Raw genomic sequence first — 288,358 nt, 5'->3', positions numbered from 1 at the left:
GGGAATGCTGGGAAGTGGGTGTTGTCCTGTGCAGAGTATGTCGATAGTTTGAAAATGGCTGAATAAAGATGCATAGTAGTTGTAACCCATGCATCAGTGTCCATATGAATGCATATACAAGCATGCAAACAAAACATGCCCCCCCCCAGCAAAAAGCACGGGAAAATGGAGTTCAAGCCAAGAGGCCACATCCCCTTTCACAGAAACAGACAAATCTAAGGTGCACAACTCCAAATTATTGATAATATATAAATGCAATAACATTTTGCAATCAATAGAGGTTTTTAGCATAATCATGGCCAAGGTTATGGGCCTACCCACCATATCCAGGTAACCTCTTTAGGGTAGGTCCCTAACATACTAGCGTTCAAATCCAGAGCGCAGGACACCTCCAAACTGGCCCAGCTAAGCCGCCCCAGGGCACTGCCATAGTAAGATAAGTGCAGTGTAAAAGAGATAGTTAAGAGCAGCCACAGCTGCATATAGAGAATGAAAATAAAAAATAAAGTACATGTATAATAAACAAACAGTGAAGGGTTAAAATGTGTTATAAAAGAAAATTGTGTTATAATGCGGTGCCCTGAAACAGATCAACCAAAGCAATCCAGGGGGATCCACGGACCAAAAATGAACCAGAGTTGCACTACAGCAGGGGCGGATTGGGAATTGAAAGTGGCCCTTGAAAAACTTGGATAGTGGCCTTATGTGCGCGTGCTGAAAAAGTGGGTGTATCCTCACATCAAGGGGTGTGGCCTAATGTGAAATTTCATACCCACAAGCAACTCCCTCTTTTTGCGGCCATGCATGCCCACAGTCCCTCTCTCCAGTGAACAAACAAAGCATGTGAATGAGTAGTTTCTTACCTATATGATTTCTCTGCGATGTAAAAACCTCTGAAGAAATTGATCCTCCCAGGACAGGCAGTGTAGTATTCACTATTCATGCAGGAGATCACATGGTCTGGAAACCGCCTGTTTGTGTCGAGGTTGAATTAGATAATACATAGTAACAGAAGTTTTGGGGTTGGACAAAATGTGAGTTTCCAATATCAAACTATTTTATATTAATAAAATATATTTGCTCATTTGGTTCCATTTGCATCAGTAATATGGTTTCATTAGAATTGTTGTCTTACTGATGATTACTATCCCCCAGTCTTTTCTTCTAATAGTACCAGTGGTCCTACCGTCCTATTTGTGTGTCTCCAGCACCATCGCCTTGGTGTGTCTCCAGCCCATCTGCCCCTATGTGTCTCACCAGAGCCACTCCCCTGATTCTCTCCAGCAGCATCCTCCTTTATCTCCCCAATTGCATCATCCTGCGTCTCCCTAGCGCCATCATCTTGCGTCTCCCCAGCACCATCATCCTGCCATAGGACAGAGTAACCCCCCCAGACAGATTATCCTCTTACAGCACAGAATAGCCCACTCCCCAGCAGCCAAATCATCTCCCCATAGCAGAGAATAGCCCCCTCCACCACAGATTATTATCTCCCCTCAGCACAGAATAGCCAATCCCCCACCGACAAATCATTGTCTCCCTATAGTACAGCAGATCCCCCCTCACCCAGGTCATCATCTTCCCTACCACAAAATAGCCCCCTCCCCCACAGACTGATAATCGCCAATTACAGAATAACCCCACTCAGCTCCTCCTCAGACATCATACCCCCCGGACTAGTTAAAAATAGCCACCGGTCAATGCTCCCCGAGACTGATATCCTTCTCCCGAACCTAGCTATCAGCCAGTCTCTAAAAAAAAATATCTCCCCAGCCAGGGCCGGTGCTAGGGTGTTCAGCGCCCCCCTGCAAACTATAAATTTTGCACCCTCCTACAAATACAGATGTGGCCACTCTCATCCTAGTGGCAGCATCGCAATTGCATCTAGCCACGGCCAGCCACAGCCTGTTCGCAGGAGCATTTGCACCATGCGTTCCGATGGATCGCGGATGCATGCACACACAAGCATACACCCGCAGGTATGCTAATCGCGGCACATTTGCCGCGATAAGCATTTAAGCTGGGAAGGGACACATCAGTCTCTCTACAATGTTTCATATTTTTAAATGTTATGTACAATACAGTATGTTGTAAAATAAGTGATTTTAAGATATTAAAATGGGATGTTAAGATGGATGGCGAGGATAGGCAGTGGGAGACAGATGGAGGGTGATAGCAGGGAAGTGTAGTGGGTGACAGTTAGAGGGTGACACTGTGAAGAGGTAGAAGGTGACATTGAGAGATTGAGGATGACAAGGAGAGGGTGAAAAGAGAGAGGGTGACGGGGAGAGTGTGAGAATCAGTTGTTGACAGGGAGAGGGAGGTGACTGGGAGATGGCGCCGGCCGGGGAGAAGCATAGGGAGATGGGCAGTGGGAAGCTGGAGAGAGGCAGTAGGTGATAGTGAGAGGTACTAGGTGACAGTGAGAGGTAGAGGGTGACAAGAAGAGGGTAAAAAGAGTCAGTGGGTGACAGGGAAATGGTGACAGGAGAGAGAGGTGACAGGAAGATGGTGAGAATTAGTGGGTGACAGGGAGAGGGTGACAGGAGAGAGAGGTGACAGGGAGATGGTGAGAATTAGTAGGTGACAGGGAAATGGTGACAGGAGGGAGAGGTGACAGGGAGCAGGTGAAAGTCAGTGGGTCACTGGAAGAGGGTGACAGGGAAATGGTGGTGACGGGGAGATGGTGAGTGTAAGTTGGTGACTGGGAGAGTGACAAATGAGAGAGGTGATGAGGAGATGGTGAGTCAGTGTTTGACAGGGAGAGGGTGACAGGAGAGAGAGAGAGGTGATGGAGAGGGTGACAGGAGAGAGAGGTGACAGGGAGAGGGTGACAGGAGAGAGAGAGAGGTGATGGAGAGGGTGACAGGAGAGAGAGGTGACAGGGAGATGGTAAGAATTAGTGGGTGACAGGGAAATGGTGACAGAAGGGAGAGGTGACAGGGAGCAGGTGAAAGTCAGTGGGTCACTGGAAGAGGGTGACAGGGAAATGGTGGTTGCGGGAAGATGGTGAGTGTAAGTCGGTGACAGGGAGAGAGTGAGAAATGAGAGCGGTGATGAGGAGATGGTGAGTCAGTGTTTGACAGGGAGAGGGTGACAGGAGAGAGAGAGAGGTGACGGAGAGGGTGACAGGAGAGAGGGGTGACAGGGAGATGGTGAGAATCAGTGGGTGACAGGGAGAGGGTGACAGGAGAGAGAGGTGACGGGAAGATGGTGAGAATCAGTGGGTGACAGGGAGAGGGTGACAGGAGAGAAAGGTGACAATGAGATGGTGAGAGTCAGTGGGAGACAGGGAGAGGGTGACAGGAGAGAGAGGTGACAATGAGATGGTGAGATTCAGTGGGTGACAGGGAGAGGGTGACAGGAGAGAGAGGTGACAATGAGATGGTGAGAGTCAGTGGGTGACAGGGAGAGGGTGACAGGAAAGAGAGGTGACGGGGAGATGGTGAGAATCAGTGGGTGACAGGAAGAGAGTGACAAGTGAGAGAGGTGACTGGGAGGGTGAGAGTCAATAGGTGACAGGGAGAGGGTGACAGGAGAGAGAGGTGACAGGGAGAGGGCAATGGCTGGGAGAAGCAGTGGAAGACGGGCACAGGGTGACACTAGAGAGAGGCAGTGGATGACGGGCAGTGGGTGACGGGCTGTGGGAAACAGCATTAATTAGAAAAAAAAATAGTAACATAACAGTAAAGCGAGAGAAGGTCATCACTGTGTGAAAATGCCTACAATACACAAAATAATATGTTTATATTACAATCAATGCATGCATTCTAAATCATAATTAATAAATTAAATATTATAATTAATATTTTAAATTAAATCTACACATATAATGTACATACACCACCCCATCCCCTACCATTATCTATAAACCAAATAGATTTACTTAATTAAATAATCCCTTATTAAATAGATATAAACATTTTCATAAAACACTTACCTTTTCCTGCAACTGTTTGCTTCCTCTATTCTCCAGTCCTATTCTTGATGTCCCTCCTCTCTCTGCATAGGTTACTCTTCGGCCGGACGCCATCACACTGCACTGTGCACTCCTGTGAGGGTGGGGAGGAGAGAGAACAAGGAGAGGGGAGGAGAGATGAGGGGCAGAGAAGGGGGCGGTGCTGAAGACTGCACTGCTTCAGAGACAGGGGAGGAAAGAGGGGGGCGGTGCTGCTGCCTGACTATCACCTAGCTTGACAGGGCAGCAGGGAGGAGCAATGAGGAAGGGAAGGGCCCTGACACAGGAGGAGACTGAAGCAGCTCTTCATGCTGCAGTGCTGCTGCCTGGCAGTCATACAGTTTGATAGGCAGTCAGCAGCAACAGGCAGGGTACAGCAGTAAGAAGGCAGAGAGGGGCAGTGGGAGCTGCTCTTCATGAATGCCGGCACCGCTGCCTGTCATACAGTGTGACAGGCTGCGGCAGCCGGCATCAACAGGGCACATTACTGTGGCAACGACACAGTAGCAGAGCGCCTCTAGAGACCGGCGCCTCCCTGCTTTGCAGAGTTTGCTGAGCGGGTAGCACCGACCCTTTCCCCAGCCACTTTTGTCTCCACTGAACGAACCTGGTCACTGCATCTTCCAGACAGCCAGCCTCGATTGTCTCCTCTCCACTCTGTCCCCTCCACAGGCTGTGAGTTAAAGTTTAACTTCACAGACTGGGGAGGAGAAAGAGTGGAAAGGACACAACTGGGACTGGCAGGCAGCAGATTATGGCGCCCCCGTGACTTACCACCACCGCTGGCAATAGATCCGCTCTTCCACCGAGGTGCCTGTTATGTGATGTAATGCAGCAGCCTCTTTTCGCGATAGAGGCTGGCCATTTACTCGCTGTGTCATTGAAGCACGCAGCAGGGACAGCAGGTGACACTATTTGGGGGGCGGGGCCACAGATGACAAGCGGCCCCACAGACCAATCGGCCCACCGGGATTTTCCCCGCTGAAGATAATGGCCAATCCGCCCCTGACTACAGTATATAACTTGTAGGACTTACCTAGAATTGTGCCTAATACCAGTGTGTATATACATTATCAGACTCCATGCTTTTAAACCAATAAGGGAGGGTTCTAATCCAGACTGAGGGCATCTCCTTTCCCTCAGGTGTGCAATAAAGCACATTAAATGGAGTATATGGGAAAGATTCCTGGACTGCACACCCTAAATAAATATATATATATATATATATATATAGATATATATATATATAATGGGAGGTGCTACCTGAAGAGACTAATTGCAGGCACAGAAACAGACATATCTCAGGTGCACAACTCCAAATTATTGATAATATATAAATGCAATAACATTTTGCAATCAATAGAGGTTTTTAGCATAATCATGGCCAAGGTTATGGGCCTACCCACCATATCCAGGTAACCTCTTTAGGGTAGGTCCCTAACATACTAGCGTTCAAATCCAGAGAACAGGACACCTCCAAACTGGCCCAGCTAAGCCGCCCCAGGGCACCGCCATAGTAAGAAAAGTGCAGTGTAAAAGAGATAGTTAAGAGCAGCCACAGCTGCATATAAAGAATGAAATTAAAAAAGTGAAGTACATGTATAATAAACAAACAGTGAAGGGTTAAAATGTGTTATAAAAGTAAAATGTGTTATAATGCGGTGCCCTGAAACAGATCAACCAAAGCAATCCAGGGGGACCCATGTCCCAAAAATGAACCAAAGTTGCACTACAGTATATAACTTGTAGGACTTACCTAGAATTGTACCTAATACCAGTGTGCTTATACATTACCAGTCTCCATGCTTTTAAATCAATAAGGCAGGGGTGCTAATCCAGACTGAGGGCATCTCCTTTCTCTCAGATTGTGCAATAAAGCACATTAAATGGAGTATATGGGAAAGATTCCTGGACTGCACACCCTAAATATATATATATATATATATATATATATATATATATATATATATATATATATATATAGGGAGGTGCTACCTGATGAGACTAATTGCAGGCACAGAAACAGACAAATCTCAGGTGCACAACTCCAACTTATTGATAATATGTAAATGCAATAACATTTTGCAATCAATAGAGGTTTTTAGCATAATCATGGCCAAGGTTATGGGCCTACCCACCATATCCAGGTAACCTCTTTAGGGTAGGTCCCTAACAAACTAGGGTTCAAATCCAGAGCGCAGGACACCTCCAAACTGGCCCAGCTAAGCCACCCCAGGGCACTGCCATAGTAAGAAAAGTGCAGTGTAAAAGAGATAGTTAAGAGCAGCCACAGCTGCATATAAAGAATGAAAATAAAAAGTGAAGTACATGTATAATTAACAAACAGTGAATGGTTAAAATGTGTTATAAAAGTAAAATGTGTTATAATGCGGTGCCCTGAAACAGATCAACCAAAGCAATCCAGGGGGACCCACGCCCCAAAAATGAACCAAAGTTGCACTACAGTATATAACTTGCAAGACTTACCTAGAATTGTACCTAATACCAGTGTGCATATACATTACCAGACTCCATGCTTTTAAACCAATAAAGCAGGGGTACTAATCCAGACTGAGGGTGTCTCCTTACCCTCAGGTGTGCAATATATATATAATGGGAGGTGCTACCTGATGAGACTAATTGCAGGCACAGAAACAGACAAATCTCAGATGCACAACTTCAAATTATTGATAATATATAAATGCAATAACATTTTGCAATCAATAGAGGTTTTTAGCATATACATGGCCAAGGTTATGGGTCTACCCACCATATCCAGGTAACCTCTTTAGGGTAGGTCCCTAACATACTAGCGTTCAAATCCAGAACACAGGACACCTCCAAACTGGCCCAACTAAGCCGCCCCCTTTGCGGTGGGGGGACAGCTCTGATGAGCGCACAGCATCCCTCCCTGCACCAGGTGATAACGCGGGGTATTTACCTAGCTCCCGTGTTTGTCAGGATTGTGTTTTCCGATGGTGTATTTGATCATTCCTGCACGTGTTTACTACCCGTGTTTCCCTCCTGAACAAGCAGCCTGCACATATCAGTGAGATATGTGAAGGCTGCTTGTGTGTTTTTATTGTGAATAAAGAGTTAATTTAAAAAAAGACATAGGGCCAAATGTAATTGGGTGAGAGTTTAGAAAAGTGAGAGTTTCTGACACTTTTTAAACTTTGCCAATGTAATACAGTCCAAAAACAAAGTAACAGAGCGAACTTGCATGTTTTTTTAGATTTAAAAAACTCTCACGATTTAAAATCTCATTCAGATGTTTTCCCATTTTGAAGATAAAACTCAACCAATGTGAGAGTTTACTGCTAAACTCTCACATTTTCTAAACTCTCACCCTATTACATTTGGCTCATAGGGTCCCCCCAAAACCAGCCTCAGGGAAAAAAACGTGTAGAGTTCCTCTGTGTTTTAGGAACCAGCACTGGGCTTCTGAGCCAGTCCTGGTTTTAAAAATAGGGGGGAAAAATTGTGTAGGGTCCCCCTTATTTTGAAAACCAGCACCAGACTCAAATCCGGCCGGGGTGTAATGCCACAGCCAGGGGACCCTTTCACCAGGTCTTCCCGGCCAAAGCATTATCACCCCAAGCCAGTAAGCCCAAGCCGGGATCTCAGGGGAGGTGGGGACCCCTTCTCCCGAGCACCCCAGGCTTAAGCTGAAGCCGGGGCTCCTCCCCATTCCACTGGGCAGTGGGTGCGGGGGTAATAGTGTTGAAAATAGAATTAATCTATTGTTTTTTACAGTGGAAATACAGATGCCAGCGTGCCTGCCCTTTGGCACTTGTGGAAGTACAAGTGCCAGCAGGCAGCTGCCATGCGTACTCCCACTGTGAAAAAAATTGTTAAAAAACCACAAGACACACACCGTAAATTGTAAAAATGTTTTACACACCTACCTACCACACCCACACATACCTCCTGCCAGCTGTTCTGTCCCCTTGTCCATGTAGAATTCCAAAGGGTTAGCTGTAAAAAAAAACACCTTATTCTCACCTACCTCCTGGCGTAGATCCAGTCCTCTTCTCCATGTAGCATCCAATGGGTCTTGGCAAAACAAAAAATCAAGTGTCCCGTTCCAGCTCAGACAAGTATAGGTATATGTGTTATCACATATACCTATACTACATGGAATGACAGACACTACTCTTCTGAAATTCTCACGGCCCGCCAGCCAATCAGAGGCCGCTCTGCATGTAGCGCCCACTGATTGGCTGTGACCCAAGTGCTGTAGAGTGACAGCACGTGGGTCATGATTTTCTGTATTTCCTGCATATCTTATTCTCTGTACTACGTTCATGGTTTTGTATTGTCTGCAAAGATAAACCTCTGTGTTATGTTCCCGATTTCTTTAAAGCTCCTTGAGTCATTTTGGAGAAATGCATAATAAATAATAATAATTAATATTATTCATGGTTGTTGTCCTGGTTGGTTGGATCAGTGCAGTCTACCCCCTCTCCCATTTTGGCTACCCTGCTCAAACATCCACTGGGCTGGGTTCAATATTTAACAGGTTAGGTTCTGTAAGTGGCATTTTTGTGCGTCCAGAGTACAGTAAAGGCTTATTACTTCAGACAGATGTATCCCTCCAGCATACTACAGATACTTCTGTCATTAGTATAAAGGGACATCAGAGCACTATTTTCCTGGAGACGCCACAGCTAATGCGAGCGGCCAGGATGATGGTCGTGATGGTCAAGACCATTGCGACCGTCGGGCTTGCGATGAGACCCTTGTGGTAGGGTCTCATGGCCACAAGCCCAGAGAGCTTTCGGCTCTAACAGAGCCGAAAGCTCTCCCACTGACATCACTTGTGATGTCAGTGGGGCCGCCCCCAAATGGTGGGCGTTCCCATGGGAACGCCTCCGTCTGGGCAGCCACCCCCCCAACCCACCCAACAAAGGGGGCTTGCTGTCACTCAACATCGACAGCACGCCCCCTTTGTTGAGCGACGGATTGCCTGTCGCTATCCGGGTCTCAAGCATGCGCACGACGGAGCCGCATGCGCACTGGGCCACCATCGACCCGGTTGCGAGCACTCAGCACTCGCGACCGGGTCTGAATAAGGCCCTTGGTTCATATAAACTCTTCGATAGTCACATAATCAACACCAGGAAGACACAGCAACATGCTTATGCACTAACCATAAGTCTTTAGACTTATTTTATTTTTGTATTTTATGCGTCTTCTTAAAAAAAAACAACAACACTTTGAAATACAGAACATTAAAAAGATCATGCTACAACATAGCATAGAGGTTCTCCATAAGTGTTAAATCTCCTTGAAACATATTTACTTTATATTCCAGAATGCAGTCTCAAGTCCTTGTTTCGTATCTCCCTGTGCTGAAATCTTGACACACCTGTACAATCTTTTTGGCTTGTAAACATTTTTATTTTTAAATGGAACCCATTCTGCTCAGACAGTAATTTCTTTATTTTTGTTATTGTATCTTGAAAATGAGTACATTTTATATACTGTATATTAGGGGTGAGCGGGTTCGGATTTCTGAAATCCGAACCCCCCCGAGCCCCCCCGATCCGAGTCCGATCCAAGTCAGGCTCGACTTTTCCCGCCTGACTCGGATCTGAAATCGAGGCAAAACGTCATCATCCCGCCTTCCGAGTCTCGCGGGTTTTGGATCCTATATAAGGTACCCGCGTCGGCGCCATTTTCTCACTCGGCTGTGGACAGTGAAGAGGGAGGGTGGGAGTTAGGGCTGGCTGGGCTGTGTAGTGTAGTGTAGTGTAGTGCTGCTGTTGTCCACTACTTCAAAGTCCATAGGGGCTGGCTGTGTTGTGCTGTGCTGCTGTTGTTAATAGGGGCTGTGTCCACTACTTCAAAGTCCATAGGGGCTGGCTGGACTGTGTTGTGCAGTCAGTTCTCCATAGGGGCTGTGTCCACTCCAAAGTCCTGTGCAGTGTCCCAGTCCTAAAGGGGTGCTGTAGTGTTGTCCAGGGGGTGCTCTGTACATCAGGGGTGCTCCCCCCAAGTGCTAAAAAAATAATATATTTTCTGTGTTTGTGAATTGTGTGCGCAGTAGCCGCACGTGCATCAACAAAGGAGCAGCGTCAAGCGTGCGCCTGTGTCATAAGTAAAGGGCCGGCTGGCTTGACCGTTAAAGGGTGCTGTAACCCCCAAAGTACACTCCAGTCCAAACCCCAAAAAAAATTATTTTCTGTGTTTGTGAATTGTGTGCGCAGTAGCCGCACGTGCATCAACAAAGTAGTGCCAAGCGTGCGCCTGTGTCATAAGTAAAGGGCCGGCTGGCTTGACCGTTAAAGGGTGCTGTAACCCCCAAAGTACACTCCAGTCCAAACCAAAAAAAAAAATATTTTCTGTGTTTGTGAATTGTGGGCGCAGTAGCCGCACGTGCATCAACAAAGTAGTGCCAAGCGTGCGCCTGTGTCATAAGTAAAGGGCCGGCTGGCTTGACCGTTAAAGGGTGCTGTAACCCCCAAAGTACACTCCAGTCCAAACCAAAAAAAAAATTATTTTCTGTGTTTGTGAATTGTGTGCGCAGTAGCCGCACGTGCATCAACAAAGTAGTGCCAAGCGTGCACCTGTGTCATAAGTAAAGGGCCGGCTGGCTTGACCGTTAAAGGGTGCTGTAACCCCCAAAGTACACTCCAGTCCAAACCAAAAAAAAAATTATTTTCTGTGTTTGTGAATTGTGTGCGCAGTAGCCGCACGTGCATCAACAAAGTAGTGCCAAGCGTGCGCCTGTGTCATAAGTAAAGGGCCGGCTGGCTTGACCGTTAAAGGGTGCTGTAACCCCCAAAGTCCAGTCCAAACCAAAAAAAAAATTATTTTCTGTGTTTGTGAATTGTGTGCGCAGTAGCTGCACGTGCATCAACAAAGTAGTGCCAAGCGTGCGCCTGTGTCATAAGTAAAGGGCCGGCTGGCTTGACCGTTAAAGGGTGCTGTAACCCCCAAAGTACACTCCAGTCCAAACCAAAAAAAATTTATTTTCTGTGTTTGTGAATTGTGTGCGCAGTAGCCGCACGTGCATCAACAAAGTAATGCCAAGCGTGCGCCTGTGTCATAAGTAAAGGGCCGGCTGGCTTGACCGTTAAAGGGTGCTGTAACCCCCAAAGTACACTCCAGTCCAAACCAAAAAAAAAATTATTTTCTGTGTTTGTGAATTGTGTGCGCAGTAGGCGCACGTGCATCAACAAAGTAGTGCCAAGCGTGCGCCTGTGCCATAAGTAAAGGGCCGGCTGGCTTGACCGTTAAAGGGTGCTGTAACCCCCAAAGTACACTCCAGTCCAAACCAAAAAAAAAATTAATTTCTGTGTTTGTGAATTGTGTGCGCAGTAGCCGCACGTGCATCAACAAAGGAGCAGCGCCAAGCGTGCGCCTGTGTCCCATAAGTAAAGAGCCGGCTGGCTCATTTCTTAAAGGCTGGTGTAACCCACAAAGTGCACTACTCTCCAGCAAAAATAAAAAAATATTTTCTGTGTTTAGCCGCACGTATATATCAAATCGATATAACATAAATGGAGGACCAAACTTTCTCCGATAAAAATAAAATAGAGAAAGATCAAGAACCACTTCCTCCTAGTGCTGAAGCTGCTGCCACTAGTCATGACATAGACGATAACATGCCATCAACGTCGTCTGCCAAGGCCGATGCCCAATGTCATGTTCATGACTAGTGGTTCAGCTTCACATGACAATGGAAGCCCTCCTCCCACTAAAAAAATCTAAAGAGTTAAGCTGGCAAAAGCACAGCGAAGAACTGTGCTTTCTAAGAAGATATCACAAATCCCCAAGGAGAGTCCAAGTGTGGTGGTGGTTGCGATGCCTGACCTTCCCAGCACTGGACGGGAAGAAGTGGCTCTTTCCACCATTTGCACGCCCCCTGCAAGTGCTGAAAGGAGCACCCACAGTCCACTTGCTGATATGCAAATTGAAGATGTCACTGTTGAAGTACAACAGGATGAGGATACTGGTGTAGCTGGCGCTGAGGAGGAAGTTGGCGAGGAGGATTCTGATGGTGTTGTGGTTTGTTTAAATCAGGCTCCGGGGGAGACAGTTGTTGTCCGTGGGATGAAAAAGCCCATCACGGTCATGCCTGGGCAGAAGACCAAACATTCCACCTCTTTGGTCTGGCAATATTTCTATCCAAATCCGGACAACAACTGTCTTGCCATATGTACCATATGTAAAGGTGAAATAAGTAGGGGTAGGGACGTCAACCACCTAGGAACATCCTCCCTTATACGGCACCTGCAGCGCGTTCATAAAAAGTTACTGTCAAGTTCAGAAACTTTGGCTAAGACCGTAAGCAGTCCAGGGACACCTAAATCCCGTTGTCCTGTTGTATCCAAGCGCCTGCAAACCACACCGTCAACTCCCTCCTCGTCAATTTCCTCCTTAGTCAGGATCGGAAGTAGTCCTGCAGGCCATGTCACTGGCATGACTGACTCTCCTATCCCGGATTCCTCCGGAAGATCCTGCATTGCTACGCCTACTGCTGCCACTGCTGCTGTTGCTGCTGCTGGGAGTCGTTCATCATCCCAGAGAGGAAGTAGGAACACAACTACTTTTACTAAACAATTGACCCTCCAACAGTCCTTAGCGAGGAGGATGAAGTACGACAGCAGTCATCCTGAAGCAAAACGTATAACTGAGGCCTTGACTGCTATGTTGGTGTTAGATGTGCGTCCGGTATCCGCCATTAGTGCAGTGGGATTTAGACAATTGATGGAGGTAGTGTGTCCCCGGTTCCAAATCCCGTCTAGATTCCACTTCACTAGGCAGGCGATACCGAGACTGTACAGAAACGTCAGAAAAAGTGTCCTGAGTGTCCTGAAAAATGCCATTGTACACAATGTCCACTTAACCACGGACATGTGGACAAGTGGAACAGGACAGACTAAGGACTATATGACTGTGACAGCCCACTGGGTAGATGTATCACCTTACGCAGCAACAGCAGCAGCGTCACCAGTAGCAGCATCTCAGAAACGCCAGCTCGTTCCAAGGCAGGCTACACTGTGTATCACCAGTTTCAGTAAGAGGCACACCGCCGACAACCTCTTAGAGAAACTGAGGGAAATCATCGCCCAGTGGCTTACCCCACTTAGACTCTCCTGGGGATTTGTGATATCTGACAACGCCACCAATATTGTGCGGGCATTACATCTGGGCAAATTCCAGCACGTCCCATGTTTTGCTCACACAATAAACTTGGTGGTGCAGAATTTTCTGAAAAGCGACAGGGGCGTGCAGGAGACGCTTTGGGTGGCCCGAAAAATTTCTGGCCACTTTCGCCATTCAGCGACTGCGTGCCGAAGACTGGAGCACCAGCAAACACTCTTGAACCTGCCCCGCCGTCACCTGAAGCAAGAGGTTGTGACGCGGTGGAACTCAACCCTCTATATGCTTCAGAGGATGGAGGAGCAGCAAAAGGCCATACAAGCCTATACATCCACCTATGACATAGGCAAAGGAGGGGGTATGCACCTGACTCAAGCGCAGTGGAGAATAATTTCCGTGTTATGCAAGGTTCTCCAGCCCTTCGAACTTGCCACACGTGAAGTCAGTTCAGACACTGCCAGCTTGAGTCAGGTCATTCCCCTCACCAGGCTTTTGCAGAAGCAGCTGGAGAAAGTGAAGGAGGAGCTAAGATGGAGCGATTCCGCTCGGCATGTGGGACTTGTGGATGAAGCCCTTCATTCGCTTTGCCAGGATTCCAGGGTGGTCAATCTGTTGAAATCAGACCACTACATTTTGGCCACCATGCTCGATCCTAGGTTTAAAGCCTATGTGGTGTCTCTCTTTCCGGCCAACACAAGCCTGCAGAGGCGCAAAGACCTGCTGGTGAACACACTGTCAGCTGAAGCGGAACGTGACACGTCAACAGCTCCTTCTTCATTTTCTCCTGCAACTGGGGCTGCCAGGAAAAAACTTAGGTATCCTAAGCAACCCGCTGGCGGTGATGCAGGGCAGGCAGGACCAAGTTTGGACATCTGGTCCGGATTGAAGGACCTGGCAACAATTTCTGACATGTCTACTGTCACTGCATATGATACTGTCACCATTGACAGAATGGTGGAGGATTACATCGGTGACAGCATCCAAGTAGGCATGTCAGACAGTCCATACCTGTACTGGCAGGAAAAAGAGGCAATTTGGAGGCCCCTGTACAAACTGGCTCTATTTTACCTGAGTTGCCCCCCCTCCAGTGTGTACTCCGAAAGAGTGTTTAGTGCAGCCGGGAACCTTGTCAGCGAAAGGCGTAGGAGGTTGCTTCCACAGAATGTGGAGAAGATGATGTTCATCAAAATGAATTATCAGCTCTTCCAGGGAGACCAGCCTACAGAACGTACAGAGGGACCTGTGGTGGTGGATTCAAGTGGGGACGAGTTAATACTTTGTGAGGATGAGGATGTACACACTGAAGAGGGTTAGGAATCGGTGGATGAGGAGGATGAGGATGACATCTTGCCTCCGTAGAGCCAGTTTGTGCAGGGACACATTAATTGCCAGCTTGTTTTGTGGGGGCCCAAACGAACCAATCATTTCAGCCACAGTTGTGTGGCAGACCCTGGCGCTGAAATGATTGGTTTGTTAAAGTGTGCATGTCCTGTTTATACAACATAAGGGTGGGTGGGAGGGCCCAAGGACAATTCCATCTTGCACCTCTTTTTTTTCTTTGCATTATGTACAGTTTGGGGCCTAGTTTTTCAAACTGCCATCCTGTCTGCCACTGCAGAATCACGCCTAGATGGGTCACGTGTTTGTGCCGCCCACTCGTGTCGCTTAGCATAGTCATCCAGCTACCTCGGTGCAACCTTTTGGACATAAAAACACTATTGTGAGGTGTGAGGTGTTCAGAATAGACTGGAAATGAGTGGAAATTAAGGTTATTGAGGTTAATAATAGCATAGGAGCAGAAAAACCTACAAATTCTGTGATTTTAGCTGTTTTTATGCTTTTTTTCAAAAAAATACAGATCCAAAACACAAAACCCAGAACCCAAAACACGGAAGGGTGGTTTTGGCAAAACCAATCCAGATCCAAAACACGAAGAAAGATCCAGATCCAAAACCAAAACACAAAACACAAAAAGTGGCCGGTGCACACCCCTACTGTATATACAGATTGAGTTCAGATTTTAACACTTCTTTGAAAAATATTGTTTAACTTGTTTTTCTCCAAAAAAAGACACAATACTGTCAATTTTAACACAAGTCCTCTTAGTAATTGCAGCAAAACTTTTGTTTAAACATTACGTCATAGTGAGATTTTTAAACTCCCTTGAATATCCAAGTGTGTACTTGCCATATTCCACATATTACAGACCTTCAATTTGCAAGGTATTTCCCTATATTGCCATAGGGAACATGTTCTGGTAGCAACCATAGGAAATGGCGAGGTGTTTGTGTGCCAAGTAATGGTCTCTAGCAGGGGCGTAACTAGGTATTTGAAGGCCCCTTAGCAAAAGTTTGTAAGGGCCCCTACGTACCACCCAATGGTGAAAAATGTATATATCACATGTGCCTTTGACAAGGAAGATGGACCCCCCTAAGCTCTGGGCCCCATAGCAGCTGCACCCCTTGCATCTATGGTGGTTATGGCCATGGTCTCTAGCCAACAAACTTTCCACATAAAAGTGCTTTCATTTGCAACTAAATTAAAGCTGCACCAATAATTTTAAATCTAGGATGCTGCGGTGAAATGCAGTTGGCAGTAGTGAGAAGCAGGGGGCTGTAGTAAGAAGCAGGAGGCTGTTGTGAGATGCAGGTGGCTGTAGTGAGAAGCAGGAGGCTGTTGTGAGATGCAGGGGGCTGTAGTGAGAAGAAGGAGGCTGTAGTGAGAAGCAGGAGGCTGTTGTGAGAAGCAGGGGGCTGTAGTGAGAAGCAGGAGTTTGTTGTGAGATGCAGGGGGCACAGTCCGTATACCAGCTACTTGCCGTTTGAGTCATCCAGGCGGCACAGTCCGTATACCAGCTACTTGCCGTTTGTGACATCCAGGTGGCACAGTCCGTATACCAGCTACTTGCCGTTTGTGTCATCCAGGCGGCACGGAATGCACACCTGTGTCCTGAGTGCGTTATTCCATGTGCGCCTTCTAATGTACTGCTGCCAGTGTCATCCTGGCGACACTAGGTGCAACTCAGCGTCCAACTGCACTATCTTGTGTACTGCTGCCAGTGTCATCCCGGTGGCACTTGGCGTACCTCAGCTTCCAGAATACGCAATCTTGCGTTCCACCGCTAGTGTCATTTCGGCAGCATTTAGCGTGTCCCAGCATCATCTAGCCAAGATTACCAGCCCTCAAGGCTGCTACACCGCCTAAAGGCTGCATCTCAGTCCAAAGGCTGCATATCGGCCCAAAGGCCGCATCAAGCCAAGATTACCAGCCCTCAAGGCTGCTACATAGCCTGAAGGCTGCTACTCAGCCCAAAGGCTGCATCTTGGCCCAAAGGCCGCATCAAGCCAAGATTACCAGCCCTCAAGGCTGCCACACAACTCTTGGACTATTACATTCCTGCCCTCAAGACTGTGCTGGTCTAGGCTCCTATAGTAATCGTCCCTACCAATTCTGACCATCTCCTGGGTTGCACTGCATCCAATATATGGATGCTTTTTGTTTCTAAATAAAGGAGTTTGCCTGCACGATCACCCCATGTGGCAAGAGAGGTATATGGTCTATGATTTACATTTTTATTGAAGGCATAGTGTGTCTTGCTTCTTAAAAGTGTTGGGGCACAGGCTGATCCATATTCTTGGCCTTAAGTGCCATGTTGATGGCTGAGTGGTGGATGGTCATGCGCTCCTTAAACTGCCTGATTGTTTGTTCAATATAGCATAATTGATGGAGGCTCAGTCAAACAGGCTCATCTAGGATAAAAAAGGCATTCATCTGCCTTACTCACTACACCTGTTACTCAGGTTGTTGCAATAATCTGCAATCCAGGCCTCTGGCATTAATATCTTGCTTAGTCCAGTACTGCACTAACCAGATGATGTTTATATGTTATTGAGGCATCTTCTTTTCCTGCAATCATCTCTCCAGAAATCTATGGAGATCAGAAGTGCTAGAAAAGTACTTCTTTACGGTGACAGATGAGGTACAGATTGACAAAAAATAAAGTAACTCTTCACCTACAGTGCTTTATTTTTACTCTCCAAACAGTCTAATTTTAAAAACCCTTGTCTCCTCCCAGTCCTCCAATCCCACCATCTTTTCATTACTTTCAACTCCCCTACTACCTTTGACTTCACCACCCAAAATTGAATCCACCTGTCAGGACATAATTTCCCACCAGACTCTCACCATTCCATCCTCTTCTTTCCCATCTTGCCTCTCCTCATCTTTTCCATCCTTTTACCAAATCTGATTTCCTTCATCCCAGGATCAGGAAATGAAGTAATGGACCTAAAACAGTCCTTGCCCCCTTACACCTCCCCCTTAACCCTGTCCCTTCCTACCTCCTCTGCTTCCTTTATCCTGTTGATTGTTCCCACCTTGCCCATCTCATAATATCATCAGGTACTGTCCCCTCGGTATTAAGCAAGCCCTTGTCTCCCCCACCCTCGATCCTGACACTCTCTCTGATTACTATCCCATCTCTCTTCTTCCCTTTGCCTCCGAATTCTTTGAGCAGATTGTCTACAACCACCTTACCATCTTTCCATCCTCCCACTCCATGCTTGACTCATTTCAGTCTGGCTTTTGTTCTCTCTACTTTACAGAAACTGACCTTACTAAAATCAGCAAATCCAAGGGCTACTACTCTGTGCTCATTCTCCTTGACCTCTCTGCTGTTTTTGATAATGTGAGCCACCCTATTCTCCTGCAAATCCTTCACTCCCTCTGTCTGTGTCATCCTACCCTCTCCTGGCTGTCCTCCTACCACTCTGACCACTGTTTGTCTCCTCTTAGGATTTCACTTCTCCCCCAATTCCACTACCAGTAGGTGCCCACCAAGGTTCTGTTCTTGAACCTCTTTTTATTCTCCCTTTATACTTCCTCTTTAGGTGTAGATCTTTTGGCCTCCAATATCATCTCTATGCTGATGGCACTCAAATGTACCTCTTCTCCCCTGACATTTCCCCCTCTCTCCTCACTTGTATCTCCAGCTGTCTCTCTGCTATTTCCTCCTGGATGCCTCACTGTTTTCTTAACTTAACAGTCTAAGACTGAGCTGATACTTTTCTCATCCTCCCGAATAGCCTCACATTACTCAATTTCATTATCTTTTGACAGCACCACCATCTCCTCTAAGCTGCAAGTGCACTTTCTTGGAGTTATCCTTGACTCCACCCTCTTTCTTCAGACCACACATTCAATACCTTTCACAGTCTTGCTAAATCCATCTCAGAAATATCTCCAGGATCAGACCCTTTCTCACCCTGGAGGCAAATAATATCCCTCATCCACTCAATGGTCATCTCTAGATTGGACGATTGTCTTATCCTCTTATCTGGCCTCCCTCTCTCCACTCCAATCTGTCCTCAATGCTGCTGCCTGGCTCATTTTCCTACAGGCCCTATACTGGCTCCTTTATGCCTTCAGAACCCAATTTAAACTCCTCACACTCATTTACAAAACATTCACCCAATCCTCTCCTATTTACATCTTTGACCTCATCTCCCTTCACACTCGTCGCAGCCCACTTCACTCCACAAATGAATCAACTCTCCTCCTAACTGATAACTTCCACCTACTTCTGCCTCCAAGATTTGACCGTGCTGCTCCCTACCACTGGAACTTCCACCCTTTCCCTATAAATCTCTCCGCCACTAAACAAAACTTCAAATGGGCTCTAATTTGGTACTTGTTAATTCTTTCCTTTCTCCTATCCATCTTTGTCTTCTCCATTCGGTCTTCTTGCAGAGTCATTCTGATATTCTATATTTCTTGCTTCCTAATATGGCTAGCAAAACAAAAATCAGCAAATTGGAACCTATTAAATATTCCTCTAGATGTCATTGGGGATCTCTGGACTGTTGCTTTAGTATCTATTCAGGCAATTTCCAATTTCCTATTATTCTTTTATTCCAGTGTTCACCCTTTCTCCTCTGTACAGACCTGGGTTTCAATTGTGGATGATAAATAGTCTTTAATCTGTTTAGATAGAAAGAAAAATTAGTATACATAATATGTTTTTGTCAAATCATGTAATCTCGTCTAAACCCCAGGTCAAGTTCTGTTTAAGTTTTACTCGTTTACTTTACTCTTTATAAGAAAGTTCCCCAAAAACTTTAAAGCAGAAATCTTAATATATAAAAACAAATGTCCTGACTCACCGACACATGAACGCCCTGCTCAAACCCCTGGACCTAGAAATATGAAATTCGGGGAGTATATTCCTTCCATGACGTAAGCACCCACTAAGAAGGAATTTTTCAAAATTCGATTCCTAAGTGGGTGAAAAGGGGTAAAATATTTCCTCCCCCTGTGCAATGTCCTGACTGACTGACTCATCAACTCTCAGCACAATACCTTGGACCTAGAAACATGAAATTCAGGAAGTATATTCCTTTCATGACGTAAGCACCCACTATGCTGGGATCTTTCACAATTTTACTTCTAAGGTGTGAAAAGGGGTAAAATGTTTCCTCTCCCTGTGCAATATCTCAAACAAAGCAACATGGCCCAAGTGCTGCGGGACTGTAAGCTCATTGTCTGGGTTGAGAGTACCATGGTGCACAAGTTAAAATGGGTCTACCCAGGTGAAACTGGGCATATAACTAGTCTACTATTAAATGTTACTTTTAGAAATGATACAATATGTATTACAATTACAACCACTGCTGGATAGCGGATCTGTGTTTCAAATACACTTTTAAGTTATAACAAGCACCTGAGCCAGGTATGTTAGTGCACCTATTTGTCATCAAAAACCACTCCCGCCCCCCAAAAACTTCTTTTTCAGTTTATTTTTACTTCAGATGTTTTAACTGTCACTGATCACTAGTTCACTCCATAGACATAATTTTCATAGGATACGTTCATATTCCCGCCAGCTGGGATTCTGGCATTCAGAATACCGGCGCCGCCATTCTGATCCCGAAGGTAAGTGGGGTCAGGCTCTAGGGGGAGGGGTAGGGTTAGGCACTAAAGGGGCAGAGTTAGGTTAGCAGTGCAGGGAAGGTTAAGTTTAGGCACTAGTGGGGGAGGTTAGGTTTAGGCACTGGGGAGGGTTAGCGGTTAGGGTTACTTACCTAGAGCCATCGGAATTGTAACCTGGTCAGGATGCCAGCGTCAGGATTATGATTGCCAGGATCCTGAGCGCTGGCATCCCTCACCCATCCCATTTTCATTACTTCTAATACTTCTTCTAATAGGGTGGTTACATTGGTGGAGCCTTAAAATCCTAATATTCCAATTTAAATATGTTTATCAGAGCTGTACTGTATTTGTAGTGTTGTATTTTTGGTGACATTTATCAGTGTCACATAACATAATAATGTGAATTTTCCAAATATCGTTCCAGAACCTCCTTCTCTACACAGCCATTAAACTCCTCTGTAGTGTCATGGTGGTTTTGTTAGCTGTGCTTTACAGTTTGCGGAATATTGCATATACCTCAGACAGTGTTATATCTAACACATGACTTACCCATGCGTTCTGCAATATTGCATAGTACCTTAAGTGTTTCAGCCATTTTATGATCATGGATAGAACATGATCTACCTAAGGGACATAGCCTTCCTTTCATCCTTCTCATCCTATTTTAGTAGGTTACTGTAGAATCATTCTGTAACTGTTATGATAAAAACTTATTATAAAATCCACACACACTGTTGTGGAGTCAGTTGTGAACAACATGGTTGTTTATCCCACTCTATTAGGACAATCAATGTTTCTAGATGTCAGATCATTATATACTTTTATTTCCTGTTCAGTCCATGTAAAATTGAAACCTACTACAAACTTAATTATTTTGACTAATACATGAAAATTAAGGTTCCTTTGAAATTACTGATTGTACAGATATGCCCAGTTACATCTTTGCTGCTGGACTAGAATGTTTGTTCTACAACTCCTGAGTAAGTAACAAAAGCTGGTGGCTAAAGACTACAGACCAGAGGTTCCCAAACTTTTTTGAATGACGGCGCCCTAGTGCATCAGCACCGTTTTCACGGCACCCCTAAGCCAAAAGTATTTGGGAAATTCAGACTTTTTTTTTGTGAAGTAGTAAAGTGAAGTAAATTGTGCTTATCTGTAATCCTTAGGTTCAGTTATGTGATGGGGACAGGTTTGTGTTTCTGTTTGTCCACATATTTACATTACAATGACCATAAAGAATTTGATTTGGTGCTGGACCACCAACCTGAGGCACCCCTGCAAGTGTCCCAAGGCACCGCAGCACACAGTTTGGGAACCACTGCTATAGACTATGAAAAGACACAAATAATATTTGAGATCTATCTGAATATCTGTGCTCAGGATATAATTTGAAATGGTTAATAGAATGATATTAGAGTGTCAAATAATTTGGATCAGTCTGGAATGTTGCTAGGTCAAACACCAAAGAACAGAGAGTGGAGATAAATTAATTCATTTGGCATGTGTTGAGAATTTCCACATCTCAACTATTTAAATCCCCCAAATCAGAGATCAATAATGTGGTTTTAGAGTTTATTATTTGCCATTTCAAAACTGAGGAATTGTGCTTTTGTACAAAGGTGGGTGCACCTCACCGATATATCTGCAGTCTGTGCAGAACATACAGTATGTTGTGCATACAGACTGCCCGATCTGTTATGGCTGACGTCACAACTGGGCGTGCATCTACATGTGCCTGCCCAGTTGAGCTGTGATTCACCACTGGCGCGTGCAGTAAGTGGCTGACCGCCTGTAGACACAGGATGATGTCCCAATATATCTGCAGATATAGCACAGCTGATGTGATATGTCCGTGAACAACGTAGTTCACAGACATATCACTGGTACACACTACCCAATGTACACATGACATATCGGCCGTTCAACTGAACGGGCGATATGTCGGCCAGTGTGTACCCAGCATTACAGTCTGGATCCAAATGTATTATTAGACTCAATAAACTTCATGAGCAGGGAATGACCAGTTCTTGTGTTTTCTTAGCAGCATAATTCCATATATGATTCGAAATTTTTTAAAAAAAAGTAAATATTAATACAAGTGGTGACTTCCTACAGGTAAACATTTCAGGCCAAGCCCAGGGCCCTTTTTAAGACAGAGCCCTGCGTTTGGCCCAAAATGTTGACTTATGAGATATCATAAAATAAAAAATATTGTACCTAAGAAGAAATGCTTTAATATTGTACCCTTAGAAGTAAAGCATTTGATAGAGATTGTGGGGACATTTCAAAGGAATAAAGCGGTTTGAGATATTATCAATATCTTTAGCTTTGGTTTAGCTTCATTAACTTTATAGAGTTGTTATGAGCCAATCATGTCCAGATCCCCTGGAATTGTAAGGTTATTAGCCAGTAAATTAATACATTGCTTGCAATATCAATCCAGGGTACTTTTTAAAGTGTATGATGTTGATAAGATTTTATCATGATCCTTATAAGTTTCTGAACTTTACCCAGCAAAGATAACCAGATTTCTTGGAGATATTGTAGTATTGGTAATGGTAACCATGGACATCGCTTTGTCTGGTTATTTGTCAGAATTACAGTGTCTCAGGATTGCCATAGAGTGAAATCCCCCCAAAAATCACCAGGGCCAGATGGCTTACCAGCTGAATTTAGGGCCTCATTCATTACGGAATGCAACTGCGAATGCAATAGCGATTACGCACGCAGTTCAACTGCGATAGTATGCTAATTCATTGCAATCGCAATGCCACTGCAGCACAACATAAGGACGCCCACTTTACCTTACACACATCCATAATATTTAGCAAGACTGCGAAAACAACCGTACAATTGAGTACCATCTCAGCCTCATGCACACTTGCACATGCTCTGACCGTACACAGGAATTGCTAACTTCATCGCACGCTATGAGGCTTCAGGATGTGTATGGCATTGCAGTGGCTAATTTATGCATGCCCCTGCAATGGTGTTCAAATGCACTGGCACGCCTGCGTTTCGCCGATCACTCCCCATCACCTCCCACAAACGGCACTTCCTGTCAATCACTCTGCGATGGGTCTGCTTGGTCACTGCAGTACGCAACAATTGGCCGATTGAAAGCGTATTAGCAACTGCGTTCCTTGCTGAATCAGGCCCTTAATTAGAATTTAACAATATCCCAACAGCCTGTATCATTGATGTTTATAATAGTGCCCTAGATGGGTGATCGCTAGCTCCTTCTATGAGAAATTCTGTTCCTATTCTGCAATTCAAAGGTAAAGATCCAGCCAGGATGGAGCATCTACAATCCATCTCTCTTCTCAATTCTGCTAGGAAGATACTGGCAATGATTCATTTTAATCATCTTAATTAGCATTTGATCAAATGGCCTCTGATAGGGTCAGTCATGAGTACTTCTGTGCTATCCTTGATAGAAATTGTCTCTCAGGGTGAATTACTGAATGCATTAAAATTATGTAGAAACAATAATAGAGCTTCTATCTGATGAATGGTTGGGAAATTAAACTTTTCAGATGGAGTCTATGGTAAGTCCTCTGCTACATGTAGTTGCCATTAAACAGCGTGGTGGACCATTGGCAGTGGTGTCCCTGAGAAAATGTGTCTATGTGGATTATGTTAGTGAAATAGTGTCACATGGGAGGGAGGCAGTGGCTGTGACAAACTGATGTCTCTGGACAAGGGAACATGAGGATAGTTTTGTCTTTCTGGATGCATAATCCTATGTACAAACAAACAGGAATATATAAGAAATCAAATTTGGTGATTATGCCAAGCAAAACTGCAAAAATAAATTGGAGGCAGCCTCTTCCAAGGTGAAGCAGCAGAAGGGATGACAAGCCTTTATTATTGCGACGAGACCCTAAGGTTGGGTCTCGGCAGCCACAAGCCCCAGGGAGCTTCCTGCTCTGATCGAGCTGCCGGCCCATCACTGCTGATGTCAGTGCGGCCGCCCGCAAAACGGCAGGCGTTCCTTAAGGAATGCCTCCGTTTTTGAAACCACCCCCCCGCCCCGCCTACAAAACGGGCCGAGCTGTCGATCAACATCGACAGCCGGCCCTTTTGTAGTGAGCTCCGGAGCGAGAGAGTTTCTCTCTTGCTCCAGGGCTTGCGCACGCGCAGTGCAGCCGCTGCGCGTACGCAGGGCCTAACCATCGACCCGGTTGCGAGCGCTCAGCGCTTGCGACCGGGTCTGAATGAGACCCTACATCCCATTGAAAATAAGGTTACCTATGTGCAAGTAAAATAGTGAAGATTGTTCCCTGTTTTGTGTTTACAAACAGTCTTATTAATTTAATTAAAATGTCCTCCTTTAAGAGAATCACCTTGTGTGTGTAGAAGATTTGAAAGCCTGGAAAAACCCTTTCTGGAAAGGCTGGGTGATTGGTGGTTTTTATAAGTATCCGACTAAGGGCCTGATTCAGAGAAGGACACAATGGTAATTACGGACGCAGATTGAGTGATTGTTTGCCATTGCGCGTGCTTATAAGCTGCACTGCGTGCACTACGATCGCATTGTGATTATGGACGCACATAGGAATCCATTGCAAAGTAAGTAACAGGTAGCCAGCATTTGGGGAGGTAACGGTCAATAAACGCAGGCGTGTCCAGCAACGGATTGGGGCTCTATATCAGCCCTGGCAGTCCATCCTGCACTCGCATGTGAAAGGGGCATGGTTAATTCAAGGGGGTGTGCCGTGAGTCACGGGGGCTGGCCTCCCCCCCGTCTCTTCCCGGCCCAGCACAGCCGCCACCGGCCCATACATGCCTCCACCCCTTCCGTCTCCGTGAGATCATATTAATTCCGGAGCTGAGGGGTGGAGGGCGGGGGACTATTCCTTTCCCCCCTCCTCGAGCCGGTCTTAAGACCATCGGCCCTTCTGGCATATGCCTGAAGTGCCCAATAGCCAGTCCGGCCCTGGGCGTGTCTAGCCGTTACATGGTCATGCATAAATTAGCCCTTGCGATCTCCTACGCAGCATGAGAGCCCTCTGCGTGTCAGGAGAGCTGCTGAGTCTGGTGCTGGTCAGACCTGCCGTAAGAGCCAGATGGCCGCTCAATGTGCGCCAGTGTTACGGATATTTACGTAGGAAACCAGCGGTGGGTGTCCTTATGCTTGGGTAAGCTTTGTGACTATTAGCATATTTTTGCAGCTGCATTGTGTACAAAATTGCAACTGCAATCGCATTAGCGTCTATCTCTGAACCAGGCCCTTAATTCCCAAAACCAGATCTCCCATGATGTGTCCCTTACTTAAAAACACTGAAGCGATAAATTAACTGAAATCTGTGACAAGGAAACTGTTGGACTTGTAACTCCTGGGCTCCCACTCTCATTACCCACTGACAGTGAGAAATCACTAAGACTGGCTGTTAAGGACAGAAATCAAGTTAATAAACTACCCACTGAGGGGTCTATTTACTAAGCAGTGTTAGGAGACAGAGTGAAAAGTGATAAGAAAGTGATAAGGTGCCAGCCAATCAGCTCCCAACTGTCATCTCACAGGCTGTGTTTGAAAAATGACAGTTGGGAGCTGATTGGCTGGCACCTTATCACTTTCTTATCACTTTTCACTCTGTCTCCTAACACTGCTTAGTAAATAGACCCCTAAACTTCTAAAAATGAGGGTTGTAGGCATGTTGTCATTTCATTGGATCCTTTGTTAATAGAAAACGAAGGTTGCCTAAACATGAGTGAGATAAGAATCCTGGGATTTTTGCTGATTGGCTGTCTTGACAGCCTTGTTACTAGGCAGATTAAATGGGTTAAGGGTGGTCAGGTGTTTATGAGCTGGCCAATGATTGCAGTTGTGGGTGTTCCTTCAATTAAGTTATAAAAGAGGTGAAGGGTAAAGTATCTGCCTCTTTGTGATTCTGGAGTCTCAGGCTAAGTATCTGTGCTTTATTTCATTCATCATTACCCCCTTGTTACCATGCCTCGTCCTAGGAGAAATGCTTCCCCTCCACGGTACCTGGCCGAGTTTGCTCGGCCCCTCAGGGCTGCCTCTGCCAGCCCTTCTTTGTGCCCGCTTTCCCCCCGCCTCAGCCCTGTCCCCCCCTCTGCTGGTTCATTATCCCTTACCTGTCCTCCTGTCTCCCCCTGCTTTGTAGTCGCGGCGGGTGTGGGTGCTCCCGCTTCCCCCGCTGTCTCTGCGGCTATGCCTCCGCGTGCGGAGGCGGCGGCGGGTGGCCCCGCCCCTGCGCTTCTCTCCCGATCTTTCCACGGCTCCTGCGGGAGCCTCTATGTCGGCTCCAGCGTGGCCGCCCGGTCCTGCTTATGCGGCGGGCCTGGCGTCCATTTCCACCCCGGCGGCCATCTTGAGCGCCGCTGCGGTGGTGAGCGCTGGACCCCCAGCTGTCACACAGTTTGTCCCTGCACCCCCACTGGTGGCCAGAGCATCCATGGTGGCTTCCACGGGGGTGCACACCTCAGTATACAACCCCTACCCACAGCAGCATGTCCCATTTATGGCAAGTTCCTTGCCTGCCACTTCTTTTTACAACCCTCATTACCCCTCCCCCACCCCTTTTTCTTCATGGTCCCAGCCTTCTTGGAGTTCTGGCACTGCTCCCCCTATTTTTCCTGCTGTCACCGCTGCTCCACGTTCCTCATATCCTTCCTTCATGGCTTCCTCCCTGCCTTACGGTTTCCCTTATTGGCAGCCTCCCTCTTTTTCCAGCCCTTCACTTTGGCACTCCTGTCCCCCTCCCGCCCCTTTCATTCATCATCCTACCTCCTCTTTTTTCACCCATGCCCCCCCTTCGGCCGCCCCCCGGTGCCTACTTTGTTCCCCCCCCTATTTCTTCTGCTGTCCTGCGGGGTTTGCGAAAAAGCGTTAGGGAAAAGATTCGCAGGGGTAAGTTCGTAGATTTTTTCACCCTCACGGATGAAATGAAGAAGGGATTAGCTCAAGCTAAAAAGCTGGGAGGGCTTGGGGAAGATGTTTTCTGCGGATATAATTCCTGGCTTAAAGGCATGCTTATTTTTGCGGCGTGTTATTTAGAAACGCGACCGGAGGAGCATCAGAATGTTATCAGGTACATTTACTTGGTGCATGATATGTTCGCCTGGTCGCGTGGCACATCGTGGAAGGATTATGATTGCCAGTTCAGACGTAAGCATGAGGGCAGTCGCATAGTGCCATTTGGGGTTAAAGATGTCGAGGTTTGGCTCGAGGTTTCGCAGCAGCGGCGGCCTCCTTTGGACGTAGTGCTCCCACGTAAGGTTGCTTTATCTAGGCCTGGTGCGTCGGGGATGACGAAGGGGAAGTGTTTTGCTTTCAATGACTCGAGGTGCAATCGGGGCGCCTCTTGTTGTTTTTGTCACTCCTGCCGCATCTGCAACGGGGAGCATCCGGCCAGGGATTGCCGTCGGGGCTCCGGAGCCGCGGTTTCTGATGGGCCGATAGCTCCAAGACAACTAGTTAAGGCTAGGTCGCCTATCCGTTTGGCGGAGCTTTCCAAGTGGTTGGCGCGTTATCCCGTTGGATGGTTTTTCATTTGGTTTCAGTTTACCTATTTCTGGCCCGCTCCAAGTTAATGTCCCCCGGAATTTGCGCTCTGCACGGGATTTTCCTAAAGTTTTGCGGGCTAAGGTGGACGCGGAGGTTTCACTGGGCAGGATGGAGGGCCCTTTCCCTTGTCCTCCTCTGCCGAACCTTTGCGTCTCGCCGTTGGGAGTAGTTCCTAAGAAGGCGCCTGGGAAGTTTCGTTTGATTCAGCATTTATCCTACCCCCACGGTAATTCGGTCAACGATGCTATACCCGATTCGGCTTGCAGTGTTGCATATCAGTCCTTTGATGATGCTTTAGGCCTGGTTCGTAGCTTCGGTCTGGGCGCTTTGCTGGCAAAATTGGATGTTGAGTCTGCATGTCGCTTGTTACCTTTATCCTTTACACCCTGAAGCAATGCAATATATGGGTTTTAGACTAGGAAGTTCAGTTTGTTTTTACATTGGTGCATAGTAGCGGGCACTGAACATCACGTTGTTGCGCATTACATTGACAAGTTTCTCTTTATAGGTACAGGAGGGAGTGAGGTTTGTACGGATCTCCTTTTTTCCGCCACGGCTTTGTTTAGGGTCTTAGGAGTTCCTGTTGCACATGACAAAACCGAGGGCCCCTCATCCTGTCTTTCTTATTTGGGCATAGAGATAGACATGGTGGCGGGTTGTTGTCGCTTGCCGCGTGACAAGGTCATTAAGTTGCTCGATCAGATTGCGATTTGTTTAGGAGCGGATAGCGTTAAATTGCGCGTGGTTCAGTCTTTATTGGGGTCATTTAATTTTGCTTGTCGCATTATTTCCATGGGGCGGGTTTTTTGCAGAGAGTTAGAGAGGTCCACGGCCGGGGTGAGCCAGCCGCATCATTATGTTCGTTTGTCTTCTGAAATTAAGGAGGATCTGCGGACTTGGTCCAGTTTTCTGGTTCGTTTCAATGGTGAGCGCATTTGGCCTTCTGCTCCTGTGGCGAATGCCACTCTGCAGCTTTTCACTGATGCGGCTGGCTCCTCGGGTTTTGGGGCCTTTTTTAACGCAGAGCGGTGCTCAGCGCCCTGGCCGCCTGAATGGCATTTAGAAGGTCTTACTCGTAATTTGCTGTTGTTGGAACTTTTCCCTATTGTAGTAGCAGTCGAGCTATGGAGTGAGCGTTTGGCTAGTCAGCACGTAGATTTCTGGTGCGACAATCTAGGGGTAGTTCAGGCCATTAACAATCAGCGTTGTTCCTCCGCGGCACGTCCCTGGGGTGCGGAATGAGATTGCTGATGCGCTGTCCCGTTTTCAATTTTCCCGTTTCCGTTTGCTGGCGCCGGCGGCTGCTGCGTCTGGGTCACCTTGCCCTCCTTTTGTATGGCAGATTATCAGGCCGGTATAGAGGGCCTGGCGCAGGGGTCGCTGGCTCCAGCAACTCGGAGGGCGTATTCTGTGTCGTGGCAGGACTGGCAGGCTTTTTGTTCACAAAGCCACCAGCTAGGTAAGTCATCCTCCGAATTGATGTCCAGGTTCGTTTGGGGGCATTACCAGCGTGGTCGCTCCAAGGCTTCCATGTCCTCGGCCCTGGCGGGTATTTCCTTTTTTAGTAAGTTAAAGGGTTTACCAGACCCCACCAAATCATTCCTCCTTTCTAAGGCCCTTAAAGGTTGGGCCAAGGAGTTTCCCGCCAGGGCTGACCCTCGCAGGCCCATCGATCTCCATCTCCTTGTTCGCTTGCTGAGTGTTATGGACGGAGTGGCTTCAGATTCTTTTGAGACCTCGCTGTTCCATTTAGCTTTTGCAGTCGCGTTTCTTGGGGCTTTTAGGGTCAGTGAGGTTGTAGCTTCCAGCAAGTCCTCGGCGTCCTCGGGGTTCATGATGGGTGACATAGTGTTTCAGGAGTCATCCGTTTTGTGCAGACTACGCTTTTCCAAGACGGATCAGTTAGGCCGGGGCAAGTGGGTTACTTTGCACAAACAGGATGACGCCTCTGTTTGCCCGGTGCGACTCGCAGCATTGTATATGGATAAACGGCCAGCAGGTGGTGCCCAATGGTTGGTGCACTCAAATTTGTCCCCTCTTTGCAAATTTAAATTTGCTGCTGTTCTTCGGCGTAGCTTAGTGGCGTTAGGCTTAGATGGATCTAGTTACGGGACTCATTCCTTCAGGATAGGTGCTGCCACTAGTGCAGCATTAGCAGGGGCATCCAGCAGTGATATCCAAAGGATTGGGAGGTGGAAATCCTCTGCATATAAGACGTACGTTCACTGCAATAAGCTGTAGGTGCGCTCCTGCGCCAACCCGAAAACGTTGTTTACCGCCCAGTTAACGAATGGTTAGCATTTGATAAGTAGGGGTGTGAAGGAATTTTTTAGTTTTTCCTCCATCATCTGGCCCAACTTGGTTCACGGGGAAGGTTTTTTAGTTTTTCTCCTTCACTCGGGTTACCTGTTTCCCCATTGGCATCCCTGCTAGTTTAGTTGCTGTGTGTTAATTTTGTTGTGTATTGGTTTGGTTTTGGTGCGGTGGCTCACGGTCAGGGTGTTCTTTCCTTACAGGGGAAGACTTTGGAGAAGAACAGGTTTGGCTGGTCGGCCATTCTTATATATTTTGGGCTGAACGGCATGGTTTGGCTAGACGGGCGAGTGAATTGTTAGGTGGTAGGCAAGTTCTCTGGATAGGTGTGCGTGGCCTGCTTTGTGCATCTGTGCGTGATTTGTTGGTGGAGTCGGCAGCGAGATGGGGAGTACCTGATTGGTTGGTACTGCATGTTGGTGAGAATGATCTGTGTAAATTGAAAGGTTTGGAGTTGTCTTTTCAGCTGAGAGAGTTGGTGGATGCGGTTTGTTTGATGTGGCCAAAGGTGCGCATTGTATGGTCTGAGATTGTGCCGCGGCTTGTATGGCGTGGTGAGCGGGACCACAAGGCTTTGGATAGGGCAAGACGTAAGGTGAACAGAGCTTTGAATAAACATGTCTTGTCTTTCGGTGGCTTGGTAGTCAGGCATAGCTTTTGGGGTTCAGATTTAGCTAGATTTTTTCGTCCGGACGTGGTTCATTTTAATAATTTGGGTTTAGGTTTGTTTTTGAAGGAGTTGCTTGCCTTTTTGGATTAGTTGTTTGTTTTTTTTTGTTTGTTTTTTTTCTCTCTTGGTGGCGGGCCAGTTTCAATTTGGGGATGGCTTTGGCGGGAGAACGCTGCATCTCAGTGGCTTTATTGTGGTGCAAAAGAGCGTTGTGGGGGCGCTGGACCTCGATGTAACATGACGAGTCTGTCCTTCTCGTACGAGGGGACCCGAGCGCTTTTGTACGGAAGCGCTCAGAGTAGGCTGGCCCAGGAGGGAGGCGAGACCTTCACATCGTAAGTGCGTCTTTAGGGGGAACGTTTTAGTCGTTCCCCGTCTGTGTCAGTTTGAAAGCTAGAACTGAGTGTGCAGCGTCTCCTGGCCACCATGGTTAGGTGAATTCATTAATTAATTAATTCGGAAATAAAAGCTGTGACCTTTTATCCAAGCTGCTATGGTGTCCGTCTCTTTATTTAGTAGATAAGTTAAGTGCTAAGTTAAGTAAGGGTGTTGAGATATTTGATTAGCAATAAGCCAATGGAGGTCTTATGGGAACTTGAAGTGACACAGGATTGAATCTACTACTGTCCTCAGGATGAAATGTTAGGGGAAAATGAGATATATGGACTATTATCTGATGGACTGTTTTAACATTTAGGGGTCTAGTTACTAAGCAACTGTCATTTTTCAAACACAGCCTGTGAGATGAGAGTTGGGAGCTGATTGGCTGGCACCTTATCACTTTCTTATCACTTTTCACTCTGTCTCCTAACACTGCTTAGTAAATAGACCCCATAGGCATGTAATAGCATTTCAAGGGCCTTATGTATATATTGCTTCTGAATTGCCAGCTGTGGGTTTAAGCCTTTAAGGGCATATTTGTTCCTTATAAAATTTGTTCTGCACTATATACACAGTTTACTCTGTGAGCTACTGTACTAAATTGTACAAAGAACTTTACCATTCTGGTGAGAATTGTCCATATGCTGTAATGAAACAGTACATTCTGAGATCTTTGTAACTAGCTATAGCTCATTGATAATGCATACCAAATATAAATGCTGGTAAATTACATATAAGTTCCAGTTCATATACTCAGTCCAGTTGTTAAAGATTACAGCACAGACAAAAATGGATAAAAGGTTTAGGGGCATATTTATCACAATCCCTGCATCACAGATTTGAATGGGAAGTGATAATATTACCCAAATTCACAATGCTATATTAGATACATTTTTGTGATGTATTCAAATATCACATGCAGGGACAGAGATGTACAGTTCTCAGGGTATGTTTTGGCGAATGAAAGAGTGACTGCTACCGCTACCCCATACCCACCCCCAAACACCCCCCTGCCCCTCCACTTGCACTTACCTTGGTGATCCAGTGAGCTCCTCTGTGACTCCAGTCAGCTGAATGCCAGGCTCCTGCTCTGTGACCCTTGTCATCTGATGCTGTAAACTGAGGTGTCACCTTACAGCACACATCAGGTGACCGAAATCACAGAGGTGCTCACCGAATCACTGGTCCCTGGGTGCAGGTAAGTGTTTTTTCTTTTAACTATTTTTTTTTTCTTACAGTGATCATCAGCCTGTGTGTCTATTTAGACAAAGCTGATCACAGGCGCCGGCTCCAGGATCTGTTCTGCCTGTCAGAGTACAGCTGGAGTAGAAGAAAAGGGGTAAAGCCCTAATAATCCCATCTCCAGATGTCAATATTGGGTTCTGGACTGTAGATAGTAATTAGATAAACAATGGGGCATATTCAATTTATTCTAATTGCCGCACAGGACCTATTCAATTAGCGGGGATTCCCCGCACGCGAGTCCCCGAGACCCCACGCGCGAGTCCCCGCAGTTGGACTTTACCTCGAAGCTCCTGGAGGTGCGGGGATTTTGGTCAGAAATTAGTTGCGGGGTAAACCGCAACTAATGTCTAGGAAGACACCAGATGTTAGACAGACAAAAGTTCGACAAGAACAAAAAAGGTTGATACACAAAAGGTCGACACAAAAATGGTCGACACATGATTTTTTATTTATATTTTTAGGGTCGGGCTTGGGGTTAGGGTTAGGCACTTGATGGAGGGTTAGGCAGTAGAAGGGACGGTAAGGGTCAGGCACCTACCCCGATGGTTAGAGTTAGGCACCAAGGAGCTCCTCCCGTTATTATTTCACAATTAGATTTTAGTAATTTAAAGCACATTTCCCATTACAAGTATGAAATTTCTCCTCCTCCAATTGATACATTTAGATGATACTAAAATATGTGAAAAGAGTGGAAAACACATTTTCACATTATTTTAGCAAAAAACAGTCCCCTTAACCTGTGTTGGACATATGGGGGGGGGGGGGGGGTGTTGGGGGAGGAGCGGGGAGTAGATAAGGATTGAACTTGTCTACGTCTATTGAGATTTCCCTGCATCCTATGAAAGAGGAAGGGAGGACCCCTAAGGGGGGAGGGAGGACCTTTTGTTACATGGGTAGGAAGACTTTGGAAGCACTATATTAAGGATAAACTACTTCAGTCCAAACAGAGGCAATCCATTAAAACTGCAATCTACCTTCCAATATAGTCTATACTAGGTCAGGATTCATCTATATAATAAAATCAAGAATGGCATGTCCTGAGATGGCCATGTGCATTCAGAACCCCCCTTCCTCCCCGACAATGACACTGCCCACACAGAGAGGTGGCAGACCAGCAGAGGAAAACCCTGTGCCAGTACAGGTAACTATTAGATGGGACGTGGGCAGTACGGGGGCTGAGCAGGGTGGGCTGCGGTGTCTCAGGTCCATAATAACAGTATACGATAATTAAAGTGTGTATATTTTATGTACAGTATGCTATGCCCATTACACAAATTTTATGTGTCAAACAAGTATGGTTGAAGTAGCATCCATGAAAACATATTTACCCTCTCAAAGTTTCTATTCTTGAAATATCTTTAACAAAAGATCACTCCAATTGTGCTTATTACAGACCCATCTCACTGTTGAACACCGATGTTAAGATCTATGTGAAAATACTTGCCAATCACCTGAACTCAGTTGTAGGAAGTACATAAAAAAAGGAAAACAGAACATTTAATTCACATATATTTTATCCTCTGTGTTTACAGACTTCACATGCTGGAAGAATGTTCTGGATCCTGTTTGTGCTGCCATTTCTTCTTATAGATGGTGGTGTACAAGGTAACAATTTATTTATATTTCACATAGTTTTTTTTTTACAAGTTTATTTTAAATTTTACAGAAATAGACTAATACAACTATATGTGCGCAGGCAAAAAAAATTATATTTGGAATATACAGTATCGAAAGTACAGAATAGCATAGTATCATACAGACATATCCTGCAGTAAACTTATCAGAATAAAAAAAACAAAAATATAGAACAGTCAAAACTGCTATCAAAGCACATATCAAAATAGATTGTAGATAACAATACAGAATCAAAGAAGAAAAAATAGGTATCAAGAACACGTAGAAAAGAGAAAATTAAAAAATGGAGAAAGAAGAAGAAGAAGAAATTGTTAGGGGGGACAGGGTAAGGAGGGTGGAGGCCGAATCCGGGTCTATGTAACACATATCAGGAGAACCTGAATAAAAATAGATAAACACACATAAATAGAAGTAAATTGTGAACGTCAAAACAAGAGGTTCGAGAAGCATGAGTCCCATGTGGTGTGGTGCTGTTGTATAGGAACCAGTCAACCCAAACCATGAGAAACCTATGGGAGGTGTTGTGGAGATAGGCTGATATTTTCTCCATGCCAAATTTTGTTCATGAGTTGTTGTCGAGATGGAGGGTCAATATCTTTCCAGTGTCTTGCAATTAGACATCGAGCTGCATTTAAGAAATGTGAGGAGAGCTTATCAGCGTGTTTGCTAAGACCCTCAAGTGGACAGCCAAGGAGGAAAGACCAGGAAGACTTAGTCAGCGGTACTGCAAGGATTTCTGAGAGGAGACTGGTGACCCCATCCCAGAAATGGGCTATTTTAGGGCATGACCACCATATGTATAAGTAAGTACCTATCTCGCCACATCCTCTCCAACATCAGTCAGAGGCTAGATGATACATTCTGTGCAAACGGGCAGGCACCAGATACCATCTATAATATACCTTGTCAGCATTTTCCTTTATTAAGGTGGAAATAGAAGACTTGGGTACCCTTTCCCGCACCACAGACCATGTGTTCTCAGCAGGAAGACTCCCCAGATCTTTTTCCCATTGAAGTTCATGACTTGGTGTATCTGGTAAATAAACATTAAGCAGAAAATTATAGATGACGGATAGAATACCTTTCATGAGAGGCTTGTGGAGGCATAGAGACTCACATGATCTAACAATTTAATTAATGGGGAGGGAATTAATAAAGTGTCGTACTTGAATATAAGCAAAAGCGTTGATAGAAGATACATCGAGTTTGTTTTGTAAGGAACCCAGAGAGGCGCATCCACCTGCATCGAAGACATCAGATACCACCCTTACCCCACCCTTAATCCATGAAGAAAAGCGAGTGAGGTTAAAATCCGGAGGAAATGCCAGATTAAACCATATAGGAGTAATGGGGAATGGATAGGAGGTAATGTTGTAGTGAGTTTTACAGTGATCCCAAATGGAGCATGCGAAAGAGATAACCCGGATGTAAGCGAGCAGATTGAGGCCTGTCAGGTGTAGCCAAGCCTACAATAGCGGACATAAAGGGGATGTCACATGCATTAGCTTTCACTTCCACCCACCTGGGCATCTGGGAAGGTGCAAACCAAGCTATTGCCTGCCTTAAATGGGCAGCATAGTAGTAAAGGGTAACATCAGGGAACCCATTGCCACCATTGGTAGTGGGACGACGGAGAGTGAGAAAACTGATACGGGGAGGCTTGGATTTCCATACAAACTGGACAAACCACCTGTGTAATTGTAATAAGGTTGATTTAGGGACAGCAACAGGGAGGGTCTGGAAGAGGTAGAGTAGTCTAGGCATAAGGTTCATCTTAACTGCTACAATCCTGCCCAGCCAGGAAATTATTAGATCTTTCCATCGAAGGAGGTCCAGTTTAATTGTTTTAAGCATGGGGGGGGGAGTTTGCAGAGTATAGGGTGTCATAACTGCTTGTTATATAAACTCCTAAATATTTGATTTTAGAGGGGCGCCAGGCAAAGTTGTAATTGTGACGCAGGAGATCCAGGGCCATGGGCGATATATTAAGAGCGAGGAACTCGATTTTAGAAAAGAGCCCGAGAGTGAGCCGTATTCAGCCAATACCTGAAAGAGTTTCGGGAGAGACGTATGGGGAGAAGTTAGGGTTAAGAGTACGTTGTCAGCAAAAAGGAATATTTTGTATTCTGCCTTTCTGAGTGAGGTACCCCTAATATCTGAGTCGAGGCAGATTCGAGCTGCAAGGGGTTCAATAACCAAAGCAAAGATCAGGGGTGACAAAGGACAGCCCTGTCTAGTGCCATTGGTTATAAGAAAAGGGGACGAGAGAAGACCATTTACGGAGACCCTAGCTGAAGGGGTAGAGTATAGGGCCTGAATGCCTTGAAGAAAATTACCACCTAAGCCAAAGGCCCTCAATGTTTGGAGCATGAATGGCCAGCAGATCCTGTCAAAGGCCTTCTCGGCATCTAGGGAGAGCACCAGAGCTGGAGTTCGAGTAGAATTGATGGAGTGAATGAGGCTAATACTTGCCTAGTATTGTCCCTGGCCTGTCTCCCCGGTATAAAGCCAACTTGGTCTTTATGGACCAAGTTGAGCAACACTGAGTTCAGGTGATTGGCAAGTATTTTCACATAGATCTTAACATCGGTGTTCAACAGTGAGATGGGTCTATAATGAGCACAATTGGAGTGATCTTTTCCCTCTTTGGGAATAACAATAATCCTAGCCTCAAGGGCTTCTTTAGAGAAAGAGCCTCCAGACATCTAACAAATTGAACACCGCAGCAAGATGGGGGGAGAGTAAGGAGTTAAAGGTTTTATAATAGGTGGCCGTAAAACCGTCTGGGCCAGGGGCTTTGTTGGCCTTAAGATTTTTTATTACTTCTGAGATCTCCTGCACCCCAATCCCAACACTTAAGGATTCAAGGGCCGATGAAGATAGTTTAGGTAGGTTACAATTTGCTAAAAAGTTTTGTACAGAACTCACAGCAGGGAGAGAGCTACCCAAAGAAGATGAAAGGTTATACAGGTTAGTATAAACTTACAAAACTCCTCAGTGATGTGTAAGGGATCCCTGACAGAGCGATTTAATCATCAGGACATTGTTCTGAGATAGTTTAGACCGTAGTCTAGACGCCAGCATTCTATCAGCGTTATCCCCTTTTTCGTAAAATGTTTGATTAAGCCATTTAAGAGACATCTCAGCTTTTGCTGTAAGAAGGAGGCCAATTTCTCCTCTGGCAGCCACAAGTTTACGATAATCATCTGCCAAGCCTGAGGTTTTATGGATTCTATCTAGTTGAGCAACGAGGTCCATAAGTTCAAGAAGCCTCTTACTCCTGGCCTTCCTAGCAAAAGCTGCTGACCTAATTAGAGATCCTCGGATCACTGCTTTATGGGCATCCCAGAGAAGTTGGGGAGAGGCAGTAGGACTAGAGTTAAGAGAAAAATACTCTGTAATCTCAGAGGTTAGCTGTGACCGTGGGCAGGATTTACAAGGAGCCTATCATTAAGGTGCCAAATATAAGAATGACTACGAGGAAAAGGAGATTCAATATCTACTGTGAATGGGGAGTGGTCTGACCAGGTGCTGGGGTGAATGCTGACATCTAGAATTAGTTGCGCAGGGTCAATACCGAGAAAAATCATGTCCAATCTCGTGTGGACATCGTGAACAGGTGAGTAGAATGTGAAATCTTTAGCAGGAGGTTCTTTCACGCGCCATGCATCAAATAGGAGGTGTTGAGAAAGAAGCTGTTGCAAGGCGACCGAATTAGCACGGACAGAGCTTATCAATGAGCGCGGGCGAGGTTTAGATCTATCAAGGCTTGAATCTAGGGTAGTGTTTAAGTCACCTGCCACGACCACTATACCTCCTCTATGCTGGGACAACAACGAACTTAGAGTGTGAAAAAAACGTGATTGTGCAGAGTTGGGGGCATAAACATTAACAAATGTAAATAGGGTACCATCTAATTCCCCAACCAACAGAAGATAACGCCCCTCTGGGTCCCGGATGACTAAGGAGGGAACAAAGGTGACACGACGAGAAAATAGTATAGCGACACCCTTTTTTTTACGGGTAGGATCACAAGCATGATAAGTGGAAGGAAAGTGTTTGGATTTAAGTTCGGGGTGACGAATGCCAGTGAAATGGGTCTCCTGCAGAAATATAATATCACCTTGGAGTTGGCGAAGAGTATGAAATAGGGTAGATCGGCATTGTGGGCTGTTCAGACCTCTAACATTAAATGTTATAAGCTTGGTAATCATGGAGGAGTGTGGAGAGTGATTAACGAATAATTGTAAAAAGAGAATAGGCGAGTGATCAACCAGAGAACCCGGATTACGGCCTCATGAGAAAAACAGCAGAGAGGAGAGGTAAAGAAGGAAAGAAAGGTTTCGGAACAGGGAAGGCCCCGTCCTTGTGGTCGGACCCACGGATGTAATCGGCTAAAAAGCCTAGAGTGTCCGAGGCCGGTCATTATGACCGCACGGGGATGAGTGGTCAAAGATGCCAAAGGGGGAACACTAAACTAAGAGGATATAATAAGGGAGAAGACAAGCTCCAGGTGTGGGTTGAAAGCAAAGACAGTGCAAGAAAACATCAGGTTGACAAGAAGTTACTGAATGGGAAAAAAGGGGACATATATTTTAATTAGGGAGGAAAGGACGGCTACACGACCGCTACAGAAAGGGTGAAAAAAAAGGGGTCAATGTCTGCGTAAGGTAAACAAATAATGATAATAAAAAAAAAAATTATAAAAAAAAACAAAATAAGATAAATATTAAAAACCATAAAAAAGTAGGGTTGACAGTAAGGCTAGGGTGGGGAGCAACAGATGTATTGGGACTAAATAGTAGTAAATAGAACAAAGGAGAAAATAGCATTTGATTGAAAATATAATACAGTAAAATATAAATTTGAGCCTATCACATTAATAACATCAAAATATGCAGATCAACGGACCTCAGAACTATAAATTGCCCTAATATCCATATTAAAATTTAGAATAAAACATGGAAGGACATTAGTGGGCCAGGTCAGGAAAATGGTCAACACCAGAGATACTACTATTTTTATTGTATGAAAAAATGTTCTAACAAAGCAACATATGCCAAATCTACAGTATAAATCATCCTAATATCCATATAAATGGTTAAAGTACCCACATAAATGGTTAAAATAAGGTGAGAGAGGGCATTGGCAGGATCAGACAGAGGAATGGTTATCTCGATAGATGGAAGGAAAATGGTTTTATTATTTATAAGCACATAAAAAGCTTCCCATCTAGAGCGAGGAATACTTCATTAAATGTATTCAAAAAGAATCTGCTATCTCATTTTACCAAACCAAAAATCGGGGGAATACTGTAACTAGAAATGTAAGGACCATACTTACACTCCTGGATAATGTATTATAGAACCAAAAGTTCCATGTATGCTGACTTAGGGGCATTTTGCTGATGCAATGACTGTATACCACCTACACATTTATGCAGTTAAATGTATCAACAACATGAATGCATCCCTTCTATTGAAGCAAAATAAGAAAGTTTGGTGTAAATTACTAAACGGTGGGTTTATTTTTCCTGCAGATTTGCTAAATTCCGCAAAACCGCAGAGAAACCACCATTTAGAATAGAACATTGACTGATAATCAATGTTGTTACCATTGGAAGAATAGAACCCCGAGAATTACTAAGGGGTGGGTTCTCCAAGTGCTATCATACACAGGCTTTACCCATAAAGAAGAATATTATTATTAATATTAATGACTAAATATCTCCACACCCACAGACACCAGGATGCGGAGAAGAGCTTTCAGCACAGGGCTGGTTGTCCTTAGGGAGGGTACACCATGTTTTGGGGGCTCCCCACTTCCCTAGGGAATCCAGCCCTGAGCTAAACAGTGTAGAGCCGGTTGACATTATGGTAGGGGGATCCCATGCTGCATGTCTCCCTGCTATAGTGTCATCATCCGTGGCTGTTTCAGCCTAGTGCTGGTTAGTGAAAAAATATGGGGGAACCCACACAAATTTTTCCCTCTATTTTTCACTACAAGCCTAGGCTAAATAATTCAGGGCTGGTAAAGTAATAGGGGTGGTGGGGGCATTTTATTCAGTTGTTTACCCTATACCAGTGGTTCCCAAACTTTTTCAATTCAAGGCACCGTTAGGGTCTCCTTCATTTTTTAAAGGCACCCCTAAGCCAAATTAATTACCTGTAGTATTGCCCTTTATGTAATGCCCCCTGTAGTACTGCCCATTATGCAATGCCCCATGTAGTAGTGCCCCTTATGCAATGCCCCCAGTAGTAGTGCCCATTAGGAAATGCCCCCAGTAGTAGTGCCTCTTATGCAATGCCCCCTATAGTAGTGCTCCTTATGTAAAGTCCCCTGTACTACTGCCCTTTATGTAGTGCCCCCTGTATTACTGCCCATTATGCAATGCTCCCTGTAGTAGTGTCCCTTATGTAACATCCCCTGTAGTTGTGCCCATTATGCATTACCCCTTGTAGTAGTGTTTCTTAGGCAGTGCCCCCTCTAGTAGCCCCCACACCCCTGTGCAGAACTTACCTGACTGGAGTTCACGCTGGGGACCGTTCCTTCTGCTGCCGCTGCCGCTGAGCTGACTGGATCAAGCTGGATCCAGCAGGCATGCAGGATCCTCACAAGTTCCCAGTGATGCATTGGGCAGGGTCGCGGGTGCACGGGTGACATCATGACGTCACCCGCGACCCCACACACTGCATCACTGGGAATGCTGAAGCGATCAGAGGCTTCTTTAGCCTCTGATAGCTTCAGAGGCCAGCGTTCCAGTTTCTTTAGGAAAGTTGATCGCGATCTACCGGCAGGAGCTCTGCGGAGCTACCGGTAGATTGCGATCAACGTTTTGACCAGGCCTGATTAGATGCTTAGAAAAAAATATGACAGCAGCTTTCCTCCGGCCGCGGCACCCCGGTGACAGCGCCGCGGCACCCCAGGATGCTGCAGCGCACAGTTAGGGATTTGTACAGGCTTATTAACCACCCTGGGATAGGAAACTGCTGTGGATCGATGGTAGGTTCTATTTCAAAGGTCAATATTATAGTAAATACTGTCATTTTTAAAGAAAACCCACTGATTGACGGCAAGTTTGAAAATACAGCAAACCCGCCACTTAGTAAATTTACCTCCTTACTTTAAATAACTGCCATAAAAATTATTAACAAAGACATTTTTACCTCACCCTATTAAAAACAAAATACTTCCACTAGGTGTAGTTCTAATGCTAACATTCATAAAAAGTATTTATTTACTTCTTTAATTATCCCAATTGTCAAACCAGGCCTGGACTGACCATCTGGCAAATGCGAGAAAGGGCGATGGCCTCATGGGCTGGTACAGCCTCCTGAAAGCCTGGCTGAGCAGCTTCTTCTCCCAATGTTCTGCTCGGCTGTCATACAGAGAGACGGGGAATGTCTTAAGGCCACACTCCAATGACTCGCAACACGCCATCATGAAGCATGACCATGCCCCTTTTCCACGCACACACACACTACCAATGCCAGGCTGATTTTCGGCCCCAGTCCATCACTGTGGCAAGCACAACCAAATGTAGTTAGTTACTTTAAGCCAAATATTTCCCTGCTTAAATGTAAATGATGTTTGTTCCAATGCTTCTCCAACCTCCTGAGAAATTTGTAGTGTGTGATACTAATAAAATACATTATATAATTAAAATGTTAAAAACAGGGTATGTAGAATATGATGTCCTACCACTATGGTATGGCCTATCATGCCTCTATGGCCCATTGGAATATATTATTTATTTTTCTGCTGAAGACTTTTCATTATATGCACCTTTTAAATTTACTTATGATTTTTACTTTTAACGTTTGTTCAAGATATGCCTGTCCTTCTTTGGTCTTTACTCCAGGGACAGCCATGTCCTCCCCTATCCTACCCATGTTCTTCAGACTCCCTCATTGTACTATTATGTATCTTGTCCTCTACTCACAGTTCAGTTTGGTAACATTACTTTTGATTATCATTGTTAACATTTGTTCAAGATATGCCTGACTCTCTCTGGTCCATACTCCAGAGACGGTCCTGTTTATTTGGATTGTAAAATCTAGAAAAATGGCTGAAGCATAGGCATATCGTTGCATTTTAGTTAACATTATGACTAGGGGTGAGCGGGTTCGGATTTCTGAAATCCGAACCCCCCCGAGCCCCCCCGATCCGAGTCCGATCCGAGTCAGGCTCGACTTTTCCCGCCTGACTCGGATCTGAAATCGAGGCAAAACGTCATCATCCCGCCTTCCGAGTCTCGCGGGTTTTGGATCCTATATAAGGTACCCGCGTCGGCGCCATTTTCTCACTCGGCTGTGGACAGTGAAGAGGGAGGGTGGGAGTTAGGGCTGTGTAGTGTAGTGTAGTGCTGCTGTTGTCCACTACTTCAAAGTCCATAGGGGCTGGCTGTGTTGTGCTGTGCTGCTGTTGTTAATAGGGGCTGTGTCCACTACTTCAAAGTCCATAGGGGCTGGCTGGACTGTGTTGTGCAGTCAGTTCTCCATAGGGGCTGTGTCCACTCCAAAGTCCTGTGCAGTGTCCCAGTCCTAAAGGAGTGCTGTAGTGTTGTCCAGGGGGTGCTCTGTCCATCAGGGGTGCTCCCCCCAAGTGCTAAAAAAATAATATATTTTCTGTGTTTGTGAATTGTGTGCGCAGTAGCCGCACGTGCATCAACAAAGTAGTGCCAAGCGTGCGCCTGTGTCATAAGTAAAGGGCCGGCTGGCTTGACCGTTAAAGGGTGCTGTAACCCCCGAAAGTACACTCCAGTCCAAACCAAAAAAAAATTATTTTCTGTGTTTGTGAATTGTGTGCGCAGTAGCCGCACGTGCATCAACAAAGTAGTGCCAAGCGTGCGCCTGTGTCATAAGTAAAGGGCCGGCTGGCTTGACCGTTAAGGGTGCTGTAACCCCCGAAAGTACACTCCAGTCCAAACCAAAAAAAAAATTATTTTCTGTGTTTGTGAATTGTGTGCGCAGTAGCCGCACGTGCATCAACAAAGTAGTGCCAAGCGTGCGCCTGTGTCATAAGTAAAGGGCCGGCTGGCTTGACCGTTAAGGGTGCTGTAACCCCCGAAAGTACACTCCAGTCCAAACCAAAAAAAAAAATATTTTCTGTGTTTGTGAATTGTGTGCGCAGTAGCCGCACGTGCATCAACAAAGTAGTGCCAAGCATGCGCCTGTGTCATAAGTAAAGGGCCGGCTGGCTTGACCGTTAAGGGTGCTGTAACCCCCGAAAGTACACTCCAGTCCAAACCAAAAAAAAAATTATTTTCTGTGTTTGTGAATTGTGTGCGCAGTAGCCGCACGTGCATCAACAAAGTAGTGCCAAGCGTGCGCCTGTGTCATAAGTAAAGGGCCGGCTGGCTTGACCGTTAAGGGTGCTGTAACCCCCGAAAGTACACTCCAGTCCAAACCTAAAAAAAAAATATTTTCTGTGTTTGTGAATTGTGTGCGCAGTAGCCGCACGTGCATCAACAAAGTAGTGCCAAGCGTGCGCCTGTGTCATAAGTAAAGGGCCGGCTGGCTTGACCGTTAAGGGTGCTGTAACCCCCGAAAGTACACTCCAGTCCAAACCAAAAAAAAAATTATTTTCTGTGTTTGTGAATTGTGTGCACTGTGGCTGCATGTGCATCAACAAAGGAGCAGCGCCAAGCGTGCGCCTGTGTCCCATAAGTAAAGAGCCGGCTGGCTCATTTCTTAAAGGGTGGTGTAACCCACAAAGTGCACTACTCTCCAGCAAAAATAAAATAATATTTTCTGTGTTTGTGTGCGCTTTAGCCGCACGTATATATGTCAATATAACATAAATGGAGGACCAAACTTTCTCCGATAAAAATAAAATAGGGAAAGATCAAGAACCTCTTCCTCCTAGTGCTGTTGCTGCTGCTGGGAGTTGTTCATCATCCCAGAGAGGAAGTAGGAACATCACTACTTTTACTAAACAATTGACCCTCCAACAGTCCCTAGCGATGAGGATGAAGTACGACAGCAGTCATCCTGAAGCAAAACGTATAACTGAGGCCTTGACTGCTATGTTGGTGTTAGACGTGCGTCCGGTATCCGACATTAGTGCAGTGGGATTTAGACAATTGATGGAGGTAGTGTGTCCTCGGTTCCAAATCCCGTCTAGATTCCACCTGCATCCTCAAAGCAGCAGCGACAAGCGTGCGTCTGTCTGTTAAAGGGTGGTGACACCCTCAAAGTGTGCTACACAAACAATTAAAATATTGTTCTTTTTTTTTCTGTCTTTGTGAATTGTGTGGGCTGTAGCCGCACCTGCATCCTTAAAGCAGCAGCGACAAGCGTGCGTCTGTCTGTTAAAGGGTGGTGACACCCTCAAAGTGTGCTACACAAACAATTAAAATATTGTTCTTTTTTCTGTCTTTGTGAATTGTGTGGGCTGTAGCCGCACCTGCATCCTTAAAGCAGCAGCGACAAGCGTGCGTCTGTCTGTTAAAGGGTGGTGACACCCTCAAAGTGTGCTACACAAACAATTAAAATATTGTTCTTTTTTCTGTCTTTGTGAATTGTGTGGGCTGTAGCCGCACCTGCATCCTTAAAGCAGCAGCGACAAGCGTGCGTCTGTCTGTTAAAGGATGGTGACACCCTCAAAGTGTGCTACACAAACAATTAAAATATTGTTCTTTTTTTTTTGGTCTTTGTGAAATGTGTGGGCTGTAGCCGCACCTGCATCCTTAAAGCAGCAGCGACAAGCGTGCGTCTGTCTGTTAAAGGGTGGTGACACCCTCAAAGTGTTCTACACAAACAATTAAAATATTGTTCTTTTTTTTTCGGTCTTTGTGAAATGTGTGGGCTGTAGCCGCACCTGCATCCTTAAAGCAGCAGCGACAAGCGTGCGTCTGTCTGTTAAAGGGTGGTGACACCCTCAAAGTGTGCTACACAAACAATTAAAATATTGTTCTTTTTTTTTTGGTCTTTGTGAAATGTGTGGGCTGTAGCCGCACCTGCATCCTTAAAGCAGCAGCGACAAGCGTGCGTCTGTCTGTTAAAGGGTGGTGACACCCTCAAAGTGTTCTACACAAACAATTAAAATATTGTTCTTTTTTTTCCGGTCTTTGTGAAATGTGTGGGCTGTAGCCGCACCTGCATCCTTAAAGCAGCAGCGACAAGCGTGCGTCTGTCTGTTAAAGGGTGGTGTAACTCTCAAAGTGTTCCAAAAAATAAAAAACTATTTTTTTAATGTGTTTGTGACTTGTGTGCGATGTAGCCACACTTGCATCCTCAAAGCAGCAGCGACAAGCGTGCGTCTGTCTGTTAAAGGGTGGTGACACCCTCAAAGTGTGCTACAGAAACAATTAAAATATTGTTCTTTTTTTTTCTGTCTATGTGAATTGTGTGGGCTGTAGCCGCACCTGCATCCTTAAAGCAGCAGCGACAAGCGTGCGTCTGTCTGTTAAAGGGTGATGACACCTCAAAGTGTTCTACACAAACAATTAAAATATTGTTCTTTTTTTTTTCGGTCTTTGTGAAATGTGTGGGCTGTAGCCGCACCTGCATCCTTAAAGCAGCAGCGACAAGCGTGCGTCTGTCTGTTAAAGGGTGGTGTAACCCTCAAAGTGTGCTCCACAAACAATAAAAATATTCTTTTTTTTTTTCTGTCTTTGTGAATTGTGTGGGCTGTAGCCGCACTTGAATCCTCAAAGCAGCAGCGACAAGCGTGCGTCTGTCTGTTAAAGGATTACATCGGTGACAGCATCCAAGTAGGCATGTCAGACAGTCCGTACCTGTACTGGCAGGAAAAAGAAGCAATTTGGAGGTCCCTGTACAAACTGGCTCTATTTTACCTGAGTTGCCCCCCCTCCAGTGTGTACTCCGAAAGAGTGTTTAGTGCAGCCGGGAACCTTGTCAGCGAAAGGCGTAGGAGGTTGCTTCCACAAAATGTGGAGAAGATGATGTTCATAAAATGAATTATCAACTCTTCCAGGGAGACCAGCCTCCAGAACGTACAGAGGGACCTGTGGTTCCAGCAGGGACGAATTAATACTCTGTGAGGATGAGGATGTACACACTGAAGAGGGTGAGGAATCGGTGGATGAGGAGGATGAGGATGACATCTTGCCTCCGTAGAGCCAGTTTGTGCAGGGACACATTAATTGCCAGCTTGTTTTGTGGGGGCCCAAACGAACCAATCATTTCAGCCACAGTTGTGTGGCAGACCCTGGCGCTGAAATGATTGATTTGTTAAAGTGTGCATGTCCTGTTTATACAACATAAGGGTGGGTGGGAGGGCCCAAGGACAATTCCATCTTGCACTTCTTTTTTTTCTTTGCATTATGTACAGTTTGGGGCCTAGTTTTTCTAACTGCCATCCTGTCTGCCACTGCAGTGTCACTCCTAGATGGGTCACGTGTTTGTGCCGCCCACTCGTGTCGCTTAGCATAGTCATCCAGCTACCTCGGTGCAACCTTTTGGACATGAAAACACTATTGTGAGGTGTGAGGTGTTCAGAATAGACTGGAAATGAGTGGAAATTAAGGTTATTGAGGTTAATAATAGCATAGGAGCAGAGAAACCAACAAATTCTGTGATTTTAGCTGTTTTTATGCTTTTTTTAAAAAAAATACAGATCCAAAACACAAAACCCAGAACCCAAAACACGGAAGGGTGGTTTTGGCAAAACCAATCCAGATCCAAAACACGAAGAAAGATCCAGATCCAAAACCAAAACACAAAACACGAAAAGTGGCCGGTGCACACCCCTAATTATGACTGAGTATAGTATTTTCAGATTTTTCTGCTTACTATGTTATCATGCTATCATTTCTGTATCTTTGTCTAAACTTTTGACATGACTATCTTCTTACAATTGTACAATAATGCTTTGCTTCCATAAAAAGATGTTAAAAAAAAAAAACATGGTATGTATTTAAAATATCACATGAGGCTGTGATCACTATGTTGCTGATAGGTCATCAGTAGACATTACAATGTATCTTAGTTACTGACAGTCTGGTTAAAATTTTTTATTATGTGTCTCTTGTCTGTGTATCTGAACTTATATGTATATAGCTGTTAAACATGAAATAAAATAAAAATAACAAAATGAAAAACACTGAAAATGCAATTGAATATAATGAAATTGTAAAATATATTTGAACATATGTATGGATAAAAAATATATATGTTAGAATGTGTTTTATGGCTTCATATTTTTAAAGGTTTCAAATTTTTAAGAAGGCTCCCAGATCAAAGTCCAAATGTAATCCATTTGGGTGTAGTGTCCATTTTATATTTGCTCTAGCAATTCTCTGCCTCTCTAATCGCGTTCAATCTTCTTTATGGCTATGAATTTCAGTCCCCTTGGAATTTTTTGATGATGTAGTAAAAAATGGTTAGAGACACTATGGGCCAAATGTAATAGGGTGAGAAATTAGAAAATGTGACAGCTTAGCAGTAAACTCTCACTTTTTAAAGTCGGCCAATGTAATAGAGTCCGAGAACCTGCAAACTCGCATGTTTTTAGACTAAAAAAACTCTCATCCAGATGTTTTCCCATTTTGAAGAAAAAACTCGACCAATGTGAGAGATTACTGCTAAACTCTCACATTTTCTAATCTCTCACCCTATTACATTTGGCCCTATGAGTCTTTACTCCTTTTTTATATTGTCAATGTGTTCCTTATTTCTCACTTTCAGTTTTCTTACCATGCGGCCTATATATTGTTGACCGCACAAACATTCCAAAAGATATAGCACGCCTTCCGTGTTGCAGCTTAAATGTTGTCTGATTTCAAATTTCTTGTTTCTGCTGCTGGAATGGAATTGGATAATCGGCCTTGTGGTGTTATTTTCCATATTTCTGCATCCCTACAGTTTAGACAGTAAATGAATTCCTTTTGGCATTGGATTGGTTTTTCTGTTTCTGGTGGTATGTAGCTTGCAGTAAGGATATTTTGTAGGATTTGTACTCTCTTATACAAAACCAAGAAATTATGTACAATAGAGCTCAACCCCTACAAATCGTCACTCTACTGGCATATGATTACGTAATGATATGGTCCTTCCTTCACTCCCAGGTGTTAATAACGGAGGATGACTGCTTATCTGAGCAGGTGTTTTCATGCTTTTAAATAGTTATGTTGGCAAATCTACTGTGTTACCTTGTAGCGATTATAGTCAGGATATTATGTCATCTGGGGGGCTGGCCCTGCTCCTTGATGCCAGCTGCTTTAAATAACAACCTGTTTCAGAAAGACCTTGGGAATTATAATTTTCAGAAACTAGCATTTCTATGCTCTAGAGCTTTATTATCATGTTTGCAGCCTGGTATATGTCTCCTGTTTATGTCCCTGAAAATTTTGCTTGCTGCCTGGATCGGATCTTTGACTATGATGACTATCCAGTGTTCTGCCTGGCCTGGCCTGGCCTGGACCTCTACCTGTGACCCTAACTATCCTGATAGCTGCATGGACCAACTTGCAAATCATGGCATTGAACAGGGCGGCGTGGACGCACTCTTGGCATTTGCAGTGCCATTTCCCATGTACTTCCGACCTTGGCCTTCAACTCTGGGACCTCCTTGAGGGAGCATTAAAATAGTAGACTTAGTAAGAATTTAACTAATAAGAGTATGAAGTGTAAAACAGAAGTGCAAATTCGGAGTTGTAAGCAAACACTCAGGCCCTTAGTAAGATCCTTCATTCCATATCTTATCATTCTACATTTGGTAGCATCACTGTCTGATTGTGTTCCTTATGAATGTAACTTACATGTATAACCTTGTTTTTCAGTCTCTGCAAACAATCGACCTACTATTGAAGATGTAATTAACATATTTATAAGTGAAGACACAAAAGTTGGTGAGTGAATTCTGCATGACATTGCCAGAGCCTGATTAAGGTTTCCAGATGTCCTAGGCTAATACACTTATATCGCTCCCTGTAATACTGATAAATACAGAGCACAGTCGGTATAACACATGCTCAGGAAGTTGCCATTCATATTGCACATGTGCAGGTAATGAAGGTTGTACAACTGACACAGTGGGGTATCTATAATGGGTGCAGAGTGTGTCACACACCCTGCACCCATTCAAAATAATTATTATGTGCAGTGGTTGAGGCAGCCTCAGAAGAAACCTCCAAGAAAATGTTGCCATTAACATCTTCCTGGAGATCTGCGCAACAGAGCAATCGCACAGTGCCAGAGTCTGGCCGGCGCATGTGCCGGCACAAAGGATGGGGCCCGTTCAGACACTGCACATGGGCCCTCTCCCTTCATAAGATACCCCTAAGCTGACATGTTTGATCTTGGCATCTAGTGATTGAATGATGTTTGAAGACTGTAAAGGAGATTGGCTTCTGGGGACTGCAAGGAACAGCAATACAAAATAGTGGTCGCTCATATCAACTTAATGGTTTTTCACAGTTGCTTGTAAAGGGAGGGGATTACTCTGTACTACAGAAAAGAAATTTCCCTCCAGCACACTACAAAAAAAACAGCAAATGCAAAGAAAACTCTAAAGATATTCACTTGCAGCTTTTCAGGCCACCCAGATGGCGCTGTAGCACAATGTACATAAAAGCTTTAGCAGTAAGTTACATGGTCACATCCATCTGTTAATCACTTTAAGAATTTTTTCCCTTAAAACTGCCTTGGGATGGCTGGAAAAAAACAAACTTCTTTAATTAAGCTGGAATGAATTAGGTCTTCATTTTATTCCCCACTGCCAGTGGTATGGTGCCCACCCCCTTAAAGTCCTGGCACCCTTGGCTGCAGCCTAATTAGCCTAATGGTTGATCAGGCACTGATTATTGCAATGTTTTCTTTTATATAATGTTAAACTCTAGCATATCATTCTTGAAATAAATGTACAATATGTATAAGAGGAACAGATACATACCTCTCAATTATTTCTGTTCAAGTTTCAGCTGTACCTCTTATTGAAATCAGAGATGTACAAGAGTATAATGGATGTTAATCATTCTTGACGACCTTTGGGCTACCCCCTCCGGGAGTGGCCAATCAGACTGGCACTGTGGGAGCGTGGCATGGCATAAGTGGGTGGCGAGGTAGTGTGTTGATGCGATCTTGTCATTGTGGCCCCTGTTGATCGAAGAGTATGCTACTGTGCAGACTCCACCTTCCTGTCCCTCCAGGGAGGCCTCCATCCCTGTGCCAAGACGGCTTCTGTAGTTATTATTGTGCATGTGCGGCGCCATCTTGCCACTGTGTGGAGTGACATAGTGGACATACTTACTTCTCCTACTTAGCTCATGAGATACCTGGTTATTACCTGCATTAAAGGCTGTTCCAGTGTCCTGTACCACTACCCGCAAGTGTCATACACTGACTGGTGAGCTGTATGAAAACTTGCTCAAGCTCCGCTCCATCACTAGTGTGCTTGTAACAGTGAGTAAAGCTGTACCTGCTATCTATCGATAAACCAACACCACTGGTTAAGTAACCGGGCTATTCACAGTTTGAGTCATCCTCCAGTGTGTGCCTAACTACTCTATAATAACAACACCTGTATAACACATATTATTTCCAACAGCCCCGCCCCTAACTTTACAATACTGCAATTACTGACATTGTGAAGCGGGGAGTGGGGGGGGGAGCAGAGCCAGTATGACATAAATCAATGTGAATCATGTCATCGGCCACTCAGACTAACTCTCTAATAAAGTGGTTCCTAATAGAAAAGTGCTTCAACTGTCCATAATGCTTGGCACTCTGGGACAGATCAATTGCACCTTTGTCACAAGAAATGTTATACACATCAGTTCCATTAATGAGAACTAGTTTACACAAAGTCTCTTTGATCACATAGCTTATTTTGCTGTTTCTGTAAAGACTGTGTACTCTGCCTTGGCTATGGACAAATCTACTGTTGGCTGCTTATGGCATCCCCAGCTAACAGCTGCTCCTGCCATCATAAACATCCCTTATACGAATGAACTTTGGGCCTGATTCAGACCCACTCGCGAGCGGCTGTCCGCTCGCAAGTGGGTCGATGGTGTGCACTGCACATGCGCACGACGGAGGGAGCTCCGTCGTGCGCATGCGCGAGACGCGATGAGCGAAGGACTTTCCTTCGCTCGTTGTGTCTGATCAAAGGGGGCGTGCTGTCGATGTTGATTGACAGCACGCCCCCTTTGGTGGGCATGCCGGGGGCTTGCCTCCCAGATGGGGGCGTTCCCAAGGGAACGCCTACCGTCAGAAGCCGGCCCCACTGACATCACTAGTGATGTTAGTGGGAGTGATTTTGGCTCTGATAGAGCCAAAATCACTCCGGGCCTTGCGGTTGAGAAACTCAACCGCAGGCTTTGGCTCGCAGTGGCGATGGTCGCGATGGTCAAGACCATCGCGACCATCATCCTGCACGCTCGTATAGGCTGTGGGTGGTGACCCACAGCTATACGAGCGTCCAGGAGGACGCTCCATAATTATGGAGGTGGGCCCTGATTCAGAGAGTCCGGCTCTGAATCAGGGCCTTTGTCCCTTTAAGTATCTCAGGAGGATACATTTAACAGCTATACAATGTTTTTTCCAGAGTATATTGCATACTGGTTCACAGCATGTGCGGTATCTGGTCATGTGCCAATACCTTTGTACCTTAATTTTCTAACACCACTCTGATAAGAAATGCCCTCTATCTCTGGACCTCATTCAGAGGCAGTCGCAAGAAGCGATCGCTCTCTCTGAATGAGGGCGGGCACTTCTTTTTTTTTTGTGCGGCTTCCTGGTTGCAAGCTAAGCTGTGGGTTGAAAGCAAATGAAATAATACTAGTCTCCTTATCTTGTATGATCCTCAGATATAACAATTGGAGTACTGATCTTAGAACTTTCAGTGTGAATCTTTCATTTAGTGATTCTTCTATGCTAAATATCTGGTCCTCTTGACCAGCTAGTCAGAAATCATTGACATACACAATGGTGAACAGTTTTCCTTTCACCCACTTGTAGTAGAAACAATGATCAGCCAGTGACTGTGTAAAGTAAATTTCCAGCAATGTGGTATCCAATGTTATATACAGCAATGACCACTGTGTTTAAGTCCAAATAGTGACTTCTTTAATAATCATACTTTCCATTTTGAGAATATATCAATCCTATAATGCTCAGGAGGCTCCATGCAGATCTTCTCTCCTAACTCTCCATTTAGAACAATAGAACCAAAAACCTAGCTAATACAGACACAAATTGTGTAGTGCAAATATTGCAATAACAAAACATAGGGTACAATACCTTGTGACAAATCAAAAGATTTCTCCGCAATTGATACTGGATCACTGGGTGTATCCCTTGGCAACAAGGCAGGCTTTATAAAGGGACAAAACCCCATCCATATTGAATGTTTTCTAAAAAGAAAAACGTATTCTTAATGGTTTGTCAATCACTTGGTCTTTCTACAATAGTCCATGTGTTGTTTGCACATTTACATTGTTTCCAATTACTACTAATTTTAGCTTCATCTACATTTTGAGGTCCACAAAATGCAAGGTTGGCAACGTCTTTATAATACCACTTGTAATCCACTCAGGGAACTTCTGTAATCGACTTGAGTGTCCTTAGAACAATATGTTCTGTAGGTTGACTTGCATTTATGCTTCCACTGTGGTGTAGTGGTAATAGATACATCAGAGTTTAATTGGTTTTGTGAAACACTACATCTCAAGCTTTACTGAGTTTCTTTATTCTTCACAGTCTGTAGCATTTACTCTCATTACTACAATGTCCCAACATTATTAATGGAATTAACTTTGGATCCAATATTTGTTCTTTTTCTTTTAGTATGTGTATTTGAGCTTTAAATCCAAATACATGCAGATTACTGGCAGTATGTTTCACCTGTGACCATGCCTCTTCAGGTGCTACGGTTGGTGCTCGGCTCTTAAGATTGACAGTGGGTCACACCGCTTCTGTCTAGATTCTTTTGTCTAATCCTACATCATTCAGCATTGTTCACACTCTACCAACAATTGTTCTATTATCTATCTCATTGTCGCTATTTTGCTCAGTGGTATAGGCAATAATTGATTGATATTGAATGCTTCTTGAGAAAAACAGATAGGGTCCTACTGTTCTCCACCATTGTTGGATCTCAGGACTTTAAATTTGAAGCCTGATTGAGTCTCCACTAAGCTCTTGAATTCAGCTCTCTTGGCTGTTACTTCACTTTTGATTCTCAAAAAGTACATGTGTCATTTGGGTCATGTCATCATTAAATGTCATGAAGTACAATGACTGAATCCACCACTATTGGCCCACACACATCTGTATGTACTAATGCCATTGGCTGTTCTGCTCTGGTCACTGACTTGGGGAATGGGCATTGTGCATGCTTTTCCTTTATACAATTTTCACATGCTGGCCTCTCAGGTTTTTGTATAGATATTTCTATCACTATACCATCCACTAACTTTGGGGCATTATCATATCCAATGTAACTTAATCTTACAGTATGTGTCATAGCTCCATATATAGATTTGGTCAGAAGTCACCATTGCACAACACGTTTCAGTGCTTACGACATACAACTGTTGGCATTGGGCTACAGTGGCTATCACAGTCCCTCTTTCATTTTGCACAACACATGCCCTTTTGCAAATTGGACTTTGCAACATTTTCTTTTAACACGCTTATGTCTATCAGATAGGTTTCCAGCTCATGTATTGCATCTTTAATATTGGTGAATACCGTCTAACCATGGATTCTCAAACAGACAGTTATCGTGCCAACTGCTGTGGCAGGATCTTGTTTCCTATTCCTCTGACTGTCACAGGGCCACACATCCTTAAAAACTTGGACCAGCTTTTGTTGTAGCCAAAGTGTCTCGTGACTCACAAGTTCATGTACAAGCAGTCTTTACTGTGGCTGTTGCATACATTCAGAGCTGACTCGTTCTTTTAGTCATGGTTCCATGAACCACCACTTGATCTGCATTCTGATACTTTGTGTCCCACTCTGTGACTTTTGAATACTTAAACTTGGATTTTGTTGGCTTTGTACCTTTGTGGATTAATGCAAAACTTCTAGCAGTTGTCTGCACTGTTGTCCTGGAACTGCAGCAGTTTGGCCCGGACAGTTTCTATTGTGAGCTTGGTAATACAAGACTCCAAAGTAACTACCAGAAAGTCAAACTCTGAAATCAGGTCCTGCAGCATTGCCATCGCAACCTCTTCATTGTCCACTGGGACTACTATTAGAGTCAATTACTGTGATATTGAAAAAAAATTTCTATATACACTCAATTTTGTTCCATTTCAAAAGAAGAACAATAACTTTATTACCACCAGCACTATCATCATGATGGTTACAAATACAACTTCTCCAGACGTCAGATGTTAAATTCTAGGAGGTCAATTTATCAAACTGTTTGATTCCGAAAACCGTTCGGAAACTGCTGTTTTCATATGAATTTCTAAACTTGTAGTATGGGCAGCATTAAGCAAGAAGTTATCACAGCTATTTCTTGCGTTAATGAAGGACTCGCAGAATACAATTGTTCCCATAGAGCTCTGAGGGAAGTGAACGATGATATAGTCCAGTTTTTCAAGCACTGAAAAGCTTAGCTTTTAGGAACTTAGGGCCTAATGATGTCAGTGGGAGTGCTTTCGGCTCTGTTAGAGCCGAAAGCACTCTGGGGCTTGCGGCAACGAGACCCTACCACAAGGGTCTCGTCGCAAGCCCGATGGTCGCGATGGCCATCTTCCTGGCCGCTCGCTATAGCTGTGGGTGGTCACTCACAGCTATGCGAGCGGCCAGGAGGCCGCTCTAAAAAAACAGAGGGCCGGCCCTGATTCAGAGCGAGCACTCTGTCAGAGCGTCCGGCTCTGAATCAGGCCCTTAGCCCCAATAAACTAATGCCATCTTCAGATAGAATTTGAAGCCTATTGGCTACTTTTACACCAGAAAGGGCAATTTGGATCCCTCTCAGGCTGCCTTACACTGAGAAATCAGAATTGTAATTTTTTATCGCTGATCACAGACAGTACTGGTCATCATTCGCAGGGAAAGCTATTTTTCGGCTGTCTCTGCATGAGGAGAATTGTAAATTGCCCTGATATAAAATTTTCTATTACTGTGAATAGCCCTCAGGCCTGCAAAAACTTTTTTCCCAGGTAATTAGGCTTCATCCAAGGGATCAACCATAGTGATAGCACTATACATATATGGGTTTTTGGCTGCATTCAAATTGTCCAACTTTAACAAGGATTACATGTTCTGTTATTATGAGATGGCAATTATACAAAAACATGAAAGAAAAAAATCCTTTATTATTTCAATAAAGCGTATTTTGAATAGCCAATATTTTGTCACAGAAGCAAGTCAGTCTATATATTTAAAAGACAGTGTGTACGTAATGAAATAAAACAATATAAAAACTACACAAAAACCAATACATTCAATAAAGATAAGATTGCATTAAGATAAGATACTAATTAAGTGCATAATAAATTAAACGGAAATGCACAATAAAAGCTAAAAGCTAAAATAATTTCATACGCAATATTAATTTCAGTTTTTAAAGATATTTAGGCAGATTTATCAAAGGGGTTTTTCTCTCTCTATGGGCCATATTTACTATTATTTGCGGCCGGCCCCCAAAAGTAAAAAAAATCGATGCAATTCGCGGCAATAAGGATCTTCATTACCATAATATATTATTAGTGAGTCTTCAGAACAGGGGCTAAAATAGTAGCCTGCCCTGTAATCAGTAACATGTTTTGCCCCTTCAGCTGCGCTTCTGCAAATGCGCCGACAGACGTCGGTGCATGTGCAAGCCGGAGCCACCGGGGATGGATCCTTCGGACCCCTCTTCCAAAAAAACTTGCAAAAGGTTGCCATCATAGGCGAAAGCCTTCTGAAGATGGCTTTAGCAGGCAGGGCCAGGATCAGGAATGCTTCGCATTCGGGAGCTTGGTAAATTTAGGAGCTTTGCATTCGGGAGCTTGGTAAATTCAGCCCGCTATGGAGGCTGCTGCTGCTGTCGGAAATGGAAGGATCAGAGAAATACTGTATGCTGCAGTCCCTCCTTGCTACATCTTGGGGATACTTATTTTTCCGGGGGGATATGCCACAAATACACTTTAATACAGTGGTTCCCAAACTTTCTTGAATCACTGGCGCCCTAGAATTTCAAACATTTTTCATGGCACCCCTAGGCCACAAGTTTCTTATTAAAAAACAATTATTATATTAAGTAAATTGTGCTTACCTGTCACCCTTAGGTGCTAAAAGAAAGGATCCTGGAACATCTAGAGACAGTGAGAAACGCCCCCTCAGATATAATGAGGATGAAACAATTAACATCGGTAGCTAGACACTTCCATTATAAACATAAGGGAGACCTGAAGCATTTCAAAGACTTTGGTTTGGAAGAGGTGAAATTAGGCATAAGAGGGGGCGACCTTACTAAAGAACTACTCAAGAGGGAAAGTCAATGGACATTTAATTTGGAGACACTGACACCGGGTGGCCTCAATGAACACATTAACAACAGCCCTTTCCTCTAAATTTTCGAATTTGAAATTTATTTTAATTTAGGATGATCCACCACCTGTTCGTTCGCTTTTTCATCATAATTTTTTTCCCCCCTCCCCTCCCTTTTTCCCCTTCCCTTTTCTTCAATCAGGTCTTTTGGGATTTTTTTCTGTCCTGCGTATTGTCTAATATTTAGATACCTAGTATTGACCAATGTCATAACATTACTATCATGCGTCTTACTGTTATTAATCCTTATGTGATATTTATTAACATGTAGTATAATATGGGGGTTCTTCCTCATCTTTGTCCTGTTTCCTCTCTGCTTCCCTTTCTCTTACATACAAATTCAATTATATCACAATATCCGAATAATAATTATTGAGTAACAATAAATTCATACTCACATTACTATGACTAACCTATTAATTTATCATTTTATAATTGTTTTCATTTTACTTTTATTTTAATATGTTTTTACTTTATACTTATGCTATTCATATCGATATATTTTTTTCTACCCTCACATTCACATTCTGGACCTCATTCAGAGTCGGTCGTTGCGGCCGCACGGTCGTAAGGTAAAAGGAGCCGGATATGCAAATGATGCACTCGCAAGTTGCGTCGTTAAGATAGGATCGTTAGCTGGACGAGCAAGGGGAGGATGCGGCCGTAAGACTAAAAAAACACCCTCTTCTTGTTCGCATTACACTTCATCTCCGGGCATATAAGGATTAATCGAGACCATCGGAAACCATCGGAGCTGGTCGTAGAGCTTAAGGTTGACCATACCCTCTCTTAAGCACTACGATCATGTCAGTGTAAAAACCTCCCATGTCACGTGTGCTATGACACTACTTTGTTAATTATGCACTCCCATAAAACGCCATTTGCATAGTCAGGCACGTCTGTGTTCGGATCTCCACTCCCCCGTTCACAAGCATCTTCCCCTGTTACCACCCACAAACGCCTCATCCTGTCACTCAAACTAACGACCTGGCCAAGTTCAAGGAGAGAGATATTTCCGATCGTAACAGCTAGTTTGCGCAAACGCATTGCAAATTTTACGCATTCGCAGTTTAGCGAACATCGGTGGCGTACGACCGTGCGGCCGCAACGACCGACTCTGAATGAGGTCCTCTATTTGCTGTAGGTACCATTTATTTATTTATTATTAATTTTTTTTTTTATTATTATTATTATTTAGAACTATTTTCATTTATAATTTTTATTTTTTTAATTTCTTTATTTCTAATTTTTGTTCAATTATTCTACATAGGACAATAATCAACCAATTTAGTTTAGTTTATCCTAGTATTCCAATTTTCCCTTTCTATTTGTGAATCCATGAGTTTTTTACTTAATTTACTATACATATTGGCCCTCATTCAGAGCCGTACGCTCTGAGCAGAGCGCACGCTCTGAATGAGGGCTGGCCTCCATGAAAATGGAGCGTCCTTCTGGACGCTCGTATAGCTGTGGGTCACCACCCACAGGCTATACGAGCGTGCATTTTGATGGCCGCGATGGTCGAGACCATCGCGACCATCGAAATTGCGAGCCGGAGCCTGCGGTTGAGGTTTTCAACCGCAAGCTCCGGAGTGATTTTGGCTCTATCAGAGCCAAAATCACTCCCACTGACATCACTAGTGATGTCAGTGGGCCGGCTTCTGACTGGAGGCGTTCCCGTGGGAACGCCCCCGTCAGGGAGGCACGCCCCCGGCACGCCTACCAAAGGGGGCGTGCTGTCAATCAACATTGACAGCACGCCCCCTTTGATCGGACACAACGAGCGAAGGACTTTCCTTCGCTCGTCGCGTCTGGCGCATGCGCACGACGGAGCTCCCTCCGTCGTGCGCATGCTCAGTCCAGAACATCGACCCACTTGCGAGCGGACAGCCGCTCGCGAGTGAGTCTGAATCAGGCCCATTGTTTGTTGAAAAACTGTTTGAGTATGGAATATATAGTTTTTTCTGCCCAGTTATTATGATAGTATAATTCCTTTTACCATCTGATTCCTAATTATCTACTAATTGTACAATTGTGTTTAATGAGTGAGGGTATTTAACCAGCTCCCTACAAGACATGTCACTGATGTGAACAAGCCTTGTAAGGAGGCGAAACATACGTCATCACTAACTGCCATGTGATCTGGTCGGCAGGGCACCATCCCGCTGACTGCCTGAGGGATACTCCGTACAGTCGGAGCCGCCCGATCACTGGCGTCTTTACTGCACAGCGCCCTCTCTCCTGTGCCGCATAGCTACACAGACCGCGACCTCACAGATCCTTTGGTCCCGCTTCTCCGGCAAATAGCAGACACGGACACCGCGGCTGTGCCTTTATTGAAAGCGCTCACACTACACATGTGGTTACCCTGACGGCTGACACTGAGATGAGATATTTTTCTCTAACTACTGCACCAGGTAACTTTCTGCACTCTCTCATCAGTCTGCCTAACTGTGCCTACCCTGTAATGTCCTCTGATATCAGGGAAAACACTGTCTGTGCATATTGACAGCAGAAGTGCTCTTTCCCTTCCTTCCCACCAGTTGCCAACTCCGTTCTCTCATCCCATGTCCTCTGGTTTTACATAACATGGAGACAGCAGAAATGGGGAGGACATTTTTGGGGTCCCTTTATTTTCATCTATAAGCATCTGACCAATCTTTACTGATATTATCTTGTGATATATACAGTCAGGTGCATAAATATTGGGACATTGGCAGAATTTTCATATTTTGGCCTCTATTCGCCACCACAATGGCTTTGAAATGAAACAAACAAGATGTGCTTTAACTGCAGACTTTCAGATTTAATTTGAGGGTAATTACATCCAAATCAGGTGAACGGTGTAGGAATTACAACGGTTTCTATATGTGCCTCTCACTTTTTAAGGGGCCAAAAATAATGGGACTATCAACTCAAAAGCTATTTCATGGACAGGTGTGGGCTATTCCCTCATTATTTCATTATCAATTAAGCAGGTAAAAGGTCTGGAGTTGATTCTAGGTGTGACATTTGCATTTGGAATCATTTGCTGTCGACTCTCAATATGAGATCCAAAGAGCTGTCACTATCAGTGAAGCAAGCCATCATTAGGCTGAAAAATCAAAACAAACCCATCAGAGAGATAGCAAAAACATTAGGTGTGGCCAAATCAACTGTTTGGAACATTCTTAAAAAGAAAGGGGAGCACCGGGGAGCTCAGCAACACCAAAAGACCCGGAAGACCACGGAAAACAACTGTGGTGGATGACAGACGAATTATTTCCCTGGTGAAGAAAAACCCCTTCACAACAGTTGGCCAAATCAAGAACACTCTCCAGGAGGTAGGTGTATATGTGTCAAACATTCAAGAGAAGACTTCACAAGAGTGAATATAGAGGGTTCACCACAAGATGTAAACCATTGGTGAGCCACAAAAACAGGAAGACCAGATTAGAGTTTGCCAAACAACATCTAAAAAAGCCATTACAGTTCTGGAACAATATCCTATGGACAGATGAGACAAAGATCAACTTGTACCAGAGTGATGGGAAGAGAAGAGTATGGAGAAGGAAAGAAACTGCTCATGATCCAAAACATACCACCTCATCAGTGAAGCATGGTGGTGGTAGTGTCATGGCGTGGGCATGTATGGCTGCCAATGGAACTGGTTCCCTTGTATTTATTGATGATGTGACTGCTGACAAAAGCAGCAGAATGAATTCTGAAGTGTTTCGGGCAATATTATATGCTCATATTCAGTCAAATGCTTCAGAACTCATTGGACGGCGTTTCACAGTGCAGATGGACAATGACCCGAAGCATACTGCAAAAGCATCCTAAGAATTTTTTAATGGTAAAAAGTGGAATGTTATGCTATGGACAAGTCAATCCCCTGACCTGAATCCGATTGAGCATGCATTTCACTTGATGAAGACAAAACTGAAGGGAAAATGCCCCAAGAACAAGTAGGAACTGAAGACATTTGCAGTAGAGGCCTGGCAGAGCATCACCAGGGATGAAACCCAGCGTCTGGTGATGTCTATGCGTTCCAGACTTCAGGCTGTAATTGCCTGCAAAGGATTTACAACAAAGTATTAAAAAGTGAAAGTTAGATTTATGATTGTTTAGTTTGTCCCATTACTTTTGGCCCCTTAAAAAGTGGGAGGCACATATAGAAACCGTTGTAATTCCTACACCGTTCACCTGATTTGGATGTAATTACCCTCAAATTAAATCTGAAAGTCTGCAGTTAAAGCACATCTTGTTTGTTTCATTTCAAAGCCAATGTGGTGGTGAATAGAGGCCAAAATATTAAAATTCTGTCAATGTTACAATATTTATGCACCTGACTGTACATACATAAACCGTCATGTTGTGTGCATATGCCTATTATGGATGATTTTTGAATCAATATACCTGTTTATTTCCCTTTAAACACATGTCTCTTGTTCCCTTTTCTAGGTGACATTGTGATTATATTTATTATATACCCTCTGCTCATATTTATGGACTTGTAAATTTACCCATCTCTGTACCTCGCAGAGTCTTGTGGCTTTCACATATATATATATATATATATATATATATATATATATATATATATATATGTAACCGGCAGGGATTTATTTCTTTTCCTTTTTCTCCTTTTTCTTTTTGGGACATATGTGGAAATTATTCTCCATCTTTAGGTGAACTCTCACTATTCAAATAGTAGGGTTATACAACTTTCAAAACCTGATATACAAGTATTGTATATGTTTCTAAGAACCCTGCTGCATAAATCATTCTGCATAAACATTTGAGAGATTTTAGCTACAATGTGTGCAGTACCATGAAGTATCTACTCCTATTGGAATTTTTTTGCATATTTTCTTTGAGAATATTGTTCCCTGTATCTCATGCTGAATTTATGTAGGACATATATTTACTGTGTAGAACCAATTTGAATGTGCATACCTGATTTGATTTATTATATATCATCACCTCTAGATGGTTATTTCTTTTCTTTTCGTTCTCTTTTTTTCTTTTTCTTTTTTCCTCTTACATACTTAGTTCTGCAAACCTAGCAGTATTACCTTGGAGCCTTCAGTAGCTTTAGTGCATTATCAGGAGTTTTCCAAATTTTGTTTGTATCTGTTGAGAATATTGTGGTGACCGTTGCAATCCAAAAAATATTCGCCGTAACATATAATTATTGTTCAATTACTTTTCGCATTACTACTTTGGTGCATGAAGCATGTTTATTTGTCACTTATTCTAAGTGGCACCCCAGTCAGCACCTACTGACTGGGTTTATTATATGTTTGTATGTTACGTGTATTGTATTGTCTAATCATATAAACTAGAATAAAAGTTAAGTTTTAATTTTATTAAGATGTATCATTAGAGTGCCCCCAACAAAGAGTCTTCTTTTCTCTACCCATAATACTCTGTCACCCTTAGGGTCAGTTATGTGGTGGTGGGCAGGGTTGTGTTTCTGATTGTCCACATACTGTATGATTGGCAGCCAGTAGCACTAGCGGCTCCAGGCACAGGCAAGCCGATCAGTCGCCCGGAGTGCCATGAGATCCGGAGGGCACAGGAAAAGCCCTCCATCCCGCCCGGCACTATGTTGATGATATACGCACAGGGGGAGGGAGTGGAGGAGGGAAGGGGCTGCAACACAGGACGGCGCTGGGCGCTGCAAACCCTAGCGCCGGCCCTGGCCAGCAGCACAGGTTTTGCCTATCCCATTGATCAAAAAATATTTAATTTGGTCCTGGACCACCAACCCTGGGGAACCCCTGAAAGTGCCCTGCAGCACCCAGTTTGGGAACCATTGCTTTAATAAATAGGCCCCTATACAAGAAAAGTATTATAACTAGCAATGGCTTTCCAATGCATATAAGAAATAAAAATTAATTTGTTAATTAAATGGAAACCAAATATTTCAAATCTGCAAAATTGTTTGTAGACACTAAAACAATAAGTATCTAAGCACAAAATGTCAAATAAAAATAAAGTTGTATATATTTGTACTGTCCAGTAATGGCTGTAACGAAGATCAATGTGAAATATAATACAAAATAAAAGTTTCTAATGTATTATGAATGGCTGCAAATCTTTGACATTATTGCATGGTTTCTTTCCTGAAACAGGGACAATAGTATTTAAGATTAATGCTACAGATGAGGATAACGATACTCTGACCTATGGCTTAACTGGACCAGATTCCTACTACTTCACTTGTAATTCCACCAGTGGTGAAGTCATGCTTGCTCTCCCTTTGGATTATGAGGTAGGATACAAAGTAACTGTTCTGAGTAAAAAGATGACAATATTAAAAGGAAACTTCTGTGTTCAATTCTCAAACAGAATTAATTTTATCATTAGATACTGGAAATGCATTCCTTAAACATGTGTTCACATTATTGCTGCTCAGTTACTACCCAAAACCGCCAATTTAGCGGCTAAGACGCGTACGACACTGAGGGCCCCATTTAACAACGATGCATAACCTTTTTAGCACTCGCTAAAGGTGTTATGTCATCCTTTCTTATTTAACAAACAGCGATAATCTAAGTTTGTCACTGCATCGCTCTTGCCTTCTTTAGATGGCAAGAGTGACCGTTTCCCGGCAATGAGGACCTGGCAGCAGCCTTTCCGGCTTCAGCGAAGCCTTCCAGGCACTTCAGGTCACCCGCTGAGTTAATCAGTCATGCACATGTGCAGGCTGGTTGTCGCGAATGCGCATGACAGGGTAGCCTGCCCCTGGCAGCAATAAGCTGCGAGTAGCTGAGCGGAGGACACCGCGGATGAGGAGGACGTTGCTGGACCTCGCCAGAAGGGTAATAATGATGATGAATACTAGAGGCATCTTTGTTTGTGTCACTGTGATACTAAACAAAGTCTGCTGCTGGTATTTAGGATTGTTGTTAAATAGGGCCCTGAATCGTATGTACGTTCATAAAAACACATATGTATCTCGTGCCACATGTACAGTATGTGGAAAATAGCCAGATACGGCCACATTCCAATGTGTGTGCAACTCAGAGTCAATATATTTACATACACTATTGTTTTAAAGAAAACAAAACTAGAACCAGAAGGTGCCGTTTCCTCATAGATATATACAGTAGATAGATAATAGTAGATGTTAGATAGACAGACAGACAATAATTGTGCATAACAATCTACATTATTATATTTAGAATGTATATATGAAGTTCTAAGCATTGTAGGAAGGCACATATTACAAACTGTGTGGTATATATAGCATATACAGTATATGGATATGTACATTTTATAGACTGTTAAAAAATGTATAAACACTACACAAGCGGGGGAGATCAGATCCAGTGGTTTATCTGTGAGTCAAAACTACTATACTTTATGCCATACACATACAGTATTTAATAGCAGCCTCAATATATGTCTTTACTGTTTATAAATAAATAAATAGAAGAAACAAAATAAAAAGGCCTCCACCTAATGAGTAATGAGCACCAGTGCTACGATCTGAGCTGGTTTCTAGTAAAGCAGGGGGTCAGCGGGATCACAATAGTGTGTTCCACCTACAAAACAGTAGCCAACACAGGCATTTGAAAGGTTGCATCAGACTTGCCTACTACCCCAGAATTTCTGGGAGCCTCCGTAAAGCCGGGTACACACTATGCAATCCATTAAACGATCTTTTGCTCCGACGCGGATTGGAATGATAGATCGTGCTGATTGCATAGTGTGTATGGACTATCTGTGCGCTCCCGCTGCCGCATACGATATTGTCAGGTCGGCCACGCGATATCGCATGTGGCGCCATTGCAGGTAATGAAGGACGGAACAAGGGATCATTCCGTTGTTCATGACAACACTCAATGTGTACCCATGGTACAATATGTCGGGCCAACATATCGTCCGTGTACACATTGGCCAGTGTGTACCCAGGGACTGATGCAGACCCGCTTGTGAGCGCTGTGCAAGCGATGGTCCCCGACTGCGCATGCGCAGCCTCTGGCGTGTGCATGTGCGAGACCCATACTGCGACGGCAGCTCCGTCGCAACGGGTCTCGCTACAAGACGGGGCGGCTGTCGATGTTGATTGACAGCTTGCCCCGTTTTGTAGGCGGGGAGGGGGGATGGCTGCGCAAACGCAGGCGTTCCCTTAGGAATGCCTGACGTTTGTGGGTGGCCCTACTGACATCACTCGTGATGTCAGTAGTGGACTTCCTGCTCTATTAGAGAAGGAAGTCCACTTGGGCTTGCGAGAGCTGAGACCCTACCACAGGGTCTCCTCGCAAGCCCGACGGTCGCAATAATCGCGACCATCGCCAGGCCACCAGCAAAATCTGTGAGTGGTCACCCACAGCTTAGCGAGCGGCCTAGAGGCCGGAGAAAAAAAAACCAGCCCTGATTCAGAGCCTCTGAATCAGGCCCCCAGTCCCTAATATTTGTCAGTTTGATTAAATGAATGGCCTGTCTCTGATCCCTTTTCATTCATTTCTTCAAAGCTCCACTAAGATGGTTTTTCATTTTGTTTTGCTCCTTGTGTTACTTCATGATGGAATAAAAGAAAATCTCTAAGAATATACAATTACAATAAAAAATTATAAATAGGAAATTGGGGAGTCTATCTCTAGCTCAGTATTTTCTCAATGGGGTTGTGTGTTTATTTACTATGGCATGCTAGCACTTATAGTATACCAAACATTAACCTCTTATAGCAGTCCTTAGAGTTAGAAGCCATGGCCTGGCATTAGTAATATTACTAGTGCCAGCACACCCAAGCATTTTGTAAAAAAAACCCATATTGCTGGTATCAGGGTGGCCTATTACTTCCTCGCACTATATAAACAAGAGCACAAGTGGTTTCAGTGATTACCCTACAGTGTACGCTCCTCATCTTTATTTTAATTCTCTTTATTTATAACAGTAGACAGTGAAAGCTGCACAGAGATAGAAATAAAATAATAACACAAATATGTAAACAGTGTGGAGTAGAACAATGTAGGGACCAGTCATCTACGTAGTGGAACAATGAAACAAAATCTACAATGGTTTTTAATTTTACATGTAAAAAAGCATGGGAAGGGAGGGTAAGGGAGGTACAGGGAAGGAATGGAGGAGGGGGGGCAGGTGGTACAGTGTGCTACAACGAAAGGTAACGACAAAAGGAGGATAGGATGATAAGCCTCAGGTAGAAATGCTTTAAATCAAATAGAGGTGGAAACCGGTACCTTTTTTTGAATACCGACACCTTTGTTCATAGAAAAAAGTGTTGCTGAAGGATTTATCTTTAATTAAAGAATACCATTTTAGTTTCTTCTCTATTTGAGCCTCAAATGACATACTTGTCCTGTACAAATGTACTAAGTAGATGCAAGCGCCAGTGAGGGCACAGAAGCTCGAATGAATGCAATCTCAGCTTTTTGTCCTGTGTCAGATACTGTGCCACAATGGAAGAGTCTGGTGCTGCTAATTGTAAATAGCTCAACTGATATTTTTCCAATGAATCAGGAAGATATAATACATCTGGTTCCAGTAGAGGAATAGGCCAGCTGCTTCTCTTGGCTTATTCGCTTTTCCAAAGAGAAGTAAGATTAGGGACTTCATAACAATATCAGAGAGTAGAAGTAACACAAATGTGTATTTAATTGTATTACACAATAATTTGCAATTTACTTAATTTGAAAGAAGTTGCATTACATTCTCAAATGTAATATTGTTAATGATGCTTCTCACTTTCCCTACTGGGTATTCTTACCAGTGAGAACATAGATGTTAGTGACTAATCAAGCTCAGTGAAGTGTGTGATAGGTCAGTGATAAACAGGAGATGTGTTGCTTTGGTAGTTTAAAGGGTCTTGTTTTTCTTTTCTAACATCAACTTTTTATTAAAAAAATTTTCCAGACCACAACGACACATGAAATTATCATGACTGTAACAGATGGAAATCCACCAACGGTAAGTACTCACAAATTCATAGGGCACTGCAGCAAGTTATGGTCATTATTATTAATATTATCGTATACTTATAAAGCAGCAAAAAAGATCTGCTGTGCCATATTATGAGCATATAGCAAACCAGTACATTACAGGACAGATGTGTATAGCAAATAAGGATGGACAATCGAATGTCCTGCATTGATATTCTACATCAATGCAGGATTGGCCTCAGTGCATCAATGACAGTCAATCATCATTGTAATTTTGTAATTTCAAATGAAACATGCGTGTTCACTACTTCCCTCAATAACACAGCAGAAGAGTTCAATAAGTGACATGCTCCCAGCTCCTCAAAATGAAAGGATTTCACAAATGAGGAAGTGAAGGATGTGAGAAGACTGTGAGTGTGAATGAGGAAACAGTGGGCAGCACCACAATCTCTCTGGGGTCTTCTGACATACCCAGCCATCTGATCAGAGAAGGCAGCTCTGGAAATTTAGATTGACGATGATCTCAGAGCAAATTTATTGATGTGGCTGATTTATCTGCTGCCATTATCCATCCAAACAATAGGGCCTATGGACCTAATTCAGACCCGCTCGCGAGTGCTGAGCGCTCGCAAGCGGGTCGATGTTAGGCCAGTGCGCATGCGCACGACGGAGGCGGCTCTGTCGTGCGCATGCACGAGACCCGAATAGTGACGGGCAAGCCGTCGCTATGGGTCTCACTACAAAGGGGGCGTGCTGTCGATGGTGAGTGACAGCACGCCCCCTTTGGTGTGCGTGCCGGGGCGTGGCTGGCCAGACGGAGGCATTCCCATGGGAACGCCTACCGTCTGGGGCCGGCCCCACTGACAGTGCTTTCGGCTCTGATAGAGCCGAAAGCACTCCAGGTCTTGCGGGAACGAGACCCTACCACAAGGGTCTCGTCGCAAGCCCGATGGTCGCGATGGTCTTGACCATCTTTTTGGCTGCTCGCTATAGCTGTGGATGGTAACCCACAGCTATGCGAGCGGCCAGGAGTCCGATCTAAAATTCAGAGGGACGGCCCTGATTCAGAGCGAGCGCTCTGTCAGAGCGTCCGGCTCTGAATCAGGGCCAATGAGCAATGTTTTTGATATATCAGTTGTCATGTCCCTGTCTAGACGATGCTGAGTGGGTGGGTGAGCAGGTGGGGGGAGTGAAAGAGAATGGGGTTGAAGTAGGGCTAGTAGGCTGTTATGAAAAAGTGAGTTTTTACACCAGGTTTAAATGTGTGGAAAGGAGAGCGGTGGATAGTTTGTGTGTGTGTGGGGGGAGTGAGTTTAAGAAGTGGGGAGCAGCATGGGAGAAGTCTTGGAAGTGGGAGTGAGAAAATGTAATTAGAAGGGAGATTGGTCTGCAAATTACATAGAGGCATATGGTCCGTGATCAGCGTAAATTCCTTCCCTACGAGGTAGGACGGAGGGGCTTCTGTAGCCAGTCTATACAGTTATGAATAACTACAGCACATGTAATAAATCCCTACAACCAGATGCCAGATCTTCACCTATAAAAGCCTCCTTTCCTACAGCTTATTCTTCTTACTGGTACCCAGAGATGCCACTATTACTTTAGCTTTGGTGGTAGGAATTTACCGCACATGGTAATGGAGGAAATGAACAGGACACTAACCAGATCAATAATAAAACTGCAGTATTACTAGACAATAAGCACCTAATGTGCACAGTGTGATATGACAATATAACATATGGAGCACAATGAGAACTTAGGAGATGTTTTCCAATAGTGTAATAAACTACTATACAGTATATAATGCTGTACCCAATCATATAAAGAATATCCATTTATTGTAAAAAATAACACATTGAAAACATGCTGGCAGTGTGGTTTTTTAACCCAATGTGCATCACCAGCAGCTGGGTGGCTCAGTCTTCAACTTACTAATACATTCAGGGTTGTAGGGAGAGGTGTGCAAGCAGTGCCATCCACCAGGGCGCAGGTCTCTGTGGGAGGCACCATCACTTCCCAACGGCCCCTGCATCTGGCTAGCAGTGTGTCTTGAACAGCACCCAGTAGTGCTGCTTCTTTGCTGCTCAGAGAGTCCAAAGGAAGCTCCGGGCATGCATCAGGGGCTAAAATATCCTAATTTGCAGAGTCTTCTGCTAAGTCACCAGAAAGTTGCAGTCTATTAAATCTTGACCCTGATTTTGTCTCATACAACTAATTATAATCCAATACTAACAGTAAACAGTAGATGGCAGTAGTATTCTAAAAGATGTAATAGACTATATATTGTCTTTTGCTTAGCTAGAATGCATAAAATATAACTTGGTTAAATATAACTAGTGTTAAGTGCTAAGGTGCATACACGTAACGATTTTTTTAACGATTTGTCGTTAATGACGTCGTTTCGATCTTTCAAAAGATGGTTCAGTTTCTGAGTTATAACGATGAATGATAATCGTTCAAGCGCGCTACCGTTTGTAGTTCATCTGTCAGATTATCTGTCAGATTTTCCCTTGAAAAAGTGAATGATTTTTGAAGTGTAATGAACGATTTTTACAACGATGAACGAAAAATGTTACTTCCCTTAATGAAAATCGTTATGTTGGACAGTCTGAAATGGACGATGAACTACAAACTGCAAACGGGAGCGCGATTGAACGATTATCGTTCATCGTTATAACTCAGAAACTGAACGATTTTTTGAACGATTGAACGATAACAACGTCGTTAACGACAAATCGTTCAAAAAATTGTTACGTGTTTATCCACCTTTAGTATATGACATTTTTATCTAATCAAAGTCTACAACATCGGCTAGGAATATGCAAACAGTAACTAATCTATCTATGTCTGAACGGGTGTAGTCCGGAACCCGTTTTAACAATACATGGATTCATAGCATACAGTTATAATTCATAATTTCATACAGTACATACAATGTTAAATTATGTGTGGATTTATGTGATTTATAATTTTACCTGCACATGTGAAGTATTGTGTTACAGATATGTGCTTAACCTTACTTTAATTGTTAATTACTGTAATTTAAATCATTCTGGTCACTGGTCGCATGTCCATAACTTTAATAGCTAGACTAAGCCTAATAATTGTATCTTGCTTTCTAGTCATTGCTTTGTAGCATGAAGGGACGAAGACTGGCATATGTGTTGCAAAGGTCTTTCTTCCATTATCTGTACTACATTACCATCTTTTTTTTCTCTTTAGATTTTCCACAAAACCTTTATAATTGTGGTGGATTGTAATGATAATGCACCTGTATTTCACAATATTCCTTACGAAGCCACAGTCCTTGAGGTACAGTATGCAGTATTATAATTTATATGTAATCAATGCTCTTATCATAAAATATATGGGGCACAAGCCACTTCTGCATGAATAAAGGGCCTGATTCAGAGCCGGTCGCTATTTGCGGTCGTTCGTTCTACAAAGTACGGTGGCTATTCAAATGAACCGTTCGCTCTTTGCGGTCTGTTGACGCCTCTAGGTCTGAACGAGCGAACAAAACTTGCAGTAGTTTTTTTTAAAAATACGCCCCCTGGCCGCTCGCATCCTATGTCATGTCCACTATTTATTAGATTAATCGAGTACATCGACCAGGGTATGAACTGCTCGCTATTCTTGGGGCTGGTGTTTGCTACCACAATTTTGCGAGCAGTTCTGGCTATAAAATAACCCAGTGACGTGGTCAATGATGCTGCTGTTTTAATTATGCACACCCATAAAACGCCCATTTTGACCTTTAAGCACGCCTGCGTTCGGATCTCCACTCCCCGTTTTCAAGCACCTTCCCCCGTTACCACCCACATACAACTATTCCTGTCACTCAAATTATCAGGCATTCGCTATTTTGCGAGCACATGAATTTCGACCGCACTGACTGGTTCGCGCATGCGTATAACGATCCGTACGCATGCGCAGTTGGGCAAACATCGCTCCGAACGAACGAGCGGCCGCTTACGAGTGGCTCTGAATCAGGCCCAAAGTCCCTGCTTACATCACACATCGACAGAGATTAATTGAATATCATTATTGATGTGAAAGAAAAAAAAATTCCAATGCTGTGCAGCTCCATTGCTATATATGGAAAACACTTCTTAAGCTAGGTACACACTGACAGATATATTGGCCAATCAATTGATTGGCCAATATATCTGGTGCCCGTCGGCCAGTGTGTACCAGCGATATGTCTGTGAACAACGTTGTTCACAGACATATCGTATCGGCTGTGCTGCACAGCCGATGGACAGATATATCTGCAGATATATCTATCAATCGGCAAGTGTGTACGGGTGATTGGCTGTTCGGCACACATGCAGCCTGGAAGATGTATGAATGAACTACCATCATCTACAGATATATCTACAGATCACTCGATCTGCAGATATATCTTTGCAGTGTGTACCCACCTTTATATTAGAAACTCGTTTGTATAGGGCCATCTTTCATACACAGGCGTGTTACCGTGGAAAGGGAACTGTGTGCAGAGACGCTGAAAGGGGAGGGGGGAGCAGGAACTGATTACTGTGGCCCAAACTTGCTGGAAGGGCTCGGGTCCGCCACTCCCCTCTCCTAGTTCTGAGTGCAGCAGCAGTCTCCTCTGCCTGCACCTGATAGGAGAGGGAGAGCGATTGCACTGATCACGCACTCCTCTCCTGGATCTGCCCCTGACTGAGGGGCATAATGGCTTTCCGCTGAAATAGTTATTTATTTTTACAAAAAATAAGAGTTATGGTAGACTTACCATTGATAACTCTCTTTCTTCGTGGACCATAGGGTTCACAAGGATACCATGGGGGATAATGTGGTTGGAGTGATCCAGGGACCAAACAGTTAAAGCTTTGAGTTCCCAGGATGCCTCTAGTCCTCCTCCACATATACCCCACCCCTGGCCACAGGCATTCAGTTTTGTAAACAAACCCAAGGCAGGAGAAGGTAAGAGGAGAAGGAAGAACAATCGTACCTCCAGAAACACTCTCATACAAGATGAGGGAATCCATGACCGAAAGAAAAATAACCCAATGCAGCCAGGTGCGTCAGGGTGCCCTTTGGACCCTATGGACCTCGAAGAAAAAGAGTTATCAATGGTAAGTCTACTGTAACTCTTATTTTCTTCTTCAGGTTCCATAGGGATCCACAGGGATACCATGGGGATGTCCCAAAACAGTTCCCCTAAAGGGTGGGGACACTTCTGAGCAGAAAGGAGAACTCGTCGCCCAAAGGAAGCATCCTGAGAGGCAAAAGTATCAAAGACGTAGAACCTGAGAAAAGTGTGAACAGAAGACCACGTGACTGCCTTGCACAATTTCTCAACAGAGGCACCACGATTAAATGCCCATGATGGCCCTACAGACCAAGTAGAATGTGCTGTCACTGTGTTTGGAACAGGGAGATTAGCCTGTCTGTATACACTACCGTTCAAAAGTTTGGGGTCACTTAGAAATGTCCTTATTTTTGAAAGAAAAGCATTGTTTTTTTCAATGAAGATAACATAAAATTAATCAGAAATACACTCTATACATTGTTAATGTGGTAAATGACTCTACTAGCTGCAAATATCTGGTTTTTAACGGAATATCTACATAGGTGTATAGAAGCCCATTTCCAGCAACCATCACTCCAGTGTTCTAATGGTAGATTGTGTTTGCTAAGCACGTTAGAAGACTAATGGATGATTAGAAAACCCTTGAAAACCCTTGTGCAATTATGTTAGCACAGCTGAAAACGAGTTTGATCGTTAGAGAAGCTATAAAACTGGCCCTGCTTTGAGCTAGTTGAGTATCTGAAGCGTCACATTTATGGGTTCAATTATACTCTCCAAAAGGCCAGAAAAAGAGAACTTTCATGTGAAACTCGACAGTCTATTCTTGTTCTTAGAAATGAAGGCTATTCCATGCGAGAATTTGCCAAGGAACTGAACATTTCCTAAAACGGTGTTACTACTGCCTTCAGAGAACAGCACAAACAGCCTCTAACCAGAGTAGAAAGAGAAGTGGGAGGCCCCGGTGCACAACTGTGCAAGAAGACAAGTACATTAGAGTCTCTAGTTTGAGAAATAGATGCCTCACAAGTCCTCAACTGGCAGCTTCAATAAATGGTACCCATAAAACACCAGTGTCAATGTCTATAGTGAAGGGGCGACTCCGGGATGGCAAAGAAAAAGCCATATCTGAGACTGGCCAATAATAGGAAAAGATTAATATGGGAAAAAGAACACAGACATTGGGCAGATGAAGATTGGAAAAAAGTGTTATGGACAGACTAATCGAAGTTTGAGGTGTTTGGATCACACAGAAGAGCATTTGTGAGAAGCAGAACAAGTGAAAAGATGCTGGAAGAGTGCCTGACGCCATCTGTTAAGCATGGTGGGGGTAATGTGATGGTCTGGGGCTGCTTTGGTGCTGGTAAAGTGGGAGATTTGTACAAGGTAAAAGGGATTTTGAATAAGGAAGACTATCACTCCATTTTGCAACGCCATGCCATATCCTGTGGACAGCGCTTGATTGGAGCCAATTTCCTCCTCCAACAGGACAATGACCAAAATCACACCTCCAAATTATGCAAGAACTATTTAGAGAAGAAGCAGGCAGCTGGTATTCTGTCTGTAATGTAGTGGCCAGCACAGTCACCAGATCTCAACCCCATTGAGCTGTTGTGGGAGCAGCTTGACCGTATGGTACGCAAGAAGTGCCTATCAAGCCAATACAACTTGTGGTAGGTGCTTCAGGAAGCGTGGGATGAAATTTCTTCAGATTACCTCAACAAATTAACAGCTGGAATGCCAAAAGTCTGCAATGCTGTAATTGCTGCAAAAGGAGCATTCTTTGACGAAAGCCAAGTTTGAAGTACAAAGTTATTATTTCAAATAAAAATCATTATTTCTAACCTTGCCAATGTCTTGGCTATATGTTCCTTTTGCAACTCATTTGATATATAAAAGTCAGTTTTCATGTAAAACACAAAATTTTCTGGATGACCCCAAACTTTTGAACGGCAGTGTACCTGAGATAGTCATACAAAACCATCTAGCCAGAGTTTGTTTGTTAGCTGGCCATCCTCATTTGTGAAAACCATATAACACAAAAAGAGTATCTGATTTTCTAAAAGAGTTTGTACACTCCACATAGATACGGAGAGCACGAACTACATCCAGGGAGGCTTCACCTACAGAAAGGTCTGAAGGCTGAAAAGCTGGCATCATTTGAATTACAGAGCTGGAGAAACCCTTGGCTCTTAAGATGGAAGACTCAAGAGCCACGCTGTCAAAGACAGGCGAGGTACTGTAAGTCCAGATGCAGGCAGGGACCCTGCGCTAACAGATCCGGCCATAGAGGAAGAGGATACGGACTGTCTATGGATAGATTTCATATGTCGGTGAACCAATGATGTCTGGGCCAAGCAGAAGCCACTAGTATTACTGTTCTGCCTTCCTGCTTGAATTACAGCGACAAGGTGCCGCACATGCGCCGACCAGCCGCTACACCCCCGCGACCGCCCCACCACCACCGCGATGGTGACTCCCCCACCACCGTGACCCCCTCCCCCCCCCCCTTAATTTCACTTACCTCCGATGATCGGTGCTCCGGTGATGTCCTCCGTGGCTCCGGTCAGCTGGTCTCCCATCCCGCACTGTGACCCGGGCACAGTGCAGGATGGGAGACCAACTGACCGGAGCTGCAGAGGATATCACCGGAGCACCGATCACCGGCCCTGGACTCAGGTTAGATTTTTTTTTTTTTACTATTTTTTTTTAGCAGTGATCAGCTTGTGGCATCCAGGTGGCGTTATTATCACAGGGCTACCCCTGGTATTTTTTCACATTTTATTTTTAGTAAATCCCAGGCAGATCGCATTTCCCATTACAATTATAGGAAATGCGTTCTGATTACTAAATATATGTGATAATTAGGGCTTGGAGTAGAATTTTACGAATTGCGAGCGGGTCTGAATCAGGCCCTAAGTCCTTCTGAGTTGTAGTAAAGTCTTTAGATACTAATATAATAAGAACATTGTGTTTGTCTGTTTTTTTCAAGTTGTCACAAAAATGACTGAACTGATTTTCATGAAAACTGTGCCATTTTGTAGTGGAAACTCCAAGAAATAATCTGCACTTTGTTTCATCTCAATCCATAAAGTTAAGACTGAGCAATAACAAAATCTAAATTTATTGATATAATTAATGCACGAGGTAAATGTGGCACCATGCGCATGGTCAGTAAGGGTTAGGGGGAGAGATGCTTTGGTCCCATGTTCACTTGAATAGGATAGGCTACATAGCAGTCTGTGCACAGGGCACACAGTGACAATGGTGCGAGTGGTGGGTGAATAGGATAGGCTACATAGGAGTCTGTGCACAGGACACACAGTGACATTGGTGTGAGTGGTGGGTGAATAGGATAGGCTACATAGCAGTCTGTGCACAGGGCACACACTGACAATGGTGCGAGTGGTGGGTGAATAGGATAGGTTATATAGCAATCTGTGCACAGGACACACAGTGACAATGGTGTGAGTGGTGGGTGAATAGGATAGGCTACATAGCAGTCTGTGCACTGGGCATACAGTGACATTAGTGTGAGTGGTGGGTGAATAGGATAGGCTACATAGCAGTCTGTGCACAGGACACACAGTGACATTGGTGTGAGTGGTGGATGAATAGGATAGGCTACATAGCAGTCTGTGCACAGGGCGCACAGTGACAATGGTGGGAGTGGTGGGTGAATAGGATAGGCTACAAAGCAGTCTGTGCACAGGGGCACACAGTGACATTGGTGTGAATGATGGGTGAATAGGATAGGCTACATAGCAGTCTGTGCACAGGGCACACAGTGACATTGGTGTGAGTGGTGGGTGAATAGGATAGGCTACATAGCAGTCTGAGTACAGGGCACACAGTGACATTGGTGTGAATGATGAATGAATAGGACAGGCTACATAGCAGTCTGTGCACAGGACACACAGTGACATTGGTGTGAGTGGTGGATGAATAGGATAGGCTACATAGCAGTCTGTGCACAGGGCACACAGTGACAATGGTGCGAGTGGTGGGTGAATAGGATAGGCTACATAGCAGTCTGTGCACAGGACAAACAGTGACATTGGTGTGAATGATGGATGAATAGGATAGGCTACATAGCAGTCTGTGCACAGGGCACACAGTGACATTGGTGTGAGTGGTGGGTGAATAGGATAGGCTACATAGCAGTCTGAGTACAGGACACACAGTGACATTGGTGTGAATGATGGATGAATAGGATAGGCTACATAGCAGTCTGTGCACAGGACACACAGTGACATTGGTGTGAGTGCCGAATGAAGGCACTGCTGCCAACAGTCTGTATAGCGCTGCTGGTCACGTGAGCCACTTCATCGTGGGTGAAACTGCAGGCAACAGCTAGTATTCAATAAATGATCTTGTACTTTCATTTTCAATTCTCTTGTGGTCTTCCCTACATACTGGAGCTTGCACGGGCATCTACTGCCCGATTCCCCCGTTCTGACGACACTCGGTGAATCAGGGAAATTCAACATGTTAAAAATCCCCAATTTAACAAATCCGACCATTTTCGGGTTGGAATTGGGGAATCAAGGTTATCCAACATGTTGGATTTTTCTGATCTCCTAAACCTGGTAGGCAGAACAGGGAATTACCCCCATAGCTGCCTGATGAATGGGCCCCATAAGTAATTCACAAAGTGCTGGGCTCACCCCCAGTGTGATGAGAAATGGGGGCTTGATGAGCAATGAGGGCGTGAAACATGATTACGCCACTAAAATTTTCACCCACAGGGGGAGTGGCCAAGTGGCCATGCCCCCCTTTTTAAAGCATACTTGAAGTCCCAAATCAGATTTTCTACATGTTGGGATGTATGCTATTACATAATAATTTTACCACCACTACACAAATAAATTAATAGTCTAGGCCAGGTGCATTCAACATGCAGCCCTCCAACTGTTGTCGAACTACACGTCCCAGCATGACCTGCCACAGTTTTGCTATTAGGACATGCTAATACTGTAGCAGGGCATGCTGGGATGTGTAGTTCCACAACAGCTGTAGGGCCGCATGTTAAATACCCCAGGTCTAGGCCCTCACTCCCATTATACTGTATTAAGAAGATTCCATCCCCTCCCCATCCCCTCCCACTTTTCAGACAGTGTTACAGATATGAGCAGGGGTTATAGTACTTCAAGCAGCCATAGAATTCCAGTAGAGGAGCCTGTGTGGCTATGTGGAGCACTGAGTTCTAATTCTAGATGATAGCTTAGGATGGCCGTGCGGAGGACGGAGTTTTTTAAGGTTTCAAGGTCTGCAGCAACCACCGGCATTAAGTGTTCATTTTACTGCCTGATGGCTGTCTCTGCGGTGCTCTTAAAGCCGCAGCACTTTATACATCTGCCTTAAGTGGCCTAAAGGTGGCGCCTGGCCTGTAAGTATCACAGTGGTCATGTAAATTAAATTGTTTAAACATTACGTGCTGCATGTTCACATATATTGTGGTTGATAAATTAATGTTAATGCATCTTTGACATAATAGAGTCTACTGAGAGTCATACAATGATCAAAGATAATAAGGAATCATTTTTATCTTTATTTCTAGAATGAGACACTGGGATCTGTAATCATCAAGGTCACTGCAGAAGATTACGACCAAAACAAATTAACACAGGTCAAAATCACAATTCAGGAGGTAAAAATGAAATTTCTAGCAATTACTTATTTGCAGATCTGCAAATGTATTCTAAAATGAACTTTTATAGTTGGGTGTATCTTGTACACAAAAATGCTATTTACCATTGGGGAGTGGACCCAATTCTCAATACTCCCAATTTGCAACTCGCCAGAAAGTTGCCATTTTAGCAAAGTCGGAGGCTATTACATCCCAGCTAAATTTACTAAGCATTGGTTTTACAGTGGTTTAGGATGGTAGTGAATAATAGGGGCGAAAAACAACGTGGGATCAGTGGTGTATCTATAATGGGTGCAGGGTGCAAGTCCCTTTGGACCTAGGAACTCGTATGCAACGCACACCCTGCAACCATTTTTGCAATACTTACCTCTTTGGAGTCCCGGAAACGGCGGTAGCAGCTCTGCACAAATCACAGGGAAAATGGCTGTGTCCATTTTTCCGGAATTTTGCGCATTCGCAGCAGGAAAATTGCAATGAAAATGGCTGCCGCACCATTTCCTTGGAGACCTGTACATGCTCAGTAGACTCTGGCACAGCGCTTGAGTCTACTAGTGCTTCTAGTGCTCAGAGTCTACTGAGCTCAGTGACCCGGACGGCGACTGCACACGGGCCCCCTCCTCTCTTAAGATGCCCCTGTGTGGGGTCTCACATATTTTTCAGTAACCAGAACAAGGCTGAATCAGATGCTATGCATGCTGGCACTTGTTTTGGGGGGTTCACACTTCCCTAAGGATTCTAGCACTCTCTGGTTGACATTATGGCAGTTGGACTCCACGCTGCATGTCTCCCTGTTATAGTGTCACCAGTCCTTACTGGTTCAGCCTAGTTCTGGTTACAGAAAAACAGGGAGAACCCCAGCCCATGTCCTGGAGGACACCCACACTGCTCTTTTAAATATCTTTATGATTTTGATAATTTTTTACAGAAATGTATGCACAGATCTTTTTGATCAGTGCAGTGTTTTCTTCAAACTCACCTGCCAGCAGGTCATTTGTTTGGACAGGTTTAGCTGGGGTTTTGTGGCCGGTTTAAAAACACGCCACTTAGTAAATCTCTGGTTTTTATTCCTGTAATAGAGAAAAAAAAATCAATGGTTAATCAGTGTTCATTTCTATTCTGCGGATAACAAAACCGCTAGAAATGTAACACCACCGATTAGAACATAGAGATCTTCCCACCAAGTTCAGATCTCAGAATGAGGTAAAACGTCATCTTTCACAGACAAAGAGATCCAAACTTGGTGGGAAGATCCCAGCCAAATCCTAACTGCTCATCTCTAGTAAATATACCCCTTATGGTGCACACACACGGGATGATTTCCTGAACGATATGATCGAAAACGATAGCGTTCAGTGATAAATCGTTCATATAGTTCATTTTTATGCAGTGAGCGATCGACCAACGATGCGCGTTCCCTCATGAGCGATAACGATATTCAATGGTTGACTGTACATGCAGGCCAACTTGGACGATTTTAGCAATAGTTTCTTGTAAAGAGTCTAAAGACATGACTTCACTGAAATATCTATCACAGATATCTACCCAAAATCGTTTGGCCTGCACTACAGAAAGTTGGAGGGAAATCTATCAGCGATAACTTTGATTGTGCATGCACCATTAGTGTCAAGAATTAAGCAACTGAACAGCATATTGGGGTAAATTTACTAAGTATCAGTTTGGGCTTTTCCAGCGGTTTTTGCTACCTGCAGATTTACTAAAGTTCAAACCTATGAGAAACCGTAGAAAAACCAGGCTTTAGAATAGAATATCTGTTCACTACCGATGTTTTTAACATCACAGGTATTGAAAGTCTGTTGACAAACCTACCCAAATAAATGAGGTGGTTGTGACAGGTAAAATAGCTTTAAAAGCATGCTGTTTAAACTATCTGGTTAATCAGAAGAAGCATTACACTAACAATGAAGGCAATTATTATGTATTGAATAAGGAGACATTGGGCCTGATTCAGACCCACTCGCGAGCGGCTGTCCGCTCGCAAGTGGGTCGATGTTATGGACTGAGCATGCGCACGACGGAGGGAGCTCCGTCGTGCGCATGCGCCAGACGCGACGAGCGAAGGAAAGTCCTTCGCTCGTTGTGTCCGATCAAAGGGGGCGTGCTGTCAATGTTGATTGACAACACGCCCCCTTTGGTGGGCGTGCCTCCCTGCCGGGGGCGTACCCACGGGAACGCCTCCCGTCAAAAGCCGGCCCACTGACATCACTAGTGATGTCAGTGGGAGTGATTTTGGCTCTGATAGAGCCAAAATCACTCCGGAGCTTGCGGTTGAAAACCTCAACCGCAGGCTCCGGCTCGCAATTTCGATGGTCGCGATGGTCACGACCATCGCGGCCATCACAATGCACGCTCGTATAGCCTGTGGGTGGTGACCCACAGCTATACGAGCGTCCAGGAGGACGCTCCATTTTCATGGAGCCCGGCCCTCATTCAGAGCGTGCGCTCTGCTCAGAGCGTACGGCTCTGAATGAGGGCCATTATTTTATTATTATCATCCTTTATATATATAGAGTCACAAGGGATACACCGCGACTTACAAAGTACATAAACAGTCAGAAACAGTATAAACAGAGAAATAAAAAAGTGACTTGCAGTACAGAACATTGCAGGAAATGGACAATGTTTATAAACAATGCTGCATCAGCAGTCATCCGGGCCATAACTAGGGGTGTGTGCGGCTGGTGCATGGCCTTAGTATGCTCTGATCAGTGCTGCACTTGCCGATGCTGCCGGTGGACTGGCACAGGGTGAATTTGAGCCCTATTACAGCACTGGCAGTCATAATAATATAAGAGTGGGTCAGCCGAACCCAAAGGCTTTGGTGCTGTTGGCAGTAGGGAGGAGATAATGGTATAAATGAGGGAAGGAAAAGCACATGAGCAAAGAGGGCCTTGCTTGTGAGAGCTTAAAATGTAAAGGGAGTGCCATTATGATGTGGGTACCATTTATATTGCCGTAATATAATAAATGCTTGCTCATCATTAAAAAAAAATGTAAACACCAATTAACAATGAATTGTGAGCCTGATTCAGAGCCGGACGCTCTGAAAAAAGCGCTCGCTCTGAATCAGGGCCCTCCTACCTAAAATTGGAGCGGCCTCCTGGCCGCTCGCATAGCTGTGGGTGACCACCCACAGCTTATGCGAGCGGCCAAAAAGATGGTCGCGATGGTCAAGACCATCGGGCTTGCGACAAGACCCTGCGGTAGGTTCTCGCTGCCGCAAGCCCTAGAGTGCTTTTGGCTCTATCTGAGCCAAAAGCACTCCCACTGACATCACTAGTGATGTCAGTGGGGCCGGCCCCAGATGGTAGGCGTTCCCATGGGAATGCCTCCGTCTGGGCAGCAACGCCCCCGGCACGCCCACGCCCCTTTATACACTAGTATACATAGCACTATGGCCAGAGTAGTCTATGTCCTGGAGGGAGGGGGAAAAGCGGGGTAGTTCAGGTCCCGTTGCTGCACCTCCTGTGCCGGTTTCTGCGCACGCCTATACTTGTATATAATTTGTATGGCTCTTTTTGCTATACTAAGAAAGGGAGCATTTTCCTGTGTCCTGTATATTTAATTTGAACTTGGTTGAGCAGATACTGTGATACAGCTTCTGAGTTGGACACACATGGAAATGTGGATGATGTTAGCACACTGCGCCTGCGCCAAAGGTAGAAATCGACATCTGCGCATGCAACGGAACAGGCATACGCCCACGGGTGGAGATCGCTAGTGCATAGTCATGCATCCATTGACGAACTGCGTTTTCCATGAAATGGACATCTGTGGATGAACATACAGCACTGTTCTGTCTCGTGGGAGGGTAATGTGACTGTCATAGGCGTGTAAGCTGACTCTTTGCTGGATCGTAGCATGTGGATGGAGAAGGGACGTCTGTTTCAGATGGACCTTTTGCAGCCAGCACGGGTTGGGTGCAAGTACATATAGTGATGATGAGGGCTGCGGCTGCTGGGGTAAGTCAGTGTCTGAGACAGGCTACCACGTGTAGACTCCTGTACCTTCGGCATATACTGGCGGACACTCGGCATTAGCGTAAGGAAGCCTCAGCCAAATTCCCGGGTAGTCGCGTCTGTCTGAAAAGTATCTACCCGGGAACACGTTCGACTTAAGTCCCGGGAAATTACCCTGATTCTGTCTGAATGGTGCTACCCGGGAATTTACTACTCTCAGGCAGCACCAAGCAGCTTTTACATGGCGTTGACAGCGCAGAGCGTCCTATAGGACGCACAGCGCTGCTGCTTTGAGTTGGCAGTGCAGAGCGTCCTGTAGGACGTTCAGCGCTGCTGCTCACCACCCCCAGCACCAGCCGGCAGTGTACAGAGAACCCCAGCTGAAAGGTGGGGACACCCGCCGGTGGGTCTCTGCCACAGCGGGCCGCCCGCACTCCCGCTGGACCGCCAATGAAATAAAAGAAATGTAAAAAAAATAAATAAAAATAATAATAATAAAAAAAAAAAAAAAAAAAAAAGCTGCATTATGATTGGCCGGCTTCCAGCAGCCAAATTATGACATCATCATCATCAACAGCCAGAGAGGGGATAGGTTAGGAGGAGCAGACAGCAGAGAAGAGGCAGGTAAGCAGAAAAGCCCAGCACTTGTCTGAATGGTACTACCCAGGGGGGGCGTCTCGACCAAATACCCGGGAATTTGCACAGGAGAAATTCCCGGGTCTGAGCAGGAAATTTCCCGGGTTGTATGACTGAAAGCGGTATCAGAATCAGTTTCAAAATGCGCTGTTACTGGCAGATATTATTTTACATATTATTCCACTTCTCAGCTGTAGTAAACACATTGTTACATTATCACTCTGACTTTCTAGGTCATACCAAGCACCACGGAAAAGCAACTATTCTACATCCAACCCTATGGAGTGCCGACAATTGGTAACATTACACTTAATGGTACATTGAACTACAACAGTAAGAGCTCCTTTTACCAATTAAAACTATTAGCACAGGTAAGTTAATGAACATGAAAAAAATCGTATCACAGAATGTAATGTGTAATATTTTTAGAGGTTCCCGTTTCAGCATTTGTTTTTGGTGAGTTTCATATTTATTATTTCTATTTTTTTTTCCACATGCAGAAAAACATATACCATACAGCTGAAAAGCACCATATACTATAGCATTTGTTTTAAAAAGGTAGGAGGACAGGGATCCCAATGGATAGTATTTATAATTAATTTTCGGGATGTAGTCAGGAAGCTTCCCGAGTGTGAAATCCCAGCATGGGACTAATGATAGCCGTCTAAATACTGACGCCTATCATTAGTTCCACGCCGAAATCCCGACGCCCAGCATACCGAATGTAGGTAAGCCAGCGTCGGGAGCGGATAGCTGCGGTAGGTGGGGTTAGGTTTAGGGACTCCCGGTGAGGGCTTAGGGTTAGGCACCCCCCTGGTAGGGTTAGGCTAGGGGAAAGGGGGGTTAGCGTCAGGCACCACCAGGACGAGGTTAGGATTAGGCACCTCCTGGGAGGGTTAGGTTTAGGGTGCAGGGAGGGGGGTTAGGTTTAGGCACCCCTGGGGGAAGGTTAGGGTTAGGCACCCCTAAGGGAGGGTTAGGGTTAGGGGGGGGAGAGGGGAGGGTTAGGGGTCTCACCTCAGTCGGGATCTTCAAGTGCCGACCTTCCGGCATCGGTATTTCATCCACCGGGTTTAGGTCCGGCGGTAATTCATACCGATTCCTTAATTTTCATATACTGCCATCTTCAATGTAATAGAATAGGAGGCATTTTTGTATAAAAAAAAACTGGTGATAGGTTGCTAATGCCACAAAACAGAATTCCTCCCATGGATATAACGACTAGAAGAGCAGGTGCTATGTGGCCTGGCAACTAATTTGGGTACCGCTTTAGGCAAAGCCCCATTCTTTCTCCAGCATTGCATCTTCCACAAAGAGCTGTCCGTTGCGAAGAGAGGACCTCAGAGTTTATGACCCAGGAGTCCTTCTGAGCACGCGTGGCCTTTGGATCCCTCACCAGGAAGTGCAGTGACAAGCCCATATGCTTCTATTAGGCAACTCCTTTCTCCTTTTTCCTGGGCTTTCTACGTTCCACCTCGTCTATTTTTCAGGTTTTTGGCCAAAACTCTGCACCTAGCTCTATCCATGCACCCCATTATCTGACAGCCTCAAAGCATTCTGGGTGTGTATTCTCCAGACAGCCATAGCTCCTTTCCACAAGTAGCAGGTTACAAAGAGGCACTACTTAATGTGATCACAGGTGCATGACAAGGTCTTAGGGGAAAAAAAACCTAAAAACAGGCTGCTGTTATAATATATAGTGCTAGGCAAACCAATACAGAGGATTCTGAGTTTGCATGTGGGGTAGTGTTGAATTTTCCCATACAAACAATAAGGATCTTGTTTTGTATTAAATATTAGTTTCCTTTCTACCTAATATAAATTATCTAGTCTATCAAGGAAGGGGTAGGAGAGTGTATGGTTTTAGTAAACTTCAATCTGTATATGCTTGGAAGTAAGTAAATAATTAATTATTTAAATAACAGCAAAACACATATCTTCAAAATGTTTTTCAGAGTGTTTGAGCCTTAGGGGCCGATATAGCAAGCTATTTTTGTAGTCAATCCTACAAAAACATAGCGGTTTGCTGCATTAAATAAGTATTGGGATATATATTAAAAGGGTAATGCTTCAGATATTGGAGATACAGTATATGCTGCAGTCCCTCAGTTACAGATCGCAAATACAGACTTTATAGAATTCTATGAGGACTGCAAAAATACAATATATACCGAATGAAAGAAGCTCTGAAAAGCAAATTATTTCGGAACTTGCCTCCCGATAGTCAACGTCATCTTTCGAAGCTGTTAGCCACTGTAACCTATAAGCTACAACTGCAATATTACAATATTTTTCCTTCAGAGCATTCTCCAGTAATGACAACGTATGCAGGCGTAGTCTGGTGACCACATATGCGCAGTAGCTTTGCTGGGTTAAAAACCTGGAAGTAAAGTGATTGAGTAAGCGCTCACTTTACTTTTCTTCAGGCAGAAGCTTTTATGAGAGCGCGTGTTCCTTCTGATTACTGCGATATGCGGCAATAAAAAAATAATGCTTTTCGTGGGTAAAATGCCTTCAAAAATACATCGGCCCATTATTCACTTTTACAAATTCAAATTCAGGATCTAATTCAGAGGCGCATGCAAATCCTGTCGCAGGAATTTATACTGAGAACAGTGGCGGACTGGAACATGAAGGGCCCACAGGGGAATGCAATAATAGAGGCCCACAGAGGGGCGTGGCCAGTCCCAGAGGGGGATGTAGTTATTAATCCCGACACTACAATCCCGGCAGGGATTTAACATAGGCGTTGAAATACTGATGCCTATGTTAATCCCGACGCCGAGACCCCGACAAGAACTGGACCGATCGTCCAGCGCCGGAGGTATGTAGCGATGTAGCCGGGGATGGTGGAGTTAGGTTTAGGGATCCCCGGGGGGATTTAGGGTTAGGCACCCCCCCAGTGAGGGTTAGGGTTAGGCTAGGGAAAGGGGGAGTTAGGTTTAGGCACTAGAGGGGGAGGTTAGGTTTAGGGTGCGGAGAGGGGGGGTTAGGTTTAGGCACTAATGGGGGGAGGTAAGGGTTAGGCACAAGGGGGTCGAGGTTAGGCACCCCTAAAGGAGGGTTAGGGAAGGGAGAGGGGAGAGAGATTACTTACCTCCGCTGCCGGGATTTCCTCCACGTCGGGCTAGCGCTGTTGGAATTTGAACCAGCGGCTACACAGCCGCCGGCATTTCAGTCCCGTTCCCTGGAGGGGTTGTATCTATCTATATACTGTATATAAATCCGTCCTTGGTCTGGAACTCCCAATAACAATGTTTAACTGCTGCCGATGCCCTCACAAAAAGAATGTACAGTGCATAGGTGCGGCACTCATGGCATCTTAGAATTAAAACTCAAAGATAGGCTAGTGCAGCTAGGTAGTGGGTGAGTATGGAGGGGCCAGGGAGGTAGTGCAGAGAGAGAGTGTTTGGTAAGGAGGGATCAGAGGGTAGTGCAGATAGGTAGTGGTGAGCTGCCCAGTAACCCTTGCAATGCTGCATTATGCCACACTGTACTGCATCCCACATTATACCACACTGTAGTGCCCCCAGATTATGCCACACTGTAGTATCCACAGATTATGCCACCTGTAGTACCCACAGATTATGCCACACTGTAGTATCCACAGATTATGCCACCTGCAGTACCCACAGATTATGCCACCAGTAGTGACCACACTTTATGTCCATTGTCGTTCCCAAACATTATACCACACTGTAGTACCCAAACATTATACCACTTTAGTCCCCACACATTATACCACCTGTAGTGCCCACACATTATGCCACATGATAGTGACCCCCATATTGTTACAAACTGTAGTGCCCACACATTATGTCACCTATAGTGCCCACACATTATGCCACACTGTAGTGCCTACACATTATGCCACCTCTAGTGCCCACACATTATGCTACACTGTAGTCCACACACATTATGCCACCTGTAGTGCCCACACAGTGTACTCACCAGCAGCATCCTCAAGCAGCTGGCAGAGCAGCAGTCTCAGCTTCACAATGAGTTACCCAAGAGGCTGCGCTGCTGCTAAACTCCAGGTCAGAGGAGCATGTGATGGGCTCCTCCAATCAGAGCTCAGCACATGTTTCTCTGACCCCACTGCAGAGACTACTGGGATTTATTACCCAGTAGTGCACTGCAGTGCTGAGTCTGACTGCAGTGTGCTCCAGTCCCCTGCGTGTAGCTGCCGGCTGGGTCAGTCATAGCCTTGATGACTGCCAGACAAACAGCTGCACTGCAGCCTGCCATAGGAACGGCACCGTAGGCCACATCCTCCTGTGATAGATGGCGTGGCTACAAATCACTAGGGCCCACCAGGGATTTCACAAAATCCCGGAAGCCCAGTTCAAGCCTGACTGAGAAACCCACTAGTGTCGTCTCAAATCCGCCACTTGTGTACTAGGATGCAACGTTGGTCGCACCATCTATTATTAATCTTTATTTATATGGCGCCACAAGGGTTCCGCAGCGCCTTACAAAGTACAGAAACAAATGAGCACACAAGACAACAGTTATTAACAGTACAGACAATGCAGGACAAGTACAAGATTTATAAACAATGCTGCATAACACCTAAATAAGCAGCAGGGTGTCAGTAACCAAGTTTTAGGTGCCATTATAAATGAAAGTAAAATTAAAGCAAGAAGAAGCACGTGAGGAAAGAGGGCCCTGCTCGCGAGAGCTTACATTCTAAGGGGAGGGTCAGACAAACAGACAAACAGGGTGACACAGATGGGCTTGATAGTGAGGAAGGAGCATAGAGTAGTGGGTTAGGATGAACGCTGGAAAGCATTGAGGAAGAAATGGGTCTTGAGAGCCCATTTGAAGATTTAAGAGCCAGGAAGCCAAGTGATGGAGGAATTTTGAGCGAAGGCCAGGGAGACAAAAAAAGGCAGCTACTCGAAGAAGTTGGAAGAGGCAAATGTCATTAGTGTCGAATGGAAAGAATGAGATGGAGGGTTCAGAAGGTAAGACTTGGCAGGAGTGACCCAAGGATAGCAGGACCCCAAGATCACCACCCTGGAAACCTCCAGGCCAGGGTGTGTGAGAGAATGTGAGGCCCCCAAAGGAGATAGCTGCAGGAGCAGTGGTGTCAGATGGGTAAATCCAGGGTTTGGTGATGGCAAGGAGAATCAAAGCGTTGCAGATGAAGTGCTCCAAGGCATTGCAGATGAAGTGCTCATGAACGGGGATCAGTTTATTATAGACAAAACTGGCTTTCCAGAGGGAACAGGACAGAGGGACAGAGTTAAGAGGTGACCTGTAAGCAACCTTGTGGTCGCTCATAATCTCCATCGCAAGTAAGCCGCCGGAGCCTTTACCAAAAAAACGTACTCAGATCCTCAAACAGTTCTAGCAAGTCTTAGAATATGGTCCCTAGCAACACAACAGGAACCTGTATGACTATAAAGCATCTATATATCTATTGAGTCTTAAATATATCTGTAATTGTATTATTAAACTTCACCTAACAATTTAATTCTAAAGGAAGTTTGGGAAATACCACTTTATTAGCTCACTAATATGTATACAAGGGGAGTAGACATCATAATAAAGTCATTTCAATATCATAAGAGAAAGTAGCGGGGTGGGCAAAAGGTGAGTTATTGAAAATTAGGTTGGTTAAGTTACAAGTAACAGTACACATTTCAAACAGATTTGGTTACTTGTGATTGATTTTCTAAGGAGCCGCAGATCATTGGTGGTTTGATGAACTTAATGCTAAATCAGACTTGTTTAACATTCCTATTGCCATTTTAAATCCATCGGTCAAAACTAACGATTATCGACAGCTTCAACAACCCGCTCCTTAGTAAATCTAACACTTAGGGGTATATTTACTAAAGTGAGGGTTTAGAAGTGGAGTTGATGCCCTTAGCAACCAATCGGATTTTTACTTATCATTTGTCTAGCACCTTCTAGAAGATAATAGCTAGAATCTTATTTGTTGCTATGGGCAACAACCCCACTTCTAAAAACCTGCATTTTAGTAAATATACCCCTTATTGTCTCACAGTGTTGTCAATGCACTTTGACTGTTTACATTTTATCTAACTAACTCCCTTCCACAGAGCCGGATTAAAGGAGGGGCACATGGGTGAGTACCCCTGGCCCGCTCTCTCAGGGTGCCCCCACTGGCCAGAGATTCTCTGACCCAGCTCTGGCACTGCTGTCCGGGGACCATTCTGCTCATCTCTAGCATCCGCCGCCAGCAGCAGCTCTCCCGCCGTGGTGCTGCTGGCGGTGGAGGCTGGAGACAAGCGGAATCGCCCCCCATGCTGCCCGAGAAGAGGCTCTGGAGTCTGCCCCAGTGCAGGAGTATAGTTAGGATCTGTGCTGCTGCCTAGGAAGGAGCGGGGGTAGGAGGCACATACAGAGTGGACACAGCCAGGGGAGCACTGCTGACGATACATGAGGACCCCCGTGTTTTAAGGCCCCTGGGCGCCACCAAGGCAAAATCCGGCCACACCTTGCCAACTGGTTACTAACAATGCCGGTTCTGCTTCATATGGCTGCATTATCTTACTAATCTATGGTCTGTACTACAGCTGTTCTTGCATACAAGCTACAGTATCTGTTATTGTCTAATGAAACTTGTTGCTTATTACTCATGTGGGATTTTAAGGTTTATTCTGTTTACTGATATTTGACTAGGTGTATGGTACATATTTAGGGGATTTGTATTAATTGTGCTAATTATATTGATTTAATAAATGTCTTTTGATTTTTAGCCAGTTTGTTTAGATCCTTTTTCTCTAACATACTTCACCCTCCAGTGCAAATTTCTTTTTGCTTTTAGGTATAAATGTCATAGTAAGTGACAATCTCTTTCTTAGTGGAGGCAGAGTTTGGCAGTTATCATAATATTGCCATTTTTATTTGTATTTAAGCTTAAAGCTGTTTTGGGGTTTTCCATTCTATTAAAGCATATGTATCAGGGAGATGTACTAAGCCTTGGAAATTGATAACGTGAAGAGTGATAAAGAACCAACCAATCAGCTCCTATCACTTTACAGGCTGTGTTTGAAAAATGGCAGTTCGGAGCTGATTAGTTGGTACTGTATTACTTTCCAATTTATCACTTTTCAAGGCTTAGTGTACATCTCCCCCATACAAACACATATAGTGGCTGATTGTGAGTTGGACGCAGCTGCCAATGTCAGTCGTAGTAGAGCAATTTATTTATTTTGCACATGCGTCCGTCTCTGAATCAGGCCCCGAGTACCAGTTGTGATTGAGGTGCACGCCCACTTTACTTACCACACCACGTAATGTTTAGCAAGACTGCAAAACCATCGGTACAATCGAGTATCATCGCAGCCTCACGCACACTTGCACAAGCCCTGACCTTACTCAGAAATTGCTAACTTCAGCACACGCTATCAGGCCTCAGGCTGCGTAGGGCATTGCAGTGGATAATTTATACATGACCCTGCAACGCCGTTGAAACGCACTGGCACGCCTGCGTTCACCCGACCACTCCCCCGTCGCCACCCACAAACTGCACTTCCTGTCAATCACTCTGCCATGGGTCTGTGTAGGTTCGCACACTGCCATGCATACGCAGAATGCAAGAATCGTCCGATTGCATGCGTTTTAGCAGCTGCGATCCAAGCTGAATCAGGCCCTGTCCCAGTTTCTAGGCATGGTGTAGTTTAATTACAAACAGCATTTTGATATAATCAAAGTGCAACTTTTGCTAGTATTTATTGATTTTTAAACTTTTACAGGATGAAGGACAGGATGAATTTATTATTCACAATACTACAACTTATGTACTTGTGTATGTTATTGATGTGCCAGACATGAATCCACAATTCACAGGCGCTCCTTATGTGGCCTCTATTTATGAAAATAGTCCTCTGGTAAGTAACCCAATGTCCTCTCCCACCCAGTGGCACACAAAGGAGTCTACATTGTCCAATTTATTTACACAATTTACACAATTGAATCATCTGATGAGTACATTTAATTTTCAGGTCTAATCAGGATATAAAAAATCCATAAACATTTCTGTGGCTCAGTTGAGGGACACTTTATAACTTTGGGGAGCAAAGATCACACTGGTGGTCTACTATCTCACATAGCAAAACAAGAGAGATAACAAAATGTATTTTCAGATACAATATATAACAAAATGTTTCTTCTTTATGTTTCTACATATACAAATAATACTGTGAGAAATAGGACCTAATTCAGAGTCGGTCGTAAGCGTCCGCTCGGTCCAGGGGCGTATCTACCCATTGGCCAGGATGGCACTCGCCAGGGGATCCGGCCAAAGGGGGGCGCCATCCGGGGGTGCCACCTGTGGCCAGTGGGTAGAATCAAGACAGGGCCGCCTGTGGCTCGGCAGCTCCCCAGTGCATCAGCAACAGCGATGAGGCGCACATGACGTGACACGCGCCTTGTTTGAATGGTGAATTTGCGATGGTGGGGCTGGAGAGACAGAAGTGGGATGATGGGGCTTGGGAGACAAAAAGTGGGCTTCCTGAAGAAACAGAAGGGGGTGCTGGCTGATAAAACATGGGGGTCGGCTAGGGATACAGTAGGAGGGCTGGCTGTAGAGACGTTATAAGTAGAGAGTAATTATTCAGAAAATATTGGGGGGCGCTAAGTCCATTACTTTGCCAGGGGCGCTTGGACCCCTAGATACACCCCTGGCTCGGTCGTACGACTAACGACCGCAAAACTGAAAAAGCGAGCAATCGCACGGCCGGTCGGTCGCAACCAAAGTGACGCCCATACGTGAACAATGCACCTCCTCTAGCTAGTGAGTGATAGCAGCTAGCGAATGAGTCAATCGTTGTCAGTCGTTGTCAGTCGCTGTATGTTAATTTTCTTCTGATGGTTGCGGCCGCTTGTGTTGTGTGCAAATTACATCACAAATTAGCAAAAAAACGCATAGAATAAGCCACCCCCATGAAATATATTTATTCTTATTGTTCTCTAATGCAAACGCAACTGAATCAATTACAAGCCAATTAGCAGTGTTGTTAGCAACAACAAACGATTATTAGCTGCTTGCATTGTGTTGCACAAAATAGAAACATCAAACATAACATCAGTCACATTCGATAGTATCGAGAGCACATACCCAACCTCAAGCTTGAGAGAGCACATACCCAACCTCAAGCTGTACGATTAGCCAGGCCTCTAACCTGCTCGCAGAGTGAAGTTTTACTACTTCCGGCCTTCTATGTCGGTCGTAGCAGGAAATTTATGTACGCCCCTAAAACGCCCTGAAAACGGTGAGGAACGCCTGCGTTTTTAGACCACCACCCCCGTCAACACCCACAAACGGCCTTTCATGTCAATCAAAAACGGCTAACCCCGACCAAAGTGCTGGGCGCGATCGCGAAAAGTGCCGTTTGGGCGCCCAAACAGGACACTTTTCGACGATTTCAGCCCGCACCCCTCTGGGGCTGCGAGCTGAAATTGAGCGCTAGCAGCTGATCGCACCCGACAGGAGCAACAATAGAATAGCTCCGTCGGGTGCGAAAGGGGGAATAAACAATTGAATTCCGCCCATTGTGTATGATAAATTGTGCTAAAGTCAGTCAGCTCCCAACTGTCATTTATCAAACAGATGACAGTTAGGAGTTGATTGGCTGGAGCACCATTATCATACTCAATGAGTTTTAAACTTGTTGTGTATGATAAAAAATTTGTTGATAAATGGGCTCCTCGGTTTCAAATTTTAATGGTTCTGGGTTGTCTTGAACTGAACTTAATATGTTGAAGACATTTGCTTTGTACCTGCTCTATAATCAATCAATCGATCAAAATTTATTAGAAAGACTTGCCAATATCATGCCGGCCAGTACATTTTAGCGGAAAACTTGATGAAATCATGCCGACTCCATAATCTCGGAACCTATCACATAACCCCTAAAGTGGAGGTGGCACCAACAGCAGATAGTGCTAAATTAATAGACTTTTAGGATAATCAATATCTAAAATGGCTGCCTGTTTTGTTTCAGTAGCACCATTAGATTCTAGTTTCAGGTGGGGGCAGGATACAAAACTCACTGGCCATGCATAAAAGACAATCTGGAAGACAGAAAGACAGACAGATTCTTTCTCGCTTATTATATAGATGATTACACTTGCTATTGTGGGCATACACTATATCAAATTTAATATTGGATGATTAGTTGGACACTTAACAGTTCATGTACATGCTTGCCCTTAATGTCCTGGTCAGAATTCACCTCTTATGCAGCCTAATAGAGCATGAAGGTTTCTTTTTACTAGACTATCAGCATCTGTGTAGTCATTATCTGGCCTAGGCTGGAAAAACCTGTGTCAATATCTTATAGTGATCTGTGCCTATCAACAAATTACCCATGACACCATTAACTATCTGAACAGAGCAAGTCTTTGCCGACCTATCATCTGGGTCAACGGCTATTAGTTTCAAATGAGTACTGTAGTTCCAGAAAGCAACATTTTCCATTACATAAAGAAGAGACAGGAATGACAGAAATCATCTCATCACAACCCACCAAATATTGTTCATCCTAGTGGGGACTTATGAATGACCATTGAATAGCTTTTGCCTAACCCTGGCATCATAGCAAATCCCCACATATACAGGTAATAATAATCCCAACCAGTCACCTAGGTGAATGTTAATACATCACTTGTATTTTGTCATTTGATTTTTTACTTATCAGCGACGGGTTTCTGAGAGCCCAGACCACCCTATCCCATAAACACCAAAGCTTTTCGGTTTTTTTAGGCAGTTACAGCTTTGTGTCCTTATCTACATTGGCTGTGAAACCGGCAGCCCGATCATACAGCCTCTTAATGCTATGCTGTGCTGTGGTTTGGGCTCTGGTGGTTACATTGAAGACAGCAGCAGGGGGTCAGAGTTAGCAGATTTGGGGGTCTATTTACTAAGCAGTGTTAAGAGACAGAGTGAAAAGTGATAAGGAAGTGATAAGGTGCCAGCCAATCAGCTCCCAACTGTCATTTTTCAAACACAGCCTGTGAGATGACAGTTGGGAGCTGATTGGCTGGCACCTTATCACTTTCTTATCACTTTTCACTCTCTCTCCTAACAGTGCTTAGTAAATAGACCCCTTGAAGTTACAATGCAGCAGAAAGTCCACAGCTGGAGGTGCGATGGGTCTGAGTAATCAAGTAGTAGCAAGTTGAAGGGTTCAGACAGAAAGCCTGAGCTAGAGAAATGAGTTGCCTGAGGCCAGGGGTCAAGGACAGAGAGTATAGTCATGTGAGATCCATGGGTCTAATATAAAGGAAGGCAGTCACGGTTATTAAAACAAGGTCTGGAATGCTCCTTCAAGGCAAAAAGCTCAACAAACAAGTCAAGGTGATGTTCACAGAAATATGCTTATATTGGAGGACAACTGAGGTAACATGATATAGGAACTAGCAACTTATTACCAGTAGCAGATCACTATGCCCCCCTTGATGTAGATTTACAATGATGAAATGAAAAGAATGCAGCAGATGGTTAACTGAGTCTAAGGCTCACCTTAGAAAGGTTGCACCGTTGTAACACAGAGTTCATGATTGAGTCCTGCAGTATCTGATCCCTCCTGGATACTGGTGGTGCCAGGTGGGACAAGAAATCTTGCGGCAGCGAAGTAGCAGTGCAAAAATTGGCATAGTTTCATAGTTAATGGTTATGGTGGGGTCAATTCAATTAGGAGTGAGTTGGGTGAGATGTTTTCACAGCGAATTTGCACAGCAAATTGCATTTATAATTCAATTTCAAACCCGCATTGCCTTTTCCCGGCAAATTAAAAAAAATTTCGTGCACACCCCCTGAGCAGGTGAAGAGGTAGGGAAAGTCTTTATTTTAAGGTACAAATGTTGGGACACAGTGCAGAATCTCTGGTACACACCTCCTAATGAATGATCATGCACCTGGAGGGGCTTAAATAATATAATACGGACAATAAAGACGTGTCGGTTTTTAGGTGAATTTCTCTAAAAGGCTCAGTAATGGGTCAAATTATGTGGAACAGGTATGTAAAGGTGTAAATGATGTGGGACAAGTATGTGAATGTGTACATGATGTGTAACAACAGGTATTTGAAGGTATAAATGATGTGGGGCAGGTGTGTGGAGGTTTAAATGATATGGTATATTTATGTGAAGGTGAGTTGATGGGACAGGTATGTGGAGGTGTAAATGATGTGGGACACGTGTGTAGAGGTATAAATGATGTGGTATTTTTGTATGGAGGTGAGTTGATGGGACAGGCATGTGGAGGTGTAAATGATGAGGGACAGGTATGTGGAGGTGTAAATGATGTGGGACAGGTATGTGGAGGTGTAAATGATGTGGGACACGTGTGTGGAGGTGTAAATGATGTGGGACAGGTAGTTGGAGCTGTAAATGATGTGTGATATGTATGTGGATGTGTTGTGTTAATGGGACAGGTGTGATGTGGGACAGGTATGTGGAGGTGTAAATGATGTAGGACAGGTGTGGGGAGGTGTAAATGATGTCGGACAGGTACATGGAGGGGGTAAATTATGTGGGACAGGTATGTGGAAGTGTAAATGATGTGGGACAGGTGTGGGGAGGTGTAAATGATGTGGGACAGGTGTGTGGAGGTGTAAATGATGTGTGACAGTTGTGGGGAGGTGTAAATTATGTGGGACAGGTACATGGAGGGGTAAATGATGTGGGACAGGTATGTGGAGGTGTAAAAGATGTGGGACAGGTGTGGGGAAGTGTAAATGAGGAGGGACAGGTATGTGGAGGTGTAAATGATGTGGGACAGGTGTGGGGAGGTGTAAATGATGTGGGACAGGTACATGGAGGGGTAAATGATGTGGGACAGGTATGTGGAGGTGTAAAAGATGTGGGACAGGTGTGGGGAGGTGTAAATGATGTGGGACAGGTATGTGGAGGTGTAAATGATGTGGGACAGGTATGTGGAGGTGTAAATGATGTGGGACACGTGTGTGGAGGTGTAAATGATGTGGGACAGGTAGTTGGAGCTGTAAATGATGTGTGATATGTATGTGGATGTGTGTTGTGTTAATGGGACAGGTGTGATGTGGGACAGGTATGTGGAGGTGTAAATGATGTAGGACAGGTGTGGGGAGGTGTAAATGATGTCGGACAGGTACATGGAGGGGTAAATGATGTGGGACAGGTATGTGGAGGTGTAAATGATATGGGACAGGTGTGGGGAGGTGAAAATTATGTGGGACAGGTGTGGGGAAGTGTAAATGATGTGGGACAGGTATGTGGAGGTGTAAATGATGTGGGACAGGTGTGGGGAGGTGTAAATGATGTGGGACAGGTACATGGAGGTGTAAATGATGTGGGACAGGTATGTGGAGGTGTAAAAGATGTGGGACAGGTGTGGGGAAGTGTAAATGATGTGGGACATGTGTGTGGAGGTGTAAATGATGTGGGACAGGTATTTGGAGGTGTAAATGATGTGGGATATGTAGGTGGATGTGTTGTGTTAATGGGACAGGTGTGATGTGGGACAGGTATGTGGAGGTGTAAATGATGTGGGACAGGTGTGGGGAGGTGTAAATGATGTTGGACAGGTACATGGAGGGGGTAAATGATGTGGGACAGGTATGTGGAGGTGTAAATGATGTGGGACAGGTGTGGGGAGGTGTAAATGATGTGGGACAGGTGTGTGGAGGTGTAAATGATGTGTGACAGGTGTGGGGAGGTGTAAATGATGTCGGACAGGTATGTGGAGGTGTAAATGATATGGGACAGGTGTGGGGAGGTGAAAATGATGTGGGACAGGTGTGGGGAAGTGTAAATGATGTGGGACAGGTATGTGGAGGTGTAAATGATGTGGGACAGGTGTGGGAGGTGTAAATGATGTGGGACAGGTACATGGAGGGGTAAATGATGTGGGACAGGTATGTGGAGGTGTAAAAGATGTGGGACAGGTGTGGGGAAGTGTAAATGATGTGGGACCGGTATTTGGAGGTGTAAATGATGTGGGATATGTAGGTGGATGTGTTGTGTTAATGGGACAGGTGTGATGTGGGACAGGTATGTGGAGGTGTAAATGATGTGGGACAGGTGTGGGGAGGTGTAAATGATGTTGGACAGGTACATGGAGGGGGTAAATGATGTGGGACAGGTATGTGGAGGTGTAAATGATGTGGGACAGGTGTGGGGAGGTGTAAATGATGTGGGACAGGTGTGTGGAGGTGTAAATGATGTGTGACAGGCATGGGGAAGGCGTAAATGATGTGGCGTAAATGATGACAGGCGTAAATGATGTGGGACAGGTACATGGAGGGGTAAATGATGTGGGACAGGTATGTGGAGGTGTAAAAGATGTGGGACAGGTGTGGGGAAGTGTAAATGATGTGGGACAGGTATGTGGAGATGTAAATGATGTGGGACAGGTGTGGGAAGGTGTAAATGATGTGGGACAGGTACATGGAGGGGTAAATGATGTGGGACAGGTATGTGGAGGTATGTGGAGGTGTAAAAGATGTGGGACAGGTATGTGGAGGTGTAAATGATGTGTGACAGGCATGGGGAGGTGTAAATGATGTGGGACAGGTACATGGAGGGGTAAATGATGTGGGACAGGTATGTGGAGGTGTAAAAGATGTGGGACAGGTGTGGGGAAGTGTAAATGATGTGGGACAGGTATGTGGAGATGTAAATGATGTGGGACAGGTGTGGGGAGGTGTAAATGATGTGGGACAGGTACATGGAGGGGTAAATGATGTGGGACAGGTATGTGGAGGTATGTGGAGGTGTAAAAGATGTGGGACAGGTATGTGGAGATGTAAATGATGTGGGACAGGTGTGGGGAGGTGTAAATGATGTGGGACAGGTACATGGATGGGTACATGATGTGGGACAGGTATGTGGAGGTGTAAATGATATGGGACAGGTGTGGGGAGGTGAAAATGATGTGGGACAGGTGTGTGGAGGTGTAAATGATGTGGGACAGGTATGTGGAGGTGTAAATGATGTGGGACAGGTGTGTGGAGGTGTAAATGATGTGTGGGGAAGTGTAAATGATGTGGGACAGGTACATGGAGGGGTAAATGATGTGGGACAGGTATGTGGAGGTGGAAAAGATATGGGACAGGTGTGGGGAAGTGTAAATGATGTGGGACAGCTATGTGGAGGTGTTTTGTTGATGGGAGAGAGGTTTTTAGAACTTAAAGGTGGGAGCTAAAAGTATTTTTCCCAACTTTTTACAACCTTTTAAAAAATAACTGAAAAATCACTTTACAGACATTTTTATTCATGCGCTTCTCCAAGGTCATGTTTTGTAGAAAAGTCGCATAACCTTGCCACGAGTACTGTGAATTGTAAGTTCTTATTGAATCTCACATTTCGGGGGTGCGTGCATTGCTGTGATGTATGCGAGTTTCGTGTTATGATTTCACTTTCGCAAACTCGCATCTAATTGAATTGACCCTTAAATATGAGGATTTCATGGCATAAGAGCTGGCAGGTAAAGTAAAGAGACTGTACCAGCACAGGACCTGACATCTGCACCCACATATAGCCATTAAGTGATAAACCAACTCTGAAAGTTTTCTTAATGAGGTTACTATGTGTATAGACTAGATAGAATTCTAATAAAGTTCTCTGTCCTTTAGTTGTTAATTTTGTGCTGTACGTGTACTTTGATTTTACTCACACTGACCTGATTACGCTTATGTTTGCCTTGATCTAGCCTCTCAGATAACAGACAGCTCTCTCTACTATTCTGTAACTGTTGCCACTCAGGTGTCTGATCTGTCAGCATAGAACTCTTTAGAACCACTACACATGACATTTACCTATTCTCATATATCTGATCATACTAATCCTCTCCTTTCGCAAAGTATTATGGGAAAGAAAGGGATTGTTGCAGCTTGGTGCCTGGCTGCCAATATCCTGCTCTAGTGGCTATGTTTCAGCAGTTATTAGATACTTTAGGTAATCAAATAATTTCCAAAGGGAATACTTACTTTGGGGGAAGAAGTCTGAGTACATTTGATATCTCCAGCAAAGAACAGTTTGAACCATTGGGCTACATTACCCAGTCCATGTCAGAGCGCTCCTTATGCACACAGCTTATATTAGGTCTGTTATTGGGACTTGGGTTAGAGCTTCCGCCAGTATTAGGTATGGGTTCCAGCTTGGTTCAAATGTAGATATAAAAAGATGTTTATGTGTGGATAGGTGAAACAGGCGCTTCTGGGGATAAATAATACACAGTATTTCTTGCTGCCTAGAACTACTGTGGTCCTTTCAACCTTGCGGTAAGTAGTTCACTGGCGCTCTCCCTCTTATATATAAAATTCAGTTTATACCAAAAAATTAGAATAATAGTGACTTTAATTCAGTGCATAACCTCTAACAGTGAGGCAAATAAGAGCAGGAAAATATGTTAAAATGGATGCATAGATAATAGACAAAAATACAATAAAAACTTTGGGCCTGATTCAGAGCCGTTCGCTATTTGTGGTCGTTCGTTCAAAAACAAGGGGTGGCTATTCAAATGATCCGTTCGCAAATTGCAGTCTGTTCCCACCTCTAAGTCTGAACGAGCGAGCAAAACATACGCTCGTTTTTTTGATAAAAACGCCCCCTGGCCGCACGCACCATACGTCATGTCCGCTATTTATTAGATTAATCGAGTACATCGTACAGCGTATGAACTGCTCGCTATTCTTGTGGTTGGTGTTTTCAACTGCTATTTTGCGAGCAGTTCTGAGTTAAAAAAAACCAAGTGACGTGGTCAATGACGCTGCTGTATTAATTATGCACTCCCTTAAAACGCCCGTTTTGACCTTTAAGCACGCCTGCGTTCGGATCTCCACTCCCCGTTTTCAAGCACCTTCCCCTGTTACCACCCACATACGCCTCATTCTGTCACTCAAAATAGCAGGCCCTCGCTATATTGCGTACCAACGATTTTCGGCCGCACTGACTGGTTGATGTGCGAACATCGCTCGGAACGAGCGTACTGCCGCTAGCGAGTGGCTCTGAATGAGGGCCTTTGTTAGAAAAGCTATTTCATAAATAGTATTCAGTGGTTAAAATATTAGTTGCGTATGCACTTTGTTTAATAAAGTGTCCATACATAAATGATTTTTACTGTAGAAGAAAATTAATGTTTTCAAGTTAAAATATTTTTCTGGTTCAACTTGATTGATTTGGACTCACTTTATAAATAAAGTGTCCGTGCACAGAAGAAACAGAAAAAAGGGGGTAAATGATTGGATTCCTACCATCAGATGAAGTATGGGGCCCCTTGGCCTTCCGGACCTAGGAACTCCGGAGGGCTAAAACAAGGGGAAGGGATGGAATGGGCCCCAGAGCTTGTATCAGATGGTTACCAGCACTAAGTTACTGCAGCCAACGCGTTTCGACCGTCTCCTGGGTCTTTGTCAAGGCTGGATACATAGTACATAGTGACTGATCAGGGTTTATATACCCTTAGGATGACTCACTTCCTGTTTGGGATACCTCAAACAGGAAGTGGTAGTGGCACAAAAAACATATCAACTGGGGTTGTAAATTATACTTTCTAAATTATTTTCTATGTAGGTCCACCTATAATGTGCAGCTGCTTATATTTTTTTTAAAACATTGTTAATGTGCAACAAATAAATGTCCTTTATAAGTTATTCATCGGGAGTGACATCACTTCCAGGTTTCCTAAAAGACGCGGACCACTGTTCCTCATATAAGGTTCCTTATTCTGTTCCCTTGTGGTAGCCGGACTTTCTACTTCCACATACCACGTCTATTCTGGTAAATGGAGCCTTCCGTCTCGGTACGCTGCTTTCCGAACTTCCGGTTTCTCCAGAAAGTGGCGTGGCGCAATATCACCAGTTGTTTCTGAAGCAGAGTAGCGGACATTTTGTTCGGGGGCAATAGTTTCCATGGCAGCGGGAACATAACATCCTTTTGTTTATGCCTCCGGCTTCTATTTTCTCACGGCTGAAGGAAAAGATTTCAGACTTCCCCTCTCATAATCTTTTTACTTTCAAACATCGCTTCCGTTTATTTGGAACTTAAAATGATGCTTTATTTTTCTTTAAATTCCTATGTACGTATACTTAAGGACGGATAATTCGTTTAGAGGCATTGTTGTCATGGATTTGCAGATGTATATATAGAGAATGGACATAATAAATTCACATTTAATAAAGGACATAAATAACGAAGGTAAATATCTTAGATGGGTCATAACATACTAAATATATATATATAAACACACATATATATTAAAATTAATGAGTATGTATTGAAAGATATCGAGGAGATACATAAAAAATGGACAGGTAAAATTGGGGGATAGGCCAATTAAAAAGAGAAACATGGAGGAATTGGTTTATAAGAACCACTTAAATTCAAAACCTGCATTTAGGCCCACAGCAATGAGGGTTTTCAGATAAAAAATCCAGCGCATTTCAGCCCTTGCTAGCCGATCTTCAACATTTTTTTGTCTCCAACTTGGTCTAATATTTCCAATTCCAATAAAATATTTTAAAACTCCAGAGGAGCAATTATGTAATTTTTTTAAATGTTCCGGTATTGAATGTGGTACTGTTCCTTTTTTAATATTCCTCAAGTGTTCTTCTATACAGGTTTTTAGAGGTCTGGTGGTCCTCCCCACATACCTAAGGCCACATTTACACTCCAATAAATATATATTACGTTATTCATATTACACGTAATGAATTGGTTAATTTTATATATTTTGCCATTCACAGTAAATTCTTCAGTTTTTGTCCCTTATCCATTAATGGAGTGACAAGCAATACAAAGTCCGTATCTGTGAAATCCTTTAGTTCTTATGTGGGATCTGTGTGTTTCATCTGATGAACTTTTTAGTAGTTTATTCTTTAAAATAGGTGCCTTCTGATAGATGAAGGATGGGGCTGGTGGAATAATTTCTTTTAATACTGGATCACTTAGCAGGATTTTCCAATATTTATTAACAATTCTCTCAGCATCTTTATATTCACTATTATATTGCGTAAAGAAAGCCCATTCCACTTTGATATTTTTCTTCTGATTCTTTGATCTTGGTACTAGAAGCTTTTTTCTTTCAGTTTAGAGGGCCATTCTTTCTGCTTTCTTTAACATGGTAGGTTCATAGCCGCTTTGTAGAAATTGGTCTTCCATGGTTCTAACTTGTTGTTCAAAGACTTCATTTTCCGCGAAGTTACGTCTGAGAGGTATGTATTGGCTCCTTGGAATCCCTTCAAGCCATATTTTATGATGTTCACTATTGGTTTGTATATATGTACTGGAATCTGTCTTTTTTGTACCCTCTGGTGTGGATTTTATCATCCTTTATATATATTTCCAGATCCAGAAAATGTACAAGGGTGTCACTTGAAGTGAACGTTAAACATATATTTCTCTTTCATCCACTAGGGGACACTGGAGGTGCTTACGCTGGGGCATAGAGGCGTGGATAGCTGGAGCTGGCACTTTAAAATTTAGAAGTGTGAAGCTCCTCCCCCTCTATGCCCCACCAGCCCTCAGTTTAGAAAATGTGCCCGTGGAGCTGGTCACAACCTGCTGTGCTCCAGCAAGCACATAATTTATTTATTTTATTTCATATATTTTATTTTTAGTTTTTCTTTCTTATTTTAAGCATCTTTTACATAATTTTTTTTAAGTACCCTTCGCCACCTCTCTAAAGGTGGGGTCCGGGTTACTGGCACCCTGTTACAGGAAGGAGTGTACAGTGCTTAACCAAAAGCATCTGACAGCTCCTTAATGCCGCACACAGCACACACACAGAGCTGACTTCATGAGAGTACTGTTCAGAGGAGCCGTCCGGAGAGGGAGTGCAGTGAGTATGAATCACCTGCACATCCCCTGTCTCCTGTCCTGCGGCCAGCGCTGGCTTCAGAGAGCGCGATAGCGCTGCTCAGTAATTACATCTATCTCCCCTCTCCCCACTGATGAGCGCGGCTAGCGGCTCCTACTCAGCGGGGCTTGCACAGGGGGGGAGATGATCCGGCAGCGGGGGCAGCTATTTTCAAGCCCTTGGGGCATAAAGAAAGGGGTCGGAGCCTAACAGCGCGGGCTTCCTCTCTCAATAGAGCGGGATCCCTGTCTAGATAACGCGGCAGCGGCTGTGTGCACAGTGTGGCTGCCGTGTTTAACCTGTTTTAAAGACTGCATCTCTCCACTACAGAAGGCTGATTCTCCTGACTACATCCTTGACAAGAGGTTGTGAGTAACACTGGGGTGTTTGGCAGGGAATCTAATCTGTGGGAAAGAGTGGGGAGTGCCTCTTCCTCTGTGTCCCAAACCAGCCTTCTGCTTTATTTCTATTTTCACTGCTGTTCCTCTGTGTCTGGGTGACTGTGTGTATCCATGTCAAACAGAACAAAAGCGGCTCAAAAGATGTTTGTCTGTTCTAAGTGCATACATGCCTACCCTCCCGCATCTTGCGGGAGACTCCCGGATCACTGTGGAGTCTCCTGCTACCCCGCATTGTAAATAGAAAGTCCCGGATTCCCCTGTCAAGTCCAAATTTGACGGGGGTGGAGCCTGAACGAGAGGACGGGTCAGCCCCAACCCTGTGCCTGCTGCTCCCTACACCCACCCCTGTCGCGCACCACCTGACCAGGAAGCAGCTTAGACAGGAGCCGGCAAGGAGGACCCCCCCATTCTTGATCAGAGCTGCAACAATGATTGCTGCTAATCACCTGTAGCTCGAGGCACTGCACTCCTGATAGCCTTGCTGGGTGCCCCAGATGGTGCCTTCCCCCTGCTGTATGCACACAGACTTCTCCCACCCCCAGACTGTTCTCCTGGGCTGCTTCAGCCTTGTCACATGACCGGGTCCTGGCTGCGGAGCTCTGCGCTGCTGATGTCTGCTGCTGAGTGATCCTGTGTAATGCCCTGCTGACCACTGCCAAGGCAACTAGAGTCAAACTCAGGTCAGTATGCAGAGCCTCTGCAATCTGCATGTCTTCAATATGGTAAGCTAAACCAAGGGTGAGGGGGCTGGGGGGTTCTGATTGCATATTAAGGAGGGGGTTGTACCTAAGTAGTCTCTTATTTAATAGACAAACACAGTTCACAACATCCGGATCCTACAGCTTACCAGTAGTTTTATTGGGTTGCCACTGCATGCATGCTCAGGAGCCATTCCACTGAATACAATCTGATCTGCTGATTTTCCAATATCAAATAATGGGAATTTGTGGTTTTTATGGGTCCATTTGTATAATTCTATATTTATTGTATGAAAAATTAAACAATTTGAGACACATGCACTTTAATTCTTGGCAATTTAATAATTTGTGTGTGTATGTATTTTATATATGTCTGTCTGGGAATCTGAAAATAAAAGGGTGGTAACCCTAACCATGATCCATAATTGGTAAATCAGCTGGATGATGTCATGGAGGTGACGCAGCTGCACAGTGCACACTGAGCAGTGTTCCAAGGCTGAGGGCGAAGGATGGGACTCAGAGGAGGTACATTCAGTACAGGTAGAGTGTAGCCAGTACTGTACTTTAGTTTTCACTGGACACAGGATACACCCCTGAGCGGCAATAGATACGCCCATAACTGGAGATAGACACACCCTTTGGGTGGAGCATGACACGCTCACGCTGGCGCATTCTACTACAAGCTATAATCTCCCTGAAAATACTTTTCAAAAGTAGGCAAGTATGCTGCACACTTCTCAGCAAAATGCTGTTATTTTAAACTTAATGGGTGCTGCCACACAATGGCACCAAGGCAGTGTGCAGCTCCCCATGCTGAGGCAACTAGAGTCACCTGTCGGCCACCACGTGCCGGTCTGTACTGAAATGCCTGGCCAGACCATACTTGCCAACTCTCCCTGATTGTTAGAGAGACTCCCTGAAATAGTAGCAATCTCCCTGATTTCCTGAAGAGTTTAGTAATCTTCCTGATTGCACCTAAAGTTCCTCTTGGCCACCCAATATGGAACCCATTGTAAAACACAATACATCAGCAAGCCCTGAAAAGTATCAGTGTGTTTTCATCAACATTTACATCTTACTAACTGCTTTGGTGCTCGTTTACATTTGGATGGGAGTAAATTTTATGACACGCCTCTCAGATGTAGTAGTACACACCCACTTTACCACCGCGCTCATAAGTGTTGCTTTTACAATCTCCCTGAAATGCTTTTTCAAAAGTAGGCAAGTATGTCTAAGTGTAACAACAAACTATCCAAGCCGCATGTTATGTGATGCTTGTATAGCACTAGATCCTCCTATGGCTATTACTGCCTCACCTGCTCCTCCATGGGCTGCTGACATGGTAGGAGTAATGACGGATTTAACGTCTGAGTTAGCTGAGGCACGTAAGTCTCAACCTCCCTGGGTGGCGGGGCTAACCAAGTCACCCTGGTACAGGTTATGGGTACAGTGGTGCCTGCACCCTGCACCTCCTACCAAAGACCGACACAAAAGCTTACTATGGCGACTGTTCTCCAATCAGAAGAGTCATACGAAGAATTCCTCGCTACGGAGGAAACAGAAGAGGGGGAATTGGAGGAAGCATTACAGGATGCTTCCCCTCAAGAATTAGAGTACACTTCTCCCGGGGTGGAATCTCTAATTTTGGCGGTCAGAAAAGTTCTGAATCTACCTGAGGATGTAATACCTGCATCCCAGGAGTGTGAATTATTTCATGAACAACCATAGAGCTCTGCGGTTTTTCCATTCTCACAGCAACTTCAACATCAGCTCTCAGCGGCCTGGAAGCAACCGGATAAACGGTTCCAAATTCCGCGCCGGTTTCCGTCTAGCTATCCTTTTCCATCATCCATGATGGAAAAGTGGGAAACACCCCCTCCAGTAGATGCGTCAGTCTCCCGTCTCTCTAAGAAAACAGCACTCCCAGTACCGGGAGCTACAGTACTAAAGGATCCTTCGGATCGTAAGTTGGAGACAACGCTAAAATCAATTTATACTGCAGCGGGTGCTCAACTTAGACCCACCCTTGTTACCGCTTGGGTTAGCAAGGCAGTGGTCGGCTGGGCTGACCAGTTGATTACCGGTTTGGACGCTGGTACCTCCAGAGCAGAGTTACGTCTACTAGCAGAACACATCCGTTAGTCTGCAGTGTACCTGGGAGAAGCTTCGAAAGATATCAGTCAGATTAATGCTCGCATATCTGCTTCTGCTATTTCGGGCCACAGAGCCCTCTGGTTGCACGCTTGGCAAGCGGACGCAGAATCCAAGCGTGCAGTGGAGGGTTTACCTTTCACTGACGATATACTGTTTGGCCTGGAACTGGACAAATGGATATCCCAGGCCATGGGGGGTAAGTCTTCCTTCCTCCCGTTGGTTGCTCCAGCTCCCAGAAGATCTTACAATGGACCTTCGTTTCATTCCTTTCGTGCACCACATTCCTTTCGTGGTAGAGCCAGAGGTGCTCCCACGCAACATAGAGGTGGCAGAGGTAGAGGTCGTCCACACCCTGTTGCACGTAGACCAGAGCCTAAACCAGCGGAAAAGCAGGTGGCATGATGGTCTTCCGTCCCACCTGGGACCTCCTGCAGTGGGAGCCCGCCTGCAAAACTTTCAACAGGTTTGGAACCATACCTCTACAGAACCGTGGATCCGCAGACTAATTTCCCTGGGGTACCGAATAGACTTTGAGGTCATCCCTCCACCTCAGTTCTTCACCACAAGTCTGCCAATGCCTGCAAGCAAGGCCAAGGTTTTACAGGAGGCTATCCAGTCTCTAGTAGTATCATCTGTACTGGTTCCGGTTCCGGAACATCAGAGAGGTTTGGGGTTTTACTCGAACCTGTTTGTAGTACCAAAACCAGATGGCTCGGTCAGGCCCATCTTAAACCTCAAGTCTGCAGTCAGTCATAGCGAGCTTGGAACCAGGGGAGTTCCTATTATCCCTGGATATCAAGGATGCCTATCTCCATGTTCCCATTTGGGAACCTCACCAGGCTTTTCTGCGTTTCGCCATAGTGAAGGATCATTATCAGTTTCGAGCATTGTCGTTCGGGTTATCCTCGGCTCCCCGCGTCTTCACCAAACTCATGTCAGTCATGGTCGCTCTCCTTCGATCATCAGGAGTGAACATAATCCCTTATTTGGACGACTTGTTTCTCAAGGCTCCATCGGTATCTCTTCTATCAAATCAGGCCTTACTGACATATCAGACCCTAATCCAACACGGTTGGATAATCAACTTCAAGAAATCAAATCTCAATCCGTCCCAGAAACTTCTGTTTCTGGGCATGATCTTGGATACGGCCTCACAAAGGGTTTTTCTTCCAATAGACAAGGCCTGGGATATCCGGTTGTTAGTGCAGCAGGTCCTCAGAACAAGGAAGGTGTCCCTGCTTCTTTGTCTGCGTCTCTTGGGGAAGATGGTAGCAGCTTTCGAGGCACTACAGTTTGGCCGCTTCCACTCCAGGGTGTTTCAGCTGGACCTGCTAGCACAGGGGTCAGGGTCTCATCTGTGCCTACATCGACAGATTCGTCTGAGCCCGGTTACCAAAGTAGCCCTTCTTTGGTGGACACAATCCAGCAATCTGTTAGCAGGAAAACAGTTCGGAATGTGGGACTGGATCATCATAACCACGGATGCCAGCCTTCGAGGATGGGGCACAGTAGTCATCGATTATCACTTTCAGGGTCGATGGTCCCCTCTAGAACAGAAGTGGCCCATAAATGTGTTGGAACTCAGAGCGATTTACAATGCTCTGATAGAGGCAACAGAGTTGCTAAAGGCTCGTCCGGTAAGAGTTCAGTCCGACAACGCAACGGCTGTCACTTACATCAACCGACAGGGAGGGACTCGGAGTCGCATGGCTATGCGAGAGGTAACTCGGATCCTCCGGTGGGCCGAGAATCAGTCAATAATCCTGTCAGCGGTATTCATTCCGGGTGTGGACAACTGGGAAGCAGATTACCTAAGTCGACAGGATGTCCATCCCGGGGAATGGAAGCTTCATCCAGACGTATTCAACGCGCTGATACGTCAATGGGGATGTCCTCAGGTGGATCTCATGGCGTCACAATTGAATTGTCAGCTTCCAGTATACATGTCAAGAACTCGAGATCCACAGGCGGAAGCAGTAGATGCTCTGACGAGTCCGTGGACCTACGACTTCATTTACCTTTTCCCTCCGATTCCCCTTCTTCCTCGTCTTCTAAAAATAATAAAACAGGAGTCAGCCTCGGTAATTCTCGTGGCCCTGAACTGGCCTCGGAAAAGTTGGTTCTCGGTCCTTCGGTCCCTATTATCAGACGATCCGTGGCCCCTTCCTCTGCCCCCGGATCTTCTACAGCAGGGTCCTTTCATACACCCCAACTTAGCGCAGCTACGTTTAACGGGGTGGCTCTTGAAACCGATATCCTAAGACGTAGAGGTATCCCAGATGCGGTTATTCCCACCATGCTATGCGCCAGGAAGCCAGTTTCGGCTGCGCATTATCATCGCATCTGGTGTGCTTATATCTCATGGTGCTCCAGTCGGGATCTTCCGTCTAGGACCTTTCGCTTATCCCGGTTTCTGCTTTTCCTTCAGACGGGTCTGGATTCTGGCCTTCGTCTGGGAACCTTAAAGGTGCAGGTTTCTGCCCTTTCCATTTTCTTTCAAAGGAAATTGGCCCTCATTCCTGAGGTGCAGACGTTTCTTCAAGGGGTCTTGCGCGTGCAACCTCCTTTTGTACATCCAATTGATCCATGGGATCTTAATCTAGTTCTTCTGTTCCTTCAGTCGCCCATGTTTGAACCTTTGGAGGAGGTTGATCTTAAGTACCTATCTTGGAAGATGGTATTCCTCTTGGCTCTCGCTTCGGCTCGAAGGGTTTCGGAATTGGGGGCTCTTTCGTATAAACCTCCTTACCTCGTTTTTCCTGCGGATAGAGCGGAACTCCGGACGATAGCCGCCTTCCTTCCTAAGGTCGTGTCGGCTTTCCATATCAATCAGTCTATTGTGGTACCATCATTGGTGGAGGACTCTGGTTCTTCTACCTTGGATGTGGTTAGGGCTCTCCGCATCTATGTTGACAGGACTGCTTCCCTTCATAAGTCGGAGTCGCTTTTTGTCCTCTATGATGCGGTTCGGTTGGGTTGACCAGCGTCTAAGCAGACTTTAGCACGTTGGATCCGGCTGACTATTCATCAGGCTTATGTTAGTGCTAACCATCGGCCTCCTTCGTCTATTTTGGCTCATTCCACACGTTCTGTGGGTGCGTCATGGGCGGCCGGTAGAGGAGCATCTACGTCACAATTGTGTCATGCGGCCACTTGGTCTTCAGTTCACACGTTTGTCAAGTTTTACAAATTTGATACGTTTGCCTCTTCGGCGTCCCATTTTGGCCGCCTTGTTCTGCAGGCGCCACAGAGCACTCCCGCCTGTGGGGATAACTTTGGGACGTCCCCAGCGTAAGCACCTCCAGTGTCCCCTAGTGGATGAAAGAGAAAATGGGATTTTGGTACCTACCGGTAAATCCTTTTCTCTGATTCCACAGGGGACACTGGACGCCCACCTCTGTGCTCTTAGCCTGCCTGTTCGGTTTTGTTCTGTATGTTGTATGATTCAGTTATTGTGTGTTCTTCTCTCATTTTCACTCCGCTTGTTCTCCACCTCCTCTCAGTCTTCATTTTCTAAACTGTGGGCTGGTGGGGCATAGAGGGGGAGGAGCTTCACACTTCTAAATTTTAAAGTGCCAGCTCCAGCTATCCACGCCTCTATACCCCAGCGTAAGCACCTCCAGTGTCCCCTGTGGAATCAGAGAAAAGGATTTACTGGTAGGTACCAAAATCCCATTTTCTTTCATTTGTATTAAGATCCTCCATAAAAAGTTTCAAATTATCTTCAGTCCCCTTCCAAATAAAAATAATGTCATCAATATAACGAAACCATCGGACCAAGTTCGCCCCATAGGTTTCTTCTTGTATCTTTTTATTTTCCCAATGAGCCATAAACAAACAAGCTGGGGGCAAACTTGGTCCCCATCACAGTCCCTTGTTATTGCAAATAAAAGTTGCCTTTGAAGAAAAATTTTTATTTTTTAAAATGAAGTCAATGCTTTCTAAAATTAAATTTCTAAAATCCTCCTTTATCTCTGTGTTGGATAAAAAGTGTGAAATGGCCTCTTTACCGTGCTCATGGTTAATAACAGTATAGAGGGACGATACATCTGCCGTTACTAGGATCATATTCTTTTCCCACTTTATGTCCTCCAATTTGTTTAGAATGTCCATAATGTCTCTTAAATATGAATTATTATTTTTAACCAGAGATTGAAGATGATAGTCTATGAAGGACGAAAGACTGGATGTTAGACTGTCCATTTTGTACATTTTCTGGATCTGGAAATATATATAAAGGATGATCAAATCCACACCAGAGGGTACAAAAAAACCACAGATTCCAGTACATATATACAAACCAATAGTGGCTTGAAGGGATTCCAAGGAGCCAATATATACGTCTCAGACGTAACTGCACAGAAAATGAAGTCTCTCAACAAAAAGTTAGAACCATGGAAGACCAATTTCTACAAAGCGGCTATGAACCTACCATGTTAAAGAAAACAGAAAGAATGGCCCTCCAAACTGAAAGAAAAAAGCTTCTAGTACCAAGATCAAAGAATCAGAAGAAAAATATCAAAGTGGAATGGGCTTTCTTTACGCAATATAATAGTGAATATAAAGATGCTGAGAGAATTGTTAAAAAATATTCGGAAATCCTGCTAAGTGATCCAGTATTAAAAGAAATTATTCCACCAGCCCCATCCTTTTTCTATCGGAAGGCTTGTTGTGAAAAAATCCCGCACCAGTGTCCAGAAAACTGGATTTGTATTATATTATCTTATATTACTTTTAGGTTCAAAACCTCATAATTGCAATCATCTTCATATACATGGGGAATAAATTACCTCCAATATAATTTTCTTTATTAATCTTATCAATTTTATGAGGGTGCTACCTTGATGCTATATAACATGGACAAAATATTCAAGAAGAAAGAAAGCATCCTATACGGTGCACTCAGAACCAACTTATGCTAAAACTTATACTTTTATTGATATATAGTAAAATAATATATGAGAATCGGTGAAATATTAAAATAAAATAGAAGTGTAAGAAAAGATAGTGTGTTTAAAATATAATGGCTGCTAATAAAAATATGTGAATCTATTGTGTCTTTATTTCTAGGCTTATCTGCTCTATTTAAATGCACTGATGGTTGAAGTTTTAAGTTGTCAAAAAAGGACACTATATTTCTTTATAGATTATTTCAAAATATACTGATATAGAGCTCAGCTAAATTAATTTAAATAGTATCCTATGGTCCAAATAAACATTATGTTACTTTTTTATTTGTGTCCTTTAATATCTCTAACACTTGTAAATCATTGACATAAGTACACCTATCCAATAGTTTATATTCAATAATATATAATATCACTTAATAATAATCAATATCCTAAGTGCTGTAAACTGATATATACGTTTGAAAAAAACTGGAGACAGATTAGGTGCTTTAGTTATAGGTTTTATTTTTCTAATACATTCGGTAGCTCATCATCAGCTTTTCCCCAGTTTCAAGGCTAACAATTATCACAGCAATAGGCATCAGGTTAGGACATGTGTATAAGAGATATTACCCTAATGTAACTTATCATAAACTATTCCACTGTCTCATTAATTAGCATCAACACCCGCGATAGTGCTGTTGGCTATCGCTATATGTATAAATTAACACACTGTTACTCAGTGATTCATCTCATATTGTGGCTATCATTAGCCACGGTAACAGGCACCAAATAGTAACTATTATCGGGTAGAAAAGGTAGAGAATCCCGCTTGCAGTCCGTACTCTACTAATATATGGTAATGCTGCTCAGTGGTTCTTTTGTATAACCTTTCATAGTCACAGCGCTGAATATCAAGTTTCTATGGGACACAGTGTCTAACTATGCTGCTGCTCAGTGGGACACAGCATATGACAGTGCTGCTATTCGGCGGTTCTCTTATATTGATTTATCATAGTCACAGCGCTAGATATTAAGTTTCAATGGGACACAGTATGTAACAACACCTCCACATTAGATGCAGTATAATATAATATGAGGTCATATAATTTTTAGCAGCCATTTAGGACGCCGGTAACAGGCATCAAATAGTAACTATTATCGGGTAGAAAAGATAGAGAATCCCGCTTGCAGTCCGTACTCTACTCGTATATGGTAACGCTGCTCGGCGGTTCTTTTGTATAACCTTTCATAGTCACAGCGCTGAATATCAAGTTTCTGTAAGACACAGTGTGTAACTATGCCGCTGCTCAGTGGGACACAGCATGTAACAGTGCCGCTGTTCGGCGGTTCTCTTATATTAATTTATCATAGTCACAGCGCTGGATATTAAGTTTCACTGGGACACAATATGTAACAACATTTCCTCATTAGATGCAGTATAACACAATATAAGATCACATAATTTTTAGCAGCCGTTTAGGGCGCCAACGGCCATTTCACCATAGGCTTTCTTCCCTTTCTATTCTACCCGATAATAGTTACTATTTGGTGCCTGTTACCGTGGCTAATGATAGCCACAATATGAGATGAATCACTAAGTAACAGTGTGTTAATTTATACATATAGCGATAGCCAACAGCACTATCGCGGGTGTTGAGGCTAATTATTGAGACAGTGGAATAGTTTATGATAAGTTACATTAGGGTAATATCTCTTATACACATGTCCTAACCTGACGCCTATTGCTGTGATAATTGTTAGCCTTGAAACTGGGGAAAAGCTGATGATGAGCTACCGAATGTATTAGAAAAATAAAACCTATAACTAAAGCACCTAATCTGTCTCCAGTTTTTTTCAAACGTATATATCAGTTTACAGCACTTAGGATATTGATTATTATTAAGTGATATTATATATTATTGAATATAAACTATTGGATAGGTGTACTTATGTCAATGACTTACAAGTGTTAGAGATATTAAAGGACACAAATAAAAAAGTAACATAATGTTTATTTGGACCATAGGATACTATTTAAATTAATTTAGCTGAGCTCTATATCAGTATATTTTGAAATAATCTATAAAGAAATATAGTGTCCTTTTTTGACAACTTAAAACTTCAACCATCAGTGCAGTTAAATAGAGCAGATAAGCCTAGAAATAAAGACACAATAGATTCACATATTTTTATTAGCAGCCATTATATTTTAAACACACTATCTTTTCTTACACTTCTATTTTATTTTAATATTTCACCGATTCTCATATATTATTTTACTATATATCAATAAAAGTATAAGTTTTAGCATAAGTTGGTTCTGAGTGCACCGTATAGGATGCTTTCTTTCTTCTTGAATATTTTTTCTATCGGAAGGCACCTAATTTAAAGAATAAACTAGTAAAAAGTTAATCAGATGAAACACACAGATCCCTCATAAGAACTAAAGGATTTCACAGATGCGGACTTTGTATTGCTCGTCACTCCATTAAGGGAGAAGGGACAAAAACTGAAGAATTTACTGTGATTGGCAAAATATATAAAATTAACCAATTCAGTACGTGTAATACGAATAACGTAATATATTTATTGGCGTGTCAATGTAGCCTTTGGTATGTGGGGAGGACCACCAGACCTCTAAAAACCTGTATAGGAGAACACTTGAAGAATATTAAAAAAGGAACAGTACCACATTCAATACCGGAACATTTAAAAAAATTACATAATTGCTCCTCTGGAGGTTTAAAATATCTTATTGGAATTGGAAATATTAGACCAAATTGGAGACAAAAAAATGTTGAAGATCGGCTAGCAAGGGCTGAAATGCGCTGGATTTTTTATCTGAAAACCCTCATTGCTGTGGGCCTAAATGCAGGTTTTGAATTTAAGTGGTTCTTATAAACCAATTCCTTCATGTTTCTCTTTTTAATTGGTCTAACCCCCAATTTTACCTGTCCATTTTATGTATCTCCTCGATATCTTTCAATACATACTCATTAATTTTCATATATATGTGTGTTTATATATATATATATTTAGTATGTTATGACCCATCTAAGTTATTTACCTTCATTATTTATATCCTTTATTAAATGTGAATTTATTATGTCCATTCTCTATATATACATCTGGAAATCCATGACAACAATGCCTCTAAAAGAATTATCCGTCCTTAAGTGTACCTACATAGGAATCTAAAGAAAAATAAAGCATCATTTAAGTTCCAAATAAATGGAAGCAATGTTTGAAAGAAAAAAGATTATGAGAGGGGAAGTCTACGATCTTTTCCTTCAGCCCTGAGAAAATAGAAGCCGGAACAAAAGGACGTTATGTTCCCGCTGCCATGGAAACTATCGCCCTCAAACAAAATGTCCGCTACTCTGCTTCAGAAACAACAGGTGATATTGCGCCACGTCACTTCCTGGAGAAACCGGAAGTTCGGAAAGCAGCGTACCGAGACGGAAGGCTCCATTTACCAGAATAGACGTGGTATGCGGAAGTAGAAAGTCCGGCTACCATGAGGGAACAGAAGGCCTAATTCAGACCCGCTCACGAGCGCTCGCAAGTGGGTCAATGTTGGGGCAGTGGGCATACGTGCGACGGAGCCAGCTCTGTCGTGCGCATGCGCGAGATCCGGATAGCGACGGGCAAGCCGTCGCTATGGGTCTTGCTACAAAGGTGGCGTGCTGTCGATGGCGAGTGACAGCACACCCCCTTTGGTGGGCATGCCGGGGGCGTGGCTGCCCAGATGGAGGCGTTCCCATGGGAACGCCTACAGTCTGGGGCCGGCCCCACTGACATCACAAGTGATGTTAGTGGGAGTGCTTTCGGCTCTGAAAGAGCCGAAAGCACTCCAGGGCTTGCGGCAACGAGACCCTACCACAAGGGTCTCGTCGTAAGCCCAATGGTCGCGATGGTCTTGACCATCGCGACCATCTTTTTGGCCGCTCGCTATAGCTGTGGGTGGTCGCTCTAAAAACTAAGAGGGACGGCCCTGATTCAGAGCGAGCACTCTGTCAGAGCATCCGGCTCTGAATCAGGGCCAGAATAAGGAACCTTATATGAGGAACAGTGGTCTGCATCTTTTAGGAAACTCATGTCACTCCCGATGAATAACTTATAAAGGACATTTATTTGTTGCACATTAACAATGTTTTAAAAAAATAGAAGCAGTTGTACATTATAGGTGGACCTACATAGAAAATCATTTAGAAAGTATAATTTACAACCCCAGTTGATATGTTTTATGCCCCACTACCACTTCCTGTTTGAGGTATCCCAAACAGGAAGTGAGTCATCCTAAGGGTATATAAACCCTGATCAGTCACTATGTATCCAGCCTTAACAAAGACCCAGGAGATGGTCGAAATGCGTTGGCTGCAGTGACTGAGTGCTGGTAACCATCTGATACAAGCTCTGGGGCCCATTCCATCCCTTCCCCTTGTTTTAGCCCTCCGGAGTTCCTAGGTCCGGAAGGCCAAGGGGCCCCATACTTCATCTGATGGTAGGATTCCAATCATTCACCCCCTTTTTTCTGTTTCTTCTATGCACGGACACTTTATTTATAAAGTGAGTCCAAATCAATCAAGTTGAACCAGAAAAATATTTTAACTTGAAAACATTAATTTTCTTCTACAGTAAAAATCATTTATGTACGGACACTTTATTGAACAAAGTGAATACGCAACTAATATTTTAACCACTGAACACTATTTGTGAAATTGCTTTTTTAAACAACGTTTTTATTGTATTTTTGTCTATTATCTATGCTTCCATTTTAACATATTTTCCTGCTCTTATTTGCCTCACTGTTAGAGGTTATGCACTGAATTAAAGTCATTATTTTTTTAATTCTTTGGTATAAACTGAATTTTATATATAAGAGGGAGAGCGCCAGTGAACTACTTACCGTAAATTTTATATGATTCAAATGTAGGTCTCTTGTCTTAATGGTTCTGTAGCTAGTGAGCAAGACATCTCTTTTGTTGTATATCCTATCCATGGTCAGTTTCTAGGAAACTGTTATTGACTCCATTATCCTTGTCATTGAACATGTATTGATAATACTCCTTTCACATTCAATGAAGCAAAGTGAGAGGGAATTCCTTGTTAAAGCTTAAAATATTAAATTATTATTATACTGGACATTCTTGTGCCAGTATTTGTACTACTGAACGAACATGGCATTAATTGTTCTTTTACACGCACACAGCAGTGAATGAATGACCTAGTAGCAATTTCACAGAGAGTGATGTCTTTTGCCATGTCCATGTAAATCAATCCAGTTGACTAATGTAATTAACTCACATGGTTAGTACGAGATACATCAGGTACAGAATGTAAAGTATATGAAGAAATGCAAATGGAATATTCAGTGAGGTCCTATATGATACTTTACTATTCATTTGCTTTTATATAGGGTTTACATGTATTGAACGTTTTGGCCATTGACCCAGACAGAGGAATCAATGATAAAATTTCATATTCCATTAAAGGTAAGTATACAAACTCAGCGGACGATTCAGACCCGGAAGCTAAGCAGCGATCGCTCGCATCCAGAAGGGGACGGGTACGCAAATTCCACGATCGAGCTGTCTGGTGTAAGGATGCCCTCTATGTCTTAGAGAGCGACGGCAGAGCGAGTGCACGCCAGTATAGAGACGCCCAGTTTTCATTTTTAGCACCCGTCATCTCCAGAAAGTGTATGATTAATCAGAACCATCGGAGCTGCACGCAGCACTTGAGGTAGACCCTACCCCACCGCAAGCACTGGACACTGAAATATAACCAAGTGACGTGTATATTGATGGTTCCATGATAATTATGCACACACCCATAAGACTCCGTTTTGACACCCAGACACGCCTGCATTTGCAGCACCACTCCCCCGTTCACAAGCAGTTTCCCCTGTTAACACCCACAAACTCAAAGTAGTGTCCAGTCTGTGTACTACGAGCGCACAATTCCCGATCGCAGTGACTGGACCGTGCACGCGCACTGCGATGCCTACACATGCGCAGACGGGCGACAATCGCCCATAGAGAGCGTTCAGGTCTGAATCAGTCCCTTATATCTGATATTCACTGTGGATCTAACTTATTGAAAAATGTAGGGTAAGGGATTTTCAGCATGCTTTGGTTTGTCTGCAGGTTCTTCTGTGTCTGGTCTACCTCTATTTAACATAAGTGAGACTGGAGAAATAAGTGTAGCTGGACACATAGACCGTGAGGCTCTGTTGGATAACGATGAGCAGGTTATACTGGAAGTAGTGGTGAGTCTTATTTTGGATGTTCTATATCTTGCGTTGAATGTAAAGTGGTTTAAGGTAACATATTGTAATGTAAGAAATCAGATATACCATGTCTAGGAATCTTTTTAATATTCTTAATTAATACAAATTAAGGTCCATCTCATTCTGCCTTCTGAATACATATGCCCAGTGGTTCCCAAATCCAGTCCTCAGTGAACCCCAGCAGTGCATGTTTTCCATGTTTCTCTGATGGAGCATATGTGTATTCATTGCCTGGGTCCCTATGGGATCCTAACCTAGCTATGCATCCATTATATCATGCATCTTTCATGTTCCATGCAACACTAGATTATGTTCCTTACCTATTACGTCTTACGCACAGCATTATGCTTAATTCAATCAATCAAAATTTATTATCACATACACATTACAAATGTATCAGCAAAATTGTGGTGGAAGAAAACTCACAGCCAGATAAAATTACATAAAAGTACAATAACAATTTAAGATTTAAACTAATAATAGCGGCAGGAAAAAAACATCTGCAGTCTACTAGTTCGATACCCAATACACCTAAAACGCTTACCTAAAGGCAATAAAGAGAACAAAGAATGACACGGGTTGCTAAAGACAGCAACAATCTTATTTGCTTTTGAAACACACCTTCTAGTGTAAACTTCTTCTAATCTAGGCAGGGATTGGTCAATGGTTCTTTCCCAATCTTGCTTATTGGCTCTCTACTCCTTTATTATATGCGCTATTTCCCCACTTTACAGCATTGCAAATCTTTGTATCGGCTTATACATAAACAATAATAAGAATAATAATAGTGATAAACTGTATACTGCATTCATTGATATACTGGCAATATAAATGTTCCCATGACGTGCAGTACTGGTACCCGGCACAGGATGGCTGGGCAGCTGCCCGGGGAGCTGGATGCAGGGGATGCCACTGCCCGGCTAGCCCTGACACTACAGACAGGGCTAAAAGTGACTGCTGTACTACTGTCTGTTGGCGAGAACCATATCCCCCTCCTTTGGTACTGGGTGGACTCTGACAACATTCAGGTCCTGGATCCTTGGATTTTATATTATCTGCAGCAGCATGTGATGTCATGACTTTGCCAAGGTGAAGAGGAGCTGCTCAGCTGTGAATAGGCTCTGTTTTCGAATATTGGCAGATGCCTTCAAGTTGTTAGGTGCGTAGCGTATATATGAGCAAGGAGGTTAGTCCACATGTTGATTCCAAACCAGAGTAGGTTTTATTGGAGATAAAAGGAAACATATGATAGAAGATAAACAGCAGTTAATATGAAAAGGTATTAATCTCTATCAGGCTGTATGGTACATCTGTAGAGCACTGTGATGCTCCAATTACCCAGTGACATTCTTGCAGACCTTTTTATAAAGCCAAATAACCAAGTCTCGCTCCTGTAGTCTAATCAGCCTGACCTTTAAGTCTGGTCACTGGAGTGACAAAGGGGTAGTGAGCTGGTGACACACAGAAGGGCGAGCTGGAGTGACACAGAGTCATGAGCTGGAGTACCAGAGAGGACATGAGCTGGAGTTACACAGGGGGCATGAGCTGGAGTTACACAGGGGACATGAGCTGGACATACAAATGGTACAGGAGTCACACAGAGTCATAGAGGAGTAGTGAGCTGGGGTGATACAGGGGGTATGAGCTGGAGTGACATGAATATGCGTTGGAGTGACACAGGGCCTTGGAGTGAGCTTTGTACCATGTGATCTCCTATAGTCTCCCAGGGAGACTTAGGGCCTGATTCAGACTTGGGAATAGAGTGAGATATCTCTCTCAACTGTGACCTGAACAAACTATATTGCAATGCAAGGGGTGTAATACATAATTTTTTTTTACATGTGGGGTAAATACTGTCTGCTTTTGCATGTGGCCCACAAATACTGCACAGCTTTATTACTCTACAATTTAGATGTCAGTTTGGAAACACTCCTCCCAAATCTACATCTCTCTGCACATTTTAAATCTGCCCCACCTGCAGTGCTGCATGGTTTCACCAAGATGATCAGTTGAGAGAGATATCTCACTCTATTCCCAAGTCTGAATCAGGCCCTTAACTTCTTCAGAGATTCAACATTACAGAGAAACTACCATATACTATAAGTTAGTTGTCTTTTATTTAGTGCACACAAAAAAAGTAATATGTTTTTTTTAAAAGGCGGATGAGGGTGAGGGTCACCAAAGGGACTTTTTTCGCCCTGAACTCCTCTTTGTCTTGAATGAGCCCTAAGGCAATAGATACTCCCATTTCACACAATCAGGTGGAAGTCACATGCTTGGAAGGCAGTAAATCACGTAACACTCACATCCACCTAATTGTGGATATTATGGTGTATATGCCTGAACCACAATACTATACAGTTTAATAATATATATTTTTTTAATTTAATTTATTTCTTTCCCACAGGCCCGAGAAACTATGGTAAATGTAAGTGGACAAATTGCAGAAACCACCACACATGTTACAATCCGTATTCTAGACGTAAATGACAACAAACCCCAGTTTTACAATTGCGATGTGACTGAGTGTGATTTCACCGCAAACCCTGTGAAAAGTTTCTATGGAGAAATAGAGGAACATTCCTCTGTCCGAGTTCCAGTGGCAAATCTTACCATCACTGTGAATGATCCTGACAAGGTATTTATCTCCCCATGCTGTCTGCTTCCATTTCTGCATCAGTTCACCATCTTCACCATATGCCGTCACACATACGTATAGACATAAATCATCAGAAACATGCATGTATAGTATAATTTGAGCAGGATGTCATATAAAATGTAAAAAGAGTTTTATGTAGTGTGTAATGTGCATAGGCCCTTTTAAAAAAATTTGTCAATTCCCACTGTTGCAAACATTGGGCCCGATTCAGACCTGCTCGCTAGGATGCGTTCGCACGCAGCCAGCCAATTTTTGCGATCTGCGCATGCATATGCATCGCAGTGCACGTACGCATAACAAATCGAGCGATCATAAATGAGTGACTTGAGATGCCGTTTGTGGGTGGTGTCTCAACGCTGTTTCAGAGGCGTGCATAATTAAGAGGCAGCGTCATAGTACACGTCACCTGGTTGCATTTCACACTGAAGCACTCGCAGTGCTTGCGGTAGGGTATGGTCAGCCACAAGCGCTGCATTCACTTCCGATGTTACACGATGTACCGATGGTTGCATACACTTCCTGGAGATGACGTGCGTAAGTGGGCATCTTAAAACAGGCTGGTGGGCGTCTGCATACACAATGAGATCGCACGCTAAGACATAGTGGGCGTGCTAATGCCTTGCTGTGTGATCGCTCGCCTTGCTGAAGTTTGCATATGCATCTAGCGTGCGAACGCATCTAGCGAGTGGGTCTGAATTGAGTCCACTGTCCCTTCCCTGTCCCTACAATGTCCAACCTTGCCCCAAAAAAAACAAAGAGAACCTTCTGCGCGCACCAAAGGTGTGCATGCTCACAAGAAGGGTGTGTGGTTTTGTCACACAGTAATGCCCCTTTTAACACATTATACCACACTAAGTAATGCCCCTTGTAACACATTATGCCACACAGTAATGCCTCTTGTAACACATTATGCCTCACAGTAATGCCCCTTGTAACACATTATGCCATATTAATGCTTCTTATAACACAGCCCCCTTATGTGCCACTTCAGCCCAGCTCCCCTCATGTGTCACTCTCCAGCCCCACCACCATGTGTCACTTAAGCCTGAGCCCATACAAACTTGCCTTCTTCAGCTTCTGCTCCTCTTTTGAACAATCCCCCAGTGAGCATGCTGCACGCGGTGCCGCACACTGCGTCTAGGGACTCTTCAGTCTGTATGGGTTAAACCGCCGGTGCTGCATACACATGAATCCGCAGCAGGCTTGCCTACCCTCCCGATTTGGTCGGGAGACTCCCGAATATCAGGTGCCGCTCCCGACCCCCCGGGAAGATAGGCAAGCCTCCCGGCTGCCGCTTGCCCCCCCGGACTACTGCTAGAAACCCCCTCAGCAGGGGTGGCCCGATGACGCGATTTGCGCTGAATCGCGTCATCGTGGCTCTGCCCCCTGCTTCACAGTGCCTTTATTTTTGGCATTGTGAGGAGGGGGCGGGGCTACGATGATGTGATCATGCGGCCCCGCCCCCAATATGGACCTATTGCCCCGGCCACGCCCCCCCACAGTATGCAGGCATTCAGCTCCCTCTCGGAAGGAGGGAGCTGAATGTAGGCAAGTATGATCCACGGTGGCTGGCCTACTAAGTAGTGTAACTTCCGGGTGTCAGGCATGCGCGAGAAGACTATAGTGTAAGTATTGTGCATGTATAAATGGTGTGTAAATTCTAAATTGCTATAGTGTTGAGGTCTAAAATAGAGTCCTGGTGTAATCCACCAGAATTATCAGTAGGATGGGTGTTCTGATAAGATTATTGTCCCAAGCAAAAGTTATTTTGCTTGGGACAATAACCGGCAGTGATTTTGGGGAAACTTGCCAGGTACCGGTAAGTACCCTGGTTCCTGCTGGAGCAAAGCCATCCCCCTCTACCTCCCCACCTCCCCTGCATTCCTTAATTGTGACTCACGGGCCTGAGCGGCACCATGATCTGCCATTTTAAAAATAAATTATACCCTACTGTATGAAGTAGCCGGCAGCAGAGCGCCCCCTCAAATACGACACCCGTGGCACATGACCACTAGCCCCCTCCCCCCTAGTTGCAGCCTCTCACCAGTTTTTTGAACTGAGAAATGCGGAAAGCAGAGGACTATGGGCCTGATTCAGAGCCGTACGCTATTTGCGGACGGTCGTTCTGAAAAAGTGGCTGGCTATTTAAATTAAGTGCTCGCTCTTTGTTGACGCCTCTAAGTCTGAACGAGCGAACAAAACCTGCGGCCGCTATTTTGAGAAAAACGCCCCCTGGCCGCTCGCATCATACGTCATCTCCGGTATTAGATTAATCGAGTACATCGAAAGGCGTATGAACTGCTCGCTATTCTTGTGGTAGCATTTTCCTACCGCAATCATGCGAGCAGTTCTGGCTAAGAGACAACCAAGTGACGTGGCCGATGACGCTGCTTTGTTAATTATGCATTCCCATTAAACGCCCGTTTTGACCGTTTGGCACGCCTGCGTTCGGATTTCCACTCCCCCGTTTTCAAGCACCTTCCCCTGTTACCACCCACAAACGCCTCATCCTGTCACTCAAATTAGCAGGCATTCGCTATTTTGCGAGCACATGAATTTCGACCGCACTGACTGGTTTGCGCATGCGTATTACGACCAGTACACATGCGCAGTTGTACGAACATCGCTCGGAACGAACGAGCGGCCGCTTACGAGCAACTTTGAATCAGGCCCTATATACATACAGGTAAACAGAACGGATCTAGCTAATGCTTAGACATCGGATAGTGGTTATATTTGCAATTTAGTTCTTTAGGATCTAATTTGTATTACATTGTAAAGTAAATTGTAATTTAGAATCAGTCTTCTTCAAATAAAGCAGAAAGAAATAAGCCCGGTACCAGCAGCATGGCAATATTAATGCCATAAATGTATACAAAACAGAAAAACTTTTGCTAATGGCGCTAACAATAATATACTGCAAATCTATATGTATGTGCAGCAAATAAAACCAAGGGGATTTTGTCATGATTTGATCAAAGCATTTAAGCCTGCAGCCCATCATCTGTTTTGTTTAAAAATGTTGCCTTGTGCTATCATGGCAGCTTTCAAATAAGGCTATAAAGGCCTAGTTGGGTGTGGGTCACAGCCAGCCCCTGTATAGATGTGCCCCTCTGTATCTAGGAGGTGAGTACATTTAGCTGCAATGTAATGATAGGCATATATGCTAGTGTTAGGGCCCTGCAGAAAAATGGGATCCCTTGATGCTGGGCTGCAGGCTTAATGCTTTGATCAAATCCCCTTTGTTTTATTTTCTTCAAATAAAGGACCTGACATCCATGAAATATATGTTTAGAATGTATACTTTTTATACAACCAGTTTATGCATAGAAGCGCTATAGCTCAACATTAAATTCAGTTGAAAAGGCTGACCATAGAGTGGAAACAAATATATTTCATGTACACAAGGTAATATATAATATAGAAATAGTTAATGAATGATTTTGTTATATAAATTACATTAATGTCACCTGTAAAGACAATCCCTGCTGCATCTGTTCATATTCAACCTTTTACATTCTGCATCTGCAGGACCAAAATGGTGCATTCTACCTGTACCTGAGAGGAGACAATGCTGATTGCTTTACAGTATCCCCCCAACGAATCATAAACACCGGTCAGGTGCAGATCCTGGTCAAGGACTCTGTGGCTATAGACTATGAGATAGTACACGTCATGCATGTGGAGGTACAGTATGGTAACGGGTGATGACACATCAATTCTGGGCTATCATTTTACAATTGAGGATCAGGATGAAAACTTTATTGACAAATACATTAACTAAATTATTGACATAGTGTTTGATGTGGTATAAGCCTTTATATTGCTTTCTGGTGCTTCTACAACAGGTTGTGGCCAATGACACTGGCTATCTGCAAGACTGCTGCTCTTTTGCCTCTGTGACCATCCAACTAATAGACATAAATGACCACGCACCTGAGTTCCTTAATCCAACATATGTACTTGAGGTTGAGGAGCACTGTTCTATTGGCACCGTCCTTGGAACTATTACAGTAAGTAAAAGGAAAGCGATAGAGTGAACCAATGAATGATATGCATTTGTGGGCAGAGAATCTAAAATAACTGATAACAGAGGACAATAGCATGCACTCAAAGCAAATGTAAATATAATTTTAAATGTTTCATATTTTGTATGTAAAAATAGCAAAAATGTGAGCCTGCAGCACAAATGAGGAGAGGAAGGCAAAATGTACTGCTTATATTAAGGCAAATATATCGCTCAACACTCAGGGGCGCCAAGAGGGGGGAGGGAAACGGGTACTAATTACCCGGACCTGGGCTTGCTGGAGGGGCCTGGCGCCGCTCCCCCCTCTTACCTCACAGCAGGGCTGCAGTGGGAGACTGCTCATGGCTGCTAAGCAGCAACCGCAGCAGTCTTCTATTAATGTGGGGGGAAGCGATCACACTGCTCACAGAGACCCCTCAGCCGCGCTGCAAAACCTTTTTTTATCCTAAAGGGGCGTGGCCTCCCGCAATTAGGCCATGCCCCCTTCCTTTGGGCCCAGCACAACTCTCAACTCCCCTGTCAACATCGCAAACATCGGCATTACGTCCACCTCTGAATCAGGCCCTATGTGACTGAGCTCAAGTCATTGCATTCAGAGGCAAAATAGACTTTGGTGTGTCACACAACACCCCCCCCACGCACACACACACACACACACACACACACACACACGCACACACACACACACACACACACACACACATTTGCCAAAGTCTGTCTAGTATGTTATAATATAGCAGCGTGCTCACAAAGAGAAAGGGCTCAATTTAGTAAAATTTGCAGAAGTTAAATTAATAATCATCGTCTTTTCTTGCATATTTTACAGAGTACTATTTATATTAAAACTCCTGCCAGGACAAACCATGCGATATAGGCTGTTGTAACTAAGGGGCAGATTTATCAAAGTTTGGTGAGAGATAAAGTGGAGAGAGATAAAGGGAGAGATGTATGAGTGGGCTTTAACTGTAATTTCGGTAGCTGCGCACGGTTAATGCTGCAGTTACCGCTTCCCTGCATGTAGTGATGCAGGGAAGTGATCAGAAACGCCCCTGCCATTATTGGCATCACTCTACATAGGGCGCAGATCTGGTGTGGCAATGTCTGAACGGTCAGTAGCACCGACCATCTCAACAAGTGCAGCTATCGACTTCGACACCACATAGCACAGTTCCGACAACCAGGGATTGTGCATATAAAAACAATAAAGTTTTTTTTGTAACAAAGCCGCGGGTGCCGCTGGAAGAAAGTGATCGGTGTATGAGAAGAATGTATGCAAGCGCCGGTTACACAGCCGAAAGAGGGAGAGTGCAGTTTGCCGGACAGGTGAATTAGCACTCTCCTACTTCAGCAAACCAAGTAATAATACATGTGGGCAGGGTCAGGACCTGCTTCACCGTGATAATAGGTGAAGCAGGCCTGGACATTTACCGCCCATTAACCGGCCTGTACATCTCCTCCAAAGTACCAACCAATCCGCTCCTGTCATTTTTCAAACACGGCCTGTAAAATTACAGGAGCTGTTTGGTTGGTACTTTAACTCTGTCCAACCTTTGATAAATCTATCCCTTACATTTTGCTTTCTTTTGCAATAGCGAAAGACGGCAACATAAGTCAGAACCTAGCACATGTGCAGAGCAGGTCCCAACGGAGAAAGCAGGAAGAGAAATGTCTCTTTCCTGCATTTCTCTGGTGCCAGGAGACATAACGCTATCCAGAAATGCTGTTATGTTTTTGAGAGAAGCATCGCTCATCTCAGCTATATAAATAGAGTTTGTGTACAGCACAATTGAAATCTATGGAGGCTGCACAAATAAATTAAAAGATGGAGAAATCGCTGATTTCTACTTCAGGGTCCATAGGGGTCCACAGGGTGACCTTGGGGTATAGCTGGATCCTGGATCCTCGGGCACCACGGAGTTAAAGCTTTCAGCTGCTCCCAGGATGCACTTGGGTCCAACCTCCAATATACCCCGCCCCCGAGCCACAGGCACCTCAGTTTTAGATGGTGCCCGGCCGGAGTCGGGTCACCCTGCGGGGTGGGCTGCAGGAGCAGCCCCCTAAAGCTTTTAATTTTTTATTTAACTTAGTTAAATTTATTTATTTATTTTTTACTACAGTTTTTCTACAGAGCGGCAGTGCTGGGCTGTCTGTACAGACACCCACGCTGCCGCTCCTTCTCCCTGCTGGCGCCGCGACGCCAGCACTGAACTGGGGATCGCGGCGGGGGAAGCCAGAGTCTGTACTAGCCGGACTCTGGTTTCCCCCGGGACTGCTGCCGGAAGACGCCGGGGAGATCAGGTAAGCCGCGCACCGCTGATTAGCGGCGGTGCGCGGGTTCCTTTCAAATGCAGTCCTATGCCCCCGGTTCTAGGTGACAGACCGGGGGCGCTAGCGGTGGCGGCGGGCCCCCCCTCCAGCGGAGGCATACCCCGCCAGGCCACTAGACCACCAGGGTAAATTAAGCGGCAAGCGGGATGCCGGCAACCCGGGAGTTAATATGCTAGCCAGGGGAGGAAGCCTTCCCTGTCTAGCGGCTCCTCCCCTCAGCTCAGCGCGCCTTTCAGCTCGTAGTCTGGCGTCGCTGAGCTGCAGCTACTCGACCACTCCTCCTCTGAGGTCTCCAGCGGCCATTTTCTCTGTGGCAGCGTGGATACTCTCAGGGAGCACGCGGACCGGTCCCCCTGTGTACCTCTCCCCTGCAAAAGGACAGTGTACACAGCACTATAGCCCTCCCAGACACTGAATCTGGGCAGGTTGATTGTAGTGGAAAGGTGCAGTGAGTATATCTTCCTGCATGGTATGTGACTTTTGCTAGAGCTGCCTGTCTGTGTCTTTTTTCTACTTACTGTCAGCCTATACCTATCCCTTTCCTTCTCCTACAAGCCCTACAGGTGTGCGGGGGAAGGGTGTTTCTACAGACCTCACCTATATAAATCACGTATTTGTGAGGTCCGTCACATACAGTTGTGTGCTACACGGTGCCATATTGTGGGCTGTTGTCCAGCACACGGGTGAGTGCGCACGTTTTCTTCCAACGTCATGTCCGAGGAGGAGATTGAGCACTCCGGGGCTCCGGTATTGTTCTCCTGCAGGCGCTGTTCTGCAGGAGTTGATAGGGAGGATTTGTCACAGGACGGCCTGTGCAGACAGTGCCAGGCGCTCCCTGGTATGTCTAAACCTCCCATGTCGCAGGAGCCACCGTGGGCAATGTTTACCCAGGTGCTGGTGTCCATCGCGGACCGTCTGTCGGTCCCGACTGCCGCCCCTACTAGGGCGTTGCCCCAGCCTGCCATCCCCCATTCCCCGGGTGTCCCACAATTATTGCAGACTCCCCCGGGGTCTCAGCCTGTTGGTCCCTATGCAGGGTTGCCAATGTATATTCAGTCCACCCCTGTGGCACAGCAAGCTGTGGTGCCGTTTCAGGCTCCTGTGGCAACTCCTCCACCCTGGGTGGATGCGCTTTCCCACACTGTCCAAGATTTGGCGGCAACATCTTCGGCCTTTCAGTCGATGTTGCGCAGTGACGTGCCCTCCAGGGCATCTAAACGCTCAGTCATGGCGCAGGCTGCGCATCTTCCGGATTCTGAGGGGTCCTCGGACGATGGTGAGGTGCAGGATGACTCAGCCTCAGATGCCTCAGTCCAGGAGGTAGACAGTAAGTCTTCCATCAATGTGCGGGCTCTGGTTAAGGCGGTGCGGGCCATTCTTCTGATTGAGGATGAGGCACCCGCTCCCAAGTCGAGGTATCCTAGTTTTAAAAGAGCTAAGGTTACTTCTGCAGTGTTCCCCTTGTCTGATCAGTTGACTGATCACATGGCGGTGGCCTGGCAGACACCCAGTAAGCGTTTCCTGCCACAGAAATGCTTGGCGTCCAATTATCCATTCCCGGAGGCGCATTGTAAGAAATGGGAAACTCCGCCTGCAGTCGATTCCCATGTAACACGCCTCATCAGGAGTGCTACTTTGCCATTGCCGTCTATATCCTCGCTGAAGGATCCTACGGACAGGAAGGTGGAGACTTGTTTAAAGTCTATTTATTCTCACTCAGGGGCGGTAGCCCGGCCGTCCATGGCCATCTCCTGGGTGGCCAGGGCCATTGAGGGGTGGGCCAACGCCTTGGAGGACGCGTTTACGGATGAAGCTCCGGACGTCCAGAGGGCGTTGTTAGGACAGATGAGAGATGCCGCCTCCTACATTGGAGAAGCATCTTTGGATGCTAGCCTGTTGACCTCTAGGGTTTCGGCGGCAGCAGTGTCTGCTCGTAGATCCTTGTGGTTGCGGTCTTGGAGAGCAGACGCGGATTCAAAGAAAGGCTTGGAGGCCTTACCTTTTAATGGAGAATTACTATTTGGTCCGGACCTGGACAAAATAGTAGATACCCTGGCGAAATCCAAGTCAGCCTTCCTCCCTTCAGCTACTACACCTGCTAAGGTCCGGAGCTCGGCCTTTCGTTCCTTTCGGGTTCAGGGCAAGGCAAAGGGTCAGTCCTTCCCGAGGCAGTCCGCACCCAAGACTGCCTCAAAGCCAAAGAAGCAAGCCTGGAGTGCTAGGCGCCCTTCTTCCAAGCCAGAAGATAAGCCTTCTGCGTGATGGGACGGGCCTCCCTCTGGGGGACCCCAGAGTGGGAGGCCGACTTCTTCAATTCGCCCAGTGCTGGCACAATACCACCACGGATGCCTGGGTGCGAGAAGTGGTCTCCCAGGGGTACGCACTGTCTTTTCGGCACAGGCCGCCTTGCCAGTTTTTTTGCACAAGTCCTTCTCAGGACAAAACCAAGGCCTTGCAGGTTCAGGAAGCCATAGACGCCTTGCTGACGGCGGGGGTCATTATACCCGTACCACAGTCTCAACGTGGGATGGGGTATTACTCTACGCTGTTTCTGGTGCAGAAACCCAATGGCTCTCATCGCCCCATCCTCAATTTGAAGTCCCTGAACAGGTTTCTCAGGGTTCCCAAATTCAGGATGGAAACTTTGCGTTCCATCATTCTGGCGATGGAACCGGGGGATTATATGGTCTCCCTGGATATCCAGGACGCCTACCTCCATGTGCCTATAGCAACATCGCACCAACAGTTTCTGCGGTTTGCTATTCTCCACAACCACTACCAATTCAGGGCTCTACCCTTTGGTCTCTCCATGGCACCAAGGGTATTTACCAAGGTGATGGCGGTCATGGCGGCTCACCTTCGGAGCCAGGGGATACGGTTGCTACCGTATCTAGATGACCTCCTCTTGCTGGCAAGCTCCCCGGAGGTACTGATCCAGCATCTCCACCTGACGGTCGCTTGTCTACAGGCGCACGGCTGGTTGATCAACTGGAAGAAGTCCTCCCTCATCCCATCACAGCGGATGGTTCATTTGGGGGCCCTGCTGGACTCCCATCAGCAACGGATTTTTCTGACTCCAGAGAAGGTCTCCTCCTTACAGCTGCGGATTCACGGCTGTCTGAGCAGTGGCAGAGTGTCGGTGCACTCAGCGATGAGAGTTTTGGGGTCCATGGTGTCGGCATTCGACATGGTGGAGTTTGCCCAGTTCCATTCCAGGCCCCTGCAGGGGCTGATTCTTTCGGAATGGAACAGATTGCCACACAGGATCCGCTCTCAGATGCTGGTGTTGTCCTCGGAGGTGCGTCTGTCCCTAGCCTGGTGGCTGCAGACAGCTCATCTCCTAGAAGGGCGCCCCTTTTGGATCCCGGAATGGGTTCTGCTCACGACAGATGCCAGTCTCCGGGGTTGGGGGGCGGTGACAGGCTCCTTGTCACTTCAGGGTCGTTGGTCGGCAGAGGAAGCGATTCTTCCCATCAACATCCTGGAACTGAGGGCAGTATACAGAGCCCTGCAGTCGTCCGGCACCGCTCTTCACGGAAGGGCTGTTCAGGTGCAGTCAGACAACGCCACCACGGTGGCATACATCAATCACCAGGGAGGGACTCGCAGTCGAGCTGTGATGTCGGAGGTGTCCCGCGTCCTGGCTTGGGCGGAGCGCTATCTTCCAGCTCTCTCGGCAGTTTTCATCCCAGGAGTCCTCAATTGGGAGGCAGACTTCCTCAGCCGTTACGACGTGCATCCCGGGGAATGGTCGCTTCATCCAGAGGTATTCCAACTACTCGTGGACAAGTGGGGGCTGCCAGAGCTGGACCTGATGGCGTCCCGTCACAATAACAGGCTGCCCGTGTACGGGTCAAGGACAAGGGACGCAGGCGCAAGTCTGATAGACGCGCTGTCGGTGAGATGGCTGTTTCAACCGGCTTACTTGTTCCCTCCGATATCTCTGCTGCCTTGGGTCCTGCGCAAGTTCAAACAGGACGGAGGCACACTGATCCTGGTGGCCCCAGCGTGGCCCAGAAGGCCGTGGTACTCCGATCTGCGGAGCTTGTCCATCGACGCTCCGTTCCTCCTACCTCAACGGCGGGACCTGTTGTCTCAGGGGCCCTGTCTTCACCCGGATCTGGGTCGACTATCTTTGACGGCGTGGCTCTTGAGACAGCCGTCCTGAGGTCTTGGGGCTTTTCTAGCTCCGTTATTACCACCATGCTGAGGGCGCGCAAGCCTGCTTCCGCGAGGATCTATCACAGAGTGTGGCACACTTACTTTCAGTGGTGCGAGGCCAGAAAATATGATCCCCAGGTGTTCCGGGTTTCGCGTATTTTGGCTTTCCTTCAGTCGGGTTTCGACTTAGGATTACGTCTTTCCTCACTGAAGGTGCACGTGTCTGCTCTGTCGGTGTGGTTCCAGCGCAGGATCGCTGCTATGCCGGACGTACACACCTTTTTCCAGGGAGTTTTAAGAATCCAGCCTCCCTTTGTGCCACCTGTGGCCCCGTGGGATTTGGCGGTGGTTCTTCGGGCCTTACAGGGTCCGCCTTTTGAGCCCTTGGAGTCAGTGGAACTCAAGTGGCTAACTTTTAAGACTGTTTTCCTCTTGGCAATTGCTTCTGCCAGGAGGGTTTCAGATTTGGGGGCGCTTTCTTGTCGTCCCCCTTTTCTGATTTTTCATCAGGACAGAGCGGTGCTTCGCACTCGTCCTAATTTCCTGCCTAAGGTGGTTTCCAGGTTCCACATTATTCAGGAAATTGTTGTACCAGCCTTTCAGTCGCCTGATCTTTCGGCTGGGGAGACTTCCTTAGACGTTGTCCGTGCACTCCAGGTTTATGTGGACCGGACTAGTTCTGTGAGGAAGTCGGATTCTTTGTTTATCCTCTTTGGTTTTCACAAGAGGGGTTGGCCTGCCAACAAACAGACTCTAGCACGTTGGCTTCGTTCTGTTATTATTGAGGCTTATATGCAGGAGGGTTTACCTGTTCCAGCCTCTGTTAAGGCTCATTCCACTCGGTCTGTGGGTCCCTCTTGGGCTGCTAGACGTGGCGCCTCTGCTGTTCAGCTCTGTAAGGCGGCCACCTGGTCTTCCATTCAGACCTTTTTGAGGTTCTATGCGTTTGACACCTTTGCCTCTCAGGATGCATATTTGGGCGCCGGGTTCTCCTATCAGCACAGGAGCGTCCCCGCCCTTAGTTGGACTGCTTTGGGACATCCCCAAGGTCACCCTGTGGACCCCTATGGACCCTGAAGTAGAAAACAAGAGATATGGTAAGAACTTACCTTTGTTATCTCTGTTTCTACGAAGTCCATAGGGTCCACAGGGCACCCGCCCTGACGCACCTGGCTTCATATGGGCTGTGTGACTGGTCACCGGTTTTCCGTCTCCCATTTCTGTGAGTATGGTTCTTGTGTGTTCCAGTCTTCCTTCTCTCTGTTTCGTCTCCTCCTCCGGCCTGGGCTGCTTACCAACTGAGGTGCCTGTGGCTCGGGGGCGGGGTATAAGGGAGGTTGGACCCAAGTGCATCCTGGGAGCAGCTGAAAGCTTTAACTCCGTGGTGCCCGAGGATCCAGGATCCAGCTATACCCCAAGGTCACCCTGTGGACCCTATGGACTTCGTAGAAACAGAGATAACAAAGGTAAGTTCTTACCATATCTCTTGTTTTTGCCACACTTTTCTAGTGTTCCCGCTAGGCTGTTTTAGCGGGGCGCGGCGCCCTGCCCTCCTTCTGGAGGGCAAAAAGCACCCTGCCCTCCAGGAGGAGGGCAAAAAGCGCCCTGCCCTAACAGCCTGCGGGAGCCGTTCTCACCCGCGGGACGCAGTGTCCCGCGGGTGGACAAACATGTGGTGACCCGGTCTTTTCTCCCTTTCTGCAGCGCTTGGGGGCTGCCCGGCATGTCTGTAAGCGCCGGGCACGCCCCCAAGTATGACGAAAAGGGGGACGCGTCTTATAGACATGCCCCCTTTTCGTAACCACGCCCCCTTTTCGGACGCGCGCGCGCCTAAGGCGCGCGCACAACATTGCCCTCTCTAGCTCCGGCGCCCTGCCTGCCGCCGGAGCTAGAGGGAACACTACTTTTCTATATACTAAATATAGAGAAACAATATTTCTCTATATTTAAGGTTTTCTCCAGTTAAAATGCTGAAGAAAAGCTTTTTATAAGTTTACGTCTAAATATATACCAAAGTTCCTTCTGAATGCTGATTGTATATCAATCTCAGCCACAAAACTTGCAGCTTAGGGCGGTTATCCACTGGGCCATAGAAATCAATGGAAAAATCCAGGACATTGCTTTTTAAACTGCTCTTGATGACCCATAGTAGGTATGAGAGTATATAGTAGGTAGGGGTCTATGGACTTTTCAAGTGTGGTGCGACGCTATGAGAGTAGAATGTAGAAAACATTGCAGCAATGAAAATGCGCTAAGACACAGGTATGACCACAAATAGCTATGGATACATAGAATAGAATGGGTTTTCTATTTCCAGGTGTTTGTATGAATTGTACTTCACACGTAGCTTCTCCAGAAAAGCACCCTAATGGCGAAAAAATATAGTAGTAACATTCATTTTTTGGAAAATGTAATTCACTCAGGGGCCTATTCATCATTCCTAAAGTTTCTAAGGATGTAATTAGGTTTAGAACTCACATGGAGTTCTACCTAATTACCGGAGAAATTCATCATTCCTCCTCCCCATAACTATCTATTCTGAAAAGCTGTCATTTTTGCGATGACAGCTTTTCGGGAAATAGATAGTTATCCCTGCCTGCTCTAACTTACCGCAGCTGGAATCCGTACTGCGCATGCGCTGTTACATCTGTAAAACCAGCGCATGCGCAGCACTACCTACAGATGCGGTAAGTTTGTGTCCCCCCCCTCCCCTCACCAGTCCAGCACTTACCTGCCCGCACAGCAGCCTCCAGAGGAGAGACCAGAGCGCCAGAGGAAGACGCTGGGGGACCTGCCCAGCTGGGAGCAGGTAAGTGTTACCTACTATATGCCACCTCACAGTGGTGTATGGTAACACCATCAAATTCTGAAAATACATAATTTTCGGAATTTGATGAATACCATAATTTCCATATCCCCATACTAATGTATGGGGAGTGTGGAAATTAATGCAGGGGGACTTAGCAAGGAGATATCAGTGATATCTCCTGTGCTAGGGACCTCATTCAGAGCCGGACGCTATTTGCGGTCGTTCGTTCAGAAAAAAGGGGTGGCTATTCAAATGAACCGTTCGCTCTTTGCGGTCTGTTCACGCCTCCATGTCTGAACGAGCGAACAAAACTTGAGGTCGTCTTTTGAATAACTACGCCCCCTGGCCGCTCGCATCCTACGTCATGTCCGCTATTTATTAGATTAATCGAGTACATCGACCAGCGTATGAACTGCTCGCTATTCTTGTGGTTGTTTTTTCCTACCACAATCTTGCGAGCAGTTCTGACTATAAAATAACCCAGTGACGTGGTCAATGACGCTGCTGTATTAATTATTCACACCCATAAAACGCCCGTTTTGACCTTTAAGCACGCCTGCGTTCGGATCTCCACTCCCCGTTTTCAAGCACCTTCCCCTGTTACCACCCACATACGCCTCCTCCTGTCACTCCAAATAGCAGTCATTCGCTATTTAGCGAACAAACGATTTTCGGCCGCACTGACTGGTTCGCGCATGCGTATTACGATCCGTACGCATGCACAGTTGGGCAAACATCGCTCGGAACAAACGAGCGGCCGCTTACGAGCGGCTCTGAATCAGGCCCTAAGTGTGTTCATGAATACTAAGATAACGTTAATTAAGGAAAATGTCCTTAAAAACTTTATTTTAGTGTTGATGAATAGGCCCCTCAGTACCTATTTTAATGCTTTCACATTGTTATGTTATGTTTATTAAGAATCGTTGAAAGATACATTACATTTCTTTACCCTTCTATAGCGCTAACAAGCTTCTATACAGCTTTTCATTGAAAGTTTGCAAGTAGTTCTTCTTTCCTGATTATTCTCAGTACAGTACATATAGCATGAATTATGTCCCGACATAATAAGATAGTTGAGATACTGTAGAGTTACAATCACTATTTTGCTTTACAATCAGATGTTTTTAACCTTTTTTGCTGTACATTATTAATGAAACAATATCCGAAACATTGCTTATATGTTTTGCTTTGTGTCCCATGTTAATAACTGTTCTCGGTGGAATGAGATAAGATTCTTTGCATACAAAGGTGTTAATCAAGCCACACAACAAATATCAGTTAAAAAGACATTTATTACAAAGTAAAAGAAAGAGAGTAAAGTATAATAAACACTTAACTTGCTTGTCAGATCATCTGCTCAGAACATAAATGGTTTAATTTCCCAGGAGCCTCTCCAACAGTTTGAACCTGGGATCTCGTACATCGAGCATAGGCTCAGGCTATAGGCTGTAGGCTGAATGTATACTGACAAATGACAGTTTATATAGGAGAAAAACTCCTTCATAAGCAGTTTAACAAGTATAAAGGTCATGTTTGGAAATATACATATACATTAATAGACAGTACGGGTCACTGTTGCCTCAATTATGAATGTTGAAAAGTTCAGACTATTTATGGTGTATGTACTCAGCTAAATTGAAGGTAACACATGTTGACTCAGGATTAGTATATCTGGCCACAGAGAACTTTACACCTTATGCAATGTTTGACCACCTTCTAATGTCTGCCCATTATCTATTGCCTGATACATTTATAAAACCACACAACAATATGGCTTTCAGCAACCATTTTCTGTACTCCCAGTACAATAACATATACAGTTTTGATATTGGTTATATGGTGATCTCTTTAGGGTCCAGTAATTATTTGTTCATGTGTCAGCAAGAGCTTTGCTTTAGTACTAGTAACAAGTATGAAATGTCCAGCTATAAAGACTTACTATGATAATGTATAGCCATCCCACTCATGTGTTTTGTGTTTCAGGCTACTGACCCAGACTCTGGAGATTATGGAAGAATTACCTATAGCTTGTTGCCACAAACCATGTAAGTATATGAAGTGGCTAAGAGGATATTGAAAACATTCTTACTATTATTATTATTATTATTTTATTTTTTTTATGTTTTTCATTCAAGCATCAGATTAATCAAAAAATATCCAGTACAGCAACAAATTGACAAAACAGCCATCATTCAAAAATGACATACATAGGGGGATATTTAATTAACTTATATACCTCCAAACATATATTTCGCCTAACATCGCATTTTTTTTCTCATTATTTAGTAGAAATTTGGTGCCGGGACAGCCGAAGCGAAAACGGGCTGTCCTGGCGAGATATGTGTCAAAAAAATTTAAATTGCTAAGGCACATGAACCAACTGTGTACTCAGAAAAGTCACAGATCCCCGAGGAGAGTCCAAGTGTGTACACAGTTGCCATGTGTGAGCCTGACCTTTGTAATACTGTACTTGAAGAGGATCCTCCTGCCACTATTTGTGTGCCCACTGCAAATGTGGGGATGAGCAGCACGAATCAACATGCTGACGTAGAAATCAAGGATGCTTCTGTGGAATTGCACCAGGAGGATGAGGAGGATATTTCTGTAGTTGGAGCTAACAAGGATGATGAGGATGTTGATGATGAGGCTGTTGATGCCGAGGATGTTGTTTGTGTAAATCAGGTGACAGTTGTTGCCCATGGTGTGAAAAAGTTTTTAGTCATGCCGGGGCAAAATACAAAAAAAACACTTCTCATGTGTGAAATTATTTCCACCCAAATCCGGATAACAGTTGTCAAGCCATCTGTAACATTTGCCAAGCAAGAGTGAGTAGAGGTAAGGACCTTAATCTAGGAACCTCCTCCCTGTTACGTCACTTGCAGCGCATTAATCAAATTCCAAAGTGTTTGCAAAATTCAGAAACTTTGGCTAAAAATGTAACAATCATTCCAGTGTCACCTAGCTGCTCCCTTCTCTCTGTTAGATCCAAGCGCCTGCAATCTCCACCATCAACACCTGCATCATCAATATCCTCAATCGTGATCGGAAGTAGTCCTGCTGCATCCAATTTCATAAGCATGGCTGACTCCTTTCCTATCTGTGATTCCTCAGGAGGATCCTTGAGTGCTACACCTGTTGCTGCTGCTGCTGGGGATGGATCTTCATCCCAGAAAGGGACACAGAATACTACTATTGTAGTAATTAAAAAAAAACAATTGACTATTAAACAATCCTTTGATAGAGGAAGTAAGTATAACAGCTGTCACCCAGTTGCAGGATCACTGATGCCATGACGGCTGTGCTAGTATTAAATGGTGAAATAATAGAAAATGAGGATCATACTGTAGTGTGGAGGAAGTGCAAAAGGAGGATGAGGGGAAAATTTGTGTCCTGTCTGACGCTGAGGAGGATGTTGTTTGCGTAAATCAGCCACCAGTGGCAGCAGTTCTTGCTTGTGATAAAAAGAAAGCCAGAAAAGCAACGTCTTGGCATCTGTTCCAAAGTTAGCAGAGGAAGGGATGTTAACCATCTAGGCACCTCCTCCCTGTTACGTCATTTGCAGCGAGTTCATGCAATTTGTTTAACAAAATTATAATCATTTGTAAATTAAAAGCAAGCAGTCCAGTATCAGCTACCAGCAGTTAGGATCAGCACATGCAATCTCCACCACCAACACCCTCGTCATCAACCTCCTCCTTAATAATTGAAGGTAGTCCTTCCAAAAAATGTTTTGTGGGGCCCAAACAAACCAAGGACTTCAGCCACAAAAGTGTCAGTCCTAGTGGCTAAAGTGCTTGGTTTGTTAAACTGTGCATGTCCTTTTTAATATCCCACATAAGAGTGGGTGGGAGGGACAAGTCCATCTTGCACCTCTTTCCTTTACATTTTGCACAATTTGGGGCATTGCCGACTGATATTATTATAGTTTATTAAACTGCCATCCTGTCTGCCACTGCTGTGTGGTAATGTTTCATAGATGTCCTAAAATTTTTTAAACTGCCGTGCGTTTGTGCTGCTGCTCTGTTGCTTACTTTAGCCAGCCAGCTCGCTGGCCTATATTGGTGAAAAATAGTGAAATCAATATTGTGAGGTGGTTAAAAATGCCTGGAAATGCCTGAAAATGATTGTTGTTAAGGTTGATAATACTGTAGGAACAAAAACAGGCCCAAATTATAGATACAGATCCAAAACCAAAACATGGGGGTCAGCGCACATCCCTAGTAAAAATGGTGAAATCTGTCTGTAGGTACCCCCCAAATAAGGCAAAGTGGTTCTTAAAATGTGTCAAATGGCTGTTATATGCATATTTAAAAAGCAGTCAAATAATGATATAAAGCATGTGTTATTTACAAAATAAATGTTCTGTTTAAATTGAGGGAGCATTAAATTCCTAGAAGTATATATTTGTGTCTCAAAAACACTTGTAAAAAACCTTCAAAATACGCCTCTAAAACCCATCTGCAATCTTTAAAAACACCTGTCCCACTCATATAGCACCCCCATATACCTGTTCCACATCAATTAACCCATTTTCCAGCACTATGTACTTTTTCACCCCAAAAAATTATTTCTGCCTAATTAGTCATTAGGGAGAGTGTTCCAGTGGTTCTGAACCAGGTCATAGGCAAACAGGAGGGGTGGGAGTTCTGGTTGCCTGGAAACCCCCCTCCCCAGTCCACACCATGATGACCACAATATAGACAGCATAAAATACTGAAGTTGCATGTTTTTAAGATCCCCTCAGTGTCACAAATTAAATAATTAGCACCACCTGTTGATCTTTTAAAATGTGTGAGCCAGTAATAAATACACCTGCGCACCAACTTGGAGATCTGGAAAATATGCACTGTTAGGAATGTACTGATATAAACCATCTATAGGATCAATTATTAATACTGTATAATAATATACTATCCAGTGCATAAGAAGACCAATTTGTACATATATGTCCAGGGCAGTGCAAGGTCCGTTTGCTGCTCCCTGGACTTGCTCAAATGATCTGGAATGGAGCTCACATCTGAAATAAAAACATTCAGCTCAGACAGGACGGTCCTACAGCCTCATATAACGGCTTACTGGGATTGCTGGTCCTGTATATGTCAGAATTATTACATACCTTCGTATGACGTATAATATGGAATGGGTATGGGAGGCCGGCGCTTGGTATAACGACGGTCAGAATACCGATGCAGGCATCCCGACAGGGTAGGATACCGACTCCTGTCGGTAGGTATCAAAACCCTACCCCTCTCCATACCCTAACTCTAACACTCCCTCTCTGGTGCCTGAACCTAACCTGCCTCCTAGTGCCTAAACCTAACCTCCCCCTCTACGCACCCTAAACCTAACCCTGCTCCCAGGGGCATATTTATAATGAGTGCGGGGCACACGAGCCCCAGGGTCCAGGGGGGGCCCGCACCGCACACCCTGCACCCATAAAACTTACCTTTTGGAATCCCACTTCGGCTCCGGTGTCTGCGTCTGTAAAAAAACGGCTGGCAAATGGCTGCCGCGGTCGTTTTCCCGTAGTTTGCGCATGCGCAGTACAGGGAAAATGGCTGCCAGTGACCTACGCATGTGCTATAGACTCTGGGCACACTATAGTGCCCAGAGTCTATAAGACTGCACACAGGCCCCTTCCTCTCAAGAAACACCCCTGCCTCCTCCCTTAGTGCCTAACCCTAAACCTCCCCCTTGTGCCTAACCCTAACCCCTAACCCTCCCCCTAACTCAGTTCATTCTGAATAGGTAAAAGAAAGCTCGGCCTTAAATAACGATAAAGCAGGCGCAGTTTGGTAATTCCACGTTTGAAGAATGACCTTACGATCTACTGCTCCAATAGCCGTCAACAAATGCCTACCACCAGAGGTGATACCAGAATCAATAGGAAGAATCCCAAACAGGGCTCGAAGTGAGCCGGTATACGACGGTATGCCATACCGCCACTTCAGCCAGCAACCCCTTCTGCAGCGATGGAAACAATAGAGAAGCTTCCTCCATATTATGTGGAGATGTGTCCCTCTGGGGACACATCATTAAACAGCGCTGGGCAGGCATCGAGTGACAGGTACCGGCGGGCCAATGGCAGAAAAGATGCGGCGCTGGCGACAGTACACAATCCCCGGCCCTGGTCGTGAACCAATCACAGATCGGCAGCCAAATAAAGAGATTAATTGGCGGTGGCCATTAGCCAATCATGGCTTGCGGACCAGCAGCCAATCAGAATCAGCCATGTAGCTGTTTCTGATTGGCTGCCGGTCCGTGCTGTGATTGGTTCACAGCCGGCACTAGGTACAAATCACCCTCGCAACTTCCCCGGCGCTCCATCCCAGCGCTAATCAAAAGTGTCCCTGCCTGATGATGCAACGCCCGCGAGAGCCCACTGCCAGCTGGCGGACAGAAGGAGAAAGAATAAGGCAGTGTTAGGTGTAGCGTGTGGTAGAGGGAAGCAGGTAGTGAGGGAGAGGGAAGCAGGTAGTGTGGAGTGCACGGGGTGGGAGTGGGGAGTAGGCAGTGTTAGATGCAGTGTGTGGGAGAGGGAAGCAGGTAGTGAGGGAGAGGGAAGCAGGTAGTGTGGAGTGCACGGGGTGGGAGTGGGGAGTAGGCAATGTTAGATGCAGGGTGTGAGTGACGGAAGTAGGCAGTGTGAGATGCAGGGTGGTGGGAGAAGGCACTACACAGTGAGAGGTGCAGGGGTTTAGATAGAAGCAGAGACTGAATCTTATTATCAAAATCCCTAAAGCTTGGGAAGTGGGGTTCAATTAAAATTTCCATACTCCCACTTCAAAATTTCCACTTCGAGCACTGATCCCAAAGATAGCACATTCTGGTAGAAGTGCCAAAAACAGGTATCAAGGAGGCCTACGCATATGCCTTAACCTGCAGCCAAAAGCTGGGAATCCGGGGACATTGCCAAATACAATTGGTAATATTATTATTTTTATTATTATTATTAATATTTTAATACAGTATATACTGTATAGTCACCCACCTAGCCACCATAAAAAACTTAGTGGAATTCAGAATTTGTTTACTACATTACAGAATGATATAACTGAATTTTAATTGTGTATTGTCATAGTGCTTAGAATATAACACAAAAATGTTTAAAAAGTAAATTCACTTGCACTGGAAGCAGGACTAGGCACTTATTCTGTACCAGGAATAATACGCGCTGGTCAAATTAAGAGCTACATGTAAATAATGTCTTTAGTTTTAATTTGCATAAGACTCTATAGCAGGGTACACACTGACCAATAGATCGCCCATTCCATTGAACGGGCGATATATCTGTAGTGCATCGACTGGTGTGTATAGACAATGGCCCTCATTCAGAGGTGGTCATAAGAAGCGATCGCTCTCTCTGAATGAGGGCGGCCGCTTAATTTTTGAAGTGCGGCCTCCTGGTCGTTAGTTAAGCTGTGGGTTACCACCCACAGCTAAACGACCCACCAGGTTGATGGTCGCGATGGTGATCACCATCGCGACCATCGGGGCTTACGACCAGACACTAGAGTGCACCCAGAGTCTATAGAGGATGCGCTGGTCACCGGGAAAATGGCGGTGGTGGCCATTTTCCCTGTACTGCGCATGCGCAAATGACGGGAAAATGGCCGTGATGGCCATTTTCCAGTTGTTTTTACAGCGCCGGACTCCGGAGAGGTAAGTAATTCTATGGGTGTAGGGTGTGCGGTGCGGGGACCCCTGGATCCAGGGGCCCGTGTTCCCCGCACACCCTGCACCCATTATAGATACACCCCTGTGTGTATGTATTTAGCAATCGCTAGATAGGCTGGCCAGGTGTGTACCCTGCTTATTAGTCATCCACACTTCATACTGAGGGCCTGATTCAGACCCGGTCGCAAGCGCTGTGCACTCGCAACCGGGTCGATGGTGGGCAAGTGCGCACGCCCGGCGTGCGCGAGCCCCGGAGCGAGCGCAAAATGCTCGCTCCGGTACTCACTACAAAAGGGGCAGCTGTCGTTTGTGGGCGGCCTCACTGACATCACCAGTGATGTCAGTGAGAGAGCTTCCGGCTCTGTTAGAGCCGAAAGCTCTCTGGAGCTTGCGGCCACGAGACCCTACAACAAGGGTCTCGTCGCAAGCCCGATGGTCGCGATGGTCTTGACCATCGCGACCATCATCATGGCCGCTCGCATAAGCTGTGGGTGGTAACCCACAGCTGTGCGAGCGGCCAAGAGGCGCAACTTAAAAACTAAGCGCCCGCCCTGATTCAGAGCGAGCGCTCGCTTTTTGCGAACGCCTCTGAATCAGGCCCTGAGTGCGACCACATGACTTGTGTAGTTTAATATGAGACACAGTGAAATATGAGTTTCACATTTGGGAGATAAGAAAAGGACCAATTATTTCTAAAATTAGTAAATTACAATGTAACAGCACTTTCTATCAGCCAGTAGGTGATGCTGTGTGCTTTGCTATTACTAAAATGCTTACTAATGGAATGACTTCACCATACTGTAGATAATAATAACAGTGCAATCTACAAGCTATAAGGTAATATCCTTCTAAAATCAAAAAGCAACATCCAGTAGTGGCCATGTACTGTAAGTGACCATATTTGATGACCAGATATTTTTTATGTTGTGCTACACAACATTGCCAATACACATATTTTGGAGGTTGAGAGCCTATAAAAGCTGGAAGCTTTGTTTCAGGCCTCACAAACTATCATTTGTACATCCTTGCATAGCAAATTTTCCACATGACCTGTCTGTCTGTCTGCTAATACCCAGTCTTGTTTTATTACTTGTAAAGTGCACCAGAATATACCGCCACTATAAATATAAGGGTTAATAAATATATCAGCAATGCTTTAAATTGGATTTAGGTCTAAGGTTTTGTAGACTTCAACTGATGATTTACAGTAGCAGGAGGAAATACTCCTTTATGGGCTGATCCAGAGAAGTCATCACACATGCATGCCCATCCATCTGCTTGCATAAGTAGCCATCATTACTACCAGCGCACATTTGCACCAGCCAGACAGATTGCTCCATGTTCTGAACTCAATATAGACCACAATTCACCTAACAGTCATGACACACTCTCAGAATATTTAGCCTATATGTGAACGTCCCATTGCATCCCATTTGCACACATTCAGCTGCAAGTACAGATGCATACAACTCAGACGGGGATGCAGTCACAATGTCGACATTCTGCAGGTTTATGCTACAGAAGGGTGAGGGTTAGGCACCAGGGGCAGGGTTAGGGTTAGGCTACCAGAGGGGAGGTTAGGGTTAGATACCAGGGGGAGTGTTTGAGATATGCACCACTGGAAGTGTCGCAAGATGAGCCAGAAGTTCTCAGCAGCTGACCACTTAACCCGGAAGACACTGCAGGGGTCGCCGGACACGCCACACCAGATATATCACCACTGGGCCACCAGGAAAGTTTTATCGACATTCTGATCATGTCGTCAGTTCATTGTGTTGACACGGTCAGTGTTGACATCCTGCATGTCGACGTGATGAATGTTGACAATATAAACAACACCCCTCTGACGTGACCATAGTTGCTCATTGTTGCATATGCTCTGATCGAATGCAGGCATAGATCTATCTGCAATATGGACTTGTATACAATGATAAAGCAACCCCTTAGTGAGCAAGCTCTTCGTGGCCGCTATTCTCGTGGGGAATTCTGTTCTTTCTTTCTCCATTGGGTTCTTACCCTGCTTCTCTCGTTTCTTCGGACCAAGTCTCCACCATATAGCGCTATGATCTCATCTAACATTCATATTTCTGCTCCCAGAAAATATTATGGAACCACAAAACCTGTTGCAAATTCCTTAACTAATGCTTACCTATATTCCCTCCTCATTTGCAAAGCCCTGGCATGGGCCTCCACTCTCTGGAAATGTAATGACCTAGTACATATGACTGCACCTCTTATCTGTACACCTTCTGCATCATTCTGACAATGTCGTCATTATGTCAGTGCTGCTGACATTCTCAATGTCGACATATTGAATGTCACCATGAGACCATGTTGACATTCTGAATGTTGACTTTATGACTACATACCATGGGACAATAAGTATTTAAATTTCACACTTTTGCATCAGAGCTGCAATAAAATTACGAAGACCCTGTTTGCTGCTTTTTGGGAAGTTCTCTCAGATTGCATTAAGGATCATTTGGCCTCCCATGAATTACATGCATCCCTTGATTATCTCAAATATTTAGGCAATTAGGTTGCAATTTGATACCAAAAGCTCTGCTGGGAGAACTAGCAGTCCCTCCGCAGCCCCCGGAAGAGTCCATACAGTTTGGAGAGTCCTCTCTCACTCCAGAGGAACAGGGAAAAAAATGTAAGAGTAATTTGTCCCTACTGTGTAGAACTTGGTTATCTCTTTGTCACTATACCAAGCATCTGGCAAACACCAAGCTCTAGCTGGTCATATTAGGATGATTCCCTTAGTCATTTTTCGTTGTTCCTTCTACATAACTATGAAGTACACTTCTGGTTTTATGACCTGTCCTGTTCTTGTGGATTCCGGTGTTGCTGGAAATTTTTACCGCCTTGGTAAACAACCTGGGTCTTCCATTTTGCCGTTAGAGATCCCTATTCTTAACAGCCATAGTTGGCTGTAGAATTTCCAGTCATACCAGTCAGTATTAAACTGCTTTTTTTGGATATAGGGTTTACATTAGCAAACCATCTTCTTTTTTGTGATCCAAGTGTGCAGTTCTATCATACTAGGGCTTCCCTGGCATTTCCCTGTATTGAAATTGCATTCAGTACAAGTATTAGCAGGGTCTGTGTCAGTCCCAGTGTTTTCAAAAAGTGTTTTATCCTCAGGAAGTCCCAGTTCTCCACTTTCAAAGATGTTCTGCAAGCAGCGTGCCAAAGTATTTCCACCTGATTCTAACAGGGATTGTCAAATCAACCTTTTCCCTAGGAAAACCCTTCTCAAGGTCAAGTATACCTTCTTTCCATACAAGAGACTTGAGTCATGACATAATATGTCAGAGAGAATTTTCAACAAAGTTTAATTCAGAAGTCTACCTCTCCAGTGGTTGCTGGCCTTTTCTTTATGAAGTAAAAGATAGAGGTCTCAGACTGGGGCACTGACTTTCCTTCCTATCTTCCCCTTCTGTGTCACGCCTGTCTGTCTGCCCCTCCCCTTAGAATGTAAGCTCTCATGAGCAGGGACCTCTTCCCTCATGTGCTTCTCTTTACATTTTCTTCTACTCTCTACTCCCCATTAGGGCACCTAACACGGGACCGCCAACTCCCGGCAGTATTGTGAGTGCTTTAATCACTATTTCAGCAATGTATATAAGTTGTGTCCCTGTCCTGCACTGTAATGTACTGTAAGTTACTTGTTTCTTGTTCACTTATTAGTTCTATGTACTATGTAAGGCGCTGCGGAACACTTGTGGCGCCATATAAATAAAGGATAATAATAATAATAATAATATGAAGGCCTTAATGAAAATGCAGTAAAGGACTGCAGTCAATCAGCAGAGGATATAACACCATCTGGTTAGTAGTAGTAGTAGTAGTACCCCTCTTGGGTTTTCCTTCAGCTTCGATTCAAGCAACACTATTTATAAAAAAAATTGTTCTGCTTACATGGATATCTCAGGAAATTTGTTTGTAACAGTGAAATTTAGTCTGTTTCTAAATGTTAGAGATTTTTATAAGAATATTTTTGATTGCCAATCATGATGACTGACCTTCTTCAATTCTAACACAAGAATCACTAACAAGGTGCATCCTCTTTTTGACCATTTTTTATAATTTACGATTGTTACGATTCTCTTTCTGAACAAGTGTCACTTAATTTATCTGAAGTTCCAGCAGTGGACCCCCTGGTGTATGATTTCCTCAAACAGAACTATACACAGGAAATAGTATGCAATAGTTGCTAATTGAGCCTGTGTCTCACTATGTAGTGCAATCCAGAGTTCACAGTTTAAGTCCCACTCACTAGATTCCACCCAGACATTGGTGTTGTAAGGTGGCATAAGAAACCCTGCATCTGTGGCAGAAAGGTGACTGTTCCATTTTGGCAAAATATTGGGACTTCAATATGCAACCCCTGTGTATGTAGAAAGTGGCCTTGATGGGAGACAACTGGTAACGGCTTTAGGGAACCCTTATGTAAGGAATGAATTAGTAAAGACTGCATGGTTGAAAATCCGATCACAAGTTACCGATGCATTAGGGTTGAAAAATAAAATACTTACAACAATGCAGTTATCAGGTACCCAAATTTTCAATCCCATCTCAAAACCTGGTTGATCCCGATTGGACTTTGTTTGGGCAGTTTGGTTGCTTTTGGGCGACTACAGACAAATTGTAATGTCTCTTGCCAGCTTTACATAAAATAAATGTTTTACCTTTGCTGTGGGAAAACTAGAATCCTATGTGAGCATTAAAGTCCAGATCCAAGAAAAGAGAAATGGAAGTTAATTTATTTCAATTATTTATTTTATCGTAAAGTAAGATATTTTGATGAGAGTAACATGTAGAATTGCATTAGTTGTAATTATGTAAGCTACTCATTTAGTATGATACTGTTATTCTTTCCTACATTCACTAAACCTGATAAAATTTATAAAAACAATGAAGTTTGCTAAATAAGTAAAACCATAACTTTGGGGTTTTCATGTTTCCAGACTAGACTCTTTTCGAGTGGATGCTTCTTCTGGGAGAATCACAGTGTCCAATGGGGAGATACTTGATCGAGAACGCCGATCTCTGTATTATGCAACCCTGCGAGCACAGGATGGAATGAATGCCACTGGGACTACTCTACTTGAGATCATTTTATTAGACATTAATGATTGGGCTCCAGAGGCAATAGGAACATATAATATAATCGTCAGTGAAAACATTGATCATGTCTATATTCCGATTCAGGTGAGAAATCAAGGTGACTGGCTGGTTGCAGATCATTCACAGTCAGTTGAACTTCCAGTTATCTATTGAGATGAATAAATTACTTTTCTACTTCACAGGCTATTGACAACGATGAACCAGGCACTAATAACAGTATGATTGAGTTTATTTTTCTACCAAGTATTTTCATTGGGAATTTCAGTATTAATGTTACCACAGGAGTTATCACAAGCCTAAGTACCTTGGATCGAGAAGCCATTGATATAGAAATGAATGGGCGCATTGTGCTGACTGTGATGTTATATGACCTGGGAGTCCCTCCTCAATCATCTACAGTTAATGTAACCATCAATGTTGAGGTAATCTTAGGCCTGGATCTGGATTTCCATTCTTTGCAATGTATACATTTATCTCATATTGAATAAGTTACTGACAACAAGTGGAACAGTAAAGTAGAACTATTGTTCTAAATTCTTCTCATCTATACAATATTTTCCTAAGGGGATAGCAAATATGTTACATACACCTTGGACCTAATGTGCACAGTGCAGGGCCGCCACTGTGACTCTCCTACACTCTTTGCAGAACAGTCCTACTCTGTCGTCCTCTCATCCTCTACACCCCTGCTTCACTCCTTTGGGTTTAACCACACTTCATTTCCAACATGTCACAAACTCTCGGACTGATTGTGGATGCAACCCGTATTTAGGGAATTGGCTAGACATATGCCTGAGGCGTGGAGTCTAATGTGCCGGCGGTATTCACCAGGGACCCTCGCAAGAAGGTATGAACTTGGCTGCGTCCGACACACAGGTCGCGCCCTCAGGTTAGGTTCCCCTATTCAGGTGCTGGTGAGTACTGGATGTAGTGCAGAGGAATAACGTAGTCGACAGGCTGGGTCAGTACCAAACAGATGAAACTGTAAAAGGGAACAGACGTAGACAGGTCACAGGGAATAGCCGAGGTCAGAACCAGATATCAGAAGCAGTACAAAGGAATCAGGCAAAATCAGAGTCACAAATAAGCCAAGGTCAAGATCAGGATAACAGGTGAGTACTGGAACGCTGGAGTATGGTATGGAGCCTACACTCTGGCACCCGTCCGGTGCCAGAGACTCTCTCTTATAGGGAGAAGTCCAAATCACGTGCCAAACGTAAAATCACATTTGGCGCGCTTGTCCCTTTCCCTTTAGGGAGGGGTAGAGGAAGAGGGACAAGGGGTAGTAGCATTTTTTGACAGTAGGAGCCAAACATTGAAAATAGGTGCCCCATATCACCAACAACTTTTTTCATTTTTTACACCTTACTGATGTGCTCGCAACACTCTCCGGGGGCAGAGTTTAACTCAGTCACACATAAGACTATTGTGAGAAACAACGTCCAAGAGAAGGAGAGAGGAATGAGGAGAGGGAATGGAGAGAGAAATATGAAGTGGGGAGAGAGAGGGACAAGCAGGCAAAGGGAAGAGATATACACAAAACCAATAAAATAAACAAAAGCAAAGCCAGGTACACATCAGCTAGTAGAGAGATATTTCATTTACTTGCCCATGTCTCTTCTTTTATAATTAGTTTAGCATGCTTGTGTTACAATGGTATGTTATACATTAGAATATGCCTTCTCTATCTTCATTTTGCATGTTTGAATAAGCCGCCATTTTGACTATACTATCAGGAATAAGTGTTTCTAAACACTATCCGTGATATCTTCTGCGTTACCTATAATGAATAGCTCTGAAATTTAATTCATACAAAAGTAGGTGAAACATCTTAATTTTCACATACTTCTGTATAAATCAAGTGATGATGAATAAACCCCTATAACACAATAAAGTTGCAGACTAAGGGATCTATTCATCATTACATATTTATCACTAAGTTGTGATAATTATGTTTTAAACTAGCTGTGAATTTAAAAAACAGTTTGGAGGCATTCATCATGCTCATTAACAGAAGTATCACTTCAGGAAAGCTGCTTTCTTTGCGTAGTCAGCTCTTCAGAAAAGTGATAATTTTCCCACTACACCTGCCATGTCCCTATGGATTTCTCCACCGATGTGGTGTCTGTTCCCCCCCCTGCCCACAGTTGCAGCCCCCACCCCACAGCTGCCGACGACTGTGCTCCCTGCTACTCTCTGTATTATGTCTCCTCCCCTGCATCCTTTTATCCGATGTCCGCTCTGTTGTCTCTCTTCCCCCTATCTCTCCTCCCCCTGCTGCTGTGTCTTGAAGTTGTCCCCGGCATCCTTACACTCTGTGTCCCCCCCGGTGCCCTCACTGGTGTCCTCTTGTCTATTCTTCCCCTACATGCCTTCAGCGGTGTGCGCTCTGTTGTCTCTCCCCCATCTGCTGTGCCACGTTCCCGCATGGTTTCAACCGGTGTGCACGCCCTCCCCCCACTCCCTCTCACCTGTCTCCTCTTCTTACCCGGAGCAATGCCGTGGAGCCTGGATGCCGTGGACGAGAAGAAGAATGTGACAGGTGAGTAGGAGCAGGAGGCAGCGTGGGCTGTACACAGGAGCTCTCAGCTCCTGGACCCCTGCAGTACAATTACAGCAGGGAGGGATCTGAATAGATCCCTTTGCTGGCTGCACTGCAGTGTCTGCCGTGTATATCTTCAGACTGGTGAGAAAACGGCAGCCTGTGAAGATTGTCGGGGGCTGTACGCCATCTAAGGATGGCGCTCAGTGACACCATCAAGTTGCAAAAAGAATGCTTTTTTGGACCTTGATGAATAGCCCTGACACTTAATTTATACAAAACTATGTGAAAGTGTTAATTTTCACACACTTTTTTATAAATGAAGTGATAATGAATAGACCCCTAAAATACAGTAAAATTTGTATGAAATAAGGAAATTTAATTGTTCGCTACAATTAGTCACTGTTCACCTAGAACTAGAGACTGACACCAGGGGCGTAACTACTGTAGATATTTGTGGGCGCCATAGCAAAAGTTTGTAAGGACCCATACGTACCAACCAATGGTGAAAAATGTATATAACACATGTAACTTTGACAGGGAAGGTGGGCCCCATAACAGCTGCAGTCCCTGCACCTATGGTAGTTATGCCCTTGACTGACACTATTATCATAATATAATGTAATGCTGTAATCGTCTCTTCATAAATATTAATTCTAATAAATCAGGTGAAGTTTATGTCTGCCATTTTGTACACTTGAAACACGTTTGAAAAAATAAAATACTTTGATACTCTTTTATGTGCAGGTTTGAGCTATACATCATGTCAGGACAACATATACACAAGAACTCATAATGATTAGTTGACCGCAATTGCGCTCCAAATTAAAGGCATACACAAAATTGCAATTATCATAAGATACATGTGAGGTGGCAATGATAGTTAGACATGCATAAACATACACTTACATCCATTTTCAATCATTTGTCTTGTTTGCCAAAAATGCATTCCCCATTCAATAAGGTTTTATAAAAAAAAAAAAAAAATCGAACAAACCTCTTGAGTATGCAGAACTAAAATATGCACACAAAAACAAAATATATGCACTATTCACAAAGAAAAGCACTTATCAGCATCATCTTTGCATTCAAAGTTTAATAACACAAGTGGTTTGCTAGGGCTGGGGACTGTTACTATCATCATTGTGTATTTGCACTTGCCTTTAATCACCTGTGCAGTATCAGATTCACACATACAGTACTTGCTGGGGCACATAGGCGTGCGGTTTTCAGAGCTGCTTGCACAGAGCGATATTTGTGTTTTATGCTACACATTAGATTAAAACAAAAAATGGTGATGCGCTAATCAAAAATTGTAATGTTCCCAATATGGTAGAAACAAGAATTCAGGACACCATCTGTTTAAATCAATACATTTTATATTATAAATACGTATACATCAATATCTTAAAACTAAACATATATAACTTCTCGTTAAAAATATATAACATTGTTGACAAAATTTTGCAGAGTAAGAGTAAGATATGGACAGCCTCAAACACGGAAAAAAAAATATTAGTTACAACAATCAGTAACAGACTGTTTCAAAATAATATCAATTTGTCAGTGATCTCACCACACAAAATAGTATATTACGGAGTCCCGATAGTTAAGTGCTGGATGGATGAACAAGTCCTCCTATTACGCACATTTTGGGTTTTTACTCCTAGTTGTTTGGTGGAAGTATTTGATACTTCAGATAATTGGAACCTATATGCACGTTCCTGTTGGGGGATAGTGGTTAGTTTTATGTTACACAAACTAGTATACAGCTCTCTCCGCATCAGCCCCACTGTGCATAAATTTTAGGGTGACACATGCTTTTATATATAACCACCATCTTGAAAGCTTGTAGAAAATAACTCACAAGTAATTCATGGAAAGCCCATTATTGTAATAGCGCTAATACAAGTTCATGGAATCATATTAATATTTATTATAAATTACGGCGGATAATTAAAAACTAATTGATACCCTTCGGTATTTTTACCATAATATTTTAAAAGAATATTATTGGGAAAAGCAATCTTGCAGTACGTGTGTATGACAGATGTGACATAGAATAACGTACTAGTAATATGTTGTATTTATTTTGATTTCTTTCAGGATTTAAATGATAATATACCAATTTTCACTGAAATCGAGTACAGATTTTCTATTAATGAGAGCGAAAAAGGTAAGGCCTTTACCAAAACAACCACAATGCAGACCTAAAATCATACTGGCCTACTTTCCCGAATCTTCCTACAGAGAAATATTGGCCCTCGGATGTGTGGGTGGTCTTCCCACATCCCATCCACTTACTAGGGAAGTGGGCAGGATGGGGAGCATATTGCCAGGAATTGTGGGTCCATGGCGAATGGGTAGGGCCAATATGACATGATTTTACGAGAATTGCTTAACTTTGGCACGGCCCCTTCTTCATAAACCCACCAACTTGATGACGAAGACTTTCATTTTAATATAGAATCAATAATTAAAATGGTGTGCCTCTGTGCAAAGTAACCTAAGCACCAGCATTCATAGCCTGGGCTGTTTGTGGTAATTATTGGAGAGAAAACCGTAAAAGCCACAACACTGACCAGGTAGTGTAAAGTTTCCCTATCATAAACTGACAGCCCCCGTTTGTTCAGAATTAAGCAGAATTCCCTATAATCGGGCTTCCAAAACAATAATCTAGGAAACAAATAGCCCAGTTCCACTCAAAACCCCTGCCACAGGGTGTTGGGGTAATAGTCAAAAAATAAGAAATCAGCTTATTACAATATTTAGATTTCAATAGACAGCATAATAGCAGTTCCCAAATGCCAAGCAGGCTGCAAAGGTACAAATAAGTAAACAGGTCAACCAGTGTACAAAAATACAGATTAGATCAGCATATTTAATGTGGAACTACAGGTCTCAGCAAGTCTTGGCAGTCATCAACTGTTTGGCTGTTTGGGTATGTTGGCACTTGTACCTACAGTATAGTGCTACAAAAATACTATTAAAAACCCCACACCCACACAAACAGTGGAAAAATAGTTAATTAAAATAAAAACCTGCGCCATCTACATATTTTTTTTAATGGATTAAAAGATGAAAGACAGAAGCGGACTTCCACTATAGATTTAGGTGATTATTATAGTGGTAAAAGAGGGTTTCGGGGAGCGTTAATGTTAAAAATTATATATTTTTCACAGGTCTGTGTATTTTTAACCCCCACAGTTGCTGATTAGTTATACTGTAACAAGATATATAACAGTGGCTTGTCAGAGATGATTGCATTAAAGTCTCTATTATTCTGTCTTCCAGGGGCCTATGTTGGGAGTCTTAATGTCAGTGATCATGATCAGACTGAAATAAACAATCGTGTTAGTTACGGTATTTCTCAAGGTGGATCTGGGAATTTTATCATCCGTGGAAGGAAAGAGGCTTTAGGCCAATACCTTGGGGAACTGTCTTTAGATCCTGAAGTGGAGCTGGATTATGAACGTCTGAAGATGTATACTCTGATCATAGAAGCTCAGGACAATGGGGTCCTGGGAGTTAGTAACGCTGCGTATACCACTGCCTTTGTACAAGTGCTAGATGTCAATGATGAGCCACCATCTATACTTCCTTCTTCTCTGGTAGACCTCCATGTGTATGAGAATACCACAGGTGGACCGCATAAGATTACAACATTGATAGCAACAGACCCTGATACCAATCATTTCCTGGAATTCCAGCAACTGTCTATGCAGTGCTTCAAGAATGGGGAGGATGTGGGCAGCATTTGCTATGACTGGCTGTGGCTGGCACCTGATGGGCAGTTATTTGTGAATCTCACTATAGAAGTGGATTATGAGATTTGTGATCTGATGGTGATGTTACTACGTGTAGAGGACAAGCTGACAGTTCTTGGGGACAAATACAGCAAGAATGGTATCAGTAAAGTTTCATTTATAGACCTCCTTGAAATTCTCTTAAAAATTACATTATTAATCGTTGACCTGGCCATTACTTTAAACCTTTACTCTCAAAAAAACATACACACATGAATATATGGGTCATTCAATGTCAACATAATCAATGCAAATTAACTTAATTTTATACTTTGCATACATTTAATACTATGGGGGAGATGTACTAAGCCTTGAAAAGTGATAAAGTGGAGAGTGATAAGCACCAACCAATCAGCACCTCACTGTCACTTTTCAAGGCTTAGTACATCTCCCTCTATAAGAGAGTGTCTCAATTCTCAAAATACAGCATTTGTGAACATGCAAAAAATTTTTAGTATTAGGCCAGGATTCAGATATTAAAAAAACCCAAAAAACATTTTATTCAGAAAAGAATAGGCTTTATTTTGATATAACAAATGACTAGGTTTAAAGAAATCAACAATTCAAGCTCACAGGATCAAATATTTAAGAAAAAAACATGGTTTACATTTTTTATTTTGTTTTTTTCCTTGATATTTTAAGATTGTTCATACCAACATCCAAGTTGGAATCTCAATGGGATATTATATTTTTAGCGATTTATGCTTATAGTAACATGTAAAAAATTCTGATTTTACACTGCACATGTGACATCTATCCTCAAAGTGCGCCAAATATCCCCATCTGACGCGTCAACAACTATACAACTTTGCCGCGCCATGCAACTATTTCTCAAAATAGGCACCCTAAACTGCTACTTTACAATAATTTGTTAGCGCCAAAAATACTATCCCCTAAGTACTTATTACACTATTAATGAATAAAGCCAAATTCAGTAAAAAGTAGGTACGTAGGTAAAAACACCCTATACCAATTTCTTTACGACAAAAAATATTAGTCCTAAATCTAGTACTTAGTACACTATTAGCGAAGTTTGGGAAACAGTACTCAAGCACGGAAATCGCTACCCATGGCTAAGTTGTGCCAGGCGTTTCACGCAAAAAGCATAGGTGTTTGAAGACACATGTAAATATTGTAGTCATTTATCAAAAGTTCACAAATTGGTTTCCTTAACTGGTTTATACTTTGTAGTAGAACTGAGCGGTTCGGTTCTACTCGGTTCTTTTCACCAAATTTATCTTATTGGCTATCTAAAACACGTGAGAGCCGGATAGCAAATAAGATGCCGTTTTTCAGATCCGATCGTAACTGAGTAGAACCGAACCGCTCATCTCTACTTTGGAGACAGCAACATTTAAGGGTGCATTATAGTACAAGTGGGAAATTTGTGTATTGTTGACTTTTAAAACCATTAGAACTCAAAAACTATATTAGACAAAAATGGAAAATTCAAGATTTGTAGTCAGCTTTAATGTTCCATTAGGTATACAGAGTGCAATAAAAACTGGGAAACCTAAGGTAAAAAAAAGTAATAATAAAAAAAAAGAATTAGATAAATTTATCTGTAATGACCCATAAGTAGATCTCTGCTGCTCTAATCTGTTTCCAGTTTAGCATTGGCTGGCAGCTACTTTAGGAAAGTTTACTGAATTAGCTCCCTGAATAACATAAGCCTGGAGAAGTTTCTGCAGTGAAGAAATAAAAACCATCCAATCCGGACATAGGGGCATATTTATAATAATCCACATCTTAGATGTGGATGAGATGTGATAATATCACCCATACTCCCAATGTGATATTATCAAAGGATGCATCAAATATTGCATGCAGGGACAGAACTTGCAAGAAAGCTCTATCCCTGCGAATTCCCTCCAAGAACTTCTCAGGGTATTTTAAGCAATAAATACCCTTAGAGCAGAGGTTCCCAAACTTTTTTGAATCACGGCGCCCTAGAGTATCAGAATTGTTTTCATGGCACCCCTAAGCCAAAAGTTTCTTATTGAGAAATTCAGAAAAAAGAAATAAATTAAGTAAATTGTGCTTACTTGTCATCCTTAGGTTCAGTTATGTGGTAGTAGACAGGTTTGTCCTTCTGTTTGTCCACATATTTACATTACATTGACAATAAATAATTTGATTTGGTGCTACACCACCAACCTGGAGCACCCCTGCAAGTGTCCTGAGGCACCCCAGGGTGCCATGGCACACAGTTTGGGAACCACTGCCTTAGACTGTGCCTGTGCAGCGCCTGCTCTGTGACCCTGGTCATCTGATGTGTGCTGTAAACTGACATGTCAGTTTACAGCACACATCAGATGACCAGGGTCATAGAGCAGGAGCCTTGCGATCAGCTACCCGGAGCCACAGTGGAGCTCACTGAATCACCAGTCCCTGGGTGCAGGTGTTTGTTTGTTCTTTTTTTTAAATACTTTTTTTTATCACTGTGATCAACTTGTGGTTTATTTAGATGCACAGGGCTGATCACAGGTGCCAGCTCCCAGCTGTGCTGTGACTGCCAGAGTAGACCAGGAGTCTCTGAAACAGGGGAAAGCCCTAACGCCATCTCCAGGTGGTGTTATTATCACAAGGCTTCTCCACTTAAATATGAGCAGTTTGCATTTCCCATTACGATTATGGGAAATGTGATCTGCTTACTACAAAAATCTGATAAGTAGGGCTTGTGGGAGAATTTTGCGAATTCTCCTACAATTGCCCTTTTTTTACATTTAGGGGATACTAAAATAATGTGAAAAAGGTGTGAAAATAATATTGATAAATATGCCCGATAGTAACAGAACAGAGGGAGAAGTTTCTCTGGTGGAGAAAAAAAAAATCACTATCACCAAATGTTCATTCCAGCTCTGACACAGATTAGAAACAAATACACGTACTAATTTCTTGATGTATACATCACCTTTTTGTCTCTACGATTAGAGTCCCTGCGTGTGGTGATAATGGATATCAACGACAATGCTCCGGAATTCAAAGAGATCACCGATGCATTTGGTAAGTTCCATGTCCTATTACATTGTCATTTATGATAGTGACTGGGGGGCTGGCCCTGAGTCAGAGGGGTATCTGTACACGGGCGCAAACGACAAGTTTTTACATACAGCGAATGTATGCACTTGTTACATATGTCCGTCCTACTCTGAGTTATATGGGACTTGGCCGGATCTGTCTCTCCGTGAAACTGGGCGTTTCTGGGCAGCCACAATAAGAGAGTATGAAACCACGCTGACTTTAGGCAGTGTCATGTGCGTGTATCTAATGCTTTGTGCAATTCTGTGTCATTCATAAGGTGAAGGTATCTCTTGCACCTATCATGGGGCGGGTGCAAGGCCTGAAACTTATGATGACAGTTACGGCAACTAGCTTGAAATCAGTGGGCAGCACAGCTTTCCGCTTGCTGACACATAGATCCTCGCATTACCTAAATGAAATCTTGCATTAGAATAAGGCAGTAGATCTGGCCCCAGATACAGCCCCTTTCCATCTGTCTCGGAATCAGCCCCTGAAGGCACAAATGTGTTGGCTTGCAAAAGCACAGAGTATATAGCTATACAGGCAGGCACCATAAAATGTGACCTAGTGACATTGGCCAAGGGCAGGGTTATATGCTTATACATGTGTGTAAAAGTTTGTGCAAAATACAAAAACAAGTACTCTAGCCAAAAGAGAGTACACCAGCCAATAACAGAGTGCAAGCCAAAAAGAGAGTGCACCAGCCAAAAAGAGAGTGCTAGCCAAAAAGAGAGTGCTAGCCAAAAAGAGAGTGCACCAGCCAGTAAGAGAGTGCTAGCCAAAAGAGAGTGCACCAGCCAATAAGAGAGCGCATCCAAGAGTGCTGAATCTATGCTTATCAGAGTTGTAACTAGGGTTGTGCGAGCGGTGCCACCACACAGAGGGCCTGATTCATTATTTAAGGCTCGCTATTGCTATTGCAGCTCTGTAATCGCATGCAGGTCTTCTGCAAAAATATTCTAATGAATGCTATCGCACTGCCAGCATAGAGATGCCCACTGCCTCCCACTACCGCTATCTCACATCCATAATACCTTGCAAACTGATTTTTCAAATCAAAACAGTCCAGAGTATAAATATTTGTAGTGGTCCAAAGGCAGTCAAGACAACTCCTTCCTCTTATTCAAATTGACTTCAAGGGGTAAATTTACTAAGATGGGAGTTCTATTAAGTAGTGATATTGCCCATAGCAACCAATCAGATTCCTGCAGGGCCAGATTAACGGGGGGGTGACAGGGGCGGTCGTCCCTGGGCCCCCACACATGAAGGGCCCCCACATCCATCGGGGTTAAAGTGGATCGGAGGAGACAGAGCCAGTTCCGCCTCCTCCAGTCAACCTAACCCCGGTGCTGCAGGGAGGTCCATTTGACAGGCACCCGCTGTGATAGTAACCAGCGGCAGCCGGAGCCGGAGGCTGGAGCTCACTCTTGAGCTCCGTTCGGCTTCCGGCTCACGCAGCGCACTAAGGGAGAGATGTCATGACGTCTCTCCCATAGTGCAGAGGAGCTGACTAGACATGGACAGCAGTGGACGCGGGGCTTAGCTTAAGGTAAGTATGAGATTTTTATTTTTTAAGTGCAAGCGGCTTACTGGGGGTATTACTTGGGGGGGGGCATTACTACCTGGGGCATTACTGGGGGGGCATTACTACCTGTGGCATTACTCGGGGGGGGAGGCATCACTACTGGGGGGGCATTGCTCAGGGGGCACTACTACTGGCGGCATTACTGGGGGGCATAACTACTGGGGGCATTACTCAGGGGGCATTTATATTGGGGGCTCTACTACTTGAAGGCGGGGCATTACTACTCGGGCACTACTACAGAGGTAGCATTACTATTGGGGGCACTAATACAGGGGCATTTATACAGGGCTGTACTACAGGGAGCATGATTACTGGGGGCATTACTATTGGAGGCACAACTGCAGGAGTAGTACTACTGGGGGCATTTATACAGGGGGCATTACTATTGGGCACACACAGGGGGCATGACTACTGGGGAGTAATGACTACTGGGGGGCATGACTACTCGGGGCACAACTACAGGGTTATTACTAGGGCATTTATTCAGAGGGCATTACTATTGGGGACACTACCACAGGGGGCATTACTACTGGGGGCATAACTACAAGGGGCACTACTAATGGGAGTATTGCATAGGGGGCACTGCATAAGGGGCACTACTGGGTGCGCTGCATAAAGGGCACCACTACTGTGGGCTCTGCATACGGGGCACTACCACTGGGAGCACTGACACTAATGGGGGCTCTGCGTAAGGTCCCCATTGTGCATACCCCCAGTTCATCACATTTAATAGGGGCCCCCACATGTTTGTTGCCCAGGGGCCCCCACAGACCTTAATCCAGCCCTGGATTCCAGGTATTATCTTCTAGACGGTGCTAGATAAATGAGAAGTAGAATCTGACTGGTTGCTATAGGCAGCATCACTTCTTAAATAGAACTCCCATCTTCGTAAATTTACCCCCAAGATATAGGGTAGGATATGAAAAATAAACACAATAGGAAACAAATGTGAAGTACTGCTAAATCCAAATATATTATGAATACATCCCCCTGATTCTATATGCAAGCGTACCAAGAACGCACTTGGGAAGTTTGTGGGAAATATACATAAAAGTTTATTTTCTTTATAAATACATCACCGTGTAGAATTTAAAATGGATATATAATCAAGCGTACCCAACTCACATGAATAATGGTCGGGATCCACCCATAATGGTTACTTTATACACGATGGTGTCCTTCATTTATCTCACACTATCAGTGTTAGAAAACAATAATACTTTTTTCCAAGCAGAAAATAATTAAAAAGCCATTAGGAACAATCAGAATAGTCTCAAATGTAGATGTTCAATACATGGGGGCCTGATTCAGAGCCGGACGCTCTGACCAGAGCGCTCGCTCTGAATCAGGGCCCTCCTACCTAACATTGGAGCTGCCCCTTGGACGCTCGCATAGCTGTGGGTTTCCACCCACAGCTTATGCGAGCGTCCATGATGATGGTCGCGATGGTCAAGACCATCGCGACCATCGGGCTTGCGACGAGACCCTGCGGTAGGGTCTCGCTGCCGCAAGCCCTGGAGTGATTTTGGCTCTATCAGAGCCAAAATCACTCCCACTGACATCACTAGTGATGTCAGTGGGGCCGGACCCAGACGGTAGGCGTTCCCATGGGAACGCCTCCGTCTGGCAGCCATGCCCCCGGCACGCCCACCAAAGGAGGCGTGCTGTCACTCACCATCGACAGCACGCCCCTTTGGTGCGAGACCCCGAGCGACGGCTACCCCGTCACTCGCCAGGTCTCGTGCATGCGCACGACGGAGCTCCCTCCATCGTGCGCATGCGCATTTGGGTACCATCGACCCGCTTGCGAGCGTCCTGCGCTCGCGTGCGGGTCTGAAAGAGACCCAGAGTCAAGTATAGATGATAACAGATATACAGAAAAAAGTGCAATATATCAGTTTGCAGGAGAAGAGGTCCGGACTTAAACCTGCATTAGAGCTTTGGATACTACGGAGAGCAGCACAAAGACATACTGTAGGTGAGCATGGGATCTTTTTTACAAGTACACCCATTGGATTCTACATGGGAGAAGTGAACAGATCAGCTGGCAGTAGGTAAGTATGTGTGAGTGAGGTAGGTGAATGTAATAAAGTTGTACTTTAGACGGTGTGTGTGTACTGTGTTTTTTTGACTATTTATTTTACAGTGGGAGTACGGGTGCCGGCCACCTGCTGACACTTGTAGTTCCACAAGTGCCAAAGGGCAGGCATGCTGGCACCTGTAGTTCTACTATACAATACAATAGTTTTGAACGATTTGCCCCATTATTACCCCCGTACCCACCACTCCAGGGGTGCGGGGAAGAGGGGAGACCCCCATGAGATCCCCGGCTTGGGCTGACTGGCTTGGGGTGTTAATGCTTTGGCTCTCGAGACCCGGTGATAGGGTCTCCTGGTTGTGGCATTACACCCCGGTCGGTTTGGATCCGATGCTTGTTTTAAATATAAGGGGACCCCTACGCATTTTTCCCCCTATATTTAAAACCAGCACTGGCCCTGCAGCCAGATGATTGCTCCTAAATTATGGGGGAACCCTACACATTTTGTTCCTCATAATTTTAGGAACCAGGACTGCCTGAGCAGTCCAGGGCTGGTTATGCTTTTGGGGGGGGGGGGACCCCTACGTAATTTAAAAAAAAAAAAAAATAGGTATACATTAGGGGTGTGCACCGGCCACTTTTCGTGTTTTGTGTTTTGGTTTTGGATCTGGATCTTTCTTCGTGTTTTGGATCTGGATTGGTTTTGCCAAAACCACCCTTCCGTGTTTTGGGTTCTGGGTTTTGTGTTTTGGATCTGTATTTTTTTTTTAATAAAAGCATAAAAACAGCTAAAATCACAGAATTTATGGGTTTTTATGCTCCTATGCAATTATTAACCTCAATAACCTTCATTTCCACTCATTTCCAGTCTATTCTGAACACCTCACACCTCACAATATTGTTTTTATGGCCAAAAGGTTGCACTGAGGTAGCTGGATGACTATGCTAAGCGACACGAGTGGACGGCACAAACACGTGGCCCATCTAGGAGTGACACTGCAGTGGCAGACAGGATGGCAGTTTGAAAAACTAGGCCCCAAACAGTACATACTGCAAAGAAAAAAAAGAGGTGCAAGATGGAATTGTCCTTGGGCCCTCCCACCCACCCTTATGGTTGTATAAATAGGACATGCACACTTTAACAAACTAATCATTTCAGCGCCAGGGTCTGCCACATGACTGTGGCTGAAATGATTGGTTCGTTTGGGCCCCCACAAAACAAGCTGGCAATTAATGTGTCCCTGCACAAACTGGCTCTACGGAGGCAAGATGTCGTCCTCATCATCCTCATCAACCGATTCCTTGGACAAAACAGGAAAAAGGAATTTAGGTGTCCCTGGGTTGCTTACGGTCTTAGCCAAAGTTTCTGAAATTGACAGTAACTTTTTATGAATGCGCTGCAGGTGACATATAAGGGAGGATGTTTCTAGGTGGTTAACGTCCCTACCCCTATTTATTTCACCTTTACATATGGTACATATGGCAAGACAGTTGTTGTCCGGATTTGGATAGAAATATTGCCAGACCAAAGAGGTGGAATGTTTGGTCTTCTGCCCAGGCATGACCGTGATGGGCTTTTTCATCCCACGGACAACAACTGTCTCCCCCGGAGCCTGATTTAAACAAACCACAGCACCATCAGAATCCTCCTTGCCAACTTCCTCCTCAGCGCCAGCTACACCAGTATGCTCATCCTGTTGTACTTCAACAGTGACATCTTCAATTCGCATATCAGCAAGTGGACTGTGGGTGCTCCTTTCAGCACTTGCAGAGGGCGTGCAAATGGTGGAAAGAGCCACCTCTTCCCGTCCAGTGCTGGGAAGGTCAGGCTTCGCAACCGCCACCACACTTGGACTCTCCTTGGGGATTTGTGATATCTTCTTAGAACGCACAGTTCTTCGCTGTGCTTTTGCCAGCTTAACTCGTTTGAGTTTTTTAGCAGGAGGAGGGCTTCCATCGTCATGTGAAGCTGAACCACTAGTCATGAACATAGGGAAAGACCTTAGCCGTTCCTTGCCACTCCATGTCGTAAATGGCATATTGGCAAGTTTACGTTTCTCTTCAGATGATTTAAATGTTTTTTTTAAGGTCATTTTCCTGAACTTTGTCATATGGGATTGTATGTGTCCTCTACTATGACATTGGACATCGGCCGTGGCAGACGACGTTGATGGCATGTTATCGTCTATGTCATGACTAGTGGCAGCAGCTTCAGCACTAGGAGGAAGTGGTTCTTGATCTTTCCCTATTTTATTTTTAGCGGAGAAAGTTTGGTCCTCCATTTATGTTGTATTGATATATACGTGCGGCTAAGGTGCACACAAACACAGAAAATATTTTTTTATTTTGTTTGGAGCGTACTTTGCGGGTTACAGCACCCTTTAACGGACAAGCCAGCTGGACTTTTACTTATGGGACACAGGCGCACGCTTGGCGCTGCTCCTTTGTTGATGCACGTGCAGCCACAGTGCACACAATTCACAAACACAGAAACATTTTTTTTATTTTGTTTGGAGTGCCCTTTGGGGGTTACAGCACCCTTTAACGGACAACCAGCCGGCCCTTTACTTATGACACAGGCGCACGCTTGGCACTACTTTGTTGATGCACGTGCGGCTACTGCGCACACAATTCACAAACACAGAAAATATTTTTTTATTTTGTTTGGAGTGTACTTTGGGGGTTACAACACCCTTTAATGGTCAAGCCAGCCGGCCCTTTACTTATGACACAGGCGCACGCTTGGCACTACTTTGTTGATGCACGTGCGGCTACTGCGCACACAATTCACAAACACAGAAAATATTTTTTTATTTTGTTTGGAGTGTACTTTGGGGGTTACAGCACCCTTTAACGGTCAAGCCAGCCGGCCCGTTACTTATGACACAGGCGCACGCTTGGCACTACTTTGTTGATGCACGTACGGCTACTGCGCACACAATTCACAAACACAGAAAATATATTTTTTTTTGTTTGGAGTGTACTTTGGGGGTTACAGCACCATTTAACGGACAAGCCAGCCGGCCCTTTACTTATGGGACACAGGCGCACGCTTGGCGCTGCTCCTTTGTTGATGCACGTGCAGCCACAGTGCACACAATTCACAAACACAGAAAAAATATATTTTTTTTGCACTTGGGGGGAGCACCCCTGATGGACAGAGCACCCCCTGGACAACACTACAGCACCCCTTTAGGACTGGGACACTGCACAGGACTTTGGAGTGGACACAGCCCCTATGGACAACTGACTGCACAACACAGTCCAGCCAGCCCCTATGGATTTTGAAGGAGTGGACACAGCCCCTATGGACAACAGCAGCACAGCGCAGCACAGCACAACATTACACTACACTACACAGCCCAGCCAGCCCTAACTCCCACCCTCCCTCTTCACTGTCCACAGCCGAGTGAGAAAATGGCGCCGACGCGGGTCCCTTATATAGGATCCAAAACCCGCGAGACCCAGAAGGCGGGATGATGACGTTTTGCCTCGATTTCAGATCCGAGTCAGGCGGGAAAAGTCAAGCCTGCCTCGGATCGGCCTCGGATCGGGGGGGCTCGGGGGGTTCGGATTTCAGAAATCCGAACCCGCTCACCCCTAGTATACATGCAGAAACACAAATCACACTGATCTGTGTATGTTTCTGCCAAACTCGCAGCTCAGGAGGTTTAGTGTTTGAAACCAATTTATCAGCGCGCTTGCTACAATCTCACCCGAGATTGTAATCTCGATTATTGATAAATTCCAGAGTTGCATCTCTTTCATGAAAAGTACTTTCGAGTTTGCCCGATAATGAGTTGTTTCGAGTTTGCGATCTTCACCGAGTTTTACGAGTGAAAAGAGAGAAATCTCTCCCAAACTCACACGAGTTTGTTTTTAGTAAATTTATTTAATTTTATCATATATTTGGATTTGGCAGTACTTCATGTTTCCTATTGTTTTATTTTTCATATCCTACCCTACACCTTGGAGTCAATTTGAATGAGAGGAAGTAGTTGTCTTGACTGCCTTTGGACCGCTGCAAAAATTTATACTCTGGACTCTTTTGGTTTGAAAAATCTGTTTCTTTTTTTATTCATTTTGTCTGTATCGCCTTGGATCTTCTCCTTAAAGTGTTGTGTGTATTGTCGCTTTACCTGATTGGGCAGGATGCAAGGAGTAAGATTGGGCTGATACAGTGCATCACGCCATAATTCAACTTACTTACTATATCTTACTCCCTATAGATTGTAAGCTTGCGAGCAGGGCCTTCCTACCTATATATCTGTCTGCCATTACCCAGTTTTGTTCTGTTAATGTTTCAATTGTAAAGCGCAACGGAATATGCTGCGCTATATAAGAAACTGTTAATAAATAAATAAATATCTATGCCACTCTTCCACACTAACTCATACTGATACAGAAAAGTGAAGCACGACTCTACTAAGTAGGTCAACTTTCAGCAAATATAAGAAACCACTTGCAGATTTAATAGATTTAATTTAAGTTAGAATTAATTTAAGAAGGACTATATGTAACATTTTCTTTTCATAAAATAATCCTGAGGTTTTGGGGCTGATTCAGCTGAGGATGCAGTTAAACATACTAACGCAGATTCCCAATTATAGTGAATCTGTACATACGTAGGACCCGGTCTGCGCAATTGCAGAATCTCCGCTATGCCTCTGCCTGATTTACTGCAACATTCTAGTGTATAATTGGACCTTCATCAAGGACATACCTGCAGATATATCTGCAGATGAAGGTTGTTCATATACACTGAACAACCATCATCTGTCATCTGGCCGTGGGTCCTGCTGGCCAGGAGTCGCGTCAGGGCCCATACACACAGCACGATGCAGATATATCTACCATCGGCTGTGCTGCACAGCTGGCGTGATATGTCTGTGAACGACGTCGTTTACAGACATATTGCTGGTACATACTGGTCGGCGCACATAAGATATATCACCCATACAATTGAACGGCCGATATATCGCCCAGTGTGTACCCAGCATAAGGATTATATTTTATAAGTGGTGGCTTTTCAAAGGCTTGTAAAGAAAAGTTCTGAACAAGCAGAATAAGTATGTTACAGCGGTAATAGAAACCTGGAAAATCGGAATACTCAACATTGCCCGCTATACGTATATATATAACACTAAAAAACCTAGTGCATGACTGTGTAACACAAACTATAAAGGTAAGGAAAGGCATAGTACCCATAGGGGCAAGAGAAACCTGGCAAATAAGAGTGATCAATATCAACCTGGTGTATATTCCTCACACATATATAAGTGTTTATAATAAAAAATAATCACAACTGTGCATAAAATGTGCTATAACACAGAATGCTCTCCTTTTCTGTTATACACCACAGTGCATGAGTCACTTTTTCAGAATCACATCACAACTGAAGACCCACAAAAAAAGAGCAGCATATTACTAGTAATCTCTATACAGGACAGATGTGCATATATCCAGCAGATTTAAGGTGGCTTATCTAAATTATGTCACTTTAGGCTTCTCAGAGCACTGAATTATTATCCTAAGGGATATAGTAATAGTAACATCCATTAGTGGTCTCACTTGCTCCATAAGTCCTGCTGTTTGAACAGTGGACTGGGGACCATTTGTTTAGGGTAGTGTTTTGCTAATCCAACCCTCAAGAATCTCCAACATATTTCTGTCTATGAGAACAGCTACGTAAATGACTGAACCAGCGGACTAATATAACTCTCAAAAATATTTCTAAGATCAGACCCTATCTCACCCAGGATGCTACTAAAACCCTCATACACTCACTGGTCATCTCTAGATTGGACTACTGTAACCTCCTCCTATCTGGCCTCCCCAAATCCCATCTCTCTCCTCTCCAGTCTATCCTTAATGCTGCTGCATGGCTTATCTTCCTCTCCAAATGCTCTACATCAGCCTCCCCTCTCCTACAAGCCCTCCACTGGCTCCCCTTCCCTTTCAGAACCCAATTTAAGGTTCTCACGCTCGCTTACAAAGCCCTCACCCAATCTTCTTCCATATACATCTCTGATCTCATCCCCCTTCACTCTCCTCTCCGCTCTCTTCGTTCAACGAATACACGCCGCCTTTCATGCCAGCTGATTACTTCCTCCCATTCCCGCCTCCAAGATTATGCCCGCACTACTCCCCACCTCTGGAACTCTCTCCCACTCCCCATCAGACTCTCCACCTCTTTGCAATCCTTCAAACAGGCTCTCAAGACCCACTACTTCATCAAAGCCTTCCAGCTATCATTCTAACACCCTGCTACATGCTCTTTCCTCCCCATCTACCCCATCTGTGTCAAACCTGTTTGTCTTCCCCTCCCTTTTAAAATGTAAGCTCTTACGAGCAGGGCCCTCTACCCTCTTGTGCTTCTCCCTACTTTAGTTTCATCTACTTCTTACTCACCACTAGGGCACCTAACACTTGGTTGCTTATGCTCTGTTGCTTATCTGGGTGTTATGGTCGCTAATGTAGCAATATATATTATCCATGTCCTGGTCCTGTAGTGTATTGTTCTGTAAGTCGCTTGTCTACAACTTGTTTATGTACTTTATAAGGCACTGCGGAAGATTTGTGGCGCCATATACATAAATGATAATAATTATTATTATAGAAATTCTCAAAACATAACCTATTGAGGTGATCTGGGGAACTTGCTTTGGGACACACTGGTTTAGTGTCAGCAATAGCTGCCAACTCAGATTATTGTAGATGTTTGTTAATAATATAATAACTGTATAAATTAGATATGTGCGGCTTCGGTTCCCACAGAACCGACAACAACCGAATTTACGGATAACCGAGTCGAACCAAGTCCTGATTCAGATCTTTTCCCAGGATTCGGAACTCGGATTCAAAAACCGAACTCGAGTTTTGGATTGCATGTAAACAGGTCAAAGTTATATCAATTTAGCTGTTTTTTAAAAAAAATACAGGTCCAAAACCAAAACTCGTGAGGGTGGTTTTGCAAAACCAAAACATGGAGATGAATCCGGATCCAAAACACGGGGGTCGGTGCATATATCTAGTAGGGGTGAGCGGGTTCGGATTTCTGAAATCCGAACCCCCCGAGCCCCCCCGATCCGAGTCCGATCCGAATCAGGCTCGACTTTTCCCGCCTGACTCGGATCTGAAATCGAGGCAAAACGTCATCATCCCGCCTTCCGAGTCTCGCGGGTTTTGGATCCTATATAAGGTACCCACGTCGGCGCCATTTTCTCACTCGGCTGTGGACAGTGAAGAGGGAGGGTGGGAGTTAGGGCTGTGTAGTGTAGTGTAGTGTAGTGCTGCTGTTGTCCACTACTTCAAAGTCCATAGGGGCTGGCTGTGTTGTGCTGTGCTGCTGTTGTTAATAGGGGCTGTGTCCACTACTTCAAAGTCCATAGGGGCTGGCTGGACTGTGTTGTGCAGTCAGTTCTCCATAGGGGCTGTGTCCACTCCAAAGTCCTGTGCAGTGTCCCAGTCCTAAAGGAGTGCTGCAGTGTTGTCCAGGGGGTGCTCTGTCCATCAGGGGTGCTCCCCCCAAGTGCTAAAAAAATAATATATTTTCTGTGTTTGTGAATTGTGTGCGCAGTAGCCGCACGTGCATCAACAAAGTAGTGCCAAGCGTGCGCCTGTGTCATAAGTAAAGGGCCGGCTGGCTTGACCGTTAAGGGTGCTGTAACCCCCGAAAGTACACTCCAGTCCAAACCAAAAAAAAAATTATTTTCTGTGTTTGTGAATTGTGTGCGCAGTAGCCGCACGTGCATCAATAAAGTAGTGCCAAGCGTGCGCCTGTGTCATAAGTAAAGGGCCGGCTGGCTTGACCGTTAAGGGTGCTGTAACCCCCGAAAGTACACTCCAGTCCAAACCAAAAAAAAAATTATTTTCTGTGTTTGTGAATTGTGTGCGCAGTAGCCGCACGTGCATCAACAAAGTAGTGCCAAGCGTGCGCCTGTGTCATAAGTAAAGGGCCGGCTGGCTTGACCGTTAAGGGTGCTGTAACCCCCGAAAGTACACTCCAGTCCAAACCAAAAAAAAAAATATTTTCTGTGTTTGTGAATTGTGTGCGCAGTAGCCGCACGTGCATCAACAAAGTAGTGCCAAGCGTGCGCCTGTGTCATAAGTAAAGGGCCGGCTGGCTTGACCGTTAAGGGTGCTGTAACCCCCGAAAGTACACTCCAGTCCAAACCAAAAAAAAAATTATTTTCTGTGTTTGTGAATTGTGTGCGCAGTAGCCGCACGTGCATCAACAAAGTAGTGCCAAGCGTGCGCCTGTGTCATAAGTAAAGGGCCGGCTGGCTTGACCGTTAAGGGTGCTGTAACCCCCGAAAGTACACTCCAGTCCAAACCAAAAAAAAAATTATTTTCTGTGTTTGTGAATTGTGTGCGCAGTAGCCGCACGTGCATCAACAAAGTAGTGCCAAGCGTGCGCCTGTGTCATAAGTAAAGGGCCGGCTGGCTTGACCGTTAAGGGTGCTGTAACCCCCGAAAGTACACTCCAGTCCAAACCAAAAAAAAAATTATTTTCTGTGTTTGTGAATTGTGTGCGCAGTAGCCGCACGTGCATCAACAAAGTAGTGCCAAGCGTGCGCCTGTGTCATAAGTAAAGGGCCGGCTGGCTTGACCGTTAAGGGTGCTGTAACCCCCGAAAGTACACTCCAGTCCAAACCAAAAAAAAAATTATTTTCTGTGTTTGTGAATTGTGTGCGCAGTAGCCGCACGTGCATCAACAAAGTAGTGCCAAGCGTGCGCCTGTGTCATAAGTAAAGGGCCGGCTGGCTTGACCGTTAAGGGTGCTGTAACCCCCGAAAGTACACTCCAGTCCAAACCAAAAAAAAAATTATTTTCTGTGTTTGTGAATTGTGTGCGCAGTAGCCGCACGTGCATCAACAAAGTAGTGCCAAGCGTGCGCCTGTGTCATAAGTAAAGGGCCGGCTGGCTTGACCGTTAAGGGTGCTGTAACCCCCGAAAGTACACTCCAGTCCAAACCAAAAAAAAAATTATTTTCTGTGTTTGTGAATTGTGTGCGCAGTAGCCGCACGTGCATCAACAAAGTAGTGCCAAGCGTGCGCCTGTGTCATAAGTAAAGGGCCAGCTGGCTTGACCGTTAAGGGTGCTGTAACCCCCGAAAGTACACTCCAGTCCAAACCAAAAAAAAAATTATTTTCTGTGTTTGTGAATTGTGTGCGCAGTAGCCGCACGTGCATCAACAAAGTAGTGCCAAGCGTGCGCCTGTGTCATAAGTAAAGGGCCGGCTGGCTTGACCGTTAAGGGTGCTGTAACCCCCGAAAGTACACTCCAGTCCAAACCAAAAAAAAAATTATTTTCTGTGTTTGTGAATTGTGTGCGCAGTAGCCGCACGTGCATCAACAAAGTAGTGCCAAGCGTGCGCCTGTGTCATAAGTAAAGGGCCGGCTGGCTTGACCGTTAAGGGTGCTGTAACCCCCGAAAGTACACTCCAGTCCAAACCAAAAAAAAAATTATTTTCTGTGTTTGTGAATTGTGTGCGCAGTAGCCGCACGTGCATCAACAAAGTAGTGCCAAGCGTGCGCCTGTATCATAAGTAAAGGGCCGGCTGGCTTGACCGTTAAGGGTGCTGTAACCCCCGAAAGTACACTCCAGTCCAAACCATAAAAAAAATTATTTTCTGTGTTTGTGAATTGTGTGCGCAGTAGCCGCACGTGCATCAACAAAGTAGTGCCAAGCGTGCGCCTGTGTCATAAGTAAAGGGCCGGCTGGCTTGACCGTTAAAGGGTGCTGTAACCCCCGAAAGTACACTCCAGTCCAAACCAAAAAAAATTATTTTCTGTGTTTGTGAATTGTGTGCGCAGTAGCCGCACGTGCATCAACAAAGTAGTGCCAAGCGTGCACCTGTGTCATAAGTAAAGGGCCGGCTGGCTTGACCGTTAAGGGTGCTGTAACCCCCGAAAGTACACTCCAGTCCAAACCAAAAAAAAAATTATTTTCTGTGTTTGTGAATTGTGTGCGCAGTAGCCGCACGTGCATCAACAAAGTAGTGCCAAGCGTGCGCCTGTGTCATAAGTAAAGGGCCGGCTGGCTTGACCGTTAAAGGGTGCTGTAACCCACAAAGTACACTCCAGTCCAAACCAAAAAAAAAATTATTTTCTGTGTTTAGCCGCACGTATATATCAAATCGATATAACATAAATGGAGGACCAAACTTTCTCCGATAAAAATAAAATAGAGAAAGATCAAGAACCACTTCCTCCTAGTGCTGAAGCTGCTGCCACTAGTCATGACATAGACGATAACATGCCATCAACGTCGTCTGCCAAGGCCGATGCCCAATGTCATAGTAGAGGGCACATACAATCCCAAATGGCAAAGTTCAGGAAAATGACCTTGAAAAAGACATTTAAATCAGCTGAAGAGAAACGTAAACTTGCCAATATGCCATTTACGACACGGAGTGGCAAGGAACGGCTAAGGTCGATCCCTAGTATGTTCATGACTAGTGGTTCAGCTTCACATGACGATGGAAGCCCTCCTCCCACTAAAAAAATCAAAAGAGTTAAGCTGGCAAAAGCACAGCGAAGAACTGTGCTTTCTAAGAAGATATCACAAATCCCCAAGGAGAGTCCAAGTGTGGTGGTGGTTGCGATGCCTGACCTTCCCAGCACTGGACGGGAAGAGGTGGCTCTTTCCACCATTTGCACGCCCCCTGCAAGTGCTGAAAGGAGCACCCACAGTCCACTTGCTGATATGCAAATTGAAGATGTCACTGTTGAAGTACAACAGGATGAGGATACTGGTGTAGCTGGCGCTGAGGAGGAAGTTGGCGAGGAGGATTCTGATGGTGATGTGGTTTGTTTAAATCAGGCTCCGGGGGAGACAGTTGTTGTCCGTGGGATGAAAAAGCCCATCACGGTCATGCCTGGGCAGAAGACCAAACATTCCACCTCTTTGGTCTGGCAATATTTCTATCCAAATCCGGACAACAACTGTCTTGCCATATGTACCATATGTAAAGGTGAAATAAGTAGGGGTAGGGACGTCAACCACCTAGGAACATCCTCCCTTATACGGCACCTGCAGCGCGTTCATAAAAAGTTACTGTCAAGTTCAGAAACTTTGGCTAAGACCGTAAGCAGTCCAGGGACACCTAAATCCCGTTGTCCTGTTGTATCCAAGCGCCTGCAAACCACACCGTCAACTCCCTCCTCGTCAATTTCCTCCTTAGTCAGGATCGGAAGTAGTCCTGCAGGCCATGTCACTGGCATGACTGACTCTCCTATCCGGGATTCCTCTGGAGGATCCTGCATTGCTACGCCTACTGCTGCCGCTGCTGCTGTTGCTGCTGCTGGGAGTCGTTCATCATCCCAGAGAGGAAGTAGGAACACCACTACTTTTACTAAACAATTGACCCTCCAACAGTCCTTAGCGAGGAGGATGAAGTACGACAGCAGTCATCCTGAAGCAAAACGTATAACTGAGGCCTTGACTGCTATGTTGGTGTTAGACGTGCGTCCGGTATCCGCCATTAGTGCAGTGGGATTTAGACAATTGATGGAGGTAGTGTGTCCCCGGTTCCAAATCCCGTCTAGATTCCACTTCACTAGGCAGGCGATACCGAGACTGTACAGAAACGTCAGAAAAAGTGTCCTCAGTTTCCTGAAAAATGCCGTTGTACACAATGTCCACTTAACCACGGACATGTGGACAAGTGGAACAGGGCAGACTAAGGACTATATGACTGTGACAGCCCACTGGGTAGATGTATCACCTTACGCAGCAACAGCAGCAGCGTCACCAGTAGCAGCATCTCAGAAATGCCAGCTCGTTACAAGGCAGGCTACGCTGTGTATCACCGGTTTCAGTAAGAGGCACACCGCCGACAACCTCTTAGAGAAACTGAGGGAAATCATCGCCCAGTGGCTTACCCCACTTAGACTCTCCTGGGGATTTGTGATATCTGACAACGCCACCAATATTGTGCGGGCATTACATCTGGGCAAATTCCAGCACGTCCCATGTTTTGCTCACACAATAAACTTGGTGGTGCAGAATTTTCTGAAAAGCGACAGGGGCGTGCAGGAGACGCTTTGGGTGGCCCGAAAAATTTCTGGCCACTTTCGCCATTCAGCGACTGCGTGCCGAAGACTGGAGCGCCAGCAAACACTCTTGAACCTGCTCCGCCATCACCTGAAGCAAGAGGTTGTGACGCGGTGGAACTCAACCCTCTATATGCTTCAGAGGATGGAGGAGCAGCAAAAGGCCATACAAGCCTATACATCCACCTATGACATAGGCAAAGGAGGGGGTATGCACCTGACTCAAGCGCAGTGGAGAATGATTTCCGTGTTGTGCAAGGTTCTCCAGCCCTTCGAACTTGCCACACGTGAAGTCAGTTCAGACACTGCCAGCTTGAGTCAGGTCATTCCCCTCATCAGGCTTTTGCAGAAGCAGCTGGAGAAAGTGAAGGAGGAGCTAAGACGGAGCGATTCCGCTCGGCATGTGGGACTTGTGGATGAAGCCCTTCATTCGCTTTGCCAGGATTCCAGGGTGGTCAATCTGTTGAAATCAGACCACTACGTTTTGGCCACCGTGCTCGATCCTAGGTTTAAAGCCTATGTGGTGTCTCTCTTTCCGGCCGACACAAGCCTGCAGAGGTGCAAAGACCTGCTGGTGAACACACTGTCAGCTGAAGCGGAACGTGACACGTCAACGGCTCCTTCTTCATTTTCTCCTGCAACTGGGGCTGCCAGGAAAAAACTTAGGTATCCTAAGCAACCCGCTGGCGGTGATGCAGGGCAGGCAGGACCAAGTTTGGACATCTGGTCCGGACTGAAGGACCTGGCAACAATTTCTGACATGTCTACTGTCACTGCATATGATACTGTCACCATTGACAGAATGGTGGAGGATTACATCGGTGACAGCATCCAAGTAGGCATGGCAGACAGTCCATACCTGTACTGGCAGGAAAAAGAGGCAATTTGGAGGCCCCTGTACAAACTGGCTCTATATTACCTGAGTTGCCCCCCCTCCAGTGTGTACTCCGAAAGAGTGTTTAGTGCAGCCGGGAACCTTGTCAGCGAAAGGCGTAGGAGGTTGCTTCCACAGAATGTGGAGAAGATGATGTTCATCAAAATGAATTATCAGCTCTTCCAGGGAGACCAGCCTCCAGAAGGTACAGAGGGACCTGTGGTGGTGGATTCAAGTGGGGACGAGTTAATACTTTGTGAGGATGAGGATGTACACACTGAAGAGGGTGAGGAATCGGTGGATGAGGAGGATGAGGATGACATCTTGCCTCCATAGAGCCAGTTTGTGCAGGGACACATTAATTGCCAGCTTGTTTTGTGGGGGCCCAAACGAACCAATCATTTCAGCCACAGTTGTGTGGCAGACCCTGGCGCTGAAATGATTGGTTTGTTAAAGTGTGCATGTCCTGTTTATACAACATAAGGGTGGGTGGGAGGGCCCAAGGACAATTCCATCTTGCACCTCTTTTTTTTCTTTGCATTATGTACAGTTTGGGGCCTAGTTTTTCAAACTGCCATCCTGTCTGCCACTGCAGTTTCACGCCTAGATGGGTCACGTGTTTGTGCCGCCCACTCGTGTCGCTTAGCATAGTCATCCAGCTACCTCGGTGCAACGTTTTGGACATAAAAACACTATTGTGAGGTGTGAGGTGTTCAGAATAGACTGGAAATGAGTGGAAATTAAGGTTATTGAGGTTAATAATAGCATAGGAGCAGAAAAACCTACAAATTCTGTGATTTTAGCTGTTTTTATGCTTTTTAAAAAAAAAATACAGATCCAAAACACAAAACCCAGAACCCAAAACACGGAAGGGTGGTTTTGGCAAAACCAATCCAGATCCAAAACACGAAGAAAGATCCAGATCCAAAACCAAAACACAAAACACGAAAAGTGGCCGGTGCACACCCCTAATATCTAGTTTAAATATTGCTCTCTGCAATGTGACCTTTGGTTGTTAACTTACAGTATGTCCTGTTATGTACATGTTTTACTCACGTATCTATCTCTTTATAGTGGTTATACCTGAAACTGCTGTTCTTAATACTGAAGTGGCCTCTGTGAAGGTAATTCGGTGTTGTTAATCTTTAAATCTGTAACTATTTCAATGTATTTTTACTTAAGTATCCTTTTCACAAGTAGAATTGCACTTTTTAATAAAGTTTAATTTCCACCAAACTAGATGTAGATTTGCTTCAGATAGAATTTTGGGCCTGATTCATAGCCGCTCGTAAGCGGCCACTCGTTCGCTCCGAGCGATGTTCGCACATCTGCGCATGCGTATGGGTCGTAATGCGCATGCGCCAACCAGTCATTGCGGTCTGAAATCGTGCGCTCGCAAAACAGCGAGGGCCTGCTAATTTGAGTGACAGAATGAGGCATTTGTGGGTGGTAACAGGGGAAGGTGCTTGAAAACGGGGAGTGGAGATCCGAACGCAGGCGTGCCAAACGGTCAAAACGGGCGTTTAATGGGAGTGCATAATTAGTAAGGGAGTGTCATCGATCACGTCACTTGGTTGTCTTTTAGCCTGAACTGCTCGCAGTGATTGCGGGAAGTAAAACCTACCACAAGCACTGCGAGCAGTTCAGACGCCTTTCGATGTACTCGATTAATCTAATAAATAGCGGAGATGACGTATGATGTGAACGACCAGGGGGCGTCTTTACAAAATAGCGAGCGCATGTTTCGTTCGCTTGCTCAGACATCGAGGCGTCAACAGACCGCAAAGAGCGAGCGCTCAATTTAAATAGCCGGCCCCTTATTCTGAACGACCGTTCGCAAATAGCGTCCGGCTCTGAATCAGGCCCTTTGTACCATATAAAATAACATTATCTCTATTTAATGGGGCAAACAGCTACTATTTAAAATTTCCCACTTACTGGCTCAAGTCAGTGATGACTGATCCTATCATCCAGGTACCAGGAGACAGCTTTGCAGACTGCTTTAGTTTATATGAGCACCACTGTAACCACTTGAACCTTTATTTGAAATCAATGAAAAAATTAGATTTTATTTTTTGTATTATTACTCAGCTGAGTTCAAGTAGAAGTGATTATGGGCCTGATTCAGACCCACTCGCGAGCGGCTGTCCGCCCGCAAGTGGGTCGATGTTGTGCACTGCGCATGCGCACGACGGCGGGAGCTCCGTCGTGCGCATGCGCCAGACGCGACGAGCGAAGGACTTTCCTTCGCTCGTTGTGTCTGATCAAAGGGGGCGTGCTGTCGATGTTGATTGACAGCACGCCCCCTTTGGTGGGCGTGCCGGGGGCGTGCTTCACTGACGGGGGCGTTCCCAAGGGAACGCCTACCGTCAGAAGCCGGCCCACTGACATCACTAGTGATGTCAGTGGGAGTGATTTTGGCTCTGATAGAGCCAAAATCACTCCGGGCCTTGCGGTTGAAAACCTCAACCGCAGGCTCCGGCTCGCAGTGGCGATGGTCGCGATGGTCAAGACCATCACGGCCATCAAACTGCACGCTCGTATAGGCTGTGGGTGGTGACCCACAGCTATACGAGCGTCCAGGAGGACGCTCCATAATTATGGAGGACGGCCCTCATTCAGAGCGTGCGCTCTGCTCAAAGCGTACGGCTCTGAATGAGGGCCTATGTTAGTAAGTTACAGTGATGGTGTTAGTGAGTTACAGTGATGTGTTAGTAAGTGACAGTGATGATGTTAGTAAGTTACAGTGATGGTGTTAGTGAGTTACAGTGATGGTGTTAGTGAATTACAGTGATGGTGTTAGTAAGTTACAGTGATGGTTTTAGTGATTTACTGTGATGGTGTTAGTGAGTTACAGTGATTGTGTTAGTAAGTTACAGTGATGATGTTAGTAAGTTACAGTGGTGGTTTTAGTGAGTTACAGTGATGGTGTTAGTGAGTTACAGTGATTGTGCTAGTAAGTTACAGTGGTGGTTTTAGTGAGTTACAGTGATGGTGTTAGTGAGTTACAGTGATTGTGTTAGTAAGTTACAGTGATGATGTTAGTAAGTTACAGTGGTGGTTTTAGTGAGCTACAGTGATGGTGTTAGTGAGTTACAGTGATTGTGTTAGTAAGTTACAGTGATGGTGTTAGTGAGTTACAGTGATGATGTTAGTAAGTTACAGTGATGGTGTTAGTGAGTTACAGTGATGGTGTTAGTGCAGGGGTTCTAAAACTTTTTTGCTCTGGGACCCCAGTCTAACAATAAAAATGATTACAGGACCCCAGCAAGTTACTGCAGAACGGCCGCCACACATGTGGTAAGCAGACCATGCATGCACAGTAGTGCTGAGGGGCACAAAACAAAAGTGAAGTGATTGCTAATGGGATCATTTAATTTCTTGCACATCGCAGGGTCGAGGTCCTTTCACAGCCCTGTCCCTGCAAGGAGATGCAGAAAGTGACTGGGAAGACAGTAGGTGACTGGGAAGGCAAAGGGTGACGTAGTAACATGGAGAAACAGTGGGTGAAAGGAGAAACATAGGGTGACAAGGGGGAAGCAGAGGATGACAGGGAGAGGCAGAGGGTGACTGGGGAGGCAAAGGGTGAAGTAGGAGGCAGTGGGTGACAGGGGGATGCAGTGGATGACAGGTAGAGGCAGGTGGAGACGGGGGAGGCAGAGGGTGACTGGGGAGGCAAAGGTTGAAGTAGGAGGCAGTGGGTGACAGGGGGATGCAGTGGATGACAGGTAGAGGCAGGTGGAGACAGGGGGAAGGCAGAGGGTGACTGGGGAGGCAAAGGGTGAAGTAGGAGGGAGTGGGCGACAGGGGGAAGCAGTGGGTGACAGGTAGAGGCAGGTGGAGACGGGGGGAGGCAGAGGGTGACAGGTAGAGGCAGGTGGAGGCAGAGGGTGACAGGGAGAGGCAAAGAGTGACGTAGGAGGCAGTGTGTGACAGGGAGAGGCAGGTGGAGACGGCGGGAGGCAGTGTGTGACAGGGAGAGGCAGGTGGAGACGGCGGGAGGCAGTGTGTGACAGGGAGAGGCAGAGGGTGACTGGGTAGACAGTGAATGTCTAGGGAGGCAGTCGGAGGCAAAGTGTGACACAGATGGCAGTGGGTGACAGGGAGAGGCAGAGAGTGACAGGGAGATTCAGAAGGTGGCACTGGGTGACGGAGAGGCTATGGGTGGCAGGGAGAAGCAGAGGGTAGCAGTGGGTGATGGGGGGGAGTGGTTGATGGGGGTGGCAGTGGGTGAAAGGGTGGAGGCAATGGTGAGAAGAACCAGCAGTGGGTGTCTAAAAAATGTGGGGTTTTTTTTGCTCCCACTCCAAATCCCACACTGAGTGCTCCTCTCCTTCCTCCTCGTACTGCCCTGCTGCTGTTTCTTCTCCTTCCACAGCAATCATCGCACAATCTGTCACCCACACCTTGGCAGCCCCGGTGCTCCTCCCCTTCCACCCCCCAGGCTGCACTGGCTTAAGAACTTCTGACTTTAAGAGAGAGTCTGGCAGCTGGCTCCCTCTGAGTCTGTCCACTGCTGGTGCTGGGTGCAGCTGCCTGTGTGTCAGTTTCTCCTGCTGCCGGGCAGGAGACGCTGAGGACCGAGGTGGGGTTGGGGCTGCTGACTGCTGCTGGGAGGCAGAGCAGGAGACGCTGAGCACCGGGATGGCTGCAAGGCTGCTGACTGCTGCTGGGCAGGAATATGCTGAACACTGGGTTGGGGGCAGAGCTGCTGACTGCTGCTGGGAGGGAGGGTAGGAGATGCTGAGCGCTGGGGTGGGGGCGGAGCTGCCTGATAACTCCTCAGATCATTGGCTGAAGTAACAGACAGTTCAACTGGTTTCAGACTCTTCGGATAACTGGCTGATAGATCCGAGGAGTCATCACCCTGATACCCATGTGAGTTGTGACCCCAAGCTAAGATGGCTGCGACCCACTTTGGGGTCGCGACCCACAGTTTGAGAACTGCTGTGTTAGTGAGTTACACTGATGATGTTAGTGAGTTACAGTGATGATATTAGTAAGTTACAGTGATGGTGTTAGTGAGTTACAGTGATGGTGTTAGTGAGTTACAGTGATGATGTTAGTGAGTTACAGTGATGGTATTAGTGAGTTACAGTGATGGTGTTAGTGAGTTACAGTGATGATGTTAGTGAGTTACAGTGATGATGTTAGTAAGTTACAGTTATGGTGTTAGTGAGTTACAGTGATGATGTTAGTAAGTTACAGTGATGGTGTTAGTGAGTTACAGTGATGATGTTAGTGAGTTACAGTGATGATGTTAGTGAGTTTCAGTGATAGTGTTAGTGAGTTACAGTGATGATGTTAGTGAGTTTCAGTGATGGTGTTAGTGAGTTACAGTGATGATGTTAGTGAGTTACAGTGATGATGTTAGTGAGTTACAGTGATGGTATTAGTGAGTTACAGTGATGATGTTAGTGAGTTACAGTGATGATGTTAGTAAGTTACAGTGATGGTATTAGTGAGTTACACTGATGATGTTAGTGAGTTACAGTGATGATATTAGTAAGTTACAGTGATGGTGTTAGTGAGTTACAGTGATGATTTTAGTGAGTTACAGTGATGGTGTTAGTGAATTACAGTGATGATGTTAGTGAGTTTCAGTGATGGTGTTAGTGAGTTTCAGTGATGGTGTTAGTGAGTTACAGTGATGATGTTAGTGAGTTACAGTGATGATGTTAGTGAGTTTCAGTGATGGTGTTAGTGAGTTACAGTGATGATGTTAGTGAGTTACAGTGATGGTTTTAGTGAATTACAGTGATGGTGTTAGTAAGTTACAGTGATGATGTTAGTAAGTTACAGTGATGGTTTTAGTGATTTACAGTGATGGTGTTAGTGAGTTACAGTGATTGTGTTAGTAAGTTACAGTGATGGTGTTAGTGAGCTACAGTGATGGTGTTAGTGAGTTACAGTGATGGTGTTAGTGAGTTACAGTGATGATGTTAGTACGTTACAGTGATGATGTTAGTAAGTTACAGTGATGGTTTTAGTGAGTTACAGTGATGGTGTTAGTGAGCTACAGTGATGGTGTTAGTGAGCTACAGTGATGATGTTAGTGAGTTACAGTGATGGTGTTAGTGAGTTACAGTGTGATAGCCGTAGTATTAAGAAACAAATATAAGCTATGCCAGTTTGAAAATACAGCTTGAGTTAACAACATTATGTACCAGATGTGATACTTTATTAAAATAAACCCATGAATGTTAATTTAGTTGAACCTGGAACAATTGGGAATAGTAACAATACTGTAGTAACAATACTGTTTTGAAGGGAAATAAGGATTACAAGCCCACAATATATATATGTGTTGAGACAGAAAGGCGACAAGTTGGAGCACACAGAGGAGAGAAGGCTACAATGAGTTAAATTTGGTCTACACTAGGTTTATGTACTGTAGTTCCTCTGCGAACACTCTCCGGAGTCAATTCTATAAGGTGCCAGAGGGGGCAAGTAGCCATTGTAACAGCGTAGAATTGCTAGAATGGCACCCCTACTTGCCCCCCTTGTGGCTCGATCTTGCAGTTTTTTGTACGCTACATTATGGAGCTGCGAACAGAAATCTGCAAGTCTGGAGGTACTATAAGTGCGTCATTTAGCGAGGGAACTCGTGGCTAATCAGATTAACCCATAGGCGTATTAATAATGGGCGCGTGGTGTGTGGACCCATGGTATACTTGCCGTGTGACGGGAAGCGAGTCCCTTCTCCTCTGCAGAGCCATCTTCCTAGTGACATCTTCAGGAAAAAGGTGCCACACAGAGAAATTAAATACTCAGGCACTGTGCCAGGGCCTTTGCTCTCTTGTGCACATCCACCATCTTTCTGAATATCACAGGAAATATGGAGCCACAGAGGTGGAGGAACCCACCTGCCAACCCATGATTAGTTGTGGGGCTTGGGGGGGTGCTGCTCAGAGGAGGTTTGCTGTAAACGTACTCCCTTGGGTGTTAATATGCCCTTGGAGTAACCCCTAATAAAGGGAGTGCAGCAGAAATATGGCTGAAAACAATTAAATAGGCACGGACACTGCGATTTCCTTTGTGAAAGGAAATCTGGACTAGCTACTAAAGCCCACCAGTATTTGAGGTGCCTTTATAATACAAGCTGAAACGATAGTCAAATCTGCATGTCAAATAAAGTTCATAGCCCAGACAGCACTGGGCTATGAACTTTAAACAGCAGTGCGGTTACTGGTCACCCGCCCTACTCAGTGCTCCCAGGCTTGGGTCTGGTATTGGATAAGGGCCAAGGTGATGATTGACAACTGATAACATTGGCCAGGTGTCTCAGGGACAGTCCCTGTGTTTGTAGCCTTGTTCCTGTGTTTCTGTAGAGTCAACATAATGATTGCTATACTGTATATGGGTTGTAATCCTCTCCTTATCCTCTGGCTATATAATGCTCACAGAAAGGTTTTGCACTGCAGTGTGATTTGGGGGCACTTTGCAGCATATAATTTGATTTGGGAAACAGTGTGGGATGGGGCCCCAAAAATATAGATGTACTGGGCCCCAAAATTTCTGTTGCAGGCCCTGCCTGGAAATGTGACCTAATGAGATGGACTGCGAAACCATCGGTAACATCGAGTAATATCAGAGCCTCACGCACAATTGCACCAGGTCAGACTTTACTCAGAAATTGCTAAACTTCCTGCACACAGTGAGAGCTCAGGCTGTGTATGCCATCGCAGTGGTCCCAACACACTGACACACCTGTGTTTTGCCGGCCACACCCCTGTCACCACCCTCAAACGCTCTCTGTCTGTCACTCACTGTGTGATGTTTTACCCCGCTCTGCGTGTACGCAGTGCGATTGCAGTTTAATGGTCACAAAAGCGCATTGTGGCTTGACGCATGCACAGTGTGTAACAATTGGCCGATAGCGTGCGTAATTGCATCTGCGATCCTTGCTGAATCTGGCCCTTAAACCATTAGCATTGCAGTTGTATTTAATGATGTCATGGACGCCCATTTGCATTACTTAATTGCAGTTGGCACAGAAAACTCTATAGTTGCAGTTATATAAGGTGTAGTGCCAGGGTTGCCAACTGAATTGAATTCCGCCCATGGAGTTCTAAAATAAGTGCATTCTTTATTACTCTTGGTTCAGTTCCATGTTTATGTGTCACCATATGTAGTTATTTTTTTTGCTTGACTGTTCATATACTGTATAATATGATTTTGTTGGCATATTTTAAAAAGAATTGTTTTGCTATTTTCATTTGTACATGAGAAGAAATATCATATCTGCTGCATTATAAATGGTTGTGCTATCAAAACAATTTTTAACAAACTTATCTTGTGCTTAATATATGACTTGGTTGTGTCATTGTATATATAAGTGCACTTTTGCCTATGGTAAATCTGGCTCATATGCTCCTGGGGCATCTTTTTAGAGTTCAAAGTTTGCATATGCGGCCAACTCAGAGCCACTTCATGGTATTGACATTTTTAATGGTGGCTTCTCTAATATTGTTTGTCAAACTTCTAATGAAACTTTTTTCCTCTTTTCCAGGCCCTGGATAAAGACAGTGGAAATAATGCAGTTCTAACCTTTACAATTGACAGAGTGGAATTCATCTCCTCCAGTGGGCAAATACAACTGGGGAACATTTTCAGCATTACCACTGTCCCTGAAAATAACATCTACACAGGTTCCATCAGGTCAGTTTTCTGATTGTAATATCTAGTAAAATATTTTTCTTGGGTTGTATATTAAACTGATGAACAATGAAATCTGTTGATTTTACAGAGTTGCCAGTAATCTGGATCGGACATTTAAGGGGCATTACCAAGTTTATGTAAAGGTATCAGATAAAGGAATGCCATCACTCAGTGCCACCACAACTGTAAAGGTAAGATACCAGCTACTCCATACCTGTGTGCTGCCTTATTTCCGACCGCTAAATATTGTACTGTAGAGCTGTAATTCTTCCACTGGAAACATTTAAATGAAAATCTAGAAGGTTTTAAATTAATTTGTGAAAGCCAATGTTACCCAGTCAGTGGGTGATTAAAGTCTACTGTAGCTCCACTTTTCCATTTATTTCTATAATATTCCGTATTACATGACAATTATTGTAAGAGAAACCATTGTTCCTGATTTACATTGGATGGGGAACAGTTGTTAATAAATGGAAAATACGTTTTTCATATAAAACGTAATTAAATACAAACACTTCCACATCCACTGTTTACCCTTTTTAAAATAAAATGGCAACTCTTCTTTCCTACAGTAGTCCAAATAGAAATGAGATATACGTAATGCAAATAGATCCCTGCTGTGACTGCATATAATATAGTCGCAACGCACACATCCAATCAGTTACATAGAGCTGCCTGCTGATGGTCATCCCATGAGGCATTGAGTTCACAACTAGTTATATTGCATTTCCATGTACCCATCCTATGATTGCCAGTAACCATTCTGCATCTCAATGTAATGCTGTGTACACAAGGGACAATCTGTTCAGCAAACGATATCACTAAATGATCTCCCTTGAATTTCCTGGTGTGTTGGATGAACTATATCGTTCATCCACGCACAAAAGAGATCACCAATGATGAACGACCAACGATCGCAAACCCCTAAGGGAAATGAACTATATCGTCCAGGTTGACCTGCATGAATGGACGACCAACGATATCGTTATCGTCCATGCGGGAACGCGCATTGTTGGTCATTACTTGGTCGTTGGCTGTATAAAAATGAATGATATGAACAATTTAACGATGAACGATATTGTTATAGTTCATATAGTACATTGAAATCGTACCATGTGTAGGCAGCTTAAGGAGATGCACTAATCTAGACACAGGCATATTTTGGTATGCAAAACAGAAATGTGTATTCACTCTACAGAAATCAATGTGTGCCCAACTCTAATTGGGGCAAATAGTGTGTAATTTATTTACTCCAACTAATTAGCAGTAAATCGTATTGCCCCATGAATAACTCCTTCTAGTAGATATGCTCAATATTCTTTAAACAATCTGTGTTTATTGAGCCAAACAGCAATTAGCAGTTACAATCCAACTAAGTAAAAATAAATATAGGAGAAGAAACCAATGTGAACAAATTACAATCTCCAAGAATAACATAGTATAACAAGAAAAACAAAAGATATAAACAAATTTGGGGAACACTTTTTGTACTGTGAAAGGGGTAAGTCCATATGATTGAAGAGCTTGAATTCAGGAGTGAAGGGAAGTGAGAACCCAGTGATAAGTTCTGATAGTGTCATAAATGCTGAGAAGGAAGAAGGAAGGGGAAGGAGAAAAGTAAGCACAAGTTTGGGCTTAGGGAAAAGGGAGGGGAGAAAAGAGGGCTGAAAAAGTTCCACTGCAGACCAGTGAGGAAAACTGGCAGGTCAAGCTAGGATCACGGGTGAGAGACAAATGGGTCTGTTATCAGGAACCAGGTGGAGAGTGGTGATGGGAGTCGAAAGTGCTGGAAAAGAACAGCCACTAGGGGGAGGCATACAGTTGAAATTAAAGTCTTGGGACTCTTTAAATCACATTCCATGTGGAAGAAAACTGAGTTATTCAGCAAAATCGAGGAAGTTCAATCTTCCATTATCATATAGAGGTCAATCCTCTGGAACCACTGTGAGATGGAAGGTGAGGAGGAGGATTTCCATGCGCAGTGAATGACTGCTCTGGTAGCATTCATTAGATGCCTAAGCAGAGACTTTTTGTACTGTGAATGGGGTAAGTCCATAAAATTGAAAAGCTGGAACCCAGTGATAAGTGCCCGTGTCCTAAATGTTGCCAGAAGCCCACCAGCGATGAGCAATGCTACCATATATGCAGTGGTGTGCCTAGTGTCTGCCCACATTGACAGCAGAGGTCTGAATAATTTGGAAACATCTTCTTAAGGAGAGTAGGGCACCAGTACCATCGTGAAAGTATCTTGTGCTGTGTTTTCCTTACCAGTATAGAGGAAGAGCTGTCATGTGTTTATTGAAATATCTGAGACCACTATTCCTCACTAAGTGGTGCATTCAGCTTCCTGTTCCAGGCCAAAGCCTACACTGGGGGCGAATTGGATAAACCCTCTAAGCAGAGTTGATATAAAATTAAAGGGTATATTTACTAAAGTGTGAGTTTATAGAAGTGGAGGTGTTGCCCATAGCAACTAATCAGATTCTATCTATTATAATCTAAAACGTGTTAGATAAGTGATAAGTAGAATCTGATTGCTTGCTATGGGCAACATCTCCACTTCTATAAACCTGCACTTTATTCAATACACCCTAAATGTTTAGGGGGATCTCTCTAGATTCAAACGGAGAAGGTAATCACTGAGGGGATCAGTTTCAGCTGAAGATAAATCCAGAAAGAGTGAGAAGGAAGATTAAAAAAAAAGATCCACAAATAATTGGATGCCACTTGGCCAATGGGGAGCACCAGTCTTATGAGGCTTGGTGTGAAGAATGATGGTTTCCCACCACCGCTTTCCGTTTGTGCCATCTACTTCTTTTCCTTCAGAGGGGCCTGGATGTTGGGTTACGCCTGGGTTTTCTTAAGGTTCAGGTGTCATCATTGTCGGTATTTTTTCAGCATCACCTTGCCTTGTTCCCTCAGATTCAGACTTTTCTACAGGGAGTTCCCTCAGATCCAGCCTTTGTTTGTCCCCCCTACAGATCCGTGGGACCTAAACCTGGTTTTGACGTTCCTCCAGTCTTCAATGGCTGAGCCTTTGGCGGATGTGGACCTAAAACTCCTCACTTGGAAGACGGTCCTCCTGTTGGCCTTGGCTTTGGCCAGGCGGGTTTCCCCTCTCCTCCTGCAGACAGGCGGCCACGGCTCCCATATGGGTGCTTGTGCTGCTCTGTTCAAGATTTAAAGGGACATGCGTGGGAAATGGGAGAATCTGATTGGTGCTGTACTCACCTTGATCTATTTAAGGAAGTTCCTGGGAGTAGACTCCATTACCTTACTCCAGCATTCCTGTGCATATCTTGTTATTTGTTCCTGACCTTGGCTCTGTTCGTGACTCCAATTTCATCTGACCCTTGGTACTGTGTTTGATACCTGGTTCTGACCTTGGCTTTCCTCTGTGACCCGCATACATTTTACTCCCTGGTACCGTCTTGTCCATTTGGTTCTGACCCGGCCTGTCGACTACTCTGAAAGTCATCTCCACTCCATCCAGAATTTCGCCAGCATCTGTATAGGGGAACCTATACTGAGGGCCGCGACCTGTGTGTCGGACGCAGCCAAGTCCATACCCTCTTGAGAGGGTCCCTGGTGAATACCGCCGGCACATTAGACTCCGTGCCTCAGACATAGGTCACACCAATCCCCAAATACGGGTTGCGTCCAATATCCACAATATTGAAGGCCTGTAATGATGTATCCTGGTGTAGAGATGTTTAGAGATTTGGTATACTTCATTTTGAAATTTGATAATAATCCAAATCCTTTAAATTCTTCCATGAGAGCAGGAAGGGAAATCACTGGGTTAGAGATTAAAGCGAGGAGGTCATCCGTGAATAGCACGAGTTTATGTTCTTTATCTCCAATCCGAATCCCAGAAATATCACAATTGGATCTGATCACTCTCGCCAAGCCTCAGTGCAAAGAACAAATGTTATAGGAGAAAGGGGACATCATTTTCTCATGCCGTTTTGTATTTGAAAAGACTCAGAATGGGCACCATTAACCCTGAAAATAGCCGAGGGAGAGCTATAAAGTGCAAGAATCCTATGAAAAAAGCATGTGCCAAAACCCATATGCTCGCGTAACACTGCAAAGAAGTGCCAATCTACTCTGTCGAAGGTCTTCTCCATGTCCGTAGACAACAAGACTACATGGGACTCCCCGTCACTGACATAGTGGATAAGATTGATAATCTTGGTGGTATTATCATGGACAAATCCCACCTGGTCCCAATGAACCATACCCGGAAAAAGAACATTGAAATGGTTGGCAATCAACTTATATAATTCATTAGGACAAATTTTAGGTGATAAATTAACTATTTTAAAAAACATAAAACTATTTTTATCTATAAGGAAGTGTCATACGTTTGCATCAAAAATGTTTTACTGAACACTTGTGTTGCGAACCACAGGTGGTGCTTTTCAAAGCCACTGCATCTTCAGCGGATTTGGCTGCTGGATTTAAAGGGGGTATTATATTAAATACAAACCACTCCGGGTTTTTATTGTACATAATTACAGGTTTACATTCAGTGGCCAAACCCGCTGGAGATGCAGCGGCTTTCAATTGGGCTGCATAGGAAATTTAGCCCTACGTGTCATCCTATGCTGTAAATGTTTAAATGTTAATTATGCAAAATAAAATAAAAAAAAATAAATCCTGACTTTCTATAAATTTCATAAATTGATTTAAAGAAAATGAGATTGAGCTGAATAAATATTACTTTATTTCTTTTGCAAGTATATAAAATAATCATAGGTGGAATCATGGTACAGGTTGAGTCTCCCATATCCAAATATTCCGAAATATGGAATATTCCGAAATACGGAATATTTTTAGCATGACTGAGAAAGTGAAACCTTTGCTATCTGATGGTTCAATGTACACAAACTTTGTTTAAAGTAGGGATGTGCAGGCTCGGTTCTACTCGGTTCCGTTCGGTTTTTTTTTACCGAATCTTATTGGCTATCCAAAACTCATGACAGCTGATACCCAATAAGATTCGGTAAAAAAAAACGAACGGAACCGAGTAGAACCGAGCCTGCACATCCCTAGTTTAAAGCACAAAATTATTAAAATACAGTATAAAATAACCTCCAGGCTGTGTGTATAGGGTGTATATGAAACATAAATGAATTTCATGTATGAACACAAACTTTTTTTGATGCACAAAATTATTAAAAATATTGTATAAAATGACCTGCAGGCTATCTGTATAAGGTGTATATAGAACATAAATGCGTTCTGTGGATAGATTTGGGTCCCATTCCCAAGACATTTCATTATGATATGCAATTATTCCAAAATACAGAATATTCCGTTATCCAAAATACCCCTGGTCCCAAGCATTTTGGATATGGGAGACTCAACCTGTACAACATTTATTGAATTATTTTTTTATTTCTAATTTTAACTTTATAATTCCAATGCATTTTTATATAAAAAAAAATGTTAAAAAAGTTGACAAACCACATCTTGACAAAAAACTAAACCAAGAATCAAATTTACTGAGATCTCATAAATAAGCTGTTCAGTTTTGCAAGTTGCTGAGGCCGTGCAGGCAGGTGTCAGGGTTATTGATCCCTGTCCTGAAAAGCCTCTGCTGTTTTTGTGATTGACAGTATAGACTTCGGGTCACCCTAAAATGCTGGAAGATTGTGAATGCGTGATTTTTTGGCATGCTGACCTATGTCTTCATTGAAACTGTTCGGTCTCTTAAAATTCACAAAATACATTGTTTTGTTTTTTTTGTGCCAAAGCACCTATTTGCCCGTCAAGCACATTTAAAGTTTCTGGGTAATTCCCAATGTTTGGAACTTCCCTATAAATGTGGGATGCACCTACTTTTGTGGGTTCTGCTACAAGTGTGTAAATGGCAACCGTTAGCTCTACAACATTCTACATAGCTTGAAGTTGGCAGGCAGTGTAGGCATCATAATAATGGCATATAACTGGAAAGTGTAGGAGTCTTCAATACTTTAGTAAATAGGGAGGGGCTCTAGACTGCACACCCTAATAGTAATGAAAGGTGCTATCAGGCTGAGATTTTAAAGTTGCAGATGCACTACGCGATCATTATTGTTCACATTTAAATGTATCTTATAATTAACCCTGCATCGGGCGCACCTCTGGGACTCCCAGGTTCGGGCGCAGTGCGCCTGACAGGCGCCTGTTATAAAATCGTCATTAGCACCTAATTAACTCAATTCTAACGCTCTAAGAGTGATCAGTGAACTTCATTAGGATGTACAAAGAGAGATTATATGGAAATCTGATTCACAAAGCCACATTTATTAACCTTAAAGCAAGTAAAACAAAAAATACTAAATTTTAGGAGGCGCGGTGTGCCTAAGAGGCCACCCTGGACAAACCTATATATTTCCGCAAAATACCCACAACCTTTGTAATTGTCATTCATAAAATGAGCAAAATACACAAAATTGTGAGAAAATTAAAAGAAATACGTACCTTCAAAACTCGGACGAGTTCAGGTGCAATGAGCCTGAGAGGCCAGGAAGGTCACTACTGCACTCCACGCAGGTGGCGGGAAAATTGACTAGGGGGGTTTCAAACAGCACCTAGAGATAGGAAGGTACTAGGAGGGGCAGGCCCCTGCGCCCCCTTGCGGCGGAGAGGTGAGCGAGAACAGCTTTGTGGCGCCTGTCAGGCCAACTGCACCCGATGCAGGGTTAAATATAATTTTCAGAAGTAGTGAGCATATCAGTGGCCAATGATACGAGCCTGCCCACCATCGTCAAGGTCACCTCATTGTGCCCTGCATCCCAGATGTGAACCCCAGAGTGTTAGGGACCTGCTTAATGAGGTGACCTTGACGATGGTGGGCAGGCCCATATCATTGGTCACTGATATGCTAACTACCTCTGAAATTATATTTAATTATAAAATACATTTAAATGTGAACAGTAATGATCGCATTGTGCATCTGCAACTCCGTTTTCTGTGTATATTACTTTAAAATCTCAGCATGATGGCACCTTTCATTACTATTAGTGCCTCTCCCTATATAATAGCCCCTCCCTATACTCTATATTATGTTTACAGTAGTTATACACACATCTGAAGCCTGAGATTGCTCCTATCTAGATTTGCACCTCTCCCCCACCTCCCCATATATGTTTTTAAGCAGGGACCTAGTATTTAACTGCACCTGGTAACAGGCATAATCCAAAGTAAGTCCTATTTATATTTTTATAGAGTAAGTTTATTTGGGGTGAGCGTTTGGGCGTGGAGCCCCCTGGGCTGTTCTGGCTGGACCTCTTCAGGGCATCAACACTTAATACACATAGGGCTCTATTTACTACAATCCGCATTTGTAATGCAGATTGTAGTGTGATATTACCGACTGAATTCGCATTGCGAATTCATACAATATCACAGGGATTTACTAAAAATCCCTTGCAGGGACAGAGCTTGCGATAAAGCTCTGTCCCTGCGAATCCCCTCCGCAGCCGTCGCTGCTACCCCCCCGGTGCTAAGCCCCACCCCTGTCACTAAGCCCCGCCCCCCACAATCGCGGACCCCCCCTCTCTTAATTGCACTTACCTGCATGATCCGGGCTTCGGTGATGTCCTCCATTGCTCCGGTCAGCTGACATCCCATATTGCACTGGGACCCGGTCACCTGATGACCGGGCCGCAGTGCAGTATGGGAGACCAGCTGACCGGAGGGAGGACATCACCGGAGCCCCGAAATCCGGTCCCTGGACTCAGGTAAGTAAATTTTTTTTGACTATTTTTTTTTTTTTGCAGTGTACAGTATCAGCGTGTGGTCTGTTTAGATCACACAGCTGATCACTGGGGCCGGCTCCGGGCTCTGCTCTGTCCGTTAGAGCAGAGCAGGAGTCCGGACCCTGGATAACGCCACCTCCAGGTGGCGTTATTATCACAGGGCCTCCCCAGGTATTTTTTTCACAATTTATTTTTAGTAACTTGCACACAGATCGCAGTTCCAATTACAATTATGGGAAATGCGATCTGATTACTAAAAATAAGTGATACTTAGGGGTTGGAGTAGAATTTTACGAATTCTACTCCAATTGCCCTGTAATAACTATAGGTGATACTAAAATAATGTGAAAAGGGTGTGAAAACACCCCTTCTCACTTTATTTTAGTAAAAATAATGATAATAAATAGAGTCACTTTTTATATCACTTTTCATGTTTGTTTATTATTCATGTATTTTTTCACATACTGTATATATTTTACCTTTATTACTATTTTTAACACTTATTAGCTACTTTTACACACCTAATACTTTATAACACTTCCCTGTCACTCTTTTTTTCATGTGATGCCCTGGGGAGGTCTTTGGCTGGGCTGTCTTTTGGGGTGCCCTGTGTCCCAAATGTGAACCCCAGAGTGTTAGGGACCTGCTCAATGAGGTGACCTTGATGATGGTGGGCAGACTCGTATCATTGGCCACTGATATGCTTGCTAACTACCTGTGAGATTATATTACAATTAAATGTGAACAGTAATGATCGTATAGTGCATCTGCAACTCCGTTTTCTGTGTATAATACTTTAGTAAATGCATTCATATAATATGTAGTATTCATTTTTTTACCAACACTGAATATAATGATCATCCTCACATCATGTGTATAACCATTGTTTTTCTCTTGTCCCATGATGATAGATCTTTACAATAGATGAGTCTTACCGAATAGTATTGTATTTCGCAAAGTCTGTTGCTGAACTGACAGAAAGTTCGCCTGCAATTGTTCGGTAAAAACTACTATTTTTACTATAGAGTATTCTGATAAAACAAACTTCCATTATAATCATTTAGGTCATACTTGCCTACTTTTGAAAAATCATTTTAGGGAGATTGTGAAAAGAACACCTATAAGCGCTGCGGTAATGTGAACGTTTTACTGCTATACCTGAGAGGCGTGCCATAAAATTGACTTACATCAAATGTAAATGAGCCACAAAGCAATTAGTAAAATCTATTTGTTGATGAAAACACACTGATACTTTTCAGAAAATGCATGTAGCCATAGGGATCATTGTGCCTTATAATAACCAATGCAGGGAAATTATACTAATGATCCCATCTGAATGTATATACTGTATCGTTGTTTTTGTATTTAATAATGGAGGTAAGGTGCAATCAGGGAGATGGGTAGACTCTTCAGGGAGTCAGGGAGATTGCTGCTATTTCAGGGAGTATCCCTAACAATGAGGGAGAGTTGGCAAGTATAGTTTAGGTGTAATGGTGCGTACACACTAGACGATAGAGGAACGACTGTACTATTAGGACATTGTAATCATACAATCGTTCATCTTTCTGTGCAGTGGATAATGTGTCTACACTGAACAATATGACACTCAGTGCAGGCACCCTCTCTCATCCCCGAACATGTCCAACCTGTCGTTATCGGCGATGATAAATGTCGAAAACGACCAGCGGGAGTGCGCATCGCTGGTCGTTTACGACATTTTACTGGGCGATTTATGAACGATTAAAGAGCGATTGAATCATAACGATGTTGTAATTGCTCATTTTTGTCGTCTAGTGTGTACGCACCATAAGTGTGGTGGCATACTGTCACCTGAGCTTATTCATAAGTTATAGGGGTTTTTTTTAACTATACAGTACATCCCCCTATACCATTTGCTGTATGCATACATGCTTCTTTCTGGCTTCTTCCTATGCTTTTCAGTCATATCTTTGTCCTTTCAGTGTTGTTTGTATTTGGGATGAGCGGGTTCGGATTTCCGAAATCCGAACCCCCCCGATCCGAGCCGGAAAACGAGTCAGGCTCGGGTTTTCCCGACTGGCTCGGAACTTGAGGCAAAACGTCAACATCCCGGCTTCTCGCGGGTTTTGGATTCTATAAAAGGTCCCGCGATCGGTGCCATTTTTCATTCCGGCTGTGGAGTGTGCGTGCAGAGGGAGGGAGCTGGGAGCTGTTGGCTAGTGTTGTGTGATATATTGCATACTGGGCTGGCTGGCTACTGAGAAGAGGCTGGCTGGCTACTGTTGTCCATACATAGGGGTTGGCTGGCTACTGTTCTCCATATAGGGGCTGGCTGTTGTTCTGTCCATAGGGGCTGGAAAAGGGAGGGAGCTGGGAGCTGTTGGCTACTGTACTGTTGTGATAATAAATAAAAATAATTAACTTAGTAGTACACTACTTATATAGTTATATACATTACAATACTGGGCTGGCTGGCTACTGAGAATAGGGAGGGAGCTGGGAGCTGTTGCCGACGCTGGTTGGCTACTGTTGTCCATATACATAGGAGCTGGCTGGCTACTGTTGTCCATATAGGGACTGGCTGTTGTCCTGTCCATAGGGGCTGGCTGGCTGTAGTGCTGTGTTCAGGGCGTGCTCGTCCTTCAGGGGTGCTCTCTTCACCTACCAGCACCAGTATTAAAAAATCTGTGTGCGTGCCGTGTTAGCCAGTCACACCTGTCATTGGGGTAGATAGGTGCGCAGGGGTGCTGTGCTCCTATCAAGGGGCTGCTGCCCAAAAATACAAATAATTTTTACAGGGGCTGTCCTGTGTGGTGCAGGGGTATGCTGCCCAAAATACAAATAATTTTTACAGGTGCTGTCCTGTGTGGTGCAGGGCTCTGCTGCCCAAAAATACAAATAATATTTACAGGGGCTGTCCTGTGTGGTGCAGGGCTCTGCTGCCCAAAAATACAAATAATATTTACAGGTACTGTCCTGTGTGGTGCAGGGGTACGCTGCCCAAAATACAAATAATTTTTACAGGTGCTGTCCTGTGTGTTGTGGTATAGGCCGCTACTCTTCTTCAATTTTTACAGGTGCTGTCCTGTGTGGTGCAGGGGTACGCTGCCCAAAATGCAAATAATGTTTACAGGTGCTGTCCTGTGTGGTGCAGGGGTACGCTGCCCAAACATATAAAATACAAATAATTTTTACAGGTGCTGTCCTGTGTGTTGTAGTGTAGGCCGTTGCCTTTTTATTTTGTACAGGTGCAATCCTGTGTGGTACAGGGGTACGCTGCCCTTCAAAATAATAAAAACTTTTACAGGGGTTATTCACTCCATAAAATTAATGCCCTCCATAAAAATAATGGAGGATAAAATAGGGGAAGATCAAGAACTATTTCCTCCTAGTGCTGAAGCTGCTGCCACTAGCCATAACATAGACGATGAAATGCCATAGACGTCTGCCAAAGCCGATGCCCAATGTCATAGTAGAGGGCATGTAAAATCCAAAAAGCAAAGTTCAGTAAAATGACCTTAAAAAATAAATTGAAATCGTATGAGGAGAAACGTAAACTTGCCAATATGCCATTTACGACACGGAGTGGCAAGGAATGGCTAAGGTCCTTCCCTATGTTCATGACTAGTGGTTCAGCTTCAGATGACGATGGAAGCTCTGGGCCTGATTCAGAGCTGGACGCTCTGAACGAGCGCCCGCTCTGAATCAGGGCAGTTTTTTTTTTTAATAGTGCGGCCTCTTGGACGCTCGCATAGCTGTGGGTTACCCCCCACAGCTTATGTGAGCGTCCATGATGATGGTCGCGATGGTCAAAAAGCCCATCACGGTCATGCCTGGGCATAAGACCAAACATTCCACCTCTTTGGTTTGGAAATATTTTAGTCCAAATCCGGACAACTACTGTCTTGACATATGTTGCGTATGTAAATGTCTAATAAGTAGGGGTAAGAACGTTATCCACCTAGGAACATCCTCCCTTATACGTCACCTGCAGCGCGTTCATATTAAGTTATTACCAAGTTCAGAAACTGTGGCTAAGACCATAAGCAGTCCAGGGACACCTAAATCCCTTTGTCCTGTTGTATCCAAGCGCCTGCAAACCACACCGTCAACTCCCTCCTCGTCAATTGCCTCCTTTGTCAGGATCGGAAGTAGTCCTGCAGGCCATGTCAATGGCATGACTGACTCCTCTCCTATCCGGGATTCCTCCGGAGGATCCTGCATTGCTACGCCTACTGCTGCTGCTGCTGCTGTTGCTGCTGGGAGTCATTCATCATCCCAGAGAGGAAGTAGGAACACCACTATTTTTTTTACTAAGCAATTGACAATCCAACAGTCCATTGTGAGGAGGATGAAGTACGACAGCAGTCATCCTGTTGCAAAGCGAATAACTGAGACCTTGACAGCTATGTTGGTTAGATGTGCGTCTGGTATCCGCCATTAGTGCAGTGGGATTTAGACAATTGATGTAGGTAGTGTGTCCCCAGTACCAAATCCCATGTAGATCACACTTCACTAGTCCGGCAATACCGAGAATGTACAGAGACGTCAGAAAAAGTGTCCTCAGTGTCCTAAAAAATGCGGTTGTACCCAATGTCCACTTAACCACGGACATGTGGACAAGTTGAACAGGGCAGACTAAGGACTATATGACTGAGACAGCCCACTGGGTAGATGTATTGCCTTACGCAGCAACAACAGCAGCGTCACCAGTAGCAGCATCTCAGAAACGCCAGCTCATTCCAAGGCAGGATACGCCGTGTATCACCGATTTCAGTAAGAGGCACACCGCCGACAACCTCTTAGAGAAACTGAGGGAAATCATCGCCCAATGGCTTACCCCACTTATACTCTCCCGGGGATTTGTGATATCTGACAACGCCACCAATATTGTGCGGGAATTACATCTGGGCAAAATCCAGCACGTCCCATGTTTTGCTCACACAATAAATTTGGTGGGGCAGAATTTTCTGAAAAACGACAGGGGCATGAAGGAGACGCTTTGGGTGGCCCGAAAAATTTCTGCCCACTTTCGCCATTCAGCGACTGCATGCCGAAGACTGGCGCGCCAGCAAATACTCTTGAACCTGCCCTGCCATCACCTGAAACAAGAGGTTGTGATGCAGTGGAACTCAACTCTCTATATGCTTCAGAGGATGGAGGAGCAGCAAAAGTCCATTCCAGCCTATACATCCATCTATGACATAGGCAAAGGAGGGGGTATGCACCTGACTCAAGCACAGTAGAGAATGATTTCCGTGTCATGCAAGGTTCTCCAGCTCTTCGAACTTGCCACACGTGAAGTCAGTTCAGACACTGCCAGCTTGAGTCAGGTCATTCCCCTCATCAGGCTTTTGCAGAAGCAGCTGGAGAAAGTGAAGAAGGAGCTAAGACGGAGCGATTCCGCTCGGTATGTGGGACTTGTGGATAAAGCCCTTCATTCGCTTTGCCAGGATTCGAGGGTTGTCAATCTTTTGAAATCAGACCACTACATTTTGACCACCGTGCTCAATCCTAGGTTTAAAGCCTACGTGGTGTCTCTCTTTCTGGCGGACACAAGCCTGCATAGGTGTAAAGACCTGCTGGTGAAAACACTGTCAGCTGAAGCAGAACGTGACACGTCAACAGCTCCTTCTTCATTTTCTCCAGCAACTGGGGCTGCCAGGAAACAACTTAGATATCCTAAGCAACCCGCTGATGGTGATGCAGGGCAGGCAGGACCAAGTTTGGTCATCTGGTCCGGATTGAAGGACCTGCCAACAATTTTTGACATGTCTACTGTCACTGCATATGATACTGTCACCATTGACAGAATGGTGGAGGATTACATCGGTGACAGCATCCCAGTAGGTATGGCAGACAGTCCATACCTGTACTGGCAGTAAAAAGAGGAAATTTGGAGGCCCCTGTACAAACTGGCTTTATTTTACCTAAGTTGTCCCCCTTCAGTGTGTACTCCGAAAGAGTTTTTAGTGCAGCCGGGAACCTTGTCAGCCAAAGGCGTAGGAGGTTGCTTCCACAAAATGTGGAGAAGATGATGTTCATCAAAATGAATTATCAATTCTTCCAGGAAGACCAGCCTCCAGAATGTACAGAGGGACCTGTGGTGGTGGATTCCAACGGGGACGAATTAATACTCTGTGAGGATGAGGATGTACACAACACTGAAGAGGGTGAGGAATCGATGGATGAGGAGGATGAGGACAACATCTTGCCTCTGTAGAGCCAGTTTGTGCAGGGACAGATTAATTGCCAGCTTGTTTTGTGGGGGCCCAAGCAAACCAATCATTTCAGCCACAGTCGTGTGGCAGACCCTGGCGCTGAAATGTTTGGTTTGTTAAAGTGTGCATGTCCTGTTTATACAACATAAGGGTGGGTGGGAGGGCCCAAGGACAATTCCATCTTGCACCTCTTTTTTTTCTATGCATTATGTACAGTTTGGGGCCTAGTTTTTCAAACTGCCATCCTGTCTGCCACTGCAGTGCCACTCCTAGATGGACCACGTGTTTGTGCCGCCCACTCGTATCTCTTAGCATAGTCATCCAGCTACCTCGGTGCAACCTTTTGGACATAAAAACACTATTGTGAGGTGTGAGGTGTTCAGAATAGACTGGAAATGAGTGGAAATTAAGGTTATTGAGGTTAATAATAGCATAGGAGCAGAAAAATCCACAAATTCTGTGATTTTAGCTGTTTTTATGCTTTTTTCCAAAAAAAATACTGATCCAAAACCCAAAACCCAAAACAAGGAAGGGTAGTTTTGGCAAAACCAATCCTGATCCAAAACACGAAGAAGGATCCAGATCCAAAACCAAAACACGAAAAGTCTTCGGTGCACACCCCTAGTTTTTATTCATATGGACACACCAGGTTGATCTTTTGATAAATTTGCATTCAAAGCTTCAAGCTATATCATATTCAATAACACTGTAAATAAATGTTTATCGTGGGCCGTAACATCGTCACTGCCCCACGGCACCTACATGTGGCCTGGAACGGCACCCTGTAAGCCGCATCAAAGGGACGCTTCTCTCCAGACAGGCACCCTGCAGCCTGTAGAGCTGCATGAAGCATCCTTAGGATGCTCCGTCCAAAGTGCTGCACTTCCCAGAGCCACCGCCCCCTAAGTGTGACATCATGATGTCACAAGGTCAGGGCCGGCACAGAGTGCACAGCCGCCCTGTTATGGCGCTTTTTCTATCTGCTGATATACATGGCTGTGTAGCACAATGCCAGAAAAATAAAGCATTTTATTTAGTTAAAGTTGCATGCAGGCAAGTTCATGGCAATAATGACAGGTATTCTGGTGGTGGACAACACTTAAAGACATGTGCCGTGTTACCAGAAACATAGCATGTAGCATTACAGTAATAAATAAGCATATTATGTCCACCACATCTCATGTTACTAATGTGAGCAATGTATGTTTCATGTTTGTTATATACAGGGAACTGGTAATTGCAACCAGTGCATCTGTGTATGTGGCTGGGATTGAAGTTGAGGGATCCACCAAAAATATCAATCCTCGGTGAGTACATAACATATAAGCTAAAGCAGAATATCTTTTTCCTGTATTATGCATAACAACAAACAGACAACATACTGTATGTCTTCAGGTTATAGCTGTAGCATAAAGGCCCCCATACATCAGCAATTGATTGCAGCAATCGTGCAATTTGCAATCGATTGTGTATAAAAATCTTTCCCTTTCTCAATCGATTGCAGATTGCAGAATTGCCACAATCGATTGAAAAAGGGAAAGATTTTTATACACAATCGATTGTAAATTGCACGATTGATGCAATCAATTGCTGTTGTATGGAGGCCTTAACATGTGAACGGCAAACCTTTGTCTTTCTTCTACAAGGTCCAACCTCAGCTGAATGTTTTATATCATTACTTCCTCTACCATGAACTAATGTGAAACAATTAACACCTAACTGAACGTACACTAGGCTGGGTACACATCCAAAAGATTTTCTGTCCAACCATCCAACTAGTTAATTGGTTGGAATGAAAATCTGATAAGGAATGGGAGTAAATGATGATCAGCAATTTGCTCATAAATGCCAGAAAACAGATGAAGATGGTTGTCAAACAAGTTTGTTAAATGTTTGATCTAAATAATTTGTTCAAACAACAGTTTTTGTCCATTTTCCGACGTTTGGGAGAAAATTGCTGATTGTCATTTGCTTTCATACCTTACCAGATTTTCATTCCAACCAATCAACTAGTTGGATGATTGGACAGAAAATCTTTAGGTGTTTACCCAGCCTTTAAGACCTTGGGGATTTTGTAATAGCCTGCAAGATGCAGGCCCTAGTCTAATGAGTTTCTGGTGAGTCTGCCCTTATTTTGAAAATGGCAATTATTTAAAATGCAACACCAATCTGATTTGCCTTTTAAATGAATGCTGCTTTACAGACAGGCTAGCAAGAATTGTGCCAGAGCCTGCATCTGGCAGGCTATTACATATGCCCCTATGCCTACTGGAGAGGTCTAATGCAGAGCCCATAAGTGTCTCACCTCTCCACCATCACTGGGTTTTCTTTAGCAAATTGCTCTTACAAATACAATTCCTTATTGCAAGTCAACATAGCTATTTAGTAAGATGACTATAATATGTGTAATAATGTAGTGTAGACCTCTGTTTAAAAATAAGACCAGAACAATGTCAACTATTATCACAAACTAAGCTATCTCCTAGGAACTAATGGGTAATGAGGGGATTACTGTAACCTGATTATGTGGTTATTTTTGACAAACAGAAGCTGCGGAATGGGATCCAAACCAGTACCTTGCCTAGAGCCTCATGGGGTCTTCATCAGGCTATGAATAGGACACTTTAACCACTTAAATGGCTAATATGTTTTCCAAAAACCACTCAGAAATTGTCAGTTTTTGATGAATGAATTAGGTCAAGAATATCTATTTAAAACTTATCAAATACAATTTTATTTAAAAAAAAAAAAGTTTGAAGCACATAACATTAGTATCGATAGTTTTAAATATCTGCTAACAATATATCAGAATATCGATCATCGCGGCATTGTGACTTTACATTTCAGCGGTGGCTGCCCTTTTCTGGTCAAATTCCTGCCGAGCTGCCCAATCAGAAGTTACCTACAGCATGATAGACACTGGGGGTGGGTGCACTGATGCAGAAGGGCCTGGGAGGTCCATTGGCAGCTGTTGGAAGATTATCTCCCAGCAGCCAACCAGGGGGTGTTTCTGACTGGACGCATTGTTTGTGACCATGTCAGGTAACGCACAGGCTGGCGTGATCACAAATGATGCAAGTGGTTAATTCAGAAAGAGACATTGGATACATTTTCTCTAACATTACATACAGTACTTAAGTTATTAAGTTGAATTTCTATGTGAAGAATAGATGACAATGGGCTCTATTTACTACAATCCGCATTAGTAATGCAGATTATAGTGTGATATTACGCCTGAATTCGCATTGGGAATTCAGGCAATATCACAGGGATTTACTAGAAATCCCTTGCAGGGACAGAGCTTGCAAGAAAGCTCTGTCCCTGTGAATCCCATCTGCACACTTGTCACAGTATTTTCGGTATTTACCCCCCCCCGGCGTAAAGCCCTGCCACGCGTGATCGCGGACCCCCCGCGACCCCCCTCTCCCTTAATTACACTTACCTGCATGATCCAGCGGACAGCTGATCTCCCATCCTGCACCATGACCCGGTCAGCTGATGACCGGGCCGCAGTGCAGCATGGGAGACCAGCTGACCGGAGGGGAGTCATCACCGAAGCCCCTACCACCGGTCCATGGAGTCAGGTAAGTGAATTTTTTATTTTTTTTGCAGTGTATTTTGTGTTTTAGACCACACAGCTGATCACTGGGGCCGGCTCCCGGCTCTGCTCTGCCTTTTAGAGCAGAGTAGGAGCCCGCTAACCAGGGGAGACCCTGGATAAAGCCACCTCCAGGTGGCGTAATTATCACAGGGCTTTCCCCTGTATTTTTTTACAATTTATTTTTAGTAACTTTGGTCGGATCACATTTCCCATTGCAATTATGGGAAATGCGATCTGATTAGTAAAAATAAGTGATACTTAGGGGTTAGAGTAGAATTTTACGAATTCTACTCCAATTGCCCTATAGTAACTATAGGTGAAACTAAAATAATGTGAAAAGGGTGTGAAAACTTTGTTCAGTAATTACTTCTACAAATGATTATATATGTACACAAAAAGACAATGGCTGAACTGTTATCTTACTCCCTGCCAGAGCTAATGAGCGAAGTACCATGTCTGTATATTGTATATACACTAATGGGACAGCCATAACACCAGAAGAACTGAACAGGTTAGTAGTACCCACTAATGTAATAAAAATCAACCAGAAGAAACAAATCAAGTGATTCACAGTGTCAGTATATAAAAGTGCAATCTGATCTAACAGAAGTTATATCTGTGTATATTTCCTCTGTAAATGTAGTCTTTGCTAGTTTTATATTGCAGTTAATAAATGTATTGAAATAAATAAAGAAATGGACTTTATGGCCTTTTTCTAAACATAAAGCAATTGCATACATGTACTATATATTAAACACATATCTACCAATTAGATTTAATAGGTTGATTGGTTGCTAGTGGTTATAGCACAAAGGGCCTGATTCAGGAGAGGACGCATTAGCTATCGCAGCTGTTAACATGTTAGCATCTACAATTGCTGTAATATGATAATGCAGCAGGAGGCATTACGTCTCCTGCATGCATTACTGATCCGGGCTGCGTCCTGGGACTCAGCATCGGATCATCTGTGATACCTTCGGCCGTCTGAGTGACCATGGGGTCACGCAAGCCGGCCGTCACAGATGCTCAAAAGAGGCCAGGAAATCTCCATCAGCCGCCAGAGATCCTGACCTTGTCACTCCCACCCAATGGTGGCAACACGTCTCCATTTTAGGAAATGGAGGCCACCCCCCCTCACCAAGAAACGTCAGCAGACTGTCAATCACTGACAGTCTGCAGCCGGACTGCATGCTAGACCGCAGACCCGTACTGCGCATGCGCAGATTACCAGACATCGGGAATCTGCTATCAGCAGTGCATGCTGAATCAAGCCCACTGTTATTAAATAAGCCCTAGGTGTAGCCAGAACTTGTCTTCATATGTACTATGTCATTATAATGTGCCACCAGCTTGTGTTGGGAGTTGACAGCCTAATTGGATAATTATGGCTCTTTTCTCTATGAAAGTCCCATATGGGAATCTACAGTTGGTTGTGACTAGTGACAGTTTGCCTATCTGTATGAATAAGTGCAACCCATGGGAAAATTGCCATCCCTCTTTAACATAGTGTCATGTCCTTTAATCTTCTACCCAGTAACAGAAACTTATGCTGTCACAAGTATTATGTTTCCCATGGCATTGGAATAGTCACCATTTTTAGTTGTGGTAACTATCACATTAAGACATCATTATATTGTTTCATCTTTTAGCACACCACCTGGTTCTTCCAATTTTGGTCAACTGCATTTTTCAGCAATGACAATGTGATATTTTACATATTGTACACAACTATGGCCCTCATTCAGAGCCGTACGCTCTGAGCAGAGCGCAGGCTCTGAATGAGGGCCGGGCTCCATTTTCATGGAGCGTCCTCCTGGACGCTCTTATAGCTGTGGGTCACCACCCACAGGCTATACGAGCGTGCATTGTGATGGCCGCGATGGTCGAGACCATCCCGACCATCGAAATTGCGAGTCGGAGCCTGCGGTTGAGGTTTTCAACCGCAAGCTCCGGAGTGATTTTGGCTCTATCAGAGCCAAAATCACTCCCACTGACATCACTAGTGATGTCAGTGGGCCGGCTTCTGACGGGAGGCGTTCCCGTGGGAACGCCCCCGTCAGGGAGGCACGCCCCCGGCACGCCCACCAAAGGGGGCGTGCTGTCAATCAACATTGACAGCACGCCCCCTTTGATCGGACACAACGTGCGAAGGACTTTCCTTCGCTCGTCGCGTCTGGCGCATGCGCACGACGGAGCACCCTCCGTCGTGCGCATGCTCAGTCCATAACATCGACCCACTTGCGAGCGGACAGCCGCTCGCGAGTGGGTCTGAATCAGGCCCTATGTGTCTGTTTTCCAAGGTAATAAAATGTTATCAAATAATACTGATGAAGGTTGGTCCAATCATAAGGTGCTGCAGATGTAACAGGACAGGTTTACTTTATAAATATGATAGAAGTGATGGCAGAATGCACATTAATGTATGTTTACATTTTCTAAGGATAATTCAGAGTAATGAAGCCGTTCTGGGTAATCTCCTAAGACTTGGCCTCTACGTCATTGTGAGTATATAATGAACATTAAGCTTTAACATTAATGCATCAACATGGCGGCACCTATGGAGGGTGCCCAGGCTTACATTTTCTAACAGGAGGATCTTTGTGAACAGCTGTTATAGGCTCAATACACTCTAGAATCACTCAATGTGCCAACATACAAAAAAGAGATTTCATGTCGAAGGTTGAGATAGTGAAATTACTTTCAGATGAGGAGATTGAGTAACTATGGGGCCTTCATAGGTTGCAAGGGACTAGTAATTTCTTGTTCGATGTTGGATGCATATGTCCATCCAAATTGGACACAAAATTGAACGTAAAATCCCCAAAATAATAGACCTGCTTCATGCTGGCAGTTTTAGCATGAGCAGGTGCCGGTTAAACAGAAACATGCACAGATCAGTAAGCGTGCATGTTTCTGTTTTAAAAATTTATAAAAAGTGTAAAATAAAAAATAAAATTACATGGGGTCCCCCCTAAATGCACAACCAGCACTGGGCTTTTCTGAGCTGTTCCTGGTTGTGAAAATACAGGGGGGGAAAAGACATAGGGTTCCACCGTATTTTCAACTACCAGCACCAGGCTTAGTGAGCCAGTCCTGGTTTTGGAAATACAGGGGACTTAATGAGTAGGGCCCCCCCCCCGTATTTTCCCAAACCAGCCCCGGACTCTTTCTAGCGGGGGGTGTAATGCCACAGCTCAGGTACCCTTTCACCCAGGGGCGTATCTATAATAGGTACAGGGTGTGCAGGGCCCATACCGCACACCCTGCCCCTATATTTTTAATACTTACATCTCCAGAGTCCCACGTCAGCGTTATCAGCGCTGTAAAAATTGCCTGGAAAATTACCGCCGCTAGTGCCCAGAGTCTACTGCTGTTGCACTGCACTCAATGCACTGCCAGCCACCGGAGAGAGAGGAGGGGGCCCTGGACGGAGACTACACATGGGTCCCCTCCTCTCTTAATATGCCCCTTTTTTCCAGGTCCCCCGGCCAAAGCATTATACCTGACCACTAGTCAGCCCAGGCCAGGGATCACTGGGGAGATGGGGACCCAACTAATAAAAGACATTCCCCCTCTCCAGTGCACCCCAGGCCCGGGCTGATAGCAAGGGCTATCCCGGGCATCCTTGGGCATTGGGTGCCAGGTTGATTGTGTCAAAAATTAGATTAATTAATATTGTCTTTTACAGTAGAACTAGAATCCCATCAAGCCCCCCCACATGCCGGTACTTGGAGAACCACAAGTACCAGCATGCGGGGCATTAAGAGCCCGCTGGTACCTCTAGTTCACCTGCAAAATAAATATTCAAATAAAGACAACACACACCCCGTGACAGTACAGCTTTATTACACTCACACATACTCACCCACAATCCCTGGAGCCATTCACGTCCCCTTCTCCATGTAGGCATCCACGTCTTCATAAAACAAAAGAAAACCAAGACCCGGAGCCACAGACTTAAGTATTGTCCTCTAAGTACTTCCTGAATGACAGCCCAGCCAACATTTCACACAGAAATGCATGGGCTGAGTGCCTCCGCCTCTCTCAGCTAATGAGCGGTTCCCACCATTGCCATCAATGCTGGGAATCGCTAGGTTACTAAAGGTTACACAACGATCTCCGGGCAGTGGGGCATAGCTGTAGCCAGGATGCACCCCCCTCCCCAAATCATGCTTTGCGTCTGCCTGTAAAAGTGGTCCTGCCCGGGCAGGGAGCCACACGCTGCAGAAGATGACGGTAAAAGCCCAGATTTCAGCCCAATGCCTGATGTGGCTGTGTCCCGGGTGCTGTGTCCTCCGCCCGTGGCACTGCTGGTGCATGTGCACAAGTGCCAAAGACTTTCTGTAATAGCTATATATTAGCCTCCGCCCTACTTACTTGCTTCGTGTTGAGGGCGCTTTTCTGAGGTCATCGCAAGAAAGGTAAGGAAAATCCCTTCATAAAAGTAGTATACATCACATCGATATGATGCAATAGTAAACAATACTTTACCTGCACATTAAGTTATTCTTCATTAATAGACCCCAATGTGCCTTGTGGGCATACTTGCAAACTCTCCTTGATTGTCAGGGAGACTCCCTGAAATTACAGCATTCTCCCTGTCTCCCTGAAGAGTCCAGCAATCTCCCCCCATTATGTAGCTGCTATATACTTGCAAAAAAAGAAACCATAAATATATACTGTGCTCGGAGGTTCGGGACCCACAAACCTTCTGGGCATCAGCATTGAGGCGCTGTTTCCCTGGTCAATGCTGTACCTCAAATTTGAATGGCTGTAAAGCCAAAAACCAGCGGATCACCGGGGCATTCACCTCTTTGTGTGCATCCACTGTAAGGGAGCATGATCTGTAACTAGCAGGAATTCTCACCCCAACAGATAATATTTTAGCGACTCTACTGCCCACTTAATTGCCAAGCACTCCTGTTCCACGGTTGAGTACTTGCATTCTCTGGGCAGCAATTTCCGGCTAAGATAGAGTATAGGTTTCTCCTCTCCATCTACCTCCTGGGAAAGGACTGCTCCTAAACCTGTCCCAGAGGACACAAACTTCTTAAAGTCAGGCGCTTGCAAAACAGGCTCTACACAGTAGGCTCGTCTTAAATCCTGCCAAGCAGTCTCTGCTGGCCTAGACCACATTATTTGGTCTGGGGAATGTTTCTTAAGACACTCTATCAGTGGAGCCATCCTAGTGGCAAAATTACATATGAATCTGCGGTAGTAACCGGCCAGACTGAGAAATGTTCTGAGTTGTGATATACAATTGGGTTTAGGCCAGGTGAGGACTGCTTCCACTTTACTGGGCTGAGGTTTAACCTGGATCTGCCTACGGTATATCCCAAGTATTTCGCCTCCACCATTCCAATGGCACATTTCTCCCGGTATAAAAGATCGGTCGACTGTGATAACATCGTAATTGCGTTTCTGATGCTGCTGAGCTCTGTCCATATGCTCATTCAGCAGTGGCGCAATCTGCCTTAACCGGCCATACAAACTGAACAATTTTAGGATCCTGGCATGACTGTTGTTCCCTCCCTTCCTTTAACATATCTAAAATCCCTCTAGGTTGCCTCCCATAGAGGAGTTCGAAGGGACTGACCCCCGTAGAGGATTGGGGCACCTCTCGCACTGCAAACATCAAATAAGGCAGGAGTAAATCCCAATCTCGCTTTTCTTGTGACACTGCCATCTTTATTATCTGTTTAAGGGTCTGGTTGGTCTGGTTAAAGCGTTCTATGAGGCCATCTGTTTGCGGGTGATAAACTGAGGTGGTAATTCTATCTACTCTTAATAGTCCACATATCTTTCATTAGTTTAGATACAAAAGGGTACCTTGATCTGTCAGGACCTCTTTAGGTATTCCCAGGCAGGTATATAGCATCAACAACTCCCAGGCAATAGTGCTAGATTTCATATTACGTATAGGTATGGCCTCCGGGTACCTTGTGGCATAATCTACTACCACTAATATGTATTGATGCCCACGAGCAGATTTTTCCACCAGCCCTATTAGATCCATACCAATTCTGTCAGAAGGTACAGTTATGACAGAGAGGGGAACCAAGGGTGCCCGAAACCCTGGTCGAGGCGTTGTCTTCTGACACACTAGACATTCCTGACAATATTTTTTTACTGCTGCATGAATGTCTGGCCAAAAGAATCTTTACTGAATACACTGGAGAGTTTTCTCCTCCCCTAAATGGCCACCCCACAGGTGTGTATGAGCCGCCCTCAAAACCAACTACTCGTGTTTCCGTGGAACTAACAATTGGTCTACTTTATTACCCTGCAAATATGTTACACGATATAACAAATCATTTTTCAATGCAAAGTATGGTACACCTTCTGTTGGTAAAGCCTTAATTACTTTACCATTTACTTCTACAACATTTTCAGTTGGCCAAAGTCATGTAAAGACACTTACTTTCTGATGGGAGTCCACTGTGCCTCGGTCTCACTCCCCTCCTGCTGCTCACTGGCTAAGGAGGGCATTACAGCCACAAAGCTTTGGTATACTGCAGAGCTTGGCTCTTGGGACACCCCTGACATGGTCCTTCTGCTGTCATGCCAAGTAACTACCTCTCGTAGTAAAGGAAAATTCTGACCTAGGATCAATGGATAGGGTGCTCTGGTGGCTACTGTGGCTATCTACTTCAGAGATTGCCCTTTTATCACTACCGAGAGGTGCACTTGGGGGCATTCTTCTACATCCCCATGTACACATATAAACTTTACCGGGGGTAGCACCTGATCAGCCCCGGGTGGAACCAGGTTAGCAGAGATGATAGTTAATTCACTGCCAGTATCCACTAAGGCCCAGATTTCCCATCCTTCCACTTGCACTATCAAATGAAACAAGGTGGTTTCCGCTGGGGAAATGTTTCCAGCAGCCATGTTGGGCACCGAGTGAGTTGTTTTTCCGGCACTGCAGTCCATCGGCTCGCCCTGCTTTGGGCAGTCCCAGCACACAGGACCGGGCTCACCACAATCAAAACACACAGCCAAAGGTGGGTTGTTCACTTTAACAACTGAGACCTGGGTTTTAGACTTGGGTACTGGCTGTAACCCCTGCTTGGCTTTATTCAATTTCCCAAGAGTCAGGTACCACTCAATTACCACCGCTAACTCCTCAAATGTTTGGGGTCAGCTTGTAGGGCCCACTGTTGCACCACACGGTATAGTACTCGTACAGCATGGTCCAAAGTCACCATCTCTACTATACACTAAGCAGAGATTTTATCTGGCTGCAACCATGCCTTACTCAAGCCTGGCTAGTTTGGCCATCTGGACCCTTGGAGGCTCAGACGAGTTCATCCGCAATTCCTGAAACTTCTGAGCTTTACTGGGACCAGTCACTCCAACCATGCTGAGTATGGCCATTTTCAGACAAGGATAGGAGTTTGCCTCAGTAATGGTCAAATCGACATTTTCCCTGTGAGACAATGAGCAAGTCTGGCATCCCACTCCTCAGGCCATTTTAAACAAGCAGCAGTATGCTCAAAGGTGCACAGAAAAACTTCAACGTCATCAGATGGGGTAAGCTTCTTTAACACCTCTCGCTAATGCCCACCTTTCCTCATTTCAGTTAACTCTGCATGTAATAACTGAATTTGAGTTTGTTGACCCTGAATCAAAGTTTGCTGTCCTTGCACCTGTGCATGCTGCCCTACTTCCAGAGTTTGCTGCCCTCCAGCTAGTTTAGCAACATTTTTCAAAAGCTACTCCATGTTACACTGCTTTTCCACTTTGTGGATAAACATAGCAGGCATAAGTAACTCTCTCTTGCAAGCCAGATTCTCAGCAATCTATATCAGCTTACTTCCCTTACAACTGCACTACATTCCCTGGGCTTCCAACCCCATACACAGGATATTGTGCACAATTTTGCATATACACATGGACAGATTACCACTGTGAACAACTGCCATTTTATGGCTGGCCTGCCACACTCACCTACCGAGCTGCTAGTAATGTGACTCAGACTCACCAATCCGATATGCAGTGGGTAGAGTCCTGTAATGCATGTCACTGCCACTGTAGGTGGATCCAGTCACTGTATCCGGGCTCTTGCTGCGTAGTAGTATCCAGCAAGGTCCCTGTTTTGGCACCAAATGTGACAAGAATCACATAGACTGGAGTAAAAATCCAACAGAAGTTTATTTTCTCACCGCAGGCAGATATATAGGTCAGTGCAGTGTTCACAGGCAAGATGTCACAGCAGGTACACAGAATCTTCCATACAGCAACACAATTCTTTTAGTGGACCCTCAGGTCCAGGATCCCTAACACTAGCCAGCCCTGGGTCTATAACCTAGGCGACTAATTCACCGGCAGGATCATTGTGGATTTGCACTGACACAACTTTAAAGACAGATAACAGGTGCTGCTAATTAGCCTTGCTTGTGGTTTCAACTGATCCCAGGAAAACCTGTACTGGATCTCATTACCATGCTGTTTATTGCTCCATCTCTGCACAAACCTGCTGCTCCACATTAACCTCATGTGAAAGCATGCTGTCCCTGTCATAATACTTTCAAACTGGATCCTCAGTGCCATTTCCCTGCATTGGTTATAAATCACAATGATCCCACAGCTACATGAATTTTAAAATAATGTTTCTCATGGCCACTTATATGGAACCACTTGTGAGTAAAACACATTACATGAACAAGCCATGAAAAGTATCAGTGTGTATTCATCAATAAAAACAGTAGATCTTACTGAGCAACATCTGGAACATATAAATATAGTGGCAAACTGAGGCTCGTTTACAATTGGGTCTAAGTCAATTTTATGATATGCAAAACAATGGAGCGAGAAAATGGACTTTGGCGCTTCAGTAGGTTTCAGCAGCCGATTTAAAAACTTGGGGAACCCCAGATGTCCCCAAAGAATAAATTCAAAACAAACAGATGGTGTTAATAAATCTGGTGCTACCTTCAATAAGGATTAGGACACAAAATGATGTACCCAAAATGTCCGTACTGCATTTAAATTATGAAGACAATGTACATTCGTAGATGATGTTGAATAGTGAATTATCTCACCACTAATGATAATTACCTAAGAAGGCTGTGGTGTATACATAACAGTAATGTTCTCTACACTTTAAGTGCCTAGTATGTACTGTATATCCTTTGCATTGAGGTATTGAATGGGCTGGTTACTTTAAACGGAATGGGTACAGGATGCCGGCGTTCGGTATGTTGGCGGTCAAGAATCCCGATGCTGACATCTCGACAGGGTTAGAATACTGACACTTTGTTGGTCGGTATCCTAACCCTCCCATTTCTACTTCAGGGTCCATAGGGGGTCCACAGGGTTGACCTTGGGGTATAGCTGGATCTGGATCCACGGGCACCACGCAGTTAAAGCTTTGCTGCTCCCAGGATGCACTTCTGTCCGTCCTCCTCTATACCCCGCACCCGACCACAGGCACCTCAGTTTTAGTTAGTGCCCGGCCGGAGTCGGGTCACCCTGTCGCAGTGGGGCTGCAGGAGCAGCCCCTAAGCTTTATTTTAAAAGATAATTTTTTTTCTTTTTTTACACTTTTAGAGCGGCAGCATCAGACTGTCCTTTAGGATGTCCACGCTGCCGCTCCTTCTCCCCGCTGGCGCCGCGACGCCAGTACAGCTCTGGGGATCGCGGCGGGACCCCAGAGCCTGTACTAGCTGGGCTCTGGGGACTCCCTTGACTGCTGCCGGATGCGACGGGGATCAGGTAAGCCGCGGGTCGGCGTGGTGCGGCGGCCCGCGGATACTTTTTATGCAGTCAGAAGCCTCCGGTCTCTGGGGACAGACCGGAGGTGCTAGCAGCGGCGGCGGGCTCCCCCTCTATTGAGGAATACCCTGCATGTCCGCTAGACCACCAGGGTAACAGGCTGGTAGCGGGACCGGCAACCTGGGGGTTAATTGCTAGCCAGGGGAGGGAGCCTTCCCTGTCTAGCAGCTCCTCCCCTCAGCTCAGCGCGCCTTTCAACAAGCAGTCTGGCATCGCTGAGCTGCTCTTATCTTACGGCCACTCCTCCTCTGAGGTCTCCGGCGGCCATCTTTACTGGCAGGCATCGCAGACTCCCAGGCGGTATCAAGTGGACCGGTCCCCTGTTTACCTCTCCCCTGCTAAAGGACAGTGTACACAGCGCTATAGCCCTCCCAGACACTGAATCTGGGCGGTTGATTGTAGCGGAAGGTGCAGTGAGTACTAACTTTTCTGCATTGTATGTGACTATTGCTAGTGCTGCCTGTCTGTGACTTATTCTCCTTGCTGTCAGCTTATAACTATCCCTTTCCTTCTCCTACGGCCCGGCAGGTGTGTGGGGGAAGGGTGTTTTTCTGAGACCCTCACTTATATAAATCACGTATTTGTGGGGTCAGTCACATACTGTTGTGTGCTACACAGTACCATATCTGGGCTGTTGTGTCGCATACTGGTGAGTGCGCGGGTGTTAAAACCGTAATTCCTCTGGTGATACGTATTTCTTGTGTATTTACGGTATCATGTCTGATGAGGAGACTGAGCGCTCTGTGGCTCCTGTGATATTTTCCTGCAGACGCTGTGCTGCTGGAGTTGATGGGGAGGACTTATCTCAGGATGGTCTGTGCGGGCGGTGCCAGCTGGTACCGGGCCCACTCCAACCACCCTGTATCACAGGACCCTCCTTGGGCGATGTTTTCACAGGTGCTGGCGTCTATTGCGGACCAGTTATCGGTCCCATCAGCGGTCCCTTCTAGGGCGTTGCCGCAGCCCACCGTCCCCCATTCCCCGGGTGTTCCACAAATGTTGCGGTCTCCCCCCGGGGCCCAGATTGTGGGTCCTTACTCGGGACTGCCTGTGTATGTGCAGTCTTCCCCAGTGACGCGTCAGTCTGTAGTGCCTTTGCAGAGTTTTGCTCCGACGGCTCCTCCGCCTTGGGTGGATGTTCTCTCCAGCTCCGTACAGAGTCTGGCGGCTTCATCCTCGGCGTTTCAGTCCATGTTGCAAGGTGATGTGCCACCAAGGGCGTCTAAACGTCCGGTTGTGAGTTCACTAGCTACGCAGTTGTCGGACTCGGAAGTGTCCTCAGATGATGGAGAAATCCATGAGGACTCTGATGCCATGGGGCAGGAGGTGGAAGCTAAGTCCTCCATTAATGTTCCAGCCTTAGTTAGGGCGGTGCGGGCTATCCTACATGTTGAGGATGATGCGCCGGCTCCTAGGTCGAAGTTTCCTAATTTTAAAAAGGCCAAGGTAACTTCAACTGTGTTCCCCCTGTCTAATCAATTATCAGATCATATGGCGGCGGCCTGGCAATTACCCAGTAAGAGGTTCCATCCACAGAAGAGGTTGGCGGCGAACTATCCTTTTCCTGAAGCTCATTGCAGGAAATGGGAGACTCCGCCGGCGGTGGATTCCCACGTTACCCGCTTGATCAAAAGCGCGACGCTGCCATTGCCGTCTATCTCCTCTTTGAAGGATCCCACGGACAGGAAGGCGGAGACTTGTTTAAAGTCCATTTATTCTCTTTCCGGGGCGGTGGCTCGCCCGTCCATGGCTATCTCCTGGGTGGCTAAAGCCATTGAGGCATGGGCCAATGCCTTGGAGGATACCTTTCCTGATGAGGCTCCGGATATCCAGAGAGCGTTAGTGGGACAGATGCGGAATGCAGCTTCCTATATTGGGGAAGCGTCTTTGGATGCCAGCCTGCTCACTTCTAGGGTGTCGGCTGCAGCGGTGTCTGCTCGGCGCTCCCTGTGGCTGAGGTCCTGGAGGGCTGATGCAGATTCAAAAAAGGGTCTGGAGGCCTTGCCTTTTAATGGTGATTTACTATTTGGTCCAAGTCGGCTTTCCTCCCTTCGGCCTCTGCGCCGGCTAAAGTGAGGAGCTCTGCCTATCGGTCCTTTCGGGTTCAGGATAAGGCCAAGGGCCAGTCCTTCCCGGGACATTCGGCGACCAAGGCCACACCCAAGCCCAAGAAGCAAGCATGGAGTGCTCGGCGCCCTTCTTCCAAGCAGGAGGATAAGCCTGCTGCCTGATGGGACGGGCCTCTCTCTGGGGGGCCCCAGAGTGGGAGGCCGACTTCTCCAATTCGCCCAGTGTTGGCACAATACCACCACGGATGACTGGGTTCGAGAAGTAGTCTCTCAGGGGTACGCCCTGTCTTTTCGGTTCAGGCCGCCCCACCATTTTTTCTGTACGAGTCTTTCTCTGGACAAGACCAAAGCTGGTCAGATTCAGGTAGCTATAGAATCCTTGCTACAAGCAGGGGTCATTGTTCCCGTTCCGCAGTCTCAGCGCGGGACGGGGTACTATTCTACTCTGTTTCTGGTACAGAAACCCAATGGTTCTCATCGCCTTATACTGAATTTGAAGTCTCTGAACAGATACCTCAGAGTTCCCAAGTTCAGGATGGAAATGTTACGTTCCATCATTCTGGCGATGGAACCCGGGGATTATATGGTCTCCCTCGATATCCAGGACGCCTATCTCCATGTGCCCATAGCACCGGCACATCAGCGGTATCTGAGGTTTGTTATCCTGAACCATCACTACCAATTTCGGGCGTTGCCTTTCGGCCTTTCCACGGCTCCGAGGGTGTTCACCAAGGTGATGGCAGTTATGGCTGCCCACCTTCGGGGTCAGGGTCTACGTCTGTTGCCGTACCTGGACGATCTTCTGCTGCTGGCGAGCTCCCCGGAGGTGCTTCTTCGACATCTCCACCTGACCATTGCTTGTCTTCAAGCACACGGGTGGTTGATAAATTGGAAGAAGTCCTCCCTGATTCCATCACAGCGGATGGTTCATTTGGGAGCCCTGCTGGATTCTCGTCAGCAACGGATTTTCCTGACTCCGGAGAAGGTCTCCTCCCTGCAGCTGCGGATACACAGTTGCCTGAGCAGTTGCCGTCTGTCGGTCCATTCGGCTATGAGAGTTCTGGGGTCCATGGTGTCGACATTCGACATGGTGGAATTTGCCCAGTTCCATTCCCGGCCCCTGCAGGGGCTGATTCTATCGGAATGGAACGGGTTACCTCACCGGATCCGCTCTCAGATGCTGGTGTTGTCCCCGGAGGTTCGGCAGTCTTTGGCTTGGTGGCTTCAGACAGCGCATCTGGTTGAGGGGCGCCCCTTTTGGATCCCGGACTGGGTCCTGCTCACGACGGATGCCAGTCTCCGGGGTTGGGGGGCAGTGACCGGCTCATTATCGCTTAAGGGTCGTTGGTCCGCGGAAGAAGCTCTTCTCCCCATCAACATCCTGGAACTGCGGGCTGTATACAGGGCCCTGCAGTCGTCCGGCCCCACTCTTCATGGAAGGGCGGTTCAGGTGAAGTCCGACAATGCCACCACGGTGGCGTACATCAACCACCAAGGGGGAACTCGCAGTCGGGCAGCAATGTTGGAGGTGTCTCGCATTCTGGCTTGGGCGGAGTGTCACGTTCCAGCGATCTCGGCAGTCTTCATTCCCGGAGTCCTCAATTGGGAGGCGGACTCCCTCAGCCGTCACGACGTGCATCCCGGGGAATGGTCGCTTCACCCAGAGGTGTTTCAGCTACTCGTGGACAGGTGGGGGCTGCCGGAGCTGGACTTGATGGCCTCCCGTCACAATCACAAGTTGCCCGTTTACGGGTCAAGGACAAGAGACGCAGGCGCCTGTCTTCTAGACGCTCTGTCGGTGAAATGGACGTTTCACCTGGCGTATCTGTTTCCTCCGATATCCCTGCTTCCTCGGGTTCTGCGGAAATTCAAGCAGGATGGCGGCACGCTCGCGCTGGTGGCTCCGGCATGGCCCAGGCATCCTTGGTACTCCGATCTGAGGTGCCTCCATCGACGCTCCGTACCTTCTTCCTCAGCGTCGGGACCTGTTGTCTCAAGGGCCCTGCCTTTACCCGGATCTGGGTCGGCTGTCTTTGAAGTCGTGGCTCTTGAGACAGCCGTCTTGAGGTCTAGGGGTTTCTCCAGTTCGGTCATTGGTACCATGCTTAGGGCACGCAAGCCTGCTTCCGCGCGGATTTACCACAGGGTGTGGCGCACTTATTTTCAGTGGTGTCAATCCAGAAACTATGATCCGCAGGTGTTCCGGGTTTCCAGAATCTTGGAGTTTCTTCAATCGGGTTTGGACCTCGGCTTACGCCTGGCCTCTCTGAAGGTTCATGTGTCTGCTTTGTCCGTGTGGTTTCAGCGACGGATTGCTACACTGCCAGATGTTCACACCTTTTTCCAAGGTGTTCTCAGGATCCAGCCTCCCTTCGTGCCTCCGGTGGCTCCGTGGGACTTGGCGGTGGTACTGAGGGTCTTGCAGGGTCCTCCTTTTGAGCCGCTTGAGTCGCTGGAGCTCAAGTGGCTGATGTTTAAGACCATTTTTCTCCTGGCAATTGCTTCTGCCAGGAGGGTTTCAGAATTGGGGGCGCTTTCCTGTCGCCCTCCTTTTCTGATTTTTCACCAGGACAGGGCGGTGCTCCGCACGCGTCCTGAGTTTTTGCCCAAAGTGGTCTCAAAGTTCCACATTAATCAGGAACTTGTTGTGCCAGCTTTTCAGTCACCTGATCTTTCTGCTGGTGAGGCTTCCTTGCATGTGGTCCGGGCACTTAGAATCTATGTGGACCGGACTGCTTCGGTTAGGAAGTCGGACTCTTTGTTTGTCCTCTTCGGTTTTCACAAGAGGGGTTGGCCTGCCAACAAGCAAACGTTAGCCCGTTGGCTTCATTCGGTTATTTGTGAGGCTTATGCACAGGAGGGTTTACCTGTGCCAGCCTCTGTTAAGGCTCATTCCACTCGTTCTGTGGGTCCCTCTTGGGCTGCTAGACGTGGCGCCTCCGCTGTTCAGCTGTGTAAGGCGGCTACTTGGTCTTCAATTCAGACGTTTTTGAGGTTCTATGCGTTTGACACCTTCGCCTCTCAGGATGCATCCTTTGGGCGCCGGGTACTCCTTTCAGCGCAGGAGCGTCCCCGCCCTTAGTTGAACTGCTTTGGGACATCCCCAAGGTCAACCCTGTGGACCCCCTATGGACCCTCTAAGTAGAAAACAAGAGATATGGTAAGAACTTACCTTTGTTATCTCTGTTTCTACGAAGTCCATAGGGTCCACAGGGCGCCCGCCCTGACACACCTGGCTTCCAATGGGCTTTGTGGCTGGTCACCGGTTTTCCATCTCCCATTTCTGAGAGTATGGTTTCTTGTGTGTTCCAGTCTTCCTTCTCTCTGTTTAGTCTCCTCCTCCGGCCTTAGCTGCTTACCAACTGAGGTGCCTGTGGTCGGGGGCGGGGTATAGAGGAGGACGGACCCAAGTGCATCCTGGGAGCAGCAAAGCCTTAACTGCGTGGTGCCTGAGGATCCAGATCCAGCTATACCCCAAGGTCAACCCTGTGGACCCTGTGGACTTCGTAGAAACAGAGATAACAAAGGTAAGTTCTTACCATATCTCTTGTTTTTCCTTACCCTAACCCTCCTTCCCCAGTGTCTGACCCTAACTTCCCCCCCTAGTGCCTAAACCTAACCTCCCCATCCCCGCACCCTAAACCTAGCCCTCCCCCTTAGTTCCTAAGCCTCCTCTAGTGACTAACCCTAACGCTAACCCTCCCCCTAGCCTCGCTACTTACCTTCGGGATGCCATCGCCGGGATCCTGACAGGTGTCGGGAGTCTGGAACCGGCAATCTGACCGCCGGAATCCCCTTTGTCAGCATTTTAACCGCATCCCTCTAAACAAGGCATAGCACAGACTCTGTAAATAAAACAAATATTTAATCTAAACTGCAATAAAAGCATAGATACACATGGTGAAAACATTTTAAAAAACAGTTTTGTGGGATATAGATATTAACTAATAAAAAGCAGTAAGGTAGGCAAATGTTAATATGGATTCGAAATTCCCCAGCCAGGATGACTGTAGTAATAGGCAGTAAGATACAAGTCCTGCTTTCCTCCAATATAGCCAATGTGTTGTGAGACATAAAAAAGGTCTCTTCTTCAAGGCATCATATACTATGGCATCATATTGATGATTGGGACAGCTAGAGCTCAACATTATGGCCTCTTAGCTAAATCACAAATTGCATTGCTATTGTACTCAAGGTCTGTTGGAGTTGTTAAAAGATACTATGACAATCCCTTGGTACTAAATCCTAGTGTCTATGTTGACTACCACTCAAACATGACCTGCTATGTAAGAGACCCTTTCTTCCATTAGGACTTGACCTGTGTAGATTTGACAGCATAGCTGTTGGGTACATGATCTTGCAAGCAAAAGGGTTGTTAGAGCAGGCCATTCAGCTTATTTTGTAGACTTGCAAACCAATTTTTTCTAGAGTACCACTGTATGTGGAAGGAGTATCTTGTATGATGTGCAAAGAATGGAGTTCCTGGTTCTTTTCGGTTGACACGCCTTCTGTTTCTCTTACATTCCTGTGTGGATGTGGGATTGCATCTTGCATCTCTCAAGACTCAGATTTTGATTATCTATATTTTCTCAGCACAAGCTGGCAGGTATCTTAGAAATGTATACCTTCAGTGTGTTTTAAACATCCAACCACCTAATGTACCATCTATGGCCAAGTGGAACTCTTTAATCAGTTGAGCCTTAATTAATCACTTGGAAAGTTACTTTGTGTTAGCCACCTGATCAGCAAGGAGCGTGTCTCAGCTGACAGCTTTGTCTTGTAACCTTGCTTTGTCTTGTAACCTCCTTATCTCATATTCGACAAAGGTTCTTCACACCAAACCCTCCTGGTCAACTCAAACGTATATTTCATGTCTTGTAATTCTGGATTTTTCACTGGATCAGTCTAAAGTTGTCCACTTTCATATTCTCTTGGATGTAGTGAGAACCTTAAAAAGCTATGTGGAGAGAAATACCTCCTTCTTCGATGACCATGAGAGAAGTTTGCCTTCTTCGGAACAGTCTAGTTTGCAATGGATCATAGCCACCATTTGCAAAGCCTATTTTTCTGTGTCCTGTACAGTATCAGATCACAGCTTATTCCACCAGGTCATGAGTGCTTCCTGGGTGGTTCGACATGGAGCCTCACTGGAACTGAGCTGCAGGTTAGTGGCGTCTGTCCATACCTTCACACAATTTTACAGGTTCAACATCTTTGTATCTAAGGATGCTGATTATGGGCAGTATGTTTTGCATACAACTGTTATGCATCCCCTCCCCTCAGGGCAACTTTGGAACATACCAAAGGTATAGCAGGGTTCCCTAATATGGATGAAAGAGAAAATAGGATTTTTGTACTTACAGTAAAATCTGTGTCTCTGAATCCATTTAGAGGACACTGCGATCCCTCACTAGTTTCTCTAATATTTTAGTCTGGTTGTTTGATTGTTTAATGGTTTAGTCTTTCTCATGGACTTTGTTAGTGTTTAAACTGAAGTCTTTCCAGGTGAGGGCATAGAGGGGGTGGAGTCGGAGACCAACAAGTCTGTAGTGTAATTGTGCCCTGCCCCAGCACTAGCGCCCTCTATACTACAAGATACAGGAGTGTCTCCCAAATGGATTTAGAGAAACAGGTTTTATGAGAAATACAGAGATTATATTTTTTTTCTCCAGTTTACATTTAATTTTGCTGTGCAGATGTGATTTGTAGCAAGACCACAATTTACATACTGTAGCAAACAGTTTAACAAAACTATAATACATAGTAATAATACATTGTGGTCAATAGACGTTTGAGTACTTTTATAGTTTTCCTTTATTTTACCGTTTTCTGGATTTTACAATCTTAGTGGCTTCTTGACAGATGCAAAATAGGTGCCTTACTGTATTTTATATATGAGGGTTGGATCCTTTTACATGTCTCCTTATAGTTGACTTTCCATGGCTAATCAAAGTGACAATAATTGCCTTTGTGTGCTGCCCTTATAGTAGGTTAATATGCTTGGCATATATAAACAGATGTCATGTTTTTGTTATAATCAGGCAAACCCAAATGGGCCTGGGCTAAATAGCCCAAATGAAGATTTTTATGGAATTATTGCAGGCCTGGCCGGCGCCCTGCTTCTCTTAATCATCATTATGATTATCTCCCTGGTCTGGATGAAGAAAAGGTACATGTACAATCTCTTTGTGCTATCACTGGAACCAGGGGCGTAACTATACCTACAGGGGCCCCATAGCAAAAAATTTAATAGGGCCCCCCTCTCAGCCCGCGGCCCCCAATCTCGTCCCGCTCTTGCCCCCCCCAGGTCTGAGGCCCCCCCGCCAGTGGCGTAACTTCATCCCAGGTGCCCGGAGGCAAGATAAATGTTGGTGCCCCCCCAAACTAAAATGTACCACCCCCCAGCACCTATGCCAGCCCCAGCTGCCGCCGCCCCCCTTATGCAGTTCCTTTTATTTAATGTAGTGCTCCCCAGTAATGGTCCCCCTATGCAGTACATCCAGTAGTGAGCCCCCGGTAGTTGCCCCCAGTAGTGAGCCCCCGGTAGTTGCCCCCAGTAGTGAGGCCCCTTGTAGTTGCCCCCAGTAGTGAGGCCCCTTGTAGTTGCCCCCAGTAGTGAGGCCCTTGTAGTTGCCCCCGGTAGTGAGCCCCTTTAGTTGCCCCCGGTAGTAGGCCCCTGTAGTTGCCCCCAGTAGTGAGGCCCCTGTAGTTGCCCCCAGTAGTCAGCCCCTGAAGTTGCCCCCAGTAGTAGGCCCCTGTAGTTGCCCCCAGTAGTGAGCCCCTGTAGTTACCCCCAGTAGTGAGGCCCCTGTAGTTACCCCCAGTAGTAGGCCCCTGTAGTTACCCCCAGTAGTAGGCCCCTGTAGTTGCCCCCAGTAGTGAGCCCCTGTAGTTGCCCCCAGTAGTAGGCCCCTGTAGTTGCCCTCAGTAGTAAGCCCCTGTAGTTACCCCCAGTAGTGAGGCCCCTGTAGTTACCCCCAGTAGTGAGGCCCCTGTAGTTACCCCCAGTAGTAGGCCCCTGTAGTTACCCCCAGTAGTGAGCCCCTGTAGTTGCCCCCAGTAGTAGGCCCCTGTAGTTGCCCCCAGTAGTGATGGCCCCCACCGCATGCGCACACACACACACACAAAAAAAAAACACTTACCTTATCCCCGCTCCAGTGCTGCCGTCCTTCCCCGGCATCCGCTCCTCGGCACTATGGGAGTGACGTCATTACATCACTCCCATAGTGCACTGCGGGACCCGGAAGACGGAGGGAGCTCCGTCCTCCGGCTACCGCCAGGATAGGAGCCGGGCGCCCGCTGGTAACACACTCAGCGGGCGCCCAGCAAATGGAGGGTGCAGGGGTGCGACAGCACCCCTTGCACCCTCCGTAGTTACGCCAATGGAGGTGGAGCTCCCGGAGCAGGTAAGTGCAGTAGAGGGGTTTGAGGAGGGTGCGGAGGGAAGGGCAGCGGACAGCGGCCTGGCACCATAGGGCAGGGGGAAGGCCGGGCCCCGGGTTGGTCCGGGCCCCATAGCAGCCGCACCCCCCTGCACCCACGGTAGTTACGCCACTGACTGGAACCTTATCTGTTACCAAGTAGCATTTAATTGGACAAAACAACCATTACAGCCATATTCTCTGAAGTAACATGTCAATTGATATTTACAGTAAAAATCAAATATGACATAGTTATGGATTTGAAGTAGTTTTGATCTTAAGCTATTGATGCTACTCTTGAATTATGTGGTATATTAAGCATACCTTACATTAAGAGCTAAAAATTTTATGTTTGTCAAATTAGACTTATTTGCAACCGGTATTATGTAACTCTGCTTATAATACTGGAGGACAGTATGGACAGTACAAAGTGTTTTCCATGAACTGTGAGGAGGTGTACATGCTGTGAATATAGTTAGTTGTAGGTGTAACCAAAAGGTTTTATATAACTTACAGACTTACCCATATTTATGTTTACAGTCACCAAAGGAAGTTACGAGCTGTCAAAGCTTCAAAGCTTGCAAAAGCCTTGCCTGGAGAGGCGCATGGAGTGGAAGCCATACCAGGGACAAATAGGTTTAACTCAGATGGGTAAGATTTTCACAGTGAGGTAAAAATCATAGATTTGGTCAGTTGCATTTACCGTAAAGGGAGAAAACCAAGCCAAGATCAGTATTTCACATCACATTAACATCCTTGTGGTCCTGTTTTACATTCTCATACCTATGATACATAAAATGGGAGTTGCATGTGCTAGAAGGGGAAGGGTAGTCTGAAACACAGGTAGAATAATCCCCAGCTCTTTGCTGTGAACCAGTAAATACGTTGCCATTTTATTTTTTACATATAAGACTTTATTGGACGCAATTTGCATCAGAGAAGAAATTTAAACTGCAACCAGGAAAATATTAGCATTTTGCTCCCTATGCAAAGCTGGCTGCAAATGCGGGATGAGACCAACACTGTACAGGTAGCAAATCCACCTCCCTTGCCATGCAAGTAACAGAAGCAGTGTGGCATGACTATGACAGAAGGTGTGGCCTCACTGTGAGTACAAATATGCTAATAATCGCAGTACGCAAGTCATACACATTACAGTAAATGGCTGTAATGTGTGGATAATAAGTACCCAAGTAATTTGGAGCCTATAAAATGTGAATCGAACAAGATGCAAAAATAATAATTTTACTTTCTTTAAACTACACTTATAAACAATGGGCAACCTTCCCCTCTCCTAAGAGAGTACAAAACACACATTACCTTATATTGTAAAAACGAGTCTTCTGTAAAATCTAATCCTACAATTATATCGCAGCCACATTATTTATCAACAGTTATCAGGGGCGTTATAAGAGAGGAGAGGGCCCAGTGTGTAGACTTAGGGCCTGATTCAGACCCGCTCGCAAGTTGCGTCCGCTCGCTGTCAAAAAGGGGCCGTCTATGCATATCATGCACTCGCTCTTTGCGGTGTAAGGACGCCTCTATGTCTAAGCGTTCGCAACCAGGTCGATGTTTAGGCCCTGCGCACGCGCAGCGGCCATACTACGTGTGCGCAAGCCCCGGAGCGAGAGAGAAATTCTCTCGCTCCGGAGCTCACTACAAAAGGGGCGGCTGTCGATGTTGATCGACAGCTCGCCCCGTTTTGTAGGCGGGGCGGTGGCTACACAAACGGATGGAACGCCTGTCGTTTTGTGGGCATCCGCACTGACATCAGCAGTGATGTCAGTGTAGAGCTTCCTGCTCGATCAGAGCAGGAAGCTCCCTGGGGCTTGCGGTTGCCGAGACCCAACCTTAGGGTCTTGTTGCAAGCCCCGATGGTCGGGATTGTTTTGACCATCGCAACCATCAACCTGGTCGGTCGCTAAAGCTGTGGGTGGTAACCCACAGCTTAGCTAGCGAGCAGGAGGCCGCACTAAAAAAAACAAGCAGCCGCCCTCATTCATAACGAGCGCTTGCTTCTTGCGAGCGCCTCTGAATGAGGGTCTCAGGGGGTCGTTCAGAGTCGGTCGTTAGCGCCGATGCGCTCGGACCGGGTCGATGGCCCCCCACAGAGCATGCACACGCCGGCACCGTCGTGCACATGCGTGAGAGCCGCTACGACCGACAGCGCCGGTCGTAGCGGGTCTCGATCCAAAGGGGGCGAGCTGTCGATGTTGATTGACAGCTCGCCCCGTTTGGAAGGCAGGCCGGGGGGGGTGGCAGGGAACACCTACCGTTTGGGGGCGGCCCCACTGACATCACTAGTGATGTCAGTGGAGAGCTTCCAGCTCAGACAGAGCCAGAAGCTCTCCGGGGCTTACGACAAGGGAGACCCTTCCCTAGGGTCTCGTCGTAAGCCCCGATGGTCGCGATGGTCTTGACCATCGCGACCATCACCTTAGGCGGTCGTAAGGCTGTGGGTGTTAACCCACAGCCTTACCACTGCAAAGGAGGACGTCTTGAAAATTCAAGAGGTCCTCCCCTCATTCAGACCGACCGCACGCTCTGTGCGACCGGCTCTGAATGAGGTCCTCAATGTGAGAGATAATTAATGCATGAATTAGAATTTTTGCAGTGCTTTGTGTAAGATATGGCATATTCTGGATATGTTTCTTAGACATGTGTCACAGGGTTTGGATACAGATGGAATGCAGAGTACGAAGGAAAGTTCAGAGTCAATGATGACAACTAAGCAGCAACACATTAGGTGAATAAGACACAACCAACAGCCAACATCATCATCAACTCACAACTTATACCACAAGTCATCTCCCACCTAACAGGTGCAATTGCACTTTTTCTGGTGGTCATCTTGGGCGCATTACGCGTCGACACACCCTAACTGTACTAAGGACACGCACACCAACCCTTGTCCTATATTTAAACAAAGAGTCCCTATATTGTGACAAATATTCATGTTTTTAAAATGAGAACTAAATTACCATAAGGTACACCAGAAAGCCTCCAAAATGGCCCTACAAAGACAAGCTCTCCATGTCAGCTGCTGATCCCATACATGCCCTTACAAATAACTGCACATAAAATGCAATAATACATAAAGTTGCTCAATCAATTTTCAATGGAAACTTCTACGTGTCTTCTTATGATTGACTAAAGGCCCCCGTACATCAGCAATTGATTGCAGCAATTCTGCAATTTGCAATCGATTGTGTATAAAAATCTTTCCCTTTTTCAATCGATTGCAGATTGCAGAATTGCCACAATCAATTGAAAAAAGGAAAGATTTTTATACACAATCAATTGCAAATTGCAGAATTGCTGCAATTAATTGCTGATGTATGGGGCCACTATATTGTTATCTATATCTATTATCAATTAAAATTTTAACTGGCAATTAAATTGAACAAAATGTGTTTGTTCCATAATAAAAAGTCTCACTCCATTGTTTTATGAATTGACAGTTTCTCAGTGATTCATATTTCCCTCCCCCCATCTATTAAATGTTCTCCCACAATTTGGTTTATTTGCAATTACATTTGCTCATTGTTCAGTTTCTTACATGCTGTTTCATTACCATTACCATTCATATTTGATTTTTATAATATAATTTTTACTCCAGAGCAAACCCTATGCTGAATGTTGATCTGGGCTTTGATGAGATGAGTTCTACCAGTGACTCTGTCAGGTAAGAATACAAAGAGACTGAATACTGGACATGGGGTAGTATTTATTTCATAATACAGATGAGCGGGTACTTAGGACATTTTTAGACTTGTGTTTAGTGCCAGCTTGGTACAAAATTAAATCATACTGTTAGACATCACGGTATTTAAGTGGACTATTTCTGAGAGTGTTAAAATAATTATATTGTAAGTTATATCACATTATGGGGGGAATTTAAATTTTTTGGGCCGCCTGACACGCAATATTAAATTTTTTTGCTGATGGGCACGAGTGCTGTGAGCGCCCATTTCTTATAGCACATGTGACATGTCGCGCCCAAATGTACCGGGAGTAGCCGCATTAAGAAGCTAAACCCATGCAAACTACTGAGCGCAATGAGTTTGGGCACATAAAAACCCGACTTTAGGAGGATTTCTACCTCGGAGAGTGTGAGCAGAATTAATGGTCGTCCGTGGCGATCGCGCCCTGCGGCACAAACAATTGATCTACATTATTTATTGATATCCATAACAAAAAATAAATAAAATTGCTCTACTGAGTTTATACATGCTGGTATTTTTTAGCAAAAATTGTGTTGCCTTTAACAATCCACAAAAATCTACTGTTTTATATATTGATTAAAACAATACGTTATTCAGCATTGCAACTTATTAAACATTTATTATTTTGTTTAATATCATGTTCACTAAATTAGTCTTTTTGCTAAATTACTGTCTGTTGCCCAGCCAAGCTGTCGCTCCGGGTCTCGCACCAAAGGGGGCGTGCTGTCGATGGTGACTGACAGCACGCCCCCTTTGGTGGGCGTGCCGGGGGCGTGGCGGCCAGACGGAGGCGTTCCCATGGGAACACCTACCGTCTGAAGCCGGCCCCACTGACATCACTAGTGATGTCAGTGGGAGTGATTTTGGCTCTGATAGAGCCAAAATCACTCCAGGGCTTGTGGCTGGGAAACCCGACCGCAGGGTTTCCCTCGCAAGTCCGATGGTCGCGATGGTCAAGACCATCGCGACCATCTTTTTAGACGCTCGTATATGCTGTGGGTGGTGACCCATAGCTATACGAGCGTCCAGGAGGACGCTCCATTTTAATGGAGGAGGGCCCTGATTCAGAGCGAGCGCTCTGGTCAGAGCGAGCGGCTCTGAATCAGGCCCCATGTTCATTAGTTCATTTTCTTGCAATTTAAATACACATTGTTCATTTTGGATAGATATCCGCTGCCGTGTGAGGAAGCATAAATAAACGAGTGGTATTTTCTGAAAGCGCAAAGTGTTCTGAAGCAAATGAGGTCTAATTGGTGTGGGACTGTGGGTACTGCATAAAAATTACTGATATTGCTGTTGACTTGTGACCAATCCAAAAAGTGACAAAATAGTCTCAGCATGGGGGTGAGAAAAGTTGTAGCAGTGAAGGGGTTAACGGGAGAACTCAATTTTGAATTGAATTGTGAATTTCTTCTTTGTTACATCCTGTGGTGAAGGCAGCTATTGCAAGGGAGCTAAATAATGCTAGTGTCAGTCTGACCCCCTAATCTACTACTAGCTTTCTTCAGGACGGTCACAGGAAATTATAGCAATTGCAAATTACAACTTTGTACAGCAGTCGGGACAACATGATGCATTTAGATACTTGACAAATGCTGACTTTTTAAAACTTTTTGGAATTTATTTTACAGTGTGAACTCCGATTATGACAATATACTTGTCAAGATGGATGCTGACACTTCCAATGACCAGGTGAATAAATGATTAGTGGCTGATTTTCGTCCAAGTACTCCTTTTCAATGCTTCCGTTTTTGCTTTTGTTTTTCTTTACTACCATGTTATCATCTTACTTTTGGCACTGAGAAAAAGGACCACTAACTTTAACACATATTGCTAATAACATTCACAAATATAGATGTAATAGTACCTTTGCAGAAAAGATTGAGGGCCTGATTCAGACCCGCTCGCAAGCGCACAGCGCTCGCAAGCGGGTCGATGGTCCCCCACTGCGCATTTGCCGCCTCCGGCGTGCGCATGCACGAGACCCGTCCAGCGACGTCAGCTCAGTCGCTACGGGTCTCGCTACAAGACGGGGCAGCTGTCGATGTTGAGTGACAGCTCGCCCCGTTTTGTAGGTGGGGAGGGGAGGTGGCTGCACAAATGCAGGCGTTCCCTTAGGAACGCCTGGCGTTTGTGGGCGGCCCTACTGGGCAGGTCCTAAAGTAGTGCTCCTTCAGTTGTGCCCCCAGCCCAGTACTGACTTGACTGCTCTGGCTCGCGGTTGACGTCACTGCATCACTGGGAACACTGGCTTCTGAAGTCATCAGAGGCTTATTTAGCCTCTGGCCGCTTCAGAGGCCAGTGTTCACAGTTACAGTGAGGGAGCCGCAACTCAAAACATAAAGAGCCGCCAGTTGGCCACTCCTGATGTACAGAATTGCCCATAGCAACCAATTCAATATTTTGTATTTTCTAGTGCAATTTAGAAACAAAAGAAAAGTATCTAGAATCGAATTGCTTTTTTAAATGGCTGTTCCACATGCTTCTTTTTTTTCAGTCAGTTTTAATAAAAGTCCTACAATGTATGTTATAAATAGATCATCTTACACTCTTGTTTCTTATGCAGAACACTGTAACGTCCCCCTCTAAAGACGGCAGACATGCACAAGAACCACTGGCAGCTGCTCTTAATGACAGGCAAAAAGTGTCCTTCAGTAAAACACCTCTGGACACCACTGATTTATGACACCTCAGTCTAGTGAACTAAGAAACCTTACAATGCCAATAATTGTACACTTGCATTTATATCACTGATTGTTGGAAATAATGTAATATATACCGTTTTAATGTGCTTTAATGATGTGACATTACTACTCAATGCTTTTATTTCCACTAAAATATTATTCTAAGTATTAAATGAAGCAAGAACATGAACATAAATGTAATTTCCTGGAATAAGATGTATAACATTATTGAACATGTCATCTAATAAATGTCTGTGGGCTGAACCACTGTACTGAACATCATGAATGTGCCTATGTGGGTTGCCAATGCTTAAACAGACATTAAATTTAGCATTTTTCTTTTGTGTTATATGCAGGAAAGTAAATGTATAAGCAGAGCCTTTTTCTAGCATAGAGACATAACTGCAGGGAACAATGTGCATTTTATTCAGACATAAGTGGTCCTCAGAGATCACTTCTCCAGTGGCGTCACCAGGGGAGTGCAGACCGCACTGGGTGACACCATTCGAGCAGTGCGGGGAACAGTGGTGTAACTAGGGTATTTGGAGCCCAGGGTAAATTTGAAAATGGAGCCCCCCCCCCACTATGTGCGCTCGTGACGAAAAATGGGCGTGGTCACAAGGGGCATGGTCACTTAAAAATGGAGCTTGTCAACATGACACACCCCTTTCTTGTCACTTGGAACATTTCTTTCCATTTGCACCTTAATGCAGTGCCCCTATTAGTGGTACCTCTTATGCAAGCCCCCAGTAGTACCCCCAGTATACAATGCCCCCAGTAGTGGTCCCTCTTATGCAGGCCCCAGTAGTGCCCCTTATACAGTACCACCAGTAGTGGTCCCCCTTATGCAGCCTCCGATTAGTTCCCCTTATACAGGCCCCCAGTAGTGATCCCCCATATGCAGTGCCCCTTACAGTTTCCCCTGTAGTAGTCCCCCTTATGCAGCCCACCATTAGTTCCCCAAGTAGTGATCCCCCATATGCAGCCCCCTAGTAGTGATCCCCCATATGCAGTGCCCTTTATACAGTGCCCCCAGGAGTGATCCCCCCTTATGCAGGCCCCTAGTAGTGCCCCTAATGCAGGCCCCCAGTAGTTATCCCCCCTATGCAGTGCCTCCCATAGTGGTTCTCCCTTTTCAGTGCCCCCTGTAGTGGTTCTCCCTTTTCAGTGTCCCCTGTAGTAGTTCTCCCTTTTCAGTGCCCCCTGTAGTGGTTCTCCCTTTTCAGTGCCCCCTGTAGTTGTCCCCCCTGTGCAGTGCCCCAGTAGTAAGCCCCTTATATAGTGCCCCAGTAGGAGTCCCCCCTGTGCAGTGCCCCCAGTAGTAAGCCCCTTATATAGTGCCACCGGAAGGAGTCCTCCTTGATGCAGAGCCCCCAGTAGTAGTCCCCCCAGTAGTGGTCCCCCCCAGTAGTAGTCCCCAGTAGTGGTCCCCCAAATGCAGTGCCCTTTATATAGTGGCCCTAGTAGGAGTCCCCCTTGATGCAGTGCCCCCTGTAGTAGTCCCCAGTAGTGGTCCCCCACCAATGCAGTGCCCCCAGTAGTATCCCCCCCAGTAGTAGTCCCCAGTAGTGGTCCCCCCAATGCAGTGCCCCCAGTAGTATCCCCCCAGTAGTAGTCCCCAGTAGTGGCCCCCCCAATGCAGTGCCCCCAGTAGTATCCCCCCCAGTAGTAGTCCCCAGTAGTGGTCCCCCCAATGCAGTGCCCCCAGTAATATCCCCTCCAGTAGTAGTCCCCAGTAGTGGTCCCCCCAATGCAGTGCCCCCAGTAGTAGTCCCCAGTAGTGGTTCCCCCCAATGCAGTGCCCCCAGTAGTATCCCCCCCCAGTAGTAGTCGATCCCCCTCCAATGCAGTGCCCCTAGTAGTATCCCCCCATTTTTAGTCCCCAGTAGTGGTCCCCCCAATGCACTTCCCCCAGTAATATCCCCCTCAGTAGTAGTCCCGAGTAGTGGTCCCCCCCCAATGCAGTGCCCCCAGTAGTATCCCCCCCAGTAGTAGTCCCCAGTAGTGGTCCCCCCCAATGCAGTGCCCCTAGTTGTATCCCCCTCCAGTAGTAGTTCCCTGTAGTGGTCCCCCCCAATGCAGTCCCCCCCAATGCAGTGCCCTCAGTAGTATCCCCCCCAGTAGTAGTTCCCAGTACTCCCCCCCCCCCAATAAATACACACGGAAATTAAATAATAAATAAAAGAAAAATTCTTATCTGAATCCACGCTCCCGCCGCCGCCATCCGCACGTCAGTCCTCCCGGGCTGGCGCGCTCTGCATTGTGGGAGAGACGTCATGATGTCTCTCCCATTACCCACTGCAGGAGCCGGAAGTGAGCCAGCTCTTGCAGTGGGCGCTGCGGCTGCAGCAGTCAATGAGAGTCTATCTGACACTGATTGGCTGCTGTTTAACACATACATCGCCGTCAGCGCTGGCGGTGATGTGTGTGCAGCAGCAGCAGCCAATGAGAGTCTATCTGAATCTCATTGGCTGCTGATTCACACACACATCGCTGCCGCTCGGCAGTGATGTGTGTGCAGTAGCAGCAGCAGCCAATGAGTCGTCTGACTCTCATTGGCTGCTGGTTAACACACACATTGTCGCCAGCACTGGCGGCAATGTGTGTTAGCACAGCATGAGCCCGCCTGCTACCCTCCTCCTGCCGCTATTGGGCAAGCACTCAGGGGGAGGGAAGGGGCTCGGCTGTGCAGCACAGGACCGGCGCTGGGAAGCCTAGCGCCAGTCCTGTGTAAATGTGTAGTGCTGACCGCACTCACTGCGGTCGGCACTACACTGGCTAACTAGGGCGGGCCGGTACGTGCCCAGGGCATGTGCCCTGCTCGCCCTGCCCTAGTTACGCCACTGGTGGGGAGAGTCTCTGGGGGCAGCCCAGCATCTCCTGGAGTGCTGTGCACGATTTCAGAGTGATGAAAATGGGGGGATGATGTGAGGACATGCCCCCTTTTGGGCACACATGGCGTTCATTTACCCAACTGGGTGACACCAACCCTAGTGACACCACTGCCCTTCTTCCCTCTAATGTCTGATTAGAAAAAGATGTACTACTACCTCCAGTGTGGGAGGTAGAGGTATAGAGAGAGAGATGGTGGTGGGAATATAAGAGTATAGTAGACACTCTGAACTGAAAGGACAAGAACAAAGAAGGTGCTTCAAATGGGCTATTTACCAGCCGTTAGCACTTAGTAGAGGGTACTGTCACGGGTCAGGAGGCTTGAGGGGATACGGGGCTGGTGACACGAGTCTGCTTGAACTGTTGTATGATGATGACATTGGTTATGTTCCTACACCCACAGGCATCTTCCATATCATGGGATCTCCTACATGAATAGTGATTAAAGACTGAAGGGAGGATCAATCAATTTAATTTCATCAATTTTGTTTTGGGCGAGACGACTTATAGGAATTTAAGCTCTATATTTGAATCCCTCAATCAAGGTCTCAGTGAATGGTGTCTCTTCTCAGAAACTATTGATAAAACCAGTGCCACGAGAATTTGTTTATCTTTAGCTATAAAGGGTGTTTCATTATGTTTAGAAGATTATGGGGCCTATTCATCATCACTAAAATGTCCCGTTACACATGCAAAAATACTTTTTTCCGCATATTTAAGGTAACGGGCCATTCATCATCAGGGTTCTAATAGGACCACCTTATATTCAGTAAACTCCGAAAACTTACAGTTTTCGGCGTTTGCCTTCAAGAACAAATGCCATATTTAGATGGCGTTTGTTCTCGGAGCCCCACTCCTTCCTATGGGAAGTAGTTCCGGGGATGTAAAGAGGAACAGAGTGGATCATTCCGCTGCCTCCTTACTGCCTCCCCAACGGCTTTGCGCATGTGTGACCTCAGGTCACACATGTGCAGATGCCAGCTACAGGGACATGTAAGTAACGCTGCTACTTCTTTAGCAGTGTTACTAATCGCGGTAACAGCTGCTTTTCGGTTCAGCTGTCCCCTCACCGGAGCAATAATGAATTGCTCTGGTGATAAGTTTCCCCTGCAGCGATGTGGATACTTAATCATCGGGGCTATACAGCACCCGATGATGAATAGACCCTATGTCTCTGTGTGCTGATGACATCTTTCTTACCCTAAAATCTCAATATACTCCAGAGGGGAAATCAAACTCTTTTTCAATCTTTATATGACCATCTGTAGGGGTATAAGATCAAAATCTCCAAAAGGAATGCTCTACCGCTGTATATTTATTCCTCAAATCTTGAACTCCTAAGAGTTAAGTACAACCTTAATTGGAGACACAACAAAATAACATATTTGTAGGTATACATCACTTTATTGCTTAATCAAGTATGATAGCTTGTTTAAGAGAATTTTCCTCTCATCATTAAAGCTATTAAGCTGAACCTGTTCAGATGGCAGAAGTTGTTTGTATCCTGGTTAAGCAAAATAGTTTTTCTTAATATAAATCTGCTGCTTAGGTTATCCTACCTTTCCAGAACTTGCTGATCATAGTGCCCAAACATATCTTATCACAACTGCAAATGTGGTTCATCAAATTCACACCTAGGTATATATTTACTAAAGTGTGAGGTTTTAGAAGTGGAGATGTTGCAGATAGCAACCAATCAGATTCTACTTATCATTTATCTAGCACATTCTAGAAGATAATAGCTAGAATCTGAGTGGTTGTTATGGGCAATATCTTTACTTCTAAAAACCCGCGCTTTAGTAAATATACCCCATACTGTATATTAACTGGCAACATACCTTAGCCTGGTTGTAGCCTGGTTCATGAACTACAGTATTATGCTTCAAGGCTGCCTCTTGTAAGGTCACACAGGTGGCTGCGATTGCAACTTCTGACCAGAGAAGACCTAAAAGCAATCTCACATATGGTTGTTATTTTTTTCATGTAAAATATGGACAGCTGTAAACTTAATTTTGACATCACATCTCCTGCTATGGAACAACTTTCAGTTTCTTGTATTTCTCACTGGTAAACTGGGGTATTCAAATAGTGATTGAAGTTTTGGAAAAAGGAAATTGTGCTGCTCTGGAACTGCTCCAACAGGTGAGTGTATATAATAATAATCTGTATGCAGAGCTATACACATCTCTCAGTGCGCACTTACGCCTACCGTATACTATATATATCCCAGAAAAGAGGCATATTTATGTTACTTAGCTCACAACTGAACCAGCATGCCCTCACTGAACTTTGCCTATGGGACAATGACTCACTACAGGCCAGTTATGTTTCTACGTCATGAGTGTACACACAATCAAAATGTGTCCAATTCTGCTTTGCCTGTATTGGTGAGCTCAGTTCTTGTGCATGCATAGTGTGAGAACATGCAAGATACGCTCTGCAAACAAGTATACATTCACCTCTGCATGAGCCTGTTTGTTTCGGTATGCAGTTGTGAAGCTGGCGGACCTAATCCCGACAGCCGGCTTCCCGACTGTCATATTCAGGCAAGGGTCTAAAGACAGGCGTCGATATGCCGACGCCTGTCATTATACATACGCCGGGAGCCCGACGCCCGGCATGCCGGGCGCGGATAGCCGGGGGGGTTAGGTTTAGGGTTCCTAAGGGGGGGACTTAGGGTTAGGCACCACCCTGCGAGGTTAGGTTTAGGCTAGGGGAAGGGGGGTTAGCGTTAGGCACCCCCGGGGGGGACTTAGGGTTAGGCACTTCTGGGGGGGACTTAGGGTTAGGCACCCCCCCCAGGGGACTTAGGTTTAGCCGGCGGGGATGGGGGGGGTTAGGTTTAGGCACTTAGAGGGGGGATTAGGGTTAGGCACTGGGGGAGAACGTTAGGGTTAGGTACCCCTAAGGGAGGGTTAGGGGGTAGAAATAGGTTAGTATATACTTACCTTTGACGATCGGGATTTCCTCCTCTGCCGGGATGCCGATGTCGGGATTCCAACCGCCGGGCATGGGTCCAGCGGTAAATCGTACAGATTCCTTTGTTTCTACTCTACCAATACTCCACATTGCAGGACACCTGACACAATATTAGTCACTTTGCTACCATGGCCCTCTCTTCCAGGTATACGATTTCATCCCTTCATAACATTTTAGTAAAGACAAATTCACCCACAATTCCTAAGCGCAAAACCAACTGAGATACATATTTGGGTAGGACACTGGAAGAGGACATGTGATTCACTATAAGGGACAGGGTGTAGCTGTCCCCCATTTCAACTCATGTGAAATAAATCTCATACAAAATTTACTAAAAGTTGTACTTAGTGCTGACCAGATTACAGAGGATATTTTATATGACTCCAGTGTTGTGGAATTTTTATTCTACATATGGTGGATCTGCCCCCAAATTATCACATTCTGGGAATTTATAGCTACTCTTCTCACTAATACTATAGTATCTCCCATCCCTGAAGATTCTTGGGGGTATATTTACTAAAGTGAGAGTTTTTAGAAGTGGAGATGTTGCCCATAGGAACCTATCATATTCTAGCTATTATCTTCTAGAAGGTGGTAGTGAAATGTAAAATAGAATCTGATGGGCAACATCTCCATTTCTAAAAACTCTCACTTTAGTAAATATATCCCTTGGTCTTTTGTCAAGGCCTCAATAATTTATCTGACTAGCTATCCATCCAGATCTTAAAAGCAGCTACTGTGGATGCCTAAAAGTTAATTACTGGTAATAAATCAGAATCTTCACATATTGCATCTCGTGACTATGATAAAAAAATTCCACTTATCTAAGTTATAAATCCCCAAAATTCACTCAGACTATGGGGCCTATGGTATGTTTACAACAAAAAAGCTCCCCAGTAATAGACTTTGAAAACGACTTCAGTAATCCATCTACCTCTATCTTTGCACTGCATTGTAACTATGGCCCGTATTCAATTAGAAGCGAAAAGTCGGAAAAGTTTCGCCTGTCTGACTTTCTGCCTCCTTCGGCTGTTTCAGAGGCGGAAACTTTACGCGTGCGTCCCCCCTTTTCTCCATATTCAATTCCTAAACAGACGAAAACAGAAAGCGGTGAATGCAGAACAGGCGGAAAATAATGTCAGAAGTGGGGAAATCAGTCTGTACCCCAAAAAATGATGCACTAACATAGGGAACCAATGTAGATGTGTACTAATATCCCTAATAAAAGTGCTTGGTGTACTTAAGTAGTTTAAATTGCTTCTTATTAGTGTCTTTGCAAAAGTGGTGAAAAATGGCATAAAGCATTTTTTTGTTTGAAAATAAGTAGTCCAGTTAAATTTGGGGTTCTTGGAAATGGGTGCTAGCATCTTTTTATGTCTATAAAGTGAAGTTTTAAAAAAACATGAAAAACCACCCTCATACATGCACCTGCAATCCCAAAAACACTTGGCTTCTCCTTACAGCACCCCAAGAAGTCTATTTCTTTAGTTTTTACAGTTGTCTCCCCACTTTTTCGCCCTCAAAATGAAAGTACTATTTTGGGGTGTTGAGGTAATTTTAAATTTTTTTGGGTTGATTTGTCCTTTGGGGGGCTGTCCCAAGGGTTCTGAATCGTTTCCCCACGTTTGCACCCCAAAATAATGATTTTGCACTTTTTTTCTCCTGCTATTCATAAGAGATACTTTTCCGCCTATTACATTGCATTGACTCTCCGCTTACGTGAAATCGTCCTGGAATTGAAAATGGAGATACTTTGAAAATAGGAGGGAAGCCCGAATCCACTGAAACTTTTCTCCAAAAAGCACTTTTCGCCTCTAATTGAATCCAGTACTATGTGTCTGTGTCCTCTGGCTGGTGTCCTAGGGACTTTCACACAGAAAACAAAATTACCGTATAAAGAGCAGGGTCGGAGACCCGGCAATTTCAAACCGGGTTGACCCTTTCACACAGGAAAAAAACCCTTGTTGATCTGCAAATTACCGGGTAAAAGTGTTTTACCCGGTAATTTAGTTTTCTGTGTGAAAGGGCTGTAAGTCTTTAACCAGCAAACCCACCCGGCATTTAAATGCCGGGTAATAGCCGGGATATTTCAAACATTCTGTGTGAAAGCGTTATTAGCTATCACTCTCCTTTTTTTCCCAAAATCCCTACTTATACTATGACCTTTCATTGCTTGCAAACAAGTCTCGCTACCAAATGGTTGTGAAATATGTATATTTATTATTTGGCTGAAATTGCTATATGGTGTTTGATTGTTACCTGTCTTAGACTTCAAACCTTGGCTATTGCTATTTGTATTTTTGAAAAACACAATAAAATCTTTTGAGATAAAAAAAAAAGATAAACAAAAAAGATAAACAAGAGTTATCCCGAACAAAATACAATATGGTTAGCCAACAATTATGATGGTCAAGAAAGGGTTACCTAAAGACTTATGGAATGGAACAATGGGGTAAAATTACTTAGCAGTGGGTTGGTGTTTACAAACCAATGAGCATTGTCTCTGGTTGGGGGGGGAGGAATACAGGATTTACTAAGTATTGGATTTGATACTGTTTTGATACAGTATACCCCAATCTCGCAGCAAATCTGCTGACAAAAACGCAGTGAAACATACAGGGTTAAGCACGGCACGGATCCCTAGGATTTGTGCAGGCTTGTCTTTTTTTGTGTGTGAAAATAACAAGTAAAAAAACCAAAAACAAATGGTGTGGTATTCCCCTAAATTGATAACCAGCCCTAGGCTGGGAGTATAAAAATTGGGAGGGAGTGATAGGTTTGTGGGTTGGGACGACAAAGGGCGTGGGATCACAGATTTTCAGCTATCACTAAGCTTAACCAGCCAATGCTTTTGGCACCATAGTTTGGAGGACCTGCAGCATGAGGTTCCCTCGTCATAGTGCCAACTAGGGCTAGGCAAGTGGGGCCCGCAAAAAAGAAAAAAATTGCAGTGAACACACTCCTTGGCCAGAGGCTGTGGAGCGAATAAATAAGTTTCAATTAAAGATTTAATATTCTTCTCTCCAGGCTCATTACATATCACAGCTAACCCTGTCATGTCCAATTTAAATGGCTGTCAAGGCACTCTGTCACTTGTAAAAATACAATATTTAAAAAACAGACAAGACACATAGAATACTCCTCCATAATCCCTCATTCACCACTTTATTACTCAGATATCCTGTACAAGGTGCACACATAGAAGTAGACACTGTCTATTTATTAAAACCCAAGAAGCAACATGTTCAGGAGTAAGTATGCCTGGCCTTACCACAGCTTATCTTCTTGTTGTTGCATCACGTATTGTGTAAATAGCTTGCTTTCTGTGCATTTGTTTCTCCACAGGAGTAAAAAAATATTGCCGTGATAATATTGGGAATATAAATACTGTATATGCATATATGTTTTGTCCCAAAAGAGATTTTACAAACTCTTATTAATAGAATAATTCATATATAATTCATATTAATCTTCTAATTTAACAGGATCATTTTTGTTTTTGTAGAGAATAAATGGAGGACAAGGCAATGTTCTAGTACACGGTCATCAGAAATGAGGTGTATTGATATAATACAGTCACAAAATTATAATATACACTGAGTACCTATAAAAGCCTTGCACCCTCTTGTATTTGGTCCTCTATAGGAAATCTTTTGTATGGAAATACCCATATGTGTTACTATTTCACTAGGATCTTTCAGAGAGAAGGTTCAAAAAGTAGTAATGTCACTGAGGAGGCATCACCAAGCACGGGAGAAAAAGAAAAAATCAGTCAAGTGGTTTCCAAATTTTATTAACCAATGTCCAGCTCTATAACATTTACCCAGGACAAAAGTGGATAGTAAAAGTAGAAGGAAGAAAGACAAGAGTACAGCATTTCACCATATCACATTTGAAATAAAAAGTCTATGGCACATGTTAGAACTTCACATCATAACTAGAACAGCAAATAAAGAGGAATGTAAAACAGCTACTGAAAGCTAAAGGAACATGAGAGAGAAGAGAGAGAAGAGAAAGAGAGAGAGCGAGCACGAGCTGCCTGGCTGGTACCAATCTGTTATTGGGGCTAAGGCAAACTGTAGAGAAATATACAAACATTAACAAGTTGATATTACAATATGGAGTAGACCAGTGGCCAAAGTGGTCTGGTAATTGGCGGTATGTCATACTGCCATTTCTCCTATGCGTTAATAGTAAAACTATCAAATTCCATTGACTTACTGTTTCCATATCACTACTTCTAAATTTCCACTTCAACCACTGGAGTAGAGATCAACTCTGCCAAATTACAGCCAATACTGTTTATTTTAAAACCATTAAAGGTGTGCCTTGTTAGTAACCTATTGAAGAAAGTGATTGGACTTCATCATCATGAAACAATTATTTAGCAAATTAATAGTTGTTAAAAGATGTGACTAATGAATCCTTTTCATAATCCTTAGATTCCAAGAAGAAAGAAACATACAATTTAACGTTAGTGCAGAACCTTATTACTAGGAGTCAAGGCTTTGGTGGGTCCTTCTCCTATTGTATTCTAAGGACACTTTACAACTACTCATGAGCTAAACATGTGACCCTTTGCATTATATTACCTGATTAGTTAAAATGAAGAGGCACATTAGAGTGTGACCACCTTTACCTGTCCTAAACAGGTGACCCTACTCCTGATTGTCTTTCTGTGATATTATTCAGATTAAACCATATAAAACTATCATCTCACATGAAAAAACTATACTGCTTCTAAGCAACAAAATAGTGTAAGCCTGTGGTCGGAACAGTGTACATGCAAAGGTTAGAGGTCACAGTAAGAGCATAGGCCATTACTGAGTTTTTCAATGATACGGCTATGTATAAAGGCTAAAATTATCCTGGTAATAGTTCTCCTCAATCTTTTAATGTTTCTTATTTACATAAAGGCTCTTTTACTACTGACATGCTCTTTACTTCTCCTCTTATATCTGCCATCTCCAGTGAAGGCTGGTACCAAGTCTTATCACTTATAAAAAAGGGGTTACAAGTTTAAGACAGGAAATTAGCAGAGGAAACAAATGACCAATCTCAGTATAAAAAAGCAATGTCTGCTCAGGGATGTAACAGTTTGATCCTCACCAACACAGGCATTATGTAAAATGAGGATCTCACAGGAAATCTCATTACAAGGACACAAAGTACTGGTTGGAGGAGATATAATTAGCCCAGCTGCCCATATAATAATAATAATAATAATAATAAAAGATATGGGTACTGTGCCTAATCACACCTTACCAAAGGTCTACTCCTATGTCTGACCTACAGAATGTACATCATTTCTACAACTAGACTCTGGTCTGTTTACTAACTATTATACCAGCTTTATTATGGAGGTATCACTCATACTGTTAAGTTCTCCGGATTCCTGAGATATAACACAAAATGGCCAGCAATATCAGCTTAGCCTGAGCACAAACAGGAATGCTGAAAAATGGTCATGTATTATCTTCACAGTTTTACTTTCCAGATTGCTCTTCAGTCTAATCTCTATAATACAGTTTAGTAGCACGTCACAAGAGATGGCTGTGATTAATGGAAATATTGTACACGATTCACATGTTCACTGTGTTATACAAGTACCAACGTCTACAGCCTTAAAGTACTGCTTAGTCCATTCATCACTGGCTCTGTATGGATGAAGGAGTCCAGTTTACTCTACATCAGTCTTCCAGTGCCAAACTTGCAAAGGTTTTCTTTCATTTAAACAGGAGGTTGTCCAACATTTTTTTAGTTGGGAACCTCCTTCCTCATTTCTATCTCTAGACATAACCTTCCTTTCCACTTCTTTCTGTACCTAAAGAGGAGCTTTAAAACCTATGGTATCAGGTTCACATGGCTAGTGATGGTGGTACTGTAAACAAATGAATTCATTAAGGACATTGCAAAAGACATACTGTATGTTAGCCAAATTAACTCAGGCTGCTAATTTATAGAGCATTAAACACAAACACATTGTACTGTTGCATAATGCTGTAGAAGGGAAACCATGTTGGCACTTCAATAGTCACATATTTACACATTTACATCCTTAAGCTTTTAGGTGAAATAGTTTGAGCATTTGAAAACGGCAACAAGCAGTTGTGTCATGGAATCAACTTCCTGAAATCCTGCAGCCACAGTTTAATTGTTCGATAGAAGAAACAAACCCCAAGGGCATGATACTGAATTGGGCCTACCCCCAATTTGCTTAGCGTAAAATAGAGAATATGTCATATAAAAATGAGTATGATTGTGCCCCTAAGCTGGTCTCACACACCACAGAACAGGGAAGGCAAGGCACAGTCATAAGCAGATTGAATGCAGTAATGGATTGGTCCCAAAATTGGCAAGACCACATGAAGACACAGAAAGGCCTGCCAGTAGTCGTTTCACATGCGGGACATGGGCTTGTGCATATACACACTGATAGTGATGGGGGCTGCCAGCACTAGATAACCATTTTTGATTGGCTGATTGTAGATTAACCTCACAAACTGATTTATGCATGAGAAGCGTATAGCTGCTGTATTATAGAGGTTTTCTAATTTGAATCAAACCTTATATGCATTTTTGCTATCAAAACCAATGTTAAAAAAAAACTTATCTTGTGCGTATTACGTGGTTGAGTGTAAGTATACATGAAATAGCCAGACCTGGTGCCTGTGCTACTAATGCATGTGCCGAGAACGTCTTGGGATGCATAAGGGCGTACATACATACGCTATTTAGTTTGAACATTACCTTTAACTCAAATGCATCCAATTTAGCATTAGGCCCATGTCCCTAAGTGGCCAACCTGTGACATATTCTAACTAAAACACTGTCATATATATATTACTGAATATAAATGACCAATTACATTCTAGGTTATGGCAAAGCCATAGACTGAATTAATACAGAGTCGCAACCACAGCAGCTTATATTAGTTTTGTGGTCAATTTTTTAAGCAAACTGGGACCGCATAGGGCAGGGGCAACAGAAAAATGTCTCCACAGTATATTTGTTTTATTTACTTTCTTACGATTCCTTATTCACATATCTTTAAAATAGCAGATACCTTTCAGATTACAAATAATGGAGTAAAAGGTGATAGATGGGGAAATGTTAAGGCCAGGGTATTAGTATCATGACCTGCCTATACCCTGTGCTATTTCGTCATGCTATTATATTATTTTTATTACAAGTGCATTGGGATTTATAACACAATTTGTTCTCTGTCTATGCACATAATTATTTTCATACAAAAGCCTATTTGCTATTATTTTTACTACTATAATAACACTGATTGAGATAGAGCACTTTTTACTTTAAATCTGCAATAATTAAAATGTTTTCTTGTCTGCTCCCACCTATGTGTCCTTGTATCACATCTCCTGAAAGTACTGTTTGCTATATACTTTACCTATTACTGTATGCCTAATGTACAGTTTCATGCTTATTTTCTTGCTATATTTGAATTTATGCCATTACTCCACTATGACTTTGTAATATATTCTATTTTCCCTAATTGCAGCATTGTAGAATTCAGTGGTGCATTTAAATAAATAATAATTAAAATAATAATTATTATTTTGTCTCACGTTATTAATATTATTAGCTTTTATTTATAAGGCAACAAAAATTTCTGCAGCGCTGTACAAGTACAGTATCACACTGTGTATTATTTTGAGTGCTTAATTCCTAAATTAGAATCCAAACTGTATGTTATTGGTATAGTACAAATAACTTGTATACTTTTATGTTTAATTCACATTTCTTTCTTTATATCACCATTCTTCACACAATTCAGTTGTTTTTCAACAATATTTCGTTGACAATGTTTAGATTTTATTAGAATTATATTATAAATTATGTTTGTGCATCACCCCATGACCAGGGCCACCGAGGAAAGGGGAGGGGAGCAGGTACAAATTGCCTGGGCTTGTTGGAAGGGTCCAGCAGGGACTCTGGTCAACCGCTGCACTCCTCCCTCTTACCTGTCAGCACCAGCGACCATCTCTCTCCCCAGCTGCTGTGTGCTGGGCTGCAGTGGGGCCAGGGAGGCTCTCCTCTGCCTGTGTGGGGAAAAGCGATCACACTGAACACCCCCCTCCCCTGGATTTGCTCTTGGCTGAGGGGCTCACGGCGCCCCCCTGTTCAGCACGCCTGGAAATATTTTTTTTATCCATTTTTTTTTTGTAAAAGGGGCATGGCCATGCCCCCCAAAAAGTACAGAGGCCCAGCTCAGCTCTCTACGCCCCTGCCCATGACAACTCTATTATGTCTTCAAAAAGTCCTGAGATGACAGAGTAGGTTTATCTTACAGTCAATGTTAGCTCATACTTGCTTCCTCTGCTCCTCAGATTGGAAGTATGGCATTTGGTTGTGACATCATAGCATCGGAACATACACTTGACATTAAGTAACAGAAACTGGCAGCTTCATATGTAAGTTGCTGACTGTTTCTCCTTCATGTCAGCGGCGGGTGCTAGAGGTGGAGGTCCCACAGGGGCATTGAAAACATTAGATGTGTTACACTATGTCACTCATCCAGTGTTTTATTTGCCCCCTACCTATTGGCAACTAATAATAGTAATAGTGCTAGCACCCTGTTGGGACACGTTTTACATGTTAAAACAATTGTTGCAGCGACTGTAAAAACAAACGTGCCTAGTGTGGTCTTAGCAGTAAAAGCCCTTTTTGTATATAAAAAAAAGTAAATTTCAACACAACACCACTGCAAGGGAAGCTGGGACTCTAACATGTATGTGCGTGTTTCTTGCACTTTAATAATGGATACCCTAAACACATCTATATGAATAAATACTGCCACACTTAGACCATGAGAAATATGTGTACATATATATCTAAAATGTGACATTGCTTTAGTAGAACTGACTAAATTCAGAAATTTAAATGTCAGATATTCCACTGTGAAAAAGGTTTTTTTAAAATACACTTTTTTGCTCTTACAGAAGTTAAAACCTTTGAAATTGCATACAGTGTGTATAAGGAGAACAGTGCAGGTAACAGTATTAAGTACTGCTTACCTCATGTTTGACAAATGCCCCGCAAGAAGAGAGTATATTATTAGAAATTGAACATTACCAAAGTAGTATTAAAGGAAATTGTTCTTCGGAAATTACACAGTTCTTCAGGGTAAACATTTACATATAAGTTAAAGAATTCTACAGTACAGTTAAATGTATTAACAAAGTATATAATATCCATGAGGAAACAACCTCCTCTATAAATATATTGGGGTATAAGTAATAGCCTGCGGACTGCAGGATCGGCGAGTCCCGTGTGAGACTGCCCGATGTTTTAAAGTAGCAGTCATTGAAAAAGCAAAATCAACCTGGCTCTCACTGGCTGCCTGACATCCACACAGCCGTCATTTTCTTACAGCAGTATAGATATATAAGATAAGACTGCATACACATGTAATGCTATCCAGAGCCCTGGTTGTCAGCACCTGGAGCTCCCACTTATCCAGAGGATGTGGGGAGGAAGGGGGGGGGATGGTGTATTTTCACCAGTCTGCAGCATTTCACATTTTTATCAGCAAAGCCAGACATCAATCCTTGCTGGAGAGGCTAACAATGCTGAGTCATGAACTTCATCATTAACCTAATGCCTGCTACCCACTATAAGAACATGCATGCTCATATCCCTGCTAGACAGATCATACAGACTGTCACATAATCTTGATGCAATCAGTGCCATGCAATACTAGTCACTCAGATATGTAGTATGAAGTGAGATGTTTATTACAAGTATTATTAGTTGATAGGGTACAAAGTTGTTGTTCATAATTTAATCTGTTTGTTTAAAACTCATGATTTTATAGCTGCTCCATGCAGCAATGGGAGGAGAGGTGGTGGTGGTGGGGGGACAGAGAGAGAGAGACACAGAAAGATGTGGAAAGACAGATAGGGGAAGAGACAGAGAGATGGGGGAGGGCGATGGAATAAAAGAGGGGAACAGAGAGCATAGACCTGGCTAGTGAGATATAAAAACTAATGCTGGGCATACACTGCCAGATTAAATGCCTGCCAGACCGACAGACATTTTATCTGGCAGCCTGACACCCTGCAGATATCATGGGCATACACTGTGAGATATATCACAGTGTATTCGCCCCGATATCTGCGCTCCTCCCCTGGGGAGGAGACATTTCCATGTTCCTTCCCTGTGAAGGAACTGGGGAAATGTCCATTAGTTGGCCAAGGCTGGGCATACACTGCCCGATGCGGCAGACATTTAACTTACAAAATATACTAGACAATCCGACATGTGCGACCGATCGATATGTTAGCACACACTCTACAATTATCAGGGCGATCTGCCAATATCGGACGGATCGGCCCGATAATTGTATAGTGTATGCCCGGCAATAGGAATAATCAAGCTCGGCAACTTCAGGCACAAAAGCTACAGTTACCTATGCAGTTCCAAAGTTTAATGCATTTTGCATGCTCACGACCCAATGAATGGCAGGTCCAAAATACTAGTATAAAATATTAATATTTGATTCAATTATGCTTTTTATATGTTTTATATAATTATGTTTGTCTCAGATTTAGCAAATAGGAAGGTAAACTTCCCCTATACTTTCCGCCTCTCCCGGAATGTCCAAGAGACACTCCAGAAACAGTATGTCCTCTCCTGGACTCTTGAGAGAATCTGATAATCCTCTGGATTCTGAGCCAGACAGAGAAGCGGTGGATGGACTAATGTCTTTATTTACACTAAAAGGATGGTATTTTCAGCCGTTAAGATTGCCGACGGCAGTAGTAAATTTAATTTTACTGCTGAAATATTTAACAAGGTTCTATCCTTGGGTGATATGCTTTTAGCAGCGGATACAGAAAAGTAGGGAGTGAACCGATGTCTAACTCCTACTGCTAGCTTTATCAGCTGGTGCGGGAGGGTGGAGCTGGACTGATGCATTGTGGGTAATGTACTGGATGTAAGAGTCTGGCTGAGACATTTCCCCTGTTCTTGCTGGTTCCGGGACATGTACGCCATGCTTTTACGGCAAGATTTTTTTTCATTAACTCAAAATGCGCAGTACGTTACTCATTGGGCTATTTTAAAATGAAATTCAATATATTTACAGTATATGGCTCATCAGTGAGGCGGCGAGTAGATTTTGGTATGAAATGATTATTATTAATGTAATCTATCTTGTTAGATCCTGTTAAGGTGTCAAATCTGCTTTTATCATTAGAAAATAGTTCTAAATAGGTTAGGTTATGTTGTTAAATGGAGTGTTTGGTATTTATGCCATCGATGTTTGCCCACCATAGAGGAAACACTTGGGAGAAGAATAAGAGATGGGTTCGGTATGATTTACCACCAGACGCAGCGGCTGCTCGGCAGGGGTGAAAATCCTGATCGTCAGAGGTAAGTATTTCCTAACCCTATTGCCCATACTCCCCCCCAAGTGCCTAACCCTAATCCCCCCTCTAAGTGCTTAAACCTAACCCCCCCTTCCCCGCTGCCTAAACCTAAGTCCCCCAGGGGGGTGCCTAACCCTAACCTCCCCCAGGGGGTGCCTAACCCTAACCCCCCCTTCCCCTAGCCTAACCCTAACCTCCTGGGGGGGTGCCTAACCCTAAGTCCCCCCTGGGAACCCTAAACCTAACCCTCCCCCCCAGTGGATGTCCGCACCCGGCTCACCTTCGATCGGTAAGCCAGGTGTCGGGCTCCCGGCGTAGGTATAATGACAGGTGTCGGGATTTTGACGACTGTCATTTAACCTTTGCCGGGAGTAGACAGTCGGGAAGCCGACGGTCGGGATTCCGTCCGTCGGCTCCCCGACTGCTTCCCTAAGAGATGACTACAGTTGTGTGCTGTAGAGCGGTAGACAATTTTTTGTAGGACCAAGAGGAGTTTGAAAATTGCCATTTCTCTCCAGTTTACAGATACAGCAGGAGATGTAACAAAAAGCCTTGGAGAGAGATAAAGTGGAGAAGTTGCCCAAAGCATCCAATCAACTTCTAACTGTCATTTATCTAGCACAGTCTGGTCAGTGAGATTGCGTGAACACATGTTCGCATACAGCTCTAGCATACTCTCCAGCATTTGTTAGGTGTGGAGCCTTCAGTGTGTGCACAAAAAGGGGGTGTGAACCTGTGGCATGGGGGCATGGCCATTTTTGTCATCTTCTGCCCCTGCTGTCATTGCAGCCCATGGGTGGGACAGTGCCCAAAAAGCCAAAATCGGGATGGTTGGGAGGTCTGGCTTTATGCTATATAGATCTATGCTATATACAGGATATTCCCTTTATTTAATAAAGATAATCTCCTTTATACAATATAGATTTACAGCGGAATCATTGTTATATTCTTTGCACAAGATAATCTCATTAGTAGACAGTGATCAGAGATTTTGGGGTGTGGCTGTGGCATGCTGGGCGCATGGCAACCTCATAGAGGACAAGACCATTCTCCCTGTGTGCCTGGTCATGCCAACAGTGGGTGTGCTTATCACTTCTGAAGTGATAGACACTGTCCCCTCCTACAGAAACACAATTTATTGGCAAATGCATTGGAGGCACCGGTACTGGAGGGAGAGGAGGGGGTGAGAAACTGTGCTGTATATGTACAGAGAGCTGATGCAACTCTGGTGCTTTTACCTCCTGTGAATAAAGGTGGGTACACACCTGACAGATATATCTGCAGATGATGGTCGTTCATACACACTGAATGGCCATCATCTGTGTCTTGCTGCGGGTCCCGGCGACCAGGGGCTGCCGCTGTGTATGTGTGGTCTGCAGACAGCCCGTACACACTTGCCAATGGACAGATATGTCTGCAGACCACCTGTACACACCTGCTGATGGACAGATATGTCTGCAGACATATCTGTCCATCGGCTGTGCAGCACAGCCAATGCGATATGTCAGTGAACGCCAATGTTCACCGACATATCGCGGGTACACACTGGCCGACGGGCAGCAGATACATTGGCCAATCAATTGATCGGCCAATGTATCTGTCAGTGTGTACACAGCATAAGACTGGCCGGACAGATCCCTGCTGCCCAGTGAGCTGCATATAAACATACGGTAGGCATCGCACATGGGTAGCTCTAGAGGTCTGCTCATAATTTCAAAAAGTTACATCTTTAAAAGTCTGTGATTTTTGATTATGATCTTCCACAGTAGTTTGTTTGTTTTAATACTGATGTCAATGTTTTCTCTTAACTTACTATCAGTTATGGAATGTAGCACACAGCTTAGGTTTGTGACTTATTACTTCCAAAAGATTATCCCAAAAATATAAGTCTCTACAATGAAAAGGCATCAAAACATGACCTGACCCAGCAGAGTTTCTCACAGTATGGTCAATAGGCCTCTTAAAATAACAAATAATGTAGTATTTTGAAAAGTGCATCAATAGTTTTTTTTCAAACTGGGGACGGTATTCAATTAGTTTCGTGTCGGTGAAAAAGTTCCGCCTGCCCGACTTTTCGCCTACATTGCGTGTTTTGGACGTGAAAACTTATTGTGCACGTCCCTGCTATTCACCCTATTCAATTACTAACCAGGTGAAAACGGCAAGCGGCGAAAGTAAAACAAGCGAAAAGTACTGTCAGAATAGGGGAAATCTGTGTACTCCCCAAAAAGATCCACTAACATTGGGGATCAATGTAGAAGTGTTCCAATAGCCATAATAAAACTATATGGGGTACAGAAGTTGTTAAAAATCCTTGTTATTAGCGTCCTTGTAAAAGTGGTGAAGAATGGCAAAAGGTAGTCATTTTTTGGTGAAAATAAGTTGTCCAGTCAAATTTGGGGTACTTGAAAATGGGTGCTAGAATATTTTTATATCTGTAAAGTTAACTTTTAAAAAACATGAAAAACTACCCTCATACATGCGCCTGCATTCCCCAAAACACCTTACCTATCCTTACAGCACCCCAAGAAGTCTATTTCGCTAGTTTTTATGCTTGTCCCCCCACTTTGAACTTTTTTGCTCCAAAATGAAAATACTTTTTTGGGGTGTTCTTGTGTTTTTTCCCTGTATTTTTTGACACAGTTGTTCTTTGGGGGCTGTCCCAAGGAATCTGAGAGGTTTCCCCACGTTTGCACCCCAAAATAAACATTTTGCACTTCTTTTCTCCTGCTATTCTTAGGCGAATCTTTTTTGCCTATTACAAATAATGTAGTGTTTTGAAAAGTGCATCAATTGTTTTTTTTCAAACTGGGGACGGTATTCAATTAGTTTCGTGTCGGCGAAAAAGTTCCGCCTGCCCGACTTTTCGCCTACATTGCGTGTTTTGGACGTGAAAACTTATTGTGCACGTCCCTGCTATTCACCCTATTCAATTACTAACCAGGTGAAAACGGCAAGCGGCGAAAGTAAAACAAGCGAAAAGTACTGTCAGAATAGGGGAAATCTGTGTACTCCCCAAAAAGATCCACTGACATTGGGGATCAATGTAGAAGTGTTCCAATAGCCATAATAAAACTATATGGGGTACAGAAGTTGTTAAAAATCCTTGTTATTAGCGTCCTTGTAAAAGTGGTGAAGAATGGCAAAAGGTAGTCATTTTTTGGTGAAAATAAGTTGTCCAGTCAAATTTGGGGTACTTGAAAATGGGTGCTAGAATATTTTTATATCTGTAAAGTTAACTTTTAAAAAACATGAAAAACTACCCTCATACATGCGCCTGCATTCCCAAAAACACCTGACCTATCCTTACAGCACCCCAAGAAGTCTATTTCGCTAGTTTTTATGCTTGTCCCCCCACTTTGAACTTTTTTGCTCCAAAATGAAAATACTTTTTTGGGGTGTTCTTGTGTTTTTTCCCTGTATTTTTTGACACAGTTGTTCTTTGGGGGCTGTCCCAAGGAATCTGAGAGGTTTCCCCACGTTTGCACCCCAAAATAAACATTTTGCACTTCTTTTCTCCTGCTATTCTTAGGCGAATCTTTTTTGCCTATTACATTGCATTGTCATTCCACGTAGGCGAAAAGCGGCTGGAATTGAATTTGGAGATAAGCTCCGACCACACGAAAAGCCCCGATCGGTGATACTTTTTTGCGGAAAACGATTTTTCACTTCTAATTGAATACGGCCCTAAATGTATATTTTGGAGAAATCACACACTGATAGACTAATACCTGCCAAAACACAAGGCACAGTTAAGGACTTTATCAAACAAAAGTTAAGGCCCCCATTTATCAGCGATGGATTGGGCCAATTCTCTGATTCCCAGATGCTGGGATTGGGCATTGGTAATTTGCGATCACAATCAAAATATGGTCGTGATGAGCAAATCGGGGATTTTTAACATGAAGAATTTCACAGATTCCCCGACGGATCAGAATGAGGATCAGCATTTCCGACCAAGGGATCGGTGGTTTCCTGCTCTCCGGCTAATCGTAGCTCACTTGGAAATGCATCCTTAGCTCTGCATTATTAATCACTATGCTACAATGCATTTATTATATAGGTGTGTGCATCAGATATCTGTACCATAATGAAAACCTAGGGGGATACTCTGGGACTGGAATTTGGGGCAGTAATGTATGTTGGCATTATACGCCAATTTTTGCAGTACCTGAAATCAGTGACAGTCAACAAAGGAAAAGGTAACATAATGTTTACCATACAATACAATTCCTTGACTGGCTATATACTAGCCCAGACGTTCCCAAACGTGGACCTCAAGGCTCCCCAACAGTTCAGGTTTTAGAGATATCCATGGTTGAGTACAGGTGACTTAATTAGAACATCAGTCAATGTGATTTAACCACCTGTGCTCAACCATGGATATCTCTAACACTTGTAATGTTGGGGAGCCTTGAGGACCACGCTTGGGAACCTCAGTGCTAGCCAAAGGACCATAAAATACAAGTTGGCTGATATAAGAGTACTATAACAATATCTTCGAGGAATATACATGTAAAAGAGCTTATCAGAATTGGATATACCTTCAATAAAGTTATGACTGTAGGGCGAGCTAGAGCAGACTGTGTAGGAAAATAAGGATGCTGCAGATATGTGAGAACTGTATTTTGTACTTACTGTAGCTGCTTAGCAAATACAAATAGAATGTCAAACATTTAAACATTCCAAGTTCTTCCAAATTAGAAGAACTGTATATCCTATTAGCAGCTATGTATTAGTCAACTTATATATTAGGTTTATTTGTCATTTAAATGTATCTCATTTCTTTTTTAAGTATGTTTTATATTGTCTTATTTCTAAAGTCCACTTTCTGCACTTAAACGTACCTACACGGCTATGGTCCTTGTATAAGGCAGTTACCACAGCAACCATGCAAACATTATTACTCTTTAAAATTTAAATTAGTACTTATAAAACTAGAAAAGTGTGTAATGCAAGTGCATTGTCACAGTAATTATTTACCTTCTGCTGTGTACTCTGCTGATATGGTACACATTCAATTCACAGGGCTGACCTGAAAACCTAGATCCCAACACATACAGTAAGAAATATACATACTAGATGCACTATAAGTAGTGCACTGCCTAACGATAGCTGAAAGTACAGTATGCACAATGTATCTGAATTCATTGGACTGCAACATGTATATTTCATATTACCTGTTTTTAAATAGTTAACTTGACACTATGGGAATGCAAATCGATTAATTTAGCCATTTTAGCACAGAATGTCAATCTACAAAAGTGTAGTTTATATAGCAAACAAGTAAATTAAATAATAAATAATAATAATTCAGCGTACATAGACAGGCCCTTAGCAGGCAGCTATATATGAATAGCCAGTTGAATAATATACAGAACCACCTTGACACCTAAGTTTAGAATAGTCTTTCTCATCCAGTTCTGTGATGGAAACAGAGACTAAAACAATGAATCATAACTCAAGAGAGCATACATCCATTTATATGGGCTCATCTGCAAATGTTAGAATAAGTGGATTGTGTGAATTATCACAGTCATTCCGTGATCACTGTCACTATGTACAGAGAAATAAAATCATTATGGCTTAATCTGGCTTTAGTTTTGCGTATGTATGTAGGGGGTTTGAGACAGGTGATGTATTTCCACTTACAGGTGATGTGTTTCCACTTACAAACAAGTGCCCAGAAACCTGCCAGTTACACAGACACCAGCTGGGAGCTGTTCTGCTTTGTAGTAAACAGGGATGTGCTTAAGAAATTAACAAAAGTTCAGAAAGATGTAACATCTCTTCATATGACAAAATTTACATCCCACTTGTCCTATTCGGCCCAAACCATAACAAATAGCACTTTATATCTCTCTTATGGATCAGAAAGGAAATGCACAATTACCTTTTCATTAAAATAACATTTAGTCATTTCAACACACACTACTGGGCCCATAAAAGCTGTCACTTCAGATCGGGCACTTCAGTATTATCCTCCATGTCAGCTGTTTCTTTTAGTACCAACTGTTTAACTGACATTTGTGCACCAGTGCCGAAATAAATCATTATTTGTATGTTTCCTGAAAGGATTTAAAAATGGCTTATCTCTTGTTAATTCACTCTACAGCTGGTCCAGCACGAGAGCAGCAACGGGGTCGTCCAACACTGTGGAAAAAGGAGCGGAAAGCACCAGGCTGACGTTTGCTCTCAATCTTTCCTGCGGCACCTCGAATAGAACTACCTCGTGTACTTTGAGGTGTCATCACTTTCTGCCTTCCATGCTCCTCAATCTGTTTCTCTAGGTGCTTCTGTATGGCCATTCCTAGAACCTCAACCTCCATTGATGCTCCATACACTTCCCAGGTCATCCCTTTCTCATCCCAGCTGACCTCCCGAACTGGCTCTGGGTGAACTGTTTTGACCTCTTTCACACGGACTTCGGGATAAGACGCCTTCGGTGATTTCCCTCTGGGTGTCATTGGGTCAGTTGCAATAGATCTTGTTTCAACTGGGAAGGACACTTGCATCTCCGCATCTTTCATAACAGGTTTCTCTTGCAAATGTGAGCATACTGCAGATTGATTTAAGCCCTCAGAGTGGAACACAAAGGAGCAAGACCCTTGCAATGGTATGATCGGACTGACAGCTATTGATGAACACTGTACTGTAGTATCAACTTGGGTGCCTACATCTTGATACTGTGGTGTCAATACTAGTGACGTTTTGGGAAGTGCACTTACGCTGCAGGCATCCTGCTTTTGTGTCTGGTCATGGAGTGGGGTCATTTGATCTGTTTGAAAGGGAAAAGATGAAGACTCTTGTGAAATAACAATAGGACTGACAGCCACTGAAACACATTCTACTTTGTTGTCAGCTTGTGCCCCAATATCTTCATTAGGGGGTGTCAGTTCAAAAGAATATTTTTTAGGTAGCACATCTACACGGCTCAAATCCCTTTTTCCTTCACCTTGGAAAGTAAATGAAACCTCATCAGGTGGTATTATAGGACTCACTGCCACCGACCTGTATTCTACCCTTGCCGCAGTCCCAGCTTCTTCATCTGGAGGAGTCAGTTCGAACGAGTATGTTTTTGGGAGATTATCTGTGCTCTTAATATTGTTATCCTTGTTGTGCTCTGTAGCAGGTGAAAGAGCCGCCTTCTCTGATAGAAATGTGAATGATGAAGATCCACCTGGAAGCACAATGGGACTAACAGCCACTGATACATACTGCACTCTAGTGCCAGGCTGTATACTTGCATCTTCGTTCTGTGCCTGTGATGGTTTTACACAATTAGATTTGTTTTCTGATTCTTTGCCTCCACTAATTCTATTAAGCAGTTGTTCTGGGTGGAAAATAAATGAGGAAGATCCATCTGGTGGGATAATTGGGCTTACTGCGACTGACACACACTCTGCTCTGGTGTCTGCCTGAGTGCCCACATCCTGATTGGGAGGAGTCAATTCAAAGGAATATGTTTTTGGGAGTAAGTCTGCACTGTGAGTTGCCTGTTCTACCGTCATATTACCAGAAACAGTTCTTAATGTATGAAATGTAAATGAAGATCCTTCTGGTGGAATAATTGGACTCACTGCTACAGATTTATACTCCACTCTGGTTTTTGTTCCATCATTATGATCTGGGAAATTGTCTGCTCTTCCTGCATCTGTACTTTGGTTCTTTAGTTCTTCTTGAGTCATTGAACCAAGATCTGTATGAAATGTGAATGATGACGTGTCACCTGGTGGAATAATGGGACTGACAGCTATAGATCTGTACTGCACTTTTGTCTCAGTCCCATCATTATTATTAGGGGATGTGGGCTCCAATGAGTGGGCTTTTGGTTGATCCCCTTCCCTGCCAGTCTCTTTCCCCTCAGTCCTCACTTCAAGAGAAAGAATAGATGATGTTGGTTGAGCCCTTATACCAGTTTGAAAAGTGAAAGATGAGCTCCCATCTGGTGGAACAATAGGGCTTATGGCAACAGATCTATACTGCTTTTCCTGTGTGTCGCTGCCTTTATTTGAAGGCATCAGCTCAGATGTGTGTGTTTTTATACTCTGTTCCCCATTAGCACCCTCCTTATATCCTGCCAAAACCTCTGCCACCTTTCCTTTACTTACTTCATTACCAAGACTACTGGGGATTTGTATCAGTTCTGAGTTTCCATGAATAACTTCCTTCTCCTTGTCTAGTAAAAATATGTCTTTTGCTGTTTCTCCTCGTATGTCAAAATCTTTATCTGTGTTCACTACTATTGAAGGACTTGCTTCTGTCACAATAGGGGCATGCAACATTTGTTCTTTACAGTCCGTAACATTCTTGGAGTTGGGTAAGTCTTTTTCTGATGCTCCTTTTACATCTGACACAGAGGTAATTCTTGTGCTTTCTTCAAGGGATTGTTTAGACAGTGTCTCTGATTCATCGACAGACTTAACGTTGCGGTCCCCTTGTTTTGATGAAGTCTTATCTTCATTGCCTTCATGAAAAGTATAGGCCCCATCAGTATCCATAGAAAAGTCCCTATGCACTTCTAAGATGCCACCCCCATCTGTGTCAAAGCTGAAACTGCCTTCCATAGGCTCATGGTCACCATGTACACTGACACAGAAGTGCCTCATGCAAAGATCCTCTCCATCGAACCCTGAATTGAGTGTAGGATCTTCAGCCTGCCAGATTCTAGAAGATATAGGTGAACGCAGGGAAACGGTCTCACTAGCTGCATCTGGTCTTGACAGCTGTAATCTCTGAGGCTGTTTAGGGCTGCCCATCTCGGAACCAGATCTTTTCCATAATATTTCGAAATCCTTCCTGAGAATGTTCTAAAACACAATGAAGAGAATAAAGAAGAATTAGTGTCTCAGACTCAAGAAGAGATAACACAATGCACACATACTGTCACATTCGAACATGAAACATTTGTTATTTAGTTAGAGAAACCTGTAAAAATCTATCAAAATACCCCCATCCTTCAAGCCCTCTTACCCCAGTAGTAAATCAGTGGTTTGACCAATAAGCGGTTAACAAACAATTGAGCATAGAACCTTTACTATTTCTAACCTGGGGAAATGTAGGATCTGAGCCTCTAGCAAGACGTAATTCCAGGAAATTGAGCATGGTACCTACACGATTCTACTACTTCACCTGGGTGCTTAATGCAGTGATGGTGCATTGTTTTAAATCAAATTAATTTGTTACATTTAAGTATATTGAATTCTACATTGAAAGTAAAAAATTGAGTGATATTTTCTTTTTTTATAAAAAAAAGCAGAATTAAGATAAATTCTTTATTTTAAAACCTTTTCCTGAAATCATTAAAGAGACATTTAAAGTAGATTATCTTCACATGCTCTAATTATAATCAATTCATAAATAATTTGATATGTTCTATGTAAATGTATAGATTTATGGGTTTTGTTTTTCATTTTCTTAATATGCCTAAAATCATCTGCGTTCTATTATTCTCTATTAATTGTTTACTCAAATACTTTGAAAATTATACTAAGCTTCCATAGTTTACTAAATAACTTTGTCATGCTTACTAGCTCCTTATTCTGATAAAACTTATCCCACATGCAGAGTAGCTGACTGGATCAATAAAGAAACAATAATGAAAAATAAATCCCCGTGAGCAATGTATGCTAACAACAGACTTTATCTCCACAGGTTGTATTTATTCCCAATACCTATTTACATGTCAGACTTTAAAACTAGCAGGATGTATGGTATTTGTTTCATATACAGGGAATTTACAGTATCAATGTGAAACCAATTTCTTATTAAAAAAAAACCATTCCCGAGATATTTTTTCTATTTTTTTTGAGTAGCAGAAGTTGTTGTGGAGACTAGTTATTCATTCTGGTGACTAGTTATATACAAAGATTCATTCTGGTGACTTGTTATACACAAATATTAATTCTGGTGACTAGTTATACAAATAAAGATTAATTCTGGTGACTAGTTATACACAACAAAGATTCATTCTGGTAACTAGTTATACACAAAGATTCATTCTGGTGACTAGTTATACACAATAAAGATTAATTCTGGTGACTAGTTATACACAATAAAGATTCATTCTGGTGACTAATTATACACAATAAAGATCCATTGTGGTGACTAGTTATTCACTATAAATATTCATTCTGGTGACTAGTTATACACAATAAAGATTAATTCTGGTGACTAGTTATACACAATAAAGATTCATTCTGGTGACTAGTTATTCACAATAAAGATTAATTCTGGTGACTAGTTATACACAATAAAGATTAATTCTGGTGACTAGTTATACACAATAGAGACCCATTCTGGTGACTAGTTGTTCACAATAGAGACCCATTCTGGTGACTAGTTATACAAATAAAGATTCATTCTGGTGACTAGTTATTCATAATAAATATTCATTCTGGTGACTAGTTATACACAATAAAGATTAATTCTGGTGACTAGTTATACACAATAGAGACCCATTCTGGTGACTAGTTGTTCACAATAGAGACCCATTCTGGTGACTAGTTATACAAATAAAGATTCATTCTGGTGACTAGTTATTCATAATAAATATTCATTCTGGTGACTAGTTATTCATAATAAATATTCATTCTAGTGACTAGTTATACACAATAAAGATTCATTCTGGTGACTAGTTATTCACAATAAATATTCATTCTGATGACTAGTTATACACAATAGAGACCCATTCTTGTGACTAGTTGTTCACAATAGAGACCCATTCTGGTGACTAGTTATACACAATAAATACCCATTCTGGTGACTAATATGGACTGACATTGTATAATGGGTGTGATTCAGCTTAGGATGGAATTGCAAAGCTGCACCCAAGCTTGCTAATATGCGAATGCAGCAGGAGGCATCACACCTGCATGCATTACTTATCGGAGCTGTGTTGTACAATGCAGCATTGGATAATCTGCAGGAACATCGGCCCGCATGGGTCATGCAAGCCGGATGCCGCAGATGAGAGAAGGCCAGGAAATCTCCATCAGCCGATAGAGATACTGGCCTCTTCCCTCCCCCCCCCAACGGCACACTTCGGGAAACGGAGGCTGTCGTCACCTCCTCCCTGCCCACAAACAGCAGTAGACTGTCAATCAATGACAGTTTGCAGTCAGTCTGCATGCGGGATCGCAGACCCGTTCTGCACATGCACAGAACGGGTCAGGCGCCTACACAGAATCCCGACCATCGGGAATCTGCGTTCAGCAGTGCACCCAACCCCTCCTTTAGGGGTGCCTAACCCTAACCTCCCCCCCAAGTGCCTAAACCTAACCCCCCCTTCCCCGCAGCCTAAACCTAAGTCTCCCGGGGAGGTGCCTAACCCTAACCTCCCCCTGGGGGTGCCTAACCCCCCTTCCCCTAACCTAAACCTAACCCTCCCGGGGGGGGGGTAGCCTAACCCTAAGTCCCCCTAAAACCTAACCCTCACCTCCCCCCGCGCCCGGCTTACCTTCGTTCGGTATACCGGGCGTCGGGCTCCCGGCGTAGGTCTAATGACAGGCGTCAGGATTTTGAATTACAGCAGCTATAATCAGTGCTGCGCATGCGCCACTTTTGTGAACGTAACGGCGCATGCGCAGCACTGATGACAGCAGCGGTAAGTTAGAACAGGCAGGGAAAAGAATCTATTTTCTGAAAAGCTGTCATCGCAAAAATGACAGCTTTTCGGAATACATACTTATGGAGAGGAGGAATGATAAATTCCTCTGGTAATTAGGTAGAACTTCATGCGATTTCTAAACCTAATTACAGTAATTCCATCAATATGGTAGTGTTGATGAATAGGCCCCAAAATCAGTTAACTATCATTCTTATTGATCAGTGTTTCCCAACTCCAGTCCTCTGTGACCCCTAATGGTGCAGGCGTTTTGCAGACCTCCTAGTCAGTGCATTACTTGTTGACATATTATAAAAGATCCACAGGAGGAAATAATTATTTCAATTGCAATTCTGAGGAGATACGTAAAACCTGCATTGTCATGTGTTTCTGAGGACTGGAATATGGGAATCACTGTTCTAGTTGATTTTTATTTTTGTATGTGCTATACCTGTTGGTCCCTGGGATTAGTGCTTTTCCAGGGTTAACTGCCCACATTGTTAGACCTCACAGACGATTGTGTTCATGTTTGCAAAATGTGCGGAAATATGTATAGCACTAGGGACCATTGTTATTAGTGTAAGCAATGGCCTTTTTCTTGTACAGGTTGGGTCTCCCATATCCAAAATGCTTGGAACCAGGGGTATTTTGGATATCGGAATATTCCATATTTTGGAATATTTGCATAAAATAATGAAATATCTTGGGAATGGGCCCCAAATCTAATTACAGAATGCATTTGTGTGTTATATACACCTTATACACACAGCCTGCAGGTCATTTTATACAATATTTTCAATAATTTTGTGGCTCAAAGAAAGTTTGTGTACATACATGAAATTCATTTATGTTTCATATACACCTTATATACACAAAACCTGCAGGTAATTTTATACAATATTTTCAATAATTGTGTGCCTTAAACAAAGTTTTTGTACATTGAACCATCAAAAAGCAAAGGTTTCAGTCATGCTAAAAATATTCTGTATTTCGGAAAATTCCGTATTTCGGAATATTTGGATATGGGAGACTCAACATGTATTGCAGTACATTTCATTGCAGTAGCATGTTTCAGCTTTCTCCATTATTTTCACTTGTAGCTTTTAAGAGAAAAGGGAAGCTTCCAATGAACTAAACAATGCTGGTCAAAATTCAATAAAAAAAATCATATCAAATGTGTTTGCATTTCAGATGTGTTTTTACTACAGTTAAGAAAAAACGCAACCTCTGATGGAATGTATATCAACACTGGCAAAACATTGGCTGTCACATACCCAGTGGTGGAGTTGGGTACAAAGGGCCTGGTATGCCCACACCATACTTAGAGAGATTCAAGGAGGGAGAAGTCCAGGTAAGAGGGGATGGGGGAATGGCACCACCAATTACGTCATTGTGCCCCACCCTCAACATTATGATGTGATTTGTGGGATTATGTTGCTGGGTGGGGCCATGATGACGCGATTCACAGAGAATTGCATCAATATATGAAGTACCACCCATTTCACAGGAAATGTGGGCGGGATGCGAGGGGGATAACTTCTCTTCTAAATTCAGAAGTATCCCAGAAAGTCCAGGAGAGTAAGAAAGTTTGGCCATGTGTATCGTCTGTAATATAATTCTGTAGAGTGACTATTGCAGAGAACAAAGGGATCCTGTGTAAATACCGACAGTAGGGATGCCGGCACTTAAAATGCCAGCACCGAATTCCAGACACCAGCATCCCGACGGAAAGTACTGGGGTTAGGAAGAGGATTAGGGTTAGGTAGATATGAAATAGGGAGCGCAGATAGGAATTGAGGATGAATGAATAATATTTAATATAGCATTAAAATAACTATAAATAAATGAAAAAATAATAATGAGCATGGAGTAATAGGCAATATCCAACAATTAATAAATGATAATACAATTCACATAAATATCAATGTCTCAAAATCCAGATGTATGTACATACAATTAAGAATGGAAATTTTTTTTAGTTAATAATAAAAATAGATATGATGATGAACATGTGAAAAAGAAAAAAATGTTATGGCAATAAATGATCGATCACTATAAAAAATGAAAAAATAAAAATGCAATTGCAAGTGGTTTAAAAAACAAATTGAGTTTGTTGAAAAATAGTCAATTAATAACAACTGATTCCTTAAGCTGTATCCTGTTAAAATGTTGCAAATTAGCAGTAGCTGATAATGGGAACAAAGTATTCAATAGCCAAATATTCACCAGAATTATTAAGAATAGTCACTTATCTGGTTAGGAGTTGTATATATATTTTCATTTTCTCAAACACATGACGATATGAGCAGAGGGCAGTATCCGGATTGCCACTCTCGAGACGTGTGGAGGCAGGCTATTGCCCGTAAATAGCTAGCAAGTGTCTCAATCTCTGAAGTGTCCTGGAGAGACAGACTACGGGAAAAGATTCCTGCTGGCAAGGTGTCCCGCTCACTGCAGTGAGTAAAAGCCAGCTGTTTGCGGTCTCTGTAGTATCCTGGACAGACAGGCTGAGGGAAAGATCTGCGCTGGCAAAAATGTCCCGCTCACTGCGGTGAATGAAAGCCGGCTGTGTGCCCGTAAATGGCTAGTATGTGGCTCAGGTCTCCGATGTGTCTAGAGGAGACAGGCTGGGGGATGAGGTCTGCTGACCTTGGTATCCCGCTCACCGTTATGTACGAAAGCCGGCACCTGGTCTCCCATGTACCGTGGTGTTTATAAGCCGGTACTTTGTAACTTGTTCAGCAGTGAGGCTAGTGAGACAGCAGGCGATGGTGATAGCAAGGGAAGTAGGCTAAACTAACGCGTTTCTCTGCCTAACCATCTGGCAGTTTCCTCAGAGGTATAATGCCTTACTTCTCAAAATGAACCAGATATATCCATGGTAATTAGTGTGTCTGGATTGAGGTGTGATCTCTGCTGGAGACAATGAGTATAATTACATAGTCAAAATAATAATTTACAAAAGGCTTAATAGTCTTAAGAATTAGTAATATATATATAATAACAGGAATCCATAATTTATCAACACCATGGTCATCAGATGAATTTTAACCAATAATACTCATTAAATTGAAAGTCACACATTAAAAAAACCAATATATTAGTATAGTAATCATAATATTATGTAATCCAATAAATCAAAAATAAAAATCAATATATAAATAAGGAAAAAAAAAGAAAGCTTCTACACTAGTACCATGAAAGATTTTAGAGATTTAAGTAATAAACAAGAAAAACATTCTTATGTAGACAACCTGACTAAAGCTGAAAGACGAGCTTCATTCAATCTAATGGACAATAAAGAGATTATTATAAAACAAGCCGATAAAGGCGGTAGCCTGGTCATTCAAAATACAGAAGACTACATTTTAGAAGCACATAGACAATTGAATAACCAAGCGTTTTATGAAAAAATAACATCAAGCCCTATGAGTAGCTTCAAAGAAGAATTAAAATCCATTTTAGACACAGCTTTATTTGAAGAGGTTGTCACTAAAGATGTTTTTCAATTTCTTACTATAGAATACCCTGTCATTCCGATCTACTATCATTTACCAAAAATACATAAGTGTCTTATTTCTCCACCAGGACGTCCAATTATTTTGGGGATTGGGTCTTTAACATCAAATTTGTCAGCATTTGTAGATGCACATCTACAAAAATACGTTACTGCACTTCCGTCATTTATCAGAGATACCACAAATTTTTTGCAAATTTTGAACACTATCACGTGGAAAGATACCTACATCCTATTGACATGTGATGTTGAATCGTTATATACGAATATCCCACATGAATTTGGCCTAATTGCAGCCAATTTACTATTTGAGCTCTGATATAGGATTGAAGAATGATATACACACTTTTTTGTTATCATCAATAAGATTCATTTTAGAGCACAATTTCTTTACCTTTGATACATAATTTTATTTACAAACAAGTGGCACAGCAATGGGGACCAGATTCGCCCCAAGCTATGCCAACCTGTACATGGGCTTCTTTGAGGAACGCCATGTATGGGCGGGCGATGCCGGGGCAAACCTGGTCCTTTATGCACGTTATATTGATGATATTTTTATCATTTGGGCACGGTCACAGCACTACAACATTTTGTTAAACAATTAAATTCGAATACTTTTGGATTAAAATTCACCCACACTTTTGATTTCGAGAAAATCAATTTTCTCGACATCACAATAAGTGTTTCTGCTGGAAGACTTAATTCAGCTACTTACATAAAAGAGGTAGATTGCCAAAATTATCTTCATTACAACAGTAGTCATCATAGACCATGGAAAGACAATATACCCAAAGGCCAGTACCTTCGTTTGAGGAGGAATTGTTTGCCTGAAACAGCTTTTTTTGAACAAAGTAAAGATATGTATGAAGCTTTCAGACAAAAAGGTTATCCCCAACAAATTTTAGATAAAGCTCTAAAATAAGTCCAACTCTGTCCCAGAGAGACTTTATTACAAAACACAAGTCATAAAATAAAAATATAGAAAAAGGTACATTTTCACATACAACTATGACAGAGAAATCACTGTCATTTATTACTCAGTTTATTTCATCAACCAGTAAAATCACTGAGATAATTACTAGAAATACAATGGTCTTACAACATGATAAATATTTAGCTCCATATATTCCGGAAGAAAGAAAAGTTGTTTTCAGAAGAGCAATAGCTCTAAAACAGAAATTGGCTCCCAGTATGTTTCCCAGCAGAAATACTGCTTCACCTTTAGAGTGGCTACCACCTAAACCATTGGGTTACTTTAAGTGTGGACGGAATAGATGCATTACCTGTCAGTACACAAAGACTAATAGCACTACCTTTACTTCTTTCACAACCAAAGAAAGGTTTGATGTCACCAGCTTTTTGAACTGTAGGTCACAATTTGTTATCTACGTCATACAGTGCAGATGTGGAGTACAATATGTAGGTAGGACTACACGTAGTCTCTACATCAGATTTTTGGAGCATAGACATAATGTTTTGAAGGGCTGTATGACACACAGCCTTTCACAGCATGCCACTACTCTTAGTTTAAATATATCTCAGGGGATTTGGCGTACAGATGCTGCACTTCAGATCACACATCTTTTAGATTTAGTTTACTACCCATTTCCATTCATCCTTACAGACTTATTATATTCTGAAACACTCTATGATCTATTCTCCAGTCTGATGTGACCTTATTTTAATCATATACAGTCAGGTGCATAAATATTGGGACATTGACAGAATTTTCATATTTTGGCCTCTATTCACCACCACAATGGCTTTGAAATGAAACAAACAAGATGTGCTTTAACTGCAGACTTTCAGATTTAATTTGAGGGTAATTACATCCAAATCAGGTGAACAGTGTAGGAATTACAACGGTTTCTATATGTGCCTCCCACTTTTTAAGGGGCCAAAAGTAATGGGACTATCAACTCATGGACAGGTGTGGGCTATTCCCTCGTTATTTCATTATCAATTAAGCAGGTAAAAGGTCTGGAGTTGATTCTAGGTGTGACATTTGCATTTGGAATCAGTTGCTGTCGACTCTCAATATGAGATCCAAAGAGCTGTCACTATCAGTGAAGCAAGACATCATTAGACTGAAAAATCAAAACAAACCCATCAGAGAGATAGCAAAAACATTAGGTGTGGCCAAATCAACTGTCTGGAACATTCTTAAAAAGAAAGAACGCACCGGAGAGCTCAGCAACACCAAAAGACCCGGAAGACCACGGAAAACAACTGTGGTCGATGACAGAAGAATTATTTCCCTGGTGAAGAAAAACCCCTTCACAACAGTTGGCCAAATCAAGAACACTCTCTAGGAGGTAGGTGTATATGTGTCAAAGTCAACAATCAAGAGAAGACTTCACAAGAGTGAATATAGAGGGTTCACCACAAGATGTAAACCATTGGTGAGCCTAAAAAACAGGAAGACCAGATTAGATTAATTGATAATGAAATAACTAGGGAATAGCCCACACCTGTCCATGAAATAGCTTTTGAGTTGATAGTCCCATTACTTTTGGCCCCTTAAAAAGTGGGAGGCACATATAGAAACCGTTGTAATTCCTACACCGTTCACCTGATTTGGATGTAATTACCCTCAAATTAAATCTGAAAGTCTGCAGTTAAAGCACATCTTGTTTGTTTCATTTCAAAGCCATTGTGGTGGTGAATAGAGGCCAAAATATGAAAATACTGTCAATGTCCCAATATTTATGCACCTGACTGTAGATCATCGCACTGTGATTTAGTTCCCACTATTTGCACTTGGGGGTTGATTCATCCAATTTTGTTCTCCTCACCATGTATTTTAGAGATCTATTTTGAGACAATCATACACTTGAATATATAGATGGAGGTATACGGGGTGCACCGGCGCCATGCCCACTCCTCTGAGTTTAAATATATCTCGATCTTGTGGACATGCCGATGCTGCTCCCTAGTATACAATTCCACAACCTTCCATATGTCTAACAACTGCTCAAGTGTTTATTATATCCACAATTACTATTCTATACGTCATATTTAATATAGAATGACTGGTTATCCATTTCCTTAGAAAGTCATATATTCCAACTTTTTTGATCTTCTTTAATCCTCTCATTTCTTCTTTCTTCTTTTTTCCATATATAAGATTTTACATTAGCATGTGTCTGTGACACTAGCCTTTTTCAAATACATTAAACATTATCATATTTTGTATGATAGTAATAATTAACGATAAGTTTTATGCATTTATGTACGTTATTAATATTCATAATATAATTTGTATTAATTTATTTAATATTTATGTATTCTCTCCTTATTAATTTTTTTTTCCTTATTTATCTATTGATTTTATTTTTGATTTATTGGATTACATAATATTATGATTACTATACTAATATATTGTTTTTTTACTATTTATTTATCAATTTATGTAATGTTTGACTTTCAATTAAATGAGTATTATTGGTTATAATTCATCTGATAACCATGGTGTTGATAAATTATTGATTCCTGTTAATATATATATATATATATATATATATTACTAAGTCTTAAGACTATTAAGCCTTTTGTAAATTATTACTTTGACTATGTAATTATACTCATTGTCTCCAGCAGAGATCACACCTCAATCCAGACACACTAATTACCATGGGTATATCTGGTTCATTTTGAGAAGTAAAGCTGGCCACACACTAGACCAACTTACATCCAACCAGCCAACTTGTTGATTGGTTGGAATGAAAATCTGGTAACATATGGGAGTAACTGATGATCAGCAATTTGCTCCTAAATGCCAGAAAACAGATGAAAATGGTCGTCAGACAAGTTTGTTAAATGTTTGATCTAAACTATTTGTTCAAACAACATTTTTTGTCCATTTTCCGGCGTTTGGGAGCAAATTGCTGATTGTCATTTGCTTTCATCCCTTACCAGATTTTCATTCCAACCAATCAACTAGTTGGCTGGTTGGACAGATAATCTTTAGATGTGTGGCCAGCTTAAGGCATTATACCTCTGAGGAAACTGCCAGACGGTTAGGCAGAGAAACGCATTAGGTTAACCTACTTCCCTTGCTATCACCATCGCCTGCTGTCTCACTAGCCTCACTGCTGAACAAGTTACAAAATACCGGCTTATAAACACCACGGTGAGCGGGAGACCAGGTGCCGGCTTTCGTACATCACGGTGAGCGGGATACCAAGGTCAGCAGACCTCATCCCCCAGCCTGTCTCCTCTAGACACATCAGAGACCTGAGCCACATACTAGCACATTTACGGGCACACAGCCGGCTTTCATTCGCCGCAGTGAGCGGGACATTTTTGCCAGCGCAGATCTTTCCCTCAGCCTGTCTCTCCAGGATACTACAGAGACCGCAAACAGCTGGGTTTTACTCACTGCAGTGAGCGGGACACCTTGCCAGCAGGAATCTTTTCCCATAGTCTGTCTCTCCAGGACACTTCGGAGATTTAGACACTTGCTAGCTATTTACGGGCAATAGCCTGCCTCCACACGGCTCGAGAGTGGCAATCCGGACACTGCCCTCTGCTCATATCGTCATGGGTTTGAGAAAATTAAAATATATATACAACTACTAACCAGATAAGTGACTATTCTTAATAATTCTGGTGAATATTTGGGTATTGAATACTTTGTTCCCATTATCAGCTACTGCTAATTTGCAACATTTTAACAGGATACAGCTTAAGGAATCAGTTGTTATTAATTGACTATTTTTCAACAAACTCAATTTGTTTTTTAAACCACTTGCAATTGCATTTTTATTTTTTCATTTTTTATAGTGATCGATCATTTATTGCCATAACATTTTTTTCTTTTTCACATGTTCATCATCATATGTATTTTTACTATTAATTAAAAAATGTTTTCCATTCTTAATTGTATGTACATACATCTGGATTTTGAGACATTGACATTTATGTGAATTGTATTATCATTTATTAATTGTTGGATATTGCCTATTACTCCATGCTCATTATTATTTTTTAATTTATTTATAATTATTTTAATGCTATATTAAATATTATTAATTCATCCTCAATTCCTATCTGCGCTCCCTATTTCATATCTATCTTTCCTTCTAGGGGTAGCCATCCCCTTGGTGAGCTGTATTTAGTTATTGATTCACCACAGCGCCCTTTATCTTTGTGTATATAATCAAGGTTAGGGTTAGGTACTAGGGGGAGGGTTGGGGCTAGGCACTAAGGGGGGAGGGTTAGGTTTAGGGTGCTGGGAGGGGGAGGCTAGGTTTAGGCACTAGGGATAGGTTAGGGAGAGGGGGAGGGTTAGGATAGTGACTGACAAGTGTCGATATCCTAACACTGTTGGGGTGCTGGTGTCGGGATTTTGACATCTGGCATCCCGAGTGCCGGCATCCTGTACCCAACCCATAGCAAAGATAGTAAGGCATATTTGGCATGTGAAAATGGAGTCAGACGGTTCTTTGAGCTTAGTGAGAGGAGGCTCCATGTTAACGCCACAGAATGTGACATATAGCTTCAGACCCATTACTTCCTATCCACAGAAAACAAGTGAAATGCAGACAAGAGAAAAGGGGTAGGTGACAGAGAAAAAGAACACACAAGGACAATGCAGATATGTGTCAAATAATAATAATAATAATAATAATAATAATTAGGCAGAAAACAGATAACAGTTACAGGAGGAGAGAATGAAGAAAGACAAAGGACCAGGCAGTGAAATAAAGTTACAGTATATACATATATATATATATATATATATATATAGGAAACATGGGATCAAGAAGACACAGAAAAACTGTAAGCAAGAGTGAGATAGTACAAGCAAAATTAAGGAATGGGGCAAAGTGACAGGAAGGCAAACAGGTATGAGACCTTCTGATGACATAGAAAATGGCAAGGTAGTCACACAGAGAATGGACAACATACTTATATACAGATGGGCCCAGCTAGTTTGTTGCTCATAGCGTGATATTCAGGCTTCTGAGTCATGCCTTGGAACTAGAGATGAGCGGTTCGGATTCTGTGGAATCCGAACCGCTCCGAACATTGGGGATCCGAGTCCACACGAACCCTCTTCGGGTGTTCACCGCCTGACTCGGATCCCCGTTCGGGGCCGAACGGCGGCCGCCTGATGTCGGATTCTCACTAGAGAATCCGACATCAGGTCTCCTCGCGTGTAGGGCAGAGCGCTGTGATAGCGCTCTGCCCTACACAGACACAGACACACAGCTGCCAGCGGCAGCTGTGTGTTTGTTACAGCAGCCAATGAGAGTCACACAGACTCTCATTGGCTGCTGCACGGAGGGAGCCGGCTGGAGCTCACTCATGAGCCCCGTCTTCCGGCTCCCTCCTCAGCGTGTGACAGAGCAGACGGCGCGGGAGCGGGGATACAGGTAAGTTTATATTTTTTAATTTGTGCAAGGGCCGGGGGCGCTACTGGGAGGGGGTCTGCTACTGAGGGTGCGGGGGGGCCATACTACTGGGGGGGTCTGCACTACTGGGGGGGTCTGCTACTGGGGGGGCTATACTACTGGGGGGGCCATACTACAGAGGGGCCTGCTACTGGGGGGGGCTATACTACTGGGGGGGGTCTGCTACTGGGGGGGCCATACTACTGAGGGGCCTGCTACTGGGGGGGCTTACTACTACTGGGGGGGGCCTGCTACTGGGGCAGCCTACTACAGGGGGGGCCATACTACAGGGGGGGCCCATACTACAGGGGGGGCTACTACTGGGGCAGCCTGCTACTGGGGGGGGCCTGCTACTGGGGCAGCCTACTACTGGGGGGGCCATACTACTGGGGGGGCCATACTACTGGGGGGGCATACTACTGGGTGGCATGCTAATGGGGGCATACTACTGGGGGGGCCTGCTAATGGGGGGCATACTACTGGGTGGCATGCTAATGGGGGGCATACTACTGGGGGGGCCTGCTAATGGGGGGCATACTACTGGGGGGCATTCTACTGGGGGCACTGCATAGTGGACCCTACTACTAAGGGGACTGCATAGGAGGCACCACTGCTGGGGGACATTGTGTAAGGGACACCGCTACTGTTGGCATTGTGTAAAAGGGTCACTACTGTGGGCATTGTGTAAAAGGGGCTACTGTGTGTCGTAACATAAATAAGAGACACTACTTTATGGTGTAATGTGAATCAGGCCCTATGTGCGGTGTAATGCGAATAAGATTGTGCACTGTGACTCCTAGGGCCGTAGCCCACTTTGTAAACAAGTACTGTGACTCTGCTGGCCGTACCCCACTGGGTGGGTGCACTACTTTTCATTTCTGCCACTGCTGTGTGGCAATGTGTCATAGATGTGCTTTATACTGTGGTGTCTGTGTCGTTGTGCCGCTGCTTTGTCGCTTAGTAACCAGTCAGCTCACTGCAACCTTTGGCCAATAATGTTGAAAACAATATTATAAGCTGTGATATGGTCTAAATTGACTGGAAATTAATGTTATTGAGGTTAATAATACTCTAGGAAGAAAAAAAAGACCAATTTATGTGATTTTAGCTTTTTTTGTCAATTTTTGTAAAAAAATCCAAATCCAAGTCCAAATCCAAATCCAAAGCCAGTCACCGCAGTTTGGCAAATCCAAATCCGGACGACGAATTAGAACCAAATCCAAATCCGGCAAAAATGGTCCGGCGCACATCCCTACTTGGAACATTGCGTGATGGCTGTACTGTGGCGCACCGTAGCATTCCACAACGTAAGAGAATCCACGGCATGTAAGACACCGCTTAACCGTTTGGTGGCGAGTGCACCACTGATGACATTTTTACTACTGAATACCATACTGTAGAAGTGGATGGATAACCCTGACAAGTGGGCCAATCAAGTTCACGCAGTGTACAGTATTTATTTGCATGTTCACACAATCAATCTTTTTAATACTGTAATCTTTTTAATGCTCAGGACGCAACAGTAGTGTAATTGCCGTGTTGTTATGACGGCATAATCGATACATTAGCGAGACGCACGAACTGCTTTCAATGAGACGGGATTCATTATTATTCACTAATGATGGGGTTATGTGTTTACATGTACTAGTATAATATTTTGAAAGGAAGACACATTTTTATTATTATCCCTAACGGCAGCAGGTGGGTGGAGCGCACAAGGATTCAGGATATGGATGTGAAAACCTTCTTGGCCTAGTTGTAGCGCAGTGGTTTTACATTGCCATGGTTCAAATCCCACCACAGCAAATTTTATTTCGTAATCATGATCACTTTGGTTTCTTTTCTCTATTTTTTTATTATACCATTCGCGCTAATCTAGCTTCAGTCGCACCCACAAGTTTTGGGGTTCAGGGACTCGAACGCAACCTCAGTTTTAAAAAAGACAACATGATTTCCTGTTCAATAATGTTGCAGTAGTGTATTGAAGGCACTGCATTGCTCCACAACTCCATGACACACCCATACAGTTATGGGATGCAGGGGCTCGAGTGTCGGGTTTAAGACGCACCCAGAAGCATCAGGGGCCCAAACAGGTCTCAGACGCAGTCCCAAACAGGTCTCAGATGCACGCACAGCTTTCCATGGGTTAAATTAAATTATCCCTAAGCCTACCCCTAAAATATGAACCCTGAAGAAAATATGTCGACCATTTTTTTGTGTCGACCTTTTGACCAAACCTCATCCATAATAAATTAGTATCAATCTACAAAAATAATGTCGGCCATTTTGTGTTGACCTTTTGACCAAATACTTTCTTTAAGGAAAAACTGCTAAAAAAGTATGTGTCGACCAGTTATGTGTCGACCTTTTGTCCTGACCCTAAAAATAATAAAAAAATAATGTGTCGACCATTTATGTGTCAACCTTTTGTCCAAATGCTAACCCTAAATATAATAATTGGAAAAAAGGTTGACCATTTTTGTGTCAACATTTTGATCAATCTTTGACGAACATTTTAAAAAATGTATCATGTGTCTACCATTTATGTGTCGACCATTTCTGTGTTGACCTTTTGACCATGTTGGCCATTTGTACGCATCGATCCATATTGTAGAAGTGGATGGATATCCCTGAAAAGTGTCCCAATCACATTCGGGACACTTTTGCTGTGTATGTGCATGTCACATATTCGCACAACCAATTTATAACAATATTGCACAAGCTCATTGAACGGGACGCAAATCGGCACACATACTGTACAGTACTGTAGAGTAGTGCAGCTGCCGTGTTGTCATAATATAACTGACGCATTAGCAGCTAATGAGTTCACATTAGTGCATCACAACTGCAAAATGCTGTTTCAGTTACAGATGTGTACAGGGCCATCAACAGAAATCATGTGGCCCTGTACACACTTTTTTTTATGGGCCCCCCATCCCCAGTTCCATCGTTCCGTGTGTACGCACCTATAGGGTGATGGGGAGAAGCATTGGATGACAGGGAAAGGGTGACAAACAGAGGGTAATTGGGACAAACAGAGGGTGATATGGTAAGGGTAAAAGTGCCCCTTCCTTCTCACTATAGGGCATATGCATCAAAAAATTTGAAAAGATCATGTTTCTTTTCGCCAGACATCGTGTATCTTTTAGCTTTTTTTATCATATTTATCATGTTTTTTCGCCAAAAATGGAAAAGTGTTAAACCCCCTGAATTGTGATAATTTTCGCATTTACAGTCAGGTGCATAAATATTGGGACATTGACAGAATTTTCATATTTTGGCCTCTATTCACCACCACAATGGCTTTGAAATGAAACAAACAAGATGTGCTTTAACTGCAGACTTTCAGATTTAATTTGAGGGTAATTACATCCAAATCAGGTGAACGGTGTAGGAATTACAACAGTTTCTATATGTGCCTCCCACTTTTTAAGGGGCCAAAAGTAATGTGACTATCAACTCATGGACAGGTGTGGGCTATTCCCTCATTATTTCATTATCAATTAAGCAGGTAAAAGGTCTGGAGTTGATTATAGGTGTGACATTTGCATTTGGAATCAGTTGCTGTCGACTCTCAATATGAGATCCAAAGAGCTGTCACTATCAGTGAAGCAAGCCATCAGGCTGAAAAATCAAAACAAACCCATCAGAGAGATAGCAAAAACATTAGATGTGGCCAAATCAATGTGGCCTTCGGGAACGCCTCCGTTTGGCCGGCCATGCCCCCTGCAAGCCTCCTAAACGGGGCGAGCTGTCACTGACCATCGACAGCTCGCCCCATTTGGTGCGAGACCCCTAGCGATGGAGCGCCCGTCGCTAGCCGGGTCTTGTGCAGGCGCACGTCGGAGCCGGCTCCAACATGCGCATGCCCAGTGGGGGAACATCGACCCGGTTGCAATTGCTCAGCACTTGCAACCGGGTCTGAATGACCCCCAGAGACTCTCATACCTTTCATCTTCTACGTCTTCTTCACTGAGTTTTACACTGAGTTTTACTAGAGTGTGATGTCAGGCCACCGGCAGCAGCAGCAGTGTAAGAGAGTAGGTAAGAGGGGGGGACAGAGCAGACGTTACGGGAAAAGAGGGGTGGAGACGCAAGGGGAGGAGAACGGTCAGACCGCCTCCTGTGTTACGGCCCACAGCAGTTCCACCACCACTGATGTAGTGTGCGATGCAGGCATGTTTGGGCCCTGTATGCCTGTGATGTACCTGCAGTGCACCCTGCATCACTGGAATAGCAGAGCAGGCAGCAGTTCCATTAGTTTACTCTGTCGGCCCCTAGAATCTTGGGGCCCGGTACGTCTGTACCCCTAGTCCCCCCCTGTCGCCGAGCCTGGATGTGTACGTACAGTATACTGTAGTACTGCAACTTGCTGTAAAAGGGATGCACATATACTGTATATATATATATATATATATAAATATACATACATATATATATATATATATATATATATTTTTTTTTTTAATAAAATTAGGTAAATTTTTTTTTAACTCCCCACCCTTCCCCCAGGTGCTTCTCAGATCCATTTACAATAGGCTAAGTAACTTGTAACTTCAGGGCTGGCTGCTGTATGCACTTCCCCCACCACACCATACAAGTAAAATTCATGATTACAGTGTACGTCACTGTTTTTACCTTGCCCCATCCTCTGTAGGTACAGGTTCTCTAGGCACCCAGGATTGTCCCGTGCTCCCCCATCCGGCGCTTCCCTTACTGCGCCCTCCACCTCAGCAAGAGCAACATTTGCAGACATGAGGACCAGGGAAATGCATGGGGTAGAAGAGGCAAAAGGATGGTCCATGGGCAAAAGGCAGAAGTGATGCAAGGGCTAGGGAGCAGGCAGAAGAGGCATGATAGAGATAAAAGGTTCCCATATAAGGCAGGGGAGAGAAGGAGAGGCATGATAGAGATATAAGGTTCCCATATAAGGCAGGGGAGAGAAGGAGAGGCATGACAGAGATATAAGGTTCCCATATAAGGCAGGGGAGAGAAGGAGAGGCATGACAGAGATATAAGGTTCCCATATAAGGCAGGGGAGAGAAGGAGAGGTATGACAGAGATATAAGGTTCCCATATAAGGCAGGGGAGAGAAGGAGAGGCATGACAGAGATAAAAGGTTCCCATACAAGGCAGGGGAGAGAAGGAGAGGCATGACAGAGATATAAGGTTCCCATATAAGGCAGGGGAGAGAAGGAGAGGCATGACAAAGATATAAGGTTCCCATACAAGGCAGGGGAGAGAAGGAGAGGTATGACAGAGATATTAGGTTCCCATATAAGGCAGGGGAGAGAAGGAGAGGCATGACAAAGATATAAGGTTCCCATACAAGGCAGGGGAGAGAAGGAGAGGTATGACAGAGATATTAGGTTCCCATATAAGGCAGGGGAGAGAAGGAGAGGCATGACAGAGATATAAGGTTCCCATATAAGGCAGGGGAGAGAAGGAGAGGCATGACAGAGATATAAGGTTCCCATATAAGGCAGGGGAGAGAAGGAGAGGCATGACAGAGATATAAGGTTCACATATAAGGCAGGGGAGAGAAGGAGAGGCATGATAGAGATATAAGGTTCCCATACAAGGCAGGGGAGAGAAGGAGAGGCATGACAGAGATATAAGGTTCCCATATAAGGTAGGGGAGAGAAGGAGAGGTATGACAGAGATATAAGGTTCCCATATAAGTCAGGGGAGAGAAGGAGAGGCATGACAGAGATAAAAGGTTCCTATATAAGGCAGGGGAGAGAAGGAGAGGCATGACAGAGATAAAAGGTTCCTATATAAGGCAGGGGGGAGAAGGAGAGGTATGACAGAGATATAAGGTTCCCATATAAGTCAGGGGAGAGAAGGAGAGGCATGACAAAGATAAAAGGTTCCTATATAAGGCAGAGGTGTGAAAGAGAGGCATATAAGGCTCCCATATAAGCATGGAGAGAAGGAGAGGCATGACAGAGATATGAGGGTTCCCATATAGGAAAGGGGTGAAAAGGAAAGGCATGGAAGAGATATAAGGTTTCCATATAAGGCAGGGGAGAAAATGAGAGGTATGATAGAGATATAAGACTCCCATATAAGGCAGGGGAGAGAAGGAGAGGCATGACAGATATATAAGGTTCCCATATAAGGCAGGGCAGAGAAGGAGAGGTATGACAGAGATATAAGGTTCCCATATAAGGCAGGTTATAGAAGTATGACATATATATATATATATATATATATACACACACTGTATATAAGGTTCCCATATAAGGCAGGTGATAGAAGTATGACATATATATATACTGTATATAAGGATCCCATATAAGGCACGGGAGAGAAGGAAAGGCATGGAAGAGATAAAATGTTCCCATATACAGGAGAGCGAAGAAGAGGTATGAGGACAGTAGGAGAGTCAGAGTGAAACAAGGCGCAACAATTATAAGGAAAGGCTGGCAAGGGAACTATAAGAGAGGACATGAAACAGAATGAAAACTTCTCTGATGGAAGAAAATGCAGCCACTACCACACTGGAAAATAAAATTGGAGTTCAGTGAATGAAAAGCAGCTAAATGAGCGCTGGTAAATAGCAGTTCAATGCTTCATGAGACAGCACAGGAAGTAATACTAGTAGCAGCATCAATTCTTCTAGGTACACTTGCACACAGTTTTTGAAGGAACTTGGCAGGGAAGTTGTTCCAAACATCTTGGAGAACTAACCACAGATCTTCTGTGGATGCAGGATTGCTTAAATCATTCTGTCTCTTCATGTAATCCCAGATAGACTCGATGATGTTGAGATCAGGGCTCTGTGGGGGCCTATTCATCACTTTATACCATCAGATGCCTCCCTGATGGTATTGCATGAATGATAAATACCTGCCAGTATTTTTCAGCACTGAGTACACCATTAATCCTAACCAAATCTTCTTTACGCTGAAGAGAGTTCTTAATGACATTGGCTGTATGTTTGAGGTCGTTGTCCTGCTGCAGAATACATTTGGAGCCAATCAGATGCCTCCCTGATGGTACTGCATAAATGACAAGTACCTGCCTGTATTTCTCAGCATTGAGTACACCATTAATCCTGACCAAATCCCCAACTCCATTTGCTGAAATGCAGCCTCAAACTTGCAAGGAACCTCCACCATGCTTCACTGTTGCCTGTAGACACTCAATGTTGTACCGCTCGTCAGCCCTTCGGCGAACAAACTGACTATTGTTTCACATTTTGACTCATTCTGACTTTTGCCAGATAAGCAGGGGGGAGTGAGGAGTGCGGGGGGATAACCACACAATTTTTGGGAGCCTCCTGGCCATTCCGGGAGAGTAGGCAAGTACGGTCTATATATATTAGATATGTGGTCGGACCCCGTTTTTTGGTTTTGATTCTAATTCATCATCGTGTTTTGGTTTTGCCAAATCCACCCTGAAGTATTTTGGTTCAAATTTGTTTTTGGATTACTTAAATCTATAAAAATCAATAATAAAACTTTATGAAAATCGATAAAACAGCTAAAATCATGTAATTTGGACCTGTTATCATTTACTTTTTATGCGCAATGTATTGTTGCTGTGCCTGAATGTTTCTACTTTACAAAAACATCCAGGCCAGCTCTACCAGGGCAGAAATTTGACAAATTGCCTTGCTGGAAATATGACATCGAGGACAGTGATAAATTCTAAGTCACTGAGCCCATCAGTATGACCCATTCTGCTACTTGACTGAACGCACCTTTTAGCAGTTGTTGTGGCAGAAATGACCACACACTAATCAGAAGGTGCGCCCACATACTTATGGCCATGTAGTGTATATACACAGAGATATACATTTATAAATACACTAATTCAAGGACTTACATTAGTTATTTTAGGTAGGGTGGGTGGGCTCTCCAATCCACTGGCAATATAAGCAGAAATGTCTGCTTTGTACCAGTAAAGTAGCCCTACATATGCTGCTGCAACATGAGACAAGTGACGTACCCCATTTAGGAAACATCACCTCTTCCTGTTTTGTGACTAGGATGCAACATCTGGCCCTTACCAAAAGCACTAGAACTTTCTAAGAAATATTACCCACCTGAGATGCCTGTGAATTGTCTCCCAGGGCCAGCCAAGCAGCAGCAACAAGCCTGCTGCGGTGCTAAGCTACTCTCACAAGATGAGACTTTGGTCATAGAATTTGGCATCAATGTACGTGATTGACAGTCTGGCAGCAAATCACAGTGCAGACAATTCTTTATGACTTGCTGTCAGACTGTGTTACACTAGTGACTCCACCATTGGAGGTAAATGTACTAAAGTGAGAGTTTTTAGAAGTGGAGATGTTGCTCATAGCAACCAATCAGATTCTAGCTATTATCTAGAAGGTGCTAGTTAAATGTTAAGAAAATCTGATTGGTTGCTATGGGCAACATCTCTACTTCTAAAAACTCTCACTTTAGTAAATATACCCCCTGGAGTGAAAGCAAACATTCTACAGTGGTTGTGTATAGATTCCTTTCAGTAGATGTACCTAGAAGTAATGTGGAGTGAGAGAGTAAGTGTGGTTCCATGACCATGAACGCCACCAAAAGAATAAATTTGTACCCTTGCGGGCTAGCTTTGCTCGCCACGCTTCAGGTTTATATTTCCCCCCTATGCAGAGGCATCACTAGGGTTGGTGTCACCCGGTGCTGTAATGCACGGTGACACCCGCCCACTCCGCAAACTCTTCCCCCTTACCAGTCAAGCAGTCACACTGTGCTCCTCCCAGAATGACGGGCGCACCCAGCGGGCGTGATGACGCCAGGCCCGGTATTCTGGGTAGCAGTGCTTAAAGTGGTCCTAGAGATGTGGTGGAACGACCTCCCTCCCACCTTCCTCAGCAATTTATCAATAAAAGGACAGCGTCCCCTGAGGCGCATGGCGCAAAAAAGGGGCGTGATCTCGAAAGAAAGGAGCAGGTCATACAATACTATCCCCAATTCAAATTGCGCCACACAGTAGCACAATCTTATTCACATTACACCGCACATAGTGCCCCTGATTCACATTACACCATAAAGTAGTGTCCCCAAAATGCTCTGCTCCTGAACAGGTGGCTGCAATCATAAATTTGGTGGGAAGTCCAGGAGCAGAGCATTTTATACCTTATGGAACAGGTGATGTTGGAGGGTCTGCTAATACATCTTCATAACACTGCCACTGCCTGAAAAAGGTGGACGATCATGTGACGGGAGACAGAGGTATAACAAACAGGTTGCAATATGTGGTGTATAATGTACAGTAAGCCTAAAGGGAATTCTATGCAGGTGCATAAATACAAAGTGTGAGATGGTATATATTTGTCTTGTAGTGAGGATTGTCTACGTTGTACTGGCTTGGCAGAGGATGTGCTCTAGGTTATGCTGGGATTTTTATTTGTTAATGTTAATTTGAGCTGTTTCAAGTACATAACATTTGTATGAGGGGGGTTGGGGATGGGATGCTGGCATTCAAAATCCCGATGCTGGCATCCCGACCAGGTAAGGATACCAACACCTGTCGGTAGGTATCCTTACCCTCCTCCCCTGTGCCTAAACCTAACCTCCCCCCTAGTGCCTAAACCTAAATTCCCCCTCCTCGCACCCTAAACCTCCCCCCAGTGCCTAAACCTAACCTACCCTCCCCGCACCCTAAACCTAACCCTCCCACTTAGTGCCTAACCCTCCCTCCCCATGCCTAAACCTAACCTCCCCGTGCCTAAACTTAAACTCCCCCTCCCTGCACCCTAAACCTAACACTTCCCTTTAGTGCCTAACCCTCCCCCTAATCCAGCTACTTACCTTCGGGCTTCTATTGGTTGGGATGCCGACGCCGGGATTCTGACCCTTGTCGGGATTCCAGTGCTGGCATTCTGACCGCTGGAATCCCATGTGCTGGGATATTGAACATATGCCATATAAGGGGTATTTTAGGGAGTGTGTTAGTGCGGATTTAATTTTGATAGTGAGCCACTGGTAATAGATAGTTTGCTAATCATAAGCCTGAACAATGTCTAGTGTATATTATGATGATTGCTTCAGAGAGAGTGCCAGCTTCCAGACGGATTGTAGTTGGTGCTGGTCACCTGTTCTGTATGACAGAATTGATGAAAGAATGTTTTAACTATATATGCACAGTGGAGATATGTGTTAAGTTTGCATACGGCAGGCTAGGCGTTATGACTTGGTGGGTGGGGTATGTGTTTTGTTCCTAGTGGGAATGTCAAGATGAATCTGAGTGTACTTACTAGGTGGTGTGGTATGTTTGAATATGAATAGTTATTAAGTTGAATCTGAATAATAAATGCTACAAAAATGTTTTTTTTTTTTTTTTTTAAAGTGTGGAGCTTCTACCCCACAAGAAGGGAACTGTCTCCTGGAGAAGCCTTGCTAACCAGTTTCCCCTCCCCCTTCTCATGACATCACCACTGATTCCGAGTGGCGTATGATCGGAGCCTTCTGCCATCTGCAGCTGTCGGCGGGTCAGTCAACAGCTGCAAGCAGCTATACAACGGCGCCGTCGGTGACATGCGCTAAGCCCCGCCCTCTGTGACATCACCACTGATTCCGGAAATGGAATCAGTGGTGTTACAGCTAAAAGGAGCCGGTGGCCCGTACCTACCACCCACAACCAGCAGCTGCCACCAAGTCAGCCATAGCCACCGGCACTAAACAACGACTCCGGTGACATGTGCTGAGCCCCGCCTCCATGACGTCACCACTGATTCCGGAATTGGAATCAGTGGTGTTACTGATAAAAAAAGGCTACCGATAAAGGAGCCGGACGCCCGTACCCACCACACGCAACTTGCAGCTGCCCCCGGGTTAGTCAGCAACATGACTACCCAGCAAGCAGCTAAACAACGGTGCCGGTGACATGCAGAAAGCCCAGACCTCGTGCTAAAGAGGGCATGGTTATATTACACTGGGGCCCACCGGGGAATTCCTCGAATCCCCGGCGGCCCAGTCCAAGCTTGGGGCTACCTACAAGATACATATTTTGGAGAGCCTAGTGTGAGGTTTATGGTTGGTATTACTGTTGAAATGAAAAATGTGGTTGAGCCCTAACTTATATTTTGAGCAGCGGGCGACAAACTATTACATAATACATACTGCACATTGTAACATTTCTACAAAAAGGCAAAAACAAAAATCTATTTTGGGACTCTAAGGGCTGGAAATAGTAAAGTAGATACACAGAAGGACATTAAACAAGGCTTTTCTCTCTTTCAGGCATATTTATTAATATTATTTTTACTAAAATATTGTGAAAATGAGTGTTTTCACTCCCCATTCACATTATTTTAGATTCACTTAATTATACTAATGGGCAATTGTAGGAGAATTTGCAAAATTATCCTCCAAGTCTAATTATCAAATTTTTTGTTAAGAAGATTGCGTTTCCCGTAATTGTAATGGGAAATGTGATCTGCTCAGATTTACTTAATTTGAATAGTAAAAAAATAACGGGGGGAGACCTGAGACAATAACGCCACCTGGAGATGGCGTTATTAGGACTATTCCCCATTTCACAGAGACTTCTCCTCTGCTCCGACAGCGATTGCTGGCGGCGCATGTGTAGCTCTCAGGGTATATTTTGCGAAAAATACCCCGGGGAGTGCGGGGCACAGATGCGCAGGGACCGAGCTTTCTCGCAAGCTCTGTCCCTGCATGCTATAGATGATACATTCTTGCTGTCACGACCAGGTTATCTCTCCCCAGGAGCCTGCAGTGCTTACCAGTGTGGACGCTGTGGCGTGGTCCTTCCGGCGGGGGAGTTGGTACTTGGAGCCTAGCACTGGGTGCGTGCAGGGGTCTGATGTCGGTGAGTCATGCTGGCAGGGGTATGGCTATCAGCATCACCGCGCCGCGGGTGTCTGGGCGTGGCCATCTTGCCTCAGGGCATGTGACATAGTGAGCCTATTCTGATGCATCATGTGATCTCTCCCAGCCACTCACGCTCTGCTGCTGGGTACTTAAGGGGGTTTGGAGCTTCCTGTAGTTGCCAGTGCAACGTGTTTTACAGCTTGCTGTGAGAGAGTTCCCTGTGCTCCTAAGCCTTGTTCCTGCTCTGGTGCTACCTCTGCCTCCTGTCAGGTAATCGGCTACCACAGATCTCCCAGCACTGCTCTGACCAGTCCGACAGCCTCCAGTCCGGTGGTGACTGCTTGGTGTCCCACAGGTTACCCACTCCTGTGTTCTGAACCTGTCATTAACCCCTCGTCCAGCCATTCTACAGGATATCTGGATATCTTGTTCAGCCATTCTACAGGATATCTGGATATCTTATTCAGCCATTCTACAGGATATCAGGATATCTCATTCAGCCATATTTACGTCACTTCTGGATTTCACTTCAAACATCTCTGCCACTTTTCTGGACATTAACTTTGTTCTCTCCCACTACAGTTACCTATCAACCACATACCCCGGTTCTAAGTTTATTTACATTGGGACTCTAGTTACTATCTGTATATTTTCATGTCTACTAATATCCATATTAAACAACCAACTTTCCAATTTAAATCTGTCCCTGCTTCCACTCCTGGTTCCACCCAGGGTCCACAAAAATTCCAGTCCATAACACTTGCAATGTATTCAAATATCACATTGTGAATTTATCACATACCATACACATCTGAGATGCGGATTGCGACAAATATTGCCCATTGTGTTACCATGTGTATGATACTGTAAACATACAGCAACTGGGAAATATGTTTTATAGGTAAAATATAATCACTGTATAACATTCCAGGTTTTTATTACTATCTAATGATACTGTGGGGAATAAATGATTCTTAGGCTAAAACACTATTTACAATGATATAAACCAGCTCTCTAGTTCGATAGCAGAAATGTACAATGCTGTACCAATGATTATGAATACCAAACACATATTAATGGCGACAATGGGAGCGAAGTTCACTATTTGCAAAGGGAATCATTCTGACTTTTCATTCTAACAAAAAGAATCTAATTTGTTGTTCAGTGGCCAAGCGGAAATAAAGCAGAATGGAAATTAGCATGAGAAAATAAAACCTCCACAAGACTAATTCCAGTCTCAAGGCTGTTTCTATAGGAACAATTTCACCGAGCTGAGTTGAGCTCTGATGTTCACTAAACTGCTGTGCTGAGGTCTGTGATCACACATTACTGCCGTGCTCTTCTACACTATCCGAGCCTCATTTTCACCTCCCAGATCTCTTGTCACCTGCAATAACACTACTACACGCAATTATGTACAACTGCTATCCCTTTTGGTGACGTTAGACATTCCAGCTCTGTACCCTCTGGGTCAGGGGTGGCCAACCAGTCAGAGGCAAAGAGCCAAAAAATAACTGCAGTCAAGCTAAGTAGCCGATAGCAAAAATGGGGCGTGGCCTAGCTGTCACGAGGCCACGCCCTATTTTTCTGTGCACGCCTTTGGTATGACATTTACAGGAGCATGATCTTGTGTCACACCCCCGTTTTTAGTCACACTGGGGGCAAGCCCAGCACATTGAAAATACTGTATTTGTGCCCCTTAAGCAGTGCCTCCTGTAGTTTTGCTCCTTATGCAGTGCCCGCTACAGTAGTGTCCCCAGCCCAGTACTTACCTGACCACGCTGGCTTTGGCTCTGACTCCCGCTGCCTCTGACTGGATCTAACTAGATCCAGCAGATGCGCAGGGCAGGCTCCTCACATCGCGGGTGACGTCATGACGTCACCTGCGCACTGCATCACTGGGAACGCTGGCCTCTGAAGTGATCAGAGGCTTATTTAGCCTCAGACAGCTTCAGAGGCCATCGTTCACAGTTCCAGTGGCGGGGGCCACATCACAAAACCTAAAGAGCTGCGGGTTGAGCACTCCTGATCTGGGTGATCGTCTACACATCCCAACACGGCAAGGCATGTTGGAATGTGTAGTTCCACTTCCACACCTTCCGGAGTGCCAGAGATTACCAACCCAACTACAATGGTAGACTTCTTTGCTTGTGACCATGCTGGAGAAATTGCTTCTAAAAAGCAGTTCAGTTCTGATTACAAATTACAAAAGCTGCTTCATTTATAAAATTAGCCCATTTATTATGCAATTACATCACTTGTTCAATAAGGAGCAATTGTATGATTAGAATTGTTAAGATCAAGCTGCCAAGGCTATCATTAGGGCTATTTACCCACAAAAACATTTTTATAATGATTTACGCCTTATCATCTGGCTACTAGATATTGTTCTTTTAACACTTGTGTAACTTTGTGGCCATTAAAAGGACACAAATGACTACTAGTTGGCATCTGGGTGCTACTCCATAGGTGGCCATCCCAAATTTTCAGATGGAGAGCATTATCACAGATAATTCTTTATTTACATATTTCAAACGATGTGATAAATCCATCTGAGCCAACAATGCAGCAAGTGGAGATATAAGCCAAAAACCTGCTACATTATTCATTTGCCAGCTTTGCTGCCATTTAGGACTCTTTTATGGCTAGTTCTGGTTTGTACAGCATGATGCACAAAATGTACAGTGGTCATGGTGCCAATCAACAAAAAGCTGTTACAGATGGTATCTGTAAGCAAGCCCATTAAAAACAAGTATCTGAAATTTCATATAGTACTTTTTAGGACTCACATGTTTCCAAGGCTGCTGTGAATACAGATAATTAAGAGAAATATGTGAGTAAATATGGAGACTCCAGGTGGCAGTTCTGTGTATGTTGTGGATAATGTGAACACTATACACCATTTTGGCTGATGTAATGAAATAGTAATTAAGAAGTCTTATTCTGTAATAAATGATAAGTGAGTGATTGTCAATGGTCATTGTATAGGTGCTATGTTTAAGTGCACAGGTTCTCAAACTCGCTCCTCAGGACCCCAAGCAGTGCATGTTTTCCAGGTCTCCTTACAGAAACACAAGTGAAATAATTAGCTACACCTGTGGATCTTTTAAAATGTGTCAGTGAGTAATGAATACACCTGTGCACCTAGGAGAAAATGTTCACCTGTGCGTGACAGCCCTTTCGGGAAAAAGTGCGAACCCGACTTCCGTGAACACCGATTGGAGCCGGGAACTGCAGCTGGTATAATGGGATGAGTATGAATGACCGCCGGACTACAGCCCTGCGGTTCAAATCCCTACGTTGGCAGCCCGATGGTTCAAAATCCCGACAGCGCAGGTAAGTATACTATCCCTACCCCTCTCCCCCCCCTAACCCTTCCATAGGGGTACCTAACCCTAACCTCCCATTAGTGCCTAACCCTAACCTCACCACGTTAGTGCCTAAACCTAACCCCCCTTCCCCTGTAAACTTACCCCCGGCTGAGGACGATCGGTCCCACGTCCTCTCGGCATTGTGAATAACATAGACGTTATTATTTCGACACCTATGTTAAATCCCTTGCCGTTATTCCTGTGTCGTGATTGAGACCAGCGGCCATGCAGCCGCCGGTCTCATAACTGCATCCCGGTATACTATACAAGAGAGGATGTATTGACATACAAACACATCCACATCCGTTCTTTACCCCTTTGAAAACCCAACGGAAATCTTTTTCACTACATTTGTTCAAATGGTAGTGACAAATAAGTAATATGAACAGATAGCCATGACTTTATATAATATAGCTACAACAAGGGGCTGTAGGTATATTGTAAGAGAGGAGGGGGCCCGTGTTCAGCCTCCGTATGGGGCCCCTCCTCTCTGTCATCGCACTGAGGGCCTGATTCAGACCCGCTCGCGAGCGCTGAGCGCTCGCAAGCGGGTCGATGGTACCCTAGTGCACATGCGTACGACGGAGGGAGCTCCATCGTGCGCATGCGCGAGACCCAGATAGCGACAGCCAAGCTGTCGCTCCGGGTCTCGTACCAAAGGGGGCGTGCTGTCGATGTTGAGTGACAGCACACCCCCTTTAGTTGGCGTGCCGGGGGCGTGGCTGCCAGACGGAGGCGTTCCCATGGGAATGCCTACCGTCTGGGTCCGGCCCCACTGACATCACTAGTGATGTCAGTGGGAGTGATTTTGGCTCTGATAGAGCCAAAATCACTCCAGGGCTTGCAGTCACCGAGATCCTACCTCAGGGTCTCGTCGCAAGCCCGATGGTTGCGGTGGTCTTGACCATCGTGACCATCATCATGGACGCTCGCATAAGCTGTTGGTGGTAACCCACAGCTATGCAAGAGTCCAGAGGATGCTCAAAAAAAAAAAAAAAACGCCCTGATTCAGAGCGGGCGCTCGTTCAGAGCGTCCGGCTCTGAATCAGGCCCTGAGAACGGTAGAACGGTAGATTCTGGCTTCACTACGCGGGTCTCCGGGAAAATGGCGCCCACGCCTTTTTCCTGTGGACATCTTGCCTGCGCATGTCACCGGGAAAATGGCCGCTGCCTTTTTCCCAGTTATTTTTTGCTGCTCTGCAGCACACCGGTGTCTGCGAGAAGGTAATATTATTAACTATAGGTGCAGAGTGTGCCCCCCATGTGCACGGCACACCTTGCACCCATTATAAAGATATCTATGCCTACAGCACTAATGAAGGGTCAATATACAAGCAGCCAATCACAAGTGGCTAAAGATTGCTGCTGGTGTCATAATCATCATGTATGTTTACACCAGGCCTCCAGTACCCGCAAAATATATATTGTAAGATGCGTCTTTGGTTATGTGCTTCCAAGTCTAATGATGTTGCATATCCATTCCAAGGGACATGCTACAATTACACATTTACAGTAATTGTAGCATCAGATGTAGCTGCAGCCATGTGTACTGTACCTGACCAGGTCGCATTTCATGCGTTACTGCTGTCTCTCCGGATTACTTGGCTGTATTGGAGGAAATCTGTTCTGCATATTTGCAGAATGGATTTCCTCCTCCTGTTCCAGAACCTTGGGAGTGATGTTGCAATCTGTGACCGCCGACATCACCCCCGAAATCGTACCCCAGATTGCCATGCGAGGCACTATGAGACGCTTGCACCTAAACTGTGCAGAGACCAGCTGCAGCATGGAGGACTGATGATCAGTCCCCCCTGTCCCATGCTCCACTGTACTCTGCAACAAGGTGAGGGTGCGTGGCTATGCCACAGAGTGTGGGGAGGTAATGGGGGGTTCATCTTTTGGCACTGGGAGGGGGGAGGGGGTGGCATATGCCCCACAAAAACTTTTTGGGCTAGGGGGACGACGACAAATGAAAAATAAAGCATTGCATATATAGTGACACATGGGGAGGGGCACTAAACAGTGGGGGTCCATTGACACTGGGGGTGAAGGTGGGGGCTCTGTCACTGGAATCTATTACCACTAGGGGGGTGGCTGTTGATAATGCTGGGGATCTTTTGCCCCTGGTGGGGTTATTTCTGATGGGGGTGGGAAGTAATATTAAAATGGGGGCCTACGAACAATGGGGGGGTGCAAAACACCCCCTAGGTATATATTTTTTAAATAAACTATTTAAATCTGTTTTTAAAAATACCTTTTAAACTATAGTAAAAAAAACAAAAACCATCAATTTCTGTGCGGTTTTGGGGCAAAAGAATTCTGTCATTTAAGTGGTTAACAAATTCTGCTACTCCAGGCATAAGGAGTCCCAAGTCTAAAATACAACTCTGGATACAGAGGCACTGCTGTGGGCATGGAAGTGCATATATTTACACTGCAAAAACTGACATATAGCCAGCCTTAAATCAGACCCAGAATGCATGGCCTGGCACTTCTGGCAAATGTGCTTTGCTCGGCCAAGATACTGAGAGACGGGGGCATGCTACGAGGCCAGGCCCCCCGTGACTCACTGCATGCCCCGTGAGATTTAACCATGCCCCCAAAAGGTGAAACCACGTCCCCTTTATGTGAGCGCGCGCGGACACAGAGAGATGCCAGGGCTGATTTAAAGCCCCAGTCCGTCCCTGTCAGTATGTCTATATTTGTATGTTTTTATTAGTTCTGTATGTGAGAGCCCTCACACAAGCTTCCTTTTGAGTTCCTAATACTGTAAAACAATGAAACAAATAAAGTATGGTAAACTTGCTCTACAGTATTATGTGAGTCAGAGATCTGAATTCTAGAAAAATAAGATCTCCCGTAGATATGCCACAATTGTGATGACCATTTGTGCTATTTTAAACCTCGTATTTCAGTTAGATAATCAATAGACCATGTATCCATGTAAATGATGACTGAATCTAATCATGTGTGCTGTTACTGTCTGAACATGTTAAGGGTTTCCTCCGGGATCTCCTCTACTTGGCACATGTATTAGCACCTTAGCGGATTATTGCTGCACATATCAAATGAGAAAAACTAGACTTCTCATGGGAAAACTGGGACATTGAGAGCCCCAGGCATGTAGCATGCATGGGAACTTATTGTAACGCACCCATGCAGCATTTTTATTTTAAACATATCCAGATATACAAGACTGGGCCTAGAGAACCTACAACTATATATTAGACTTGATACTGCCCTAGGTAAGATTACACCCTAAATTAGTAATTGTACACTATGGGGCTAATTCAGAGTTGCACGCAAATCAGATGCAAGTGCAGACACATTGTTTGCGCATAAATAAATGTGAATCATTGCCCTTATGCAGAGCTGCACGCATCTATGTGGCTGCACTACTCCTAACCATCTGCTTGTGAAAGTAGCTGTCAACACTATCAACGCACATTTGCACCAGCTCTATCATACTTACCGCCATTGTTAAATTCCTTTCCGGGAGAGGAGATGATAGGTTGGTTCGGGGGGCGAGGCCGTGCTGTGGATGTAATTAGGCCCCATCCCATTCCTGGGAAAGCCTGCGATTCGTGGGTCCATGAGGAGGGGGTGCGGCTAAATGGCACAATTTGCGTCATTTATCCCTGCCCCCTCCCTACGGACCCGCAAATTCCCTATTAAATCTCCCCATCTCCCAGGATGCGGGAGATTTGCCTACACTTCCGGGGGTGCGGGGGACTACCCGAAAAATTGTGAGCCTCCACGACGTCCGGGAGTGTAGGCAACTATGGCTCTATACCTGGTGGAAGAGAACCATCTGAATTCAGACAGTCTTTGCATATGTTCAACTCTGCATAGCCCACTAGTCTCCCTACACCCCTACTACTTCATATCATTTAGCCTAGCCACATGTGTGAATACCCCATTGCTGCCCCGTTCCACCCATTCAACCACAAGTGGAGGTGTGACTGAGATACGTATAACTTGCCCATGGTTGCTCATAGTTACACACGCTTAGTGAGTGCTGACGATTGTAAGATTCATCTGCAAAACGGAGAGTTAGGGGTCTATGTACTAAGCCTTGGAGAGAGATACTATAAAGTGGATGCAGTTAAGTAGGAACCAATCAGCTAACTGCCACTTTACAGGCTGTGTTTGAAAAATGACAGTTAGTAGCTGATTGGTTGGTAGTTTATCTCCTTCCACTTTTTAGTCCTTGCACATGCTCATGCCCCACTAGCATACTTGCCTAAGAGACTCGTAATCATGTACATAAGTGTAGGGTTTTATAACCTGACACTTCGGAAATAAACCCCCATTTATGTTATTTTTAACCATTAAAATATTTTTTTTAGTGTCTGATTTCTGACTCCTGGTTTATTTGTTTTTCATTCAATGAATTACCACAGCTGCACACTTTCAGCGCTGTCTGATTGCTTTTGGTTTATATTTCTCTGCTATATTTCATTGCATAACTCTAGCCAATTAAATACTAAAATATATGCATAGGCATAATTTATCCGACATACTGTAAGTTCTACTTCACACTATCAGTTAATAATTTCATGACTAGAAATCTATTTGTGAAGCAATTTATTGTGAAGTAAATATATTTAGCTTTTTGTCATATTGTAGCACAACAATAATTTTTGGAGAAATTCCAATATAATTACCAGTAATTGTTAGTTAGGGATGGGTACGGGATGCTGGAGCTGGGGATCCCGACGGTCAGAATCCCGTTGCCAGCATCCCGACAGGGTTAGGATACGACACCTGTCTGTAGGTTATCTAACCCTCCCTCTCTCCCTACCCTATCCCTAACCCTCACTACCCGGTGCCTGAACCTAACCTCCCCCCTAGTGCCTGAACCTGACCTTCCACTCCCCGAACCCTAAACCTAACCCTCTCCCCTTAGTGACTAACCCTAATCCTCCTGGTGCCTAACCAGTGGTGGCTCCAGAGCGCAGTCCAAAAGTCAAATAGGGGAGCCACACCAACTGCCAGTGAGTGCCAGCCATCTATGTATGGCGGCGTTTGAAATGGCAGTTGATGTGGCTCCCCTATTTGAACCCTCTCCATAGTGACTAACCCAAACCCCTAACCCTCCACATAGCCCCGCTACTTACCTTAGGAATTCTGACAAGTATATATGACTCTGGGGAGCACCACTGACTGGCCGTAGGGTTACACATGTGAATGATAATCCTTTTTGTAACATTGGTGGCGTAAATAATTTGGATTGGATACCCAATATTTCTTGCCAGGTAGATTGGAGAATAACATATATTTTTTTTATTTCAAAAATTATCATCCTATTCCTGTGCTGTTTTCTCTTTCCCCTCTTTTTTAAAACAAGGGTGTACCCATGTAAGATATTTTCATTTAAAAGCTATTGCACGGTGATGAATAGTAGATAAAAGTCAGTCATTTTACAGTGGCACAATGGTGAGCATCGCTAGCTCACAGCACTGGGGTTTTGGGGTTGGTTCCATTTGCATGAGTTTCTTTCAGGTGATCTGGATTCCTCCCACAAAGTGCAAAGACATACCGGTAGGTAAATTGGCGTGTGGCAAAGAATGGACCCTGGTCTGTTGTGTGTGTAAAGGGTCCCATACATAAGTCGGGAGCTTCATAGATTCTCTGATCCGACCGGAACCACTGATCCGCCGATCGAAATGCCATTGATGATCGCCAATCCGTTTGGGAATCTGTGAAAATCTTTATGTTAAAAATCCCCCATTTGCTGATCATGATCATATTTTGATTGTGATCGGCAAATCAGTGAAATCCAACATGTTGGATTGCACCGAATCTTCGACCCTGGAGTCTTGGGATCGGGAAATTGGCCCAATACATTGCAGATGTATGAGGGCCTTAAGATAAGGAATTTCAACTTTAAACACATATGGGACAGGGACTGATGTAAATGGATACCTAGAATAGCACCCTGATCCAAAATTCAACAATTTGCATATTGGTCTAGACTCACTCAAAATTTGCCTAATAATTTAGAAAATATGCCTTTCACGTTTGTTGAGTTTATGATGTTGTAGTCATACCGCTTCAGTTTGCGAATTGATGGTGGGTGATTAACTAAGATGGCAAATACCTAGTTACTAGTATATTTCAAACAAAGTTGTACCCGCCTCATATGTGAGCACACCCCCACCCCCAAGCTTTTACTAACTGTGTTGTGTTGCCTGCTGTTCCTACTCTAAATCATTTGCATGTGCAAAACATGGGTCTGTGGAGCAAGGTAACCACATTTGGGAAGCAGTATTTAGACAGAAGGGAAGAGTTGAGCGGAGTGCAGACATTCCTAGCAAATTATGTAGTAAGTACATCGATGTGTCTCATTTTATGGAGCCCTGCAGAAATGATTTTCCTTTTGTGGTGGCAGATTATTGTAAAACAATATAGGTTGGGAGAGGGATCATTTTTGTGGGTGCTCCACGCTGTGCACAACACGGAAGCTCCACCCAAAGTGCCTAAATCACAGCAAATAGTTTGGCAAGGAGTGATTTTGCCTTTGACTCATACAAACCTTCTGCTATGTCATCACGTTGGCATGGCCAATACCCTACCTTGTGTACCCTACCAATACCCTACAAGAGTGCAGAGATTCTGGTGTAGTTAGAAACCCTGGGATCCTGCTCATACATATACAGCCAATCCAGGTGTGCCAAGCATTTATTCTATCTAGTTTTGCTATATGTGTTGTTTATTCTATATAGAACTCTATTCCAGACCATCCACTTGGGGCCATTTTACGTCCCTGATCTCATGGAATAGTATTAATCTAGCTGAATAAAACTTAGACTCATGTAGGGCAGCTCTTCTGTTATTAATGTTTCAGATGCCAAATACTTCCGCTAATTGGAAATCATTAATTTACTGTCTAGAATAAATTAGCTATTTTATAATTACTGGACTGTACAAAATAATCCTGGACAGGTGGTAGCCCTAAGCGCAGGTCAGCTATACAAACCCAAGCTGCTCTTCACAGCCCATTTGTCCCCATAACTGGTGGTCCTAACGCTGTAAGTATAACCTATTGTCCTCCCACCCCTCTTCCTCTACTCTCCACTACCCCACTTCCTCCTCCCCACTATACTAAATTAATCTGCTTCTCCATATGGTGTTAAACCTGCATTTGGGGTCACTATACAGGTAGATGAAAACATGAAGGACACTATAAAAAAAGATGTGGGTAAAGTTATATAGGAGTCCAGTTGAGTAACGACCTTCCTCTTCTCTTTTTTTTACCCCTTTCTCCTTCCTCTTTTATGTGGTTTGTCACACCACACTTCTCTTTCTTTTATTATTTTAATATTTCCCTCTTCTCTCTATTTTTATTGTTATAAAATTTAGATGAAAGCAGTTTATGCAACAAATATTTTTTATGCAACAAATAAATTTTTGTCATCATTTGGCATACGTTTTGGTTTATTTTTTCTGTTGCTGAGAGCCTCTGCGCAGGCTTTATTGTATTCTTTTTCATCTATTGAATAAAAAATATTATAAAAATAAATAAATAATTTAACATAGAGTTAATTAAGCACAGAAAATTAATTGTATTCCTTAGTTGAACTCTAAACTACCTATTGTGAGTGGTTCAACAATGAGATTAGGTCAAAATAGGTATTAAAAGGTAATTTGCATATATGCTTGGCTATTAGGGCTCGATTCAGACCCGTTCGCTAGATGTGTTCGCACGCCGCGAAAGTATGCAAAGCCGCGATCGCAGAGCAAGGCATTAGCACACCCACTAGGTCTTGGCGTGCGATCGTGGTGTGTATGCAGATGCCCACCAGCCTTTCTTAAGACGCCCACTTATGCAACTCATCTCCCGGATGTGTATGCAACCATCGGTAACATCGAGTACAATCAGAAGCGATTGCAGCACTTGTGGCTGACCATACACTACCGCAAACACTGCGAGTGCTTCAGTGTGAATTTCAACCATGTGACGTGTGACTTAATTATGTACGCCTCTTAAACGGTGCTAAGACGCTCAGCCATGCCTGCGTTCGCACCACCACTCCCACGTTTTCATCAATCAACCCGTCACCACCCATAAACGGCATATCCAGTCACTCATACTAGCGAGCTGTCCATGCGCAGCGAGTGAACGCTTCCCGATTGCATGGACTAGTTCACGCACGCACACTGCGATGCGTACGCATGCGCAGATTGCAAACATCGGCTGGCTGCGTGTGAACGCAACCTAGCGAGCGGGTCTGAATCAGGCCCTTAGACCATTGGTGCAATTAGCACATCCTTTAACATAGGTAACAATACTATTATTGTTTTTTAACTTACCCTTATCGAGTGTCCTATAGCTACAATAGAGGGATTTGTAATGAGGCTGCCAAGATGGCAGATGCATGCCACCATGGAGAAATAGGGCCAAGTCTTCCAGGGTCCCAAATAGCTTTAGATGAAAATTTATTTCCTAAGCAGGCGAGTTAAAGAACAGCTCGAAATCAATGCATACAGTGTTAAAAACAGACATTTTACAGCTGCGCTTTACATTTTCACTTTGCGTTTGCAGAATGAGAAACACATGATAATTAAGAAACACATGATACAAAATAAACATACAAGAATGGAAAAATATAGGAGTGTGTAGAGGTGAGGTAACCATCTTAGACGCACTCAAGTTAAATGCAAAGAACATAAGGAACACACCTACAAATTGGATGAGAGCAAAAACTGAAATGAGACAAATATCAATAGGTCCCTAGACCACTTCTTTTTAAATTAAATCTCTTAATTGCTACAATTTATAAAAAAAAAACAATAAATTGGTCATATGAGTTGGGTACGTGATGCCGGCACTCGAGATCCCGGGGGTCGAAATCCAGATGCCGGCATCCCAACAGGGTTAGGCTACAGACACCTGTCGGTTGGTATCCTAACCCTTCCCGTCTCCCTACCCCTAACCGTCCCTCCCCGGTGCCTAAACCTAACTTCTCCCCCCTTAGTGCCTAACCCTAACCTCCCCCTAACCTTGCTACTTACCTTCGGGATGATGGCAGTCGGGGTGCTGGCACTGAGATTTTGACACGTGTCCGGATTCCGGTGCCAGTATTCTAATCTCCGGCATCCCCTTTACCGGGATATTGAGCGTATCCCGGCCATATATGGAGCAAGAACCGTTTGGAACTTTGCACTTCTCTCTCTCTCTCACTCTCTAGCGATATATTACTAGCAGATGTACCTTAGATATTTACTGTTTCCATCTCCATCTCACCTCTTCAGTAACACATTAATCCTTTACCACTATAGTAATGCATCACTGCTATAGTAAGACATAACCTCCCTCACCTGTGTAATAACACATTCCACTCCCTCACCTCTGTAGTAACACATTATCCTCGCTCACCTCTGTAGTAACACATTTTCCTCCCTTGCCTGTGTTGTAACACATTCGACATTCCCCTCCCTAACCTGTGTAGAAATACAATCCCACCCTAATACCTGTAGTAACATATTACCCCCGCTCACCTCTGTAGTAACCCACTCCCCTCCTTCGCCCATGTTGTAACACATTCCCTTCCTTCACCCTGTAGTAACACAGTTCACATTCCCCTCTCTCACCCTTGTAGTAACACATTCCCTTCCCTCACTATTCAAATAGGGGAGCCACACCAACTGCCAGTGATGTTTGGCAGCACTTGGGATGACAGTTGGAGTTTGAATATGATCTGTGCTACAAACACTATGAGATAGTCAGTCAGGACATTGCACAAGGAGAGGAAACATCTTCACCCTTTTCACCCCCTTAGGAGTCAAATTTCTAAAAATCCCTTCTTAGTGAGCACATACGTCATGAAAAGAATACACTCCCCAAATTACATGTCAGTCAGTCAGGACAACTGATTATATATATATATATATATATATATTGCAAAATAGATGAGGCGGCACTAAAGGACTTAATCCGATTTTAATAGTAGCCATTAAGTCCTTAAGCAATCGGATTAAGTCCTTTAGTGCCGCCTCATCTATTTTGCATTACGTGTTCAGCCAGGTGGGCACAAAGGCATATTACTTATTGGAATGAGGAGTACCGAGCCGATGCCAGTATATATATATATATATATATATATATATATAAATAGCGAGAGGCTTGCACTCCTCCTCAAATGGTAATTATAGGTGCCCTCCGCAAATAACACAAGACAAGAATATATACAGTGGCAGCGGCACTCCAAACAATATATATATATATATATATATTACACAGGTCTGCGATGACAAAGCTTTTTTAACTAATTTATGTGATACTTATAGATTTTTGGCTTCTAAACACGAAAATTACTCCCGATTTTGCATATCACAAAATATGTATTTATGAATGTCATTTTTTTCATATTCTTTAAAGTGATAAATATATTTTATCACTTTTATTATAAAACATTGTCTTAAATAAAAACAGCCGGTAGTATAGAACGTTGCAATTCAGTTCTCTTCATAAAACTTCCCCCGCCCAGTGCCAGATTAAGGTCCACATGGTCCTGGAGCTGAAATTTACAAAGGACCTAAACCCCATACTGTCTAAAGGAACATTGCACACACACAACAACTACAACTACAAGGTGAGCTGGCGAAGGTGGAACCAAATACAACAGATGCAACACAGTCTTGCCCTGTGCCGGCTCATTTTAACCTCTGCCTGCCACCACATACACACACACAGTACACACTACATATACAGTACACACCACTCATACAGTACAAGTGATTTCAACATTTTTAGGCAATGTCAAGGATCCAAACTACTAAGAAAATGTCAGGGAAATGCTTAATAGTTACAGAAATCTTGGCTGCAATATGAGTTTAAAGGTAAATTTTTTGAATTCCCATATTGAGCATTTCCCGAATAATCTCGGAGACTACAGTGAAGAACAGGGTGAACGGTTCCACCAAGACGTTAAAGATGTAGAAAGAAGATACCAGGGTCGTTGGGACGTCAGCATGATGGCTGACTACTGCTGGATGATACACAGAGATGACACAGAAAAAGCTTATAAGCGAAAAGCGACAAAACTAAGTTTGAAGACAAAAAAAAACAAGATATTAAAGATTTTTTCAATAATTATGGTTTTGTTTCTATTATTGTTTGATTTTATTGTTATTTTATTATGTAGTTAAGACAAAAACACAGTGATATCATCTACACTTCATCGTATTTCACAATAAATATGCAAAAACAATTAAACTCTTTCTTAAAAATGTATGTAACCCCCTTATAGGTAAATGTGATGTGGTCATTTTTTTAATATACTATTTCTTGATCTACACATGAGTATAATTAAGAATATAAAAGTATTATTAAAAAAGCTTTCAATACCTTAAATTTCGCAGACCTGTGTTATTTTTATATAATATCAGACACACATACATTTCTATTCATATTTCTTTTAAAATCATTCCTTCTACTTTAAAAATAGAAATTCTATCTGAAAAATAGTTTGTCTCATGTTCAAGAAACGTCTGCAGTATTAGTGCTGTTGGTGTCTTTAATCATCTGGCAGAAGTTGGTACCATCTGATTCTGAGAACACGACTGAGCACGTGACCTTATAACTACTACATATCTTTTGTAATTGTTATATTTTTTAGGGGCCTACTTATTTAAAAAGTGGCAATAGGGATTATTTTCTATCACAGCATACACCACGATTAGCTAATAAAATATTGTAGGGCAGATGAGTACATTCGCCAATAATAGTAAGAATAGACTTACCGCTTTGCCAGACCAGTATCCAGATATATGTGTATGTATGTGACCAAGCTAACCAGCGTGTGCAGTGGAATTGGACATCTAAAGAAAAAAAAGTTTAAAAATATAAATAAATAACTATTTTTATATTATTATCAGTCGAAAAAAGCTTTATATAAATAAATGCAGTGGTACACGTATCACCACAATCTTTGTTAAATCGGCTTCCCCATGCTTTGGGAAGCCCCCGCACACACACACACACACAAATAATCCCATGACTAACAGATGCGCATGCAACCAGCAACAGATCACAAGCAAACTAACAATACGCTTGGTACATGCCAGTATATAGTGCTCCCTAT

At 44.3% G+C, this 288,358-nt stretch overlaps 3 protein-coding genes across 4 annotated transcripts; 2 read left to right on the top strand and 1 right to left on the bottom strand.

The window, feature by feature from the left end:
* Positions 1-28,868: 28,868 nt before the first annotated feature.
* LOC148435832 (uncharacterized) lies at positions 28,869-29,774 on the top strand. The gene has a single exon (XM_088465489.1). The coding sequence runs from the start codon at positions 28,869-28,871 to the stop codon at positions 29,772-29,774; it is 906 nt and encodes a 301-aa protein (XP_088321615.1).
* Positions 29,775-66,113: 36,339 nt separating this feature from the next.
* On the top strand, positions 66,114-222,534 carry CDHR2 (cadherin related family member 2). Its single transcript, XM_088465411.1, has 28 exons — positions 66,114-66,152; positions 69,347-69,436; positions 76,741-76,830; positions 81,677-81,814; positions 89,174-89,308; positions 114,824-114,899; positions 115,554-115,675; positions 118,104-118,334; positions 121,887-122,042; positions 122,204-122,368; positions 133,664-133,725; positions 144,331-144,574; positions 144,673-144,912; positions 149,139-149,208; positions 150,327-150,938; positions 153,773-153,844; positions 171,493-171,542; positions 178,931-179,079; positions 179,168-179,270; positions 187,742-187,830; positions 194,257-194,337; positions 197,065-197,142; positions 199,072-199,132; positions 214,519-214,646; positions 216,439-216,549; positions 219,518-219,583; positions 221,255-221,315; positions 222,190-222,534. Exons 1-28 carry the CDS (start codon positions 66,123-66,125, stop codon positions 222,307-222,309), a joined length of 3,630 nt encoding a protein of 1,209 aa, XP_088321537.1. The 5' UTR covers positions 66,114-66,122; the 3' UTR covers positions 222,310-222,534.
* Positions 222,535-245,329: 22,795 nt separating this feature from the next.
* Positions 245,330-288,059, bottom strand: GPRIN1 (G protein regulated inducer of neurite outgrowth 1). 2 transcript variants are annotated; one of them, XM_088465482.1, is made up of 2 exons: positions 288,018-288,059; positions 245,330-248,381 (listed from the first exon to the last, which is right to left on the bottom strand). In XM_088465482.1, exon 2 carries the CDS (start codon positions 248,328-248,330, stop codon positions 245,676-245,678), a length of 2,655 nt encoding a protein of 884 aa, XP_088321608.1. In that variant the 5' UTR covers positions 248,331-248,381; positions 288,018-288,059; the 3' UTR covers positions 245,330-245,675. The 2 variants fall into 2 exon arrangements, with proteins under 2 accessions (XP_088321608.1, XP_088321607.1); XM_088465481.1 differs by lacking the exon at positions 288,018-288,059 and having other exon boundaries at positions 245,330-246,806; positions 246,849-248,330.
* Between the last annotated feature and the right edge of the window lie 299 nt (positions 288,060-288,358).

The sequence above is a fragment of the Taudactylus pleione genome, unplaced genomic scaffold (genome assembly GCF_031769625.1).
Source record: "Taudactylus pleione unplaced genomic scaffold, aTauple2 ptg001990l, whole genome shotgun sequence".
Taxonomy (NCBI): Eukaryota; Metazoa; Chordata; class Amphibia; order Anura; family Myobatrachidae; genus Taudactylus; species Taudactylus pleione.
Note: the sequence above shows the minus strand (reverse complement) of the source record. Positions and strands in the feature narration are given on the sequence as shown.

Coding starts and splice junctions, on each gene's coding strand:
- LOC148435832 (XM_088465489.1), top strand. CDS start 28,869: ATGGCAGATTATCAGGCCGGTATAGAGGGCCTGGCGCAGGGGTCGCTG.
- CDHR2 (XM_088465411.1), top strand. CDS start 66,123: ATGACTGTAACAGATGGAAATCCACCAACG. Junction 149,209..150,326: donor TATTAATGAGAGCGAAAAAG/GTAAGGCCTTTA, acceptor TCTGTCTTCCAG/GGGCCTATGTTGGGAGTCTT. Junction 219,584..221,254: donor TCTACCAGTGACTCTGTCAG/GTAAGAATACAA, acceptor TTTATTTTACAG/TGTGAACTCCGATTATGACA.
- GPRIN1 (XM_088465482.1), bottom strand. CDS start 248,330: ATGGGCAGCCCTAAACAGCCTCAGAGATTACAGCTGTCAAGACCAGAT.